The sequence below is a fragment of the Malaclemys terrapin genome, chromosome 4 (assembly GCF_027887155.1).
Source record: "Malaclemys terrapin pileata isolate rMalTer1 chromosome 4, rMalTer1.hap1, whole genome shotgun sequence".
Lineage (NCBI taxonomy): Eukaryota > Metazoa > Chordata > Testudines > Emydidae > Malaclemys > Malaclemys terrapin.
This window is the reverse complement of record NC_071508.1, coordinates 13,446,818-13,720,269: the sequence shown is the minus strand read 5'-3', so window position 1 is coordinate 13,720,269 and position 273,452 is coordinate 13,446,818. Positions and strand designations below refer to the sequence as shown.

General features: G+C 44.4%; 7 protein-coding genes and 1 long non-coding RNA gene across 19 annotated transcripts; 6 read left to right on the top strand and 2 right to left on the bottom strand.

Moving 5' to 3' along the window:
• Positions 1 to 34,264: 34,264 nt before the first annotated feature.
• Positions 34,265 to 45,978, bottom strand: C4H1orf116 (chromosome 4 C1orf116 homolog). Of its 5 annotated transcripts, none has more exons than XM_054026412.1 (4): positions 45,930 to 45,978; positions 39,219 to 39,370; positions 37,169 to 37,346; positions 34,265 to 36,591 (listed from the first exon to the last, which is right to left on the bottom strand). In XM_054026412.1, exons 2-4 carry the CDS (start codon positions 39,309 to 39,311, stop codon positions 35,210 to 35,212), a joined length of 1,653 nt encoding a protein of 550 aa, XP_053882387.1. In that variant the 5' UTR covers positions 39,312 to 39,370; positions 45,930 to 45,978; the 3' UTR covers positions 34,265 to 35,209. The 5 variants fall into 5 exon arrangements, with proteins under 5 accessions (XP_053882387.1, XP_053882388.1, XP_053882384.1 ...); XM_054026413.1 differs by lacking the exon at positions 45,930 to 45,978 and adding an exon at positions 45,822 to 45,886; XM_054026409.1 differs by lacking the exon at positions 45,930 to 45,978 and adding an exon at positions 45,636 to 45,742.
• Positions 45,979 to 55,519: 9,541 nt separating this feature from the next.
• Positions 55,520 to 61,366, bottom strand: YOD1 (YOD1 deubiquitinase). Its single transcript, XM_054024893.1, has 2 exons — positions 61,116 to 61,366; positions 55,520 to 59,866 (listed from the first exon to the last, which is right to left on the bottom strand). Exons 1-2 carry the CDS (start codon positions 61,321 to 61,323, stop codon positions 59,160 to 59,162), a joined length of 915 nt encoding a protein of 304 aa, XP_053880868.1. The 5' UTR covers positions 61,324 to 61,366; the 3' UTR covers positions 55,520 to 59,159.
• A 615-nt stretch (positions 61,367 to 61,981) lies between these two features.
• Positions 61,982 to 90,163, top strand: PFKFB2 (6-phosphofructo-2-kinase/fructose-2,6-biphosphatase 2). Of its 4 annotated transcripts, none has more exons than XM_054024888.1 (17): positions 62,065 to 62,152; positions 62,811 to 62,949; positions 67,015 to 67,140; positions 68,029 to 68,125; positions 70,173 to 70,239; positions 70,372 to 70,446; positions 71,038 to 71,094; positions 72,164 to 72,288; positions 72,693 to 72,900; positions 76,505 to 76,651; positions 77,956 to 78,060; positions 78,653 to 78,782; positions 80,433 to 80,495; positions 81,109 to 81,182; positions 83,863 to 84,057; positions 85,241 to 85,263; positions 86,329 to 90,163. In XM_054024888.1, exons 2-17 carry the CDS (start codon positions 62,853 to 62,855, stop codon positions 86,384 to 86,386), a joined length of 1,647 nt encoding a protein of 548 aa, XP_053880863.1. In that variant the 5' UTR covers positions 62,065 to 62,152; positions 62,811 to 62,852; the 3' UTR covers positions 86,387 to 90,163. The 4 variants fall into 4 exon arrangements, with proteins under 4 accessions (XP_053880867.1, XP_053880863.1, XP_053880864.1 ...); XM_054024889.1 differs by having other exon boundaries at positions 85,241 to 85,312; XM_054024892.1 differs by lacking the exon at positions 62,811 to 62,949 and having other exon boundaries at positions 61,982 to 62,152.
• Positions 90,164 to 102,189: 12,026 nt separating this feature from the next.
• Positions 102,190 to 164,116, top strand: CR1 (complement C3b/C4b receptor 1 (Knops blood group)). The gene is made up of 31 exons (XM_054025257.1): positions 102,190 to 102,380; positions 106,370 to 106,529; positions 107,764 to 107,949; positions 108,476 to 108,575; positions 110,752 to 110,837; positions 111,775 to 111,987; positions 113,570 to 113,752; positions 114,389 to 114,574; positions 115,165 to 115,347; positions 119,936 to 120,124; positions 120,761 to 120,949; positions 121,428 to 121,610; positions 132,495 to 132,680; positions 134,070 to 134,269; positions 135,531 to 135,691; positions 136,653 to 136,674; positions 137,489 to 137,720; positions 145,717 to 145,905; positions 146,861 to 147,064; positions 148,009 to 148,197; positions 149,462 to 149,644; positions 151,855 to 152,034; positions 152,447 to 152,650; positions 154,020 to 154,208; positions 155,722 to 155,904; positions 158,092 to 158,271; positions 159,670 to 159,852; positions 160,770 to 160,955; positions 161,665 to 161,844; positions 162,996 to 163,195; positions 163,961 to 164,116. Exons 2-31 carry the CDS (start codon positions 106,442 to 106,444, stop codon positions 164,114 to 164,116), a joined length of 5,193 nt encoding a protein of 1,730 aa, XP_053881232.1. The 5' UTR covers positions 102,190 to 102,380; positions 106,370 to 106,441.
• Positions 164,117 to 193,097: 28,981 nt separating this feature from the next.
• LOC128836539 (uncharacterized) lies at positions 193,098 to 194,768 on the top strand. The gene is made up of 2 exons (XR_008444793.1): positions 193,098 to 193,292; positions 194,058 to 194,768. It is a non-coding gene; the product is annotated as an uncharacterized LOC128836539 (long non-coding RNA).
• Positions 194,769 to 196,911: 2,143 nt separating this feature from the next.
• On the top strand, positions 196,912 to 208,150 carry LOC128836531 (complement decay-accelerating factor-like). Of its 4 annotated transcripts, none has more exons than XM_054026888.1 (11): positions 196,912 to 197,018; positions 197,584 to 197,772; positions 198,673 to 198,864; positions 199,821 to 199,920; positions 200,538 to 200,620; positions 201,314 to 201,508; positions 201,733 to 201,786; positions 202,469 to 202,621; positions 202,751 to 202,936; positions 203,261 to 203,424; positions 206,777 to 208,150. In XM_054026888.1, the coding sequence occupies exons 1-10, from the start codon at positions 196,949 to 196,951 to the stop codon at positions 203,350 to 203,352; spliced, it is 1,314 nt and encodes a 437-aa protein (XP_053882863.1). In that variant the 5' UTR covers positions 196,912 to 196,948; the 3' UTR covers positions 203,353 to 203,424; positions 206,777 to 208,150. The 4 variants fall into 4 exon arrangements, with proteins under 4 accessions (XP_053882863.1, XP_053882862.1, XP_053882861.1 ...); XM_054026887.1 differs by having other exon boundaries at positions 206,600 to 208,150; XM_054026886.1 differs by lacking the exon at positions 206,777 to 208,150 and adding an exon at positions 204,792 to 205,096.
• A 13,719-nt stretch (positions 208,151 to 221,869) lies between these two features.
• On the top strand, positions 221,870 to 248,521 carry LOC128836538 (complement decay-accelerating factor-like). Its single transcript, XM_054026900.1, has 13 exons — positions 221,870 to 222,228; positions 222,795 to 222,983; positions 224,280 to 224,468; positions 225,752 to 225,851; positions 228,693 to 228,775; positions 229,794 to 229,988; positions 231,272 to 231,340; positions 239,310 to 239,357; positions 240,380 to 240,448; positions 241,179 to 241,226; positions 242,634 to 242,681; positions 244,291 to 244,345; positions 247,366 to 248,521. Exons 1-13 carry the CDS (start codon positions 222,138 to 222,140, stop codon positions 247,385 to 247,387), a joined length of 1,206 nt encoding a protein of 401 aa, XP_053882875.1. The 5' UTR covers positions 221,870 to 222,137; the 3' UTR covers positions 247,388 to 248,521.
• Positions 248,522 to 259,382: 10,861 nt separating this feature from the next.
• Positions 259,383 to 272,454, top strand: LOC128836532 (complement receptor type 2-like). Of its 2 annotated transcripts, none has more exons than XM_054026891.1 (10): positions 259,383 to 259,961; positions 260,237 to 260,330; positions 262,258 to 262,343; positions 263,197 to 263,391; positions 264,406 to 264,585; positions 264,703 to 264,747; positions 266,540 to 266,639; positions 268,720 to 268,799; positions 269,754 to 269,966; positions 271,783 to 272,454. In XM_054026891.1, the coding sequence occupies exons 1-10, from the start codon at positions 259,862 to 259,864 to the stop codon at positions 271,977 to 271,979; spliced, it is 1,290 nt and encodes a 429-aa protein (XP_053882866.1). In that variant the 5' UTR covers positions 259,383 to 259,861; the 3' UTR covers positions 271,980 to 272,454. The 2 variants fall into 2 exon arrangements, with proteins under 2 accessions (XP_053882866.1, XP_053882865.1); XM_054026890.1 differs by having other exon boundaries at positions 268,714 to 268,799.
• Positions 272,455 to 273,452: the final 998 nt, after the last annotated feature.

The window sequence follows — 273,452 nt, the reverse complement described above, 5'->3', positions numbered from 1 at the left end:
ATCCATCCCCTGTCGCTCATTCCCAGCTTCTGGCAAACAGAGGCTAGGGACACCATTCCTTCCCATCCTGGCTATTAGCTATTGATGGACCCAGGGCCGGCTCTAGCATTTTTGCCACCCCAAGCAGCAAAAAAAAAAAAAAAAAGCCCCGATTGGCGGCAGCTCTACTGCCGCTTCATTCTACAGCGGCAATTCGGCAGCAGGTCCTTCGCTTCGAGAAGGAGTGATGGCCCCGCAGCCGAATTGCCGCCGAATGGCCAGACGTGCCGCCCCCTCTTCATTAGCTGCCCCAGGCACCTGCTTGCTACACTGGTGCTTGGAGCTGGCCCTGGATGGACCTTTGATAAATACATTAAAGACTATGAAGTGCTTTGAGAGCTACTGATGAAAAGCACAATAGAGGAGCTAAGTGTTATTTTTTTATTATTGGATGAAATTAAGCAAAGTAAAATTCAGTCAATATGTCACCAAAATTTTTTCTAACAGTGAGATCTGTTAGACTGTAGAATAGTCTCCCAAAGCAAGCTCCAGTCTTTGAGTAATTTAAAATAAAATAATTGATAATATGCTATAAGGAACAATCCTGCAATATCAGAGGGATGAAAAAGATGATGTAGCAGGTCTTTTCCATCTCATTTCTGTGATTTTAGTCAGCATTCCAAGGGCATCTCCAGGGAGAACGTAACCCACCTCCAGATTTGTTCAGATTTAAATAATAATTTTAAAAGACCTCTATCCAAGGGTCCAGGTGCCCTATCACATCATTAATAATACAATAAACTCCCAGCAGCATTAAAATAACCATTTAACTCAGCCAAGCAGCCACCAAAGAAACCCCCAGGAATGTTTGGCGATGGACAGAGACTGATGGCGAATCATATGAGACAATCAACGTTCCTCAGTCACTTCTATTTATTATGGGAAGTGCAAGCCACACAATCTCAACAACATGAGACAATTGCCTGCAGCCATCCCATGGCAGGTGGGGAAGACTTGTGCATTCCAGGCTAGTCAGTTACAGACATGCTAATGAAATAAAATCATATTAGAGCATTGAAACATAGCCCGACTGAACCAATCGCCAGAAGACAGGGTTAAGAAACAAGAGAAGCAAAGAGCATAATCCCAAAGTGCCCTGGACTTCATTTGAAAATATCTTTTGCCTGGCTCAGTAACTGAGTTTGAATTATTCATGTAATTTTTATCATGGTGCATTTTATATGTTGCTTGTTTGGTGGCTTTAATGTTGTTTTGTGGGATGGGTTCACATTGTAAAAAGGTGCCATGCAAAGAAAATTAAAACCAAGGTGACTGCTACTGCTCTGCAGTGACAAAGTTCAGACATTTATAATGCCAGGGTTAACATGGTTACTACTGCAATTCGGTTTTGATAGGTCAATTTTAATGTGTGGTTGCAGCTAAAGTAATGATAATACTCATTTCCTACTGGGAATTGGAGAGAGAATTAAGAACTAGTCATTCATACCCACATAATTTCAGATTAGCTCTAAATAAATTGCCTTAATTAAGAAGGGAAAAGTAGCTAAGATGTGTGTGTGTGCACAGGAGATTCTTTCCCTGGAGATTTTCAGCTGTGATTTCTTCAAGGGAAAATGTGGGAATAGAAAAAGTCAATCAGACATATTGTTGAGACTGCTCCAGAGTAAAATGTGGCCCTGACACTTTGTATTTTCATGAGGTGTGTAGCAACAGTGATGTCAGAAATGGCCCAGAATTCTCATTCATGAGACACATGGAAGGGTTAACATGATTTATCTATTAGAGGGCTTGTTCTTTTTTTTTTTTTTTTTAAGTGGTAAAAGGGTTTTAAAGGTCCTGATCTTGCATTCCTCATTTTGGAGGCCCATTGAAAACTGAGTCCACATTGTTTGCAAGTCAGTCTATGAAGATCTTTGGAACCCTGATCGATGAAGGCAAATCTTCATTAAGCAGATCTGCACTCTTTATCATGTTATGATTAGTTCTACCGCGGCAATAATCTCTATTGCTCTGTGCTGGATCTGCACAATAAACAGCTTTCGAAATTGATTAAACAGCTCAGCAACTATTCACCCTCAAACAATGTATTGCTCCATAAATTGTGGAGCAATAAGAGACCATAGAGATTGCCCCACTGTTCCCCATCACGTTCTATGTACAGTCTAGGGTTGCCAGCCCTCCAGGATTGGCCTGGAGTCTCCAGGAATTAAAGATTAATCTTTAATTAAGGATTATGTGATGTGATTAAATCTCCAGGAATACATCCAACCAAAATTGGCAACCCTAGTACAGTCCTTAGTGTGGCATACACACCGAACAAACCACAGGAGTTTGACAGGGCTCTGTAGGACCCACCTAGTCACGCTATCCATTTTGGGAGCTTCTTCCAACACACCTGTAGAGAACCCAACATGGTGGCTGGATGGGGAACATGCAGGTCTTTGAGTTCCCCAGGCCAACAGCTCTCTTTCTACAGCAATACTTTTCAGTCCTAGCACTCCACAGATACCATTTCATTATGTGCACGGGGTGCCTTCCACTAGTGCAAATAAGGAGATGTCCCGCTGAGGTCACTGGAAGTCAATGGAATTAAACCAGTGTATCTGAAAGGAGAATCAAGCACAGACTATTCCCTTCTTAAATTAGTGCTGAGTTGACAGCCCTAAAGAGTGAAGTTCCCTATCTCTCCCTGCAGCTGTTGCAGCACAGGCAAGTAACCCAGAAGGGAGGGGAAAGCATCTGTGAGGGGAGGGGATTTGCTAAATGGATAATCAAACATTGAACCAAAGGGCCAAATCCTCGAGCCACTGCCTCAATTCTCCCTTGGTCCTGACTGGCAAACTCCTGAATCTTCAATTGAAGCCTTGACTGAGCGCGTAAGCAGCTGAGCAGTTTGCCCCCACTGAAATTAGAGATGCAAACAAGAGCTCAGTTCACTTCTCGACCACACTCTGGGCGTGCAGGATGTGCCTTGTAATAGATATTTTGATTTTTGCTCAATCTGGTTTTAAATTGCTGTAGAGTTGGGGCTTCTATCACTTCCCTTAGGAATATCTTCCACAGTCTAACAGATCTCTGAGTAAGATTCGCCCCGTGCAGAAGAACGTAAGCAACATTTAAGCCCTATTTTGAGGGTTTAAGTGGGGCCTGTGCTTTGTGCTAGCTCTCTGCATGCTGAGAAATTTCCTCAAATTCTAGGGATTATGTCCCGGTATTCAGCTTGAATTTTTTTTTTTCTTAATTTCACTCCATTACTCCTAGCTCTATCCTGTGGGATGATAAGCAGTTCCCTCTCACCTTGGGGTTTATACCTTCGTGTGTAAGCTCTTATCATATATACAGGCCTAAATTTTCAAATGTGCCCAGTGATTTTGAATGTCTCTGTTTCTGTGCCCACTTTAAAGGGGATTGCTTTTCCCCAGTGTGGAGCATCCACCCTCTGAAAATGAAGCCGCTTTAAGGTCTCAAGTTGGGCTACCAAAATCGGTAGTAACTTCTGAAATTTGGAATTCTTGGGTTATAAGAACATAAGAACGGCCGTACTGGGTCAGACCAAAGGTCCATCTAGCCCAGCATCCTGTCTACCAACAGTGGCCAATGCCAGGTGCCCCAGAGGGAGTGAACCTAACAGGTAATGATCAAGTTCTCTCTCTCCTGCCATCCATCTCCACCCTCTGACAAACAGGGGCTAGGGACACCATTCCTTACCCATTGTGGCTAATAGCCATTAATGGACTTAACCTCCATGAATTTATCCAGTTCTCATTTAAATGCTTTTATAGTCCTAGCCTTCACAACCTCCTCAGGTAAGGAGTTCCACAAGTTGACTGTGTGCTGTGTGAAGAAGAACTTCCTTTTATTTGTTTTAAACCTGCTGCCTATTAATTTAATTTGGTGACCTCTAGTTCTTGGTTCTGACTAATCACATGAGATATAAATACATCCTATCGGTGAACTAGCCAACAATCTGTGGATGGCTTTCCATGGGCTATCAATGCCCTGAAACAGACACAGAGAGCAGCTGGGAGCTGAATGTAAGATTGGCCATATTGGGTCAGATCAATGGTCCATCTACCCCAGGATCCTGTCTTCTGACAGTGGCTGATGTCAGATGAACAGAACAGGGCAATTTATCACATGATCCATCCCCTGTCATCCAATCCCAGCTGCTGGCAGTCAGATGTTTTGGGACACCCAGAGCATGGGGTTGGATTCCTGACCATCTTGGCTAATACCCATTGATGGCCCTATCCTTCATGAACTTACCTAATTGTTGTCTGAAACTAGTTATATTTTTGGCCTTCACAACATCCCCTGGCAATGAATTCCACAGGGTAAACTGTGCGTTGTGTGAAGAGATACTTCCTTTTGTTTGTTTTAAACCTGCAGCCTGTTAATTTAATTGGGTGACCCCTGGTTCTTGTGTTTGTGTGAAGGGGTAAATAACACTCCCCTATTCACTTTCTCCACTCCATTCACGATTTGTGATGGGATGTTCACCCCACACCATCCCTGAATGGGTTAAAATGGCTCAGAAAGGACTACTGGATAGGATGGGCTGCACCTGGGTGAGGTGAAGGTTAGAGATACAGCCCTAATTGCACCTGAAGCCCAGCTGGGCAGGAGAAGGAAGGGCTTCTATAAAGCCAGGGAGAGAAGAGCAGCAAGGGGCTTCAGGGGGTGGGAGTCTGCAGTCATTCTCAAAGCTGAAAAAAAAATGAGTAGGAAGAAACCTAGAGAAAACAGCAGCAAGGGTGAGACTGCGTGGACCTTAGCTGCTGAGTACAGGGTCTCCAGGCTGGAACCCAGTGTAAGGGATGGGCCCGGGAAAGTGGCACAGACAGGGAAGTGAACTTTGAAGACTGCCTGAGGTCCAAAAGGAGGAAACTATAGTGACCTGGTCAAAGGGCCAAGCTATGAAGAGGAAGCGCCGCAGCGTGTGGTGTGTGCGAGAGGCTGCCAAGTGAGAGTTTGGGACAAGGGGCTGAGAAACCACACGAGGAGGCATCAAACCAGCGCTGAGCTAATCCCCAGGAGGCGACACAACAGTGAGTGGCACGAACCCAGTGATGTGATTTTCTAGATCTCTATCATATCCCCTCTTCTCCATTTCTTTTCTAACCTGAACAGGCCCAGTCTCTTTACTCTCTCCTCACATGGTAGCTGTTCCTTACCCCTAATCATTTTTGTTGCCCCTGTACTTTCTCCGATTCTATTTTTTTTTTTTTTTTTTGAGATGGAGTGACTTGAACTTCCTGCAGTTTTCATGCAGTGTGGGCATACCATGGATTTATATAGTGGCATTACGATATTTTCTGTCTTATTATCTATCCCTTTCCTAATGGTGCCAAACATTCTGTTAGCTTTTTTGATTGATGCTGCACAAGGAGCTGATGTTTTCAGTGAACTATCCACAAGGACTCCGGGGTCTCTTTCTTGAGTGATAACCGCTAATTTAGAACCCATTACATTACATTACTTACCTTAGTTGGGATTATATTTTCCAATGTGCATTACTGTGTACTTATCAACATTGAATTTCATCTGCCATTTTGTTGCCCAGTCACCCAGTTTTGTGAGATCCCCTTGTAACTCTTTGCAGTCTGCTTTGGACTTAACTAGCTTGAGTAATTTTGTATCATCTGCAAACTTTGCCACCTCACTGTTTACCCCTTTTGCTAGTTCATTTATGAATATATTGTATAGCACAGGTCCCAGTACAGATCCTTGGGGGACCCTGCTATTTACCTCTCTCCATTCTGAAAACTGATAACTTATTCCTACCCTTTGTTTCCCATCTTTTAACCAGTTACTGACCCATGAGATGACCTTCCCTCTTATCCCATGCCTACTTTGATTAAGAGCCTTTGGTGATGGACCTTGTCAAAGGCTTACTGGAAGTCCAAGCACAGTATATACCCTGTTTCACCCTAGTCCACATGTTGGTTGATCCCCTCAAAGAATTCTAATAGATCAGTGAGACACGATTTCCCTTTACAAAAACTGCGTTGACTCTTCCCCAACATATTGTGTTTATCTACATCCAATAATTCTGTTCTTTATCAGAGTTTTGATTAATTTGCCTGATACTGGAATTAGGCTTACCGGCCTGTAATTGCCAGGAATGCCTTTGGAGCCTTTTAAAAAAAAAATCAGTGTTGTATTATCTATGTCCACTAGTCACCTGCTACTAGAGGCTGATTTAAGTGATGATAGGTTACATACCACAGTTCGTAGTTCTGCAATTTCATATCTGAGTTCCTTCATAACTCTTGGGTGAATACCATCTGATCCTGGTGACTTTTTACTATTAAGTTTATCAGTTTGTTCCCAAACCTCCTCTACTGACACCTCAATCTGGAACAGTTCTTCAAATTTGTCACCTAAAAAGAATGGCTCAGGTGTGGGATTCTCCCTCCTATCTTCTGCAGTGAAGACCGATGCAAAGATTTCATTTCTTCTGAGGGTCATTTCTGCATTTTGCCGTTGGGAATAATAGTGCTGAGCCTGAAATATGTGATTAAACCTCCCAATGAGACCCCACAGCAGAATGCAGAAGAGGAAGCTGGGGACAGTATGTGGTTCCTTTCTTTAATACGCACAAAGATTCCTTTTCACTTCAGTTTCGTGACTTAGCATTTCTGGTGTCAATAATTTACAGATAATACCAGTTCTGTGTGAGGATGGAGGTGAATTTGGGCCAAAAATGAACAATGTGGCCTTGCAAACAGGGAGAGGGGTGGAGTATGGTTGTCTTGTGCACCTAGCAATTCTTAACCCAAAGAATGGACTGACAGTCCTGAACCCAGAGGCATGCTGGTGTGGGGAGTGGGTGAGGTGGGGGTGAAGTTGTTCCTATGCCCTGGCTATTCTGAAGTGGATCAAAATTGTCTTTTTGTTCTGTGTGTACAGCGCCGTCCACACTGGGGACCTGTTCTATGGCTGGGGTTCCTGGGAGCTCTGATAATACAAATACAAGGAATAATGCTCATGATGGCCCTCAGAGGCCATTGCAGCCTCGGTAGAGCACGCTTGAGGACTGCATCTTGCAGCCAAGTGTGGCCCTAGAGTAGTGGAGCCACAATTTGCTCCTCATCTCTGTGCCTGCACTAACTGTGGTCTTTATCCACCTAAGGGGTACAGCTGGGGGAGCTTACCTCATGTCTGCTAATGTGCCTCAACATAGCCCCTAGGGGAGATGGGCTCCCGTGGTGAGAAGAGAGTGAAGTGTCCAAAGGCCCAGTCAGTTGAAAGCTGGTTTTTGGTGTTGCTGAGAGATGTCATGTTGTGACACCCGTTGTTTTGTCCCATTTCCAGCCTTCCCATGATACCCCTCATATGGCACTGAGCCACTGGGGAAATCTCTTTCTAATTTCCTTGTCCCACCCTGTTGTTTCCAGCCTGTCCTGCAGAGCACATGTGAGTTTGCTCCCTCAACAGACTGTAACTTGTGACTAATTCATTATTCTCACCAGAGCCCCCAACGAGTCGCACTGGGGGGGGATGGTGCCGTGAGTTGGTGTTAGCCAGAGATGTGGGTACAATTCCCTGCTGTCACAGACTGCTGGCATGACCTTGGACAAGTCACGTAGCATCTCTGTGCTTCAGTTCCCCCTGTGCAAGTGGCCATAATAAACAGCATTCCTCTACCTCACAGGGGTGCCGTGAGGATGAATACATTCACCATCATGAGGTGCAAGATATTACAGAAACGGGGGGGCATGTACGTGTCACAGATAAGTGCCAAGCTACAATTAACAGCCTTTGGCCTCCGTGACACATCATAGAGACCTGCTGACAAACCGGACTCCTTTGTTCTTTTTCCTTATTATTTACTCCTCTTGGGGAGTATTGGATATGCTCAAAGGTTGCTATCATAATTCTCTTACTGCCTCCGATAAAGCAAAGCCTAATTATTTCTTCAATACTGTTAATAGTTCACTTTCATTGTGATGCCAAACTAGCAGCCAGACTTCCCCTTCTAGCGCTTCTCCATTCTTAAATGATTGGACTGAATTTAGAGCTGGAACGCTGCTGGGGTGACGTCCTTTAGCCATCCATGGAACAGGTGCAGCATGGGCCAAGGGAAAGCAGGCTGCCTCCACGTGGGCATAGGCTTTTCATTGCAGCTGTGTGAAGCAAATAGGGAAGTTTCTGTTCAAAAGGTGCAATGCCCCCCACTTCTCCCATCCTCTCACTTAATGGCCTGTTGTCCTCATTGGTGGTGTAACTCCAAAGGAAATGCCCTCCACAACGTGGTGATAGGGCTGGTATTAGCTTTGGGAGTAATTGGCTGGGTTTGGGTGGTGGTTCTGCTCCTGCATCGGAGCAGCTGGTTTTAGCACAGGCAGAGAGTCCTGTTCACATAAAAACTGCCATACTGGGTCAGACCAAAGGCCCCTCCAACCCAGTATCCTGTCTACTGACAGTGGCCAATGTCAGGTGCCCCAGAGGGAATGAACAGAACAGGTAATGATCAAGTGATCTCTCTCCTGCCATCCATCTCCACCCTCTGACAAACAGAGGCTAGGGACACCATTCCTTATCCATCCTGGCTAATAGCCATTAATGGACTTAACCTCCATGAATTTATCTAGTTCTCTTTTAAACCCTGTTATAGTCCTAGCCTTCACAACCTCCTCAGGCAAGGAGTTCCACAGGTTGACACTGCCAGTATCCAACTGCCCCTTCCTTTTATCCCCAGGCCACCCTCACTCTGTATGTTTAACTGGAAATGGCCTGCTAGCAACGCCATTTGCAGAACTGACCTCTTCACAGCTAGGGTTTCCAAGCCTTCTGAGTAGCTGACACCCCACAACTCGAGTCAGAGAATATTTAAACATTTAAAGCACTGGACTCTCTCTTCTCTATCTGATTCTGCCCCTTGCTGACCTTTGTAACATCAAGCATCAGTATTGCTCTGTTGCCAGTCCCTGCTGGCAAGTAAGCCAAAGTCCTGTACATGTTCCATTTGGGATGTGCTCCCTAAGTCAGCCTAGGCCTGTCTGTGTTCCAAGGATAGGCTTTATTACATTCATATAAGACACTGTTCTGGGGACCCTTGTGGCCAGCAGGTATACTTTATTTGTCCTGAGCCAAGAAATAGGGCAAAGGCACGATCAATTTGGATCAACAGATGCAAAACAGGGCAGGGGCCCTGGCTTCTAAAATATCATCTGTCTCATCAGCCTTTGTCTTAGTTTTCAGATTAGACAACACCATTTTGTTTAATCAAGTAGCAGTTTCTAAGCAAGAGGTGGTGAAAGCAGACTTGTGTCCTCTGCTGGCTACCTGCTCTTGCTGCACTTTCCCCTCTAGCTGTGATCATCTTTAGTTGAAGGTTTAGCTGGAAACATCCAGTCAGAAGCTGAACAACCAGCCTAGAGGACATTCCTAACTAAGATTTACTGCATGATTCAAAGCTTAAACTATCTGTAACCAATACCAAAAAAATACATAGAAGTAACCCTGGGTCTGAATGAGACAGACCAAAACCAGGAACTTTGAAATTAAGGATCCGTCCTCACAACACGGAACTTGGTCAGTGTAGCCAGCAAATGCAGAAATAACAGGAGCAAAGGCAAATGTAGGCTGAATTGTACTGTGGGCTGAAAAAAATCATATCTATTGGAGTGTGGAATAGTCTCCCAAAGGAAGTGACAAGATCCCAGAACTGGCTGTTTGAAGACCACTTGCCTTCCCTTCCTGTTTCCACAAGGAACTCCTAATACAGCAAGCCAGAGATGCAGCACATGCGTACAGGTCTGCAGGCACATGTAGGAGTCCATCAGTACAAGCTTGTTCTGCACAGGTCTGTGGGGTTCCAAGTGGCTGCTTGAGCCATGCTCTGCCACGTAGCGTTGTCCTTTGGACAGTTTCAATTGTGGAACAACACTGCCACCCTCTGGCCCAAGAAAGAGACACTTCTTCCCAGAGCTCTTCACTGCATCATAAATCCCCTGACCGGTGCCAGTAAACCATCCTCTGACCAAAGGGAATCTGTGCACGCCTAGTAAGGACATGAGAGGATGGATGTTGTTACTATTGATCGTCACTGTCATTTATGTCATGCAACAAATGGTGCCTGACGAGGCAGGCAGGTACACCAAGAGCTGTGTGTGCCCCAGATCCTCTCATCATACAAGCAGGGTGCTGCAGCTAAACTTTTATGTGGGTTTAGGTAACAGGTTCTGCAGTGACAGCTTGGGGACTGGAGTTCCCATGTTTATCTACAGAACAAGCATAGCTTGGGCAAGGCCAGGCAAGTTTCCTCCCATACTGTTCCACCAGTCTGATTCCTGGGCACAATGGGCTGACAAGGCAGTTTGGTCTCTCTGGTACTTTCAATCCTTGCTCTCTGGGCTGAGGCTGCCAGCCAGTGTGCCCAGAGCAACAGTAACTTCTAGGATGTGGACCCCTGGCTGCTGCGATGGACTGAGACTGACCAAACTCATGACACACAGACCAGCCAAACAGACCTCGGGTGATGACAAATACTTGCCACTCTTAACATGGGCTGGAGGTGAAGCAGCTGCGTGGAGAAGAAAATAGTCTATACATCCCATTACTGCTCTCCTGAGCCATCCACTCACCACAAGGCTAATCTTGAAGGAAGCAGGTCGTAGCACTGGGAATTTCACAAGCAAACCTGGCCTGGTGAAATCTCCAACCTTGTTTTGCAAACTCAAGACACGTGGGCACAGGCTACATCAGAGCCACATCTGGGGCCAACCCAGAGTGGGGGTGGAAACCGCTTTACCTGACAAGCAAAGGGGCAAAAGAGAGGAAAGTGGCAGGAAAACAACCCTAGGAGAGTCCTTCCCTGTTTTGTCACACCCCTTCATGGCTGCTTTTCTTGCTATCCCCTTCCACCACCTGTGTGTACCTTACATCACCATTTATGGATCTCTGTATTTGGCCTCTTGTGGGGTCCCTCCACCCCATGGAGGATTTGCCCATCAGCCTATGTAAGGAGCCTATCGCCTGGGTTTCTAAGCACCAAGTATCCCAAGCTGCAAAGATGCAATTTTCCTTGCAAACGTTTTAGGCTAAGAAAAAGCGGGACTTAAGTGAATCTTGCTGCAAATTCCCCCCGCAGCATTTCATCACTAATGAGCTGGCAATGCAGCTGGGGAGGACAGCAGCAAGGCACAGGGTGATTAATGCTGCCTCTTACCCCGGGCATGCGCAATAAATGTGCTTCCTGTTGTATGTGACACACTTAGAGCACCCTCAGGGGTAAAGACCTAGTGAACAGTAATAGATTCTAGGGTGAGAGCTTGACTCTGTCAGGAGGGGCCTGTTAGGTCAGTGATGGAAATGAGCTGTTTTTAAGTAACAAAGCTGCTATTTTGCCCCCTGACTGAATTCTGCCTGGGGCAATGAGGGCTCATCTTTACCTGCTGGCATACCTCCAAAGCTGGCAGAACAGAACTGTGAAAAACTGCAGAGAGAGGCTGTGTCAATGCTCTGAGCGACTTCAGAACGAGTGTCCTGGCCCTTGAAAATTCCTTCTGACTGCAAGGGGAAGGTCTTTGACTAGACGGGTTCGTTCCTGTGGTGCTGCATGTTAGACTGCAGTTCAAGCCTTTGGGGGCAGAGGCCATGTTCCTTTATGGACTGTGGAGGCCACACATTGCAGGAGCTTAGTGAATAATAAAAGATTGTAAAGCACTGCAGAATTCTTCAGGATGAGTGGGCCTTTGTAAAGATAAGAAATAAATATTAATGAAGGTAGACTGGACTGGATTTGGTGCCCCTACCCCTTCCACACACGCACATTGGTGACCTCTGGGTCTGGAGCCAAGCTTTGACTCAGCTCCATCTTGAATTGTCATTAATAAACAATTTTGGTCTATGCGGCATGGAGAAAAGGAGGCTAAGATGCAGTTGTTTACAGTGAATAAGTACACTTGGAGCTAGATTTTTTTTTCTTCCCCCCAAAGGGTACAGCACCCTTAATGGGGAGCAGATTTTTAAAGATCCTTCTTCTCCTCCTCTCTGTGTTTGAAGTTTGAAAGCTTGCCTCTCTTAGCAACAGAAGTTGGTCCACTAAAAGAGATTACCTCACCCACCTTGTGTTTCTAATGCCCTGGGACTGACATGGCTACAATAACACTCGTTCTTCACGGATCAGGCATTTGAGATTCAGTGCTTGTTTCTAGAATATTGTTTCATTGACTTGTATTTAGACGTGAGGTTGAGATGCAAAATTCAGAGCCAGATTCCAAACCACTCCAATTCGGGAGTGTTCAGATCAGGGGCGTTGGACTTTGCTCTGTCTCTGTGTCTCCTGCACATTTACAATGGAGTGCTTAGTTTGTGGGAGGCAAGAATGATAAAACATCCAAGATATTTCCTATCTGGAACACGCAAGAAATTAGACACCTGTCCTGCTGTTGAAAGTTCTATCTATAAAACCTTAGGGCTTTATACTGCCACCCATTACTGTAATATCTGGGTGCCGTCTGTATAAAATCAATAACAGTTGCAAAGTCCCTAGTGGACTTCATGGAGTGGTGCCAGGTACATCCCACTATGTGCTGGTACTTTGAGGCAAGTTGGCAGGCATAGTGCCATCTGCCTTAGCAGAGATGCAATCAATAATTTGCTACAGTCATTTATTTGAATTGCCCTCACAAGATAGACACGATACTGCTTCTCTCTGTGTGTAAAGGTACTGGGTAAGGTAGATCAAAATTAATGATGACATTTCCTGTGCATCAGACACAGAGAGCTGGGTTTCCACTGCAATGTGTGTTTTGAATCACATGATGGCGGAGCAGAGCCTTCTATCTCAAAGAATCCTAACATGCTAGGATGGAAATACACCCACTCCTGGGGTGGACCCTGGCAGCCATTCTTCACCATCCTCAGAAAGCAACAGTGTTTTAGGAGAAGTGAAGAATAACGTATCTGTCTCAAACTGCAGGAGGGAATTGAGAGTAGCAGAATGTGACTGAAAATTGGCCAGGACATAGCGGTGAATGTTCCTATTCCTGAAAATAGTGCAGTGGGAACTTTAGTGACAACATAGGGTTTTACATGTCCGCCGAAAGGTGGCACCATCACCATGCTGGAGCACTGGTTAGGTACTGGCTCCGATGCTGTATCATTGTTTACACCTGTACACTGCCAGCTCAGGGTGACTGCATTTTGATTTTGCCCATGTAAATGATCTTCACTGGGTGCAAGGAGACAGAGCATCAGGCCCACCAATTCCTGAGTTTTCTCTAAACACTTCCCATTCAGGTAGGGACCTAGCCCAGCTCTGATTTGCGTATGAGATCTGCTGAGAGCGCAGCTCGAGGTGCTACGTCCGCAGCCAAATATCTTGCCTTCCCAAGCCCGCTGGCTCGAAACTCAGCAGCACCTCTTACCCCTCCCACCCCCACCCCCACCCTATAGTCAGCACATAGGGGGAGAAGTGCAGCTTCATTGGAAAATGAGGGGGAAATCCAGACAGATGGTAGCCTCTAGGATAAGAAGAAGAGCAGCTTGTGCTACCCAAAGCCCTGTAATAGCGATGAAAGGAACCCGACACAGGGATGGGTCTGGATTTAGAGCCAAACTTCCCACAGGTTCAGGGTGTTGGGATCTAGATTCATTTCCTTGTGAAGTATGTACTGTGCAGACCTCCGAGCACATTCCCGGGCTGTACAACCCCCCAGAAGCAGAATCAGTTGAAAGGAGAGTCAATTGAAAGCAGGGTTTTGCAACAGGACTTCCTTTCTGTCTATGTGGGAGAGGATCACAGGTGTTGAGAGATGGCCGTTAAGGATTGCTGTCAAACTTGCTTGACTAGCAAAAGTCAGTCGGGCCTGATCATAAAAAGAACACAATGTGTAGATATAGCCAGGTCCTTAGGGTGGAGTCAGATTGCTTTTGGAGTAGAAATTAGGATGATCAAATATTTAAAATACTTTAAAAACCAGCAGCAGCAGCAATACTGGGAGGAACATGAGACATGTTCCTAGTGACGTTTGTAAAACCACTCCAGCGCTAACAGGAATGTGGCGCAAACAGACTTGAGCATATTTATTTGTAGCCAAGAGTTGTCCCTAAAATTAGCATTGTTTCAATGGGCTCTTCCCTTAGTCTTGGAAGTTAAAAGTCAAAAATGGGGCCTAAGCACAAAATTCAAATTGGGATCTGGTTTCCTGTGGGCATTCAGCGCTGGGGCTTTGGTTCACCCCATCTCTAATAAAGAGAGCAGCTTCTTCTGTTTCCTTATTTTGATCATTCAGCAGCATATGCCTGTAAATAACAGACAGATTCTGTAGTCAACCATACTAGTCGCTATTCTGCACACACACACCCCTACTCTGCCCCCATGGCATAATATGGTACAACCAGGTATCTTGTGGCAGGGTTACATGTCACTCTGAAAAATCTGGGACTGACCCCATTGCAGACAGAATATTATGCTAGCGGGATGGCAGTTCCTATGTTCTCAAGTAAGGCAGGGCAGGCGTCATGTTACATCATGAATCCTTTATTGTCTGCTCCATCATGCAGTGAGCTGGTGAAAACAGGCAGGTCAGATTCTGAATGGTTGGGGCAACAAAAGCATTACGCAGACACAGTGCCACAGAATATTTTCCACCAGGGTTATTAATACAGTAATTGGCTGTGAGACTCCACAAACTGCTCAGGGAGCCTTCAGCATCCTGCAGAGGACGGTGCAACATACATTTTAGAAACATTTGATTTTTCCTGAAGATTGCAATTTATTAATTAACAAGAGGAGGTCAGACTAGATGATCTAAGGGTTTCTTCTGGCCTTAAACTCTATTAATCTATGTATCTATTTACAGTGAGAAAGAGAGAGAGCGCCTAGAGGTTAACCAAATCGGGGCCCTACCGCACCAGACATATAGTAAATGACAGTCCCTGGCCCAAATAGTTCAATCTACAAGATAAGACGTAACAGGTAGATGAGACAATGGCATGCGACTGCTAGTAGCAAATATCTCCAAAGGCTGGTGATGGGACTCTCGATGAAGATGGCTGTGAATAACTACAGAAAATTCTTTCCTGGGTGTCTGGCTGCTGGGTCTTGCCCACATGCTCAGGGTCTAGCTGGTCACCATATTTGGGGACTGGAAGGAATTTTCCACTAGTAGAGACCATGAGTTTTTTTTGCCTTCCTCTGCAGCATAGGGCCTGGGTCACTTGCCGGTTTAAGAGAGTATCAGTGGTTGATTCCATAACTTGAAGTATTTTAATTGTGATTTAAGGACTTCAGTAACTCACCCAGAGGATATGGGTCTATTACAGGAGTGGGTGGGCGAGGTTCTGTGGCCTGATCATGATGGTCTCTTCTAGCCTTCTATGAGACAATCAAGCAGGTTGGAGTGCTAGGTGGGGACGACAGGCTAACAACAATAATGGGAGGTGTGCAATGCCTAGAGAGTGAGGAGGTGTAATCACTACTTGGTTCAAGCTTGCTGTGTGCATCATAGAAGAGCTATGTTATAGGTGAGTAACAATTTGCGCAAACAGACCTTCTTCATTATGGAAATTACCTTCATTCGTGTAATGAGCAGCTGGTGCCAAGTGAATCTGTTCTTTTACCAGAAGTAAAACAACAAGGCAATCTGTGGGGCCCGTAATATCACCATGGGGCGTTACACTGAATCTATAGCAACACTTGCTAACGATATGTAGTTGTCAGGGCCATGTTATCAGCACATCCCACCTCTGACCTTCAGTGCTCTGCAGCTTTTAAAGCAACCTCCTACCAGTTTTGCAAATCCAGTAAGAGTTAAAAATGAAATCCTAGCCAAAGAGGTGCTCTTGCAAAACAACCCAGCTACATTATCGTTCTGCAAAGTCTCCTGCATAACACACCACAGCTACCCCTCCTGTCTCTATTGAGCTGCAAAGTTATAGGGCATTACAAGCCAAATGCAGCTGCATTTCGTTAACATAAACAGAGTTCATTTTCTGCTTGCCAGAGTTGACTCACAATTTATGTCATGATAATCCAATTGGATGCCATACTCTAAAGGGGTTGGGCCAGGTCAGAACATGGATTCTGTTACCAGAAATGAGGGCAAAAGAATCCAGTTTAGTATTAAGATTCCAGGCTGATAAACCATGGCTTGACTTGTAACCTTGAGTGCCTTTGATCAGGAACAGTCTGCATTGAAACCCACAATGTCCTTCATCCATGTTCACAATCTCGCCTAAAGACAGCTGCATTTTCCAAGTGCCCCACTGCTAACAGAAAGGGAACTTCAAAGTGACTGTTTTTCTTTAGTACCTTTGAATCTCACTTAGAACAAAAAACAAGGGGGGGAAAAAAGTGTTGGAGAGAAATGTCAAACATGTGCTGAGTTCCAGAATGCACTCTCCTGTGCTGAGTTAGCATGTGGAACTCTCTACCATGAGACATTATCAGGACCAGGAACATAGCAGGAGTTAGGAGAGGTGTGGAGACTTGGGTGGCTTGAACACCCATGTTTACATTACATTTTTGAAAAGGATGGAAGAGATCAGTCAGCCCCGGAAGCAGGAGCATTTAGAAGAGGGATAGGAAGAAACTTCGTTTATGAGACGGTCATTCCATACTTGCTCACTTTAGAGTTTGCTGCACCTTCCTCTGAAAAATGCCACAGGGTCCCTAATGACCACAAGTTGTCCCAGGCCTTGGTTTATGTTGAATCTAAAACATAGCACCTCTGCCCTAGCACTCTGAAAAGGCATTGGCCCAGGAGACAGGGTCACACACTGGGAATCACCATCCTACACCACCTGGGTTTTCCTGGGTGCTCTCTCATTCAAGGGCTGACCCAACAAAACCTACTTTGTGTAAGGAAGCTGACAAGAGAGTTGCAGGCTGTAACAGCAACAACATGGATATAATCATTAACCATTTGTATGACAGTACCACTCAGATGTTCCAGCTGAAATGGTGTTCCCGCGCTGCTAGAGGCTGTACAAACATGTTAGCTTGTGCCTTAACCTCCCCTCTGACATTAAACTAGCATCATACTTTTGTCAATCACCCAAAGAATTGGTGAATGTAACCCCAACACCTCATTACACTTGGACAAATTGCTAGAGGGGCCATCTCACTTTGGGCAGCAAAGTCCTCTGTGTTACCAGCAAGGCTGAAAGGAAATGTAATCTCAGTGCCTTACAGGCACTATCTACTGCCCCATCAGGACTACACTCCTTTAGACGTGTAATTTTTTTTTATCCGTGTGAGTTTACTAGGACTTATCACCCAACAAAATATACCACATCGGCCTTGTATTACCTTGCTCAGATCCAGCACAACTGGCTTATTAGAATCAAACATGAGACCCTGCTGCTCTCTAAGTGAGGAGTAAAGGTCTAATTTCATGTTGGTTCAAAACTGTGTTTATAGGGTGGCCACTCAAAGAATCTCACATGACTGGCCAAATACAAAGAAGTCCTAGAATATCCTGAGCTACAATCACAGTGAGAAATGATTATTAATCATAATAATATGCTCTAGTTATACAGTGTCTTGCAGCAGAGGATCTCAAAGCTCTTTAAAGGCATTAAGTAAGCTTCACAATTATCCCAGGAGGAAGGTATAATTATCCCTATTTTACATAGGGGTAGGTTAAGGCACAAAGAGTGACTTGCCTAGGGTTGTATAATGAGCAGTGCTGGGAAACCGATTCCAGGAGGTCCTGCAATTTAGGACTGTAATTCAGCAAGGTGCTCAAAGCATTCGAAGTGTCACACTGAAGTCACCTCCATTGAAGTAAATGAGACTACACAGGTGCTTAAAGTTCTACATGTGCTTTCTGAATCAGGACTTGGATTCCTAACTACTAGCTAACACTACCAATAGCATGATCTACTCCACAGCTGACATGCACTCTCTTAAGGCAAGGATGTGGGCATGTCTTTCTTCTCAGGTACAGGGGCTGGCTTCCTTACCAGGGACTATGTCTTTTGCTGAACTCCAGGTCATTTGCAGGCTCAGTCCCTGGCCAGTGAGAAAAAAGAACTTAGTGAAATTAAAAAATGGTCAAGCTTTGAAATAGATCATCAGTGCTCTAACACACGTGAGAGGATGGTAGGCGTCTTTCCCTGCTGTGTGAACCTAACGACCCAGCAGGCACTTGGCTCTTAGTGTCTGGGTTGGGACGATATGGCAGATCTGAAAGTGAAGCTAGGGGAGCCTATCTATAATTTCAGCTCAGACCTGCAGTTTTCCGTTTCTGACATGCATGTATATAGAGGGGCAGAACCTCTGCTGGTATATTGTCGTGGCTCCAGTGAAGTCAACGGAGCTGCAACAATTCACAACAGCTAATGAACTGCCCTATGATGTGATAAACTAACAGTATGTCTAAGCCAGAATATTTCAATACATACTGGAATATATGCTCCATTAAAAAGCCACAGACATTTATCCCATGTCTCAGATTCAAAACAAGCAGCTGTAAAGAATCCAGCTAAAACATGTTTCTCACAGGACAGATTTATTACGTTGTCTAGTGTTGAGATTGAGAAATCTCCAAAGTAGTAGAAGTTGTAACAGTTTCCCATTGAGATTGTGGAACATCTAGGTTGTCAAGTATCAGGGGGTAGCCATGTTAGTCTGAATCCACAAAAACAACAAGGAGTCCGGTGGCACCTTAAAGACTAACAGATTTATTTGGGCATAAGCTTTCGTGGGTAAAAAACCTCACTTCTTCAGATGGCATTTCACCCCGGAGGATGCCAGCTACTCTGGGATAAACCCAATGGATGCATCTATAGAAGTGAGGTTTTTTACCCATGAAAGTTTATGCCCAAATAAATCTGTTAGTTTTTAAGGTGTCACCGGACTCCTTGTTGTTATAACTAGTTTGGTGGTTTTAATGCGTTTTTTACTGATGCCAGTTGCTTTATGAGGTTCCTTAAGTACTAAGAACATAAGAACGGCCATACCGGGTCAGACCAAAGGTCCATCTAGCCCAGTATCCTGTCTTCCAACAGTGGCCAATGCCAGGTGCCCCAGAGGGAATGAACAGAACAGGTAATCATCAAGTGATCCATCCCATCTCCCATTCCCAGCTTCTGGCAAACAGAGGCTAGGGACACCATCCCTGCCCATCCTGGCTAATAGCCATTAATACAATCTGGAATCAAGAGGGAATCAGGATTGAATTTCCAGATTGTATTATATAAGGGCATCATCTTTGATGTCATCTGATTTTAATAAACCGCTTATCCTGGATTTGAACTGGGTTGTTCAGTTGGGTGATAAGTCTTGGTAAATTCACATAAGAAACAGAAACTACCTGTCTGAGCCAATATAGCCCTGATGGGTCAGTACACAATCCCTGCAAGGCATTAAAATCAAATTGCCTGACAGCATTTATTCTAATTCATAGGGAGAACCTTGCTGCCCACCATGAGATGTCCCTACTTTGTCCAAGTATATTAAAGCTGTTGAGGTTACGTTCACCAGTTCTTTGGGTGATCCTTCATTACATTCTCCCTTCACCCCAGTAACCTGGCCAAATGCCAACTCGGACTCTGCTCAGAGTCTCGTCCTTAAGACACAAAACCAGGAATAAGGAGACATTCCGGATTTCTATTCCTGCCTCTGCTGTCCATTTCATGAATGTACCTGAGCAAGTCAATTAACCACTCTGTGGCTCAGTTTCCTCATCTGTAAAAAGGGGCTAATACTTACCTACCTCACAGAGGTGTTATGAAGCTACTTTAAGAATGTCTGGGAAGGGTTTTGAGATCTCTAAAGGTTCTGTAGAAATGTAAAGTATTGTTCTTAGTAGTAGGAAACAGTATCCCTTTTTACTTTCTCTCCTAAGCTGCAGTGCAGTGTTGCTGCATTTCAACACAGAGGTGGCTGCATTTCAGTGACATTAGAGGTGATTCCTGTAGCTTCTAGAATCATTAGTTTGTAAAACACTTTGAGATGGGAATGTCAACTCATTATCTAATCTAATCTGTAATACATAGATAGATATTTATATCTATCTATGATAGTGTGTAGTTTTTCATACCAGTGGTGCTTTATCCTTTATAATCCTGCAATTTATTTCCCCCGTGGCCTCAAACAAGGTTTGAATTAATATTTGATCAGAATATTCTAGTTAAAAATAATTAATTTATGAAGTTTGTTAAATAAAGAGTGACCCAGATAGGCAAATATATAGGTTAGAGTGAAGGTAAATCCATTCTATACATGTAAGGATTATGAGTTGCATAAGGGATATTAAAAAAAACCCTCTTTTGGCTCCCAGCAACTCATCCTGCCAGTGTTTATGGAACAATTACATCAATGAATGTAAGTGAAAGAATGTCATGACGGATGCTAAATTTCCCAGCCCCTACAGTAAACATCATTGAAAGAATATCTGTTGCTTTGTGTGTAAACTGTCTTCTGACCCAGCAGGTTTAAACTAGTCTGGGGCACAAATAGCAGCAAAAGAAGTTTCCACCCAGTTATGAACTCTTTACGCCATATACTTTGAAGTGCAAATGGTTCTCTTAAATGAAAAGGCAGCAAGTTAACCGAGAGAGAGGAGAAGAAATTAGGATGGTGCAGACTGCGTTTGTCAGGATGTATTAACACACAGTTATGCTCTGAAACGTGACTCTCTCAAGATGATATCAGGTGGCTCCATCTGTATTGACTCCCCATGTGTCCAGGCAAATTTCCTCACTTTACAAGTCCAAAGATGTTATCTGCTCCCTCCCCACCTGGGATCTGAAAAATCAAGATGGGTCCTGCCTTTCTCTTACATTATCACCAGTGATAGAGATCCTGCAGGCAGAATTTAGCTGGCATCTTTGGTGATGGAAATGTAAGGCAGAATGGAATCCAGCTCTCTCTCCCAGAGCTGTGTCCACCCTGATGGGTTGATCACATGAGGGCACGTTACCAGGATGGTTTTCGTTTACCTTTTAAACCCCAGTAAATAAGGGAAATCGGGCAGGTTTGATGTTTTATCATCAGCATGGTGTTCCCTTGGCTACCAGTGGGCTGGGAGCCTCACGTCCAAAGGTTACACTATTGGGCTGATGCTTCAGTGGAGCTGCACCCATTTACATAAGCTGTGGATCTGGCCCAATGACTGTAAACTGGAAAGGGCACTTAAAATAAGACGCCGCCTGATAGCGCTTTGCTCCGCCCTCTGGTGACACACAGCAGCAGATTTGTGGGAGAGCGCTGATGGGCTCCAGCAGAAACGTTGTTGATACCTCCCCCATGGAGTGAAAACCCTCGGCATTTCTCCCACATCCTTCCTCCCGGGGTGTCAAATCGTTTACTAATATTTCGTTCCACCCTACACTAGGTAACCCGTAAGATAGGCACTTTACCGATGGACATACTAAGGTGAACAGAGGTCTTGTGGCTAGATGAAGATTACAAAGTGCATGAGTGAAAGAGCAGAAACTTTAGGGCAGGAATCCCAGTCCCCTGTTTTAATTTAGTAAAGGAAAAAAGAATTCACACCGCTCTAAGAGGAGCTCAGAAGATACAGACCTCAATCTCCCCTCTTAAATCACTCTGGGCCTAATTCACCACTACCTTGCACCTTCTCTAGTCATTTGCACCTGTGCAAAGAGGATGTAAAAAACCCCTCCACTCAGAAAGGTAGCATTTTACTGCAGCAGTGCAAATGATCACACAAGGGGCAGGACAATGGAGATTCAGGCCTTGAGCATTACGCTTCTCCCACTTTGTACTAAAAGAGGTTGACCTGAACTGTTTTCTGGTTAGTCCAGTTCTTCTGCAGACTTCCTCCAGCACTGTAAAACAGTTGAATATTGTTTGGGGTTCTGTAAAGGAGTTTGTACCCATCCATGACTCATATGTCATGCATCTTTAAAAGAGTGTTGTTTTATTAGACCTATTTTAACAGATACCTAGGCAGCTTTAACCTAAAGGCAATCTGATCTTGTTTATCTAAGCAAAAAGGTGGAGTTTGCCAGTATTGCTCAAAGAGCTTTTGTGTCAAACAAAACCTTTGCTTGGTTATCAGCGTGATTTTGAAACAGAGGCACCATTCCAAAATGATCTTGGATAAAGGAAATATCTTAGGTGCAAAACGTTCCGTCTAATTAACTCCCGGGGGATATTATGGCATCTTATCTGTCATGCAGTGTGGCAAAGTATCGGTTAAGTTTCCGGAGAGAGATTGCATGTCCAAAGTTTACACTACTATGCTGACACTTCAGTGCAGAGATGCCCATTTACAACAGCTGTGGATCTGGCCCATGGGATGTAAACTGAAAGGGAAGTGCATAAAGTAAAAGCATGACAGCTTAACACCAACATAAGAGGTGCCACAGCTTCTCCTCTGCACTAACTCTAGCTGTCTGTGTGCTGTCAATGGGGTAAACTAGATCCCGATTCTTATCATGGGTGGGTGGCTGTGGGTGTTTTGTACCTCCAGCCTGGCAGCAGCTGCTACCTCAATCCTTCAAACAAACTGGGGCAACTTGGAGGCCAGTTTATTTTATAGAGTCACTAGCAACCAAATTATTTATCCCCACAAGTCGTCCTACTCCCACTCTGTCTGTGCTTCCAGAGCTGGGACATTGGAACAACAGGCACATATTCTTGCATGGTGCCACCTGGAGTTAAGCCCTCGTGTGTGATAATCAGTGTTGATAAGTGAATTCTTCTTTAGCAGGGAGGGTAGAGCTGAGCCACTCCGGTGATGTTATTTCAACAGCCAGGAAGGGCTCCCCAGGACCAATCTGCCCTCTCTACTTCTAGTTTGATCCAGCGTGACTCCAGAACAGAACACGTGGCTTCAGACCAGCATGGCTGGGTGCGATCTGTTCCTAGGAGAGGCATGAGGAGGACTGGGGTGGAGTGGGACTGATGTGAATACAGGGTTTAGGAAAACAGACCACATCTTCCCTTGATCCCTGCTCAGGATGAGCCCAGAGGCACGTCCCCAAGCCAAGATCATCCGGTAGTGTAGGAGGTTGCATTGTGGGTCTCCAATACAAATAACTTGTCACATGACCCACTTGTAGTAGGAAAATGGAATCCAAGGACTAAACTCATCCCTTACTGGTGCAGGGACTGAGAAAGGGATGGGCCAGTTCAGTAGGTTAAAGCAGTCATAATTTGTGCCCAGTTGCCCAAAGTCCCTTACGGGTCTTGTAACCACTGGAGAAGAGGTGTCCCAGCCCTACCACTTAGAATCCGTGCCTGCCTCCAATATGCATCTGACACAGAGGGCTGCAGCAGGAGGCTCCGTGGCTGCTTTGCAGCCCCTGTGGACCAGCATATCACAAGGTAACAGCAATGTGGACCCCTAGACTTGCTATACCTGGAATGGGCTCATAGTAGGTCTGATTCCAGGTTCAAAATTCAGTAGCAGGATTTTCACACTGGCCAAAGAGCTTTAGGAAAATTCACAAGCTCCTCCAGTGGGATCCAGTGTGTCTGCAGGATATTTCATACTGGACAAACCAGAAGGGTTTCCAGCTAGGCACTGTTCAGTATAACTCACCTGCTTCATTTCCTCTCGACAGTGTGTGGGTTTGGTTAATGCTGACCAGCCCACTACCAATTAAGATAATAGCTTACCTGCAAACAAACTTTGTTTTCATAAGCAGTAGTTTCTCAAGCATCTTTCTCTGACATTGTTTGGATTCTTTCCAAGGGGTGATACTTTGCATTTATTCATATTATTTTGTTTGCTTTCTTTTTCTGCTCTATTTTGTGGAGGGTTTTTAAAGGGGTAGGGAGCTGGACCCGTTGGTGGGGTTTGCAGGAAAAACACTTTTAAAAGAAAGATGGTCCCAATTCAAAATCCTAGCTCCTAATTCCCCCCCCCCCAAACTTTGGAGTGATTAGAAACCTTGCTCTGAATATTGTAGCCTGCACCCTTCTCTACGTTTTTAAAATGCCATGGCCCAGCTGTTTACCAATATTTAAGCATGTTCCAACCAGCAGTGCATGGTCTAAGTGGCTTAAGGCCCTAAATGTCATTTGCAAAACTGGCAATGCCTACACCCCTTTGAAAAATCTGGGCCTATTTGTATTATATTGACCTTAAGAGGAATGTTGATTGCTTAATTTCACTGCCAGGTTAGCTGTCTTATCTCTGGCCTGTGACTTTCCGTAAATATTGCATGCAGTTGACATAAGTATTGTTAGGCTGCATGACGTTTAGCTATTAAATTTCCTGCTAGGAATAAGGACACTTGCTTTATTCACCCAATTGAATCTTAAACATGCAAAAACTTGAGAACAAGACTTCCCTGTGAGCAAACTGTAACATGCAGAAAGAGGCACTTGTATGCTGCTGGGTGGCATGTCCACAAAACACCACCTTTGCTGATGAGGAATGTTGGTCATTTGGGGCCCACTTCTCCTTTCGTCAGAAGAAAGGAGACCTTTTAACTGACCCCCAGGGCACCCATGGCAGGACTCCCACTGGCCAAATTTTTGCAAAAGTGGTCATGGATTGTGACTGCCCAACTGTGCCTGATTTTCAGAGGTGAAGCCCATAGGACATGCAGCAGCTCGGTCCCTTTGAAAATCAGGACCAATGTATTAAAGGAGAAAACGTTCAAAAGGGGCCATCCAATTTAATCCCTTTTCGACAAGAATAGCCTGGGCAAAGCAAACAAAGCATATGGTAAAATAAGATGAGATACGCTTGCTATCCAGATCTCTTTCGTCCATACTTTTAATAAATTCATTAATTACACGTATAGACTGAGGAGTAAGCTCATACAAGAAAGTATGATTGGCTAGCTAAAAAAGCAAGTCTATAGCAGAGCCTGGGTGGCAGAACAAACAGACTCAGATGAACTTTTAGGGGGGCAGGGCCGCCTGGGGCGGGGAGGGGCAAGTGGGGCAATTTGCCCCAGGCCCCGGGCCCCACGAGAATATAGTATTCTATAGTATTGCAACTTTTTTTATGGAAGGGGCCCCCCAAATTGCTTTGCCCCAGGGCCCCTGAATCCTCTGGGCAGCCCTGCTGTGGACAAAAAGGTTGCAGAGAAAAGCGGAGTTGTTTATGGGAGGAGAGCACCATAGGAGCAAAAATGTCTGTAGCATTCACAGAACAAAGCATCCGGAAATGAGATGCACATTGAAGAAGAGGATGTGGTATCTGGTATAGAAGGGCATGCAGGCCTCATTCCAGCCATCTTCTACTCTAGGAACTCTTTAACGTTGCATTTCTGGCACTAATAAGGTTACTTATCAGTTACTGTGGGAGATGCTATTTTCCCTCCAACAAATGTGGCTGCCTAAGGCTATGGGAAGAGTTGCTCAGGCTTACAAGTGTTCACATTAGAGCAGCGGAAGATCCCAGGAAGCCTAAGGGGATCAGTGTGACAGGTACAGTTTATGACTTTCAGCTCTGAGGGGAAATGTGTATTAGCCTCAGGGGCTTGAAGGGTAATCTGACACCTGTTTACCATGCTCTCCCTGCACCACACTTCTCGGGGGAGGGGAGGATGGCAAGGGAAAGCCAGCAGTAGAGTAAATGTATTAAATACCCCTTTTACATCTGGGAGGCGGAGTCTCAAATTCCCATAACTTGAACAAGTAACAGGGCCTCACCATGACAGAAGGATGCTTTTTATGTAATAAAGTTGAAATATCCATTGATGGCATCGGCTTGTCTGAGCTTGTAAATCTGAAGCAATTTTTTTATTGCTACTGTAACCATTTCTGTTCAGTTCTTTGACGGTGAATTGCAGCATTCTGTACAAAAAGCCAGGCCACAGTAATTGGAAGAGCTTACAATAATAGAGGCAAGCCCCAGGAACACACAGACACTGGCTAGATACTGTGAAATATCAGAGAGATCCCTTCAGGGAAAGAGAACGAACAAACTAACTCAAGGCTCACAAGGGGAGAAAAATCTTCCCCCCGTGATATCATTAAAACGTAGAATAGTCTTCCAAGGAATTGGTTGGCACTAATGAGTTATAGAAGAGTGGAAGGGAACTCCTGGGTTAAAGTCCAGCTCCCTGCTGTTGCAGGCAACCTCCTCAGACCATCCAGGCTGGTCCTCCTAAATAAAAAAATGTACAGAGTAGCGTTCAATCCTGAATTGGTAAGGGAAGCAGGCTGGCCCACCAGCTTTTTAAGGGTCTCAGCTCTCTGCCACAGTACCTGGATCTTGCTATTCTAATAACGTGGGCTATGCATAGCTGCTGTCATGGCTCAAAAGTTGTCTAAGGTCCTGATCTCCAGCTTTTAAAAAAAAAAAAAAAATTCTGGGCTGAGCGCAGAAGTTAATCAGAGTTAAAATGGTGATGTACTATATAACCAGAGAATTTTAGTTTAGTTGTATAGAATAAGTGATGAGTAACTGAAGAAGAGCTGGGGGTGGGGGAAGAAATCTATTTGCAGCTGCCTTTTTGTTGAAATTTCACCTCCACTTTCTAGAAGCAGGAAACTTAAAGGAGGTGTGGCAGAGCATCCCACCACTGGCCAGCCAGGAGAATGTGGGTTCTGACTGGTCCCTACCTGTGCTCCGCTCAGTACCTAGAGTCAGTTTGGAGGGGCAGGCGTTGCTCTTGGCTCAGCTGTGACATTGTGTAACACCTTTCTCTCTCCAGCACGAAGGTCATCTGAGTGTAACACAAACACACAGTTCTGATCGTACAAAGGTTCGTGCTGTAGAGTGGAGATCAGAAAGTCCTAAACTGTAGTTGTCACACTCACCAGCTTAGGCCTCCCAGGATTTTCTGTAGCGCTGATGTGATCACCCAGAAGCATGAGCAACTCTTCCTCTAACCTCAGGCAGCTACATCCACTGAAGGGAAAATATTGTCTTCCATAGTAACTGATGTATAACCATATGGGACATTGCTGGCAGGATGCTATGTGCCCAATGATTAATTAAGGGTTGACTATGTTGCTCCTGGATACATGCATCATCCCAAGTTTTGCCAAGTCAGGGCAAGGCGTCATTGCTCAGGCTCATTGCTCGTGAATAGATCCAATTAACCTATACAATTTTAAAAGTGTATTGTATGCGATGAACTTTGAGAGGAGGCCACGCCCATAGCAGAGAAAGCTACCACTAAGGCTAAATCTACCACTTCTCTAGAGTCTGTCGGAGAAAAACTGAGTTCTCACTGTTTTTGTTTAGGTGCAGCAAGTCAGACGCTTTATTAACTCTCACATGTGCAGAGGAGAGAGCAAGTAGGTCTCTCTCTGGTAACTAATTACAGCAAGCATTTATACCTTTCATTACAGAAATAATGAGGGACAGCTGCATTTTGTTTATACATAGGCCATCTTAATATCTCATTTCCTTACTTGTTTTGACTCTTGCCTACATACAATTAGTTTCTATACCTTATCTACACAAGGTCTTCTACACCTTATCTATACTGAGGTCACAATGACTTCTTACACAGCTCTTTCTCACCCGTCTCACACAATCCTCACACAATCCTGGCTTCTACAAATCTCGCGTTATCAGGGTCACAGCTAGCTTGACTCTTGCTAACAAAGACTGTCTCTTGCTAACGAAGCCTGACTCTTGCTAACAACCATCATGCATTGCAGTTCCCTTCTACGAAGCCTGACTCTTGCTAACAACCATCATGCATTGCAGTTCCCTTCTGTCAGTTCTTTTCTCTGCTTCCACAACCCCCCCCTTTTGTACTTCTAGTACAACAAACATTCTCAAATCTCTATTTGCATCAAGTCCTGGACTTCAGATTCTAAATTAGATGCTTCAACCTTTGGGGTTTTGATTGGATGCAATGATAATGCATGATTAGCATGAACATGAAAGGTATTACTATTATTACGTCTTTTACAACAACAGTAACATAATCCTAAACTAACTAATAACAATACAAGCAATAACATTCCCCTAGCAATACTATAATGGGGTTGTTGTACAGCCTTTGTCATAAAGACCAATACATCATATTTCGTACATAAGGTAGATACTCTATAAGCAGTGTGAAAGGCATACTTTTCTACTTGATATACATTTTGAAGCATGTGAATTTGCCCTTGTACCTCAGAGATTTTCTGAATCTCAGGTAACAATGAAAGCAAATTTTGAAATCTATCAGATAGTAAGCTAGTCCAATTAAAGGGTATCTGGAACCTAAGGGCTACTTGAAAAATTCTATCTGCAGGCCAGTAAATGATATGATTGCCTGCAGTGGTAGTGAGATTAAAATGTATGTCTTGGGATATGGTGTCATTAACATACACACAGCTATCATTAGCTTGGAAGAGTAAGTGTCCTGTCAGGGTAGTTCCTTGTCCCCTACCCTCCCAGCAAACGTAGTCATAGACAGTGACAACTTCTCCTGGCTTCAGTTTATGTGTACACTGAAGCTGTGGGGGTTCTAATGGCCATAATGTCCACAGGTTACCTAACCCCATCCAAATGTCAGGTGTAATCCTAGGAGCACTAACTAAAAATCGATTGGGCATACCAGGTGGTCTAATTTCCCAGATGTCTCGATGAATTACCCAATCCCATATGCATCCTCCCCATGGACCCGGCAGGATACAGTATGTGGGAGCCCACACCCCCTGTACCGGTCCATATGCTTGGAAGGAGCACTGAGAACGTCCACACTTCCACCCAGAAAGTTTCCAAGTATGTCTCCATGGCCACAGGTCAGATGGCACTCCTGACGTGTCTGTAAGGGCAGTGGGCCAAGCCTGGTGCTCTAGATCATTCCGAATGGCCATTAGCTGGTCATTCAAGAAATCCTGAATCTCTGAGCATGCTAGATCCCACTGCAATGCCTTCCCAGCCTCAGTGATATTCAATACCATCTCTGTCAGTAACTTCTGGGTCATAAAACTAAGGGCGGAGATAACATGTAACTCACCAACTCCAGCCTGTACCTGGGTTAGTTGTGCTCCAGAAACAAGGCCTATGGCCTTCTCTAGTTGGCCCAATTTCTCATCATTGGAATGTGTAGTACTGTTTGTATCTGGATAAGTTACAGTGGTGGTGGCAAGGGTCAAGGGACTAGTGGTAGGTGTAGTCTTTGTGGTGGCAAGGCGTTTTTGATATTTATCATCTGAAAGCCAATTAGGGAGGGCAGTGCATCCTGAAGGTACCTGTCCATAAGCACAAAGCCCTGATCCTGGAAAGAATCCACCCCACCACTGGACCCCACATTCCCAGGAATGTTCCCCACAGTTCCCTCTTTGCCAATAAACAATACTTCGTTTCTTCCACCAGGGCCAGTTCTTAATGTCTTTTGTAGTTAGAAAGTTCTGGACTTTGGTGGTTTCAGCAGAGCGAGTGTTTCTTCTTTTCTTCTTCAAAAACAGTTGTGATTCACCACAGTGCAGGGGAGAGGTTACTAGCACTTCACCCTGTACTGGTGTGGTTCCTGTAAAAGAATTCAAAGGCACAGTAGATCTGTCAGTGGACAAGGGAGAGGTTACTAGCACTTCACCTTGTCCTCTTTCCCTGCTGTCCAGGAGGCACAGCAGAGTTAGCAGGAGAAATAGGCTGATCAGCAGCTGGAGAATCCTCTCCAGGCGGAGGGGTCTTTTTGCAGTGCGAAGCATGGGTCCAGGTGGGCAGTCCTTGGCACTTCACAGCAGTGTTAGTGGTTAACAGGACTTGGAAAGGGCCTTTCCAGCGTGGAGCCAAGGCAGTCTTTCGCTGATGGACCTTTATGTAGACCCAGTCTCCTGGTTCCAGCGAGTGGCAGGGCTGCACAGGATCCTTGGGTAGTGCTTCTTTCACCTGTGTATAGAAAGACTTAACACATTTCATTAGTGTCTGACAATACTTAAGCATTGTGTCATCCATTAAATGAATGTCCATCTGAGCTAGGGTCAGTGGGGGCGCAGTTGGTAGTCTCATCGGGCGCCCTGTCAGAATCTCATGAGGGCTGAGTCCAGTCTTTCGATTGGGAGTGGCCCTCATACTCATTAGTGCCAGAGGAAGGGCATCTGGCCACTTCAAGTTTGTTTCAGCACAAATCTTGGCCAGTTTATTTTTCAGAATTCCATTCTGGCGTTCCACTGTCCCAGCAGACTGCGGATGGTGGGGACAGTGAAGGTTGTGTTGAGTCTGCAAAGCTGCACATAACTCCTTTACAATCTGTCCAGTAAAATGAGTTCCACGGTCACTGTTGATACTCACAGGGATGCCAAATCGTGAAACTTCTGCTTAAAGATTTTGTACCACAACAGTCCTGGCATCTGCTTTCCTGCAGGGAAAAGCTTCAACCCAATTTGAAAATACATCCACCAAAACCAATACATATTCATAGCCACAACATTTAGACAGTTGAATAAAATCAATCTGAATATTTACAAAAGGTCCCCAAGGGGGAGGGTGAGCTGCCTGCCTAACTTTAACAGCTTTACCAATGTTATGCTGCTGACAAATCACACATTGTTGACAGTAGTGATGTGCAATGACTGGGAACCCGAACGCACACCAATCTCGGTTAACCGCAGCAACCGTCCCCCCTTTGCTCACGTGAGCCATTCCGTGGTATACACGAGCAAGATAGGGCATTAGCATCTTCGGTGCAACCAGGCGACCAGCTGGGGCACACCAAAGATGATCAGGGTGTAGAATACAGCCATTAGCACTCCATAAACGTTTCTCAGCTGCCGGTGCTGCTTCCTGGATCTTGGCCAGATCCTCAAGGGAGGCTAGTGGAGGCTGTTCAATCAAAGCACAAGTATATTCAGCCTGAGGTGCAGAAAGGGCCGCTGCTTTGGCTGCAGAGTCTGCCAAAGCATTTCCACGGGTAACTTCATCATGAGGGGTCTGGTGAGCTGTACATTTCACGACAGCTATAGCTTTGGGCAATAAAAGAGCATCTACAAGAGCAGAGACATACAGACTGTTCTTAATAGGAGAACCAGTGGATGTAAGAAAACCTCTATACTTCCAGAGCAACCCATAATCATGTACCACTCCAAAAGCATAACGAGAGTCTGTATAGATTGTAACTGCTTGATCCTGAGCGAGAATGCAGGCTCGAGTTAAAGCCACAAGTTCGGCCACTTGAGCAGAAAACACAGTAGGAAGGAAAGCACTTTCAATAACAGCATGTGCAGAGAACACACAGCATAACCAGCAACCAATTTGCCCTTAGAATCTCGCGAGCACGAACCACGAACCATCTACAAAGTAAATAAGATCAGGATTTTGCAAAGGCACATCTAGTAAATCATCTCTTGGACGAGAGAGAACCGATGTCACAGACACACAGTCATGTGGGTCTCCATCTTCGGGCCCAGGCAACAAGGAGGCAGGATTTAGAACAGGGCAACGAGCCAAAGTAATATGAGATGAAGACAACAAGACAAGCTCATATTTTGTAAGATGAGAAGTGGATAGATGCTGTGTCTTAGATTTTAACAAGAGAGCAGCCACAGCATGAGGGACAGCAACAATCAAAGGAGATCCTAAGACAATAGATTCAGATACCTGTACAGCAAGAGCTGCTGCAGCTACAGCACGCAGGCAAGGGGGAAATCCAGCTGCCACAGCGTCTAGGGCAGTACTGTAATAAGCAATGGGACGGTGTTTGTCTCCGTGCCTTTGCGTTAATACAGCCAAAGCAATCCCATTACGCTCATGACAGAAAAGAGTGAATGGTTTAGCATAATCAGGAAGTCCCAGGGCTGGTGCACTGGACAGACTTTGCTTGATAGCAACAAAAGCTTGTTCAGCCTCTGGAGACCAAGGAAGAGGCTCAGGGGTACCTGACTTAGTCAGATCCTGTAAGGGTTTAATCATTGTTGCATAGCCTAAAATCCATTGTCTACAGTACCCAGTCATGCCAAGAAAAGTACGCATTTGAGAAATAGTTCCAGGCCTCTTAAAGGAACCTGGAGTGCATGTGCCACACTTCTAGTAAGATAACGGGTACTTTCCTCAGAGGGATTAGAATCAGGGGAGCTACTGGGAGGCTCAGAATCACCTCTTTGTGGTGAAGAGGAGGCTTCTCTCCCAGGGGAAGAGAGAACAATGTGTGCAGCTGATACATGCGGTGGTGAAACTGGCACTGCCGGGTGAGATTCGTTAGCAGACCCAGGCTGTGCAGGGGGAGGAGGCAGCACGGGCTGCTGCTGCTGCTGAATGTTACTGAAGAAATCTAAAATATCCTCAGCAGTTTCCTCCTCACGGTCAGATCTAACTAATTGGGGATAAAGGGGAGCAGAAGGAATTGCTTGAACGGGATTAGGATACACAGGAGCTGAAGGAATCACCCTAGGGGGAAGACAGCTGGATGCCTTGCATTTAAGCTGTAAATGTTGCACTTGAGCTTTTAACTTTTCCTGGGAGTCTTTTAGACTCCGCACTCGAGACTCGTGGAGTCTCTTTGTTGCTTCCTCCCACCAACAAACAAATTGCTCCCACTGTGTATCAGAGGCTTTTGGTGAAGCCAGAGTTTCTTTAAGGTATTTAAGTTTGTCTAAATCAAAGGTACCTTCTAGTGGACATTGTTTAGATGGATTAGCACGCGTGTAAAGATTCCAACTATTTAAATACCTGCAGGTTTTCGGACCATAATGTACGTACATGAAATAAGCTGGGGTACCCTTAGGGGGTGAAAGGGAAGACTTAGACTGTCCCCAACCCATTTTCCAATCACACACTCAAAGGGGAAGGATGCCCTGTCCGCGCTAGCGGCTCATAAACTAAGGATCTCTCCCTACAGGGTATTCACACAGGAGTGACTAACGAGGATAGCCATGACCCCCTACACCTCCCTTCAGCAAAGAGCGTCGGCTAATCTCAGAGAGAAAGCGCCGCTTACTCTGTTGCATCCAGTGAGATGGTCAGACTGTCAGTGGCTCACACGGAGAGGAAAAGGGGAGGGAAGATGGGTGCACACACTCCTAGACCCAGGTAGCCTCCTCGCCGGACGATGCCAGGCCGAGTCAACCTACATGGGTCGGATCTCCTAAAGATCCTCTAGTTACCGGGCTTGCGTTAGAGTAGTTCTGGTCACGAGCCAAAAGACTTCGCAGAGTACTCTGGGCGTCTTCCGGTAACACTCAATTCACACTGTGTGTACACACACACACACACACACACACACACAGACTACACACACCAACATACCAAGGCCTTCTACCAGGTACTACTCCTGAGTACCTCCAGGTACTATTCCCAAGTACCTTGATGCATCACTTGAGGCGGTAAAAACCCCTCTTGAGGCAGTAACAACTCCTCAATACAGGTGCAAACCCTATGCACCTAGCATATGCTTACAGGGGGCGGCAAACAATTCCCCTATTACGCCGCTCAGCATTTGACCTTGCTGCACAGTCAATAAGTTCGGATGGCGTGAGCCCAACAGGGGCAGACAGCCCCACGGACAGTCCTCCTCCGACACCCCAATAGAGATTTCAAAAGGTCTCTTACCTCTATTGTGGCGCCATGGGGTTCGAAGGGGAACGATCCGTAGCAGCTGCCGTTGCCTCAGTGGGCGTTGCCATCCCGGACGAGCCCCCAAATTGTCGGAGAAAAACTGAGTTCTCACTGTTTTTGTTTAGGTGCAGCAAGTCAGACGCTTTATTAACTCTCACATGTGCAGAGGAGAGAGCAAGTAGGTCTCTCTCTGGTAACTAATTACAGCAAGCATTTATACCTTTCATTACAGAAATAATGAGGGACAGCTGCATTTTGTTTATACATAGGCCATCTTAATATCTCATTTCCTTACTTGTTTTGACTCTTGCCTACATACAATTAGTTTCTATACCTTATCTACACAAGGTCTTCTACACCTTATCTATACTGAGGTCACAATGACTTCTTACACAGCTCTTTCTCACCCGTCTCACACAATCCTCACACAATCCTGGCTTCTACAAATCTCGCGTTATCAGGGTTATCAGGGTCACAGCTAGCTTGACTCTTGCTAACGAAGCCTGACTCTTGCTAACAACCATCATGCATTGCAGTTCCCTTCTGTCAGTTCTTTTCTCTGCTTCCACAAGTCTAATGTGCTAGAAGAACTAACTGACCCTATCAAGGTCAGTTCAGAAATTGACTCAAGTTTTGCTCTGGCTACCATCCAACGCAACCCTGCTTACTTTAGTGGGTTACACTTCGTATCCCAGCAAGACCAGTAACTGCTGTCATATTATAGAAATGGAAGTAAATACCACATTAAAATAGTGCAACTTTTCAGGTTCTGCCACTCAAGTGCAGAGGGAACAGTTTCCGCATTGGTTCACTGCTCCAGGTTGAGATATTTAAGAATAAAACTTGTTCTTCCCACCCTCCAAACACCTTACTGTTGAAACATACTGTCTTTTAAAGAGGAAATCCACAATATACAGTCATTTGGCCATTTAAAATAGTTTATTACCAAAATAAAAAACCTCTAAGATAAAAGGTGCATAACATAAAAGCTGACAACAAGGCATCAGCAGTAGTTTGCTCATACAGCTGGATATAATAAACCAGATGTCAGATAAAAGTTCATGAAAGCAAACAAACAACAACAAAAATCAACTTCTGCTCATCTGTATTTTTCCTCGTATTGGGCAGCAGTTCTGAATCTGATACCTATACAAGTTCTATTGCCAGTCATCTCTCAGGCAGACCCACATCAGGCACACTTACTCCTCACTGCTATCCAGGCTAAAATATCCAGGTCCTGTTCACGCTGGCAGTTGCATATGCATCGCTCCCATTGGCTTCAGGAGGTACGTGCATGTGCCCAATGTGATGATCAGGTCCCAGAAAGCTTTGAATAAATGTTTTATAGTAATAATAATAAAAAAAAAAACACACCCACACACATCTGAGTCAAATCCTGCCATCCTGTCTTTCCCAGATTGGCTCCCCCCACCCGACTCCGCCACCACATGCCAGGAGTTCATGGTTTCCAAACAGTGAACATTTAGGGGAGCAAATGCAATAAAACATTTAGGGGAATGTTCCCATCCATATACTTATTCCCATTACATATAAATAATTATATACACTATATACATGTGATGTCTATTTAGCATGAAGCTTTGAATAATTCTAATGGCAGTATTAATTCAGGCCTGCCCTCCTGAGGCCCTGGAGGGGTGAAAAATCAATCAAACTGTGAAGATGCTCATTTTCATACTGTCAGTTCAGAGTGTGCAGAATTAATCTAAGTGTGCCTAGAACCCTGTTACAAGACTTTCCTGTATTCACCCACAGTTTGTCCCATTTTGCTTAAGAGGAAGGACAGAAGTTCCTGTATTCATAGCATAAAAACATAAGTGAATTTGCACAAAGTGTTCAATTGTTTATTCCTTCAGTAGGCCAAGTTTTTTCAGAGCCTCCCGCCGGTTTTCATCTGTAGCTCCTTTAGGGGTGATTTTTACACTGACACAAGTAGGCCGGGGAAACTTCAGCAACGGGTAAGATTTGCGCTTGTCACTTTTCCCTGGCTCCTCGTTATCAGTTTTGGATGCTGTGAGTTCAATAAAGTCTTCCCTTGTGCCGAGGGAAGCTGGGCGTGTTCGGTTATTCCTGATAACACTGGGAGCCGCCATCTTAAGGACGGATGTTTTGCCAAGTGAGCTGCTGTCTGTGTTCTGGTCCTTGCTGCTCAGACCTATGCCTGAACGCTCCAAGGTGCTGGATTTGATGGTCTGTCTCAAGCCAGGAGCAGCGCTCTCTGCTGGATTTAATCCTGGAGCATGTTGTTGGTCAGATTTCCCATTCACAGGAACATCAGTTCCATCATCACTGTTTAAGTTATCCCTACTACCAGCCCTAGGAATGAGGACAGGGTTTGGTTTGGGAGCAGTAGGAGGTCTGACAACATGGACTTTAGATTCCCTTCCTTTATCATGTAGGAGTCCCAACTTCTCCAACGCCTCCCACCTTGCCCTTTCCTGCTTTTCCACAGAAGAGTCGCTGGTGTTGGATTTGTGCTTGGGTGAAGATGGAGAAGGCCCTTTTCTATTGTGATGGGGGTCTACGAGTGGTGCTGGGCTGATTTTGCTAGGTTTCAGGATAATATTTGGTGGCAGTTTTCTTGGCTTTGGGGCTGTGGGAGGCCCTGGCTTGATGTTTGAATCCAGAGAAGATTCTTTTGAGGGTGATTTCTCTTGGTTGCCTTGAAGATCAGGGGCTCCTTCTCTTCCCTGCTCACAATGTTTCTTTTCCTCTTTCAGTGGCAGCCTTGCATTCTCTGGGGCAGAATGCTGTGATGCAACTTCATTCCCCATTGCTTCCTCAGCTTTTCCCTTTACCTCCAAATTATTAGGTAGTAGCTCATCTTCACTGCCATTGCCAGACCCCTTGCTTCTGGAATCCTGGAAGGGTTCAGGGGGGCAGATAATTATAGACTCCAAGTCTGATGGCTTCATCTGAGTACTCATGCTGGGCTGGTGATTTGACTTGTCCTCAACCCCCCTTTTCTTGGGCATCTTCCATGAAGACTTCCCTGGTTCTTGAGCTGTCGGAGTTGGACCATCAGGGACGTCAGCTGCTTTGCTGACAGAAACCTTGATGGTTGTTTGTGCACTTCCTGCATTGACACTCCTTGGAAGGCTGCGGTAGCCTGAGCTTGTAACCCCCACTGGAGCAGAACTTGAGAGAAGAGATCCATGTTTATCACCCTTTTGTTCTAATTCATGTCGCTGACCAAAACTCTCAGTGGGAGACCTACTGTCCAAATCTAGACAAAAAAAATAAGTTAAGCATGCAGCTATATGCAGAGCAGTGTATCAAGACCACCCACTAGTTACATACAGAGCTAACCTTTTTAATAGGGCTGCCAATGGAACAGAGCCAAGATACCCAACTTAAAAGACTTACTAGGGGCATGTTAGCGGTAGGGAGGCTAATATTTTCTTATTGCAAAGATAGTAAGTTTGCAGTTAGTGACACACACATTGCCTGATGAGTCCTAGAGATTAACATTCAATATTTTCCAGTGTCAACAGCATATAGATATTTTGTCCTACAGTTTTGCAGACTAGCGGTTTACCTTTACCAGGACAACCAGCAGGCTCTTCTCCAAGGGTAACCTACACTAGATGCATTGGAGAGACACAAACCTTTAGTCCCTTCTCCCCACCCCAGCACTGATTTTTTCTAGTCAATTGTGTACTACCAGGTGTTCCCTGTATGAGGGAAGCTGGGACAATGTTCTGTCCCCCCTACTAAGATTTCCTGCATCACAGGGCTTTCAGTCCTGGCCACAGTCCAGGCCCCGAGTTCTCTGGGGTTCAGAATGCAAGTTTTAACCTTACTTTTTGGAACAACATCTCTCTTCGGCCATGTCCTGGGGAGCTTAGAACGTTCAGCATAATTGATCTCATCAGCAGAAACCCCACTGTCTGCTTCCGTATCCAGAGAATCAATAGTTTCTTCTAGGAACATCAAACATTCCTTTTCCTCCACAGATAAGTAGTCATAGCTGTTATCACTCTAAAAAAAACCAAACAAACCACAAATGGGGAAATTAGGCATAATGCTACTTACAATAGTATTTCTAGTTTAAATGAAGCCAAGGACAGCTCTCTCCCGCAGGATCTAACTGTTGAATACCCAGAAACTGCCAGTCTGCCTAGTGACAACCACTCACCACCAGAAGCACTACTTAAGAGCAACCTCATTTTGGCAATATAATCAAACAGCCTCTGAGGATTTGGCATTCCCAATCAAGCAATTAGAATCATGCTCCCGGCAGCAGCCACTAACTTTCCTTTGAAGCATCAGTAATCCCGTAACACATTTGGCTGGCTAGTTGTATTCTGGACAAGCCACATTTGTATGGATCCGCCATATTGAATTTTGGAAACTTGTCTAAGCATCCAGAAATTCAGAGGTCTTATGAGTATGATGGCTTCTCTCCATGCTCTGTAACCCCCTTCCCCCTTTTCAACAAGCACGATAGGATCCGGCTCAGTTATCACTGGACTGTAAGCAACTCTTCTTCTGCGTCACATCAAGCCTTAGTGTCCGGGCCAAGGTAAGATGCTATTTGACTCTAACGCATCGTTAGAGGCCTATAAAATTGAAGGCATGGAAGGGGAAAAACTGTATTAGGCATGACACACAAATCTCCACCTTGGAAAAAACTCCCTTATTTTAGAAAAGGGCATCAAGCTGGATCTGGTATCATACAGCAACTATTTGCCCATCCCTGTTAGTTATAAACAGGTCTATTTCTGGTGTGCAATAGCACGGAGGGTCTGTTCAGTACAGAATTGCAGTGACTTCATTGCAATATGCTCCAAGTCCAAGAGGAATAATTGGTCTCCCTAATCCTGGAATGTATTTGATACAAACTAGCCCTAATGGATGGGTGCAAATGATTTTCACTGTCTAATGGGCCAAATTCATCACTGGTTTCATTACTGACTTAGTTGGAATTAAATCAAAGTGGAGTGTGGTTTAATACATGTCTCCTTTAGATTAAATTGGCATCAATTTGTTATACTTAGTCACACTTTGGTCCCTCTCAGGAGATCTAGCCAGCTAGACTCCTCCTACCCAATGAACTGTGTGTGGGCCCTGCCGCCTGACACAACCCACTCTGGATTCAAGGCTCTAGCAATTCAGAAGAGGCAAAATGAGAGTCCCCACTGGCCAAGCCATTCTGAGCTACACAAAGCTCAGCACATCGGCAAACACAGCCAACCTGCGCATCAGTTGGGAGCAGGTGATCGGCTTGTTTTGTAAACTTAAGTTTGCCACGGATAGATCTCTCCCTACACTCTCCCATTGTACTACCATCTGGGAGCTCCATAATGTATAGATCTTGAGCAATACCACCGCAGTTCAACTGCCAAGTGTTAAGATTGCTTTGGAGCCAGAGAAGGAGTTTGGCATCATAATTCAGCTGTACTGATTCATGCCTGTGGTGATGAGTCTTTTATAGGACTGTGCTTCACTCCCTTTGCTTAGGCTAAGAGATCACCTGTGTTTGTGCTGCATAATGGTTTGAGAGAGAGAGAATGAAAAAAAACGATGGAGTCAGGTGGCACCTTAGACTAAGATTTATTTGGGCATAAGCTTTTGTGCCTAAAAAACCCACTTCAGATGCATGGAGTGAAAAAACTAAACTCTTTGGGGGCAGGAACCATCCTTTTGTTTCATGTTTATACAGTAACTAATACAATGGGGTCCTGATCCATCACAGGGGCTTCTTCATGCTACTCCAGTACAAATGTGTATTTAAAAAAAAAAAATAGAACAGAGCACTTTCTGCCTACCTAGAATCCCTCCTTCAGAACTTACAGGGCGCCACAGCTGCTAGCCATGGAAAATAAAGGTTACTTTAAAATGTTTACTTACAAATTCAGAGTGGCTTGAGTTAGTGCTGACCATGCTGTCACAACTGCCAGAATCTTGACCAGCTGTCCCTAGCCACAAATCCTCTTTCGGCATAACACAAATCACCGCGGCAAGAACTTCCAGGAGCAGGTGTAGCGTAGTTCCAACTCAAGCTGCAGAAAGAGCATGATGTGTTAAGTGTTGCATTAGTTCTGCCCAGAACTCGCTTGCACCAATTCAGACGCATCAGCAACATTAGCATTTAACTCTAAGGAAGCAATGAGGACTTCAGATCGGTTTGATTTGGCCAGCCTTCTGTTCTGAAAGACTGTTCACAAGTTAGTGACTTAAAAAAAAAAAAATAGAAGTCACCTGGAAGACACTAGAGCTCAATAGATGTGTAATAGGGTAAATGCCACCAATAGGCCACCAATTCAAATCAAGCCCATCTCTATCCACTGACAGTCTAGGGGTCTCTGCAACATGGGTAAGGTAGTGATTAACGGGCAAGAGAAAAGAAAGCCAGAGAGCAAAAGCAATGCCATGGTTAGTTCTCCGCTCCGCTCGGCTCAGTCCACGTGCTGGGATGGGATGAAGCAATTTCTGAAATTGTGCTGACCACTTTGTCCTTGTCACCACTTGCTGTTTGAACATTTTTTAGTGCTGGTTCAACTGCGTCCATTGACAGAAGAGGGTAAAATTCGTAGCATAGACAAGACTGGAAAAAAAACATAGCCAAGGTATTTTGAAGAGTTTAACAGGTGAGGCGTAAATCTTACCAGCCTGCTAACTGAACTAGCAGCACGTTGCTTTGCCATGAGCTTCCTCTTTGCAAGGTGCTAGTTTTCTTCCACCCCACACCTCCAAATGATGCAAGTTTGTCAGCTGCCACAGGGAGAGGTGCTTGTTTACCTAAGTCATGCGTTTGGGTGGGTGTGTTCATGGCATAGCCTGTGCAAAGAAGAGCACCTCACAGAGGTTCCTTGTTCTCACTGGAGAAAGACATGCCAGTAATGCCAAGAGGAAAGGGTTTTGCTTCAGACAGCACGAGATTGCTAAGGGTCTCTGTGAATCTGGATTAGGAAGTCCAGATAAACTGTAGTAACTCATTTATTTAATGGGACTGTGGGTGTAGTGAGAGCTTTGATTGGCGGGGGGGGGGGAATGATGGAAGTTGGAATTCAGAGACATATGCAGATGTACTTTTTCCCTTGAATCAGTGAAATTCCGTTTACGTACAAAACACAGAACTCCTCTTTCATCCTAGGATTTAAAGCACTGTGCAGAGTGGGAGTAAATTATCCCCCTTTTCCCACATAAAGGATCAGAGGCTAAGCAACTTGCCCAAGTCCCACAGCAAGGCAGTAGCAGAGCTGAGAATGGAACAATGGTTTCTCTTCCTACTCTAGCCACTAGACCATGCTGCCTTGTGACGACACTGTCACAAACTCCATAATTAAATCTGTGACCAGCCCTGCATCATAAAACTTATTGCCAACCCCACCCTCTACACATTCTAAAGGTCATCCAGCCACTGATCGATATCGTTTTCTCCCATCATGGGCAACTGGTCTTGAGACTAAAATCAGATCTCTAACTCACATTTGTTAGGACCATGACAGTCAATGTGGTACTAATATTGCCTATTTTGTGATTTATTGTATGAGAAGCCCTCTAAGTCCAATGTGCCAAAATGACCACAGCAGAGACATTGTCACAGGTAATAGAAATAGCTAGGAAATTATAACTGATGGATTCATAGCCCATATGCAATGGCTGCTTTTCTAGAGGTCACTTCTTCCCCTGATACGAGCAGGTATTTCATAGATTCATAGATTCTAGGACTGGAAGGGACCTCGAGAGGTCATCGAGTCCAGTCCCCTGCCCGCATGGCAGGACCAAATACTGCCTAGACCATCCCTAATAGACATTTATCTAACCTACTCTTAAATATCTCCAGAGACGGAGATTCCACAACCTCCCTAGGCAATTTGTTCCAGTGTTTAACCACCCTGACAGTTAGGAACTTTTTCCTAATGTCCAATCTAGACCTCCCTTGCTGCAGTTTAAACCCATTGTTTCTGGTTCTATCCTTAGAGGCTAAGGTGAACAAGTTCTCTCCCTCCTCCTTATGACACCCTTTTATATACCTGAAAACTGCTATCATGTCCCCTCTCAGTCTTCTCTTTTCCAAACTAAACAAACCCAATTCTTTCAGCCTTCCTTCATAGGTCATGTTCTCAAGACCTTTAATCATTCTTGTTGTTCTTCTTTGGACCCTTTCCAGTTTCTCCACATCTTTTTTAAAATGCGGCGCCCAGAACTGGACACAATACTCCAGCTGAGGCCTAACCAGAGCAGAGTAGAGCGGAAGAATGACTTCTCGTGTCTTGCTCACAACACACCTGTTAATGCATCCCAGAATCATGTTTGCTTTTTTTGCAACAGCATCACACTGTTGACTCATATTTAGCTTGTGGTCCACTATAACCCCTAGATCCCTTTCTGCCGTACTCCTTCCTAGACAGTCTTTTCCCATTCTGTATGTGTGAAATTGATTTTTCCTTCCTAAGTGGAGCACTTTGCATTTGTCTTTGTTAAACTTCATCCTGTTTAACTCGGACCATTTCTCCAATTTGTCCAGATCATTTTGAATTATGACCCTGTCCTCCAAAGTAGTTGCAATCCCTCCCAGTTTGGTATCATCCGCAAACTTAATAAGCGTACTTTCTATGCCAATATCTAAGTCGTTGATGAAGATATTGAACAGAGCCGGTCCCAAAACAGACCCCTGCGGTACCCCACTCGTTACGCCTTTCCAGCAGGATTGGGAACCATTAATAACAACTCTGAGTAAGATTATCCAGCCAGTTATGCACCCACCTTATAGTAGCCCCATCTAATTTGTATTTGCCTAGTTTATCGATAAGAATATCATGCGAGACCGTATCAAATGCCTTACTAAAGTCTAGGTATACCACATCCACCGCTTCACCCTTATCCACAAGGCTCGTTATCCTATCAAAGAAAGCTATCAGATTGGTTTGACATGATTTGTTCTTCACAAATCCATGCTGGCTGTTCCCTATCACCTTACCACCTTCCAAGTGCTTGCAGACGATTTCCTTAATTACTTGCTCCATTATCTTCCCTGGCACAGAAGTTAAACTAACTGGTCTGTAGTTACCTGGGTTGTTTTTATTTCCCTTTTTATAGATGGGCACTATATTTGCCCTTTTCCAGTCTTCTGGAATCTCTCCCGTCTCCCATGACTTTCCAAAGATAATAGCTAGAGGCTCAAATACCTCCTCTATTAGCTCCTTGAGTATTCTAGGATGCATTTCATCAGGCCCGGGTGACTTGCAGGCATCTAACTTTTCTAAGTGATGTTTAACTTGTTCTTTTTTTATTTTATCCGCTAAACCTACCCCCTTCCCATTAGCATTCACTATGTTAGGCATTCCTTCACACTTCTCGGTGAAGACCGAAACAAAGAAGTCATTAAGCATCTCTGCCATTTCCAAGTTTCCTGTTACTGTTTCTCCCTCTTCACTAAGCAGTGGGCCTACCCTGTCTTTGGTCTTCCTCTTGCTTCTAATGTATTGATAAAAAGTCTTCTTGTTTCCTTTTATTCCCGTAGCTAGTTTGAGCTCATTTTGTGCCTTTGCCTTTCTAATCTTGCCCCTGCATTCCTGTGTTGTTTGCCTATATTCATCCTTTGTAATCTGTCCTAGTTTCCATTTTTTATATGACTCCTTTTTATTTTTTAGATCGTGCAAGATCTCGTGGTTAAGCCAAGGTGGTCTTTTGCCACATTTTCTATCTTTCCTAACCAGCGGAATTTGAATGTTTCTAGGCTAATAGATTTAAGATAGAGGCTAAACTCAAGTGTATTGTTATCAGTAATTGGCTCCCAAGAGACTTCCAGCTCCTTACACCTGGTGGCAAGTTCAGATGAGTGGGTTGTTTTAAACATGTTGCTTTTAGACAAGCTTGTATGTACGGTATCTAGTGACAAAGCTTTATGGAGGCAGAGAAAACACTAAGTATTTCAGCAAAAGTGAAGACATGAAATTTGAAATAGAGGTCAAATGTCGACTGAGAATGAGAGGGCCTTTCATAGGCTTAACACTAGAATGCATTGCTAAGGATTTAGGGGGTGTGAAACTCAGGTTAAAAAAAGGCTAAAAGTTTAGCTTAAAAAAGGTGTAGTTATTTATAGCCATAAATTCTGAGACATTAAATATTAACGTTCTGAAACACAGCTCAGTGATGTTGCATATTTAAAAGAGAGTGATACATATTTTCCAGATGCATACTGCCTGTTCTTCAGAGAGAGGAAAAGGGTGGGGCCACAAATACTTAATCCACTAAAAACCACAGCCGGTATTACCCACCAGAAGAAAAGGCAAAGCAATTCTTTGTAGTGTAACCTGGTGTGACCTTCAGCAATGTGGCAGCTGGCTTTTTTTTTTTTAAAACAGCATCAGGAAGCCACATCTAGTAATACAGGATTAGTCAGACTCAGACTGCTGTATGCATTGAGAGATCATATCTCCTACGGTGTGTATTGGAATTTATTCTCTATCTTTATTCAGGAAACACTAAAAAATTCTCAATTTAATGTTTGATAAAGTATTCTTTTAAATAAAACACCACCCTTTGGTCTAGGACAGCAGGTAGTTTTTACAGCCAGCTGTCCAACAGTTTGGCAGTAGGAGGACAAGGTTGAGTGTAAGGGACCCTAGGACATTATGGGATCTATGACTTAGTAATGCTAACAATGCAAGAAGCCACATGCTAACATTAGTTTGAATGAGACCCACAAGTTTGCTTCAGTGGTACTTGTAACCTCTTCATTAGTTCCCCACCCATAAACATTTAGAAGTGAATTGGTGTTTGTGGAAAGTCAAAGTCTTACACCGACTTGTGTGATGGCTGAAACCTGAAGTGGCTAGTTCAAGCCAGCTTCAACAGAAACAATGCCCTGTGACCAGTTACACGTCACAAACAACAAAATACAGGCTCTCCAAACTTGAACACAAGAGCTTTAGGTTCTATATAAAAAGGTATAAGTCACTCTTTGTGAAGAGGCCTAAATTCATCTAATTATTAGGAACAAAAAGTTCACCTGGATCTGTATCACAGCCACAAATATGGCATTTACAAAAATATACAACTAACCACCATACAGAGTTGCATGATTACCACACATGGTCTCATTTGTTCTTTAGGGCAAAGCTGGGGAAGAAAAGCATTCTGGACTACCAAAGACAGACACACAGACACTAGATCAAAGCTGCCAAAAATGGAAAGAACAATAATTTGAGTTTACCTTCTAGGTTCTCTCCCCCCCATGATCTTACATCATGAACTTCAACTCACTATAGCTGGTCAAAAAGTGACAAGAAAAATTGACATGTTTCCCCCCTTTAGCAAGGTTCAAAATAGTTATCAAAAACTTTCCCATTTACACCCCCCCCCAAAAAAAGGGACCAGCAAACTACATTTCTGTAACCATTTTGATTTTTTAAAAACTATGAGAAACTAAATTTCAACAATACCCAACTTCTCTACTTTTTTTTGTTTGAGGGAAAAAAGCCATTTTCCCAACAAGAATCAAGTTTAACCATAAAAATCCAAATAAATAAATGCAGTTAGCTGTATTGCTACAACTACCCTTCAAAGCTTTGACCCGCAATGCAACACTTAATTCTGTATATCAAGGCAGCTTTTAATGCAGCTACTAACACGAGTATTAGTGACACAACTATTTGAGCAACACATTCATGAAGCTTTTTTTGGCTAGGGCAGAGCAAGTACACAAAACATGCACTTTACACACAGGTTGCAAAGGGCATGATCCCATTCAACAGACCACTTCCACAGGCACAAAAAAGTTTAACTAAAAATCTCGGCAGCTAAAGGTGCAACTCCTTTGAGTTCTACAACAACAGGATCAGAGGTATCAAGGCTCATGCTGAAAGGAGATGGGAGCTACTGTCACACCAGTTCCTCTTGGTTACATAAATAGATCTAATTGATAAATTTCCCATGCTAGTTAGAAGCAAACAAGAAAAACTGTATTAAGAACACCAGGTGCTTCTAATTTAGAAGAAATTAAAGACTCCCCCCACCCCCCAAACTACTGGTCATAAAACCATTTTAATTTTTAGGGTCTAGAAGCTAAAAACCCAGAGTAAAATCTTGACTTAGAGTCAATGGGATTTACATTCCACCCTTGTAAGTTTTATCTCCCACTCTCACCAGCCTTCTTCCTAGAAACCAGGCAGAATAAACTATTACTTGTCACTCATTAGATGCTTTTAACTTTTGTCACCAAAGCTGGTTGCAGAGGAACCTTTCCCTAGCACGAATAATGAAGCAGTGAGAAATCTAGAAAGCTTTACCAGAAATTCTACCCCCAAGGGATTTCACCTGGTCGGCAGCCCCTGCAGAGCAGGCAGATTGCAGCAGCAGATATTGAAATGGCAGGGAGGAAATCTGAGTAAGACTCAAAGGCCCTTTCCCAAACTCCTATTCCACCCTACTCCTCCCCCCAACTGTCCCGGAATCTCTCCACTTTATGTTAAACAAATACAGCTCAGTTAGAGATTAACTCACCTTAACTATGAGAGAGAAGGATCAAAAGTCTGTTTCTCTAAGCAAGGAACTGAAACCCCAAACAAACTCCTCCTATTCTGTTCTGCTTATGACCTATCACTGACTTACCTGGACAGGTATGCCTCACCCACCCGACTGTTGACTGCCACCCAATCACAAATCCTCCTCCCAACTTCTCATTCCAGCTGTTCTCAAAAGTAAGGAGGGAGGGAGGGGCTTGATGTGGGGGTGGGATGAAAGTCATCTTCACCAATCAAAGCTCTTGGCCTCACACCGTGCCAGCCAATGAGATCAGAGGGTGGGGTACACCTTGTGGCAGCTTGAGAGGGGCTGAGTGCAGCAAAAAGGGCTCTGGTAGTCAGTTGAGGGAAGGGGGGAGGCTAAACAGACAGGTGAACAAATGTAAGTTAAACTAATTTCTCAACTGTCATGAGAAGCTTCTTCGCTGCTCCTAAGTGGGGCAATTTTCTCTCCCTTTTCCTTTGTCAATGGCTTAGTGCAACTGAGATGTGCAGACTGGCTAACTCAGGATGCTTTAGTCCTCTGTCCACAGAACAGGTATAGGTGGGGCAAGCTCCCCATCTCCCAATGCCAACAAAATGCCTCTTGCTTGGACCTAAGGAGGTCAGTTGCAGGGTGACATAATCCTTTCAGAATGCTGATACTTCGCGTGCCTAGAGCAACTTTCATCTGAGGGAAAGTCCTTTATGAACATTCCCTAATTATGCCTGGGAGAAAGGTACTAGCATCACTCTTTTATCGCTGGAGAAACTGAGGCAAAGTGACTCTGTGGTAGAGCTAGGAAAAGAACTCCGAAGTCCTGACTCCTTGTTTTTTTGCCCCTTGTCTTTTGTGAATAGACCCATTGCCTTCCAACTTTTGCTGAGACTGAACAGGCATGCCAGTTGCTATGGTGTTTCTTATTGTAAGATCACCTACCCTCTCTCAACTAGACGGAGACAACCAAGTCACTTCTTACAGGTCACTGAGCAGCCCTTTCATTTCTGCTGGCCCCCCCACATCCCTCTAACTTCCTGCCTCTGTCTTAAACATTTTAAATAGGTCTCACAGGAGACACCTTAATCTGGCATCCTGTTCTTCTGCATAGTTAGTGACGTTTGGAGGAGTCAAACTCATAGCCTTGACCAAAATGTGTGTGTACATAATAATTAGCTCTCTTATGAGGTGTCTAGTGGTATGTGGCAGTGAATATATTAGTTCTCAGCAAGTTTATTCTCTTATGTGGTTAAGTAGCTTAGATTTTTGCAGCTCACTGCAGAAGAGCTTTAATAGAATGATTTATTTTTCACAGCTATAAAAGTGCATTGCTAGTGAAACAAGCTTGTGTCTATGTATCACTAAAGAGAAGAATGAGGGGGCATTTGATAGCTGCTTTCAACTACCTGAAGGGGGGAGCCAAAGAGGATGGAGATCAGCTGTTCTCAGTGATAACAGATGACAGAACAAGGAGTAATGGTCTCAAGTTGCAGTGGGGGAGGTTTAGGTTGGATATTAGGGAAAACTTTTTCACTAGGAGGGTAGTGAAGCACTGGAATGGGTTACCTAGGGAGGTGGTGGAATCTCCTTCCTTAGAGGTTTTTAAGGTCAGTCTTGACAAAGCCTTGGCTGGGATGATTTAGTTGGGGATTGGATTAGATGACCGCTTGAGGTCCCTTTCAACCCTGATATTCTACGAAAGGCTTCTTCCCAGACTGGACCACCCCTACAGATATCCCAGTCATCTGCATCTCCATTAACAGTCTTTGTAGCAAGCCTAGCACCCACAGCAATGAGTTCATGCAATATGCGTTCCTGCTCCCTGACTGTTTTGTGAACCTCGACACCAGTCAAGCAGGGGAAACTTTCCCTCAGCCATATAAGCAACTGATTGTTCGTAGACAATAGCACCTTTCTCTCAAGCTATTGTAACAGCTGCTTTCAGCTGCTTCTGGAGTCAAGCAACTCAGGCTGGTAATGCCACTGAAATCAGTGACTTTAATTTGACCTTGTGTATCGACTCTGCTGTGTGCCTTCAACTCCCAGTGACTGCAGCAGGAACAGGATTAGAGTCTGAGGGTCTGACTCTGCCAACTCTTGCTCGTGTGAGTAGCCCTGATCTCAGTGGTGTCATTGCTGTGAGTAACAGCTACTCACGTGCATAAGGGCTTGCAGACTCAAGTCTAAGTGCAAGCCATTCATTGACTTGCAACAGTTACGTCAAGGGGGACCTTGGCCGAGTGGGAATTCACAGGCAGAGCACATGCAGGATTGAGGCGCAGTGTTAGCCCTGGCACAGTGCATACTGAGTTACTGTGTTTTATTTTTGCGGGAGAGGAAGGAGAGTAAGTGTGAGCACACACACCTTCCATCATGATTCTACCGTTTGCATTAGTGCTTTCTACAGACTGCAAAAAGAAAAAAAAAAACTATTTGCAAATGCCATTAAAGCACTCTTGCAGCACTCACAGATGGTGATGAGCACAGAAATATTTTTCCTAACAAGGAAGGTTTGAATGTTGAGCCATGGGTCCTGTGCAAAGCTCAATCCTCCTGACTCCCTCCGCCCATCAGTGGCGGCTCCAGGCACCAGCGCAGCAAGCGCGTGCTTGGGGCAGCAAACCGCGGGGGGGCAGCTTGCCGGTCGCTGTGAGGGTGGCAGTCAGGCGGCCTTCGGCGGCATGCCTGTGGGAGGTCTGCCGGTCTCACGGTTTCAGCGGCAATTTGGCAGCGGGTACGCCGAAGCCCCCGGACTGGCAGATCACCTGCAGAAATGCCGCCGAATTCGCGTGACTGCCCGCAGGCATTCCACTGAAGGCCGCCTGACTGCCGTGCTTGAGGCGGCAAAAAACATAGAGCTGCCCATGCTGCCCATGATACTTTCTCTACTTCCCAGGGTTTCACTCCCTCTCCTGCCCAAACACCTTCCACTTCTCATTCAAAGCCACTTGTCGTCATCTGAAGTGAAAAGACATCTCCTTTGGTAGCATCTTCACCTCCACGAACAAGCATGTCACCTCTGCAGTCTGTCTCCATTAGGCAGATACAGAGTCCAGATATTATTTTCAGATTGAGGCATCTCTTGAATCACTCAGCTGACTCTGTGCTGTGCAGTAGGAGCTGTTAAAAGAATAAGAAATGATTTGTCCTTTTCTGCTTCCCTGACTTTAGGATCTGAGGCTACTATTAAAGTTACACCCCTTCTGGTTGGCGAGCAGTGTGGGGCTTATTTCTGCTGCTCACATCTGCTCCATGAGGTTTGCCACATCCAGCCACGAAAAAAATCCAAGAATAACCCCAGCAGCAAACTCTCATCACTCAAATCCACTAGCTGACTGGCTCACTCAGGGGTACAAGCTTCAGTTATCAAATAAAGGAGCTGCTCCTATTACAACATGTATTCCCTTAACACTACCCTGAATCGTTAGGTGGAAATGTTATTTAGCCATTCAGAGCCATGTAGAAAAAACTAATGCAAAGAGGCACAGAGATTTGCCTCAGGTCATCCTGGTCATTGTCCAATCAAATGGGAGAGGGTGTGGGGGTCAGAGAGCAAGGAAGAGGAGCAGTCTCCTAAAGCCGTGGATCCAAAGAGAAGGGACACCCCTCCACACGAACACAATGGATACAGCTTGCTGCCACATGGCTGAGACCCCAGGGACAGTTGCAGAGTTACCTGCAGAAATGAATGTCATTTCAGCATTAAAACCAGGTGAGAGATCCATGCGGTTATCCCTGGGAAGAGAATCCGGCTGGATGTCAGAGTTGCTGGTCCTCAGTTTTACCCCTAAAACACCACTAGCCTGTATAATTGAGTGGATTTGACATTTATGTTCCTTCCCTGGTATATAATTGGCATTTTATGCATCCATGTTCTATAAAGATGATCCATAGAGGAAAGAGTTGTAGTGTTGGTTGCATGTAAGAAACCTAAGATTTCACCCATCTACCTACCAATTGCTCAGTTCATAAACATGGTCTTGAAAATTAATATAACTTTAAAAGTATGGGGTGGGATTTTGAAAAATACTCAGCATTAACCTAACACTGCTCCTACTGAAATTCTGTAAATGGTAAAACTCCGATTGCCTTCACTGGGAGCAGAATTAAGCCAACACTGAGTGCTTTTGAAAATGTTTATACATTTTACCAGCTTTCAGGGTAGCAGCCGTGTTAGTCTGTATCCTCAAAAAGAACAGGAGTACTTGTGGCACCTTAGAGACTAACAAATTTATTAGAGCATAAGCTTTCGTGGGCTACAACCCACTTCTTCGGATGCCCTAAATCTAAGGGCAATATGTCTCTGTTCAAAATGTCCTGAGCTGCTTATTTTATTTTGCTGTAACCAGTATCTTGCCTCATCTTGAGCAGAAGATTGTAGCAGAGTTGATATTTTTCTTACGATTACTACTATGTAACATTTAATGTTAGTGTGTAAACAAATTCAGGCGGACACGTGCTTGGTGGTATGCAACACAGCTGTAAATATACATTATGCACACTCAGGAATCATATTGTCTGCAGCAGTGTTGTTCCATACACAGGCACTTGAAGGCCACACTATTCCATATACACCATTACAGCCAAAGGACACTAATTGTGGTCCAATCCTGTAGTCCTTGGGTCATGAAACTTCCACTGACCTATACAAGTGTTCCATCTGCAATATCATACTTGCTTTAAAGTAATTTATTAAAAAACAAATCCCTTCACTCTAGTTCTAATATCAGATAGCAAATTATATTTAAAAATGTATTTGCATTTCAATAATGAATGAATTAGATTTACATCCCTCTTGTTTATAGTCACTTTCTAGTTAGGGAAATAGGGATTGCCAGACTGGATAAGTGGCTCATTTAGTGCAGTTGGCTGTTTCCAAGAGCCGCCAGCACCAGATACTTTTTTTTAGAGGAAGGTGCAAAAAAGTCTGTAGTGGACAGTCATGGAATAACCTGTCCCTAGGTACAGTTTCTTCCTAATCCCCTTAATTAGAAGGTGGTTTATGGAAATTCTTAAATATTGGAAAACTTTTTTCAAATAATTTTACCTTTCAGCAGTTTGGCAGTTTTCTTGTGAGCAAAATAGCATTTGGAAAAACAAACTGCTTACAATTCCTCTGTCTTTTACTTGATATTTTTCTTCCCATTACTGTGGGTTTGGTAATAAAATAGAATACACAACAGCTTTCCACAAGCTGCACATTCTCCTTGCTTAATAATTAACAAAAAGGTTCCTTTGAGGGAAGAGGCACAAACATTGACCGTACTAAATCTATAAATATGTTTTATATTAATCACCTTTGAATAAAAACATGACCTATTTTAACACTTGATATGCACTCCCAAAATATAGTCAAAAATATGTGGCTCAACAAGTTAAAGGACATTCCGTTTAGGTGATTTGCTCTATGACAAGCTTCTGGCTGGTTCTTGCCTATTTTTCCTCTCTATGCAGGCAAGTTAAGTAATCAGAAAAGTGTATTTACCCACTGCAAGTGCAAATAGAATTTTGTTTTGTAGATATTCCGAGGCATGTGTTATGCTATCAGCACCTCTACTGATTTAGCAGGAGGACTCAAAATAGTTCTAACTACTTGAAAATAGAACCCCTCGCAGCCTGATACCCTCTGTGTGAATTAAACATGTCATAACATCTATTAATTTAAGTCCTGATCTGCCAGGGGCCTAGCACTCTTACCTCCCATTAAAGTATCAAATGCGTAGCACCCCTAAGGAGTAGGCCTATAAAAAAGACCCCATTTGACTGCACAGAAACTAAAGACCCTATCCATGAGATAATGAATTAGTGAGAACCTGAGTTATTTTCATGTCCTTCCTCCAACAATATAGGCAGGGGCAATCTAAAGCGGTGTGTGATTTTATATATACAGTATGAAGCACACACAATGCTATAGGCAAACACCCCACTCCCAACACAAACGGACTTTGGCCGTGTTAACAAGTTCAATGTACCTCACCCTATTGATAAATACAAATAATTCGGTATCGACACTGAGGGTGTGTTGCGGGGGGTGGGGTGAGATTAAAATGCGCTTGTCGATAAGGTATCTTACCAGGCTGGGCTAGTCACCTACATGTAGTGCTATTTCCACTTGACTCTGTAGGACGGTCAGGTACTTTTCTCCTGTCAGCTGTGTACAGTTCATTAGCATTTTGCCTAATTAATTAGTTTGTTGGTAATTAACAGCATGTATATAGCACTTCACATTTTCAAAATACATTACAATATTGAACCTTAACCCAGCTGTGAGATAGTTAAGTTCCCCCATTTTACAGAAGGAATAAAATAAGGCAGAGAACTTAAGTGATTTGCCTAAGGTCAGAAGTAGTGAGTATTAGATACAGTTAAAATCTCTCCCCCTCCTATTTTCCCATAGTACAAAGGACACTGCAGCCATTGTCAGGCTGGGAAGTTTATTAACTGCTTGGTTGCCAGTCATTCATTACAAATAGCTTCATGGTGCTTTGAGTCAGAGTAGAAAAGCAGTGATTTCCCCACCTCTCCATTGTAGTTTTACTTCACTCGGTCCAAGCCAGAACAGGAAGGTAATAGTGAAAATTAGAGGCCCAATCTCATTTAAAACTGAAAGTATGAAAGATTGAAAATTGTAGCTACGCCTAAAATGCAAGCAAAACAAGTTATGTCCTGTTAAAGGGCAATGCAGCTTTTATTAATATATTGTACAAAAATAAAAGGACATTTCTGAAAACAAACATTTAAGTCACGGAATGACAGTTATACTAGAAATAGCAGCTAGTTCCCAATGTTTTGTGGGGCAGCTAACTGCCTAGGATGTTCAATCAAAATGGAGACTTAATTTTGGTGGGCAATACAATCCTTGCTGCAAAAATATAGTAATGCATGAGGAAATGTTTTGACCATCACTAGTATATCACTCCCCCACAGACATCCCATTTTGTCTCTGTACTGTGTTTTTCAGGACAATGTAGGCAGTCAACTAGAGAAATATAGTAACAGACTCTTGACTAGAGAATGGGTTTTAGTGCAAATATCACTTTCAACACATGAAAGACAGCACTTAACTGATTTCTGCTGCAAGGAAAATAGGGACTCCCTGGCAACCGACAGATTCCCCTATAGGGTTTACCAAAGCCAGTTAAAATGAGTTAAAACTGCAACTGGCTTGTCTTCACAAGCTTTGTAATATGTGGTTAGTTAACATGGGTTATACATACCTTTTCTCCTACTGAAGACAAGGCCATAAAAGAACGTATGTAGTTTTTGGAAGCTCATTAGTGTTAAACCACCTGTGCACCAAAGGGAGAATAGGTGCCCTAATATAGTTGCAGTTCAAAATTTAATACCTTCTAGTACTTGTTTAGCCTTGCAAAATGGCCATGAAAACTAATCCGATTAAGCCCAGTATCTAGGGTCCATTCAGATCCTGATTTGGGGGAAGAGAGGGATTTTTACTTGTCAAACTACAGTACTCAGTTGGGGTAAACAATCTTGCAAATGTATTACTTCAGATAGACTGAGCACAAAGACTATTCATCATTCATATGCATAAAATTTACAAATTGAATGGGAAGATGCATTAACATCCCCCTCTGGTGTTAAGAAATGAGAAATACATCGAGTGCATGAGATTGACCAAGTATGCTGATCCTTTAGAAAATAGACCTCAAATTGAATTGACTACTGCAGGGGTAGGCAACCTGCGGCACGCGAGCCAATTTTCAGTGGCACTCTCACTGCCCGGGTCCTTGCCACCGGTCCGGGGGGCTCTGCATTTTAATTTAATTTTAAAAGAAGCTTCTTAAACATTTAAAAAACCTTATTTACTTTACATACAATAGTTTAGTTATATATTATAGACTTATACAAAGATCTTCTAACAACGTTAAAATGTATTACTGGCACGCAAAACCTTAAATCAGAGTGAATAAATGAAGACTCGGCCCACCACTTCTGAAAGGTTGCTGACCCCTGGACTACTGTATAACCATTACATGGGTTTTTGTACACCAAGCAACCAGTGAAAATCTTATGCAGAAGACAAATGGTTTACCCGACAGTGTTCACTCCCCCCCCCCCCACTATAAGCAAAGTGAATGTAGCATCACTTAATCATACAGATTTAAAAAGTAGAATAATGCAATGTTCAAAATAGCAAATTCAAATGGCTTCAGAAGACTTACAAGTTGTCTTCTGTATAGTCCTCACAGCAATGACATACTGAGAACGCTGGAAAATATGATTGGACAAACAATATGCCACAAGTAATGACAGGATTCTGATGTGAACTTGTGTGCATAGAAGATAGACTCAAGTTACTAACACTATATTTTGAGACACCAAAATCCTCTTCTGTCTCTTGCCATCTTGGACAGGATTCCTCTCTTCAGCTTCTGACAACTGTGCCCTTCTACCTTAACTACATCCTATGCTCCTTTCAGTTCAATATCCTTTCTACAGTATTCTGAATTTGCTAAAGGTTACATTGTCTAATCAGGCTGGTAAAATGTATTCTATTTTTTAATTTAACTACTGTATATTAAATCTCTTGCAATCAAGGCCTTGGCTACACTTACCCGGTAGTTCGGCGGCGAGCGATCGAACTTCTGGGTTCGACTTATCGCGTCTAGTCTGGACGCGATAAGTCGAACCCGGAAGTGCTCGCCGTCGACTGCGGTACTCCAGCTCGGCGAGAGGAGTACCGCGGAGTCGACGGGGGAGCCTGCCTGCCGAGTGTGGACCAAGATAAGTTCGAACTAAGGTACTTCGAACTTCAGCTACGTTATTCACGTAGCTGAAGTTCCGTACCTTAGTTCGAATTAGGGGGTTAGTGTAGACCTGGCCCAAGAGTGGGAAACAATTATACAACTTTGTCCTTTGTATATTACTGAAGCTCCAGTGTTGTGTAGCGCTTCATGCTCTTAGTCTGAAGCATACTGTACAGACATATCATGGCACAATATAGCAACCGTAGGTGAAATCACACCTCCATTAAAGTCAAAGATAAAACTTGCATTGCCATTACTGAAGGTATGACCTTACCCCATGGTTTTTGCACTGTAGGCATCAGTTTTTCAGGCTTCTGGAAGAGTCTTCTCTTGTGCATGTCTTTTGATTCTTATTGTCCAAAACAAACTCCTTTTGAAGTATCAAAGCTAGTAGTCTAACTGAAACACTAAAGATTGAGACTGAATGCAGTGACTTTACACAAAGTGCTTTTTGAACTGAAGTGCCACAAAAAAAAAACCCACCCCTGTTAACCATGTGTTAACAACTAAGCTACATTGCTCCATAGTGAATTAGACACATTTTCCATTTACAGAGTCCAAGTTTCAAAAGTTGATCTAATTGCACTTCCAAACCCCTGGTTGAGACCATATTAATTGCACTTCCCTTTAGAAGTGATTTCTTTTTTGTACACTGAAAAAACAATTTTACATTGTGGAATGTCATGTACACTTTAATAGACCTTACACGAATACTGTAGTGTTTGACTTTGTCTCAAAACTCTACTTGCCCATGAATTCCACAGAAAAGCTATATTACAAGCGCTTATTTGCCTTTGGAACTAGTTAACTGCAAGGGGCCAAGTGTTTGTTAGTGGCTTGTGAAGACTAATTGATGCTCCATTCACTTAATCAGGTATTTCCACCACTGTAACTAAACCCCAAGACCCGAGCCACAAATGAACACATCAAAAATATGCATAAATCACACTTTTATTGATGCAATAATGAGTTTTGCAATATAGGGCACATGTTTTAAGAAATACTTAAAAATAACCTGTGCTAATGATAAAACAACAACAGGATGTTATGTTACTGGAATACATGGGTATGTTTTTAGTAACAAGATTTTTAGAAATTGTTCACTGTTATTTTACTGCAACACCAAACTTACATCAGGCTAGGTCCCTGCAAAACATTGCTAAACATGTAAACTTTGACAAGCTTTTAAAGTGCTGCGAAAATCATGAGATGTGCATTTCTTCATGCAATATAAAATGTTTGTGAAAGGCCACATGATTAGTTTGTTATGCTTCTTTCCTCCCTTCTTCAGGAAAAGGAATTGAATGCTGGTGAAAAGGGCCAGATTGGCAACATGGAAGCTGAAGTCCTATAATTAATCAGAACTAGTCCCGCACAGGCCAGCTTCAAAAGGATAGTAGTGTGCTTCAACCTTTACCAAGGAATCTACCTCTAGGGGTAGGAAGTTCAGTTTCCATGGCCCATTCAATCTCTAGTCTCAGCTGAAACTTTCAGCATGGAAATTAGTGCTAATAATATTTGGAGGGAGTTGTAAAGACATCAGTCCATATCTGATGGTATTTTGGGGGTCATTATGGACAGATGACAAGCTTCATCCCCAAATGCCAGTTACCTGAGCTTAAGTTCCATGCGGTCTTGAAAAACTAATTTTACAAAGTGTCCACAATTAGTATCTTGGAGCTACAAGTAGTAATGCTTCAGTGCAAGTCAATTAACAGAGGTGTTGAAAAAGTCAGAGGTTAATTCCCCTGAGATAAGGAAATGAGAGTTCCATGTCTGTACTGTAAAAAAAGGGCACACACATGCTAGTAGTAATCAGACATAATGAAGCTACCACAAATTTATAAGGTCTTACCATAAGAGAAAACATGTGAAGTTGCTTTTTCAAATATATTTTACAATTTATCCCCCCAGAAAATTTAGATTTTCTGCTTGGGAGGAAGGTAACTGACCACTTTCCATCTCTTAGATTCTGTAAATTACTCTGCTCTGTTAAAATTCAATGTCTTAATTTTTCAAAGTTAATTGTTACACTAAAAAAAATCTGAACAAGTATTACAGCAGTTCAGTTGTGATTTCAGATCCAAATCATCTGATTTTCTAGGTAACTAAAAACACATTCAAGCAATGAGAATGACACTTGCATTAAATACAATATAGAAGATTCAATTAAATAAAGCAGACTCTTTTTTTAGAGTTAGACCAGGGCAAATAAACACTTGTGACCATGCTATCCACTTTAGAGATCCATTGCAGATAGTTTGGACTTGGTTACAACATATGCAAAGATTTATCAAGTCTTATATTGCAGATTCCAGAGCACAAAACTAAAGGATTTTGCTGTACAGAAGTTATGTTCCCCAAAGCCAAGAATAAGTTTGCTAACATGGCACACAATAATAGTACTTTGCACTTATGTAGCACCTTTCATCCAAGCACTTTACAAACATCAATCCATTAGCCTCACAATACCTCTGTGAGGTAGATATTATAGCCATTTTATAGATGAATATACAGACTGAGGTGTAGCAATTTGTCCAGGGTGTGTCACCCGTTCACTGACAAAGTTGGGAATATAATGTAGGAGTCTGATAGTCCCTTGGTCTAGTCAGTAACCCAAGTTCCATCTCAAGTGTTTATAATACAGTATCTTTCATGTTCCTAGCTTTAAGCATCTGCTTCTAGTCGAGCATTAAAAACAGTTTAAAACAAGTCTAAAACCTAAGTGGGTTTAACACTGGCAGCTAACTTGATTTCTGTAACAAACTCATGAGTGCAATGTAACTTAATACTGAGCAAAAGAATTCTGGTCCGTTATACTCTTGGTGATTATACTATTTATATACTACTTTGTATAGACCTTAATCCAGCAAGACACCCTATGCACATGTAACTACAAGCACGTTCCAAGGAGGATCCATAGAACTATCCCTATACTTAGATATGCATGAGGGCTCCAATTCAGGAAATTACTTAAGTAGGTGCTTAAGGGGGCTTTCCTGAATCAGGGCTTTAGTCAGGATAGCCGTAGTAAATTGTTTGTCTTTGAATAACTAGAAGTTTCCATTCCTGAAGCTGACACATTGCTACTTTATTATGAAGATGTGTATCTTTGTTCCCCATTTGCACAAGCATTCAGAAGGCATTTCAGACCCAGAACAAAAGTAACAAAACATGGCTAAAAGAGTTTAAATGCCTTAACACACACGTGTTGAGGCATTCTAAGAAATAATTTCAGTAATAAGCACATTTACAGCATCTTTAATTTAGATGATATCAAAGCACTCTACATTAAGCCTCACACTCCCCCATAAAGTGAGATTTCTTTATTGTACCAGTTTTGACATCCCTGCTTTTGTCATTTCAGAAGTAGAGCATTTTACCTAGCTTATTTTGTTGTGAAAAACTGCTCCATTCCCTATTAGAATAGAGGTCTTGCTACTTAATCCCTGGGGAGAAATCAAGCAAGTTAAAGGGCACCTGGCAGAATGCAAACAAAAACTTCAAGTTTTTCCCTTTTGGATAAATGCTCTGACCTTCTGAAAAAAGAACAAGCCTTTGAACTGTAAAAGAGTGAGAACCAAAGATTAAAAAGTGCTAACACAATATCTGGAGCCCGGTACAGCTTACTAACACTTTCAGTGGCCACAAGAACAGCCACATTTAAGCAAAACTGTATTTTAATGTTTAACCAATACAATCTGTAATTTGAATCTCAATTACTGTAATTCCTTCTTGCTGGAATTGAGATCATATTGTTACCAAGGATCCAAGTATTTCAAGAAACATGCCAACATCCTGATGCAGTGTAAACAGAGGGGTTGACAGTTAATTTTCAAGCAACTAAACTACATTTCAAGTAGTATCTATGGAAAAATATTAAATTTATTGGGTACTTAACTATCTACTCATTAATTTTAAAAAGGCTCTCACTACAGCCACTATCAGACTGTACGTTCTACTTTTGTTCATTGTGACCTAATACAGGGCAACTTTGGTGTTACCATTTCTATATGAAGTATGCACTATAGGCATCTCTGTTGCAAAAATCGCTTGAATATAGAAGAGTTACTATGTAACTCTTCGTACAAAATGCTGATAGGCACATGAATATGCCAAACTAAGACCAGTTTACAAGTACTGAAAGATTATAACTAAACCCAATAATTCAGAGTTTAGATTGCAACTGTTACTCTAAGTCTATGTAACTCTAGGTACAGTATTGTATGCATGTCCAGCCATGTCACACAGCAGCTTCTCCATCAGAAAATAAGGTTCTTCAGGAGTCAGGACTTTTAGCTGCTAACATACAACAAACAGCTGCCAGTTACTTTAAAATCAGCATGCAAGAAGTTACCTATTTCAAACTAGTTGGGAAAAGTGTGTCACTACCGCATACCTATCTGTAAACCTGCACACTATCCATAACAAACCTGTGCATCTCATTCATTAAGTTAAGAGGGTTTTTCAAGCTTCGAAGGGAGTTTTTTATGCTTACATATAGCTTATCTGAAAACCCAGAATCTTATTCTGGGGCAGTGAGGTAGTAGATGCAACCATCCTCATGTAGATGTCACACTTCTCCAAAGTTCGCATGCCCAGTCTCCTTGGCATGTTCTCTGGCTTCCACTTGTCCAGTTAACCCCTTCTGGCACACCATGCATCTTAGTGTAAAGCGATTTACATCAGTAAATTGCCTCTTTCGTCTGGCTTCATCTGCCAATTCCAATGCTTGTGCAAGAACAACATCATCATTTGTTGAGAAAATGGTCAGGGGAGGGACGTCTGAGTCAGGGATTTTACGTTCAAGTGGATCATAATGAATCCCATCATAAATCAGAAGGACCCGCCTAGCATAGCCAGCATCTTCCCCAAAACGGTCAATTCTGACTGTTTGTGTATCCACTACACAGATTTCACACTGATAAAACTTAGACAGAATGGATACTTCAATGGCGCCTCCCCATGTATCTTCTCTTCTGATCCACTCACAATACTCTTCATTGGTTTTCCCTAGTACTGCCTCACAATAGGACTCTGGATCACTTGCCACTATCTGGGCTATAAGACTGCGCATCTCCGGAGCACATGCTGGATCATAAATGCCTCCCTCTACCACATAGAATATGCTTGTGAAGAGACAGGAGTTATCTGCTGGAACAACCCTCCTTGCAAGTACAGGCAGTGCTTCCCTGACCAAAGTAGGGACACTCCTTTTTGCAATTACAGGTGACTCATTCTTGGGTTTGGTTGTGTCCTCTTCAACAATTAGAGTATCACCTGTCAAAAATAAAAAAACAAGAATTATGAGGATTAGGTAGATGAAATGCAGTGTTGCGTCACCAAAGTGCATTACGAACAGAAAGGGAAAAACTACAAATACAGAGAAGCAAACCATTTAAAGCCTCCAGTATATCATGCCTCAGTTCTGACAGAATCAGATCAGCACAATAGAAAGCATTACCACTTAAATAAATTACATAAGAAGCTGCAGCAGACTGTAGCTTTGGGCTCTCACTGTAGATTGCTGGTTCACATAAAGACACAGTGTTTGTACTGAAGTCTCCAAATTAGCACAGTGGTTAATGTTTTCAAGTTTATTGTCCAAATCTGGAACATGAGTGATACTCAATCCCTTTCATTTTAGAGTCTCTTGAAAACCCACTTTAGAGGCAGTGAAATAGAAGATGTTTACATTTACAGAAGCTGATAAACAGGTTGGACAGTCACTGAAAGCACTATTTTGCAATCAATTTTTTATTAAAGGGTGGTAGCCCTAATGTCCCAACCAAGTTTCAGGTAAGGTAATTATAATCTGCTAAAATGCAGTTTCAATTAGGTATGGCATTCTTTTGCTCTTCCTGTCTTGAGCTATGGAACAACACTGTGTGCTGCAGAATATTAATCTTGTGTCTTTAAACACCTAGTGCCTTTCACGCCAGAGAGGACTACAGCTTTTGCTAGATGTTCTTTACACTGTGTTGAAGCAGGCTCATAAGGCTTTAATATTTGCCGAGAGAATGAAATAAGCTCTAGAAAGGAAATGCATAGTAACCCATAACGATTTCAGTGAGCCATGAGCATGATCAGATGAGTTTATAGGGGCAACCTGAACATACTTCCAACCCAGCTGTCTCTACAACATCCATTCAAAGGGGTCAAAAAATACATACTTCTATGCATGATCCTCTCTCCTCCACCCATTTTATCCTGGCTCTGCTCTCGCTGCATCTTGAGCACTCGAGGGCAAGTACCTCCTTCTCAGACCAGCCTTGCCCGGTGGGGCACACAGCAACCTCCCAGCACTGGGACTTTCCCCTCCTCCCGGCCGGATTCAGCCTTTAGGAACTACTCCCCCACGCCCCTGCCCGCGCCCTAGGGTGAGGGGAGGAGACGCTGACCCGCAGCAGGCGCTGTCCAGGGGAGCTGCCCTGCCCACGATGGAGGCAGCCGGGAGCCCCCCAGGCAGAGGCAGCCCCCCGGCCCCGCCCGCCGGGGAGGGGGGGCGCGGTGTCCCCACGCTCCTCACCTGAGTGGATGCCGAGCTCCCCCAGCCGCCGCTCCCCGTCGCTCAGGTCAAGGCTCCGCGGGGGGAAGCCGAGCAGGAGGCGCTGGGCCGGGGCCGGCACCCCGGTGAGGGCGGCCAGGGCGGCCTGCAGCTCCCGGAGGCGGGAATGCGCCGTGAGGCCGGGCAGCGGGTGGGAGCCGCTCCGGGCCTTGCAGCGCAGCCGCAGCATCCTCCTCCGGGGCCGGGGCTCCCAACTCTGCTGCCCCAGCAAAATGGCCGGGGCAGCTGCCCCGCCAAGTCTCGCGACGCTTCCGCCGTGCCTCGCTATTGGCTGCGGGCCCCACGCCGCAACCCGCGTCTCTCCCCGCGTGCCCGCGGCGCAGCCAATCCGCGGCTGGGGGCGGAACGCTCGGGACGTCCTTGGTGACGTCACACGCACACGGAGAATCTCACAGTCGAGGGGGGACACGTCACCGCGTTCTGTCTCCCCGCGGTCAAGGTGGAATAGGAGCTGGTGGGGGCGGGGCTCTAGTATAACCTCATTTGCATAATTGCATCTTATTTGCGTATCAGACGTACCTGTTCTTTTACTCCTTCGCAGTTCAGGGGAAACTAATTGAGTGTCTGAGCTCATTTACATGCCATTTATGTGTGGACGTTTTTGCATCTCATTGGCACCCTGTGCCTATGGGCGCGTGTACGCCCCGTTTGCATGTCTAGACCTAGTCTAATTGTTCCCGTTCATTTGCCTAGCTTGGTTCCACCGGTCTCCCCCTGCGCATCCTTCCCCAGCACAGCTGCAGGGTTGCGTCTTAGTCACGTGGGCGCCACATTAGCATACCATTTGCATCTCGTTGCCGGTCCGCCAGCCTCAGCCGGCAGCTGGTGTCACCTGGGCAGCGCGCGCGGGGGGCGCGGGCTCCGCGCCGGCTACCTTGCTGCAGTGCGGGATCGCCGGTTCATCCAAGTCCTGGCTGCTGCGGGAGGCTCCTGGCCGGTGTCTGAGGCTCGCAGCGCTTGGCAGGTGCAGCAGCCGCCTGGCTTCCCACCGCTTCGTGGTACGTCTCAGCGCGGAACCCGGTCCCGGGCTCGTGCTGAAGAAGGCTTGGGGGGTTCTGCGCCTCAGTTCCCCCTTGCTGCGAGCGGGTGTGTCCGGGGGACTCTGCAGGTCGGCACCCGATGAATGGCAGAAATCCTGGAGCGGGGCTTGGGAGTGCCTGGCTGAGAGACCTGCCCAGTCCCCTGCTCAGAGGATGCTGTCAAACCAGCTGGGATGATTTCCCAGCCTTGGCATCTCGGGGGCTGGCCCCTAAAAAAGTGCCTAGCAGCTGCATAATGACTTTGGGAGGTCGGGGGAAGGCTGTTCCTTTATATTTGTAGTACTTACAAAAGGCAAGGGGCAAAGGTAGGTACACTCCCCTCTAATCCTTCTGTTCCCTGGCTGAGATGGTTCATTAATGTCCCAGGTGAGGGATATATTTTTTCCCCCTCTGCTTCATTTTTCTGTGCTTTGCGTTATCTCGTGCCAACTACATATGTTACGACCTAAGTATGTTACGACCTGCTGTTGACCTTGGACTACAGCTTTGAGACTGTTATATGGCTTCCTTTCCCTCCCACAAGGAACAGCACTGATAAGTTGCTATGCATCTTCTTTTATTCTGTCTACTGGATTTCACAAGGATTTGTTTCTTGGTTCTTCTTTTCTTTTCCAAGAGCCTGAAGGTCCAACACTGACCAAGTGTGAGATTAGCAGCAATGTCAGGACATACAGCATTAGTCCCAGAGCAGAACAACAACAGCAGCAACCAGGAAAAAAAAACTTCAAATATGCGAGTCTCAGAAAAAAAGTGCTGTGAGTATTTGTAACAGTCTTGAAGAAAATAGATCTTGTGTCTTGCAATGAATTTCTCTTTTACCTGTTTATAAAAAGAGGTAGTCAGTCAGTCATGCTTTATTCCTTCTAGCTCAGTGCAGTAGTAAAGACAAATACAATTTCATCCTTAGTGTAACTCTATAGACTTCATGTCATTACACCAGGAATGAATTTAGGCCTATCCCGAATCCTGAAATGAGCTGCACATGAGTGCAGGATCAGGATCTTTTTTTTAACATGCACAATTTTTGTTTTTAAGTCTTTAACATAAACATCTTGAATGATTTTACTTTTTCTGACTCGATAGCTGAATTGTGCCCCCCATGCAACCCTCAGTACAAGTACAACAGTGGCAGTGCTGGCTTCCCCCATGTCACCCCCCCAAAGTGCTTCAGCTCCGATCTGGAGGGTTGTTCATTTTGTACATCCCAGTCAGTTCTTGGCCTTTCTGGCGAGGCTGTCAACAAAGGGAACAATTGTGATGTGTTTTTATGATGTCCACTTGGAACTGAGATCATCAGAAATAATTTCATGTGGGCTCCTAAAGTAGTACTTCACAGGTTTATAACTGTTTACAATTCTTGTTTGTATCACTTCTGTCCAGTTATATTTGTTACACGTTTTGCTCTTCTGGGCAAATGTTTATCTTTCAAGTTAATAATGTTTTGCAATTCAGCTGTTTAAAAAGGAACTCTATTTTAATGTAGATTAGAGTTTTAATACAATCTCTGTTCCTGAAAGCCACCCACATGTACTAGGCAACAAGTAGCACAACTGTACTGAACAGTGGTTTAAAATAGCCCACCATGAAACATTGTTCCATATTTCTGTCTAATGTGCTTCATCGGGCAGTGATCTGGGCATGTTACATCTGTGATAGAATCATAGAATATTAGGTTTGGAAGAGACCTCAGGAGGTCATCTAGTCCAATCCCCTGCTCAAAGCAGGACCAACACCAACTAATCATCCCAGCCAGAGCTTTGTCAAGCCGGGCCTTAAAAACCTCTAAGGATGGAGATTCCACCACCTCCTTAGGTAACCCATTCCAGTGCTTCACCACCCTCCTAGTGAAATAGTGTTTTCTAATATCCAACCTAGACTTCCCTCACTGTAACTTGAGACCATTGCTTCTTGTTCTGTCATCTGCCACCACTGAGAACAGCCTAGCTCCATCCTCTTTGGAACCCCCCTTCAGGTAGTTGAAGGCTGCTGTCAAATCCCCACTCACTCTTCTCTTCTGCAGACTAAATAACCCAAGTTCCCTCAGCCTCTCCTCACAAGTCATGTGCTCCAGCCCCTAATCATTTTTGTTGCCCTCCGCTGGACTCTCTCCAATTTGTCCACATTCCTTCTGTAGTGGGGCGGCCAAAATTGGATGCAATACTCCAGGTGTGGCCTCACCAGTGCCGAATAGAGGGGAATAATCACTTCCCTTGTTCTGCTGGCAATGCTCCTACTAAATACAGCCCAATATGCCGTTGGCTTTCTTGGCAACAAGGGCACACTGCTGACTTATATCCAGCTTCTCGTCCACTGTAATCCCTAGGTCCTTTTCTGCAGAACTGCTGCTTAGTCAGTCGGCCCGCAGCCTGTAGCGGTGCATGGGATTCTTCCTTCCTAAGTGCAGGACTCAGCTATTTGTCCTTGTTGAACTTCATCAGATTTCTTTTGGCCCAATCCTCCAATTTGTCTAGGTCACTCTGGACCCTACCCCTACCCATATCCCTGATCTGTTGAGTTAATGCCAAAACTAGTGTCTACCAATCTCCATTGAACTCTTTTAATCTAGCTCTTCCAATTATCTGTTGTCATAGGCCAGGAACAGATTTCAGCAAAGAATCCCAAAGATATTTGCTCAGTAGGAAGGATGCACACACACAATACTATGATTTAGGGCTGCATAATCACTGAAGGTCTGTTTTGATTTTTACTGCTTTCCAAGTATCTCTCCCCCATTGATTTTCACTCCCATTGAATATCTTTATACTTTTTCTCCACATGTACTAGTTGCACTTATACAGATTACACTCATTTTGTTTTTTCCTGCTTATATATCTAACCATTCTGGATCCCATAACACAGTGTCTTTACTGATTTTTCAAAGCCTCCCGATCTAGGTCACTCTGGGAATTAAAATTTAACATCTTGTTTGCCTCTTCCTTCAGATTCTTTATAAAGCTATTTAAAGGGACATCATCAATTTAAAAATTATGCTTGTGTTTGACAATGTTTTACCTACAATTGTTGCAAATACTCCTTAAAATGACTATGACTGGAAGAGACTGTGGGGGAAAATATTTATTTTTTCCCATTTGTTTACTTTGTGTATTTGACAGCACTTGGTACAGATGGCTTCCCCAAAGTCAGTTTCCCTGTTGTTTGTGCTGGGTTTTTGTGCACAGCAACAAGTGAGAGAAGAACAGTCCTAATAATAGACCAATATGGCTATAAACTATAAAAAAATTGGCATGGGGGTTTGGGAGCAGGTGTAGTGCACAGATATACCTTTAACAAAGTATTTGAAACTGACTAGATTTACAGCTGACAAAGCCCCATCAATATTGCAGTTAGATTTGCATTTTATCTTGTGTGGCAAAACCATCTCAACAGGTCATTTAGATATGGAAAAGACTTTAGATGCTATTTTGTCCATTCTGTGTTCCATTCAGTTTATAGTCACTTGCTTTGACCAGTTTAATTATAGCAACACATGCTCCCATATGTGACCCAGTCACACTGAATGGAATCCCTCTGGAAGAAGTGCAGTCCTTCACCTACCTAGGCAGTATCATCGACCAACAGGGTGGCACGGACGCAGACATAAAAAGCAAGGATTGGTAAGGCAAGAGCAGCTTTCTTACAGCTCAAGAACATCTGGAGCTCTAGAGAGCTGTCTTTGGCAACAAAGATTAGACTGTTCAATTCCAACGTGAAATCAGTCTTATTGTATGGAGCTGAAACCTGGAGGATAATTAAAACAACCACCAGGAGGATCCAGACCTTCATAAATAGTTGTCTTAGAAGGATTCTCCAGATCCGCTGGCCAGACACCATCAGCAACATCTACCTCTTGGAGAGGACCCATCAACTTCCAGCAGAGGAAGAAATTAGAAGGAGAAGGTGGGGTTGGATAGGACACACACTACGCAAGCAGCCAACCAACATCACTAGACAGGCATTGCGGTGGAACCCCCAAGGCAAGCGGAAAAGAGGCTGTCCAAGAAACACCTGGCGACGCGACCTTCAGGCTGATAGCAAAAAAATGGGCTATACCTGGAACCAGCTAGAGCAAATGGCCCAGGATAAAGGACTCTGGAGATCTGTGGTTGGCGGCCCATACCCCGACTGGGGTGACGGGCATGAGTGAGTGAGTGATGCTCCCATAGCCCTGTCTATAATCAGTGTCTTTCATATAGTTCTATAAAACTCAGTTTTACTTAATTAGTGGATTAATTAATTAATCTGTTGCTTTTGGGAAATTACGTGACTTTTTTTTTTTTAAAGAAACAAGAAACTTTATGCAAAAACATTAATGGTAAAAAAAATCCTGCTTCACAGCAACAGGTTAAACATTACTAATTTAGTTTCTCAGATCATTTGTTGAGTATGTTAAGGAAGGAAATTAGATTCCTGTCTGCTGTCAGTAGAGAAATATGATCTCTTTCATTAAAGAATTTTTCCTATGTCCTTGACAGTTACTCCTTAATAGTTAAATATTTTTAACTCTGGCTGACGTATTTTGGCTGACACATTAGTCACACGTTATTTTCCCTGTTCCCCGTGGCTGATCAGTCGTTAACCTACTTCATTAGCTAACACCTCAGAGAGCCATGCTGTGGTCCAGTGATTGCTATTAACATTTAATTGGATGGAAAGGCATGATAATGAATCCACTGTGTGTTTCATACAGTAAGTAACCTTTTGTGTGGCTGGTAGATGGGCAGAGGCAGTGGGTTACTCCAGAAATGAATTTGGCTTCTGACTTGGTTTTTGTTCTAAGGTGTTTTAATTAGTTTAATGATTTCGCCGCCTCCTCTTTCCAGCATGGGCTTCCTATATGACCAACTCCCCTACTTTGATTGTAATGATTGGCCTTCCTGCCCGGGGCAAGACTTATATGGCCAAGAAATTAACACGCTACCTCAACTGGATTGGTGTGCCTACGAAAGGTCTGTACGGATTTTTGTACGTGGTAGCTTAAAGTGATGGATGGGTCATGGAGCTGGCAATGAGACATTTGTTTTAATCCAGCCCAGGTTTATAGTCACTGAAAGTTGTCATAACTTGATCAGTGTTGTCCCCGGTGAACAAGCACCTAGGGCATAAAACCTTATTGACAGTGCCAATAAAGAGCCAGAAGATTCAGTTATCCATAGCAACTGAATTCCACTTGAACCCTTAGAGGTGGTTTCTCCAGGCAGATTGGAAAGGGTCAGTGTGTTGGGAAAGTTTAACTAGTGTTACTGAAGCTGTATCTATTCTGTGCTTATAGAGGGAACATCATCCCGGTGCAGAGGGCCAGCACAAAATCTGTGCGTTACTTAAGTCCTCGAAGTAGGTCTTAAGTGCTTCAGACAGAGGCTGCCAGGGCTGCCAAATTTGGTATTTTTTCTGAGAACTAAATTTTTCTTTAGCAAAGTGCATGAGATATTATAAAGCCCCTTCTGCTTGACTTGGGCCTCTTCTCTTTTCAGTGAGTGCATGTAATCCTGCTTAATGGGAATAGGGATTGCACATGAATATACTGATAACTAGGAGGATAGTTATCAAAAATGTGCATTAATTTGGGGAGATCTGGGAAAAGTTACACATGGAAAATCAGATATTCTGAAAATCTATGGTGCAGTTTAAGTTTTTCAGATTTCAGTCATAAGGAATTCTCGTGGTGTTTGCAAAAGTTAATTTGAAGTAAAATTGCTGGAAGGTTTTAGTTGGAGGGATAGCTCATAAATTGCTGTAATCAAGATAAGGATGTGATTCTCCTCTTGGCTCACAATCAGGTAACATGTATTTGTGAAATGCTGCAAATCACACGTCTTTGTTTGTTTTTTGTGAAGTGTTTAATCTAGGAGTATATCGTCGTGAAGCAGTGCAGTCCTACAAGTCCTATGATTTTTTCAGGCATGATAACAAAGAAGCCATGAAGATTCGGAAGTAAGTCTGTGTCAGAAGGAGAAACCCAACTTGAATAGTAGAGGGAAAAGTTCATGTCATTCTGAAGTCTGCAGCTGGTTTCAGACTATACCTCTGATTGTAGGAAGTGACATTTAATGTCAATAGACAAATATGGAGTTAAATTCTGCCACCATTGCTTAGGTTGAGAAGGACTTTATTGCATCAGTACTCACACTGATTTCAATAGAGACTACTCACAGAGTAAGGTATTACACTGTGTGAGTAAAGACAGCAGATTTGGGCCTGCAGTAAAGGTTTTGTGGAATGGATTAATAATTTGTTCTATCTGAGGAAATTCCAGATTATTTTACAAGTTTTAAAAACTGCTTTGGGAGCATGTGACAGAATTTAATTTTGTGTAGACTAGTGCTCTTCAAAAATAGATATATTTTTCATTAAATCCTCATATTCCCCACCTCCATTCTCCTGGTTGCTGGCACTTTGAGAAGGAGGAAAAAAAGGCAGTTGACCCTTGCCCAGTTGACGATACAGCTGTCACTATACAGGTTTAGGGGTACTAGAAACTCCAAGAACATCTGTAAGTGAATACCTGGAATTATAGCGGGAGAAAGTAAATTAACCCTACCCGGTAATTTAATTTTGCAGACAGTGCAGGGGGAAATTTCCAAGCATGTGAGCTTGCTTGTGGCTCTTACAAAGGAGAGGGATATTGTTGTTAAACTCTCTAGTAAATGGTCTCAGGCATACTAAAATATACCATTTTATAGCCCCTATAATCTCTGTGTATTTCTCTATACCTTCCAATAGGATAAAATATTTAGGGCTTCATCCTCCCAAGAGTATTTGTGGCAAAACCCCCATTGATTATAATGGCAGCAGGATTATGTTTTTTCTGTAGCTGTTAAGATCAAGGCTTAGTGACTGATCATTCTTCTGAATTCTGCGTTGCTCTGGAATTTGCTTCTGAACTCAGGTTACCTCTAGGTCAGTCTAAAAGTCATGCCGTTCCAGGGTTCTGCTTTGATTTTGCACTTCTCCACCAGAATAAACAATTCCCAGCTCCAGACTCCAGATCAGTTTTCTTACAGACATTTGCACACAGCAGGGCACCAACACTGTTGTATGAATTCAAGGTGACAAGCAGCCTTATTCCATAAAATTCACACATCGGGGCAGAGGGGACACACGCTATGTGCTTTGTTGGGTATTCAGTGCATGCCATTAAAACAGCTGCCCTAGAAGCTGGGTCTTCAGGGTGGGCATGAGGCCTCCTGCTCATGAGTAGGTAACAAACTTCAGATCCTCTTTAACAAGTTGGCAGAGATATAACTGTCCTTCCAAGAAAGTGCCCTTTGGTCCTTGTATGGGCATGTCTACAAGCTGCCATGCTCTCTCACCTCCTTGACTGTAGCATAGATATGTTCTTTTAAGGAAAGTTTATCCTTATAGATGAATGCCAAGGGTGAAATCCTTGCTCCGCTGAAGTCCATGGCAAAACTCCCATTGACTTTCATGGGGTGGAGGGCAGGATTTCACACCAGGGGTACAGTAGTGGCTGTTTAACAACAGGAGACATCCTGGGGAGAGATGTCAAATGATGCTAAAACAATAAAACTAATAAAGGGTCTAAACCTGCTCCCATTGAAGTCAGTGGGAATTTTGTCAGAATGGGGCCCAAGGGACAAAACTCAGATGATAAGAGAGGCATGTAATACAAATAAAAAGCAGATGGATTAAAAAGTCCTTATTGTCCCATTTAGTGACCAGTTGGGAGACCTAGATTCAGCTTCTGCTCCTAGAATCTATCTTCCCTGGCAGGCAGCACACCAGTCCCCAAAGAATATGACTCCACAGAGACCCATTTGTTCCTTTAAGGAAAGATGGCAACAGACTCCTGGGCTGGAAAGATAGAGTGCTCAGAACAGAGACGTGGAGGTGGAAAAGGGATTTAAACAGGGTTGGCTCTGTAACTGATCCCACTTTGAGCTTTGGAGCCGTGGTTCATGAGGCTTGGAATCTGAACACTTTGCACGGTCTGCAATGCTGCCAATTTCTCTCCTTACAGACAGTGTGCCTTGGTGGCTCTGGAAGATGTGAAAGCTTATGTCACGGAGGAGTGCGGGCAGATAGCTGTAAGATAACACTTGATTATACCGAGTTTAAATCAAAAGAGTATTAAATCAAAGCCTGAAATTTTCATCCAAACCCTTCTGGCAGCTTTAAAAATTGTAGCTAATGTTGTTGGGATTATTTTTTTCTGTTAGGTGTTCGATGCAACCAACACGACTCGAGAGAGGAGGGACTTGATCTTAAATTTTGCTAAAGAGAATGCTTATAAGGTGACTTTCGTTGATCTGGGATAAGGACTGTAGGAGTGAATGCCTCCCTTGGGTGTATCCCATTTCCATTAGCGTCAGTAGCATCAGATGGCAGTTTTCGGCCCTTATCTTTGTACAGTGCTGCTGTAGTTTCAGGGCTTGTGTCATCATTTCCACCTCTGCAAAGCTGGTTTGAAATGCTGTTCTGGTGGTGTTTTTCATCCACTCTGCACCGGTGTCAATGAATATTTAAGGTTCAAAGTAGGGGAGAATCAGCACCCTTCTATGCGTATGTCTGATTTGGGAAGTACCCTGTTTAATGGATTGTCTGTTGGGATATCCCAAACAAAATATTCTGCCCTCATCAGCCCTTATCTCTCTGGAGCTCAGAGATCATGAGGATGTGTGTGGCACACATTCCTAAATAGACAGATGCCCCTCACAGTGGGTTCCTGTTAAGGTTAGTTTCTCACAAAGCATATCTGGCTAAATCTATCCCTTGGGTAACTCTGCTGACTTCATTTGTGGCTATACTGGAAATTAATATGACCTATTTACATTACTCTAGAGGCTCTTAATTCTACTAAACATGCTTCATTGCCTCCTCTCTAGGTGTTTTTTGTGGAGTCTGTCTGTGATGATCCAGAAGTCATTGCTGCCAATATCCTGGTGGGTGCTGAATGTTCAGAGGCTCAGTCTGTAACATCCTTCTGTAGAAGCCTTGATGTTTGTCATGGAAGGTCACAGACTATTATAGTGGCTCACCATAACAGCTGAGATTCATTATTATTAGAAAGCCTTACAGTAAAGTTAAATCTAATCCACAGAACTCAGGGGATTCTGGGTTTAAAGGCTTTTACTCTCCCTCATTCTGTTGTGCCTGCCTGTGGGCAGGTGATTCTGTGAAGTCGTACTGAGTGTTCTACACTCAGGTGTCTGGTTGGGCCTGGTGTTAATCTCTGTTACACCCATGTAAATTCAGAATAACCCAGTTGAAGTAAGATGAGTCACTCTGGATTTATGCTGTCCTAAGAGAGATCAGAGTCTGGCTCAAAGACTGAGTTCTAACTTTCATTCTGATTTTCCTTTCTGCAATCACAAAGGGCATCCTAGGTTAAACTCACCCAATATTCCCTTACCCTGCTTTAGTGCAGCTTATGCCAGGATCAGAAAAACTGGACTTTGTTATCTCACCAGGCAGAAAGAAATTGAAACTGAACTGCTTAAGTGTAACTCTGCAGTTCTTATTCTGATGCAGTCCTATCCCTGAATAAACTGCCTGGGGTGGGGTGCCCTTTGCAATACTGTATGTAGTTCTGATAGCCTTGTTCTGATGTTTCAGTTCTGAAATAAGTGGTTAATATTTGCAGATGCATGGCAACCAAGACAGATGGGTTATTTATGTGGGAACTTGGAAACCAAACTAAAGCCATGAAGCATTTTATCTTGGAACTTGATTTTATTTTCATGGGAAGATCTGCAGTAAGTGGTTTGTGTGGAAAGGCAAAAGTCAAGCCATCTGTCTCTGTCCCCAGGCCAAATGCTACCCTCTGACATTTGGAATTGTTCTTTGTTTCCTTTTCAGGAGCAGGTTCTTCACAGGGCAGATGGGAAGGGGAAATGTAAACAGTGTTTGTTTGTTTGTTTGTTTTTTGTTTGAAAATTGAAGAATAATGTCACTTATTCTAATTTATACAAAGTTTGCTTAACTTTTATAAAATCTCTCTCTCTTGTTCAGGAAGTGAAGGTCTCCAGCCCTGACTACCCAGAGAGAAATCGAGACTGTGTGATGGATGATTTCCTGAAGAGGATAGAGTGCTATAAAGTCACATATCAGCCCCTTGATCCAGATAATTATGACCAGTAAGAGGCGAGATTTAGCAGCATGTTGCATACTGGATATGCTGTGGAAACAGACACGTGGGCTGCTTTCTTTTGCCAGTTTTGTTCCCTAACCCAACATGCTGCAGTCCCTATGCTGGCGAAACTCTCATTGACTTTGCAATATGGGAGATTTGCTTGTGTGAGGCATGCAGAATTATGTCCAATATGATTTGCAAGGATTTCTCCCTAGTATATAAAATGGGAATGTTTAAATAGAAAACTATACTACATTGTAATTGTCTGTTCTTTCTCTCTAAGAGTTTTATAAGGCACCTCAGTGCCAAGTGGTAGCAGCAGTATCAGTATTACGAGAATACACACCTACACACACACATTTTGCTTTAAAGATACTGATGAGTGTCCTTGTTTTGTGTTGACCGTAGAAACCTTTCCTTCATTAAAGTGATCAATGTGGGACAGCGGTTCCTGGTAAACCGTGTCCGGGATTACATCCAGAGTAAAATCGTCTATTACCTGATGAACATTCATGTCCAGCCACGCACCATCTACCTTTGCCGGCATGGCGAAAGCGACTTTAACCTTGTTGGCAAGATCGGTGGGGATTCTGGCCTGTCGCCGCGTGGGAAGCAGGTATGTTCTTGGCAGTGTCAAGATTGACATCCTTTTAAAGTGCGTCAGTATAATAGGAACCTGGATTTAGGTCAGATTGTCTGCTGGTGTAAATGGACTCAGTTCCATGGACTTCAACAGAGTTTTGCTCATTTATGCCAGCAGATAAATTGGCCTGAATCTGACTGTCAGGGGTGTGTGACTTCTCTTCGGCCTGGGGTTGAAGTCCCCACATGCACCTTCAGCAGTCACTCTCCCTGCTCCCTTGTAGCAATGCTCCCTGCCAATGAGGGGTGTTCATTCTGCAAAGGATTAATTCTTTACTGCGCAAACAAGAATGGGTGTAAATTTTTATGGATTGCCAAGGTGCCACTTAGATTGTAAAGCTGAAATGTAATAGACTAGATTTGCCAATATGAGAAATGTTACTGCCAACGATGGGATGCAGTTTAATTAGGATAACTCCTCTTTATTGAATCCAGGGAGTGCTAGTTTACTAATTTTAATACTAGGTTCTTTTCAGGTCTTCTTTTATCTTAGACAGTATTTCTGAGATCAGGACATTTTGTTATTCTTAACCAATCAGCAGTTTATTAATTCACCTAGAACCTCATTGGTATATAAACAACAATTGATTGATCAAGTGTGGATACAACAAATCTTGTACCATATGCTGAATGCAAAATACACATGCAGCCTTCTGTGTGAGTAACACAGACCCAGTGTTGGGATCCAGCAACTATTCCGAGGAACAAAACAAATCACCCTAAATCTTATTACATTTACTGATTGTCACCAGTTTTAAGTTCTTTATCATCTCTAATGCATTTATCACCCTTCAAATAATTCTCTCGAAGACTAAGGATGCCCTTGTCTTAGGGTACTCTCTCTTATGAATTTCATTCTTGCTAATTAGGGGAGGGATAGCTCAGTGGTTTGTGCATTGGCCTGCTAAACCCAGGGTTGTGAGTTCAATCCTTGAGGGGGCCATTTGGGGATTTAGTTGGGGCTTGGTCCTGCTTTGAGTAGGGGGTTGGACTAGATGGCCTCCTGAGGTCCCTTCCAACCCTGATATTCTATGATTCTATTTCGTGTTTGGTTTGATAGGGACTAGTTTGAAACATCAAAAGCAATTGCTTACATTTCTTTTTTTGAAGTTCTGAGGCCAGTGTGCTTGGATTTACAAAGGAGAAACACAGGTTTAGCATTACTTAGTTAAAATCCACTGTTTGGTTACTTGGCAGTGTGACAGGCTGTCCACCCCACACAATGTCTGAACAGATAAAATAGGCCAATTAACCTTATAGGCTACACCTGGAGGAGAGCCAGGGATTGATAAGGGCTAATGGCTGGTGAAGCCTAGCTGGGGGAGAAGCTGGGTAGGGAATCTAAAGAAAGGAAATTTGAATTTGTAGGGGAGAGCCTGCAGTCACTTGTTGGAAGCAGCGAAGTAGGGAGGAGGAAACCGGGGGGACGACAATAAGCCCTGGGATGCTAGCCCTGGAAAAAGGGTCAACGCCAGAGGAATTGTGAAGAGAGTCCTCCAGCCCAGAGCCCTCACCCCCTCCCACACCCCAACCCCTGTCTCAACCTGCAGCCCCCTCCTGCACTCTGAATCGCTCATTTCTGGCCCCACCCCGGAGCCTGCACCCCCAGTTAGAGTCCTTGGCCTCACCCCCTCCCGCACCCACAACCCCCTGCCCCAGCTCAGTGAAAATGAGTGAGGGTGGGTGAGAGCGAGCCACTGAGGGAGGGGGAATGTAGTGAGTGGGGTGTGGGGGCTTGGGGAAGAGGCCGGGCCTCAGGGAAGGGCGGGGCTAGGGTGTTGGGTTTTGTGCGACTAGAAAGTTGGCAACCCTAGATGCGGGGTTGGGGAGGGTGAGCTAAGGGCTTGCACCTGCGGCCGGGGTCCAGGGCCAGAGCCCGAAGGCCCACGACTGGAGTCTGCTACCCACCACTCCAGGGCTGAGGCCTGAAATCCGAGCCTCACTGCTCCCAGGAAGGTGGGGAACTAACTGGCTGCCTGCTCCTCTAGCGTTTGTGGATCCTCAGGGGGGCAGGGCCCATGCCCTGCTGGTCCCCCCCCCCTTCCCACCCCCCCGTCACTGCCCAGGAGGCTGTGGCCGTAAGAAAAGCCTGGTGGCCAAGCCGCATTTGAGAAACGCTGCAGTTTCTATTGGCCACTTGCCGAATGGCGTTCAGCTCTCGTTCTCCATTGTTTCCATTGATATCCAGTAGATGGCGCTAGCGTATAACAAATTTCTTCAATCCGTAGAAGACTTCAATGTTTCATTCATTTCAAAGATTTTTTTATCTGTTTTTTTTTTCTGTATTATCTATACTGTGAATTGGAATCTCTGCTCAGATTCAAAGTTATGCCTTGGTTAGCTGCTTATATCTTTCAGTGAGACAAGGTGGGTGAGGTAATATCTCTTATTAGACCAACTTCAGTCGGTGAGAGAGACAAGATTTGAGCTTACACAGAGCTCTTCTTCAGGTCCTGGCCTTTAGCTCAAAAGCTTGTCTCGCTCACCAACAGAAATTGGTCCAATAAAAGATATTCCCTCACCCACCTTGTCTCTCTAATATCTTGGGACCAACAACACTGCATGTATCTTTCAATGTTCTTTTTCCTTTGAGTGCCATACAGTTCATACCGCTTAATTCAACAATTATTTAGAAAGAAAGCAAACAAAATCTCTTTACAGCTCCTCTAAATGTAGTGGACTTAGTCCATACATTCTTTGATTATATCCAATACCTTTTATTTCACATCTTTCAGGGCTTGTAGTGGAACAAGAAACATAATTTTGAAAAGACAGACAGGGTAATCACATCTAGAGAGATGGTACCTTTAATTCATAAAGCAGATAAATGTGCAGTTTCTAATTTGGGATAAAGATTGTTGGTTTGGATTTCTTGGGGTATCAGGAAGCTTGACCTATATATGTTCTTCATATTTCTATAGGTTGCCTAGCAAGCATTCTTAACTGGTGTAACTCCGTTTCTACACACAGCTCTGGTTCTTGATAGGAAACAGTTGAGTACTCTGCACAGGAAAACAAGAAATTCTTGTCTGTCATCTGGTAGGGGCTCTCTTTAGCTAGACCAAGAGAGATGGAAGTCTTATCCACAAGCAAATTATGGGAGTCTTTGGTTTCAGAGTCTAATAGCTGGAAGACTCCTTAACAAGCATTGAGCTTTCCTTTCCTGAGGAATGTGTACTTCAGCTCTAGCTTAACAGATGCTTCCCAGACAAGATGTCCCACACATTTGGATGTGCAGATTGAGTCCCATTGTCTTTAGTCCTGAAAGGAAGCTAAAGTTGGGAGCTCGTATGCAGTGATTAGTTGTAATTCTAGTTGCCGTGTTTAGCTTCCAGATTAAAAGGGGCCTGAGAGGGAGCTATGGTAACTTATTGCCAACATGTATTCAAGACATGTTTGACATCTATACAGCTCACAACTGTGAACATATTAACTCTAAACCCAGAGTGGCAGAAATTGGCTTTGGATGGCATCAGTTAATGCCAGTCTGGTGAGAAGTTTAGCACGTTCTTTCACAATGAAGAGTGAATTCACAATGGTTACTTTTATCATCTCCCAACCGGCTTCAATTTCTCTAGTTCGCTCAAGCCCTTAAAAAATTCATTGCCGAGCAGGAGATTGTGGATTTGAAGGTTTGGACGAGCCAGCTGAAGAGAACCATCCAGACAGCCGAGTTCTTGGGGGTCCCCTATGAGCAGTGGAAGATTCTGAACGAGCTCGATGCTGTGAGTACAGTGGGGAAATGGTCCGAAGCTATACACTGAACTTCTGGGGGGTTGTAAATAAGAATAGTGAACATCAAATAATGTCTTTCCCCTCCCATCTAAATACTTTCTGAGCATTAATTACGCTTCAGAACACTATGTATTTCTATTGCACCCCTCACCTCAGTGAGCTATAGAACTGCTTGGTGTAAAATTGAAAATGCCTACGGATTTTACCCAAGTATCCCAGTGCTCTTTACAGAAGATACCATTAAAAACTCAACATTCAAGGTCCCAGGTACCTGCAACAACCAACTACAGCACAACAGGCATATGTTGGGCTTTCAGTGGTTCCCACTGTAATTCTTTCATGCAAATAAGCTGTAAAGATAATAACCTGGAAATAAATACTTGTTTCCATTACACCTCTACCCCGATATAGCGCTGTCCTCGGGAGCCAAAAAATCTTACCGCGTTATAAGTGAAACTACATTATATCGAACTTGTTTTGATCCGCCGGAGTGCACAGCCCCGCCCCCCTGGAGCGCTGCTTTACCGCGTTATATCCGAATTCGTGTTATATCGGGTCGCGTTATATCGGGGTAGAGGTGTATTTGCAGATTTAAAAACAAACCAACCAAAACCACCGCCATAGAACATAAAGGTTTGGGTTTAAAATTCAAACTAGAAAACACATTGCAGTTATTTGTGGAGGAACATTTGCTCCTTTGCTGAGGTCATTTCTGTTGTATTCATAGATTCCAAAGCCAGAAGGGACCATTGTGATCACCTGGTCTGATATCCCACATAACACAGGCCAAAAAACACCTCTCAAGAAACTAGTTTCCAAAGAGGGGCTCAATCCCACAGTGCAGAGGTTGAGTCTCATGGTCATCCAAATGAGCTAGCCTGCCTGCGTCATGAGGATGTTAATGGAGATATCTTATCTCCTAGAACTGGAAGGATCCTTGGGTCATCGAGTCCAGCCCCCTGCCTTCACTAGCAGGACCAAGTACTGATTTTGCCCCAGATCCCTAAGTGGTCCCCTCAAGGACTGAACTCACAACTCTGGGTTGAGCAGGCCAATGCTCAAACCACTGAGCTATCCCTTCCCCCCATGCTTGCTTGCCTTTCAGGAGGGGTGCGAGGCTTAAGGAATTAATGTTTGCAAGCCCGCTCCATGGTTCTCAGGTGTGAAGTGCTGTGTTAGAATTACTCCTGTCTGTTCTGAAATGTAAAACAGTCGTCACATAGGCACAGAATCTTGTGTGTTCAATCCTTTTCCCCCCAGTGAATTCCCTTGTAACAAACTCCTCTTCCACCAGGGAGTGTGTGAAGAGATGACATATGAAGAAATTGAAACTCAGTACCCAGATGAGTTTGCGCTGAGGGATCAAGAGAAATATCTTTATCGTTATCCTGGAGGAGAGGTGAGCAGGTTTAAAATAATGTAGCTGAGTATGTGTAGATAGGAAAGAAGGGAATAATTAAAACAAAATTAGATTTATGTGGGAAATGGCAATAGACCTAATGGTAGCATCCCAAATGTAATTGTAATACAGTGGGTTATTGATCAGTGACTATTTCATTCATGGTGCCATGCAAGTGATACCACTTGATCATATTTGTAAAATGTATGAGGGTTATTGTATTATTTCCTTGGGGCTGTGGGCAAACATAGGGGTCCTTCTACGTGGAGCTCATTGCAGGGAGAGAGCCATAGACGTGATTATTTATTTTAGTTTATTATTTATTTTTATTTACATCTGTTGAAAATGTTGCTAGAGACCTGACTATCTCCACAAAATTAGGGGCCAGTTACCAGTCCAAAAATATATCTAGTCCCCGCCCCCCCCCCCCCACGCTATCGGTTCTTCTATATCTTCCATATTTTAAGATTTTTAACCTGTGTTTTGATTCACGTGAAGCAATTTTAAGCCCTGCTCTTGGTTCTGGCATCTCCGCATGCTTGTGAAACCCCGAAACATCCTTATGCTGTTGAATCTTTCCCTTGATTTCTAGTCGTACCAAGACTTGGTCCAGCGTTTGGAAGCTGTGATTATGGAGCTGGAGCGTCAGGGCAGTGTTCTGGTTATTTCTCACCAGGCTGTTATGCGGTGCCTGTTGGCCTACTTCCTTGACAAGAGCGCTGGTATGAAAGTAAATTCACTGTGTTAGGGTGGGGTTTGCCGGTTACATCACAGAGCTTCTGGAAGGGAGATTTGCATTATTCATTTAATTTTTACAAAAACAGAACTTTTTGAAAAAAAATATTCAGTAATATAGTACTTTACACTTCTCAAGCCTCTTTTAGCCTGGAGTATCTGTAAGTGCTTCACAAATAGTTCTCCTTGCAGTGCCACTGAAATGCAGCCACTTCGGGCATGTGAGTTTAGGAAGGTTATTCTGGATAGGCCCTGTTATTGGGACTTGAGAGATGTGGGTTTCAGTTCCTGTCTCTGCCACAGACACTTCTATGACATTGGGCAAGTCACTTAATCAACCCCGTGTTTCAGTTTCCCATCTGGAAATGGGGGGGTGATACCATTTTACCTGATGGATGCGAGGAAGATAAAATCCATTAATGATTGTGAGGTGCTCAGATACAGTGGTGATGAGGGTCATGTAAGTATTTAGAGCGAAAGCATCACCTAGCCAATTTCTGGACAGCAGTGGGACTAGATATAGCACAGAGAAGGGAAATTATAGCCGAGGACACGGAGGTGAACTCTTAAACTTCTGGAGTGTTTGCCACGATCTTTAAGATCCACCAGGCAGATACCCTTAGAGTCCTGTGGCTGCAAGAAGCTATGTCTACACTGCAATTAGACACCCACGACTGGCCCATGCCAGCTGACTCGGGCTCGCAGGGTTATGGCTAAGAGACCCTTTAACTGTAGTGTAGATGTTGCAGCTCGAGCCCAAACGTCCACACTGCAGTGAAACAACCCCTTAGCCCAAGCCCTGTGAGCCCACGTCAGCTGGCACAGTGTAGACATTGCAGTATAGACATACCCGAAGTGGGTGGGTCTCTGAGGACTTTTGCTATAAGCCTCCGTTTTTGGGGATGTCTGTGTCTGCTATTGAAAGCTATTTCCACTGGGTGGCAGGTTAGGAACAAAAGAAAAAAATCCCTATCTAAGTTCAAGACCTGTCTGTTGGGACTGTGTTGCTGGCCATGCCATGCGGGAGGGACCTTGGGAGGAATCCTGGCCCCACTGAAGTCAGTGGTAAAACTCCCGTTGATTTCAGTGGAGCTGGGATTTCAGCCCTTAGGTTCAGCTCCTGGTCTCTTGGTTTCAAAGCTGGCAGCAGAGACTGACACTTGCAAAGGCAGAGTGATCAGAACTTGTGGTGGGAGGAACTCTCCTGGCAGACTGAATAGCAGCAGTAATGTGCCCTTAGATGGAATGACTGGACTGTGACTTGGTGGCTCAGGGAGGGGAAGAGTTGAAGCAGGAGGGAAGTGCACGAAGCTGATTCTAGGATGTCCCTCAGGACTGCAGCAGTAGACTCAAGAGGAGAGATAAAGGGATGTCAAATAAATGATGAGGCGATTACCTTCTACATCTGCTTTTCAGAAAACGAAGGCCCTGATCCTGCAAAGACTTACTCACACACGTTAACTTTAAACAAGTGAGCCATCCTCTTGAACCCCATGGGACTTCTCATGGGCTTAAAGTTAAGCATGTGTGTAAGTCCTTGCAAGATCCAGGCCAAACTGAGGAACCACAAAATTCCTTCATAGATCCAAACTGTGCCCAGTACATGCCGTGTTTAACTTCTCCTTATCTGGTTTCAGACGAGTTGCCATATCTGAAGTGCCCCCTTCACACCATATTCAAGCTCACTCCAGTTGCTTACGGTAAATATTTCCCTTTTTCTCACTTAGCTGAATGTTTATGAATTTGCTGGGCAATTTGATATCAAAATACACATGGAAAATTATGTCCTGTTAAGCATTTAAGTGCTACATTTATTATAAAAGTTAAAAGAAAATAAGGGGGAGGCCAAATGAGAGAGAACGTTATATTTTTATAAAATGAGTAACAACCAGTTTCTTCTAAAAGAGACCCATTATCTCTGGATTATATTTATTAACCGGGAAACCAGTTTTTCCCGCGAGATTTGAACTCTTACCTGGGAATGAACTGAACTTGAACTAGTTTTCATGTCAATAATTGTAATCCATACAGCATGTATCTTTGTGTGAAGGCTGCCCTTGTTTATTAGCTGCACTTCTGCAGCAACATCTACAGGAGAAAGTAATTAAAATGTTGCCTTTGACACACTCATGTAGAATCCATGATTAATATTAAATTTAAAGTACTGTCTATGTACAAGTTCTGTACAAAAGAATAAACTGAATTATTTATTGTCTCTGCAAACAATTGAGTCCAGTTGCCAGTAATGAGAATAATTGATTTTAAAAGAAAAGCTAGTTCCTCTTTTGAAGTTCCTCTTTTCATTTGGTGAAGGGTGCAAAGTGGAAACGATCACCTTGAATGTTGAAGCAGTGAATACCCATCGAGACAAGCCTTCTGGGAGTACTGTAAGTCTTTACTGAAAATCCCTGCCCTTGATTCGGGGTTGGCAAATTACACAACTAGAGCCTGCATTAAAGATAATATTGCAAATCTGAACAGTCACTGTGGAGTGCCTGCTAGAAATCTTCCATCCATTTCAGGATGGAATCTCAAAAACTGCTTTTGAAGTATTGCCCCTATAAGGATAATTACCTTCTTTGAGCAGAACTATTGCAGGTATACATTTCCAGATATTTAGTTTGTTGTTTCCAAACATGAATGGGAGAGAGTTTATTTTTAAAACTGTTTAAATAATCATATTAGGAAAACTGAATGCAAAGTTTATCAATGCAGCCTTTTTAAGCTTTAGGGTGATCATCCCAATGTGTAATGATGCATTTCCCCCATTGTTATTGCTATGATCTGTCTTTTTAAGGTGCTCGTTCTATAATTCTTTAATGTGAGCTCTCTCTCATATTTCTAAAGTTATAAATAGCATTGGACAAAAGCCTTAAATAAACTTCTCGGTTGGCTTTAACTCTGGTTCACAAGAGCTAAAATGCTGTGGAAAGGTCAAGGTCACTGCTGTAACTGTGATCTGCCTGGAAAGCTAATCTTTCAAGGCACCATCATCAGTGCATTTGTGCTATTGCTGTTGGTTCAGCTTATGATCCAGATATATGTAAAAAGCAACAGAGGGTCCCATGGCACCTTTAAGACTAACAGATGTATTGGAGCATAAGCTTTCGTGGGTGAATGCCCACTTCGTCAGACGCATGCGAAAGCTTATGCTCCAATACATCTGTTAGTCTTAAAGGTGCCACAGGACCCTCTGTTGCTTTTTACAGTTCCAGCCTAACACGGCTACCCCTCTGATACAGATATATGTAGTTATCTGAGGCAACTAGAGAGGTTTTTTTGTACCCTGGTCTCTTCATACTGATACTCTTAAATTTAATAAAGACACATCTACGTATTCTGTGCAAATAAGGACATTCTGACACAGAAACTTAGGCACAGATAGTGGGGAATGACCCCTTATGACTATAAAGTGGATATGAACACCAACCTTAGCCATCAGTATGTTACGGAACAGAAGATAGTGGCAGTGTGAGAGCCAAATTCAGCCCTGGTGTGGGCGGTTGCACCTCTACTGAAATGCAGATGTTCGAACAGCAGTGAATGTGTAATGGCCTCTGCTGCTGTCCCCACCCACTCCGTAGGCTTCAGAGCCCAAGCTCCAGCCTGAGACATAACTCCAAAGTGCTGTCTACACAGCTAGTTTTAGAGTGCTAGCACGAGCCCCGCTATCCCACGTCTGTCGACCTGGGCTGGGAAGTGCCCTTCCATGGGTTATGTAAGCATACCTCGAGGCCCACATTCAGCATCCTACCCTTGTTCAGCAAAGCACTTAAACACATGCTTAAATTGTCTGCTGAATTGAGGCCTTACGGCCAAATTTTCAAAGGTTGCTTCAGTTATTGAGTGTCCACCTTTACATGCTGACACAGGGCCTGATAGTTCAGAGGTGCTGATCATTTGCAACCGCTAGGGTCCAGGTGTTCGCCATCTTTTGACAATCAGGCTCTGCGTGTTCATGTCGAGCACTCAAAAACTGCAGCACTCAGAGTTAAAGGCCACCTGCCAAATCTGGCTCAGTTAGACTGGTGTAAATCGGAAGTGATGCCATTACATTTAGACACGCTTTTGAAAACTTGGGCCTTTACCTCTCTGTGCTTTGCAAAGCGTATGTAAAGTGCTGTGAAGATGATTGTCATTAATACCTATTTCTAATCTTGTTGAACTTTTTGTGGCATCTAAATTGTCTGCTTATTGAGCTACAGGATGACAAAAGAATCCTAGATTGACAAATTTGGAAGTTGTAGACGGGCAAAAAGTTTTGAAGGTGTCATGCAAAGGAAACACCTGCATTGAAATGGACTCTCTGAGGAGATTCAGCAAAATTTCAGTGGCGAGTTCAATTTTGGCGTTTTATAATTTGCCCTCAAATTGCACTAACACTGTGACTTTGTTCCTGTGTGATACTCAGCATTGCCTCCATGAAAACAGTAGGAGCTGTTACTATTTGGTTCTTTGCTTCCCTGGCAAGATACAGCAGCTCTGAAAATAAATCCAAGTGCTTGGGGAAATTTTACTATCAATACAATTTTTTTTCTCTGCATCCTGTTTAAAAAAAATCTTGAACCCACAGAGATAAGGGAAATAAAGCTGTTACAGTGCAGTGACAAGAGAGCATTTTAACAGCAGCTACTAGACTAAAGCAGTATCTCAACTCTTCTCTGTGCAGTGGGTCTAAGGTAAAGGGAATAGTTAGAAATGGATAACTTTGAAGAAGGTGGCAGGTGAAATTTTATAGTTGAGGGGCCTGAATCTGTAGCCACCCAGAAGTTTAAATTTAGCACAACACCTGTGCACCATGTGAATTCTCAAAATAGGACTTCAGTGGCGCACAGAGTTTGTGCTGATTCTCTGCACAGAGGAATTTTTCTATTGACTTCCATGGGCTTTGCATTAGGCCTCAATTGGTTTGAATGGGAGATCTGCCTGCAGAGCAGAAGCAGGATTAGGTTTCTGGTTATGGTAAGTGGAAAGTGTCTCTGGCATCAGGAATATCTTGGCATGAACTTTGATTTCAGATTGTGGTTCTGCTTTTCATTCCTTGTAATATTCTTCATTTTCAATCAGAACAACCTTCCAAAGAGCCAACCCCCTGGAAGGATGAGAAGAAACAGCTTTACGCCTCTGGCCAGTTCGGACACAATAAAGCGCACACGAAATTACAGTGTTGGGAGCAGGCCTCTCAACCCACTGGGGTCTCTGCTATTCCCAGAGGCTCGAGGTGGGGCTGATCCGCAGAAGCTACAAGTCGGTGTTCAAGTGGTAACTCCTCTATCTTACCTCTCTCCCCCTGGTCAAACACAGAACTAATGGCCAAACAATTACTCCTGTTTTCCAATGGTCCTGTGCAATGCACAAATGAAATGTCTTGAAGTTTAAATGCCTTATCACCATCCCTGCTTTAAAATAGCTTCAGATTCCTTAGAGCCAGCAAATTGGGGTGCAGCTGCAATCGTGTAAGCATAAAATGCCCTGCTCCCTGCAGAGTGAATGCCATTGAATAACAATAAGTTCCTGGTTTGTGTTTTTAAAATACGATTGCCCTTTCCAGACAGGTGGATTTTTAAGGGACTCTCTGCTTGCCCGAATGTCATAAGGTATATGCAACAAAGTGACCCTCTGATCCAAGTGAAACTGATCGGCAGCTTTGCATGCACGATCTTGTTGCGGGGAGGAATAGTTCTGCCTCTTTGTAAATTGAAATGGATTAATCGGTTTTTGTTGGTCCGCGCTGGATGCTTAGTTTTTGCACTTCACACTGCCTAAATACTGAATTGTAAGTAACACTTTTAAAGCTGAGGTCCTGACTGACCAGTGTATCTCTGCTTTCACACTGGTGTTGCTTCGCTGATTTCCACAAGCAAAAAAGAATAGCGGTAACGTGACAATTTGGGCCCCAGTTCAGTTCTAATAATTCTACCGTGGTAATAGTAAAACACAAGTCTAAATTTTCAAAAGTGACAGATTTGGGATACCCAATTTTAAGACACTTCAAAGGAGCCTGATTTTCAGAGGACACTTGATGAAAATGGAGACACTCAAAATATCTAGTCACTTTTGAAAATCTGAGCTACATAGAGTATGTTTTAAAACCCGAAAACATCCCTTTAAACTTAGTACTAAAAACCATTTCTCCCTGTACTGACATTAACGTTGCAGCTTATCAATATGGAATACACTGGGTTGGACAGAGCCATTTAAATGAGCGTTCAGCCAAGAAGCTGATTGACTGGCTGGACTTCATTGCTGCTTTAGGATGCAGTTTCCATGGCTTGTATGAGGTAGTTGTTTCTTATACAAGCCTGCAATGGTCCCTCCTTCACAAGAGATTCTGGGGGTTGTTTCAGTTTTTCCTTGTTTGCTGCTCTGCTTTTACATTATTATTTTTTAGTCTTTGTTAAAATGCAGTATGAGCTATCCTGTGCTGTTTCTTTTTTCTTTGCAGCTTCAAATGGGAAGTGCTTGCTTGTGAGTATCACTGAACATAGCCTGTAGGCATTCTCTCTGGGTTTGTTTAGTAAGTAGCAATTCTCTTAATTATAATTGCATGGCAATCGTTGGGGGGAGGGGGGAAACAATGAATGCTTGGGGCAGAAGGAAATCATTTGTCACATAATAGTCCAGCAAATCAAAGAAAGGCCATTGTTGGTGGAGAATCTATTTATCATAGGTGAAATTCATCATCTGCAGAGGCAAGTGTGAGGGTTGAAATGGAATTTAATGATGCATAGGCTTCATGCTGGCCATTTGCAGAGGGGTGAATTTCACCCCAGATCAGCAAGATTACTGGGATAGATGAATGGTGTATCAGGCCCCAATACGTTCTGGGTGTAACCCCATAGAAATCATTCAGTGGAATTACACCAGGGGAGATTTTGGCCCTAGGTGCCTGTCTACAGCACAAGATGCTAGTAGCTGTAGTTTTGTTGTTGATCCATGCTAGAAATTGCCTATCGAGATGAATAAATGGCGAGTTACACACAGAGGTGGATGGCATGATGCAGCCCTAGTCTGCAGGACTTCAGAACCGTTTACATGAAGACTTTAATAAATTGGAGGAGGGAAAGTTCTGCCAGACATCTAGTAGTCTGAGCCAGGAACTTCTTGAGTTTTAATTCCTGCTGGGACACCAACTCTATGAGGCCTTGGGCAAATCTCTTACCCTATCTGCCTCAGTCCCCACTATGTGATAGGCAAGTATAATCTCGCAAAGTTTTTGTGATGGTTATTTAATTATAGCCTAGTCCCAAATGGTGCTGAAAACCCTCAACATCCATTGACTTCAAGTGGGGGTTGAATTAATTTCCCACCTTACAGGAGAAACTTGGTCCCTCATAGGATTGTGAACTTTGTAAAGTGCTTAGACAGTGAAGAATGCTATGTTAGTGTTAAGTATAATTATTAATCTTCACTATCAGATCCGATAATCCTACTGGAGGGGTGAATTGGATGGGGCTGAAGGATACTGTAGCATCTCTCTTTCTCACATCCAGTGAGAGAGGACATAAATAGTCTATTATCCCTTCTCTCCAGGGAGCCAGCAAACAACATCACCTGTGAGTCCTTGGTTTCTGTCTCAGCCACCAAGTGAGGCTGTCGAGCGAGAGGAATTTAGTGTCACACTGTACAGAATGGCCAGGAAATTACCCGTACTTCCCTTTGTGCCTGTGTTGCTCAGATCCAACCTTGCTGACCATGAGGCCCTTTCTTGTCCCTGCTTTAAATGCCTGAGTGAATGTCACTGCAAATGTTAATACAAATATCTCTTGATGTACTTGATGTTTCAGTTTATACCTTATCTGTGAAATTGACTTCTATAACTTTGACCTTGCATTTTATTTACCTTATTTGTGAAATGGATTGTGCAATGTGAGATTTGGTTTTATTTAATTTTGTTGTGGTTCTTAGTAGGTGTCTCTTTGGGTTTTGTATGTGTGTGTTTAATGTTATCACAGCATTTTTGCTTTCTCCTCTGGGGAGTTGTATCATTTTCTCCTATGCATTTGTTGCAACTCCATTTAAATGCCTGTGGTATTGCTTATTTGCTTGTTGTTGAATACTCTTTGCCTAGAGAGCTTTACCCATTGTGGTTGTTTGCCACAATGGATATGGAGTGGAAGTTGTTTTATGCCCAGTTGTAGCCATTTGGCATGAAATCTCTTTCTCTCTCCACTGATTTTTGACTGTGCCTGGAACGCACTTCTATACTCAACAATGTTACTGATGCTACATTGTATAAGTGACTTTGCTTTAAAGGAATATTCTCAAAAGAAGCTGAAAAATGTTTGCATTAGAACAAGGCCTTCAAAAAACTGTCTCTTCTTGTTGACCACCTTGGCAGCCAGAGAGGAATGTTTTAGAATTGGGGTCTGGGAGTCAAAAGTTATGGGTTCCATTCCATGGGTTCCACATTGACTAATTTTATGGCATTGATCAAGTCATTTAATCTCCCTGTATCTTGGTTTCCCATCTGGGGATAGTACCCATGTTTATAAAGTGCTTTGAGATCATCCGATGAAAGGTGCTATGTAAGTGCCAAATATCATTGTCGTGGACTTGAGGGGAGCTCATTTTAACTATTGATTTTAAATTAGAAAACTGATCTTGAAACAGCTTTTTAAAAACTCTGGTTTCCAAGGCTTTCTAATGGGGATCGTCTCAATCTGGTGTTGCATGTCAAACTGTCAAGATGACCGTGGTGGTCAGTTATTCTTTTTAACTTTATTAAAACACGTCAGTTTTATTTTTTATTTTTTTTTCATTTCATGGATCCAGTGGCCAGGAACTACCCCATGCAGATGGAAGTACAGACTACACTCTTCCAGACAATTCCTCTTAGGTGTTCCAGTCATTACATGGACCTAATGCACTCCCTCCCTCACACACACCCAAGACAGAATTTAACCCTATAGAAATTTATGTTTGCAATTCATCAGAGTTGCAAATACTTCTTGATACTGACAACATTATGTTCTGAGGAATAGATATTCTATGGCCTTTTCCATTTTATAGGCAATGCACTTGTCTTTCAGTTTCGTTGGTAGAAAAAAAAATGGGAGGGAGAAATGCATTTTTTCCCTGTGACACTGAAGTTAGATGCCTTGTCCTATTTGACAGCTTCATTTTCGAGCTGTATTGAAACTGCTTTTTTAAATTGTCATTTGCTAAGTTGCCTTAACTTACAGTTTGCACTTACGAATCGTATGCCAATTCTCTCTTTATGTAGAACTGTGTTCTGCAGATGGAAAGGAAAATGGTTGTTGGTTCAATTATTTTCCAGACATCTAACACACATAGTAAGAATGGAAAATTAGGGTTTCATAAAAGAGACTCCATTCATATTTCATTCTCAAAGACAGTACCAAAAAATGGAACGCTACAGTCAGACTTGGGTCTTGCTGTTTTCAGATGTCACTTAAACACCTCTTTCAAGCAGGGAAAGCTGTACTTTGTGTTGAATCAAGACAAGCACAACTTCCGTTCAGAATTGAACAACTTCCATTGAATGTCTACAGACGTTATGAACATGCATCTACAGGCACAATCAGAACTTGTAGTTACCACACAGTGATCTATCCAGGAGCTGTTTGTAACTCATCTTCTAACAAAAGGATTTTGAATTTAATTGCACTTTGTAATGAAAGTGAATCTCTTTAGCACTTTTACTGTGATTACGTAGCCTCCCTGTTCGTAACCAGCATTATATAGGCATACATTCCTTAGGATAAATGACTATGCTGTGGGTTTCAGGGTAACGTGCCTTGTTTTGTCTTTTATTCTCTCTATCTTAACATAGATTTTAAATAACAGATACAGAAAAGTTTTATTTAAATGATAAAGTGATGTTGTGACTGTTTTACCCAAGCTGCAATAACGCACAAAATGTCAATGGATGTTGCTAGATACTGAGTGAATGTTTTGGGTATTGTCAGCAAAGTTGTTATGCAGAAATGGCACCTTCTTAGTTCACTCCCTGTGTGTCTCTTCGTCTCATCTGTGGACTTTCCTGACACAAACATGTACTCATGGGAGGGCAAGATGGATTTTATTCTCCAACCCTCGCAGTGGGGCGGATCCTGTTCCCACTCACGTCGGTGAGAGTTTTGCCGTGACACATTCAGAGGAGCAAGGCCCAATGGAATGGTCAGGCTAAGGTCCAGTTGCAGAGTCTGTAGTCTGGGGATGAGGTGAGACAGAAGGGTCCCAGCTAGGTCTCCAGGTGGGAGCTTGTGTCACTGGCAACAAGGTGAATTGTCATTTTCACTTGTAAACTGAGCAAATAAGATTTCTGATCAACAACGGTGAAATTCACCCCTGGACTGAGGAACAAGGCCTGCGTGCTGCTTATGCCTGGCCTTTGTGCTGGTACTTTGCACAGAAATTAATTGTACCCTGAGGAAATAAACCTGCAGCCCTCCCCCGCCCCCAAATGCCATTTTAGCAATGTTATTTTCTAACCATAATCGCACTTTAAGCTCGAGTCCCTATATGAAGAAGCTGGTGGAGGGGGGGTGCAAACAAACTGATTGAATTTAGTTCAACACTTCGTGAAATTTAGTCTACAACATCCTTTTTTTTTTTTTTTTTTTTTTCTTTTTCCCTAATGGTTGTATTTTGCATTAAAACTCGGTCTGAATGTATTGCTATAGACACATTCTTTATAGAATACTAGCATCTTAGGCTGGCATTGGTTCGTTATAAAAAGTTGCTTGTTTTTTCTGTTTGTGTTTTTTTGGGGTGGGGGAAGTTTTATTTTTAATCAGATCTGATTTGTTTGTAAATCACACATGGAAAAATGTCGTGTCTGATTTTCTGAATGTTTTGTTTTCAAAAGAGTAAATGTGTTTTGGTGATTTTCATCATTGAATCAATGACTTAGTTTGCGTCTCTTTACTGCAAAACACTGATGATTAACCATAAATAAAATGGCACAGACTGCTTTACAAGATTGGGCCACAATCTTCAGAAGTGCCCCTTTTGTATGAAGGGCAAATGCTCAGCAATTTCTGCAATTCAGGCCCCTTTAAGGTGACTCATATTGGGCACCTAAATACATTAGTCACTTTTGAAAATCTTGGCCTTTGTATTTTAGTTTATATAACTGCGTGTCTGTAAAGTTACCTGCTAGTTTTGCTCACATGAATGCATTCTCTTTATAAAATGCATCAGAACATCGTCAGTACATTTCCTGTATGGAAGGAGCATAGTTGTAAAACCAGCAAAGTGTTTCACGAGGTTGATTTTTTTTTTTTTTTTTTTTGGCAAATATGGGCCTGCAAAATAGATATTGTAATGTTGTTTCTGAATATTTGTGTTGTAAACTTTCTTGTGGATCAGATAAATAAAATGAAGTAACTTTGAACCACTAGACTGCTTCAGTATTGTTTTTCTTCTCATCGCATGCTCTAATAAACTGTTCTACACTCCATGTGTGAAATGCCAACATTCTGATTTATACCCACTTTGCACAGTGATAAAGAATGATGCTAAGTGCGAGTTGGTGGAGACTTGAGCTGTATATGCCCAAAGTTCGCTTCCATCATTTCCCAAGTAAAACTGTGTCCTTTAACTGTAACACTTGAAGGCACCAACTCTATAGTTGTGATGTCATAGCCCAGAAGAGAATTACATGTCGTAAGTTTAGAGGAAGAACACTATGGGAAATGTGCAGAGATGTTACGATTTGAAACCGAGATGTATCTGAAGGAGAGAATTAATGAGCACAAGATTGTGGTGTGGAAGATATTTGTTCCTAGAAGAGAAAATGGGTTACCTCTGTTGTTGTCATGGGTCATGTGCTGCCAGCAAAACTCCCCTCTGAAATCAATAGGAATGGTCTTGAAAAGTGCTGGGACGTTATGGCTCTGTATTTCATACTATTGAAGTATCATACTTTATACTTAGCTATAGGTAGTCTCAGCTCCATTGTCCAGAGTGATTTCAATGGCTTATCTCTTTTCAGCTTTGCACAGTTATAATTTGTGCCTTTTTGATTTCTCATTTCTAGAGGAAGTCTGGGTTAATGTTGTAGAGGTCTTGGTTCCATCATGAACTTGGCTGAAAACTTAATGGACACTTGAAAAGACCAATCTCATCGTGGAATTAGAATGCATTGCCAATCTCCTGGAGTCAACATATTGGCTGGAGCTGCCTCTGCGGACATGGAAGTAGAGTGAGCCAGTTAACTATGCACTTTGGGCCAGTAACATGTTTTCAGCCCTCTTTAAAAATGATAAAAGTGTTCCTGGCTGCGAATGCTAGAATGATTCACAGCTGGGGCAGAAGAAGCCTCACCTTGGGAACTTACCAAGCCCCTTTTAAAGTAACTGTGTGTGGGAGTGTGATGCCTAACGTAATCTTACACTTTCTGAATTAAAACAAACACTCCCATTTAGTATTTGACATGGGCCTGACCCTACAGTGCAGCTTTGCCCTTGACTTCTGTGAGAGCAGGCTCCCCTGTTTTTATTTATGAAAGATATCTAGTGAATTAGAGACAAGTCACAAAAATGAGGAAGAGAAAGCATGTTGGAGGAAGAGACTTGTGGGCTGTCGCACATTTGCATCCCTGGTCACTTCCTGTCTAAATGCATGAGCTTTCATCCAAATCTACCATTTGCTTACTTGCTTTCATAGGATTAAAATAACACTGCAAAGTAAAGTTAAATAGCAATGTATTGTAATTTGACTACGCACAATAGGCTGTAATCACTTTGCACAACATGGTGAAGTTAATTATTTTTCTATTATGGGTGAGCTTTTGGGCACATCATTAGATAACTGGTATTTTTTTACCTGCCAGAATGTATGAATGTTGCTGCTAATATATTGACATTGTAACTTTTTAATCAATACTAATGAGGGGGAGAGAGATAGCTCAGTGGTTTGAGCATTGTCCTGCTAAACTTAGGGTTGTGAGTTCAATCCTTGAGGGGGGCCACCTAGGGATCTGGGGTAAAATCAGTACTTGGTCCTGCTAGTGAAGGCAGGGGGCTGGACTCAATGACCTTTCAAGGTCCCTTCCAGTTCTAGGAGATAAGATAACTCCATTAATTTATTTTTATTTTATTTATTTTTATCGGTTCCACAATAGAAACGTGTTTTAGGAAGTTGGGTCTGGTACCCTTACTGTGCCAGTAGTCCCCCTGCTTGCAAGGTAAGGCGCTAACAAGCATGTGTAGAACGTGTCAGAATGTGGCCCCCTGTGTTTAAGTTAAGTCCGATATCTTTATCAATCAATGTTTGACCTTAAATTCAGCTTGCAAAAGGGATATATAATTTTATAAATATATTAGTACTGGCAACGTTGTATTGAGCTTTCTTCTACAATGAAGTTCTTATACTCTGCACCTAGGTATAGGTGAATAACAGAATAGATGATAAAATGTGCTTTTAGATGTAGGAATACGTCTTGGCACATCTAAACTTACAAATGCATTCTTGCCTCGAGCCATTACTGATGTACGTATTTGGCTGGTGCCAGAGTTATTCAGGCCGAGTTCAGAGTTTTGTCATTATTAACTGAGAGGTGAACCCAGCGATATAATTTTTCATGCTGTCTCTTTCACCTCTTAATTAAGTGCTACCCATGTGAGTGAGTGCTCCAACATGAGGACGAGTTGCACTATCTTAGCCCTACTTAAAGATTAAGCACAACTATTCTGGCCTTGTGCGATGGGGTGTACAAACCCCACATTGAACAACAAGGGCTCCTTTTGGGTTCAGCCAGCCCCGCCCCACCACACGGGCAGCAAATGCTCCATTTGCTGGAGGAATTAAAAGGCAGCGAATTAGCTCATTTGGTGAGCAGTGCTGAAGGTGAGCAGCCCATAGCTCCAGTAGAACAGAACAGAGGAACAGAGGGAAACCTAAAGGCTCTGACACAGCTGCCAAAAGGGGCCCTCCTTAAGGGAAGGGAAGACCCACTGTAGAGACAAGCAAAGAGGGAAGTATCCGGTGGCCCTGGACAGTGGCAACTCCCTCTTGTTTCTGTTGATTTGGATTTCCCCACCAGGCAAAGACCTTGGCCTGAGGGGGTGACGAGTGGAAGAGGCCCAGGGAGGACAGCCGCAAGTAGCCATGGTTGCCAGGTTACTGCTAGCCTGAAGAGCCCTGGGTTGGAGTCCGATGGAGTGGGAGGGCCCGGGCTCCCCTCCCCACAGCCCCCTTGGCAGTCCGGGGTTGTGGCTGTGACCACTAGGCCACACTTCCCAACCAAACCCCGAGCGGGGACCATTACACACTGGTTACACCTTTTTCAATCTGAGGTAACTCCATTGTCAGTTGAGCCAGTTGAGTTACTCCACACGGATGTAACAAAGCTGAATCTAGCCTTGGTACGTTCCTAAGGAACAAATTTGTTAGTGGTGAAAGTTACATTTTTGCTGTGTAAGCCTGTCCAAAAACAAGCAGCAAAGGAGTTACACCATTTTCATGCCAGTGCCTGCAAAATAGGTGCACGCTACATTTGCACCAGTTTGATATTCTGTCAGGAGTCAGCTTAGCCAGGAACTAAGTGGTTTCATTGACTTCCCTGGTATTGTCCCAGAGGCTAGATTTTTTTTCCATCTAATTTTCACTAGCTTTTATGTCCAGTAGCTGTTAATACACAACAAGGCACTGTATCCTGCACTATGAAATAAGCACCGTCTATCCCTCAGGACCTTGCATTAAAATGCAATTGCTGTCTTCTTTTACATTTGGTGAGTTGCAATTTTTTTTTTCATGTCTTTCTTTTAATGATAGTTTTCAAAAAAGAAAAATGTTTTTCACTTGTGTGAAATCTTTTCCATCTTAGCTATGAGGTGTCAGGGGTAATTAGAATGTTGAAAAAGGCTTACGGAGATAAAAACAAATTAAATCAGGCTGGGTAACATGCATCCGAAGAAGTGAGGTTTTTACTCACGAAAGCTTATGCCCAAATAATCTGTTAGTCTTTAAGGTGCCACCAGACTCCTTGTTGTTTTTACATTTGTGTGTGCTTGATGTGATCTTGGATACTTGCAACAAATACATAAATGGGAGGGAGGGGTTGCACCAAGCTGTACAACAGAGGTTCCTGTCCTGAATGAAGTCACAGGCATAGTTATTTGGCTTTGAAAGGATGCTGTGAAGCCCAATTCTGCTGTCCTTGTGCAGTCAGAATTTTCATAGACTATCAGGGTTGGAAGGGACCTCAGGAGGTCATCTAGTCCAACCCCCTGCCCAAAGCAGGACCAATCCCCAGACAGATTTTTTTCCCCCCAGTTCCCTAAATGGCCCCCTCAAGGATTGAACTCACAACCCTGGGTGTAGCAGGCTAATGCTCAAACCACTGAGCTATCTCTCCCAATTTTGTCTGTAGCAGAAGTGCAGGATCAGGAAAACAGCATGTATGTTGCACTTATGTCCTTTTTCTATATCTTATGAGATGTTTGTCCCAAGAATACTTGGAATTTTGGTACTTTATTGCTTTTTAATTTTATGTTCAGGTAGAAGAGTACAGTATTTGCAAACCTACCTGGATATATTTTCTGTGTGCTGGTTGCAATTACACACAGACATTCACAAATGTTTGTTTATAATAAAGGGTCTCTACAAACAAATCTTGTTTCCCCTATGATTTTTCCCTCCAGTGTTTGCTGTAATCGGCAAAGCCTCCATTGACAGTTTGGGGTTCGTATTGTATGCAGGCATCATAGCACCATAATAATGTCTGGGAATATATAAAGTCTGTGGAAACCATTAAGAGAGTAACAGTTAACATGTATAAAGGAGACAAGACTGGTCTATGCAAAGTGGATCAATTATTGGTAAGGTTTGAGAATGACATTAAGTAGTTATTGCATCCACACCTTATACCCTCACTGCAATAATTCCCCCAAAATTATAATTGGCTTAAAATCATAGCTTAAAAAAAACAGTGGGATCTTTTTACTTGCATTCTGGTGTTCGAGCATGTAGGGTTTACATATTCAAGTTTTCTCTACAACTATAAGGATTATAAACTGTTTTTTTAGGAAAGCCTAGAGTCTCATATAATCACATGATTCCAGGAGAGGGGACTTTAAGAAAAACAACCGATATCACAAGACTTGTGATAAAATCATGAGCGTTAACCACACTGAGAGTCCCAAGATTTGAACATCTGCAGCTGGCAGCCAGGAGCGCTCAGTGGAGGGTTCTTTGACTCAGAAATTGACTTTCCCCATTAGTTTGACAACCCAAGTTTATTTAATATTCACACACAAGCCAAGGCTCAGATTTCCTCCCAACATTTGAGTAAGGGTGCAGGTGGGCTGGTATATAGTTGGCTTGGAGGGAAGGTCAGTGAGGGGTTTTCGAATCATGGTTTTGAAAAATATTTGTTTCTTTCAAATGTAAAATCTGACCTTGAGTATTTATATCAAGGTGTGGTTTACATTTTAAAAATTAACTAAAAATAAATAAACTTTCAAGTGAGCTGTTCTAGCAGTGGGATAGACTGGGAAGACCTGTGTGGGCGTGTTTGTGGATATCATGCTGTGTTTGATTTGGAAGGGTTATGAAAGTTAAGCGGCATTGCACAGGCAAACTTATTTGGTAGAAGGAGTGACTTGGCATTGTAACCCCAAGAAGTATCGCTACCTCCCCGCACAGTGGAGCACAGATCCTAGGTGTTCTTTACCTCCTGCCTCATGGTGTCAGTTACACAATAACTCTTTAGCGGGAGGGGATCTTTAGGGAACTCTGTTAAGTCCCCTGATGTCTGGTAGCCGCCCAGTTTCAGTGACTAACTTGTGAAATTCCTGGAGAAATGCAAGGGGGCAGCCCTGCACTGGTCTTGAAGCTGTAGGCTGGAGTAACAGTCCATCATAACAGCCAAGAAAAGGTACTCCAAACTGCAGACAAACATGTAAAGAGCCAGGGAGAAACACTAGTTCCCTGGCTGGGAAGCTGTTGAGCTCTAAGAAATGGGACAATGAGGAGTCCGGTGGCACCTTAAAGACTAACAGATTTATTTGGGCATAAGCTTTCGTGGGTAAAAAACACCACCTTTTCAGCTGCATACCCTTCCCTCCGACCCCCCGCACCAGCCACTGTATAAATGCCTGATGCAGAGCCGTGGATTAAGGAAACTGCATGATGCTCTGTGCCTGCCAAAGTTGGGACATGTTTTTGTCTAGGTGTTTTTGGAACCTATCTTATTCCCTGCTACTGGGTCCTGCAGTAGGTGCATGGAGGCTATTGTCTGTCAGACAGACTCCCAAGAGGTGACATGCTGCACAAAATAATTCTTTAGCTGTTTATAGTCTGTGCTGTGAAAATTGAGGGGAAGGCCTGTGGTGTGTGCTTGACATGAACCTGGTTCCTGTAGTGGACTAGTGATTAAATATTGACTGAGGTCAATGCCTCTATTGTGCAAAGCAGAGCTTGCCCAAACTTGCTCAGCAAAATAAGCCAATATGCAAAAAGGCATCTACAAAGTGAAAACTAACCCAGACTCTCTGCTTATTTTTTTTTTTAACCTGGGCTCAGGTAAAAAATAAATCAGTTCCACTTAAAATTGTTTCCCTCCTGATTTCTTTAAACCTTTGCTGCTGGGCTCTTTTGCTCCTAATTTGCTTTGTTTCTGTGCCTAAATATCTCCTTGATCACGAACCGCAATTTGTAAGAACATTTTCTCCGTGGATAGTGGGGGATATGGGAGAAGGATACCTTAACCTGTGTTTTATACCCCATTTCCAGGAAGCTTTTATTAAACTCTACTTCTTTCACTGGTTCTTGCTCCTGGTTTTGTCTCCTGTTTCTAGATCTTCCAGGATCTTTTTCCTCTGCTGTGTGATACGCTGGGAATCTAGCCTTTGGGACAAGAAGGGAATTAAAAGATGAAGATATGGCTAATGTTGTTCAATCTGGCCGCCTGGCTTCCTATTCTGTTCAGTAAATCCATTAAATCTACTTTCAGAGTAATACCAGAAATGCAGAAGATGGGACTGACAGTGAGGGGCTTTGTAAAGAAGCCTTCAGGGAGCTCAAACTTACTAACTCTTTTTGGCATTTCAAACCCTATTATGAATTTTGTTTTTTGCCTTGTTTGCTAAATGTTCCTGCACAATGGATATGATGAACAAAGGGGTGAGAGAAAAAAAATAAGAGTCCCAGTCTGAACCTTCCCAATCTCCAAATCAAACAGGACCTAGATCTTATTTTGAGGTCTAAAAAAAATTGATTGTGTAAATGTGGCTCAGGGATTTTGTAATGGGATAGGGCGCTTTTTCCTCTACAGGTGGCTGGTTGCAATCCAGCTCTGGTTCTAGAGTAGTTACCATGTGATAGATGGTCAGAGTCAAATGAGCTGGTTGCGTCTGGCTAGTTCTCAGTGAACAGGTGACCATACCATAGTAACCACCATAATTAGTTCTGGCTGGCTTTGGTACAGGGAGTAGCTAAGCAAAGAGGCCAGTGGGATCCTATCTTGCCTATAGGAGTAGGTCTTTTTCGGTTAGGATGCAGCACCTAAGGAGTGAGGGTCTGGTAGGCCTGCAGTGCTGCTGCCTCTGCCCTAACCCAGCTCACCACCTTGCAAGAGCACTTAACTGACTACAAAAGATCCGCTCCCACAGAGGTAGGCTTAAAAAAAAATGCAACTCACTGTAACCAGAGCTAAGCTCACCGTTTTGATATGCACAAGAACTCTCAAGTGGCTAGTTGCCCCTGCGCTCAGAGATCTGTGCTCCATCTGCTCGAGTATACGAGTTGAGAAATCCAATTAAGTAGACGAGAGATCTCCAATCGCTCTGCAGTGTAACTGGGTTACATATAGTGCTGCAGGGGCTAGTGTTAGATATGGATGCTATAGTGAGCAGCCATTGTAACCTTAGCAACAAGTCCTTGGCACCCTGTCCTTTGGCGTGGCTGCTTCTGCAAAGCCTAGAGTTATTCCCACTTACAAAAGAAACCTGATCAGCGCTGCAGAATTACTTTTATACAGCACAGATCCTATGCTAATATTGCACAGTAAAGGGGCATGTTCCTTCTTGCAGGGGGTGATTTTTTTTTTTTGCCAACCATCTCTTCTGTCTCTGCACAGGGGAATGAGAACTTCCTGATTGTTTTCCAGTTGTGCTGGGTTTTGTTTTTCTTTTTAAGCTGAAATTTGTGGAGTTAGTCCTAAGGTTGACAACAGCATTGCATCTAGTTGGGGAGCTGATGAGGGAAAATAAGTCATACACTTGTGCCAATGGTTACCGTCTTTTTGGAGAAAAAAATCTTTATTGTACGTCTTCCCAGGAGTGGCATGCACCTGCACCCATTTGTAAAGGTAACTCACCATCACTCCCTCCCTCCCTCTTCAGGTATGTTTAGCCTTTTGAAGGGCTAGGCCTGATCCCGTGACACTTATTACCCAAGCAGAATCATTAGGCAAGAGTTTAAAAAGTGACCGGTGTTTTTAGAGGTCCAACTGGAGATGTCTTGGAGGAGTCTAATTTTCCAAAAATATTGCGCACCTTCCCTCTTAATAAAAGCCAAGCCAAACCAAACCAGGCCCCTTTTAAAGTTTCACAAGTTGGGCATTCAGAGTCACTTTGGGAAACCTTGGCTGTAGGCCATTATTCAGTTGTATAGCCCTTGCATGGTCCTCTTTCTTCAGTGTCTCTGGAGAGGAGGTGACCAAAGCTGCACATGAGGCACCGTCCAGACACCCAATCCACCACAGCACCTGAGTTGTACCTGTAATGCTGTATACACTTGGGCCTCCTTTGTATCTGTGTCTGTAGGTTGGATGGGAGGAAGAATAGTTTTGTGGAAGATAAAGGGTAGATTTTAAGTGACAGGATTTGAAATCTTCTATTCCCAGTTCCGCTATAGACTCTCTGGATGCCCTTGGGCAGGTGACTTCATTTCTCTGCCCTTCAGTTCCCTCATTCTGCAAAAGGGTCAGATTAATATTTGCCACAGGGGTGTTGCACGACTTAATTCATGTTTGTAAAACATTGTTTAATTTCTGTCAACACTGTGCATGGTCCTTCCAGCTGTGAGTTCCAGAACTTTGGAACTCATGTGCAGCTTTGGTCACCAGACAAAAAAGATGAAGAAAGTGAAGCATTAGTAATGGAGAAAATAACACAGACTATTACTACAGCTGTGGTAAGAGGCAACAATGTCTGTGCTGCTGGAGTTATCAACTGCTTAGTAAGCACATAAGAGAGTGGAGGAGATAAACAGCAAATTCTACTGCTGCCGCACCTCCCTCACCCCAAGTGGGGAAAAAACAACAACAAAAGAAAAGTTTTTAACTTTGGGTTGAAAATTCCACATTATTGGCCTGACCTAAGGCCCTGAATCAGCTGTATGATGCAGTGCAAATAGGGTTGTTTGCATTCAAGTATCTATATCAAGGTAGCTACACCAATGGAAACTTCCGGTGGAGATGTGCTGCACTGGTATGAGATGAAACTTGCACGAGTATGACCCTCCCTGGTAAATTGCACTTGTACAAGCCCTATTTTTCACTGGTGCATTGTGTGAATATTAGGACTTTTGTTCCAGCATAATTGCATTGATGTAGTACATTGCTGTGTTTGTGTACTGTAAGGGTCAGTGGTTCACAGTAGTTCAATTCCCCACATAGGCTGCAACTTGTAATGTGATGGCCCATACGGGAATTTTAACTGCTGCAAACCTCTGATGCTCTGGAGACGCTTCCCAGGCCAAGGAGAGTATGTACTACACCAAAACAATGTGGTTCTTTGTCCACACCCCATCCCCATTGGTAGATGTCATGTAGAAGCTCATGGATTTGGTATACTCTGGATTAATAGATCTGGTCCTTCAGCTTTGGCAATAGAGGCTCATGCTCTTAGAGTCAGAGATCATGGGTTAAAACCCTGCTAGGGGCTTTTTGGCACTTTGATCAAATTTAAAAACACAATCAAGTCTGAGTTCTCTCTAGCTTAGTGATGTGCCTTCTATTGTGTGTCTCTTAGAAAAGTCAAAGCCTGTATGCTGCTGTCTGCGAGGATGTGCGTAAGATGGCAGAGTCCCTGTCATGTGGGACGAACTGGATTGAAACCAAATCTATGATGGAAATGGAGAAACTCTGCTTGGAAAAGCTAAAATTCCAGCTGGAGAGAGGGCAAGGCAACCAACCGATGTATGCAAAAGAGACCTAAATAAACGACTTGCCCCACTTGTTGGTTTGGTTTGCCTCCTTTTTAAGTTTTCATGTGAATTTGGTGCCAGTGAAAGGCGCTAGATAAGACAGGACTAGTGTGGGCAGCTGCAGAGCAAACTTCAACACTGTCCCAAGGTACTTCAACCCTTCTTTGCAAGGACCACGTCTAGGGGCAGGAGGGTTGTTCTGTCTCCATGGCCTGTTCTGTCCTTAACATCTTGGCTGAGACTGATAAACTGAGGGAAAAGGGGAGTCAGTTAGTACCAGTTTGAATTTTGTTTGTATAGTGGTGATCCCGGTCCACTGGGAACTAGAAAGACACCCACAACTCAATTCAGCTAGGCTACCCCAACAGCCATCCTCTGGTAATAACTCTTCATCATCAGTGACATGGTTCCAGTATGGAACCAGGTGACCTAGCGGTCAGTCCAAGCCCGGCAGTGTAAATGCTGACGGTAGTTGGGTGTTCTAATCCTTTTCCTGAGTAGCAGTGAAAGTAACAAGCAGACACTAGCATAAAATTATAGATCCCTTCCAATCCTACACTTCTCAATAGGTCATCTAGTCCAGTCCTCTGCACTCAAGACAGGACTAAGTAATAACTAGACCATTGCACATGCATATTTTAACAGGTTCTCCGGACCAGCAGAAGCAAAGAGCGCAACCAAGAAGGTGAATCCTCAGCCCCTGTGGTGTAACATTGCACAGTGGATGAGTTAATGTCTTCTGGTTAACCTAGCATTGGCTGAATAAACTGCTTCCTTGCTGGAGACAGGATCCAGGGCTATTGGTTATTCAGTTTTGACAATTCTTATGTTATCTTAAGATGCCAGGATTGAAGGCGTAAGAAAATGAGCTGCCCATTTAAAAACTCAACCATGCCCAAAATGAAACCAGTCTGAGGAGGAAGAAACAGGCACAGAAGCGCCAGATGCTGAAGACATTACTCAGTCAAAACACCCATGAACATCAGTGAGCATTTACCGTACAGATCTACTAAGAACCAAGTCAGGACTCCGGGATTTGATCCAGAATCAGAGAATCGTAGAAATGTGAGGGCTAGAAGGCACATTAAGAGGCCACTTAGTCCATCTCCCTGTGCTGAGGCAGGATTAAGTATACCTGAATCATCCCTGACAGGGGTGTGCCTAATAAATTCTTAAAAACCTCCCATGACAGGGATTCCCCAACCTCACTTAGTAATCTGTTCCAATAATTGCTTTTCCTAATATCTAACCTAATTTTTCTGTTGCTGTAAACTAAGTCGATTTCTTCTTGTCCTATCCTCAGTGGACAATTGATCGTCCTCTTTACAGCAACCTTTTACATATTTGAAGACTGATCTCATGCCCCCTCCTCCCCCTCCCCTCGGTCATGTCCTTCTCTACTCTAAGCATGTCCCATTCTTTCAACTTCCCCTCATAGTTCATGTTTTCTAAACCTCTCATTTTTGTTGCTCTCCTCTGGAGTCTTTCCAATTTGTTCACTTCTTTCTTAGAGCGTGGTCCCCAAAACGGGACCCAGTAATCCAACTGAGGTTCCAGCAGTACTCACCAGCCCTGAGTAGAGTGGAACAATTCCCTCCTCTGTCTTACATAGCAAACTCCTGTTAATACACACCAAAAGGTTGTTTGCCTTTTTTTGCAACAGCATCACACAGTTGATTCAGGAGACAAAGTACAGCATTTGGCATTATAGGCAGCGTGGCTGGTATTTTCAGAAGGGCTAAGGGGAGGGAGGTGCTCAACTGAAATTCAGTGAGATTTGGGGGCCCATTTCCCTTGAGCGCCTTTGAAAATTCCAGCCTGTATCGTTTTTGAATGAGTTCAGAGACACTTGGAGAAACTATTGGAAAAACCTCCATCATAAAATACCATCAGGTCAGGAGTCGTCTACTCATGATATACACAAACTGTTGTGGGTTTTCCACTTTCGTAAATTTCCCTTTCATAAATGCAAAACAGATAGCACTTGTAGTACAGTAGTTATATACCAGCTGGTGAGTCCACCAGTCTTTGTTTGCTCTTGGAACAATGAACTATTCAACCAAATTCCAGAGAACTCTGTAGTCATGTCATTTTCAGTAAAGAGTTGGCAGAATAGCGCAGTAAGTAAACAATTTCGACATCTGCTTGCGGTGAAATGAATGATCTAACATTTGATTGCAGGTTGAATAATTTACTTCCTTGTCATTTTAGAGGAGGAGTTAATCATTTATAGATAAGCTGGTGCACCAACCTTCCCCCCATTGCCCCAGATTGAAACCTCATCTCAATTTCACCATATCTCCGCACTTCTGTATGTGTAAGCATATTGTGCTAGCTTCTTGTTTAGCATGGTGATCCCTGGGTGCAGGACAGGCTAGACTGGAAAAGTCAGAGATCCCATTTCATCCTTCAGTAACCAAATAGACCTGAGCGCGCTCTGCCTCCTGCTGACAGACCTACCGGTAAGTTGACTGTGATTGCAGCTAGCTACTTAAGGCAACATTGCTCTGAGGGAAGCCCAGGGAAAATGGGCTGGGGGGGGGGGGAAGCAGGAAATCCAGAACCATTTATTAAACCTCAATATAATCGATTCTAGCAAATCTGCACCGATATTAGTAAACAAAGCCAGACTTCGCAGAAGAGGGGGAGCTAGCAAAGCAGAATAACAGCAAGAAGTATTAGGTTTAAGGGAACCGGGGAGAGGGAGACGAAGAAAGTGACTAGGTGAATTTACAAAAGAAGTACCAGTTGGAAGCTAATAACTTCAACAGGAGTCTCTTGCAGTTGTCTACATGGGGCACATCTTGTAGTCATGAGGTAAGATTGTTTTCAAAGACTCCCGAGGGACTAAAGCTCGTTTTCAAAAGTGACTTTAGACACTTAGGGTCTGATCCTGAATCATTAAAATCAATAGGAGTTTTGCCATTGACTTCCAGGGGAGCAGGTTCAAGCCCATAAATGCCTAAGGCACTTTTGCAAATGGGACTCAGGCACGCGCTACTGACTTGTACAAAACTCCAATTGACACTACGTATTTTTCACACACCTGTACATACCTATGGGTATAATATATTGCACAGCAGTTGTGCTGACTCCAGAGGGAGCTTTACCTGTCCATGTCTAATAGGGTTTGTTCCATGAGATTTATGAATAGAGCAATTTTTTTTCTGTCAGAGTATTCTAATGGACTTCGAGGACTATATAAATTCTCTGGAAAGTGCAGATCAATTTATGTCCCTCTGGCATTAATTTGGCTGCCTGGCTGGAAAGTGCCAATGTCCTGGCAATAACAAAGCCTGACAAACTGATAAGCAGTCGGCATGTATTTTGGGGACAGGTTTGTGCTTTGGGAGGTGTATTTGTTACCTGTTATCATGCGGAAAGCTCAGTTGTTAACCGAGGAGTCATATCGCTTTATGCAAAGAACAAAAAGGGTCTGAAGAGATACAATAAAACTTCCAAACAGACACAGGAAGTCACATTCTTATAAAACAATTTGCAATCATTCTTAAGCCTGAATCCTTCTTTCAGGTATGTTTTAACTTATTTTGTTACTGCAAATATCAGCTACATGTTGTACAGTGGTTATACGTAACTAGCTAATTTAATTGTTTAATAGGGGAGTAGAAATTAACATAAGCCTTTCCATTAATCACCAGTAAGAGACCCATGAGACTTAGGTAGCATTCATGCTCTCCCTCATCTAGTTTGAGTGCTTCATTAGCCCCATCCAGGGGTGAGAGACTGTGGTGTCGCAGTTTCAGAGTTAACTGCCTCTTAAGGTTTCAGGCTCCCTGCCATCACCTCTCTCCAGTGGAGACCTGCATCTCTTTCCCTCCAGGCAAGGAGTTTAGGCTTGCTATCCCTCTGCACCTTGCTGAGATTGCCTGTAATTAACCTTTTCCCAGGGGCTACTATAGTCTATACCAACTACCAACCAGCCTCCACAAAGCCAAATGCATTTATTCTTAGGGTAAAAGCACTACAGAGTAAACATACAAAAAATAAATAAAAGTTCGTATACGTACGGTAAAAGGATCCAGAGGTCCATCAGTCTTATGGGACCCTAGTAAGCTAAAGTCCTTCCAACGCTTTTGTAAGGGTTGAGGTCTCCCCTTGGACAGAGGGTCCTGTCCATTTGGTGAATCAAAAGGAGGCCACATGAGTCAGTTTAAACTCAGCCTTTTTATATCGGAATCACTTTCTTTGGCTGTGGAAAATCCAGTTTGACCTAGTATATATGAAGCTCCCCAGGGAGGTGTTCTCATCCTGAGTGATTCACCTTCATCACCCTCCCCCCCAACACATTATTTTTGGTTTCTGGAGGAGCTGTAGTAACCTTCCCCCACACCAAAGTGGCAAACAATCCCTGGCCCAGAGTGATACATAACCCATTCATAAAATGAACACTATCTGGTCCCCAAAGGTAATTCATGCAGTTGCAATATCTGTCACAATACAACTGAATGAAACAAATGCCTTTGACAGTTTGTTCTTTATCTATTCATGACTGTTTCTCTCAATGGGTACAGATGGGGAAACTGAGGCACAGAGCAGTGATGTTACTTGCCTGTGTCTGTGACAGCCAGTTAATGGCACAGTCAAGGATAGAACCCAAATCTCTTGAGTCCTAGGCCACTGCTGTCTCCTTTAAGCCACTCTGCTCTCCATTATCAGACATAGTAGGACTTGAGGATTGGAGGTTGGCTTGAGCCATGTTAATCACATAACTTATGAGGTTAATGCAGGGTGTGTTGTTGAACCCTGAAGTGTGCCAAGATTCAGGCATTTCTGTTTACCGTGCTATAAATGTGCCCTGGGAAAGTGAGATGTGAGGCAGGTTTCAGTAGATCGAAAAATTAAATAACTTCCTATTCATTTGGGATTTTATTTTTCATTTAAAGAAAAAACATGACTTCAAATAAAAGCAAATAAATGTGTCTGATTAAAGCCTGTAGGAATTATGTGAAACTTGCAGTCATAAGAATGGCCGTACTGGGTCAGACCAAAGGTCCATCCAGCCCAGTATTCTGTCTACCGACAGTGGCCAATGCCAGGTGCCCCAGAGGGAGTGAACCTAACAGGTAATGATCAAGTGATCTCTCTCCTGCCATCCATCTCCACCCTCTGACAAACAGAGGCCAGGGGCACCATTCCTTACCCATCCCGGCTAATAGCCATTAATGGACTCAACCTCCATGAATGTATCTAGTTCTCTTTTAAACCCTGTTATAGTCCTAGCCTTCACAATCTCCCCAGGCAAGGAGTGTCACAGATTGACTGTGTGCTGTGTGAAGAAGAACTTCCTTTTATTTGTTTTAAACCTGCTGACCATTAATTTCATTTGGTGTCCCCTAGTTCTTATATTATGGGAACAAGTAAATAACTTTTCCTTATTCACTTTCTCCACACCACTCATGATTTTATATACCTCTATCATATCCCCCCCCCCAGTCTCCTCTTTTCCAAGCTGAAGAGTCCTAGCCTCTTTAATCTCTCCTCATATGGGACCTGTTCCAAACCCCTAATCATTTTAGTTGCCCTTCTCTGAACCTTTTCTAATGCCAATATACCTTTTTTGAGATGAGGCGACCACATCTGTTCGCAGTATTCAAGATGTGGGCGTACCATGGATTTATATAAGGGCAATAAGATATTCTCTGTCTTATTCTGTATCCCTTTTTTGAATGATTCCTAACATCCTGTTTGCTTTTTTGACTGCTGCTGCACACTGCATGGATGTCTTCAGAGAACTATCCACGATGACTCCAAGATCTTTTTCCTGATTAGTTGTAGCTAAATTAGCCCCCATCGTATTGTATGTATAGTTGGGGTTATTTTTTCCAACGTGCATGACTTAACATTTATCCACATTAAATTTCATTTGCCATTTTGTTGCCCGATCACTTAGTTTTGTGAGATCTTTTTGAAGTTCTTCACAGTCTGCTTTGGTCTTAACTATCTTGAGCAGTTTAGTATCATCTGCAAACTTTGCCACATCACTGTTTACCCCTTTCTCCAGATCATTTAAAACCCTTGTTTTCTTATTGCAGGGATGTTTGACTTCACCTCTCAACTTTCCCCACCTTGCTTCTGTTTTTAATAGCCTAGGCTACACTCTCAGCAGGTGTAAATCAAGGTGACTCCACCGGCTTCGATAGAATAACCCCAGCCTACATCTGCTGAGGATGTGGCTAACTGACCTCTGTTGTAAAGTGCTTTGAGATCTACTGATGAACAGCACTATACAGGAGCTAGGTATTGTATTATGTTTATTATTACTTGTATGATCAAGCTCCTAGGAGACACAGTCATGGACCAGGACCTTAGGAGCTAGCTGCTGTACAAACACAGGACAAAGAGATGGTCCCTGCCCCAAGGAGCTTACAGTTTATGTTCATCCTAAATGTAAATGAAACACTTTACTCCCCCCATCCCCATATTGTTACAGATCTTTGGCCTGGAAAGAGATGTGCTAATTTCCTTGTTAGGTCTGCAAGAAGAGAACGTGACATAAAGAAAGATGCTATCTCTAAACCCTGGAAAACAGCGTTCTTACATAGTAGCCATTCCACTGTTACTTGCTGCTGCCTTCATTGTTGCTGTAAACAGTGAGTAAACATGAGTATCCGGCAAATCCATCTGGGTAAAATAAGAACCAGCCTGAACATCCAGTGAGATCTCAGTGTGAGGAACCTCTTTTTGGAGGTTCATATAACTTTGTTGTTTCCCTCTGATCGTTTTTCTTGCTGCCTCTGCACTTCTGGGCCTTGGACAGTCTAAAATCCCACTAGAAGTTTATCAAAAGTCTCACAAGAGACGAGAATCTTCCCAATGCCCTTAGGGCTTGATGTTTTTTCCACACCTTGTGCATTCATTTACATCAGTGCAAAGTGGGTGTAAAGTGCTTCCAAATGAGGATTATGGTGCAATGCATCCACTTTGCACTGGTGTAACTGAGTGCACAAGGTGTGAGGCAACAGTTAACTGGAGACCCTCCTCAAGTTCTTGAGATGTAAGAGGCTTGGATAAATGTGCATATTTGGGGATGATGAACAATCCGTGCTGGTGGCTTGATGTTCAGGATTTCTCAGGGTTGCATCCAAGATCGCAGGACACTTGAGGCCTCCCTCATCATGGGTGCTTATAACTGGGGGGATGACTGGTGGCAAGAGTAGGGCACAAAGTTCTCCTCGCGTTTTAAGGATCTATGCAGGACAACAATGGTTTCTTTTTGAGTTGATTCTAGCACTTCCCCCCCTCCCCCGACACACACCTTTTGGCCATTCCTTTCCTCTTTGTCCATCAGCTGGTGCCAATAGCGTAACAAGCACCAGGTCTGCGTCACCTCCAATAACTTACCCTTTCCCAGCTGGATTCAAAGTGTAGAATAAACTGGGTACAAGGGTACTAGTTTTGGTTCTACCTTAGCAACTCTAGTCCAGATGCTTATCCACCTTCTAGGACTCAGCCTGCAGTGTTTTGTGTCACAGCTGGAGCCGCAGCAACCATCACAGCGATGATGGGGAAGGACATATTATGTTCTGTCCAGACAAACTGCAGAGAAAATAATTCTTGCATCCTTATCCTCCCCTTACAGATAGGAAGATTGTTTTCCTGACTTTATGGAGAACTTAGCTTAGTTTGATGCCAAAAATGTTTTTTAAGCCAAATCTTTGAGGGAACCAGGTGGAGTAGCAGGGGTCAGTTAGGAGGGAGAACTCAGGTATTTTTTTTTTTTACGACCCTTCTAGTATTCCAAGAAAGGTCACTTTAGTAAATGAGGTCTGAACTATAGCACATTTTCCTAGTTACATATTTTTGACACCTCTGTTTTATCACTAGGTGATTGTGGTGTGCCACCGCGTTTTAATTTTGCTGAGCTGAAGGAGGAGTACAGAAATCAGAATAAGTTTGCTGCTGGTAACAAAGTGGAATACAACTGTCGCCCAGGTTATAGCAAGGTACAAAGATCCACTCTTCAGTGCATGAAATATTCTCAATGGTCAGATGCCGGAGAGTTTTGCAAGGGTGAGTATTTTGTTTTTTTACTTTTCTTTTTTTAAACTAATTGATTTTCATCAGCCCTTTTTGATTATAGAGCATAATGAGGGACTGTATGCCTGGAGGGAGGGGTTAAGTTCACTGATGTGATATGAAGGCTTTCACCACCAAATTACCAGTTCGTATCTGAAACCTGCTGCTCCTTGATCTTCATGGGCAACTCCAAAGATGTCTACAAAGGTTTCCTCCTGCTCTGAAGCTTTAAAACACAATGCTAAAAATGGATTTTGAACCTCAAATAGTAGACTACTCCAGGCTAGAAGATGTTCTAACTGTCACAGGTGAAATATTCACATGCACACATGGTAATGGAACAGAGTTTGATTTAAATAAGCACATATACAAATTCAAAGTTAAGACTGGCTCTGTATTCTGAGCTGGCAAAAAGTGAGTAGAGTTTTGATAGAGACAGAATCTTTAGTTCTTTTATGGTTACATTTTACTGAGTCAAGACACGCAAATAAAGACTAATTCCAGTCTTATTTCTTTCTAGCAAGATCATGCCGTCACCCTGGAGAGCCAGAAAATGGCAGACTTGTTATTCTAACAGATCTCACGTTTGGTGCAACAGTAAACTTCGTCTGTGAAGAGGGGTGAGTAATGGGCAGTTTGTGCGGATAGATTTATAGGTTATTAATTTCCAAAGGGACCATTATGATTATCTAGTCTGACCTCCTGTATAACACAGCCCAGAACATTTCACCTACTGATGATCAAACCCATATTTGTATTTGAGCTAGAACATATTTTTAGAAAGAATTCCAATCTTGATTTGGAGATTTCACCACATCCCTAGGTAGGTTGCTCAAATAGTTAATTACCTCCACTGTTAAAATTCAGGCTACATACAAGGCACAAACTGTTATCTCATTTCAGCTTCCAGCCTTTGGATCTTTTTATACCCTTTTCTGCTAAATTAAAGAGGCCTCTATTATCAAATCTTCTAGTTGTGTAGGTACTTACAGACTGTCCATGATCAAGTCACCTCTTAACCTTCTCTTTGAAAAGCTAAATAGATTGAGCTTCCTCCACCCTAATGAGGCATATTTTCCCGGCCTCAAATCATTCTTGTAGCCTTTTTCTGTGCTCTTCCCAATTTAATATCTTTTTTTGAAGTGTGAACACCAGAACTGGATTCAGTATTTTTGTGGTAGCCTCATGGCTGCTGTATATAAAGGTAATATCGTCTCCCGACTCATCCTGAATTGTCCCCTGCTTGCGTATCCATGTATCACATTAGCCCTCTTAGCTACAGCATCTCACTAGGAGCTCATGTTCACTTGTTTATCCACCACGACCCCTAAGTCCTTTTCAGAACCACGGCTTTCCAGGATACAGTCTCCCCTTCTGTGTGACCGGCATTCTTTTTTCCTAGACCTAGACCTTTGTATTTAGCTGTATTAAAATGCATGGTGTTCAGATGAGCCCAGTTTACCAAGCAATCCAGATAACTCTATAAAACTAACCTGGCCGTATCGTAATTTACCATTGCACCAATCTGTCATCTGCAGACTTCAATAGCAATGGTTTTATACTTTCTTCCAGATAATTGATACAAATATTGAATAGCACTGGGCCAAGAACAGATTCCTGGGGGACCCCAGTAGAAATGACCAGTTTAAGGATACTCCCACTCCCATACTCTCTCTTTTTTTGAGCTATAACAGTTAAACCAGTTTTAATCTATTTGATTTTTTTTGTATAGTGCTAGTTTTTTAGTCAGAACGGCATGCAGTATTAAATCTAGTGCCTTACAGAAGTCTAAGTATATTATTATATCAATGAGTTATCTTCATCAACCAAACTTCTAATCTAATGAAAAAAACAATATCAAGTTTGTTCCATAAAATTTATTTTCCATGAAACCATGAAAGCTGCCATCTTCTACTGATTGCACCCCATATCAGCCATTCCATGACTGCCTGGGATCAATGTCAAGCTAACCAGCGAGGGACTCTGGGATGGGGCATACAAACCCCAGGGAAAGGCTAATGAGCTGATGTAGGCTCAGTCAGCCCCACCCTGCTACACCTGCTGTAGGTGTCAGGTTTGGAGGGAGGAGTTAAAAGTAGAGCACACAGCTCAGCTGGGGGCAGACTGGGAAGGAGAGCAGACCTCCAGCTCTCACTCTGAGAGAGGCCTGGATAAGGCCAGGAATGGCTTGATAGACAGCTGCCTGCCAGGGCTTCCCTGAAGAAATGTGGGCATGACACAGGACTCTGTTTGATTTGTGACCTACCTGCTGGTGCTGAGTAAGTCTGCTGCAGATGGTGGCCTGCCAGAAGGGGGCGACAGATAAATAAAATACCTTCTGTTTCCTTACACCTGACTAAGGACCTGACAATAGTTTGTCTTGGAACCAGAAGCAACAGATTCCCATGATCCTACCTCCTCTTGCGAAGGCCATGATGAATCATGGGAGATGTATCCTGACCTGGGAGACCAACCTATATAGGAGAATGAGACATCCAAGCTACAGCTCCAAAGCGGCACCGTGGCAGCATTTTGGGATTAAAATATTTCAGTTTGGGGGCATTCTGTTTTTCCATGAAACATGGAAAATTTCTGCAGAAAACAGATGCTTTTTTAAAAAAAACCCATTTAATTGAAAATCCAATTTACCGTTGAAAAATAGTTTTGATGAACAGTTGTTGACCAACCCTACTAATGATGATGTAAGAGAATCAAAGCCTTATTAATGATGGACTAGGCAAGACATCCAATCTCAGTTTGTATCGTATAAATTCCATTCCCCCCTGTTTTATTCAGGTACAGACTAATTGGAAATGCAGAAAGAAAATGTGTGCTTGAAGGATCACAAGTTATATGGGACAAAGATATTCCATACTGTCAAGGTGAGTAGAGACTCTTAATAGCTTTATGGGGAAAGTGTAATCAGGGTTAGACAATGAAAAGCGTACTTTGTCCTGCTGGATGGATTCTGAAATACAACTCATTTATCATTTCACTGCACACTAAATTATTGAACGCTTAAGTTTTGTTTTCCTCTTGCACCATGTTGTAGAAAACCTTTGTTAGCTTCTGAATCTGTCTGTTTGTGGGGTAGAAGCACAAAAGACTCAGATTCTTGGTTAACAGAGCTTGGATCAGATCCCCAGCTGGTGTAAATTGAATCAGATCCTTGCTCTTCAGATATAGTATTAACATACTTATAGCACAATCTCTAAGCACTTTACAGATATTTTTATATTTAGAGATAACTTTGCCTGTCACTCATACGCAGCTATCCCTAGGATGGAAAGTGACAGGTGCATTTCACAGTAAAGAGCAGTAACTGTTTAGGACAGGGAGTGAAGCATTCTGGACTCCACTGAAACTGCAGGCAGAGTTTAAGGAGGCGGGATTAATTACCAAAATAGCTAACTCCTCCCTTTGGAGGAAGTGCCATAGAATCCTTAATACGCTTGAATGGGCAAGACCTTGATTTGATTTCTCCTCCCTTCTTCGGCTTTCATGACACTTCAGTCTGTGCATCCACTCCCACCACATCCTGGCGGCATAACTACATTAGGAAACATTGCCCGTTTTCTAGTCTTAAAAATCTTGTCTCCCATAGGGCCACAGGCATAACTCCATTGTAGTCAGTAGGCTAGGTCCTCTGCAGGTGAATCAGTGCTCCTCCCTTGATGTCAATGGCGCTACACTGGTTTTAAACAATCTAAGGTTTTGGTCCATTGCATTTCAGCCTCTTCTTCTCTCATAAGACTTTGGATATGACATAAATTAAATTCTCTCTTGCTTCCCTTCTTTCCTTTTTCCTGCCCCCTTCAGTGATACCATGCAAGCCTCCTCCAGAAATAGAGCACGGGACACATACTGGGACAACGATGGAGGAATTCAACTATGGGACATCTGTCACTTACCAGTGTAACACTGTAGAGAGGGGACAGGTTCCTTTCTCGCTTATTGGAGAGCCCTCCATTCACTGTACATCCACGGATAATGTAAATGGAGACTGGAGCGGGCCTGCCCCTGAATGCAAAGGTGATGGAATCCAATTACTGTAAAACAAGTGGCAGTGTGCACGTACACATTAGCAACGTAAGTCGTAACAGTGCCACTGCTTAACAGATTGTCCCCAGGACTCCTAATCTTATTCCCACCCCACAGCACATGTTCTTAGTAACACCCATTGGAGAACAGAGCCCAGTTTGAGATTTGGAGAGACACTAAGGGGTGCAGGGAATTACACTTATTGTGTCCAGATTGGCCTCAGTTCCCACGCACCCTGCCAAGAACTGCTGCCTGCTTTCTTGGTCTGCCCATGCTCTGTGTTCTAACCCCTTCCTCAGGCAAGGAGCCAGGAAGCTAGAAGAGGCAGTTGGTGTCAGTATGGGAGGAGGAAGTGACATAGAATCCTGGAAAAGCTCCATGTGGGGAGACAGGCTGGCAACATGAGACTGACTACTCACACGGAGGAGAGCTGGACAAGGTCTTCTGCTTCTCAAAGGGAGAAGCTGTGCCAAGACAGGGGATGGAGCAGGGCTTGGAGCTGGGTGGGGAAGGAGAGGAGAAGGATAGAGAAGTGGAATTTATTCAGCTTCTGTCCTCACTTAGAGTCCTCAGAAGAAGAATACTGGAGCTGATCGAAATTTTTTCAACAAAGTTTTTATGTCAAAAAAGTGCTTTTTTGGAAAAAAGCAAATTGTTTTGTGAAAAACTGTCAACTTTACTAAAAATGTTTGATTTTTTATGTTATTGTTTGTAATGTTCCCCCCCAAAAAAACAAACAAACAAACAAACAAACTCATATAAAATATTATTGAAGTGGCCATGGAACTTACTGAAGACCCCATTTTATGGGTGTTTATTTTAAAAATTGGTCATATGTTTGATAAGACAAATCTAATTTTTTGCTCACTCTAGAAACTATTCCTGTTGAGGTTTCTGCAGGTAAACCAGGAGCATATCTGCCTATCTTCTTCACAGGAGACCAGATCTGAGTGTCTGTCCGCTATAAGCACATCTGGAACTCTGATTGGAGAAATGACTTTATAATGTCCACAAATGATAAGCAACAAGACGGGGCAGTTCCAACAGCTCCTACTGCCCAATGAGACCTCTCTTGTCAAAGATTGTAATTATGTGTGTGCATGCTCTCTCTCCCCCCCCCCTTCACCCCCCCCCCCCACGCCATATCCCCACAATTGCCTGTGACAGAACTGCCATTGCAGGTGGTCACTAATTCAGCAGGTGTAGTTTGATACTTTACTTGAGTTAAGAAGAGGCTAGATGAAGACTAAATCTTGCCTACTAGGTTCTATCAAAACCGATGCCCCAAGGAATTTGAGAACATGGCATCAGACCCACTGATACTTTCCTGCTTTTCCTTAACACGATGTTTCTAATAAATAAATAGGTGGTTTCTGGGGTGGATTTGGCGGGGACAGGGGCAGGAGTGTTCAGACACGTCATGATATCTCTGCAGGGCCATGTGTATGTGCTTTCAAGTCTGTTCATATCCTCTTGGTAAATAGATCTGATTCCACAGAAGTATCTTCACTTTGGTTCCCAATTTTGGATTTAACAGTAAACCTCCCAAGCTGACACTGTTTTTCTTACACAGTCGTTCGCTGTGAACAGCCAAGAGTTGACCATGGAAAACAGATGACTGGATATAGTCCTGTATACACCTACAGAGCCTCTGTTCTGTTTGAGTGTGACCACCGCTACACCCTCAAAGGCAGTAACGTACTTCAATGCAATGAAAATAGTAGATGGGATCCTCAGTTACCAGTTTGTGAGCGAAGTAAGTGTCATATGGTGACGACCACCTCCTTCAAACTGACCCTGCAGCCCTTGGTCACCCAAGATTCAGGGACAGCCAGTTTGATGTCTCCTTTGTTTTAAGAGAGGAAATAGTGACTGCTGTGTAAGCTTGCATGCCACTGTGCTGACACAGCTCCATGATACTTCGGTTAAATGACTCGTATGCTGAAAACAGGGATTCGAGTTTTATTCTATTGCAGGCAGTGTTGCTCAGTGGATAGAGCACTGAAGTGGGACTCAGGAGACCTGGGTTCTATCCCTGCTGAGTGACCTTGGGCAAGTCACTTCCTCACTCTGTGGCCCAGTTTCCCCACACATTATATAAGTTCTTATACTGCACTCATCACCATAATATCTCAGTGCCATCCAGTATTGCATTAAATAATGTAACTATGCACCTAGCATGTGTTTATTTTGTTTTGCTTTTTTCCTCTCCTCCTCTCCTCGGGAGAGAACCATGTGCAGTGGAGTTTCTTATTTTGTGATAGGGTTTTAGGTTTTGGGGTTGTTTTTTTTAATATACATGTCTTTCAAGTCACATTCTTGTAGAGAAGAATTATTTCTCAATAAGATTTCCTTGTTATGTATGTCCTTAAACTTTTATTTTTACTCTTAGGTAGCTGTGATGACCCACCTTACATTCGTAATAGTTTTCAAAATCATTCTAACGGCAACTTGTTTCCGGCTGGGACTGTAGTGAAGTATAACTGTGTGAGAGGTTATGAGTTAATCCCTGGAATATCTGCGAGTGTTACCTGTCAAAAAGATTTTACATGGTCTGAACATCAAGAATTTTGTCAGAGTAAGCATATTAATCTTTGGTTTAGCTTTTTGTTTTAATGGAGGTACAGAATTAACACAAATTTAGAAAGCTGTACTCGATAGTTGATATTTGGTTCAAGTGTGTATGTGTGTGTGAGAGAGAGTGTGTGTGTGTGTCTTCTGGGAATTCTTACTTTAACAGTAGGAAGCAGGGTCATAGTTAATAGTTTACACATTCATGAACAGATCTGTTGTTCCCACCTACAATCTCCATATAACCTTAGGCAGATTATAATCAAGATGGCTTCTACACAATTTATTGTAACATACCAATCAATGTTTAGAACCCTGCTGAAAACCAAAATATCCTGCCAACCTCAATTCAAATAGTTACCCAGAAGAAAACTGGAGGGGTCGTACTCAAGCCACAAGGCACACCCACTAACACTCATGGCAGGAAGAAATGATTTGCTGTGTCTGTCGATGATATAAAACTTCCACTGAAAACCAGCCTCTTCAAAAATGTGAAGGAAATGCTGACTTTCTATTGCTAGCAAAATGTTCATTGTAAATGAATCTGCAGAATTGTTTTTGCTCTGATTTAACACTGGTGGTGGTGGTGTTTCACAGAAATTAGATGTCCATTTCCAAACATTCCCAATGGAAGAGCAATACCTGGAAAAGCAACCTATGAGTATGAGGAAAAGATTCGCATTGAATGTAATCCCGGTTACGCCCTCAAAGACAAGAATGGGTCGATTAAGTGCGAAAGTGATCGTGCATGGCATCCTCGATTACCAATTTGCGAACCAGGTATGTATAAACGATAAAGAACTGTGACGTGGTGACCTGCTGTCCCTGACCTACTTCCAAACAATGTAATTGCTGCATAGTTATATATTTATATTATGGTAGCACACGGAGGCCCCAGTGGGGAAAGCGGGGCTCTCACTTCGCTTCCACCCCCACCTCCTCCCTTCTAGCTTCCCCTTTTCTGCCTCTATCACCCTGAACCTCTGTCTCTCCCTTCAATCCTCTCCTGAAAGGTGCTGAGGATCCCATGCCCTTCTTAGAAGACTGACCCTGGTTTCCTGGCCAAATTCCAGCTCTGCCATTGCACTCTGCCTCCCTCTGTTTCTCCTGCAGTTTCAAAAGGATGTGGTGTTTTTCTTCACTTAGGCCCTCATTGCACAAAGTCCTCGAGCACATGCTTAACTCTAAGCAAGGGCGTAGTGTTGATTTCAGTGGAGCCACTTCCATGCTTAACATTAAGCACGTGTTCAAGTGCTTTGCTGAATTGGGACCTCGGAGAAGTAGCTGCATTTCTCTGGTGGATGAAATAGCTCTGGGCGTAACAGGTTGACCAGTGTGATAGAAATGCAGGGTCATTACAATGACTGACAGGCAGGCCAAATGCTACTGGCACCGAGACATTTCACAAACATTCTTTCTCCTCCCTTTCTCTACCATTCTTCCATCATGAGGCGAGGACACACAAAGGGAGTCAATGTATGTTGTTAGCTGCACAGAAGGAACAAAGCTGGTGAATGGCACTGCATGAGCTTACTAGTGGGATGTTGTTGTTGTAAGACTTTGGTTCATTCCAGCTCCCCCCCAGTTCATTCCAGGGTACTTGCCCAGTGGGGTGTCAGCAGATCTCTGGTAAAAGAGGAGAAAAGGAACTGGTGAAGGTTGGGGTCTGCAGGGGGCAGGCTGAGTTTTCTCTGAAGAAATCTGCAGGGAGAGTAGATGTATGAGTGACCATGACAGATCCCATTGTTTTGAGTTGTTAAGTACACACAGCACTCTCTAAACACACGGAAAACAAGATCCCTGTGCTTGTAGCTGGACTGGCTTTGTGACCCCCTGACTCCATCCATTTCAAAAAGTGGTTGGATGGTATCACTATTTTCCTCCACCCAAAGAAGGCATCACCCTACATGGTTATTAGCCAGCTCCAATTTCACACACACACTTTTTCTTGGTGTCCATCCATTACTCTTCTTTGAATGTTTTTAGTTCTTTAAATTAATCTGATTGACTGAATCTCACATTATAGATTCGTCTCTATTTTAAGGGGCTGTTGTTACAGTTTGCAAACCAGTTTGTATAAATGATGAAGAACTGATACAGTGACCTTCCAGCTCTGATTTTTTGAAAGGAACATCTAACACTCAAAGTGTAATTGCTGTGTATTTGTATATTTATATTATGGTAGCACACACAGGACTCAGTCAGGATCCAAGGTCCCATTGTGCTGGGTGTGAAACCTTGGGGGAAGTGTTTCTTCTGCTCTACTCCATGCTGATTAGGTCTAAACTGGAGTATTGTGTCCAGTTCTGGGCACCACATTTCAGGAAAGACTAATTGGATAAAGTTCAGAGAAGATCAACAAAAAAGATTAAAGGTCTAGAAAACATGACTTATGCGGGAAGATTGAAATAATTGGGTTTGTTTAGTCTGGAGAAGAGAAGACTGAGAGGGGACATAACAGTTTTCAAGTACATAAAAGATTGTTACAAGGAGGAGGGAGAAAAAATGTTCTCGTTCACCTCTGAGGATAGGACAAGAAGCAATGGGCTTAAATTGCAGCAAGGGCGGTTTAGGTTGGACATGACATTAGGAAAAAATTCCTAACTGTCGGTGGTTAAGCACCAGAATAAATTGACTAGAGAGGGTGTGAAATCTCTATTGGAGATTTTTTAAGAGAAGTTTAGACAAACACCTGCCAGGGATTGTCAAGAGAATACTTAGTCCTGCCATGAGTGCAGGAGACTGGACTAGATGACCTCTCAAGGTCCCTTCCAGTCCTACAGTTCTATGATTCTGTGTGGGGTACATTCTCCCCTACCTAAATGATGTCCTGGCAATGTGATATCTATGACGGGCAATTTTATCTTCTCTGTGTCTATCGGCATGCTCAAGCAGTACCAAAAGGTACATATAAGCGAGTATTGCCTGTGGGCCTTTACTCCCTAATGGCAGTAGCAAAATCCAGAACATGGTCCACAGATTGGGCAGATTGGCTTCTAGTTTTACTTCTTCAGCTAGGCACCTCTATAGAACTTCTCACAGATGTTGTTGATAGAATTAGGCAAATTCACCCCAGCTGCAGTGCAGAGCTCATCTGGTGAATTTCCTGGTGTTTGTGCTTCTTCACTTTGATCTTCATGGAATGAAGTATTCCCCTGCTACAGGATTTAGTTTGATTGTAGAATGGAATCATATGAAGATTCACCTCCTTCTACAATTTGTATGCTTGCATTAGCTACTTTTTAATCAAATTTTCCAGATTACTGGAATGTCTTCCACAATTCTACCTCCATAGCTTAGGAAACAGAAATGAATCCACAAGGACAAAGCATCTCCTGGTGCAGGATTGGATGGAACCTTCTCCCAACTCTGCCTGTACCTTGTAGATATGTAATTCACTTTCCAATTGCTGTAGTACCATATAGACTAACGACTTCCACCTATCTGCAATTTTCTCATTTACTGTGGGACTAAGATTGTGTAATACGTCTCTATCTCCCACTTCTACAGTAGACATGATTACTTTGGCATACCATTACCACTTGTTTGCCAACTGATTTTTCTCTGTTTTCTTAGTAGCTAAATTATATCCATGGCAAAGTCTGCATTTCAGGTCCTTCCCATGCTGCTGATAGGTTACTGCAGCTTGCCTCTGGTGTTGGATTTCAAAGTACAAATCAGTTGATAGCAAAGGATGCCGGCTAAGCATAGAAAGTATGGGGTCTCTCCCATTGCATCATTCTTAGCACAATTACATACCAATCCTTTAACTAGCAACTATACCTGAGGAAGATCCTTTTGTCCTTTCCTGCATGTTAGTGTTTACCCCATCTAGAGTATCTGCTTGTCAGCAACTGATTTATTAAACTGTATTGGGAGAATTTTCATAGTCTCCCATAAAGTCTCCCAGTACTTTATAACTATTCTTCATTAGCCAGCATTTAAAGAATGCTGTTTATTGAAGTTAGTGCCTGGACTATATGGCCGTACAAATAAATGCCTTTTGCAGTTCAGATTTCTTGAAGATAAATATGTTCTCTACCTTTAAGGACTAGCCCTGAGTTAAAAAGGCTTCTGCAGAAAGATTGCCCTGGATTAAGGGAGCTCTGATGTGAGAAGACATCCACAATGCCCTGTTCCCCCAGTGGTCCAGAGACCAGACAACATTGCCCCAAGTGTAGATGATGCTGGGTGAGGCAGAGGATGGCTGGGTTGGCCAGAGGATACAATTATTCTGTGCTTCCCTTAGCAGTGAGCTTCACTGTGATCGTTATAATGATCTTGTCACAGATTAAAGTTGTCATCCCACAACACAACCATTGAGTGGGAGCAGTAGTACAAATGCTTCTGGCACCCGCGTCAGTGTTGGGTCAGTTCTCAAAACACTGAGCACATGAAAAGAGAATTTTAAGCATCCATGAATTTTCAAAAAGCCAGATGAGGGATTAGAGAGACTGAGGGGTGGGATAATATCTGTTATTGGAGTTATTAGTTACTCGAGCATTTTCAGAACTGTAGGCCTATTTCAACGGGCAGCACTGGGACTGCTTTACACGTCACTCTGGCTACCGTCGGAAATGTGTGACGATCCCAGAACAGTGTCAGAAGACTAAAGCTAACCACAATGAAAAATTACATAGCCTGTCAGAACCAGCTCTGTCCCCTTCTTTCACCCTACACAGTCCTCCTCCTCACCAGTTCGAGAGGGATGGACATATGGGGAAAGGATGGCTCATTATACTGGGAAGGTGGTGTGCGGGGAAAGTTCAGTAGCTAGTGGGGATGGGTGAGGAATGTGGGGGACTCCAGAAGAGTTTCATAACTTGGAGGAGGCTTGGCATGTTCGTTCAGAGGGTTCTGACAGAACTCAGTGGCTATAGAAGGGGTTCAGATCTGGAATTTGGTGGTGCAGATGTAGCAGGGCCAGTTTAATGACTCAGGGAGCCATGCAGGGGGACCCTACTGTTGAAGTTGATGGGAGATGCAGGCCTTCACTAGTTTTCAGGGTCTGGCTCTAATTCTCAATAATTCAGTGTAGTTGACTCAATGCAATTAGTCAGTGTTGTGAGCATATGAACAATGATCCATGGGGCCCCTACAGGTCAAAGAGCTCTTTTAAGAGTATTTTGCATGTTGCTGTTTTTATCTTTGCTCTCACAATGAGATGGGTATGATGCTAATTCACAGCCAGAAACTAACAGAAAGTGCTGTCAGATTGTCAGAGATATTAGAGACTGGTGCCTCTCCAAGCACCTTTTTTTTTTTTGGAAATGTAGTGTCAAGAAACTCCACAGTATTTATGCTGCCTCCCTTCTTTTAGGAGATTTCCCGTTCTGTATAAATGCTGTATTTTTCCCTTTTATTCTAGTTTGTGAGCCACCTGCAAGCATCTCTAATGGACGGATCAACAGTGGCTGGAAAAATGATTTCTTTGTTGGCTCAAGTGTGAGCTACTCCTGTAACTCTGGTTGGTCACTTGTTGGCGTATCCTCCATTCGATGTATAGCTGGTGATGGGGGAACTCCGCGCTGGAATGCACCTGTCCCTAAGTGCAAAGGTGATTCAGTTCTTCATCGCACTAGAATGACTGAGATTAGAAAAGGGTGGAGGGCACATTGCAATGACCTGGGGGCTATTTAACATCTTAGCCCTTAAATACTGAAAATATGTAGAGCCATGGGCCAACTCACTGCAGACTCAGTGGCTATAGAAGGGGTTCAGATCTGGAATTTGGTGGTGCATATGTAGCAGGGCCAGTTCAATGACTCAGGGAGCCATGCAGGGGGACCCTACCGTTGAAGTTGATGGGAGCTGCAGGCCATCAGTACTTCTCAGGGTCTGGTTCTAAATCTCAATAATTCAGTGCAGTTGACTCAATGCAATTATTCAGTGTTGTGAGCATATGAACAACGATCCATGGGGGCCCTACAGGTCAAAGAGCTCTTTTAAGAGTATTTTGCATGTTGCTGTTTTTATCTTTGCTCTCACAATGAGATGGGTATGATGCTAATTCACAGCCAGAAACTAACAGAAAGTGCTGTCAGATTGTCAGAGATATTAGAGATTGGTGCCTCTCCAAGCACCTTTTTTTGGAAATGTAGTGTCAGGAAACTCCACAGTATTTATGCTGTCTCCCTTCTTTTAGGAGATTTCCTGTTCTGTATAAATGCTGTATTTTCCCCTTTTATTCTAGCTTGTGAGCCACCTGCCCGTGTCTCTAATGGACGGGACGACCGTGACTGGGAACCTGTTTTCCTTGTTGGCTCAAGTGTGACCTACGAATGTGACCGTGGTTGGTCACTTGTTGGCGTATCCTCCATTCGATGTATAGCTGGTGATGGGGGAACTCCGCGCTGGAATGCACCTGTCCCTAAGTGCAAAGGTGATTCGGTTCTTCATCGCCCTATAATGACTGAGATTAGAAAAGGGTGGAGGGCACATAATTAATAGTTTAGTTTACACATTCATGAACAGATCTGTTGCTCCCATCCACAATCTCCATATTACCTAAGGCAGATTATAATCAAGGTGGATTCTACACAAAATTTATTGTAACACAGCAATCAGTGTTTAGAACCCATCTGAAAACCAAAATATCCTGCCAACGTCAATTCAAATAGTTACCCAGAAGAAAACTGGAGGGGTCATACTCAAGCCCCAAGGCACACCCACTAACACACATGGCAGGAAGAAATGATCTGCTGTGTCTGTCAGTGATATAAAATTTCCACTGAAAACCAGCCTCTTCAAAAATGTGAAGGAAATGCTGACTTTCTATAGCTAGCAAAATGTTCATTGTAAATGAATCTGCAGAATTGTTTTTGCTCTGATTTAACACTGGTGGTGGTGGTGTTTCACAGAAATTAGATGTCCATCTCCAAACATTCCCAATGGAAGAGCAATACCTGGAAAAGCAACCTATGAGTATGAGGAAAAGATTCGCATTGAATGTAATCCCGGTTACGCCCTCAAAGACAAGAATGGGTCGATTAAGTGCGAAAGTAATCGTGCATGGCATCCTCCATTACCAATTTGCGAACCAGGTATGTATCAATGATAAAGAACTGTGACGTGGTGACCTGCTGTCCCTGACCTACTCCCAAACAATGTAATTGCTGCATAGTTATATATTTATATTCTGGTAGCACACGGAGGCCCCAGTGGGGAAAGCGGGGCTCTCGCTTCGCTTCCACCCCCACCTCCTCCCTTCTAGCTTCCCCTCTTCTGCCTCTATCACCCTGAATCTCTGTCTTCCCCTTCAGTCCTCTCCTGAAAGGTCCTGAGGATCCCATGTCCTTCTTAGAAGACTGACCCTGGTTTCCTGGCCAAATTCCAGCTCTGCCATTGCACTCTGCCTCCCTCTGTTTCTCCTGCAGTTTCAAAAGGATGTGGTGTTTTTCTTCATTGCACAAAGTCCTCGAGCACACGCTTAACTCTAAGCAAGGGTGTAGTGTTGATTTCAGTGGAGCCACTTCCATGCTTAACATTAAGCACGTGTTCAAGTGCTTTGCTGAATTGGGACCACGGAGAAGTAGCTGCATTTCTCTGGTGGATGAAATAGCTCTGGGCGTAACAGGTTGACCAGTGTGATAGAAATGCAGGGTCATTACAGTGACTGACAGGCAGGCCGAATGCTACTGGCACCGAGACATTTCACAAACATTCTTTCTCCTCCCTTTCTCTACCATTCTTCCATCATGAGGCGAGGACACACAAAGGGAGTCAATGTATGTTGTTAGCTGCACAGAAGGAACAAAGCTGGTGAATGGCACTGCATGAGCTTACTAGTGGGATGTTGTTGTTGTAAGACTTTGGTTCATTCCAGCTCCCCCCCAGTTCATTCCAGGGTACTTGCCCAGTGGGGTGTCAGCAGATCTCTGGTAAAAGAGGAGAAAAGGAACTGGTGAAGGTTGGAGTCTGCAGGGGGCAGGCTGAGTTTCCTCTGAAGAAATCTGCAGGGAGAGTAGATGTATGAGTGACCATGACAGATCCCATTGTTTTGAGTTGTTAAGTACACACAGCACTCTGAAAACACACAGAAAACAAGATCCCTGTGCTTGTAGCTGGACTGGCTTTGTGACCCCCTGACTCCATCCATTTCAAAAAGTGGTTGGATGGTATCACTATTTTCCTTCCACCCAAAGAAGGCATCACCCTACATGGTTATTAGCCAGCTCCAATTTCACACATGCACTTTTTCTTGGTGTCCATCCATTACTCTTCTTTGAATGTTTTTAGCTCTTTAAATTAATCTGACCGAATCTCACATTATAGGTTCATCTCTATTTTAAGGGGCTGTTACAGTTTGCAAACCAGTTTGTATAAATGTTAAAGAACTGATATAGTGACCTTCCAGCTCTGATTTTGAAAGGAACATCTAACACTCAAAGTGTAATTGCTGTGTACTTGTATATTTATATTATGGTAGCACACACAGGACTCAGTCAGGATCCAAGGTCCCATTGTGCTGGGTGTGAAACCTTGGGGGAAGTATTTCTTCCGCTCTACTCCATGCTGATTAGGACTAAACTGGAGTATTGTGTCCAGTTCTGGGCGCTGCATTTCAGGAAAGACTAATTGGATAAAGTCCAGAGAAGATCAACAAAAATGATTAAAGGTCTAGAAAACATGACTTATGCGGGAAGATTGAAATAATTGGGTTTGTTTAGTCTGGAGAAGAGAAGACTGAGAGGGGACATAACAGTTTTCAAGTACATAAAAGATTGTTACAAGGAGGAGGGAGAAAAAATGTTCTCGTTAACCTCTGAGGATAGGACAAGAAGCAATGGGCTTAAATTGCAGCAAGGGCGGTTTAGGTTGGACATGACATTAGGAAAAAATTCCTAACTGTCAGGGTGGTTAAGCACCAGAATAAATTGACTAGAGAAGGTGTGAAATCTCTATTGGAGATTTTTAAGAGACGTTTAGACAAACACCTGCCAGGGATTGTCAAGAGAATACTTAGTCCTGCCATGAGTGCAGGGGACTGGACTAGATGATCTCTCAAGCTCCCTTCCAGTCCTACAATTCTATGAATCTGTGTGGGGTACATTCTCCCCGACCTAAATGACTGATGTCCTGGCAGTGTGGTATCTATGATGGGCAATTTTATCTTCTCTGTGTCTATCGGCATGCTCAAGTAGTACCAAAAGGTGCATATAAGCGAGTATTGCCTGTGGGCTTTTACTCCCTAATGGCAGTAGCAAAATTAAGAACATGGTCCACAGATTGGGCAGATTGGCTTCTAGTTTTACTTCTTCAGCTAGGCACCTCTATAGAACTTCTCACAGATGTTGTTGATAGAATTAGGCAAATTCACCCCAGCTGCAATGCAGAGCTCATCTGGTGAATTTCCTGGTGTTTGTGCTTCTTCACTTTGATCTTCATGGAATGAAGTATTCCCCTGCTACAGGATTTAGTTTGATTGTAGAATGGAATCATATGAAGATTCACCTCCTTCTACAATTTGTATGCTTGCATTAGCTACTTTTTAATCAAATTTTCCAGATTACTGGAATGTCTTCCACAATTCTACCTCCATAGCTTAGGAAACAGAAATGAATCCACAAGGACAAAGCATCTCCTGGTGCAGGATTGGATGGAACCTTCTCCCAACTCTGCCTGTACCTTGTAGATATGTAATTCACTTTCCAATTGCTGTAGTACCATATAGACTAATGACTCCCCCCTATCTGCAATTTTCTCATTTACTGTGGGACTAAGATTGTGTAATACGTCTCTATCTCCCACTTCTACAGTAGACATGATTACTTTGGCATACCATTACCACTTGTTTGCCAACTGATGTTTCTCTGTTTTCTTAGTAGCTAAATTATGTGCATGGCAAAGTCTGCATCTCAGGTCCTTCCCATGCTGCTGATAGGTTACCGCAGCTTGCCTCTGCTGTTGGATTTCAAAGTACAAATCAGTTGATAGTGAAGGATGCCTGTCAAACATAGAAAGTATGGGGTCTCTCCCATTGCATCATTCTTACCACAATTACATACCAATCCTTTAACTAGCGACTATACCTGAGGACTATGCTTTTGTCCTTTCCTGCAGGTTAGTGTTTACCCCATCTAGAGTATCTGCTTGTCAGCAACTGATTTATTAAACTGTATTGGGAGAATTTTCATAGTCTCCCATAAAGTCTCCCAGTACTTTATAACTATTCTTCATTAGCCAGCATTTAAAGAATGCTGTTTATTGAAGTTAGTGCCTGGACTATATGGCCATATAAATAAATGCCTTTTGCAGTTCAGATTTCTTGAAGATAAATATGCTCTCTACCTTTAAGGACTAGCCCTGAGTTAAAAAGGCTTCTGCAGAAAGATTGCCCTGGATTAAGGGAGCTCTGATGTGAGAAGGCATCCACAATGCCCTGTTCCCCCAGTGGTCCAGAGACCAGACAACATTGCCCCAAGTGTAGATGATGCTGGGTGAGGCAGAGGATGGCTGGGATGCCCAGAGGATACAATTATTCTGTGCCTCCCTTAGCAGTGAGCTTCACTGTGACCATTATAATGATCTTGTCACAGATTAAAGTTGTCATCCCACAACACAACCATTGAGTGGGAGCAGTAGTACAAATGCTTCTGGCACCTGCGTCAGTGTTGGGTCAGTTCTCAAAACACTGAGCACGTGAAAAGAGAATTTTAAGCATCCATGAATTTTCAAAAAGCCAGCTGAGGGATTAGAGAGACTCGGGGGTAAGGTAATATCTGTTATTGGAGTTATTAGTTACTCGAGCATTTTCAGAGCTGTAGGCCTATTTCAACGGGCAGCACTGGGACTGCTTTACACGTCACTCTGGCTACCGTCAGAAATGTGTGACGATCCCAGAACAGTGTCAGAAGACTAAAGCTAACCACAATGAAATATTACATAGCCTGCTAGAACCAGCTCTGTCCCCTTCTTTCACCCTAAACAGTCCTCCTCCTCACTAGTTTGAGAGGGATGGACATATGGGGAAAGGATGGTTCATTATACTGGGAGGGTGCTGTGGTGGGACAGTTCAGTAGCTAGTGGCGATAGGTGAGGAACTTGGGGGACTCTAGAAGAGTTTCCTAATTTGGAGGAGGCTTAGCATGTTCGTTCAGGGGGTTCTGGCAGAACTCCACAGTATTTATGCTGCCTCCCTTCTTTTAGGAGATTTCCCGTTCTGTATAAATGCTGTATTTTTCCCTTTTATTATAGTTTGTGAGCCACCTGCAAGCATCTCTAATGGACGGATCAACAGTGGCTGGAAAATGATTTCTTTGTTGGCTCAAGTGTGAGCTACGTATGTAACCATGGTTGGTCACTTGTTGGCGTATCCTCCATTCGATGTATAGCTGGTGATGGGGGAACTCCGCGCTGGAATGCACCTGTCCCTGAGTGCAAAGATGATTCGGTTCTTCATCACACTAGAATGACTGAGATTATGAAAGGGTAGAGGGCACATTGCAATGACCTGGGGGCTATTTAACATCTTAGCCCTTAAATACTGAAAATATGTAGAGCCATGGGGCCAACTCACTGCAGATTCCTCCTTTGCAGCAGACCAAACACTCCCAGCTGGGATGCCCAGTGCCGGTGTCCTCTCTGCCCTGGACACATGATCTGTCCTGACCTATGCCCTAACTTATGCTTGATCCTCCCATTCCAAGCTTCCTGAATTCCTCCCTCAGACACACCCCTCATCTGACCCATATCTTGGTTTGTGGTTCCCGATCCAGCTGTCCTGATGGTGGCACTTTTAATGTAGAATCCCCTCCGTGTGTGTGGTGTCGGTATGTTTGTGGGGACAATCTGAGTCCAAGTTGGAAAGACCCCAGTGGTTTGATTTAGCAGCAGGAAGCTGGGGTGGAAGCAGCTAGCAGCATGTTAATGCACTGGCCACTCCATTGCCCCATCTGCAGTATTCCCATAATCCCTGGGGAGACCTTGTGGCGTCCCAGGCGGAGCGGATAAAGCACACGACCACTGTGGTTGCAAGCTGAATCCAATTCTGTTTATTACAAGCTTTCTTTTATAGTTTTTCTCAACATTACATAACACAATTAGGCTATAATAACACATTTACGGATTGGACAAGAAGGAGAATCATGTGTTTATCACATGTATAGCCCCACTCCGATTGGTTCAACCATTCCTTACATAAGGCCATGATTTGTTTACCTCATCTTATATAATACTAGACCACCAGGGGGCCTTACATAAGGCCATGATCATCTTATATAATCCTAGACCACCAGGGGGTCTTACATAAGGCCATGATCATCTTATATAATCCTAGACCACCAGGGGGGCCTTACATAAGGCCATGATTTATTACCTTGCAAGTGTCCCATCGTGACCCTTACCTCCTCATGGAACTTTTCATTAGGTTGGTGTAGGGATGATACATCCCCACACCTCCCCCCTTTTTCTTAAATAAGGCCTATAGGAGGGTTTAACTAACATTAGGACAATTACTAGCCACCTGACTACTTTTTTTGAACCTATAAAACTGACGACAGGTGACATTTAACAACTGGGAAATATATAGAGAACTATTAAAAAACATAATATTACATAAATACGAAAACCATTGGGGATCCGATGGGGTGGCCATGAACAAGCAAAAAGGGCTTTTTGGCCAGTTTGGTTTGCCCAGGTGATTCAAACATTTTGTCGTGGGTTAACAAAAGGTACAGAGTTTGGACATAAAAAGACCCCTGCTCCTATAATAAGGAGTTTGAACAAACAGAAGTACAGCATTATTAGGTGTTTAGGCTGTGACAAACAAGTGCAAGTCCGGTGCTGCGGGGTCCTGTGGATCCGGTGTCACTACTGGATAAGCCTCGGGCGCAAATTCCCCCTCTATATGGGCTTCCCTAATAAGTCCGTGCCAACGCCGTACGGAGTCTGGGGGGCCCGAGCCGCCCGGGATATTGTCCGAAGCATGTCGCAGGGTGGAAACATCGGATGAGCAAACGGGTTGGCGACATCCAGTGGCCGGTGCGTGGACACGTTATCCCGTCCAGTGCACCCAATCGCGCAGCCCCACAAACCACAATGAGGACAGGGGGTAGCTACATCATTCGCCGGAGGGATCTTATCCGGCGGTTTTTTCCTATATGTCTTTTCAAAGTTAGATAAGCCTGGCTCCGCCATTCTTTTCAACCTATTCCGCAACTTTTCACCCTGCCCCGGGAACTCCGCCCGGAACTTTGGGGTACAAACATCATTGGTGACAGGAAAGCCGGGCTGGTTCAGGGCTCGCAATGTGTGGGACTGCGGGGGATGGCTCTTACCGGCCAAATGGGACAACTGATTCAGCATGTCCTGTAGCTGAAGGCCCTGTTTGTACATTTTCGCCCGAAATTCTTGTAACTTATCCCCTTCTGGGCTTGAGACCTCCATTTTATTCGCGGGGTCGTCCGGTAACGGGACGATACTAGGATCAGCTTTGGGTACACCGGGGATGAGTGGTATGATAGTGTCCTTACCCCCAAAGAACTTACGGGCTCCCACCGGCAACACATAAGGCGGCTCCTCTTTTGGCCGAAAGAGGTCATTAATGGCCGACTGGACCTCAGCTTCTGCCGCAAGCGTCTCTATCAGTTTCTTAGATTTGCACCATATTTGGCTTAATGACACGGCCTTCTTGTTGCCGTGAGACACCGACTCCCAGAGGTCAGAGCCTAGACTTTCCCAGACTGCCTTATTAAAGACAGTATCAGGAGTAACAAAAAACCCGCGTCTCTGCCCCCATTTCAACAAACGGGACAACGCGTTAGAGGGAAGCTTCTCTCCCCGCTTTTTAGCGATGCGTAATAAAAAATCATGCACCGTCTCCTCCTCTGCAGAAAAAGCAGAGCCCATTTTATTAAATGCAGCCGCTCACCTGTGAGCTCACGAACGTCTCTCTCGGACGACCAGGAGCCGGTATCCTCCGGTACCTCCTGCCGCGGCTGCCACCTCCGCCTTTTCTCACCGAACGCTTTAGTCGGCTGTGAGCTCACGAACGTCTCTCTTGGACGACCAGGAGCCGGTATCCTCCGGTACCTCCTGTCGCGGCTACCATCTCCGCCTTTCCTCACCGAACGCTTCCGTCGGCTGTGAGCTCACGAACGTCTCTCTCGGACGACCAGGAGCCGGTATCCTCCGGTACCTCCTGCCGCGGCTGCCACCTCCGCCTTTTCTCAAACCATGTTCAGTTTTTGGTCGTGCTCCAGTTGACACTGAGCTTGGCAAACCATCTAAATCTTGGTAGCCTGCCCTCTTATTCCCACAGATTCCCTTTCTCTGATGATCTTTGTGAAGAAGGCCTGTTTCCACCTTAACAGGGCACGGCTGTTTGCGCTTTTTGGTAGAAGGAGTGCTGGAAGGAGAAGAGCCAGCACTGAGAGCCTCTTTAATATCTAAATTTAATTGTTCCAGTTTCTTCATGAGAGATGACATAGAGTCTGACCACTCAGATCCTTTTTCTGGTTGGATCTGCTTTCTTTTTGCTTAGCTTTTGAGACAACACCTGTTGGGTCTACTGTTTGAGAACATTGATCCCTGCTCCACTGGCGTCTGTGTCTAGTATGATCTCTGCTAGCTCACTCTGGGCAAAGTCCTGGCTGCCTTGATGTCCAAGCCGAATCACGTCGGGGTCACCATTTGTGGCGTCCCAGGCGGAGCGGATAAAGCACACGACCACTGTGGTTGCAAGCTGAATCCAATTCTGTTTATTACAAGCTTTCTTTTATAGTTTTTCTCAACATTACATAACACAATTAGGCTATAATAACACATTTACGGATTGGACAAGAAGGAGAATCATGTGTTTATCACATGTATAGCCCCACTCCGATTGGTTCAACCATTCCTTACATAAGGCCATGATTTGTTTACCTCATCTTATATAATACTAGACCACCAGGGGGCCTTACATAAGGCCATGATCATCTTATATAATCCTAGACCACCAGGGGGTCTTACATAAGGCCATGATCATCTTATATAATCCTAGACCACCAGGGGGGCCTTACATAAGGCCATGATTTATTACCTTGCAAGTGTCCCATCGTGACCCTTACCTCCTCATGGAACTTTTCATTAGGTTGGTGTAGGGATGATACATCCCCACAAGACCTGCCAGCAGTGCCAACGTCACCGTGACTTGATTTATTTCTTTATCACACTAGAATGACTGAGATTAGAAAAGAGTGGAAGGCACATTGCAATGACCTTGGGGCTGTTTAACATCTTAGCCCTTAAGTATTGACAATATGTAGAGTCATGGGCCAACTCACTGCAGATTCCTCCTTTGCAGCAGACCAAACACTCCCAGCTGGGATGCCCACTGCCAGTGTCCTCTCTGCCCTGGCACTTGTATGCATGATCTGCCCTGACCTATGCCCTAACTTTTGCCTGATCCTCCGATTCAAAGCTTCCTGAATTCCTCCCTCAGACCCACCCCTCACCTGACCCATTTCCTGGTTGGTGGTTCCCAATCCAGCTGTCCTGATGGTGGCACTTTTAATGTAGAATCCACTCAGTGTGTGTGGATGCCCAGAGGATACAATGATTCTGTGCCTCCCTTAGCAGCCAGCTTCACTGTGACCATTATAAAGATCCTGTCACAGATTAATGTTGCCATCCCACAATGCAACCATTGAATGGGAGCAGTGGTACAAGTGCTTCTGGCACCCGCTTCAGTGTTGGGTCAGTTCTCAAAACGCTGAGCACATGAAAAGAGAATTTTAAGCATCCATGAATTTTCAAAAAGCCAGAGGAGGGATTAGAGAGACCGGAGGGTGAGGTGATATCTGTTATAGGAGTTATTAGTTACTCGAGCATTTTCAGAACTATAGGCCTATTTCAATGGGTAACACTGGGACTGCTTTACATGTCACTCTGGCTACCGTCGGAAATGTGTGACAATCCCGGAACAGTGTCAGAAGATTAAAACTAACCACTATGAAAGATTACATAGTCTGCTAGAACCAGCTCTATCCCCTTCTTTCACCCTAAACAGTCCTCCTCCTCACCAGTTCGAGAGGGATGGACATATGGGGAAAGGATGGCTCATTGTACTGGGAGGGTGATGTGGTGGAAAAGCTCAATAGCGAGTGGGGATGGGTGAGGAACTCTGGGGACTCTAGAAGCGTTTCCTAACTCGGCAGAGGCTTGGCATGCTCGTTCAGGGGGTTCTGGCAGAACTCAGTGTCTACAGAAGGGGTTCAGATCTGGAATTTGGTGATGCAGATGTAGCAGGGCCAGTTTAATGACTCAGGGAGCCATGCAGGAGGACTCTACTGTTGAAGTTAATGGGAGCTGCAGGCCTTCAGTATATCTCAGGGTCTGGCTGTAATTCTCAGTAATTCAGTGCAGTTATTCAGTGTCGTCAGCATGTGAACAACAATCCATGGGGCCCCTACAGGTCAAAACGCCATTTTAAGGGTGTTCTGCATGTTGCTGTTTTTATCTTTGCTCTCCCAGTGCCGTAGAGGTATCATGCTAACTCACAGCCAGAAACTAACAGAAAGTACTGTCAGATTGTCAGAGGTATTAGACAGTGGAACCTCTCCAAGCACCTTTTTTTGGAAATGTAGTGTCAGGAAACCCCACAGTATTTATGCTGCTTCCCTTCTTTTAGGAGATTTCCCTTTCTGTATAAATGGTGTATTTTCCCCTTTTTTTACAGCTTGTGAGCCACCTGCACGCATTTCTAATGGATGGGACGACCGTGGCTGGAAAAATGTTTTCCTTGTTGGCTCAAGTGTGACCTACGAATGTAAACGTGGCTGGTCACTTGTTGGAGAATCCTCCATTCAATGTATAGCTGGTGATGGGGGAGCTCCGCGCTGGGATGCACCTGCCCCTGAGTGCAAAGGTGATTCATTTCTTCATCACACTAGAGTGACTGAGATTATGAAAGGGTAGAGGGCCCATTGCAATGACCTGGGGGCTATTTAACATCTTAGCCCTTAAATATTGAAAATATGTAGAGTCAATGGCCAACTCACTGCAGATTCCTCCTTTGCAGCAGACCAAACACTCCCAGCTGGGATGCCCACTGCCGGTGTCCTCTCTGCCCTGGCACTCAGACACATGATCTGCCCTGACCTATGCCCTAACTTATGCTTGATCCTCCCATTCCAAGCTTCCTGAATTCCTCCCTCAGACACACCCCTCACCTGACCCATATCTTGGTTTGTGGTTCCCGATCCAGCTGTCCTGATGGTGGCACTTTTAATGTAGAATCCCCTCCGTGTGTGTGGTGTCAGTATGTTTGTGGGGACAATCTGAGTCCAAGTTGGAAAGACCCCAGTGGTTTGATTTAGCAGCAGGAAGCTGGGGTGGAAGCAGCTAGCAGCATGTTAATGCACTGGCCACTCCATTGCCCCATCTGCAGTATTCCCATAATCCCCGGGGAGACCTGCCAGCAGTGCCAACGTCACCGTGACTTGAGTGCAGGGAGAAATTATTTGCCACATCTGCCCCTGGAAATCGAACTTTCTTGGAATGCACGGTTGAGAAAATCTGCAACTGGCCATGTGTTCCCCAATTGTTGGGATTGCATAGATAATGGATCAACAGCCATATAAATGTTGGGGCTTTGAACGTTTTAGACTTAACACTAAAATTATAGTTATTTGTCATTTCTCCTTATGAGTTTGCTGTCACGGGCCTATGGTTTGAAATGGAATAATAACCCTCCCAATGAACAAGTCTCCCCCTCAGAAAGTGTCTCTACTTTGACTTTGGAAGAAAATGTACCTAACCCACAAAGAAGCCCTCTTAGTGTGCAATAAGAGTGTCCCTGGGATGAGTTAGTGTGGAGTTAGCTATTGCCCTTTTAATTCACAGCCTTGCTATTTCACCCTAATTTCCCCATGAATTTCCCATGCAGACAAACCCTTTGTCTGAACAAAAACATTTTAAACTCTTTGTTTATTGGTGTTTCTCAGAGATTCTTCGTTGTCCAAATCCAGTGATTGAACATGGAAAACCGATCTTTATAAGTAAAACTGAATATACAGTTGGAAACAGTGTTGAGTTTCAATGTGAATCTGGCTACATCCTTAAAGGCAGCGAGTCGATCGAATGCCAGGCAAATGGGACGTGGGATCCTCCAGTGCCATCTTGTATTAAGGGTAAATATAAACACAACTAAATCATCCTGCTGAGGAAAAAATAGACTCCTATAAAACCTAGAAACCGCATCAGAGAAGATGCAAAGCCAGCAGATCTGTTTCTAGGTGGGGGTCTATTAGAAGGATCCCCCTGGGCATTGATTTACAAAGGCCTTTTCCCTCCCTGTCTTCTATCAAATGACCTCGCCCATCTCGGGGGAGATGGATCTGTTCCCTATAGACTAATCTCCAGGCCTTTTTCTAATCAAGGCTTAAATATGCCAATCAATAGAGCTTCACATCCCTTTTCTTGGGAGACTATTGAAGAGTCTCTTAGATCTCACTCTCAAGAGGCTCCTTCCTAGCGTTCAGCCTAAAATTTCCTTTCCTTAATTTCCTCCTATTAGTCCCAGCTCAGCCCCCTTGTAACATCCTCAACAATTCTCCCCCTTCTTCACAGGTACAGATGGGCAGCGGCGGTGGGACAGCGATTCCACTGCGAGGGAGACGTTGTGGGATGGTTCAGCAGTGGGACTGAGGCACTTGTTGGGGGACTCAGGGAGGGTTGGTAGGTGGCAGGAAGGTTGGGCTGTTTGCCTCGATGATTCTGGAAGGACTAAGCACCGTAGGAGGGTGATTTGGCTAATTTACTGACATGGGGCTTGATCCATCAGCAGCTCCCCTTAAAGAGAATTTACCTACACTTTAAACAGCAAGTGCCGGATTCTTCTGTAACTTCTCTGGCTTCCCTGAAGCTACTCCTCTCACTTACTCCACTGAGAACCAGGGCAATCAGGCCTTACATTTGTCTATCTAAGGTGTTCGTACTGTGCCAGTCACTGTGGTATCTTTGGCATCCTGCAGGATGAAATTCACTATAGAAGCGTAAGACGCTGTTAAGGACCAAGTTCTGCTCTTGGTTCCACCAGTATAAATCCAAGGTAACTCCATTGACTTCCATGTACTTCTCCCTCACTGCAGAGGAGGCTAATTCTGTAACAGACCAAAGAGGCTATTTTAAAAAAGGCCACAAGTGTGCCTGGGAGTGAACTGCATGTTCACAGTTGTCCCAAGTCTGCCAATAAGACCTCCTTAAATGAACCAACAAAGCACCTGTGCTCTGCTGCTCCATGTATGGACTTTCAGCTGCCAATTCTCCAGGAAATGCCCATGATACACAGTACTGGATGGGATTTCACTTGCACCCTTTTCTTGTTGAACTCATGATGTTTGTTTCTCCAGAGAGAGAGATGCACTGTGGGTTTGGTGTTACAAGCAGTTTATTTCTCTGAAAAACCAAAACAGCTGCAATGAAGTGAACTAAGGGCATGATTTACTGGCAATAAGCCCTATACACCGTGCATCTCCCTTTCGCACTGAACTGTCTTCTCTTCTGCCTTTTCCTTTCAGTTTGGTGTCCAAAGCCTGATGTGCAAAATGGAAGAATGGTCAATGAGTTAGATGAAAAAGAGAGTTACAACGTGAATGAAAACATTACTTTCAAATGCTCTCCTGGGTACCAATTTTCAGACCATTGGTATCAGTCTACAACAGACAGCTTGAATATTACATGTTCAGCTGATGGCACCTGGAAGGTGTTACACAAGTGTGTAAGCATCACAGTCCATTTGGGTTTCTTGATGCACCCTGTCCAATTTCTAGAGTAAAACATAACACTGTCTGAATGTATCTTTGCTTCTTTAAAATAATGAGGTCTGTTTGGCGAGGAAGATAGATCTGCCGTTGACACAACTTAAGTGGAAAAAATAAGTTGACCTGAAAGCAAACAAATCCCATCACTCCCCCACCCCATCTCTTTCTTGTATTTTAAGGGAGGAGGTTTTCGTCCTTTGGAGTGGCTGCTCCATGCCCAAAATAATATAAAATAGGTAAAATGTGGTTGTTAAAAATCACAACAGGAAGAAAATGTTATGCCCTATTATGAAGTAATAGCAGTCAGTGGTGTGGCACGTGATGTATCTTCTGTTGGTCTGGGGCCACAGTCTAAAGCAAATATCATGACTGACTGCTTTAGTGAGCAACTGCCAGGGTGTTCAGCATTGTACAAGTGTAAATGGAGCCCTGGTTCCTGTCCCAGGAGTTTACAGTCCAGTGCCTGATTCTGCAAGTTGCTCAGAACTTCCTCAACGTTGCTTAGCAGTCTCAGAGCCTGTAGAAGTTAAGAATTGAGGGCACTCAGCATTTATCGGGATCAGACCCTAAGTCAGGCACAGACGGTGTGAGATAGACACATGTAATATGTGTATGTGCAGAAATTGTAAATGACCAAAGCCTTCCCAAGATGGCTGCCAAAGCTGAGCACCCTGTCTCTCGGCCTCTCAGCCATTGCCACCCACATCTGCTGTCTCCAGGGCCAGAGAGGGAGAGAGCCCAGTTGCTCTGTTTCCTTGGCACTGGAGTCAGGAGGAGTCTGAGTGTCCAGGCTCTCTAGCTGCTGGAGCTTGGATGGAGTCTGTGTGGTCAGGATCTCCACCTGCTGGCTGGTGTGATCAGCCACGAAGCCAAAACATTTCTATTTGGGGGTCTCTTGAAGTAGAATTTTTCTTGAAACCCCTTCCCATGAAAAATGTCAGGGTCGTTTTTGCTTTTGGTTTTTTTTTTCCGGTTCAGGATGAAACTGTTTTAAAAAGCACAATATAGTTCACATGAAATTTTCATTTTCTGGCCAGCTCTAATTGAGAATGTGCAACACCTTTTGAGATCATATAATATGTCAGACACAGACTGTATGAGACAGACACATGTAACACACTGGATAATGGTTCAGATCAAAAAGGACCAAGCATGCTTATGAGGATAGGGCCTTATCTTCTTCAGCGTAATCACAGTCCCTCTGTTTCTATTTTACAGGAGAAGCAAATAATGTCTCCCCTGTGCAAGATGGTTCGCGAGATTGTAAAGTTTCTCCACTGCAGTATATCTCTGACAGAACTGAGAACCCGTCTAGAAGAACAGAAACTGTATCTGGAGATTCAGAAATTTAAGCGAGACCTAGAAAAATACCAGGAATAGCTGAAATCTGTGACCCATTACTGTGACAAACTGTCTCCTTTGGATGCAGTTTGTATAATTACTTTGTACATATGATGATTATTACTATTTGCAGAGAACTTGCTAGTATGTCTAGTGATCCAGGAAGAGATTAGCCAGTACCTCAGGAATCAGATTTTTTTCATGCTGTGTGCCAGTGCTTGGGGTTTTTTTTCTTTCCTTTCAATCTGACAAATGTAAGTCCCTACTTGATAAACTAGGGATTTCATCCTCTTATATGTTGTGGGGACTATAGTAAAAGGGTTGAATTCAGATTCCTTTCAATTCGAAAAGGGGAAGCAAGTTGAGAGAAACTAGATTAAAATGTACGGAAGTAAATGTTCAGTTGATGCAAGCATCAGACCCTATGCAGAATACACCAACAACCTTGAGCTTTCAGAAATCACCCAACTGTTGCATATATTTTACCTTAATGCATTATAACCCAAAAATATTTGAAGTAGTGAATGGCTATTTAACTGCCTGATTTCCATGAACCTTAAGGGCAACTCTGTTCACAAATCCCTCTGCCCCACTGTGAAAATGTAAAGCTTAAAAAAAGCCAGTTTCTGCCCTAACCTCTTATAAAAAAAGTTGGCAGTTTTTTTCCTTCCCAAACTGAACACATCTATTTTTGGTTGACATCAGTGCTGATCTCATCTGTAGCATTTCTATATCCTCTCTCACACTCCCACGAATCGATGGTGAAAATTTAACTGTAGACAGCAACCCGCTAACCATTTCCCCCTTGCCCAATGAATGATAGGGGTGTCCTCTAACCTACACCTTTGTGATCAAGCAATTATTTCTGCCCTGCCGGGCTACAATAAAGTGCAACTGTAAAAACTGCTGATTGTCTTTGTTTTTATAATTTTCTCCCTTTGGCTGTAAGACAGGAAGATGCCCAGCATGTTTAAAGGCTCCTTTTCCTGATGAATGAAGCACCAATATCTCGCACGGGCCAGTGAGCCGTCACACCAGGGACTCGAAGGGGCATGGGACAGCTCCTCCTCTCACACCTAGAGATGGTTAGAGTTGAAACTTATTTGGCCAGGTAGCTTAGGGGGCAGCTTGTTCTACTGCTGCCAGTGGTACCTGTTCTGTGGAATTACAGGGGAAGGTCCGTCTCCAGCGTGGTTCGGTTTGCGTCTGTAAGGCAGGGGGAGCTTTGAGTCAGATACATCCCCGGTGTAATGACATTAGCGGAGGTGGATGGAGTAATAGCAGGGATGAATTTGACCCACAGGATGAGTAGAAAGGATCCTTTGGTAACTAGACTGCCTCTTGTGTTTCAGAAATCATCACTGTTGGGGGTGCTGATCAGCACAGGGGGGCGTCGTGCTGCTGTATTAGAATAACTTTGTGATTGTCCCCAGAGCAGAACAATAACAATGCTGCGTTTCCCTTCCCCGGAGAACCCTTAGCTGTACAGCGCTGCAATGGCAGGTGCTTCTCTCTGCAAACTTTACACCAGCCAGCAGCTCCCTCTGTAAAGAAAGAACAATCGTGGGCAGCCTGCAGGGGGTCCTAGACATAAATACCCCTCTGTCTCGTTCTTCTGATGCCGCCCAGCCCTTGGAAGGGGGCAAGGGGAGGAAATGCTGTCACCCCCAGGTGTTTCCTATGCTGAGGGGGTGACCACAGCCTGCCTCTGTGACGGTACTAACTGCAGGTGTATCCGGCTCTACCCCTTGCCCTGTGTGCCATGAGCATTACGCTACCGTGGGGGCTGGGCAGCATGTGCACACTCTGCCCACCCCCTTCCTGGGCCCCTGCAGGTGCAGCGCACAGACTCCCATTTCCCCTTACCTCATGAGCCTACGGGTGGTCATGCCTGGGGTCCGTGTTGCACAATGTGCCAGCTGAGGAGCGGCTGCAGCCCTGCCTGGACTGCGCTGTCACCACCATTCTCTGGGAACTCACCTGGCACCATGATGTCACTTCCCTCTGGCTGGACTCTGCGGCTCCTGGGGACCCTGGTACTCATGCTGCTGCCCGGGGGAGCTCTCAGTGAGTAGGAGGATGAGCCTCTCCCTTCAATCCCATCCCCACCTTCTCCCCTCTCCTGGCTTTCCCCTTCACCCGCACCCGTTGACTCTCCCTTTGCTTCCCTCGGGCAAGCTCCTGGGCGCTTGTGGTCGCCGAAGATCCCATGCCATCCTTACCGCTCTGATCCTGGTTTCCTGGCCAAATTCCAGCTCTGCCCTGCTACATTTCTCCTCCAGTTCCAAATGGAGGCGGTGCTTTTCTTTCCTTAAGGCCCCATTCCACACAGCTCTTGAGCACGTGCTTAACTTTAAGCACACAGGTTGTGTTGACTTCCATGGGGCGACTCCCATGTTTCAAGTTGAGCTCACACAGTAAATGTTTGGACGCAACAGGTTGAAAAGTACTGTTTGGCCTGAGCGGTTAGCCAGTGCACAGGGTCTTGCAGGCTGTTTCTGTTAGAAGGAGAAATTGATGATCGAGCTCGGTGTTTCTCTGATGCAATCCTGTTAATTCCCAGAGAAAGGAGACAAAAGTCCTGATTCCCCGAAACCGCAGGAATCACACCGGAGACAGGTTTTTTGCTCACAGTTCCAAGCATTGTTTCTGCCAGCACACTACTGAAAAGCTCGCGCTCTCCGTTTTCTCTCAGCCCACATTACCAGTGCATTTCTTGCCATCTCCTTGGCTTTCCTGCTCCTTCTTTGTCTGCTTCTGGCTCCCTGGGCAGGTTCTTTCTGCTTGTTCCCTGGGTGATTCTGTTCACGCGCACAGAGCTGTCAAACAAAACTGACCAGTTTTGCATGCAGCCTGTGTTTGGGCAGTGGCAAGCTGCAGAGACACTTTTCAAAGACACCATAATAGAGGCCCAACTTCAATGTATACCCCAAATTAAAAAACACAGTAAAAGAACTGAAAAAGAACCACCGTGGCTTAACAACCATGTAAAAGAAGCAGTGAGAGAGAAAAAGGCATCTTTTAAAAAGTGGAAGTCAAATCCTAGTGAGGTAAATAGAAAGGAGCATAAACACTGCCAAATTCAGTGTAAAAATGTAATAAGAAAAGACGATAAAGTCATTGCGGAGAAACTAAATTAATTCTTTGCTTCAGTCTTCACGGCTGAGGATGTTAGGGAGATTCCCAAACCTGAGCTGTCCTTCGTAGGTGACAAATCTGAGGCATTGTCACAGATTGAAGTGTCACTAGAGGAGGTTTTGGAATTAATTGATAAACTTTACAGTAACAAGTCACCGGAATCAGATGGCATTCATCCAGGAATTCTGAAAGAACTCAAATGTGAAATTGTGGAACTATTAACTATGGTTTTAACCTGTCCTTTAAATCAGCTTCTGTACCCAATGACTGGAAGATAGCTAATGTAATGCCAATACTTAAAAAGGACTCTAGAGGTGATCCTGGCAATTACAGACTGAGAAGTCTAATGTCAGTACCGGGCAAATTACTTGAAACAATAGTAAAGGATAAAATTGTCAGACACATAGAAAAACATAAATTGTTGGGCAAAATTCAACATGGTTTCTGCAAAGGGAAATCATGTCTTACTGATTTATTAGAGTTCTTTGCAGGGGTCAACAAACATGTGGACAAGGAGGATCCAGTGGACATAGTGTACTTAGATTTCCAGAAAGCCTTTGACAAGGTCCCTCACCAAAGGCTCTTATGTAAATTAAGTTGTCACGGGATAAGAGGGAAGATCCTTTGATGGATTGAGAACTGGTTAAAAGACAGGGAACAAAGGGTAGGAATAAATGGTAAATTTTCAGAATGGAGAGGGGTAACTAGTGGTGGTCCCCAAAGGTCAGTCCTAGGACCAATCCTATTCAACTTATTCATAAATGATCTGGAGAAAGGGGTAAACAGGGAGGTGGCAAAGTTTGCAGATGATACTAAACTGCTTCAAGATAGTTAAGACCAAAGCAGACTGTGAAGAACTTTAAAAAGATCTCACAAAACTAAATGATTGGGCAACAAAATGGCAAATGAAATTTAATGTGGATAAATGTAAAGTAATACATATTGGAAAAAACAACCCCAACTATACATACAATACAATGGGAGCTAATTTAGCTACAACTAGTCAGGAAAGAGATCGTAGAGTCATTGTGGATAGTTCTCTGAAGATGTTCACACAGTGTGCAGCGGCAGTCAAAAAAGCAAACAGGATGTTAGGAATCATTCAAAAAGGCATAGAGAATAAGACGGAGAATATCTTATTGCCCTTCTATAAATCCATGGTAGGCCCACTTCTTGAATACTGCGTATAGACAGGGCCGGCTCCAGGCACCAGCTCAGCAAGCAGGTGCTTGGGGCGGCCAAGGGGAAGGGGCAGCATGTCGGGCTCTTCGGTGGTGGGTCCCTTGGTCCCTCTCGGAGGGAAGGACCTGCCACCGAATTGCTACCGAAGAAGAAAGTGGCGCTGTGGAGCTACCGCTGATCGCGATAGCAGCTTTTTTTTTTTTCCCCATCACTTGGGGCGGCAAACACCCTGGAGCCGGCCCTGTAACCTTGCCTTGGACAAAGTTATTAAGTGGCTTTCCATATAGCCAACCTACCCAGGAAAGATGCTTAACACATGGTTGAAAGATCATCATTGAGAAGCCACCATAGCAATCTGGAGCCATCAACTTTGATTGTCTCTTAGCTGCTGGCCCAACCCCAGGGAACAATGTTTTTTCTACAAAGGGGTACCAGCATGGCTGGTGGATCTGCAACTTCTCAGAATATGCACATGGCAAAAGAAACTATAATTAAGGGGAGGGGTGCTTCTCTGAGCATTGGGGCAGGCCATCAGCACATGTAAGATGGTCTGGCTGGAGAGAGAGAGAGAAGGCAGGAGGGACTCTGCTTAGCTTGAAACACTGACAAACCTTGGACTCGCAGAAGGGGTGAGATCAGACTAAAGGGGGCATCGCAGAACTTCTGTTGTTTTGCAAAGATCTGTGCCTCTCTCTAGGTTTCTTTTAACAATAAAGTGACTGTGGCAAAGAAATTCCGTTGCTAAGGCCTGTGCTCCTTGCTTCCTTGCCTGAAGGGGTTAAACTAGAAGTCCAGAGTGCCCACAGCCAGGTGGAACCCTGAGGGACTGTGTGCAAGTGACTGGGGAAGGGAGAATTTGGGAGGTTTGATTCACTGATTTCAGGGTCTACGGCAGCTGAGCTGAGGAGTCCTACAACCCCAGGAAGAGCTCGGACAGAAGGTCTGAGCCTGGGAGTGTGCCCTAAAGACCCAGAGCTAGAAACGTAACTAGAGTCTATCTAGAGCCAGTAGGGTGACCAGATGTCCCGATTTTACAGGGACAGTCCCGATTGTTGGGTCTTTTTCTTATATAGGCTCCTATTACCCCCCACCCCCGTCCCGATTTTTCACATTTGCTGTCTGGTCACCCTAACAGCCAGTGAGTTTAGAAGCATGTGGGAACCAGTGATTGGGGCCACTCACAGCAGACTGGTGTCCATTCAGTGCGATACTAGGGCAGGATGTGACCCCTGCAATCATTTTGCTGCAAATAAACTCACATATTACTAGATAAATCATATGTTCCTGCAAAGCTGGGACAAGATCCTTGGTGCTTCAGCACCAAAGCCACAGGTTTCTGCTGCCTGAGTCAAAGGGGACTCTTTGTTAGCTGCGAAGAGTGTAAGGACTCATTGTCTTCTTAACTTGCAATCAGCCATTACAGGGCAAAACTTGTCCATGTCTTTACGTATAGGCAGCACACTCACTAGATGCAACAATTTTAACTTTATTTAATTGCAACTTATTTTTCTTCGCATACTTCTTTCATACTCGTTTGCAAGGGGATGGAATGCTCAAATGTGCAGAGACAAGACATTTTGAGCTGTAAGGCCAATGTTTCAAGTTGTGGTAATTTTAGTGACCTTGTAACTCAAAAAGCAGCATGACCAAGTTTCTTCAGAATTCAGAGACAAAACTCTTTTGTCTCCATAGTAAACCTGGCAATTTTCAGGCTAGTTCAATTTTTTCTAACCAAAAATTATATGGAGCTGAAAAAAGAGGTTATCACAATTTAACTATGGAGACTTGAGCATGGTTCCATCATACTGCTGTTCATGCTAATTAAAATAAGGGGGGGGGGAATAAATATATATAAAACCAGATTATGCTAAGAAACTGTGAAATGAACAGTGTTACCTTAAGACAGCTGTGTTTTTCTTCGTTTCTATAATTTATCCATGATGGGTTTTCTCACTTCCCTCTTTCACAAAGTACATTGAACGGTGTGATGGGAAGGATTAAAAAATAACAAAACAAACCCAATACCTCTAAATCTTCCTGTTTGTCTGCTTTCTCACATAATTATGTTATTTTTCTTTTGGGTATGCAGTGTGGCACAACTGAATGGTTGCAGCATGTTGATTTTATATTGCTGAGTGCTACAGGCTGACGTACCAGGCTGCTGGAGTAGTTTTAAGTGTCTAAGACAGATATATTTTTCTAGTGTGCTTAAAAAGAACCCTTCAGCAACTGAAAATAATAATTTCTCATTTTTTTTCACTACGTTTCAAGGAGCGCTGAAATAAATGTTTTTAATTTGTAGTACAGGTCACAGAATTCTAATACAGAGTATAACACAGAATTAATCTTTTATATTTAATGTAGAGAAATATACTAAGGTATTTTAAAAGCAACGTACCATAATGGAGGACTTGCTATTTCTTTGTAGTACCTGAAGTAAAATTTAAAACACACAGAAGAACAGATTTAGATGCTTCAGGGATAATGCTAAATTAGATGGTTTGAGCATAATTTTACATACCATGCTCATACATATGCTTAACATTTTACTTAGCTATACTCAATTCCCTGTCTTGCAAATACTTATGTCTATGTGCAACTTTACACATGTAATGTCATTGAACTTAGTGGGCATACTCATGTACAAAAAGTTACTCAGGTACTTAAATATCCATATGATTAGGGCCTAAACAATGTAGATCTCTGGTCACTGTCAAATGTGAAACAATATCCATATTTTAATTGCTAGGGAATGGCTGCAAATTCAATTTTAAAGTCCATTTTAAATGTATTCACAAATGTTTCTATTTTTCATCAACATTTTAATGTACGTGATTTTTGTAAAGAAAAATAATGAAGCTGTCTGACTTAAATACAAGGAAATAGTTAACATATCTAGTGTATTGGCTTCCCAAGGAAGAAAATCTGAAAAGGAGATTTGAATGACAATCTTTAAATCTGCATTTGTTTCTGAACCTGTTAGTCTGATATTAGCTGGAACCCAAAGAAAAGCTGCCATCGACAATAGCTATCACATCTGTTTAGGCTATAAAGTTCCAGTTGAACAACATGTTAACTTTTTTTCCTATTATTTGTGTGGCTCAGAGGGACATCAGAATGTAAACAAAAATGTGAAGACTCATAGAGTAAAGAAATACTAAAGTATTATAGTAGTGCCTGCAATTTGGACCAGATGTTGTCCAAACATATCGAATGCAAATGGAAATATTCCTGTGACTTCAATAGGCTTTGGATCAGGCTTGTAGTGAGATAATCTTTGCTCAGAAGAATTCACAGTGTAAGAACTGAACAAACCCTTGAGGTAACTTAAATAAAAAAAGTAGTTAGGCCTATTAGAGAGAATTCCTAATCTAGACTTATTATTTGTACAGCCCATTCAACTGATAAAAAAAGTAGTAAATGTACACATAAAGTGCGTAAGTATCTTTCTTGGCAACATTTTCTGTACCAGAAATATATCTGGCTTTTGGTAGCTATTATTAATTGAAATACTGATTGTCAATTTCAACTCTGAGGTGATCTCTCATGCTGCTAGAATTAAAAGGAGATTTGTGAAACTCTGTAATGGGAGCAATGCTAGGTTTTTGTTGTTGAAGGGCTTGAGAGGGTTTTTGTTGTTGAGTGCTGTGCTGGGATAATTGGGGATCTGATTGCAGAGTGTTATGTTGTATATTTTTAAAATGAGCATTGAGGGTACCGAGTTTAGAATGGGCACTGTGTGTGTACAATATAAATGAAAACCAAGTAAAGAAGTAAAAGGACCAAACCAGCATTGTTTTTGGTGCCCTTCAATATATGCTTTTTAAATATTTTAAAATATGATGATAAAAACTACGACTGAAAACAAATGCCAGGCTAAAATAACATCAAAGATTTCTTATCTAAAAACCAGTGTGTCTTTCAGTTTGAGAAATCATGAGACGTTTGAGTTGAAAATCTGATGTTGAAAACAAAAGGACCCACTATGCTTCCAACTCTCTTGTGCCAGGGATCATACTGTAGCGCGCTGACCAAGTTATAAAGTGCATTTGGTGTCATCTGTCCAGCAGTTTGTACCAAACCATGCCACAGCCCTGGTCTTTACACAGTAAAGCAACATGTTTTGCTCCCATCCACGCAGGGCAGTAACCAGGGCCGGCTCCAGGCACCAGCGGAGGAAGCACTTGCCTGGAGCAGCACATGATAAGGGGTGGCAGAGTCCGAGCAGCTTTTCTTTTTTTTTTTTTTTTTTTTTGCTTGGGGCGGCAAAAATGGTAGAGCCGGCCCTGCGTATAGATGTGGTCTCCTCATCTCAAAAAAGATATACTGGCATTAGAAAATGTTCAGAGAAGGGCAACTAAAATGATTAGGGGTTTGGAACAGGTCCCATATGAGGAGAGATTAAAGAGGCTAGGACTTTTCAGCTTGGAAAAGAGGAGACTAAGGGGGGAGATGAATAGGGGGTTCTAACTTCTAACAGTGACCAGCATTTCCCTGGTGCCTGATCAGTGTGATTGTGACCGGAATACGACCACTGCTAATGTAATTGCTACTGAGCATAACTGACTTGGTGAGAGACTCTCCATGCGGGATCTGCAGTGCGCAGTCTGCACAGCCTGACTGAGGCTAGGTGTACGAGCTGGCTCAGGAACAGGAGTGCTTCTGGCTTGCCTGTGGGGATGTGCATGGAACTGACACCCAGTGCAGTGGTGCAACCAGTCTGATGTTTTGTTTTTTAAAAAAGAGGAAATTGTCACGGCAGTATAAGCCTGAATCTCACTGAGCTGAGACAGCCCCATGATGCTGCTGTTAAATGACTTTACTGTTGAAAACAGGGATTCCGGTTTAAACCATTCTATAGTTTGAAATTAACTTGTGGTTTGGACACTTGGTTACGTCTGTAGGCTGAGCTCATTGCACGCACCACTGGGCTTTTTTTGTTCCTCCATTCTCCACCACGAGATCCCTGTGAGCCACCCTCCCACCCCACTCTGTTTCCCACGGGCTGCACTGACAGCCCTGATGGCTGTAGTTTGCCCTCCAGTTTTAAATGGTACTGGGAGAACAGGCAGTGTTGACATGGCAGGTATTATGCTAGAAGGTGTTAATGGATGAGATCAACCAGTTCTTTGATCTATTGACAATTACCAGATGCAAGAAGCTCTGTTTGTTTCCCATCCCTCTTCCGATTGTCCACATTCCACCAAAATGAATAGGCTTCTGCCTACTGATGCCTAGAACACTCCCGGAAAGTTTGGAATTGATTAGATGTGGTGTTCAGAAGTTATCATGTTATCAACATGAAGAAGAGCTCTGTGCAAGCTCTAAGCTTGCGTCTCTCACCAATCAAAGATATTCCCTCACCCACCTTGTCTGTTTCTAATATCCTGGGATCGAGATGACTGCAACAACACTGCATGTTACAGACAAAGACAAATACAGTCTGGTTTAATGTAGGACCGTGCATTTCCCTTTCTAATTTGAAACGCAGGCGAGAATCCTATAGTGACTGCCACCCATATTCCCATTTGTTTTTGTTGTATTTTCTTTGCGGTTTCCTTGCAATGACTTGAGCTAAATTCTGAGCAATGGGATTGCATGGATCTGAGCGAGAGAGGGTAGAATATGGACCTCTGATTTTCCCCAGCTATGGCTCTCACATCACATTCTTGTCAAGGAGATTTCACCTCGATAGGTTTTCCTGGCTAAGTATGTCCTTATATTCTTCATGTTTTACCCTTAGGTTATTGTGTTGATCCACCTGACATTCCCAATGCTATTCTGAAGAGTAGTGTTGGCACATTGATTCCAGCTGGGAAGGTGATTAAATATGGCTGCCGCCCAGGTTATAAGCTGATCACTGGAATTAGGCAAGGGCATGTTACTTGTCTTCAAAATTCGACATGGTCTTCAGCGCCGAACTTTTGTCAGAGTAAGTATTTGGCCAAATTATCTTTGTTTCAATTGAGCAAATTTAACACCAATAGGGAGATTGTGCTTATACTCAGCTTGTTTATGGTTCAAAGTGTAGCGATGGGGTGAGAGAGAGAAGGAGGGATAGTCAGGGTCTTCTCTCCCTGCTAACACTGGGGATTATGGTTAGCAATTTGAGGTGCGATCCTCACTCCCAGTCTGGCCCTTTTACGCCAACTAAAAGGTCCAGAGTGCCAAACAGGTCTTTAAATGCCCCGGATCTGTCCAGAAGAGGACTCCACCCAAAGACAACAATAGGGCTGTCTTCCCAGAATCCTCTTGCAAGGCTTGAAGTAAGTGGTGTGCCAGTGGGAGGGGTGTGTTGGGGCATTTCACAGCACATAGCACTGCAGAGATTCTGGGTAAAGCTGAAGCCAAACCCATAGGCAGCTGCGCACAGGTCCCCAGGGCTGTCTGTGTGGAGCAGTCCAGTACTGGGAAGGTACAAAGGCAGCTTAAAGTTTGCATACACCCCGGGGCTATGAATTCCATGTTGTGCCTCTTAAAATCTGCCACTTTTACGTTTCTATGCTTACGGACAGATCTGTTGCCCCCATCCAGCATCTCCATCTGCACCTAAAGTAGATAGCGATCAAGATAGATCACAGCATATCACCTGCCTTCTTATACATAGTATGGCTATAACACAGCAGGTGCTACTCACTGAGTCTATCTGTGATGAAGGCCAAAAATACCCTGCCAGCTGCAATCAGAACAGCTGCCCATAAGAACAGTGAAAATGAAGGCCCAGGAGATAAAACTTTCTCTAAAACCAAACCTCTTCAGCAATGTCAAGGAAATGCCAATTTTCTATAGCTTGCAAAGCTTTCAGCTCCACCTGGTAAAATGAATCTGCAGCCACACAATTGTCTTTGCTGTGATTTAACGCTGTTGCTGTTGTTGGTGTCTCTCAGAAGTTCGTTGTCCAGCTCCAGATGTTAACAACGGAACACAGACACCGATGCCAGGACCTGGAGAGAAGACCTATGCGTTTGGGGACAAAGTTACAATTGAATGTGATTTGGGGTATGATCTCAAAGGCAGTATCAACGGAAATGCTCAGATTCGCTGCAAACATGATGGCACATGGGATCCTGCCATACCAGTTTGTGAACCAGGTCAGTAAAAATGGTGGATGACTGCCATTCTTCCAGCTCTGGCCTGGTGTGTCCTGTCCCTGGTGGGCAATCCTCAGCCCAGCTGTGACTACTAGGCCAGCCTGAGTATGCCCTAGGCCCTACAGGCTGGGACCCTGAGATAAAGTGCATCTCACAGCAGCCTTTGTTACTGAGGGTTGTATGGAGCTCCTGCTACAGATTAAAGATGCTATCCCCCTATGCTCTTCTTAAGAGAGGATAGTAGTGCAAATGAAAACTGCAGCTCTGTGTCTGAGGGGTGGAGGGCATCAGGTCTCAAAATGCTCAACACCTGAAAAGAGTTTTAGGCATCCAATTATTGTCACCCTAACTAACCTTCCCCTTCGCTAGTTTGGAAGAGATGGGCAGCTGGGGATAAGGATGTCTCTGTGTATCTACGGGAAGCTTCAGTTGTGGGTGTGGGGCTGAGGTGTTTGGGGGACTCAGCTGGTTTGGTAGCTTGGAGGAAGATTGGGAAGCTGGGAGAGCTTTGAGCAGCTGGAAGAGGTTCAGATCTGGATTTGGAGGAGTGGAAGTGTAATAGGGCCAATTTACTGAGTCAAGGCCTGACCTTCTGGTCAATGGAAGCTGCAGGCGTTCAGCATCTCTCTGGATCATCATCATCCCTGTTTCAGTGCTGTTCACGGAGCATGTGAATGACTGTCACAGCAGCCGAATGGCCACATAAACACTTAACCATCTTTTCATCATTTTTGTGCATGCTGTCCTGATGCCATGCACAGCAAGAGATGAACACCAAGATAGCAGGTTGTTGGACATACCTGGGGGGTTCTTTCAGGTATTATGGAAAGACTGTTTTTTCCCTGTAATGGCATCAGGAAAGGCTGGGAATCTGTCACCTCCTTTTCTTTTTAGAGATTTTTATCTACTGTATAAATAATGTATTTTTCTGTCTTCAATTCTAGTTTGTTCCCAACCCCAGAACATCTCCCATGGCCAGTGCAATGACTGGGGCAAGAGAGTTTTTTTTGTTGGCTCATCGGTAACTTACAAATGTGACAGAGGCTTCTCACTTGTTGGAAAAGCCTCCATTCAGTGTATCGCTGGTGATGAGGTCACTCCAACCTGGAGCGAGCCTACCCCTCAGTGCGAAGGTAACTCATTCTGCATTACACTAAAATTACTCGTATTGGGAAAGGGTAGAAAAGATTTCTGAATGATTTGGTGCAATGCGTCCCCATAACCCATCCACCCTCTGCCATCCCATTGCTGACCACTCCTTTCCAGTGCCTTAAATGTTCCCAGCAACCTACTCCCTGAGACGCAGGCTGCCAGTTTCCTCTCTCACCCAGCACCCATATATGTGATCCGCTGTTTGCCCCACATCCAAGCTAATGCTTGTCCTCCTTTCACACTGATTTCTCCACCACCTCTGCCTGACCCCTGTTCTAGCTACTGGTTCCCAGTACAGCTGTCCTGAAAGCATCCCCTTAAGCCTATAATCCTCCCTGTCTGCAATAGCAGTACGTTTGCAGGAACAGTCTGAATCCAAAAAGTTGAAATACCACAATGGCTTGATTTAGTAGCAGGAAGCTGCAGGGAGGAGTGGGCAGCATGGAAGCTGTTCATGTATTGAATGCTGCATTGTCCCATCTCCAGTATTCCCATAATCCCCCCCCAGAGACCTGCCAATAGTCAAATTTCAGCACAAATCTAGGGCAATAAGAAATGATCTGTTGGGACTGCCTGTGGAATTAAGAACTTTCCTTAAACACAAAGGTCAACAGCAAGATTAAGAAAATACGATGTTTTGTGGCCATGTGTTTTCACAATATTCAGATTGCTTGGAAGATAGATCCAGCAGTCATCTACGTGTCTTGGCTTTCATTGTTCCCTGTTTTAGACTGAGCACCAACATCTCTGCTGTTTCCCTCAGTGGTTGAAAATGGAAGGATGACTCCAAAAATATTTGTATTTACATCTAGTGTCCCTCTTGAGTTTTCTTGTAACAAAAGCTACCTGGTCAACGGCAGCAAAGAAAGCCAGTGCGTAGGTGACAGTAGATGAAATTTTCCTGTATCAGCTTGTGAGTGGGGTGTATATAATGAAGGGCTATGCTCTGACCACTTCTCTGACACACACACTCAGATTCTGAATAATTACAATGTATGGAGAGGTGGTGCGGTGCCAGCACATGGCCGGGCAATGGAGACCTCCGAGTTCTAATCCTGGTTCTGCCACTGTCTTCTTCTCAGGCTTTGGGCAAGTCTCTTTGCTGCTCTGCCTCAGTTTCTCTGTTTGTAAGATAGTTTTTTCCTTATTTGCCTTGCAGAGGTGTGGGGAGGATTAACCGGTACTTTAAGAAGACGTGCACTAAGTAATAAAAGGATCTGGAAAGCCTTGTTTGGTGTTTTGCAGAGACTCAGTGTCCAGACCCACATATTCAACATGGAAGCCTGAAATCTCCACTTCCACATAACTATACACACAGAACCGGTGTCACGTTTCAGTGTGATCCTGGTTACATCCTCAGGGGCGCTGATAAGATTCAATGCCAAGCTGATGGCAAGTGGTATCCGCAGCTACCCGTTTGTGACCCAGGTAAGTGTGGGACAGAGTAGGGTGATGCTCTGTGGGGGTCTATATTGGGGCAACTTTCTATAGTCTATCAAACTCATTATGTTGCATGTGATATGATTGAATGAATGTGATATGAATAGTGTGTATTACATTATCTGTCTGTCTTTTTCCCCTGGCTTCCTTTCTTCCATTTTATGTCTATCTAGGCTGCAGCCTTTTTCTGTTGAAGTTCCTTTCTCACTTTCTCTCGAGAATCAAATGAATGTCAGAGAGTTCAGACCCCAGGGAAAAGCAATCGGTGAGAAAAGACAGGGGCTAATTGCCCAGGTTTAATACTGAAAGACCAGGTGAGGCTTGCTGCGGAGAGCAGAGTCTGAGGCCAGTCAACACCAGATAAAAACAGTTCTGGGTTTGGGAGGTAATTCAAATGCTGGGGCAGTTAATCTTCATCTGCAGGCACTAAACTGGGAGGACTGCAGAGTGGAAAAGCTGGATTTTGATATCTGGGTTTTTGTTTATGGAATGTTTTGGTGCCTGTCCTTTCCCAGCTCAGGGGAGGACAAAGAAAACACCTTTCATGCAAGAGAGCAAGAAAGCGCCTATGACTTTCATTTTACAAATGAGACACCACCTTGAGGTATCCCTGTGACAGTGTAGAAGATGGAGATTCCTTATTGTCATAGGTGGTATCAAGACAGGCCTCCTGAAGTGCCCCTCCTGACTAGAAGTTGCTGTGCAGGCACCCACCTCAGTTTCCCCTTGTTAATGATCTTGCCGCTATGCTTTTTCAGTCTGATAATACCCCTGCTGAGGGCTAATTCATTAACATAAATACTTCAGAATATCTGCCCCACCCATCCAAAGTCATAACAGAGTACATCTCTAATGTCAAAAACAGGCTCTTCTTTAGCGTCCCTCTTGAGACAGAGAGCCAGGTTCCTACATTTCTCCGCAGTATCCCTTACCTGAACTCAAAACCCAAATCAAGTAGAGTAAGCAGTGTCCACCTACCCTGGCCTTCACAAAAATGCAAAGTAACCCGGCCACTCACCTTGTGCTCATATTCCTAATGCCCTTCTGGATTTTTCCTCAGTTCCTTGTTCCTAGTTTGAAACACTGACCAACAAGATGATTTCCTTGGATCTTCTTTCTTGGCTGGAGGAGGTCAATAGACTAACTTCCCTCCACTGCTCTCTTAGCCTTGAGCTTTTCCTGGTTCTCTTCCTCAAGCTGCTAACCACTTTTGTTCCTTGGAGAACTTGAGCAGTTCTCTCAAGAACTTTGACCTAATCTCAGCTTCCCCTTACTACCTACCCTTACCAATTGCTACTGGCCCCTTTATGTAGACTGTGTGTCCTTTCTCCAGTCCCCGTAGAAGGCCATTTGCAAAGCACAGATGGACAGGGCTTCCTTCTTAAATGGGCTAGTCCTCCCTGTGACCATATGCTTTTATATCATATGCAATGGTTTATCAATAATTAAATACTGATACTGTCTTCTGTTCGTATGAACCCTGATATGGTGATATCAATTCCCTGCCTTCACAGGAGACACATAGAGTAATTACAGCATGATCCCTAGGGGTCCCAAGTTGTCTACTCTTAATTAGCTGTCACACATGAAGTTTTTGGCTTTAATCTCTCTCTGCCTCAGTTCCCCCATCTGTAAAATGGGGGTAACATTGCTGACCCTACCTCTAGAAGGGTATGATGAGAATTCACTCACCGATGTTTATAAAGCTCCTCAGAAAGGTCCTCAGAAAAGGTGCTATACAAATGGAAATTTGCTATACGATCCTAACTCTTTATTCCATCTCTTCATAAGGGAAAACGTATTGTTTTCAAGCCTGGTGATGTATTTAACAATGTAACAGTTCTCCTTTTAATTCCATGCAGGGGCTAGCATCACGCTACTTCTCTACACATTACTGCTATTCATGTTTCTCATTGCTTACTATTACTGTCCCCTGTGAAGCAGGTAGTCATTGCAGTTTGTGTCCCCTCATAACTCTGCATCGTCGCGTACCCCAGCCCACAATTCAGCCCTAGGTGTTTTATATCATTGCAGTTACTGAACCAAATTCTGCGCTCAGTACAGTGGTGAGCAGAATGTAGGCCACTGATTTCCAGAGCTGGGTCTCACATGCCACATTCTTATAAGGGCGTTTCATTCTCCATAGGTTTCAGGGTTAAATGACTTTTACAGGTCCCTGTCTTGTTTTGGATTGTTAGGGAGATGTTCCTACCCGCCAGTACTTGCATATGCTGACAGAAACAATCAGAGAGAGTTTCTAGTTGGTACCGTAGTGACCTACTCCTGCAGACGAGGTTACACACGCATCCCTGGAGTATCTCCGCATGTGACTTGTCTTACAAATTTTACGTGGTCTAAACTCTCAGAACTATGTCAGAGTAAGTAACTCAATTTTCAGCTGAGTTTTCTTTGCTTTAGTTTATATACAAATGTAAGAGCAATGTAAGAGCTTATGGGGGGGGGGGCACTTTGGGGCCTGGTTGGCCTCCAGTTGCTGAGCACCTGCAGATCTGACTGCAGCTGGAGTTGTGGGTGCTCAGCACCTCTGAAAATCTGGTCCAAGAGACATTGAGCAATTGGCTGTGTGAATGTGTCTGTACCATAGACATGGTGATACCAGTGTGATGTGATGAACTGCATTTATTGTACAACTTTTCACATGCTCAATATCAAGGAAATGCCAAATTTCTATAGCTTGAAAAGCTTTCAGCTCCACCTGGTAAAACGAATCTGCAGCCACACAGTTCTTTGCTGTGATTTAATGCGGTTGCTGTTGTTGATGTTTCTCAGAAGTTCGTTGTCCAGCTCCAGACGTTAACAACGGAATACAGACACCGATGCCTAGACCTGGAGAGGAGACCTATGCATTTGGGGATAGTGTTACAATTCAATGTGATTTTGGATATGGTATCAAAGGCCGTATCAACGGAAATGCTCAGATTCACTGCAAACATGATGGCAGATGGGATCCTGCTGTACCAGTTTGCGAACCAGGTCAGTATAAATGGTGTAGAACTGTCATTCTTCCAGCTCTGCCCTGGTGTCTCCTGTCCCTGGTGGGCAATCCTCAGCCCAGCTGTGACTGCTAGGCCAGCCTGAGTATGCCCCAGTCCCCTACAGGCTGGGACCCTGAGATTCAGTGCATCTCAGAGCAGCCTTTGTTACTGGGGGTTGTATGGAGCTCCTGCTACAGATTAAAGATGCTATCCCCCTATGCGCCTCTTAAGGGAGGATAGTGGTGCAAATGCAAACTGCAGCTCTGTGTCTGTTCGGGGGCGGAGGGGCTCAGGTCTCAAAATGCTTAGCACCTGAAAAGAGTTTTAGGCATCTAATTATTTTCCAAAGGCTTTGTGAGGATTTTGGTCACTCAGAGGATTTTCCGAGCTGTGGGTGTATATACATGAGCCGCCCTGGGACTAGTTTAGCATCATGCTATAAAATGTGTACTAATTCCATGGGTGACCTCCAACGACTAAAACCAACCACTAAGAAAAACTATATTAACCATCAGACATAGGGTGAAGGGGATAGCACTAACTAACCTCCCCCTTCGCTAGTTTGGAAGAGATGGGCAGCTGGGGATAAGGATGGCTCTGTGTATCTACAGAGAAGGTTGAGGTGTGGGGGTGCAGCTGAGGTGTTTGTTGTGGGACTCGGAGGGTTTGGTAGCTTGGAGGAAGATTGGGAAGCTGGGAGAGTTTTGAGCAGCTGGAGGAGGTTCAGATCTGGATTTGGAGGGGTGGAAGTGTAACAGGGCCAATGTACTGAGTCAAGGCCTGACCTTCTAGTCAATTGAAGCTGCAGGCGTTCAGCATTTCTGTGGATCATCATCATCCTTGTTTCAGTGCTGTTCACGAAGCATGTGAATGACAGTCACAGCAGCCGAATGGCCTCATACAGGGCCGGCTCCAGGCACCAGCCTGGAAAGCAGGTGCTTGGGGCGGCCGCTCCAGAGAGGGGCGGCACGTCCAGCTATTCGGCGGCAATTCGGTGGATGGTCCCTCACTCCCGCTCAGAGCGAAGGACCTCCCGCCGAATTGCCGCCGCAGATCAAGATAGCGGCTTTTTTTTTTTTTTTTTGGCTGCTTGGGTTGGCCAAAACCCTGGAGCCGGCCCTGGCCTTATAAACACTTACCATCTTTTCATCATTTTTGTGCATGCTGTCCTGATGCCATGCATACCAAGAGATGTACACCAAGATAGCAGGTTGTTGGAATTACCTGGGGTGTTCTTTCAGGTATTATGGAAAGACTGTTTTTTCCTGTAATGGCATAAGGAAATGCTGGGAATCTGTCACCTTCTTTTCTTTTTAGAGATTTTTATCTACTGTATAAATAATGTATTTTTTACTCTTCAATTCTAGTTTGTTCCCAACCCCCAAACATCTCCCATGGCCAGTACAATGACTGGGGCAAGAGAGATTTTGTTGGTGGCTCATCGGTAACATACAGATGTGACAGAGGCTTCTCACTTGTTGGAAAAGCCTCCATTCAGTGTATCGCTGGTGATGAGGTCACTCCAACCTGGAGCGAGCCTACCCCTCAGTGCGAAGGTAACTCATTCTGCATTACACTAAAATGACTCATATTGGGAAAGGTAGAAAGGATGTTTGAATGACTTGGTGCAATGTGTCCCCATAACCCATCCCCCCTCTGCCATCCCATTGCTGACCACTCCTTTCCAGTGCCTTCAATGTTCCCAGCAACCTACTCCCTGAGACGCACGCTGCCAGTTTCCTGTCTCACCCAGCACCCATATACGCAGGGCCAGCTCCAGGCACCAGGTCAGCAAGCTGGTGCTTGGGGTGGCCCATGGAAGGGGGCGGCATGTCCGGGTCTTCAGGAGCAATTCGGCGGCGGGTTCCTCAGTCCCTCTCGGAGGGAAAGACCGGCCGCCAAATTGCCGCTGTGAAGAATGAAGCGGCGCGGTAAAGCAGCCGCCGATCGCAGCTTTTTTTTTTTTCTTCGCTGCTTGGGGCGGCAAAAATGCTGCAGCCGGCCCTGCATATATTTGATCTGGTGTTTGACTCACATCCAAGCTAATGCTTTTCCTCCTTTCACACTGATTTCTCCACCACCTGTGCACGACCTTTGTTCTGGCTACTGGTTCCCAGCACAGATGTCCTGACAACATCCCCTTAAGCCTATAATCCTCCCTGTCTGCAATACCAGTACTTTGCAGGAACAGTGAATCCAAAAAGTTGAAATACCAATTGCTTGATTTAGCAGCAGGAAGCTGCAGGGAGGGCGGGCAGCATGGAAGCTGTTCATGTATTGAATGCTGCATTGACCCATCTCCAGTATTCCCATAATCCCCCCCCCCAGGAGACCTGCCAATAGTCAAATTTCATCACAAATCCAGGGCAATAAGATATGATCTGTTGGGACTGCCTGGGGAAATAAGAACTTTCCTTAAAAAACAAAGGTCAATAGCAAGATTAAGAAAATGTGATGTTCTTTTGTGACTATGTGTTTTCACAATGTTTAGATTGCTTGGAAGATAGATCCAGCAGTCCTCTATGTACCTTGGCTTTCATTGTTCCCTGTTTTAGACTTAGCACCACCATCTCTGCTGTTTCCCTCAGTGGTTGAAAATGGAAGGATGACTCCAAAAATATTTGTATTTACATCTAGTGTCACTCTTGAGTTTTCTTGTAACAAATGCTACCTAGTCAACGGCAGCAAAGAAAGCCAGTGCATAGGTGACAGTAGATGAAATTTTCCTGTATCAGCTTGTGAGTGGGGTGTATATAATGAAGGGCTATGCTCTGACCACTTCTCTGAAACACACACTCAGATTCTGAATAATTACAATGTATGGAGAGGTGGTGCGGTGCCAGCCCATGGCCGGGCAATGGAGACCTCCGAGTTCTAATCCTGGTTCTGCCACTGTCTTCTTCTCAGGCTTTGGGCAAGTCTCTTTGCTGCTCTGCCTCAGTTTCTCTGTTTGTAAAATAGTTTTTTCCTTATTTGCCTTGCAGAGGTGTGGGGAGGATTAACCGGTACTTTAAAAGATGTGCACTAAGTAATAAAAGGATCTGGAAAGCCTTGTTTGGTGTTTTGCAGAGACTCAGTGTCCAGTCCCACACATTCAACATGGAAGCCTGAAATCTCCACTTCCACATAACTATACACACAGAACCAGTGTCACGTTTCAGTGTGATCCTGGTTACATCCTCAGGGGCGCTGATAAGATTCAGTGCCAAGCTGATGGCAAGTGGAATCCACAGCTACCCGTTTGTGACCTAGGTAAGTGTGGGACAGAGTAGGGTGATGCTCTGTGGGGGTCTATATTGGGGCAAGTTTCTATAGTCTACAAAACTCATTATGTTGCATGTGATATGATTGAATGAATGTGATATGAATAGTGTGTATTACATTATCTGTCTGTCTTTTTCCCCCGGCTTCCTTTCTTCCATTTTATGTCTATCTTAGATTGCAGCCCTTTTCTGTTGAAGTTCCTTTCGCACTTTCTTTTGGGAACCAAATGAACGTCAGAGAGTTCAGACCCCAGGGGAAAGCAATTGGTGAGAAAAGACAGGAGCTAATTGCCCAGGTTTAATACTGAAAGGCCAGGTGCGGCTTGCTGCGGAGAGCAGAGTCTGAGGCCAGTCAACACCAGATAAAAACAGCTCTGGGTTTGGGAGGTAATTCAAATGCTGGAGCAGTTAATCTTCATCTGCAGGCACTAAACTGGGAGGACTGCAGAGTGGAAAAGCTGGATTTTGACATCTGGGTTTTTGTTTATGGAATGTTTTGGTGCCTGTCCTTTCCCAGCTCCGGGGAGGACAAAGAAAACACCTTTCATGCAAGAGAGCAAGAAAGCGCCTGTGACTTTCATTTTACAAATGAGACACCACCAGAGGTATTCCTTTGATAGTATAAGAGATGGATATTCCTTATTGTCATATGTGGTAACAAGACAGGCCTCCTGAAGTGCCCCTCCTGACTAGAAGTGGCCCTACAGGCACCCTACCTCTGTTTCCCCTTGTTAATGATCTTGCCGCTATGCTTTTTCAGTCTGATAATACCCCTGCTGAGGGCTAATTTATTAACATGAATGCTTCTGAATATGTGCCCCACCCATCCAAAGTCATAGCAATGTCACAGCATAGTACATCTCTAATACCAAAACCAGCCTCTTCTTTAGCGTCCCTCTTCAGACAGAGTACCAGGTTCCTACATTTCTCCGCAGTATCCCTTACCTGAACTCAAAACCCAAATCAAGTAGAGTAAGCAGTGTCCACCTACCCTGGCCTTCACAAAAATGCAAAGTAACCCGGCCACTCACCTTGTGCTCATATTCCTAATGCCCTTCTGGGTTTTTCCTCAGCTCGCTGTTTCTAATTTGAAACATTGACCCACAAGATGTTTTCCTTGGATCTTCTTTCTTGGCTGGAAGAGATCAATAGGCAAACTTCACTCCACTGCTCTCCTAGCCAGTTCTCCTCTGCAAGCTGTGGAGAACTCCAGCAGTTCTCTCAAGAACTCTGACCCAATCTCTGCTTCCCCTTACTACCTACCCTTACCAATTGTTACTGGCCCCTTTAGGTAGACTGTGTGTCTTTTCTCCAGTCCCCTTAGAAGGCCATTAACAAAGCACAGATGGACAGGGCTTCCTTCTTAATTAGACTAGTTCCCCCTGTGACCATATGCTTTTATATCATATGCAATGGTTTATCAATACTTAAATACCAATACTGTCTTCTGTTCGTATGAACTCTGATATGGTGATATCAATTCCCTGCCTTCACAGGAGACACGTAGAGTAATTACATCATGATCCTTAGGGGTCCCAAGTTGTCTATCCTTAATTAGCTGTCAGACTTGAAGTTTTTGACTTTAATCTCTCTCTGCCTCAGTTCCCCCATCTGTAAAATAGGGGTAGCATTGCTGACCCTACCTCTAGAAGGGTATGATGAGAATTCACTCACCGATGTTTATAAAGCTCCTCATAAAGGTCCTCAGAAAAGGTGCTATACAAATGGAAATTTGCTGTACGATCCTAACTCTTTATTCCATCTCTTCCTAAGGGAAACCGTATTGTTTTCAAGCCTGGTGATGTATTTAACAATGTAACAGTCCTTTTAATTCCATGCAGGGGCTAGCATCACGCTACTTCTCTACACATTACTGCTATTCATGTTTCTCATTGCTTACTATTACTGTCCCCTGTGAAGCAGGTAGTCATTGCAGTTTGTGTCCCCTCATAACTCTGCATCGTCGCATACCCCAGCCCACAATTCAGCCCTAGGTGTTTTATATCATTGCAGTTACTGAACCAAATTCTGCGCTCAGTACAGTGGTGAGCAGAATGTAGGCCACTGATTTCCAGAGCTGGTCTCACCTGCCACATTCTTATAAGAGCGCTTCATTCTCCATAGGTTTCAGGGTTAAATGACTTTTACAGATCCCTGTCTTGTTTTGGATTGTTAGGGAGATGTTCCTACCCGCCAGTTCTTGCGTACGCTGACAGAAGTGATCAGAGAGAGTTTCTAGTTGGTACCGTAGTGACCTACTCCTGCAAACCAGGTTACACACGCATCCCTGGAGTATCTCCGCATGTGACTTGTCTTACAAATTTTACGTGGTCTAAACTCTCAGAACTTTGTCAAAGTAAGTAACTCAATTTTTGCCTGAATTTTTTTTGCTTTTGTTGATATCTAAATTTAAGAGCTATTAATACCTTCTTGCGGGGGGAGCGGGGACACTTTGGCGCCTGGCTGGCCCCCAGGTGTTGAGCAGCTGCAGATCTCTGACTGCAGCTGGAGTTGTGGGTGCTCAGCATCTCTGAAAATCTGGTTCAGGACACACTGAGCAATTGGCTGTGTGAATGTGTCTGTACCGTAGACATGGTGGTACCAGTGTGATGTGATGAACTCCATTTATTGTACAACTTTTCACCTGCTCAGCTGTCCTCTGCCCACTAGCCCTAATCAGATAGGAGAACTTTGAACACCCCAATTTTATAAGCAGCACCAAACATCTCTCTCTCTCTCTCACACTCACACTCACACACACACACACACACACAAACATATTACACACATAACTTAAAATACTGTGGCAAATGTTCCTTCCCCCCAAAAATATGGTATTTCCAAGCCCCTCCAGCCCCTCAGGATTACACTGGCTTGAGGTTCAGGATGGGCAATAATAAAAATTCAGTTCTGCACCACTGAAAGGATTGAAGTAGAATGTCTGGTAAGCTATCAGGGCTAGAAATAGGTGGGTGCTAGATACGGTTTAAAATCCAAGAATCCCCCTTTCTAGTGGGACAAACACTTACTATTAGGACCATATCAGGGCTCAGGATGGAGTCCAAGCTCTGAGACTCTCCCTCCGCGCACGATCTCAGAGCCCAGGCTTCAGTCCAAACCCAAACCCCTGCACTGCAATTTTATACCCCACAGCCCAAGCACCAGAATGAGCCTGAGTCAACTGACCCAAGCCAGACATAGCCACACCAAGGGTCTTTTCTCACCGTGTAGACATAGTCTAAGATCCTGGTTTTACGGATGGAAGATAAATAAAATAAAAACAGCACCAGTTAAATGATTAGCTGTAACCCATGGCATATCCCGAATTCAAGCCAGTGTGCTGTGGTGTAAAGGCTCTGTTAGCATTGAATATGGCCTGTGTAAATAACGTGTGGCTGTGCCACTCAAGAGTCTCTCTCAACCATCCCAAACTCAGAACGATAAAACCTTGTCACTCTGCACCATCCTGCAGTGTCCTTCTGGTATATTCTACAGAGCTTTCGGAGAAGACACTCTTAGAAGCCATCTTCCTTTTACTGTGACACCCATGAAACAAAACTTCTTTTAGAAACTAGGGTCTTTAAATAAATAAAAAAAAGTTAAGGAAATTGATGTTAGTGTCAGTGTTCAGATTCTTGCAAAGGGTTCAGACCTTGCTGGTAAAGTCTCTATTGTAGAAAATGTCTCTACTGTGAGCTTTTTCTTCTGTCTTATTCTGAGCAAAAACATCTAAACCTCCGTTGGTGTTGCTCAGAGACTCGTTGTCCAAAGCCAGTGGTTGAAAATGGAAAACAGATCTCTCCAGTGAAAACTGAATATACATATGCCAACCGTGTTGTGTTTCAATGTGATCCTGACTACATCCTCCGAGGCAGTGAGGGGATTGTGTGCTGGAGCGATGGGATGTGGCACCCTCCAGTACCATTTTGTGATAAATGTGAGTATAAACGAGAAGAGAAGAGAATCTACCATTCAGAAGAAATATGCCGCCACTGATCGTAGTAACAATGGCGGGAAGGCTATTTCAACGTTTAGGGGGATGTATTAGAAGTATCCTCAGAGGTTATTAATACATAGCCAAAGGGCTTTTTCATCTGTCTTCTATCCAATGACCTCGTCCAATTCTGGGGGAGGGGGATCAACATCTCAGTATTCCCTACAGTCTAATCTCCAGGCCTGCTTCTGGCTGAAGGTTAAATGTGCCAGCTGAAGGGACTCTCACCCCTTTTCTTAGATTATTGAAGAGTCTTAGATCTCACTTTCAGTAAGTTTTTTCATAATGTCATTGCTTAATTTGTGCCAGGGCTCAGCCCCGGCACCTCTGGGCTTGCTGCATCTGTTATGAAAGTAAAAAAAAAAAATTTGTTTGAGCCCCGGCACCTCTTTAATTACAAATTAAGCACTGCCTAATGTTCAGCCTAAAATTTCCTTTTCTTAATTTCCTCCCATTAGTCCTGGCTCAGAACCCTTGTAACATCCTCTACAATCACTCCCCTTCTTCATTCGGTATGGATGGGTGGGAGCAGTGGGGTAGCTCTTACATTGAGGGAGATGTTGTGGGCAGTGGGACTGAGACCCTTGTTGGGGGACTCAGGGAGGGTTGGTAGGTTGGAGGAGGGTTGGGATGTTTCCCTAGGCGATTCTGGAAGGATTAAGCACTATGGTGGGGGGGGGTGTCTGACCAATATACTGATCTTTCAAGCAGCTGAGCATCAACAGCCCCCATTAAAGATAATTTACCTGAGGTCTAAATACCAAGTGCTGGATTGCCCTGTAACTTCATGGGCTGCCCTAGTTGTTGCCTGAGTCAGTGAGAGGAGCATCAGGCCTTACATTGTTTCTATCCATTTGTAGCCTGTGGCCGACCTCCAACTCTCATGAACGGGCTGCACAATGGTGGGATGAAGGAATATTTCCCCTATGAATCACAAGTGACCTATAGCTGTGGAGACAGTTTGTCACTGATTGGAGAGTCCTCCATTTATTGCACATCTGATGGGGTAAATATGATGTGGAGCGGACCTGCCCCGCAGTGCAAAGGTAAGTCATTCCCCATGACTCTAAATTACAAAGGGTAGAGGGTACTTTCTGGAGACCCAAGTATAACGTCCCAACACTTTTTGTAAGTGGGGCTGAAAATGAGCAGAGCTGTCTGCCGCTCCTAATCCCTCCCACAATCCTCTTTGAAGTACAGGATTATCGCTGACGTGGGTGGTGAAAAACCAGGAGGGTGTGTGGCTATGACACCCAGGCTGCACTGACCCCAGGTATCCCCATCTGTATAGATCCCTGGGTGGAAACTAAAGCTTTGGGAGGTGCATTACCCCTCCTGGTCTGCTGGCAAACCCCACCCTGGAGTGCAGATGGCTCCACTGCTGTGTTAGCTGCAAACTGCCAGAGCTGAATAGATCCCACAGCTGTTAAAATAACCAGCTAGATCTTCCACCTGAAGGATCCCAGCAGGGGCAGCTGTTCTTGCAGCCCACACGGAATAGTGAGGGCTGTAGGAGCAGCAGGATTCCCCTGCATGCAGGAGATGCTTAACATGTACAGCCTGGCAGGTGCATCAGGGGATTTGCGAATGGGCTCTGAGATACTAGCCCCAGGCAGAGCTAGAGAGCAGCTAAGGAGGGTTACAGTGCCCCACCTAAACTGTTGGTCTGGAACCACCACTGAACCTCCTCCACCACAGAGCCCTGTTGTCAAACATATAAAAATTACCCCCAACCGTTTTGTTGTTTTCCCTCAGTGGTTCGCTGTCCGAGGCCAGAGGTTGAAAATGGAAGAGTGATGACTACAAGGCAAGCATTCACATACGGTGTCACTGTTCAGATCTCTTGCCCGGAAGGCTACCTGCTCCATGGCAGTCGAGTGAGTCAGTGTCAGGATGACAACACTTGGAATCCTCCTGTGCCAAGTTGTCAGCCCGGTCAGTGTAAATGATGAACTGAGGTATGGGGACTGGGCTGGCACGTGCACGCTGAGACCTAGGAACGGCACCATAGGGGGAGAGGTGGTCTGAGCACAGCACTGGAATCCAAGGCCCTTGAGTTCTTACCCTCTTCCTTCCCCGGGCCAGTCTCCCTGGGTGACTTGAGCAAGGGATTTCTCCTCTCTGCCTCCATTTCCCATCTGTAAAAATGGAGATTGTGTATCCCAGCTACCTTGAAGAGGTGTTATGAGGGTTAATTAGGAAAGTACTTCAAAGACAGATGCTAATTATGACTAATCATGCATCGCTGAAACTCCCCTGGCTATACCGTGGAAGGGAACCCAAAGAAGCAAATATTTATCAATGCAATATATATTTAAAAGGATAAGGAAGGGAACGCAAAGAAGCAAACCCAAAGTCTGCATTCTGTAGACAGTCCTCAAATAACCTTTCATGATTACTGCCCCCTGCCCCCAGAGGTGGTTGTTTCATTGGGGAAGGGGTTCCTTACAGTTATCTAAGGGGTTTGTACGGAGCTAGTTTCTGTGGTATCTAATCAAAGCCTTTGGCATTCTGCAGGATGAAAGTCACTATAGAAGCCTAAGACACCATTAAGGACCAAGTTCTACCCTTGGTTCCACCTGTGTAAATCTAAGGCAACTCCACTGACTTGCAATTGTCCCTCATTGAAACGGGGGTGGGGGGCTAATTCTGCAGTACCCCAAAGAGGCTATGTAGAAGAAGGCCACAAGTGTGCAAGGGAGTGAACTTCACATTCACATTTGTCCCAAGGCTGTCAATAAAATTTCCTTAAATGAACGAACAAAACACCTGTGCTCTGCTGCCCAAGTGTGGACTTCCAGCTGCCGATGACTCCATGAAATGCCCACGATACACAGCACTGGGTGGGATTTCACTCACGCCCTTTTCTTGTTGAACTCATGATGTTTGTTTTTTTCCAGAGAGTCACTGTGGGTGTGATGTTACAAGTAGTTTATTTCTCTGATTAAACCAAAACAGCTGCAGTGAAGTAAACCAAGGGCACGGGGTCTTAAGTAGAGCTGCCTCTTTCCATTACAGGCAATAAGCAGCACTCACAGTGCATCTCCTCTCACTGAACTGCCTTCTCGTCTGCTTTCTCCTTTCAGTTCAGTGTTCAAAGCCAGACGTGCAGAATGGAAGAATGGTCAATGCATTAGATGAGAAAATGTGGTACAACGTAAATGAAAGCATTACTTTCAAATGCTCTCCTGGGTACCAATTTTCAGACCATTGGTACCTGCCTACAACAGACAGCTTTAGTATTACTTGTTCAGCCAACGGCAACTGGACAGCATTACCCAAATGTGTAAGTAGGACACTCCAGCTGGATTTGTTGAAGTACTCTGCCCAATTTCTAGTGTAAAATAGAAAAAAAGTAATAACAAAACAGTGTTTTGCATTTCTAAAGTCTTAGTCCTCATTGTTTCAATGAATCAATGGGACCAAGTAGGGAGATGTGCCATTGATACAATAGAAGGGGAAATTTTATTGATCTGAAAGCAAAAGAATATCCTTCCTCCATCCCATCCTTTCTCATGATTTGAAGTAGGAGATTTTCTGCCTTTGTAGCACCTATTCCATGCGGGGGTGGGGTAGGTAAAATGTGGTAGGTAAAAATCACACAGGATGAAAACTTGGCCATATTATAAAATAGAGAGGCTTCCAATGCAGTCTAGGGTGTGGACATGGAATATCTTCTGCTGGGCTAGTGCACAGTATAAAGCAAATTTATGATTATTTTAATGAGTAGTTGCCAGTGTACTTAGCACTGTGAAAATGTAAATGGAGGCCAGGTTCTGGCTCAAGGAGTTGACAATCCAAGTGCCTGATTCTGCAAGTTGTTCAGAACCTTCTCAAAGTTGCTTAGAACTATCAGCCCCTATAGACGTCAATAAGAATTGAGGGTGTGAAGGCCTTTTCAGTATCAGGCCTGTGTCAGACAGACTGTATGATACAGATATAGGTAACCCACTGACTGAGGGTTCAAATCCAAAACGGAGCAAGCATACTTCAAAGGGAAAATCCTTCTCTTCTGCAGCATAATCCCAGTCCCTCTTCCTCTGCTTCATAGAAAAAGCAAAGCAATACTGAAGAATGTGCAGGGGCACGTGAGAGTAAAGAGTTTCTCCATTGTGATGTGCCTGTGATGGAACTGAGAACCCTGCTGGAACTGAAGAAACTGTATCTGGAGATTCAGAAACTCAAGCGGGAGATTAAAAAATTGTAATGACTGCTGAAATCTGTGATCCTCATTGTGTTAGGAAAGTGGAAGCAAGTAGAGGAACTAGATTGAACTGAAGGTTTATTTTCATACAAGCTTCAGACCCTGTGCAGCTGGAAATTTACGGCAACAACCTTCAGCTTTGCCATAATTGCTGCTTACATTTAACTTTTATGCATGATAACACATACGTTCACAGTGGGTGTATGGCCATTCTACTGTCTGATTTACATTAACCTTAAGGGCAGTGATGTTCATAACTCCCTGTGCACCACTGAAAATCTAAGGGATAGCAAAGCAATCTTCCCTGTCCTGTGGATTTAAACTCCGCTCAGCAGACTTTCTTCCCAGTCTGACCAGATCTAGTTTTGATTGATACCAGTGTTATCACCCGAGGCATTTTTATATCTAATCACACTCAAGAGTAGATGGTAGAAATTTAACTGTCGAGAAACAGCCTGCTAAGCCATTTCCCCATTGCCCAATAAATTGACCTATATCTTTTGTGATCAAGTCATTATTCCTGCATTCCAGGGCTACAATAAAATGCAATTGTTATAATTGCTGGTGGTTTGTGTGTTTTTTTGTTTTTTATAACTTTATCCCCCTGGCTACAAGACCTAAAAATCCCCAGTGTGTTTAAAGGCTCCTTTTCTTAGGAGTGAAAAACTGTCTCAATCTAGTGAACCGTCTCAGCAGGGACTGCAAGGACAGAGGAAGGAGTGAAGACTGGCTTTTCCTCTCACATCTGGAGGAGCTCATGGTTGAAGCATACTGGGGAAGTAGCATAGGAGACAGCAGCTTGCCTTTCTGTGGACAGTGCTGTACCTGTTCTGTGGAATATCAGAAAACATTGGTCTACAGCACTGTTATGCTGGTATCTTTACTCCTGTTTATGGAGCCAGCGAGTCAGATCCCCAAAATAACAGAGATGAATTTGACTCAGAGGATGAGTAGAAAGGATCCCTTAATAACTGTTAACACTGTGTTGGCCAGAAAAACGAGTGTTACATTCCCGTTCCCTGAGAATCGGTGGCCGTATGAAGCCAGGAGGAGCCGATTGAAAGAAAGCTGCAGAGAAGTAACATATAGGCCCAGAAGTTCCCTCCACCTCAAAATTGTAGCTTTGAGGGCTACTGAGCTCTAAGGGGGCATGATACTCTCGCAGGGTAGAGCAAATTGTATTTCCGGGAAGGATTAGGTGGGGACAAGGGACAGAAAGCAGCTGAATTCTGCACTAGGGGCTCCATAGAAGTTCACCTTAGAAGCTGCAGCTTGGGTGTGCTGAATCAGTGCAACTCAGGCTGCCTAGCCTACTTTTGGGGTGACACTAGCTACCTGTGTCACCCCCCTATACTCTGGAGAAGCACTCCCTGCTCCAAACCAGTCTCTGCCACCATGAAGGGACTCTGAATTTAATTTACCTTAGTCTATGACGCCTCTCTCTATTACTCTTCTACCCGTGGATCATAATACAACTTAGCTTTTCTCTGTAGACAAAGACCAGCAGAGGCCATTCAGTAGCGATCCATTTAGGTGGCATGAACCAAGTCAGTCTTGGCCTCTAATCACCATTTCTGAAGCTGAGTAATACATTATGTAACCCATACACCTTCTGGGCGTGGAGTTCTGTCCCATCTAGTGGTACTGAGACCACTTAAAGAGAGAGAAAAAATTAGTTTGCTCTACAGCCTCAGCTAACACCAGTTGGCCTTTAGCTCATGTGGTCGAGGCTCATACACTAAGCTCTTAAGGGCCTATGTTCAATCCTGTCTACTGGTGTCTGTCAGTGTTACAATTACACTGTAAGCAGGTCTAGAGACTAATTTTCTAGACCTTTTAAGTTAAAGAGGAAATGTGGCTACACAGAGGGATTCAATCTCTAGCCTATAACACAGCTGGGGTTGATTACTAGGGTTTATTCCTGTTAAAAATTGTGCTACTGAACTCTCAGCACGGAAAGATCAGGGAAAAAAGAGAGGGCAAACAGTTATCTCTGATGAATGTAACATACTGCACGTGCTCTGAAATTTAAAATGTGCATGCTTATGTAAATCAATCTGAATATTTATTAGTAGTATTAACATCACTGACCAAATGCAGGACCCTGAATGGCAGCCACCTGGATTTTTAGAGAGCATCTTGCATTGAGCAATATGTAAAAAGAGAGCTTTTCTATTCATCTGTCCTGGATATTTACAACTCTCGTCACAGTGGTATATAGCCATTGGGTCAAGGCTAGGAAGCCGGCAGGAGCAGAAGAGATGGAGAGGAATGTGAAGTGGGTGATCTGTTCCTTGCTGTTGAAATGTGCACAGACAACTCTGGAGAGTGAAGTTCTTCGTTTATCCTCAGCACCAATACAGCACGGATAGCAGCACTGCACACTCCCCCTGCCCCTATGCTGCTCTCTGCCAATGTGTCACAAACCAGACCTGTAGGGACTACCTTTAGGGGTGAAGTGGAGTTCCAGCCCCATAGCCCATTGAGTCCTTGGCCACTGCTGGGATCGCCAGCTATGGGTTTTGTTGTGTAAGCATGTTGCTGTATGGTGAACTGTAACACTTGCGGAAGCATACCAGAGATACTGGCATCAATAGCCCCAATTCATCCCTGCGCTTCTCAGCCATATTTTCCTGGGATCTGACAGCTCTACTTCCCCCACTACTGTTCCTGCAGGAACTTCCAACACAGCATGTGCACTAGGAATATTTCCAAGGCTATGGATATGTGGCCGAAGCGCTACTGCACTAAACACGGGGTCTGCAAATGAAAAAAAAATTGAAAGCTACTGCGCTAAGTGCTCGGGGTAAGCACATACCTCTGCTAAGTCTGTGTTTCCCTTACCTTAAAAAGACTGCCCATGATCTTGCCAGTCTATCACAACATGGGAGGTGGCCTATAACTACACCTCCTTCCCATGTTGTAAAAAGGGATTGTATTGAACTGTCTAGCCTCTCCCAAGCTTGCATGTCTGTGGCCGCAGCTACAGCTGCAGTGCTCTCAGTTTCTTTTGCCAATTTCCACTTTTGTCAAAGGAAACACAGAGTCAAAACATGAACGTTTATGGCCCATCCCCGTCCCCTGCTAAATTAGACAATGCAGTTTCTGAGCCTGTAACATACACATTACATAAAGCTTTGTTTTCTCGTCTTTCTGCCAAATGTTTGATTGCTCCAATGGAAAAAAAAATCTGCAAAGTGAGGACAGATGTTCAAGTCTTCACAATGATATTCCATGTGCTGAGCTCTTTTGAAAACAAAGCCCAAGGGTGTGTGTTTTGGAATTTCAGTTCCTTTGCTGCGCGTGTTAACGGTGACATTAAGATCAACCTCCGCCTGTGTTTGCTGTAACCAACTGGATTCAGCCTCAGCCAGCCCCGCCCCTTCTCTCCTAACCCCGCCTCCAACCAGTCTCAGCGCTATGCAGGCCCCGCCCCTTCTCTCCTGACCCCGCCTCCAACCAGTCTCAGCGCTATTCAGCCCCCGCCCCTTCTCTCCTGACCCCGCCTCCAACCAGTCTCAGCGCTATTCAGCCCCCGCCCCTTCGCTCCTAACCCCCCCTCCAACCAGTCTCAGCGCTATTCAGCCCCCGCCCCTTCGCTCCTAACCCCCCCTCCAACCAGTCTCAGCGCTATTCAGGCCCCGCCCCTTCGCTCCTAACCCCCCCTCCTACCAGTCTCAGCGCTATTCAGCCCCCGCCTCTTCTCTCCTGACCCCGCCTCCAACCAGTCTGAGCGCTATTCAGCCCCCGCCCCTTCTCTCCTGACCCCCCCTCCTACCAGTCTCAGCACTATGCAGGCCACGCCCCTTCTCTCCTGACCCCGCCTCCAACCAGTCTTAGCGCTGTTCGGGCCCCACCCCTCCGTCTTTCTCACTTGTGCCGAGCACGGCGCAGGCTGCGGTTTGGAGCTTCCTGCGCGCCCCTGTCATGTCCCCGGGGCTCCCCGGCCCCGCGCTGGCCCTGGCGCTGCTGCTGCCCGGGACTCGCAGTGAGTTGGGGGCTCGGCAAAGCAGCTCCGTGCGCCGTGCAGGGCGGGGCTCCCCGGGGCTGGGGGGCTGCGGACAGTCCCGGTGTGTGGGGGTCCCCCAGCGCATGAGCTAGGGGCTACCTGGGGCCGGGCCCGTGGGTTGGCCTTTCCTGTCACGGGGGGGGGGTCCCTTCCAGGCAAAGGGGAGCCTCTCTGCCTGCTCTGTGCGCTGGGTCCCCCTGAGCCCCTTCCCCGGTGCACGCAGCCCGGGACTGCCGCCTGCCCCCGGGGTTCCCTTGTTCTCCGGGTTCCCGCCATGGGGGAAATGCATGCGAGGGTTGGCCCTGATTTTTGTCTCTTGTGTTCCCCAGCTGTGTGGCTATTGCTGCCGGCCACGTTTTCAGCTCCCAGTTTAACCCCCCGAGGTGGGTGGGGCTGTCTGGGTCTGGGAAATCGGAGTAACCTCCCTGGTTGGGCTCACCTGGTCTGTCGCAGCTCCCTCTTCTCACATCTGATGGCTTCAGGATCCTTCTGGTGTGTAAAGCGATTAGACTAAATATGTTCTGTTAAAACGGGCTTTTGTTTTGTCCACAGGTGACTGTGGGCCCCTGCCAAAGCTGAATCATGCTATCCACTCTGATATGGATCGGGCAGAGGGCTTTCCTGTTGACACACAAGTTACATACAGGTGCCGTGATGGCTTTGTTAATTCCCTGGAAAGTCAGACATTGTAGTGTGCCTTTCAAACTCACAATGGTCAAACATCAATGAGTTTTGTGGTCGTAAGTATTTTATTTCTCGGGAATAAAGTTCCTTGGGCTGTCTTTCACTTCTGAAAAGATAAGACCTTTCCTATGTAGTGTAGTAGGTATAGTGAAAAATAGCTCTGCTCTGTAATGATACCCAAAGGGAAGGGGAAAAAATTTACATGAAGTTTAATGTCTTTCATCTAGTCTGGGAATATGAACACTGAAATGCAGGAATCCTAGTTGTATGCTTATTTCTTGGCATCACTACTAGGGTTATTTGGGTGGCCTCACTCTGCATTTCCATACTTAAACATGTTTTTGGGGAGATGGTAAGAGTAACCTTCACTCTGAATTTCCTGGATTTATAATACAGTAAAAGCTTTGTTATCCAGCATGTTGAGGGAATGGGAGGTGCCAGTTAATCAGATATTCCAGTTAATTAAGTGTTATACTTACTAATGGAATACCAATTTTCAAAGAATTAGAATACAATAAAATGAATAAAGTATAAAATAATATACAGGTACTTGTCAATCCAGTAGTAGTACTGGACTGCAGAGTGGTTGGTTTCTTGAAGCACTTAGGTATAAACCTACCATATAGAAAACTTTACCAGTAATCTTATGACACTACGTATCACTATGGGCAGCACATGAAATACACCTAGATAATTAAAAATACACTTAACACTAAAACTGTACTGAACATAATTTAATCTTTGATGATTCAGAACGCACTTCGGGATCTTGTGATGGCTCAGGGTCATCATTATCAACGTCAGTTATCATCATAGACGTAGAAGGTGTAGGAGATTGGGCTGAATCTGTAATGACCCAAAGACACACCATGGAAGCTGCTTTTTTGAATAAATCACTGATTTCCGCTTGCTTATTTGTCTTCTGTCTCTTGCATAAAAGTAGAGTGCAGAATGTGCAATTGCATAATCTCCTGGGCAGTATACTAGTCCCGGTTACTAGACTGAAGATTTGTATTAGGAGATATCAGAAAAGCCAGTTAATAGAGCTTTCTGGTCAGTAAAGGGTCGGATAACACAGCTTTTACTGTACTTGTTTTCCGGGCTAATTAAATCGCTCTCATTTAATTTACTCTAAATTACTGATATGTACTCTTGACATTCAATAAAAATTAACTTAGTTTTTATCTTGGAATATAATAAAAACAAAAACAGTAAAGTATATCATAATATGCATTCTGCAGTTTTCTACTGGGGGCCCATTCAGCATAGGGCCTATTTGAAAAAGGGCGTCCAAATGTGATTGTTAGTAACCTCCCTAAAGTACTGCTAAGGGAGTAATTAGTTTTCTAAACACTGAGTTTTGACCTATTGTTACAACAGACTGTTTTTATACCTGTCTTCATAGCCAAACCTTTATGATCTAATGCCTGTCTCTACTGCTAGGTAGCTATGGTACCCCAACAAGATTTAAGTTTGCTGCCTTAAGTAAGGAAGATGAGAGCAAGAATTACCATCCTGTTGGGATCACTGTGAGATATACTTGTCACCCAGGGTTTGAGAACATGACGGAAATGCTTCTTGTTCGTACTTGTCTTGAAAACTTAAACTCAGGGGCTTCTGACCATGTTTGTAGAAGTGAGTATCTTTTTTTGTTACTTTTGTGTCTCACTTGTTCCTAAAACATCTTTCACAATTAGGACCACCAGGCAGCTGGCTCCCAGTTTGCTAGCTTAATTGATATTTAGTTTGAAGGGCTGTTAGCCAGGTTTTTTCCTAGGATAAATTGCAATAGCTGTATTTCCATGAAATATTTAGCTGTTCTTAAAACTGACTGGAGAAGATCAAGTACCAGGATAGCACTGGCTGTATGAATACAGTATGTCTGCTTGGAATTTCTTATGGAAAGTCAATTTCTAATGCAGTACATTTCAACTAGAATAACCCTGGTAAATTACTTGTTGTAGGGGGGAGGAGGACTTTCTGCCATTGAGTTTCCCTGAGGATTATGGGAGGTTTCTTGTCTGTCTTCCATTAAAATGAATGACATGGACGGAGTATTTTTTTCCACAATGCTTGGTAACTTGTGGCACTTACTGCCACTAAATACTGAATCAAAGAATTCTGTGGGATTAAAAAAAAAAAAGGTTGTACACTTAACATGCATGGGGAAGGGATAGCTCAGTGGTTTGAGCATTGGCCTGCTAAACCCAGGGTTGTAAGTTCAATCCTTGAGGGGGCCATTTAAGGATCTGGGGCAAAAATCTGTCTGGGGATTGGTCCTGCTTTGAGCAGCGGCTTGGACTAGATGACCTCCTGAGGTCCCTTCCAACCTTGACATTCTATGATAAATAAGGATAAAAAGACATCAGGGGTATTTTACCTTCGGAACATAAGTCAACCATTAACTGTGGGGTTTTGACAAAACTGTCCTTCCCACTCTCCACCCTGGCTCCAGTTGGTATTTTATTGCATAATTACCCCTTTTGGTCTGGGCACCTTCAGGGTACAGCCTGACAGGGGTGGAGCACCTTCAGTTGCCACTGGTAAGACTGAGCCCTGTTTGGATTTTACACGTGTGTCCGAAGCCACTGTCAGAGAGATGCTACTGGACTAAAAGACCCTGTGATCTGGTTTGGTGTGACACTTACTATATAAAGTGGTCTGAGTGGACATGCAGCTATAGCCTTCCGAAGTATGTTGTTGTTGTTGTTAGCTCTTCTGTTTCCATCATGACAACACAAATTAATGCTAATCCTAGCCATGGTCTGTATTAGGGAAATCTTGTGGTCATCCAGGAGAACTACTCCATGGCAGAGCTGTTCCGATAACAGAATTTCTATATGGTGCAAAAATAGACTTCCTCTGTTAAGATGGGTGAGTGTCAAGGTGCCTCTGGTAGTTAATTCACAGAACTCTGATGTACAATTGCTGGCTAACTGCAAAATAATGCATGGTCTAACTTCAGAACCATACTTGGAGGTAGTGCTATTAACTGCAGCTTTGGGGTGGGCTCTCGTTTGGAAGTAGAGCTTTCAAACAGTTTGGTAGTATGGATTCTGACTCCACCCTCTCCACTTGAGTGATGAAATTGAAATGGGAAGAAGTCACGGCTGTGTGTAGAGGAGGGAGAACAGGGGTTTGCTGTGGTGCCTTTACTTTTTGCACCCGGTGTAGTTCAGTGAACACCAGATCCTGTCCAGATGGGTTATGTAGTGCCACAGAGTCTATAACAAGTCTAAAATCAGGCCCAGTATGTCCCAGTTCACATGCAGCTGGTCTTGAACTTAAATCTTTCCACATGGAATGCAAATGTTGTCAGGTGGAATTATCTGGTGGGTGGTGAGAGAGATTCTCAGTGGCCTGGCTTCTGATGGGCAGAACACTTCCTGGCTGAAATATTTGTGGGATGCCCTAAATTTTGTAGCATTGGTCCTGGGTGTGATTCAGGCCTAAGTATAACTTCTATCACAAACTAAACTTGGCACAAATATTTTTAAGCTTTTACACACAATAGAAAGTAGGTCCAAATTATGGTAGGTGTTTAGACAAATAGGTGAGCATAAAATGACTAAGTATTTTTTTTTTTGTTTGAAGAAAGTCCTGCATAGAAGGTGCAAAGTTCTATTTGAAAAAAGTACTCCAGTAAAATTGGTCTGTCAGTTGCCTTTGCAGCTACAAAGCACTTGTATGAACCACACTTTCCATCAATCTGTCACTTGGTTCAGATTTTGCATACATTGGTTTTAATCACGGTTTAGAGAACTGGAAAAGATCTTTAGTTGCGAAATGAAAAACAGCTCTGTACCAAAAACTGTTCTTTGTGTCTTTCCTATTAAAACCTTAATACCCCCTAACTCCAAACACACATGGTTAGGCCTGGTCTCTGCTTAATATAGGTTGACGTAGGTATGGCACTCAGGGTGTGAAAAATCCACACCCCTGAGCACCATAGCTATGCTGACATAACCCCTGGTGTGATTGTTCTTATCAAAACTGGTCAGAGGTTAAAAATACCAACTTTAGTCCATTTTATTCTATTCAGGTTCTTATAGTGCATCCAATAACATGGTACTTGAGCAACATAAGAAAAAGAAAACAAAAAGCAGACCGTATTATGTATCACAATTCCAAAACAAACGTTTCACCATCACTTCCTTCCATTCTTCCTCATTCTCCTGAGGTGACCTGAGGATGTGAGGCGAGTCTTGTGCCATATCTTGAAGGTCACCAAATCTGGGGTCTGGCAGACTAGAGAGAGGAAGTGAATTTTCATGCCTAGGCTTACAGCTAAAGCTTTCGGTTCTCACCTGTTTTTCTTTATTGTTAGGTAGTTGGATTACTCCACCACTGTTCAGATTTGCTGTACCACTGTACATTAATCAGAACTATTGTTCTGTCAGAACCAAGGAAAGATCTATTTGCCGCCAGAGTTACATGGGAATCTCTGGAGTATTACCCAGCGCCATGTGCTTTCAAAACTTAAAATGGTCAGCAGTCCCAGGGTTCTGTGGAAGTGAGTCTTTTTCCTTTTCTGTTTCAATTGATCTACAAGACATTCTTGTGCAGTTAGTATAGTCTTCCGTTTAGCGGCTGGGTCAGAGTTCGGTCCTAGCTGCATTGATTTTAACATCTTGAAATATCTTTCTGTTTTAAATGTTTTGCTTTCAATTCACTGGATGTCTCCTTGTTCTATTATGAGAGGATAAATAGGAGAGTCCGATTGACCCTCTTGATACTGTATCCAAAAGCAAGAGAACTTTATACAATACACATCAAAACCTGTTTCTTTCTCCATGGACAATGAGGCAATGGCCTAATATTAATCTCATTCTATACTGGCGAGATCTTTGCTATCCAGGGGAACAAGAGCATGGCAGAGCTGCTGCTATAACCGATTTCCAATTCGGTGCAAGAGTGGATGTCACCCGTGAAGAAGGGAGAGTGTCAGGCTGTTGCAAATGACTTTGGAATGAAAAAATCTTAAATCTCTTTTCCCAGTGAGCTTTCTGTAAACTTCCAAAAAAAACCCAAACTTTTGGACCCTTTTTGAGGAGGGAGGATCTGTAAAAATCCACAGTCTGGTGTCTGGTCTAGTACCAGTTGTGCTATTGGAAAAGTTCCAGTTTAGCTTTATGCTGCTGGAACACTTGAGGAGCTTAATGTTGTCCCCCAAGGATGCAGGTCAAGCAGCTGTCTTGACCTGTGACTCATGTAGTGGAGGTATGTGCTCTGAGACAGTGTCTGAAGGTTTGTGCTGTCAGCCTGGAGTCTGAGGCCTGGTCTACACTATGAATTTAGTTCGAATTTAGCAGCGTTAAATCGAATTAGCCCTGCACCCATCCACACAATGAAGCCATTTACTTCGAAATGAAGGGCTCTTAAAATCGATTTCTGTACTCCTCCCCGACGAGGGGAGTAGCGCCGAAATCGACATTGCCATTTCGAATTAGGGTTAGTGTGGCCGCAATTCGACGGTATTGGCCTCCGGGAGCTATCCAACAGTGCACCATTGTGACCGCTCTGGACAGCAATCTGAACTCGGATGCACTGGCCACGTAGACAGGAAAAGCCCCGCAGACTTTTGAATTTCATTTCCTGTTTGCCCAGCGTGGAGAGCTCAGGTGACCACGCAGAGCTCATCAGCACAGGTAACCATGCAGTCTGAGAATTGAAAAAGAGCTCCAGCATGAACCATACGGTAGGTACTGGATCTGATCACTGTATGGGGAGAAGATTCCGTATTAGCAGAACTACATTCCAAAAGACAAAATGCCAAAACATTTGAAAAAATCTCCAAGGGCATGATGGAGAGAGGCCACAATAGGGACTCATATCAGTGCCGTGTGAAAGTTAAGGAGCTCAGACAAGCCTATCAAAAAACAAAGGAGGCAAACGGTCGCTCCGGGTCAGAGCCACAGACATGCCGCTTCTACGCTGAGCTGCATGCAATTCTGGGGGGGCCGCCACTACTACCCCACCCCGACCATGGGTTCCAGGGAGGGGGTAATCTTAACCATGCCTGAGGATTCTGTGGATGGGGAAGATGAGGAGGAGGAGGAGGAGGACGAGCTTGCGGAGAGCACACAGCACTCCGTTCTCCCCAACAGCCAGGAGCTTTTTCTCAGCCTGACTGAAGTACCCTCCCAGCCCTCCCAAGGTGTTATCCCAGACCATGAAGCCATGGAAGGGACCTCTGATGAGTGTACTTTTGTAAATATAAAACATGGTTTAAAAGCAAGCTTTTTTTAATGATTAATTTGCCCTGAGGACTTGGGATGCATTCACGGCCAGTACAGCTACTGGAAAAGTCTGTTAACGTGTCTGGGGATGGAGCAGAAATCCTCCAGGGACATCTCCATGAAGCTCTCCTGGAGGTACTCCAAAAGCCTTTGCAGAAGGTTTCTGGGCAGTGCAGCCTTATTCCGTCCTCCCATGGTAGGACGCTTGATGACGCCATGCTAGTAGCAAGTAATCTGGTATCATTGCATTACAACGTCTGGCAGCATATGGTCCCAGTGTTTGCTGGCATTCAAGCAACATCCATTCTTTATCTCACTGTTATCCTCAGGAGAGTGATATCGTTCATGGTACCCTAGTTAAAATACGGGAATTTAATTAAGTGGACAGAGGTGGCTGTTCCTACTGGGCTGTTTGCCTGTGGCTGAATAGAAATCCTTCCCTGCAGTTAGCCAAGCAGGGAGAAGGGGGGGCAAGAATCATTGGCGCTGAGTTTTTTGTGTTTGGCTAGCAGGGATCTTCCCTGATACCAGCCATGCGGTGGGGGGAGGGATAAAGTGATCATCCCAGAGAATTGGATGGGGGGGGCTTAGTTTGGTTTCTGCTGCTGCACGTTAACAGGGAAACCGCAGCACTCAATGGGCTTTGCTTGGTATGTGGGAAAGGAGGGCGCTGCTTTTAGGAAGGCTGCAGAAGCCGAAAGACAATGGCTTACCGTGGCCGCATGCAAGCCGAATTCTGTTGCCTGGACCTGTGTCTGTGATCTCTAACACCAAAGCCGCAGGCACTCAATATTAAGATGCAAAATGTGACCTTCTACTGAAATCACATGTGCTATGTAATGTGAATAGTGTTGTTCACCGTGAAAGAGTATAAGCATTGTTCTGTAAAATGTATCTTTTTAAATACTTCTTTACCTTTTTTCCCTCTCTCCCACAGCTGCAAATTTTTCAAGCCTCCCTCCTCCGTCCCGAAGGCAATCTTAGAAAAAGGCGGCGAAAAAAAAGGACACGAGATGAAATGTATCTTCTGTTGGTCTGGGGCACAGTATAAAGCAAATATCATGACGGACTGCTTTAGTGAGCAACTGCCAGGGTGTTCAGCATTGTACAAGTGTAAATGGAGCCCTGGTTCCTGTCCCAGGAGTTTACAGTCCAGTGCCTGATTCTGCAAGTTGCTCAGAACTTCCTCAACGTTGCTTAGCAGTCTCAGAGCCTGTAGAAGTTAAGAATTGAGGGCACTCAGCATTTATCGGGATCAGACCCTAAGTCAGGCACAGATGGTGTGAGACAGACACATGTAATAGACTGTGTGTATGTCCAGAAATTGTAACTGTCCAAAGCCTTCCCAAGATGGCTGCCAAAGCTGAGCACCCTGTCTCTCTGCCTCTCAGCCATTGCCACCCACACCTGCTGTCTCCAGGGCCAGAGAGGGAGAGAGCCCAGTTGCTCTGGAGTCAGGAGGAGTCTGAGTGTCCAGGCTCTCTAGCTGCTGGAGCTTGGATGGAGTCTGTGTGGCCAGGGTCTCTGCCTGCTGGCTGGTGTGATCAGCCACGAAGCCAAAACATTTCTATTTGGGGGTCTCTTGAAGTAGAATTTTTCTTGAAATCCCTTCCCATGAAAAAATGTCAGGGTCGTTTTTGCTTTTTTTTTTTTTTTTTCTTCCGGTTCAGGATGAAACTGTTTTAAAAAGCACAATATAGTTCACATGAAATTTTCATTTTCTGGCCAGCTCTAATTGAGAATGTGCAACACCTTTCGGGATCATGTGTCAGATACAGACTGTATGAGACAGACACATGTAACACACTGGATAATGGCTCAGATCAAAAAGGACCAAGCATGCTTGTGAGGATAGGTCCTTATCTTCTTCAGCATAATCACAGTCCCTCTGTTTCTGTTTTTCAGGAGAAGCAAATCAATTCTCCTCCGTGCGACATGATTCATGAGAGTGTAAAGTTTGTCCACTGTGGTGTGTCTGTGACAGAACTGAGACCCCTGCTGGAAGCACAAAAACTCTATCTGGAGATTCAGAAACTTAAGCGAGACCTACAAAAATACAAGGAATAGCTGAAATCTGTGACCCATTACTGTGACAAACTATCCTTTGGATGCTGTTTCTATAATTACTTTGTACATATGATGATTGTTACTATTTGCAGAGAACTTGCTAGTACATCTAGTGATTGAAGAAGAGATTAGCCAGTACCTCAGGAATCAGATTTTTTTCATGCTGTGTGCCAGTGGTTGGTTTTTTTTTTTTTTTCCTTTCCTTTCAATCTGACAAATGTTAAGTCCCTACTTGATAAACTAGGGATTTCATCCTATTATATGTTTGTGGGGACTATAGTAAAAGGGTTGAATTCAGATTCCTTTCAATTCGAAAAGGGGAAGCAAGTTGAGAGAAACTAGATTAAAATGTACAGAAGTAAATGTTTAGTTGATGTAAGCTTCAGACCCTATGCAGAATACACCAACAACCTTGAACTTTCAGAAATCACCCAACTGTTGCATATATTTTACCTTAATGCATTATAACCCAAACACATTTAAAGTAGTGAATGGCTATTTAACTGCCTGATTTCCATGAACCTTAAGAGCAACTCTGCAGGGCTACAATAAAGTGCAACTCTAAAAACTGCTGATTGTCTTTGTTTTTATAATTTTCTCCCTTTGGCTGTAAGACAGGAAGATGCCCAGCATGTTTAAAGGCTCCTTTTCCTGCGGAGTGAAGCACCAATATCTCCCACAGGCCAGTGAGCCATCACATCAGGGACTTGAAGGGGCATGGGACAGCCCCTCCTCTCACACCTAAAGGTGATTAGAGTTGAAACTTATCTGGCCAGGTAGCTTAGGGGGAAGCTTGTCTTACTGCTGCCAGTGGTACCTGTTCTGTGGAATGACAGGGGAAGGTCCATCTCCAGCGTGGTTCGGTTTGCGTTTGTTAGGCGGGGGAGCTTTGAGTCAGATACATCCCCGGTGTAATGACATTAGCGGAGGTGGATGGAGTAACAGCAGGGATGAATTTGACCCACACGATAAGTAGAAAGGGTCCTTTGGTAACTAGACTGCCTCTTGTGTTTCAGAAATCATCACTGTTTTGGGGGTGCTGATCAGCACAGGGGGGCGTCGTGCTGGTGTATCAGAATAACTTTGTGATTGTCCCCAGAGCAGAACAATAACAATGCTGCATTTCCCTTCCCCTGAAACCCTTAGTTGTACAGCACTGCAATGGCAGGTGCTTCTCTCTGCAAACTTTACACCAGCCAGCAGCTCCCTCTGTAAAGAAAGAACAATCGTGTGCAGCCTGCAGGGGGTCCTAGACATAAATACCCCTCTGTCTCGTTCTTCTGATGCCGCCCAGCCCTTGGAAGGGGGCAGGGGGAGGAAATGCTGTCACCCCCAGGTGTTTCCTATGCTGAGGGGGTGACCACAGCCTGCCTCTGTGACGGTACTAACTGCAGCTGTATCCGGCTCTACCCCTTGCCCTGTGTGCCATGAGCACAACGCTACAGAGGGGGCTGGGCAGCATGTTCACCCTCTGCCCATCCCCTTCCTGGGCCCCTGCAGGTGCAGCGCACGGACTCCCACTTCCCCTTGCCTCATGAGCCTACGGGTGGCCATGCCTGGGGTCCGTGTTGCACAGTGCGCGGGCTGAGGAGCGGCTGCAGCCCTGCCTGGACTGCGCTGTCACCACCATTCTCTGGGAACTCACCTGGCACCATGACGTCACTTCCCTCTGGCTGGACCCTGCGGCTCCTGGGGACCCTGGTACTCATGCTGCTGCCCGGGGGAGCTCTCAGTGAGTAGGAGGATGAGCCTCTCCCTTCAATCCCATCCCCACCTTCTCCCCTCTCCTGGCTTTCCCCTTCGCCCGCACCCCTTGACTCTCCCTTTGCTTCCCTCTGGCAAGCTCCTGCATGCTTGTGGTCTCCGAAGATCCCATGTCATCCTTATCGCTCTGATCCTGGTTTCCTGGCCAAATTCCAGCTCTGCCCTGCTACGTTTCTCCTCCAGTTCCAAACGGAGGCGGTGCTTTTCTTTCCTTAAGGCCCCGTTCCACACAGCTCTTGAGCACGTGCTTAACTTTAAGCACACAGGTTGTGTTGACTTCCATGGGGCGACTCCCATGTTTCAAGTTGAGCTCACACTGTAAATGCTTGGACGCGACAGGTTGAAAAGTACTGTTTGGCCTGAGCGTTAGCCAATGCACAGGGTCTTGCAGGCTGTTTCTGTTAGGAGGAGAAATTGATGATCGAGCTCGGTGTTTCTCTGATGCAATCCTGTTTATTCCCAGAGAAAGGAGACAAAAGTCCCGATTCCCCGAAACTGCAGGAATCACACCGGAGACAGGTTTTTTGCTCACTGTTCGAAGCCTCGGTCCTGCCAGCACACTACTGAAAAGCTCACGCTCTCCGTTTTCTCTCAGACCACATTGCCAGTGTATTTCTTGCCATCTCCTTGGCTTTCCTGCTCCTTCTTTGTCTGCTTCTGGCTGCCTGGGCAGGTTCTCTCTGTCTGTTCCCTGGGTGCTTCTATTCACGGACATACGCACAGAGCCTTCAAACGAAACTGACCAGCCTTGCATGCAGCCTGTGTTTGGGCAGTGCCAAGCTGCAGAGACACTTTTCAAAGACACCATAATAGAGGCCCAACTTCAATGTATACCCCAAATTAAAAAATGCAGTAAAAGAACTGAAAAAGAGCAACCGTGGCTTAACAACCATGTAAAAGAAGCAGTGAGAGATAAAAAGGCATCTTTTAAAAAGTGAAAGTCAAATCCTAGTGCGGTAAATAGAAAGGAGCATAAACACTGCCAAATTCAGTGTAAAAATGTAATAAGAAAAGCCAAAAAGGAGTTTGAGGAACAGCTAGCCAAAAACTCAAAAGGTAATAACAAAATGTTTTTTAAGTAAATCAGAAGCAGGAAGCCTGCTAAACAACCAGTGGGGCCCCTGGACGATCGAGATACAAAAGGAGCACTTAAAGACGATAAAGTAATTGCAGAGAAACTAAATGAATTCTTTGCTTCAGTCTTCACGGCTGAGGATGTTAGGGAGATTCCCAAACCCGAACTGTCCTTTGTAGGTGACAAATCTGAGGCATTGTCACAGATTGAAGTGTCACTAGAGGAGGTTTTGGAATTAATTGATAAGCTTTACAGTAACAAGTCACCGGGACCAGATGGCATTCATCCAGGAGTTCTGAAAGAACTCAAATGTGAAATTGTGTAACTATTAACTGTAGTTTGTAGCCTGTCCTTTAAATCAGCTTCTGTTCCCAATGACTGGAAGATAGCTAATGTAATGCCAATACTGAAAAAGGGCTCTAGAGGTGATCCTGGCAATTACAGACTGAGAAGTCTAATGTCAGTACCAGGCAAATTACTTGAAACAATAGTAAAGGATAAAATTGTCAGACACATAGAAGAACATAAATTGTTGGGCAAAATTCAACATGGTTTCTGTAAAGGGAAATCATGTCTTACTGATCTATTAGAGTTCTTTGCAGGGGTCAACAAACATGTGGACAAGGAGGATCCAGTGGACATAGTGTACTTAGATTTCCAGAACGCTTTTGACAAGGTCCCTCACCAAAGGCTCTTATGTAAATTAAGTTGTCACGGGATAAGAGGGAAGATCCTTTGATGGATTGAGAACTGGTTAAAAGACAGGGAACAAAGGGTAGGAATAAATGGTAAATTCTCAGGGGTAACTAGTGGTGGTCCCCAAAGGTCAGTCCTAGGATCAATCCTATTCAACTTATTCATAAATGATCTAGAGAAAGGGGTAAACAGGGAGGTGGCAAAGTTTGCAAATGATACTAAACTGCTTAAGATAGTTAAGACCAAAGCAGACTGTGAAGACCTTCAAAACGATCTCTCAAAACTAAGTGATATGGCAACAAAATGGCAAATGAAATTTAATGTGGATAAATGTAAAGTAATACACATTGGAAAAACAACCCCAACTATACATACAATACAATGGGGGCTAATTTAGCTACAACTAATCCGGAAAGAGATCTTGGAGTCATCGTGGATAGTTCTCTGAAGATGTCCACGCAGTGTGCAGCGGCAATCAAAAAAGCAAAGAAGATGTTAGGAATCATTCAAAAAGCGATAGAGAATAAGACGGAGAATATCTTATTGCCCTTATATAAATACATGGTAGGCCCACTTCTTGAATACTGCATACAGATGTGGTCTCCTCATCTCAAAAAAGATATACTGGCATTAGAAAATGTTCAGAGAAGGGCAACTAAAATGATTAGGGGTTTGGAACAGGTCCCATATGAGGAGAGATTAAAGAGGCTAGGACTTTTCAGCTAGACTAAGACGCAAGATGAATAGGGGGTTCTAACTTCTAACAGTGACCAGCATTTCCCTGGTGCCTGATCAGTGTGATTGTGACCGGAATACGACCACTGCTAATGTAATTGCTACTGAGCATAACTGACTTGGTGAGAGAATCTCCATGCGGGATCTGCAGTGCGCAGTCTGCCCAGCCTGACTGAAGCTAGGTGTACAAGCTGGCTCAGGAACAGGAGTGCTTCTGGCTTGCCTGTGGGAATGTGCAATGAACTGACACCCAGTGCAGTTGTGCAGCTAGTTTCATGTTTTGTTTTAAAAGAAAGAGGAAATTCTCACGGCAGTATAAGCCTGAATCTCACTGAGCTGAGACAGCCCCATGATGCTTCCGTTAAATTACTTCACGGTTGAAAACAGCGATTCCGGTTTAAACCATTCTATAGTTTGAAATTAACTTGTGGTTTGGACACTTGGTTACATCTGTAGGCTAAGCTCATTGCACGCACCACTGGGCTTCTTTCGTTCCTCCATTCTCCACCACGAGATCCCTGTGAGCCACCCTCCCACCCCACTCTGTTTCCCACGGGCTGCACTGACAGCCCTGATGGCTGTAGTTTGCCCTCCCTGGTTTTAAATGATACTGGAAGAACAGGCAGTGTTAAGATGGCAGGTATTATGCTTGAAGGTGTTAATGGCTGAGATCAACCAGTTCTTTGATCTATTGACAATTACCAGATGCAAGAAGCTCTGTTTCCCATCCCTCTTCCGATTGTCCACATTCCACCAAAACCAATAGACTTCTGCTCCCGGAAAAGTTTGGAATTGATTGGATGTGGTGTTCAGAAGTGATCATGTCACCAACATGAAGAAGAGCTCTGTCCAAGCTCTAAGCTTGCGTCTCTCACAAAACAAAGATATTCCCTCACCCACCTTGTCTGTTTCTAATATCCTGGGACCGAGATGACTACAACAACGCTGTATGTTACAGACAAACACAAACACTGTCTGGTTTAGTGTAGGGCCTTCTAATTCGAAACGCAGGCTAGAATCATATAATGACTGCCACCCATATTCCCATTTGTTTTTGTTATATTTTCTATGCGGTTTCCTTGCAATGACTTGAGCTAAATTCTGGGCAATGGGATTGCATGGATCTGAGCGAGAGAGGGTAGAATATGGACCTCTGATTTTCCCCACCTTTGTCTCTCACATCACATTCTTGTCGAGGAGATTTCACCTCAATAGGTTTTCCTGGCTAAGTATGTCTTTATATTCTTCATGTTTTACCCTTAGGTTATTGTGTTGATCCACCTGACATTCCTAATGCTGTTCGGAAGACCAATGTTGGCACATTGATTCCAGCCGGGATGGTGATTAAATATGGCTGCCACCCAGGTTATGAGATGATCGCTGGAATTAGTCAAGGGCATGTTACTTGTCTTGAAAATTCGACATGGTCTTCAGCGCCGAACTTTTGTCAGAGTAAGTATTTGGCCAAATTATCTTTGTTTTAATTGAGCAAATTTAACGCCAATAGGGAGATTGTGCTTCTAGTCAGCGTGTGTATGGTTCAAAGTGTAGCGATGGGGTGAGAGAGAAAAGGAGGGATAGTCAGGGTCTTCTCTCCCTGCTAACGCTGGGGATTATGGTTAGCAATTTGAGGTGCGATCCTCACTCCCAGTCTGGCCCCTTTACTCCAAGTAAAAGGTCCAGAGTGACAGAACAGGTCTTTAAATGCCCCGGATCCGTCCAGAAGAGGACTCCACCCAAAGACAACAATAGGGCTGTCTTCCCAGAATCCTCTTGCAAGGCTTGAAGTAAGTGGTGTGCCAGTGGGAGGGGTGTGTTGGGGAGTTTCACAGCACATAGCCCTGCAGAGATTCTGGGTAAAGCTGAAGCCAAACCCATAGACAGCTGCGCACAGGTCCCCAGGGCTGTCTGTGTGGAGCAGTCCAGTACTGGCAGGTACAAAGGCAGCTTAAAGTTTGCATACACCCCGGGGCTATGAATTCCCTGTTGTGCCTCTTAAAATCTGCCACCTTTACATTTCTATGCTTACGGACAGATCTGTTGCCCCCATCCACCATCTCCATCTGCACCTAAAGTAGATAGCGATCAAGATAGATCACAGCATATCACCTGCCTTCTTATACATAGTATGGCTATAACACAGCAGCTGCTACTCACTGAGTCTATCTGTGATGAAGGCCAAAAATACCCTGCCAGCTGCAATCAGAACAGCTGCCCATAAGAACAGTGAAAATGAAGGCCCAGGAGATAAAACTTTCTCTAAAACCAAACCTCTTCAGCAATGTCAAGGAAATGCCAATTTTCTATAGCTTGCAAAGCTTTCCGCTCCACCTGGTAAAATGAATCTGCAGCCACACAATTGCCTTTGCTGTGATTTAACGCTGTTGCTGTTGTTGGTGTTTCTCAGAAGTTCGTTGTCCAGCTCCAGATGTTAACAACGGGACACAGACACCGATGCCTAGACCTGGAGAGGAGACCTATGCGTTTGGGGACAGAGTTACAATTGAATGTGATTTTGGGTATGATATCAAAGGCAGTATCAACGGAAATGCTAAGATTCGCTGCAAACATGATGGCACATGGGATCCTGCCATACCAGTTTGTGAACCAGGTGAGTAAAAATGGTGTAGAACTGTCATTCTTCCAGCTCTGCCCTGGTGTCTCCTGTCCCTGGTGGGCAATCCTCAGCCCAGCTGTGACTGCTAGGCCAGCCTGAGTATGCCCCAGTCCCTTACAGGCTGGGACCTTGAGATTCAGTACATCTCAGAGCAGCCTTTGTTACTGAGGGTTGTATGGAGCTCCTGGTACAGATTAAAGATGCTATCTCCCTATGCTCCTCTTAAGAGAGGATAGTGGTGCAAATGCAAACTGAGGCTCTGTGTCTGAGGGGTGGAGGGGATCAGGTCTCAAAATGCTCAACACCTGAAAAGAGTTTTAGGCATCCAATTATTGTCACCCTAACTAATCTTCCCCTTCGCTAGTTTGGAAGAGATGGGCAGCTGGGGATGAGGATGGCTCTGTCTATCTACGGGAAGGTTCAGTTGTGGGGGTGGGGCTGAGGTGTTTGGGGGACTTGGCAGGTCTGGTAGCTTGGAGGAAGATTGGGAAGCTGGGAGAACATTGAGCAGCTGGAAGAGGTTCAGATCTGGATTTGGAGGAGTGGAAGTGTAATAGGGCCAATTTACTGAGTCAAGGCCTGACCTTCTAGTCAATGGAAGCTGCAGGCGGTCAGCATCTCTCTGGATCATCATCCCTGTTTCAGTGCTGTTCACGGAGCATGTGAATGACTGTCACAGCAGCCGAATGGTCACATAAACACATAACCATCTTTTCATCATTTTTGTGTATGCTGTCCTGATGCCATGCACAGCAAGAGCTGAACACCGAAATAGCAGGTTGTTGGACGTACCTGGGGGGTTCTTTCAGGTATTATATAAAGACTGTTTTTTCCCTGTAATATATAGACTGTTTTTTCCCAGCCTCAGGAAATGCTGGGAATCTGTCACCTCCTTTTCTTTTTAGAAATTTTTATCTACTGTATAAATAATGTATTTTTCTCTCTTCAATTCTAGTTTGTGCCCAACCCCAGAACATCTCCCACGGCCAGTACAATGACTGGGGCAAGAGAGTTTTTTTTGTTGGCTCATCGGTAACTTACAAATGTGACAGAGGCTTCTCACTTGTTGGAAAAGCCTCCATTCAGTGTATCGCTGGTGATGAGGTCACTCCAACCTGGAGCGAGCCTACCCCTCAGTGCGAAGGTAACTCATTCTGCATTACACTAAAATGACTCGTATTGGGAAAGGGTAGAAAAGATTTCTGAATGATTTGGTGCAATGTGTCCCCATAACCCATCCGCCCTCTGCCATCCCATTGCTGACCACTCCTTTCCAGTGCCTTCAATGTTCCCAGCAACCTACTCCCTGAGACGCACGCTGCCAGTTTCCTGTCTCACCCAGCATCCATATATGTGATCCACTGTTTGACCCACATCCAAGCTAATGCTTGTCCTCCTTTCACATTGATTTCTCCACCACCTGTGCCTGACCCCTGTTCTGGTTACTGGTTCCCAGCACAGCTGTCCTGACAGCGTCCCCTGAAGCCTATAATCCTCCCTGTCTGCAATAGCAGTACGTTTGCAGGAACAGTTTGACTCCAAAAAGTTGAAATACCAATTGCTTGATTTAGCAGCAGGAAGCTGCAGGGAGGGCGGGCAGCATGGAAGCTGTTCATGTATTGAATGCTGCATTGTCAGGGGCGGCTCTATGTATTTTGCTGTCCCAATACAGCCGGCAGGCGGCTTTCGGTGGCGCGCCTGCGTGCGGTCCGCTGGTAATGCGAATTCGGCGGCATGCCTGCGGGAGGTCCGCTGGTCCCGCCCCTTTGGCGTCCCTGCCGCCGAATTACCGCCGAAGCCGCAGGACTGGCAGACCTCCCGCAGGCATGCCGCCGAAGTCAGCCTGACTGCCTCCCTCACGGCGACCGTCAGGCCGCCCCCCCTCCCCCGAGGCTTGTCGCCCCCCCGCCGCAGCTTGCCGCCCCAGGCACGCGGTTGGCACGCTGGTACCAGGAGCTGCCCCTATGCATTGTCCTATCTCCAGTATTCCCATAATTCCTCCAGGAGATCTGCCAGTAGTCAAATTTCATCACGAATCCAGGGCAATAAGATATGATCTGTTGGGATTGCCTGTGGAATTAAGAACTTTCCTTAAACACAAAGTTCAGCAGCAAGAATAAGAAAATGTGATGTTCTTTTGTGGCCATGTGTTCAGATTGCTTGGAAGATAGATCCAGCAGTCCTCTTCATGTCTTGGCTTTCATTGTTCCCTGTCTTAGACTGAGCACCAACATCTCTGCTGTTTCCCTCAGTGGTTGAAAATGGAAGGATGACTCCAAATATATTTGTATTTACATCTAGTGTCACTCTTGAGTTTTCTTGTAACAAAAGCTGCCTAGTCAATGGCAGCAAAGAAAGCCAGTGCATAGGTGACAGTAGATGAAATTTTCCTGTATCAGCTTGTGAGTGGGGTGTATATAATGAAGGGCTATGCTCTGACCATTTCTCTGACACACACGCTCAGATTCTGAATAATTACAATGTATGGAAAGGTGGTGCGGTGCCAGCCCATGGCTGAGCAATGGAGACCTCCGAGTTCTAATCCCAGTTCTGCCACTGTCTTCCTCTCAGGCTTTGGGCAAGTCTCTTTGCTGCTCTGCCTCAGTTTCTCTGTTTGTAAAATAGTTTCTTTCCTTATTTGCCTTGCAGAGGTGTGGGGAGGATTAACCGGTACTTTAAAAGATGTGCACTAAGTAATAAAAGGATCTGGAAAGCCTTGTTTGGTGTTTTGCAGAGACTCAGTGTCCAGTCCCACATATTCAACATGGAAGCCTGAAATCTCCACTTCCACATAACTATACACACAGAACCAGTGTCACGTTTCAGTGTGATCCTGGTTACATCCTCAGGGGCGCTGATAAGATTCAATGCCAAGCTGATGGCAAGTGGTATCCGCAGCTACCCGTTTGTGACCTAGGTAAGTGTGGGACAGAGTAGGGTGATGCTCTGTGGGGGTCTATATTGGGGCAAGTTTCTATAGTCTATCAAACTCATTATATTGCATGTGGTATGATTGAGTGAATGTGATATGAATGGTGTGTAATTGTCTGTCTTTCCCCCCCACCCCCCGGCTTCCTTTCTTCCATTTTATGTCTATCTAGGCTGCAGCCTTTTTCTGTTGAAGTTCCTTTCTCACTTTCTTTTGGGAATCAAATGAACGTCAGAGAGTTCAGACCCCAGGGAAAAGCAATTGGTGAGAAAAGACAGGAGCTAATTGCCCAGGTTTAATACTGAAAGGCCAGGTGAGGCTTGCTGCGGAGAGCAGAGTCTGAGGCCAGTCAACACCAGATAAAAACAGCTCTGGGTTTGGGAGGTAATTCAAATGCTGGGGCAGTTAATCTTCATCTGCGGCACTAAACTGGGAGGACTGCAGAGTGGAAAAGCTGGATTTTGACTTCTGGGTTTTTGTTCTTGGAATGTTTTGGTGCCTGTCCTTTCCCAGCTCAGGGGAGGACAAAGAAAACACCCTTCACGCAAGAGAGCAAGAAAGCGCCTGTGACTTTCATTTTACAAAAGCTAAACATGCCACCTGCAGTGTCCCTGTGACAGTATTGAAGTTGGAGATTCCTTATTTTCATATATCTACCTCTACAAGGGTATGATGAGATTTCACTCACCGATGTTTATAAAGGTCCTCAGAAACGGTGCTATACAAATGGAAATTTGCTATAAGACCCTAACTCTTTAATCCATTTCTTCATAGGGGAGTTTTTACTGTTTTCAAGCCTGGTGATGTATTTAACAATGTAACAGTTCTCCTTTTAATTCCATGCAGGGGCTAGCATCACACCACTTCACTACACATTACTGCTATTCATGTTTCTCATTGCTTACTATTACTGTCCCCTGTGAAGCAGGTAGTCATTGCAGTTTGTGTCCCCTCATAACTCTGCATCATCACGTACTCCAGCCCACAATTCAGCCCTAGGTGTTTTGTATCATTGCGGTTACTGAACCAAATTCTGTGCTCAGTGCAGTGGTGAGCAGAATGTAGGCCAATGATTTACACAGCTGGGTCTTACATGCCACATTCTTATAAGAGCGCTTCATTCTCCATAGGTTTCAAGGTTAAATGACTTTTACAGATCCCTGTCTTGTTTTGGATTGTTAGGGAGATGTTCCTACCCACCAGTACTTGCGTACGCTGACAGAAGCGATCAGAGAGAGTTTCTAGTTGGTACCATAGTGACCTACTCCTGCAAACCAGGTTACACACGCATCCCTGGAGTATCTCCTCATGTGACTTGTTTTACAAATTTTACCTGGTCTAAAGTCTCAGAACTATGTCAGAGTAAGTAATTTTCAGCTGAATTTTCTTTGCTTTAGTTGATAAACAAATGTAAGAGCAATTTAAGAGCTTATGGGGAGGCGACTTGGGGCCTGGTTGGCCCCCAGGTGCTGAACACCTGCAGATCTGACTGCAGCTGCAGTTGTAGGTGGTCAGCACCTCTGAAAATCTGGTCCAGGACACACTGAGCAATTGGCTGTGTGAATGTGTCTGTACCGTAGACATGGTGATACCAGTGTGATGTGATGAACTGCCTTTACTGTACAACTTTTCACCTGCTCAGCTGTCCTCTGACCACTAGCCCTAATCAGATAGAACTTTGAACAGCCCAATTTTATAAGCAGCCCCAAACATGTCACTCACACTCTCACACGTATATTACATACATAACTTTAAATAATGTGGCAAATGTGACTTTTTTCTTTTATCTTATTCTGAACAAAAACATTTTAAACTCTGTTGGTGTTGCTCAGAGATTCGTTGTCCAAAGCCAGTGGTTGAAAATGGAAAACAAATCTCTCCAGTGAAAACTGAATATACATATGCCAACCGTGTTGTGTTTCAATGTGATCCTGGCTACATCCTCCGAGGCAGTGAGGGGATTGTGTGCCGGAGCGATGGGATGTGGCACCCTCCAGTACCATTTTGTGATAAATGTGAGTATAAACGAGAAGAGAACCTACCATTCAGAAGAAATATGCCGCCACTGATCGTAGTAACAACAGCGGGAAGGCTGCCTCCCTACGTCTCAACTTCTAGTTGGGGATTATTAGAAGGATCCTCACAGGTCATTAATAAATAGCCAAAGGGCTTTTTCATCTGTCTTCTATCCAGTGACCTCGTCCAATTCTGGGGGAGGGAGATCAACAGCTAAGTATTCCCTACAGTCTAATCTCCAGGCCTGCTTCTGGCTGAAGGTTAAAAGTGCCAGCTGAAGGGACTCTCACCCCTTTTCTTAGATTATTGAAGAGTCTTAGATCTCACTTTCAGTAAGTTTTTTTTTTCATAATGTCATTGCTTAATTTGCACCAGGGCTGAGCCCCGGCACCTCTGGGCTTGGCAGTTCAGAGCCCCGTCACCTCTGGGCTTGGCAGTTCAGAGCCCCGGCACCTCTGGGCTTGCTGCATCAGTTATGAAAGTAAAAAAACAATTGTTTGAGCCCTGGCACATCTTTAATTACAAATTAAGCACTGCCTAATGTTCCGCCTAATATTTCCTTTTCTTTATTTCCTCCCATTAGTCCTGGCTCAGCCCCCTTGTAACATCCTCTACAATCACTCCCCTTCTTCATTCGGTATGGATAGGCGGCAGCAGTGGGGTAGTTCTTACACTGAGGGAGATGTTGTGGGCAGTGGGACTGAGACCCTTGTTGGGGGACTCAGGGAGGGTTGGTAGGTAGCAGGAGGGTTGGGATGTTTCCCTAGGCAATTCTGAAAGGATTAAGCACTATGGGGGGGGGGGGGTCTGACCAATATACTGATCTTTCAAGCAGCTGAGCATCAACAGCCCCCATTAAAGAGAATTTACCTGAGGTCTTAATACCAAGTGCTGGATTCCCCTGTAACTTCATGGGCTGCCCTAGTTGTTGCCTGAGTCAGTGAGAGGAGCATCAGGCCTTACATTGTTTCTATCCATTTGTAGCCTGTGGCCGACCTCCAACTCTCATGAACGGGCTGCACAATGGTGGGATGAAGGAATATTTCCCCTATGAATCTCAAGTGACCTATAGCTGTGGAGACAGTTTGTCACTGATTGGAGAATCCTCCATTTATTGCACAACTGATGGGGTAAATATGATGTGGAGCGGACCTGCCCCGCAGTGCAAAGGTAAGTCATTCTCCATGACTCTAAATTACAAAGGGTAGAGGGTACTTTCTGGAGACCCAGGTATAATGTCCCAACACTTTTTGTAAGTGGGGCTGAAAATGAGCAGAGCTGTCTGCCGCTCCTAATCCCTCCCACAATCCTCTTTGAAGTCCAGGATTATCGCTGACGTGGGTGGTGAAAAGCCAGGAGGGGGTGTGGCTATGACACCCAGGCTGCACTGATCCCAGGTATCCCCATCCGTATGGATCCCTGGGTGGAAACTAAAGCTTTGTGAGGTGCATTACCCCTTCTGGTCTGGTGGCAAACCCCACCCTGGAGTGCAGATGGCTCCACTGCTGTGTTAGCTGCAAACTGCCAGAGCTGAATAGATCCCACAGCTGTTAAAATAACCAGGTACATCTTCCAACTTCCACGTGAAGGATCCCAGCAGGGGCAGCTGTTCTTGCAGCCCACACGGAATAGTGAGGGCTGTAGGAGCAGCAGGATTCCCCTGCATGCAGGAGATGCTTAACATGTACAGCCTGGCAGGTGCATCAGGGGATTTGCGAATGGGCTCTGAGATACTAGCCCCAGGCAGAGCTAGAGAGCAGCTAAGGAGGGTTACAGTGCCCCACCTAAACTGTTGGCCTGGAACCACCACTGAACCTCCTCCACCACACAGCCTTGTTGTCAAACATATAATAGTTACTCCCTACTGATTTCCTCACTGGCTAGTGCCACCAGCCACTGGACCTGTGTTCCAGCTGATGTGTGAGTCTCACCCCCAGTCACTTATTCCCCCACCCCACTGACCCATCTCCTAGATCTGGTTCCCAACCCAGCTGTCCTGGAATCATCCCTTTAGGTATGGGCCCTTCTGGATGCAGCATCAGAGAGCGTTTGAGAGAACAGCCTGATTCCAAAAAATGGAATAACTCTGGTGCCTTGACTTGGCAATCGGAAGCTGGGGAAAAGAGAACAGCATTGAAAGCATTCACCCACATACCGAACCTGCTGTATAAAGTTTCCCCCCTCCCAATAGTCTCAATGTCATTGTGAATCGTCTGCTAAAACGTCAAGAATCTGATATTCTTATGTAGTTGTGTTTTTTTACTCCCCATGTTTAGTGTGCCTGGAAACAGATCAGCTGCTATTGAAGTGTATTGGCCTTGATTTGTTCCCTGTCTCAGATGTAGCACTAACTGTTTTGTTGTTTTCCCTCAGTGGTTCGCTGTCCGAGGCCAAAGATTGGAAATGGAAGAGTGACGACTACAAGGCAAGCGTTCACATACGGTGTCACTGTTCAGTTCTCTTGCTCGGAAGGCTACCTGCTCCATGGCAGTCGAGTGAGTCAGTGTCAGGATGACAACACCTGGAATCCTCCTGTGCCACGTTGTCAGCCCGGTCAGTGTAAATGATGAACTGAGGTATGGGGACTGGGCTGGCATGTGCACGCTGAGACCTAGGAACGGCACCATAGGGGGAGAGGTGGTCTGAGCACAGCTCTGGAAACCAAAGACCTTGAGTTCTTACCCTCTTCCTGCCCCGGGTCAGTCTCCCTGGGTGACTTGAGCAAGGGATTTCCCATCTGTAAAAATGGAGATCGTGTATCCCAGCTACCTTGAAAAGGTGTTATGAGGATTAATTAGGAAAGTACTTCAAAGACAGATGCTAATTATGTCTAAACACGCATTGCTGAAACTCCCCTGGCTATACTGTGGAAGGGAACCCAAAGAAGCAAATATTTATCAACGCAATATATATTTAATAGGATAAGGACCAAGCAACCCCGGTGTTTAGGTCCAAGTAGCTTTCTTCAGGAGTGGACCAGCTTTAATGATGGATTTTTCCAGTTTAGAAAAGGTGCTTATCAAGGACCCCAGGCTGCTAGTACCAAAATCTGAAAAAGTGGTGCCTTGTACTCCTCAACTGAGTCAGTGCCAATGAACAGCCATGACTTCTGAGCCTGCAAAAAAAAAAAAACCCCAAACCTTCTGACTGCCCTCTAATCAATTTGATATTGACCAGCCCTTCCTTGGCCAGAATGGCTGAGTGTGCGAATCCTCAGGTTTGACAAGTCTGGCTCCACAGTCACAGACTTGAAGCTCACCAAGGCAGACTCAACCTTTCTTCCTTCAGAGGTAGACACATTCAGTTCTGTAGAGTTTGCTCTGTGAGGGTTGGAGGTGAGATGAAGGAGTGGTGGGGGCTGTTTTCCAGCCCCTCTCTAATGCCGGAGGTTTTAGTGGGCATGAGAATCTGGTTTTCCATTCATGTCTGCATTCTGTAGACAGTCCTGAAACAACCCTTCATGCTTACTGCCCCCAGAGGTGGTTGTTTCACTGGGGAAGGGGTTCCTTACAGTTATCTAAGGGGTTTGTACAGAACCAGTCACTGTGGTATCTAATCAAAGCCTTTGGCATCCTGTAGGATGAAAGTCACTATAGAAGCATAAGACACTGTTAAGGACCAAGTTCTGCCCTTGGTTCCACCTGTGTAAATCCAAGGCAACTCCACTGACTTGCAATTATCCCTCAGTGCAACGGGGGTGGGGGGCTAATTCTGCAGTACCCCAAAGAGGCTATTTAGAAGAAGGCCACAAGTGTGCAAGGGAGTGAACTTCACATTCACATTTGTCCCAAGGCTGCTAATAAAACTTCCTTAAATGAACGAACAAAGCACCTGTGCTCTGCTGCTCCAAGGGTGGACTTCCAGCTGCCGATGACTCCATGAAATGCCCATGATACACAGTACTGGGTGGGATTTCACTCACGCCCTTTTCTTGTTGAACTCATGATGTTTGTTTTTTTCCAGAGAGTCACTGTGGGTGTGATGTTACAAGTAGTTTATTTCTCTGATTAAACCAAAACAGCTGCAGTGAAGTAAACCCAGGGCACGGGGTCTTAAGTAGAGCTGCCTCTTTCCATTACAGGCAATAAGCAGCACTCACAGTGCATCTCCTTTCACTGAACTGCTTCTCGTCTGCTTTTTCCTTTCAGTTCAGTGTTCAAAGCCAGACGTGCAGAATGGAAGAATGGTCAATGCATTAGATGAGAAAATGTGGTACAACGTAAATGAAAGCATTACTTTCAAATGCTCTTCTGGGTACCAATTTTCAGACCATTGGTACCTGCCTACAACAGACAGCTTTAGTATTACTTGTTCAGCCAACGGCAACTGGACAGCATTACCCAAATGTGTAAGTAGGACACTCCAGCTGGATTTGTTGAAGTACTCTGCCCAATTTCTAGTGTAAAATAGAAAAAAAGTAATAACAAAACAGTGTTTTGCATTTCTAAAGTCTTAGTCCTCATTGTTTCAATGAATCAATGGGACCAAGTAGGGAGATGTGCCATTGATACAATAGAAGGGGAAATGTTATTGATCTGAAAGCAAAAGAATGTCCTTCCTCCATCCCATCCTTTCTCATGATTTGAAGTAGGAGATTTTCTGCCTTTGTAGCACCTATTCCATGCGGGGGTGGGGTAGGTAAAATGTGGTAGGTAAAAATCACACAGGATGAAAACTTGGCCATATTATAAAATAGACAGGCTTCCAATGCAGTCTAGGGTGTGGACATGGCATATTTTCTGCTGGGCTAGGGCACAGTAAAAAGCAAAGTTATGATTATTTTAATGAGTAGTTGCCAGTGTACTTAGCACTGTGAAAATGTAAATGGAGGCCTGGTTCTGGCTCAAGGAGTTGACAATCCAAGTGCCTGATTCTGCAAGTTGTTTAGAACCTTCTCAAAGTTGCTTAGAACGATCAGCCCCTATAGACGTCAATAAGAATTGAGGGTGTGAAGGCCTTTTCAGTATCAGGCCTGTGTCAGACAGACTGTATGATACAGATATAGGTAACCCACTGACTGAGGGTTCAAATCCAAAACGGAGCAAGCATACTTCAAAGGGAAAATCCTTCTCTTCTGCAGCATAATCCCAGTCCCTCTTCCTCTGTTTCATAGAAAAAGCAAAGCAATACTGAAGAATGTGCAGGGGCACGTGAGAGTAAAGAGTTTCTCCATTGTGATGTGCCTGTGACGGAACTGAGAACCCTGCTGGAACTGAAGAAACTGTATCTGGAGATTCAGAAACTGAAGCGGGAGATTAAAAAATTGTAATGGCTGCTGAAATCTGTGATCCTCATTGTGTTAGGAAAGTGGAAGCAAGTAGAGGAACTAGATTGAACTGAAGGTTTATTTTCATACAAGCTTCAGACCCTGTGCAGCTGGAAATTTACGGCAACAACCTTCAGCTTCGCCATAATTGCTGCTTACATTTAACTTTTATGCATGATAACACATACGTTCACAGTGGGTGTATGGCCATTCTACTGTCTGATTTACATTAACCTTAAGGGCAGTGATGTTCATAACTCCCTGTGCACCACTGAAAATCTAAGGGATAGCAAAGCAATCTTCCCTGTCCTGTGGATTTAAACTCCGCTCAGCAGACTTTCTTCCCAGTCTGACCAGATCTAGTTTTGATTGATACCAGTGTTATCACCCGAGGCATTTTTATATCTAATCACACTCAAGAGTAGATGGTAGAAATTTAACTGTAGAGAAACAGCCTGCTAAGCCATTTCCCCATTGCCCAATAAATTGACCTGTACCTTTTGTGACCAAGTCATTATTCCTGCATTCCAGGGCTACAATAAAATGCAATTGTTATAATTGCTGGTGGTTTGTGTGTTTTTTTGTTTTTTATAACTTTATCCCCCTGGCTACAAGACCTAAAAATCCCCAGTGTGTTTAAAGGCTCCTTTTCTTAGGAGTGAAAAACTGTCTCAATCAAGGGCCTATGTTCAATCCTGTCTACTGGTGTCTGTCAGTGTTACAATTACACTGTAAGCAGGTCTAGAGACTAATTTTCTAGACCTTTTAAGTTAAAGAGGAAATGTGGCTACACAGAGGGATTCAATCTCTAGCCTATAACACAGCTGGGGTTGATTACTAGGGTTTATTCCTGTTAAAAATTGTGCTACTTGAACTCTCAGCACTGAAAGATCAGGGAAAAAAGAGAGGGCAAACAGTTATCTCTGATGAATGTAACATACCGCGTGTGCTCTGAAATTTAAAATGTGCATGCTTATGTAAATCAGTTTGACTATTTATTAGTAGTATTAACAGCACTGACCAAATGCAGGACCCTGAATGGCAGCCACCTGGATTTTTTAGAGAGCATCTTGCATTGAGCAATATGTAAAAAGAGAGCTTTTCTATTCATCTGTCCTGGATATTTACAACTCTCGTCACAGTGGTATACAGCCATTGGCAGTAGTGAAGGTAGCAGGGTGCAGGGGAAGCAGCCGCTTACCCTTAGCACATTTTCCAAAAGCGGCGCCTTAGTTAGGGGTGACCATGGCGCGAGCGGGCGGGGCCCGAGCTCCGCTCTGAAGCTGGCGCTACACTCCTGCAGACAAGGGGGTCAGCACGCCCGGAGGAGCCATGGGGAGGGGGCGGCACAGCCGGAGAAGCGAGGGGGGGACGCAGCATGGTGGCCCCCAGCGCGGCGGGCGGCAGCCAATGGAGGGGCAGTGGGCACAGCCAGAGGAGCGCGGGGGGCGCAGCATGGTGGCCAGAGGAGCGAGGGTGGGGGCGCTACTGCACTAAACACTTATTCACGGTTTCTGAAACCATTTCTTGCACCCATAGGCGGGCAGACAAGCCAGGGGGCTGCTCTGACCCATGTTGGAGCTGAACCATGTGCAGTCAAACCCAGAATAGCTGAGGCACAAAAGTTGTATAAAGCACAGGGCTGAATTAGGGCCCTCATGCTTATGGAGGCCAGCAGCAGGCATGGTGCCTCTAGGTCAATGGTTTTCAACCTGTGGTTCATGTACTCCTGGGGCTCCAGACAATGTCTAAAGGGTCCGCAAAAGACAGACTGAAAACTAAGTCATCAGAATTCAACTATATATACAGACAATAGATTTCCAAAGGCGTCCGCACCTCCATTTGAAATTTCCAAAGGGTCTGCAGCATAGTTTGAAATTTTGTAGGGGTCTGCAAATGAAAAAAAAATTGAAAGCTACTGCGCTAGGTGCTCGGGGTAAGCGCACACCTCTGCTAAGTCTGTGTTTCCCTTACCTTAAAAAGACTGCCCATGATCTTGCCAGTCTATCACCATATGCCAGGTGGCCTATAACTACACCTCCTTCCCATGTTGTAAAAAGGGATTGTATTGAACTGTCTAGCCTCTCCCAAGCTTGCATGTCTGTGGCCGCAGCTACAGCTGCAGTGCTCTCAGTTTCTTTTGCCAATTTACACTTTTGCCAAAGGAAACACAGAGTCAAAACATGAACGTTTATGGCCCATCCCCGTCCCCTGCTAAATTAGACAATCCAGTTTCTGAGCCTGTAACATACACATTACATAAAGCTTGGTTTTCTCGTCTCTCTGCCAAATGTTTGATTGCTCCAATGGAAAAAAAAATCTGCAAAGTGAGGACAGATGTTCAAGTCTTCACAATGATATTCAATGTGCTGAGCTCTTTTGAAAACAAAGCCCAAGGGTGTGTGTTTTGGAATTTCAGTTCCTTTGCTGCGCGTGTTAACGGTGACATTAAGATCAACCTCCGCCTGTGTTTGCTGTAACCAACTGGATTCAGCCTCAGCCAGCCCCGCCCCTTCTCTCCTAACCCCGCCTCCAACCAGTCTCAGCACTATTCGTGCCCCGCCCCTTCGCTCCTGACCCCGCCTCCAACCAGTCTCAGCGCTATTCAGGCCCCGCCCCTTCGCTCCTGACCCCGCCTCCAACCATTCAGGCGCTGTTCACGCCCCGACCCGCCGCCTTTCTCACTTGTGCCGAGCGCGGCGCAGGCTGCGGTTCGGAGCGCCTTGCTCGCCCTCGCCATGTCCCCGGGGCTCCCCGACCCCGCGCTGGCTCTGGGGCTCCTGGCGCTGCTGCTGCCCGGGACTCGCGGTGAGTTGGGGGCTCGGCAAAGCACCTCTGTGTGCAGGGCGGGGCTCCCCGGGGCTGGGGGGCTGCGGACAGTCCCGGTGTGTGGGGGTCCCCCAGCGCATGAGCTAGGGGCTACCTGGGGCCGGGCCCGTGGGTTGGCCTTTCCTGTCACTGAGGGTCCCTTCCAGGCAAAGGGGAGCCTCTCTGCCTACTCTGTGCGCTGGGTCCCCCTGAGCCCCTTCCCCGGTGCACGCAGCCCGGGGACTGCCGCCTGCCCCCGGGGTTCCCTTGTTCTCTGGGGTTCCTACCATGGGGGAAATGCATGCGAGGGTTGGCCCTGATTTATGTCTCTTGTGTTCCCCAGCTGTGTGGCTATTGCTGCCGGCCACGTTTTCAGCTCCCAGTTTAACCCCCCGAGGTGGGTGGGGCTGTCTGGGTCTGGGAAATCGGAGTAACCTCCCTGGTGGGCTCACTTAGTCTGTCGCAGTTCCCTCTTCTCAGATCTGGTGGCTTCAGGATCCTTCTAGTGTGCAAAGTGCCTAGAATAAATATGTTCTGTTAAAATGGGCTTTTGTTTTGTCCACAGGTGACTGTGGGCCCCTGCCAAAGCTGAATCATGCTATCCCCTCTGATATGGATCGGGCAGAGGGCTTCCCTGTTGACACACAAGTTACATACAGGTGCCGTGATGGCTTTGTTAAAATCCCTGGAAAGTCAGACACTGTAGTGTGCCTTTCAAACTCACAATGGTCCAACATCAACGAGTTTTGTGGTCGTAAGTATTTTATTTCTCGGGAATAAAGTTCCTTGGGCTGCCTTTCACTTATGAAAAGATAAGACCTTTCCTATGTAGTATAGTAGGTATAGTCAAAAATAGCTCTGCTCTGTAATGATACCCAAAGGGAAGGGGAAAAAATTTACATGAAGTTTAATGTCTTTCATCTAGTCTGGGAATATGAACACTGAAAAGCAACAGAGGGTCCTGTGGCACCTTTGAGACTAACAGAAGTACTGGGAGCATAAGCTTTCGTGGGTAAGAACCTCACTTCTTCAGATGCAAGACTTGCATCTGAAGAAGTGAGGTTCTTACCCACGAAAGCTTATGCTCCCAGTACTTCTGTTAGTCTCAAAGGTGCCACAGGACCCTCTGTTGCTTTTTACAGATTCAGACTAACACGGCTACCCCTCTGATACTGAAATGCAGGAATCCTAGTTGTATGCTTATTTCTTGGCATCACTACTAGGGTTATTTGGGTGGCCTCACTCTGCATTTCCATACTTAAACATGTTTTTGGGGAGATGGTAAGAGTAACCTTAACTCTGAATTTCCTGGATTTATAATACAGTAAAAGCTTTGTTATCCAGCATGTTGAGGGAATGGGGGGTGCAGGTTAATCAAATATTCCAGTTAATTAAGCGTTATACTTACCAATGGAATACCAATTTTCAAAAATTAGAATACAATAAAAAGTTTTCTATTGGGGGGCCCATTCAGCATGGGGTCTATTTTAACAAAGCGCATCCAAATGTGATTGTTAGTAACCTCCCTAAAGTACTGCTAAGGGAGTAATTTGTTTTCTAAACACTGAATTTTGGTTTATTGTTAGAACAGACTGTTTTTATACCTGTCTTCATAGTCAAACCTTTCAGATCTAATGTCTGTCTCTACTGCTAGGTAGCTGTGGTGCCCCAACAAGGTTAAAGTTTGCTGCCTTAAGTAAGGAAGATGAGAGCAAGAATTACCATCCTGTTGGGGGCACTGTGAGATATACTTGTCGCCCAGGGTATGAGAACATCACGAAAATGCTTCTTGTTCGTACTTGTCTTGAAAACTTAACATGGTCAGAAGCCCCTGAGTTTTGTAGAAGTGAGTGTCTTTTTTTTTTTTTTACTTTTATGTCTCACTTGTTCTGAAAACATCTTTCACAATTAGGACCACCAGGCAGCTGGCTCCCAGTTTGCTAGCTTAATTGATATTTAGTTTGAAGGGCTGTTAGCCAGGTTTTTTCCTAGGATAAATTGCAATAGCTGTATTTCCATGGAATATTTAGCTGTTCTTAAAACTGACTGGAGAAGATCAAGTACCAGGATAGCACTGGCTGTATGAATGCAGTATGTCTGCTTGGAATTTCATATGGAAAGTCAATTTCTAATGCAGTACATTTCAACTAGAATAACCCTGGTAAATTACTTGTTGTAGGAGGGAGGAGGACTTTCTGCCATTGAGCTTCCCTGAGGATTATGGGAGGTTTCTTGTCTGTCTTCATTAAAATCAATGACATGGATGGAGTATTTTTTCCACAATGCTTGGTAACTTGTGGCACTTACTGCCACTAAATACTGAATCAAAGAATTCTGTGGGATTAAAAAAAAAAGTTGTACACTTACCATGCATAAATAAGGATAAAAAGACATCAGGGGTATTTTACCTTCGGGACACAAGTCAACCATTAACTGGGGTTTTGATAAACTGTCCTTCCACTCTCCAGCCCTGACTCCAGTGGGCATTTTATTGCATAATTACCTCTCTTGGTCTGGACACCTGTGCAGGGTACAGCTTGCCAGGGGTGGAGCACCTTCAGTTGCCACTGGTATGGTTGAACCCCATGTGGGTCTTACTCGTGTGGTTCAAAGCCACTGTCCGAGAGACGGTACTGGACTAAAAGACCCTGTGATTTGGTTTGGTGTGACACTTACTATATAAAGTGGTCTGAGTGGACATGCAGCTATAGTCTTCCGAAGTATGTTGTTGTTGTTGTTAGCTCTTCTGTTTCCATCATGACAACACAAATTAATGCTAATCCTAGCCTTGGTCTCTATTAGGGAAATCATGTGGTCATCCAGGAGAACTACTCCATGGCAGAGCTGTTCATATAACAGAATTTCTATATGGTGCAAAAATAGACTTCCTCTGTGAAGATGGGTGAGTGTCAAGGTGCCTCTGGTAGTTAATTCACAGAACTTTGGTGTACAATTGCTTGCTAACTGCAAACTAATGCATGGTCTAACTTCAAAACCATACTTGGGGATAGTGCTATCAACTCAGCAAAAATCCTCCCACCCACACAGTGCAAAACTCCTGAGTGGGTTCACATTATTTCTGTTTTTAAGTGGGGCATTGTGATGGACTTCTGACAATTATATTAATGGAAGGTTTCAGAATGGTAGCCGTGTTAGTCTGTATCAGCAAAAAGAACGAGGAGTACTGGTGGCACCTTAGACTAACAAATTTATTGGGTTTTAGCCCACAAAAGCTTATGCCCAAATAAGTTTTAGTCTCTAAGGTGCCACAAATACTCCTCGTTCTTTTTATTAATGGAAGGTTACATTGACACCCATCAATCTCAACGAGGTTTTAACCCAACCCATAGTAAGGCTTCATCCAGGTCATAAGTCACCACTTGTAAACTGAAAGAATCCATTTTCCAAATTGCCAGACAGTTACACAAGCAATCAAAGCACTAGGTCAGAAACTTGATACTCTTCTTTTTTTTCTTTTTCTTTCTTTTGTGTGTGTGTGTGTGTGTGTGTTTTATTTAGGTACAAACTGATTGGGCGGCCTTTCATTCAATGTAGGCTTAAGGGAGATGAAGTTGAATGGAGTCAACTTCCAACTTGCCAAGGTAAGACTAATCCAACCTTCACTATACGCCTAAATCTGAGGCTTCTTTGGAGTAGGACTTACTCTCTAAAATCTCTCACAGTCCATTTGCCTCTCTCCTGTTTTGAATACTTATGTGGAGGGGCTGTCGGCTATGCTGTTCCTATGAGAAATGTTTTAATTTTCCTACTGTGGAATACTTGAAAACCTTATCACTGTTCCCCAAGGTCATGAAATCCTCCTTTCCTATGAGTAATGTTTGGGAATGGGTGTGCTCTGGTGAGAGAGTTTGCCAGGGTCCTATGTCATGGGGACTAGTGCCAGTTTGCATGATAACATTTAGAAGAGGATGGAGTAAAGCTTGAAAGAAGGAAGGCTTCTGAATCGGAGGGAGGAAACTCTCTCGAATTTGGTTAAAATACAATACTAACTACATTTCCAAATGGCTAAATATTTTTCTTCTTTTAGGGCTCTTAGATAAACTTTTTCTTAAGTAAATGTTTGCACTCTTAACTGAAACTTTTATTAATATTAATGAGACCAGGTTGGTGAGATCATCTCTTTAGGGCCAACTTCTGTTGGTGAAAGATAAGCTTTCAAGCTACATAGGGCTCTCAATATTACCTCACCCCTCTTGTCTCTCTCCTATCCTAAGACTAACACAGCTACAACAACACTCAAACATTCATATTCATGACCTTCTCTTTTCCTACAGTGATTACTTGTCCTTCCCCTCCTTACATTGCCAATGGGACATACGATGGCAGGGGTGTAGAAAATTTTGCTTATAACTCAACAGTAACTTACCGCTGTGACCCTGGGTTCCGGCTTATTGGAGCTGCCTCCATTCATTGTACAACAAAAGATAAAACAAGTGGAATCTGGAGTGGACCTGCTCCTGAATGCAAAGGTGAGTAATGTGTTTAGTGTCTTCCTCTGCTACTTTTTTGCACCAGGTAAAACTACTATTGATAGGCACAAAGTAACTTAAGTATAAGTTGCATGACCAACTTTTAAAGACATTAACAATGTTTCATCTTAATATGCACTGATATTTAGGAAACTGTCAGAGAGGGGCTGTTCATAAAAGAACGATGTGACACTTTGTTTTTTTTATCCCTCCTTTTGCTATAGACACAACTGCACATGTCCTATTAAAAGGAAATAAAACAAGTGATACTTTCTCAGGTGAGTTGGAAGAACTTGGGTTTGTTTAAAGATGTAGTTTCCACAATTTCACACTGTACACTACATTTTCATTCATTATTTCCATGGTCTAACTTGCATAATTTTTGAAAATGTTAGTGGTAACACTGCTGTGAAATTTTGGGAGTGAACTTAGTTATCTATCTGCCCTTTACTCCCAAGCACGTCTTATAGTGCAGGTAGTTTACTAATGCATGGCTTTGTGAACATAAGATGATGGGTGAAGAATACAGGAGGGGTTTAACAGGTGCTGTCTGAGGTCAGTAATATACTGATAAATGGGTTCAGAATAATATAAGGTCTGGAAGTGCACTGACGGAGGTTAGAACAGCCTTTAAGAGAAGGTATTTGCTTTGGAACAGATTCTTAACTAATATAAATGGTCATAGCTTCACTGAAGCCTGTAGAGCTGATATCATACACATGCTGCAAAACTCTCTATAAATACACAGTAACATTCCCCCAATAGTTGAACACGAATAAACAAAAGTGTGATTGGTGGTAGTTGTTTAACTGCTAGAAAACTAATTTTGTTTTTTAGAAATCCTATAATGTACTTTGGTTAGATGTAATCTTCTTTGATGTATTTGATTTTTTTTTTTTCCCCTATCAAAACTGGGCGGATGTTAAAAATACCAACTTTAGTCCATTTTATTCTGTTCAGGTTCTAATAAGGCATCCAATAACACGGTACTTGAGCAACATAAGAAAAAGAGAATAAAAAGACCGTATTATGTATCACAATTCCAAAACAAACGTTTCACCATCACTTCCTCCCGGTCTTCCTCATTTCCCAGAGGTGACCTGAGGACACGAGGTGAGTTTTGTGCCATATCTTGAAGGTCACCAAATCTGGGGTCTGGCAGACTAGAGGGAGGAAGTGAATTTTCATGCCTAGGCTTACAGCTAAAGCTTTCGGTTCTCACCTGTTTTTCTTTATTGTTAGGTAGTTGGATTACTCCACCACTGTTCAGATTTGCTGTACCACTGTACATTAATCAGAACTATTGTTCTGTCAGAACCAAGGAAAGATCTATTTGCCGCCAGAGTTACATGGGAATCTCTGGAGTATTACCCAGCGCCACGTGCTTTCAAAACTTAAAATGGTCAGAAGTCCCAGGGTTCTGTGGAAGTGAGTCTTTTTCCTTTTCTGTTTCAATTGATCTACAAGACATTCTTGTGCAGTTAGTATAGTCTTCCGTTTAGTAGCTGGGTCAGAGTTCAGTCCTGGCTGCGTTGATCTTAACATCTTGAAATATCTTTGTTTTAAATGTTTTGCTTTCAATTCACTGGATGTCTCCTTGCTCTATTATGAGAGCATAAATAGGAGAGCCCGATTGACCCTCTTGATACTGTATCCAAAAGCAAGAGAACTTTATACAATACACATCAAAACCTGTTTCTTTCTCCATGGACAATGAGGCAATGGCCTAATATTAATCTCCTTCTATACTAGCGAGATCTTTGCTATCCAGGAGAACAAGAGCATGGCAGAGCTGCTGCTATAACCGTTTTCCAATTCGGTGCAAGAGTGGCTTTCACCCGTGAAGAAGGGAGAGTATCAGACTGTGGAGAATGACTTAGAGCTGCTGGCTGACTCTGGAAACTGAGCATCAGAGGGTAAGCTCAAACTTACTCCAGGTTCGTGCTACAAAACCAAATACTCATAGTCAGAACTTTAAAACTGAACTTGACCAAGGATGGGCTGTGATTCACGGCCTTCCACACCTCAAACGAGAATCCAGCTCTGTCCCAGGTTTTAGTGCAGAGTTTCTGGATTTTGTGCCCACTGAAGTCTAGGCTGCTAAAATATTGGCTTGATGGGAGGATTTGTACTGCCTAGATCTCGAGTTGAAACAGATGATAGAGAATCTTATTTATAAAAGGAAACAAAGATACTAAAAGGGATTCCAAAACTTCTGGGGGCCGATCTTGAGTTGATGTAAACAGTCATAGCTCCACTGAGATGAATAGAACAATGAGGAAGGATTTTGCCTACTGCTGTAGTGAGAGTTGTTTCTTGCTATGTAATGTTCCCCAATCATGCTAGTACTGATTAGGTTGACAGTTACTTTTTATGGCCAGAAATGCAGTCCAAATTTCTGGACTATTGGACAAGTAATCAAGGAACCAGATAAACATGATCTTATTCTTCTTTATTCAGGTACAAGTTAATTGGACCATTTCTTCCCAGATGTGTCTGGAAGCAAAAGTTGTGTGGAATAAAGTGCTTTCAGCTTGCCAACCTAATGGCTTTAAAACGAGCTCGTAATAGCTTTAAAATGAGCTCGTGCCCAGAGATGTTGGCTTTGGTATGGAGCTGAGGTTAGAAGTAGCATAGATTGTTTGTTTGTTTTTCAGGGAGTGAAAGACTAGTAACCCTTATCGGTAAAATTCCTCCTTCCCCTAACTCTGACTACATGCTTAAAATCTAAAGTTCCTTTGGAATGAAAAAAATCTTCTCTTTTCCCAGTGAGCTTTCTGTAAACTTCCAAAAACAAACAAACTTTTGGACCCTTCTTGAGGAGGGAGGATCTGTAAAAATCCACAGCCTGGTGTCTGGTCTTGTACCAGTTGTGCTATTGGAAAAGTTCCAGCTTAGCTTTATGCTGCTGTAACGCTTGAGGAGCTTAATGCTGTCCCCCGAGGATGCAGGTCAAGCAGCTGTGTTCACCTGTGACTCATGTAGTGGAGGTATGTGCTCTGAGACAGTGTCTCAAGGTCTGTGCTGTCAGCCTGGAGTCTGAGGCAATGAGCAGTGCTTGGGAAAGGGTGAGGCAAAACTTGAGAAGAGTGTCTAATATCTGACGGCGGTAATGCCGTATTTTATCTTTCTAAAATACAGTTAGTAATTACACTAACAAATTACTAAATAACCTTCCCTCTTGGAATTTGGGACAAATAACAAAAAGCCTTTTAACTAATTAACTCTTAATTGAAACTTTTTTTTGTTTAATATTAAATGTAATAATTCCTCTTTACTTTAGACTCCTGCTATCCCTAATGTAATAGGTGGCAGAAATGTCGGAAGCTTTGCTTGTGCGTCTGGAGCAACATAGATGTGACCGTGCTTTGTCCTTCATTGAAGAGGCATCCATTTATTGTACAATAAAAAACCAAATGTACTCTGGCGTTGGCCTGCCCTGAATGCAAAGGCGACTAGCATTTAGTATTTGCCTCTTGTTCTACTGTCATGCACCAGGAAAAGTATTAATTACTAGGCAAGGACCTAAAAGGACCAATTTCCTCACATTTATCTTAAACATCTCAATAAATATCTTTTTAAAACTGACCTTGTTGGAAGCTTAAGCTTTATAGAACAGCTGATCCACCATAAATAACTTCTTGGGAGCAATTCTGCCTCTCCTAGTGCCTGCATTTTTTTTTTCCATACTTTAAAGTTCTAAGACACATCTCAGACCAGGACATGACTACACTATATAAACTGCTACAGTGGCATGGCTGAAGGGCTGCAGGTGCGCCACTTAGCGTAGACACTACTTATATCGACGAGAGAGGTTCTTCCATCCACGTAGGTAATCCACCTCTCCGAGGGGCAGTAGCTAGGTCAATTCTTCTGTCAGCCTACTATTAACCACACCAGCTGCGTGTCTCAAGTGTGAGAAATCCATGGTCCTGAGACATAGCTATGCTGATGTAAATCCCTAATGTAGGCCAGCCTCAGGACCATGCTTTCACCTACACTTGATATGTTTCTCCTTTGCAAAGCCTAACAACGGTTATGCCAATCTGGAAATACCAACCCCCCAACTTCCTGGGGGGGGGAAAGGCGGGAGGAGTAAAACGTTCTTTCCTCTTGCTCCATGCACAGGAGGATGTTGAGACCTCTTGCTGATTTTTTTTTTTTTGTTTGTTTTGTTTGTTTTTTTGTTCACACCAGTATTTTCCACCAATGTTCTGGGTGATCTTTATTCATTCCCCAAGAGCAATTTGTTTTCTCTCTCTACACATCTGAAAGCAAATTCCCAGAGTAAACAAAACAAGTTAGGAGTGGCTTGAGTAGATTTTCAGGGAGGGCTTATTTGTTTAGCCCTGCTTAGAGAAGCAACATCATATGTTAGATCCTAGTCAAATAGAGCTCATGGGTTTGTAGACTTTAAGGGTCTAAACCCACTACCACTTGTGAGATATAGTGGGCAAACCATGCACATCTAACACATTCTTTGAGTGTCATCCAGATTATTTTATATGTGTCGTTGTCACCCTGTTATGCAGATTTGTTAGTATGAAGACATGGATGTGGCCCTGAATTATAAAACCCTGATTTGTCACATGGTCATCCTTCCCCTTGATAATACTAAAAGGCATGTGTTCTACCTTGTGAAATTTGTGTAAAGTACATTTTGTAACTGATGGAAATCAAAGTCAAAGAAAACACTGAGTTAATTTGGTGGTCCCCACAGACTTGATTGCTCCAGCGATCCCAGACAGCATAGGGGATACCATTTTGCTCTACAAAATGGTATCCTCCGCACATGGGGTTGTGACTCAACTGCTGATGGCATGACCTCAAGTGGGGTCATGACCCATAGTTAGGAAACCGCTGAGTTAAGATATATGTTTAGCTCTTATGGATTATCTAGTGAACTGACTTCAACTAAATTTGGACACATGCCTAAATCATTACGTTTTAAATGGATCTCTTCTGGCATACCTCTTTTTCCCGGACCTTTCTTTCCTTTCCTTCTTTTCACTATTCCTTGAGTCAAAAAGCACCTAATGTCCTGTGGATTAATACATAAGGATAATCATTGTTTAACATTTTAAATTGCAGGAGCTCCTGAAGGCAACAACCAAGTTGGGTCCTTTTCTGCTAGGTGCTGTATAAACACTGGGTAAATGACAGTCCATGCCCTGAAAAGATGCATCTGACCCATTATTCACATACGTACAAACTTTTGATTTGTGAATGACAATACTCCAATGTTACCTATTTAATGCTTATTTGCAGTGCATGCTGCACCTCCACCTTGAAGTTGAAATGGGCTTAGTCTTCTTCTGGTAAACTGGACAGTACAGCTTGGTAGAGGGGAGCCTAGACACGTGTGAGAGATCCCTGAAGATTGCAGAAGAACTATGCAAACAGATATTCTGATGCTCCCATGACATTTTTACAAAGGACTTGTCGCATCCGAACACCTTTCTCTTCATGTCTGAAACATGAAAGAGCCCTGAAAAACCTGCCTGCCTTCAATGTTAGATAATCTCGGAGCAGCTCAGTTGCCTCATCCGTGCTGTACTCTTACTGCTAATTTCCAAATATAATATTTGGTATAAACTAAGGTATTACGTGCTGCTTCCATATGTATGGCTTGTTCCTGGGATCTGTTAACTGATATTCATGAGTTTTCTATTTCAGTTGACTTTAATTTCTTCTCTCTATATTGAGACTAGCCATTATTTTGGTAAGCAAATAAAAACATTTTTTAAGCTTTCAGTTTTTTTAATATTTCACTTTCTCAATCTCAAACCAATATTGCCTTCTTTGTAGAAAGCCACTGTAAGATACTTGAATTTCTGTGGGGCTGAAGTAGTTATTTGCCTATAATGCCATTGTCACGTTGTGCAGTCCATACGTTTTATAAAAATATAAGTGAATGTAATGTAACTGGGATATGCTTCATGCAAAAGGTCTCTTGTAAGGTATCATTACAAAGCTCATAATCTACTGAGGGTGATCATCCTATTTGTAGAAATGTACCACTCTTGTATCTAAAACTAGAAATATAAAATATTACTCTGAGGGCCTATTGTAATTTATGTAAAGTGTGGGCCATTAAGGATAGTTTGGAATCTTGATGACTCCTATTGTCTGCAGATGGCTGGGTTTACCTGTGAGTCTTCCTGTACATGTGTGTGCTGGCAAGTGAGTAATGAAGTCTTGGAATCCATCTTTAACTTCTGTTAGTCTCAAAGGTGCCACAGGACCCTCTGTTGATCTTTAACCTGGTGCTTTTCCGGGGGGGGGCGGGAGAGTGGAAACCCAGAGGGACAAAGGGTTCCAGCCTTATGCAAAAGACCTATAAAGGGGTGGAAGAGAACAAGCGGGGAGGAGCCATCATGAAGAATCCCCTAGCTATCACCTGAGCTGGAACAAGAGCTGTACCAGGGGAAAGAATTGTGCCCAGGCCTGGAAGGTGTCCAGTCTGAGAAAAAGCTTACTGAAGTATCTCTGAGGGTGAGATTATCTGTATTCAGTTTGATTAGACATAGATTTGCGCATTTTATTTTATTTTTCTTGGTGACTTATTTTGTTCTGTCTGTTACTACTTTGAACCACTTAAATCCTACTGTCTGTATTTAATAAAATCACTTTTTATTTAGTAATTTACTCAGAGTATGTATTAATACCTGAGGGAGCAAACAACTGTGCATATCTCTCTATCAGTGTTAGGCCTTGTCTACACTACGAGAGTAGTTCGATTTTACTTAAATCGAATTTTTGGAATCGATATTGCAAAGTCGAACGTGTGTGTCCACACTAAGGACAGTAATTCGACTTTGTGAGTCCACACTAACGGGGAAAGCGTCGACATTGGAAGTGGTGCACTGTGGTCAGCTATCCCACAGTTCCCGGAGTCCCCACTGCCCATTGGAATTCTGGGTGGAGCCGCAAATGCCTTCTGGGTAAAAAAAATGTGTCCAGGGTGCTTTTGGGTAACTGTCGTCATCCGTCCATCACTCCCGCCCTCCCTCCCTGAAAGCGCCGGCGGAAAATCAGTTCGCGCACTTTTCTAGTCAGTGACAGCGCGGACGCCACAGCACTGCGAGCATGGAGCCTGCTGCAACCATCACTGCAGTTGTGGCCGCTCTCAACGCCTCGCAACTTATCATACACCTTTCCCTGAGGCAGATGCAGAAAAGTCAGGCGAGGAGGCTACGTCAACGCGGTGATGGCCTGAAGTCTGAGAGTAGCACAGACCTCTCAGAAAGCAGGGGACCCAGCGCCGAGAACATCACGGTGGCAATGGGTCATGTTGATGCCGTGGAAAGGAGATTCTGGACACGGGAAACAAGCACTGAGTGGTGGGACCGCATAGTGCTGCAGGTCTGGGATGAATCCCAGTGGCTGCGAAACTTTCGCATGCGGAAGGGAACTTTCCTGGAACTTTGTGAGTTGCTGTCCCCTGCCCTGAAGCGCAATGACACCCGGATGCGAGCAGCCCTGACTGTCCAGAAGCGAGTGGCCATAGCCCTGTGGAAGCTTGCAACGCCAGACAGCTACCGGTCAGTCGCGAACCAGTTTGGGGTGGGCAAATCTACCGTGGGGGTTGTTGTGATGCAAGTAGCCAAGGCAATCGTTGATGTACTGCTGCCAAAGGTAGTCACCCTGGGAAACGTGGAGGCCATCATAGATGGCTTCGCAGCGATGGGATTCCCAAACTGCGGTGGGGCCATAGATGGAACTCACATCCCTATCCTGGCACCGGAACACCAGGCCAGCCAGTACATTAACAGAAAGGGATACTTTTCCATGGTGCTGCAAGCACTGGTGGACCACAGGGGACGTTTTACCAACATCTACGTGGGATGGCCGGGCAAGGTTCATGACGCTCGTGTTTTCAGGAACTCTGGTCTGTTTAGACGGCTGCAGCAAGGTATTTACTTCCCGGACCACAAAATAACTCTTGGGGATGTGGAGATGCCTATAGTCATCCTCGGGGACCCAGCCTACCCGCTAATGCCCTGGCTCATGAAGCCCTATACTGGCGCCCTGGACACTGAAAAAGAACTCTTCAACTACCGGCTGAGCAAGTGCAGAATGGTGGTGGAGTGTGCTTTTGGACGTCTCAAGGGGAGATGGAGAAGCTTACTGACTCGCTGTGATCTCAGCGAAACCAATATCCCCATTGTTATTGCAGCTTGCTATGTGCTCCACAATCTCTGTGAGAGCAAGGGGGAGACCTTTATGGCGGGGTGGGAGGTTGAGGAAAATAGCCTGGCTGCTGATTACTCACAGCCAGACAGCCGGGCGATTAGAAGAGACCAGCGGGAAGCGCTGTGCATCCGGAAGGCTTTGAAAGCAAAGTTCCTGAGTGAGCAGGGTAACCTGTGACTGTAAAGTTTGTGTATTGAGAAGCTAAACCTGCCCCCGTTTCTTTACCCAGTTAATGTTGACTATCCTATCCAGTTACATACCCCCTTCACCCCACTTCCAACACACGTTTCAAAATAAAAATAGTTCTACTTTGTTAAAGCACACCGTTTTCTTTAATACTGTATTCGCGGGAATTTTTTAAAACTGGGACGCAGACTGTGGTGCGGAGCGGGTGTACTGTAGTGGCGCGAATGCAGCTTCTAAACTCAAGGATTGACAGGCTCCGCTGCGGTGGGATGGTTGTTTCAACGGAGCCTGTCACCCCTCCTGATAGGGACTGTGTGTATGGGGGGGTCTATGTGACTTTGTGGCAGGGGGAGGACGGTTACAGATCCCCTGCTGTGTGGCTCTGTGATCCTGCCTAAGGACCGCCGCTTAAGATCTGTAACTGCCCTCCCCTGCCACAAAGTCACAGAGCAACCCACCCCCCACCACATAACATGAAAACAACCTCCCAGACTAACCAGGGTAACTAGTCACTGCATCACTGCACTATGTATGTGCCCTGCTGCTGTGCCTGCCCCCGACTATATACCCTGCCAAAGGTGACTGTCCTGTCGAATTACCAACCCCCTATCCCCCCCTCCTCCAAAAGAACATGATGGAAACAGTAGTTAACAGAAACGTATTTTTTATTATCAACCAAACATGGAACTGGGAAAGTGAAAATTGGACGGGGGCTTGTGTCAGGCGGGAAGGAAAGAACTTGTCAAATTTTGGGGAATGAGAGCCTTCTGCTGCTCGAGCTCTCTGCAGGGGTGGAGTGAGAGTTAGCAGGGACTCTGCCGCCTCTCCTTCTGTGCACTTTGGGTGAGGGGAGTATGGGACTTGGTGGCGGGGGAGGGCGGTTAGAGATGGACTGCAGCGGGGCTCTGTCCTCCTGCCTCCGTTCCTGCAGAACATCCACAAGGCGCCGGAGCGTGTCCGTTTGCTCCCTCATTAGTCCAAGCAGGGTTTGAGTCGCCTGCTGGTCTTCCTGACGCCACCTCTCCTCCCGATCCATGTTGGCTTGGTGCATTCGGGTCAAGTTCTCCCGCCACTGGGTCTGCTGTGCTGCCTGGGCTCTGGAGCAGGCTATAAGCTCCGAGAACATGTCCTCCCGTGTCCTCTTCTTCTTATGCCTAATCCGCGCTAGCCTCTGGGAGTGTGATGACAGGCTAGGTTGTGAGACAGTCGCAGATGGGGCTGTGGGAATGGGAAAAAGGGAGTGAATTCCTCAGAAAGATAAATGTAGTTGTGAACAAAGAACATAGTCTTTCTCTGTGAACAAGACCATGCACAGCACCTATCACATGCGCACTCAGCACAAGGTCGAATTCTCGGCCTTCGCATTCAGTGCCTGGGGTCTTCTAAAGCACATTTGAGAAGCCTCTCAGGAGAACGGAATTTCTGTTGCAGGCAGACATGGTAAGCCGTAGACTTGTGGCAGCTTAAAACTTTAATATTAGCAATGGCCTCATTTCACATTGAAATCAATGTCGGTCCCTGCTGCCAGCAATTCGGCAAGCAGGAAGTCTGCTCCTGTCCCACACCCTCGCGGCTGTCCCCGGGAACGATCCCTTTCGGCTGCCCCTCTCCCGCCTCCACCGCGTGGCTGCAAACCAGCGGTTACAGTTCTGTAAAGGAACGGCAAAGCAGTCCCAACACTAACATTCCCCTACCTCATTCAAAGCAGGTCATCATGAGCGACATCACCCTCATGAGGATCTCTGACAGCGAGAAAGAGCGAATGCTCCGGGAAAGCCTCCAAAGACCAGGGCCGTATGCCGCCATGCTGTGCAGAGCAATGATTCCAGAGTACTTGCTTGTCTCGTGGCGTGGCAACGTGTCCTACTACGGAGGACCCAATAAGGCCGCTCTCCCCAAGAACCTAATGCAGCGGATTTCCAATTACCTCCAGGAGAGCTTCCTCGAGATGTCACAGGAGGATTTCTGCTCCATCCCCGGACATATAGATCGCATTTTACTGTAGCTGCTGTAGCAGTGACTAACCAGTAGAGCGGCTTGGGCAGGACAATCATGCAAAACCGGACATTGCTAGATTTTTTTTCAATAGTTGCACTGCCCATGACTGAACCGTTAAGCTAATCAAACTAATCATGAGAAACCCATTTTTTAAATTGTTAATATTCCTGTTCTGTTACAAATAAATGTTTAGATTTTTACAACACTTACTGGCTGATCCTTCCCCAGATTCTGTGTCCGGGGTAACGGCTGGGGAGGGTTGGTAGGGGATCTCTGTAAGGGTGATGAAGAGATCCTGGCTGTCGGGGAAATCAGCGTTGTGAGCGCTGTCGACTGCCTCGTCCTCCTCATCTCCTTCCTCATCTTCCCCGTCCGCTAACATGTCCGAGGATCCAGCCGTGGACACTATCCCATCCTCAGAGTCCACGGTCACTGGTGGGGTAGTGGTGGCGGCCGCACCGAGGATGGAATGCAGTGCCTCGTAGAAACGGGATGTCTGGGGATGGGATCCGGAGCGTCCGTTTGCCTCTTTGGTCTTCTGGTAGCCTTGTCTCAGCTCCTTGATTTTCACGCGGCACTGCGTTACATCCCGGCTGTATCCTCTCTCTGCCATGTCTTTAGAGATCTTCTCGTAGATCTTTGCATTCCGTCTTTTGGATCGCAGCTCGGAAAGCACGGACTCATCGCCCCACACAGCGATGAGATCCAAGACTTCCCGATCAGTCCATGCTGGGGCCCTCTTTCTATTCTGAGATTGCACGGCCATCACTGCTGGAGAGCTCTGCATCGTTGCCAGTGCTGCTGAGCTCGCCACGATGTCCAGACAGGAAATGAGATTCAAACTGGCCAGACAGGAAAAGGAATTCAAATTCAAATTTTCCCGGGGCTTTTCCTGTGTGGCAGTTCAGAGCATCCGAGCTCGTACTGCTGTCCAGAGCGTCAACAGAGTGGTGCACTGTGGGATAGCTCCTGGAGCTATTAGCGTCGATTTCCATCCACACCTAGCCTAATTCGACATGGCCATGTCAAATTTAGCGCTACTCCCCTCGTCGGGGAGGAGTACAGAAGTCGAATTAAAGAGACCTCTATGTCGAACTAAATACCTTCGCGGTGTGGACGGGTGCAGGGTTAATTCGATGTAACGGCGCTAACTTCGACATAAACGCCTAGTGTAGACCAGGCCTTATAGAGGGCGAATCATTTCTGGGTTTTCCCTGCATAAGCTTTATGTAGTGTAAAACGGATTGATCTGGGTTTAGACCCCATTGGGAGTTGGGCATCTGAGTGCTAAAGACAAGCACACTACTGTGAGCTGTTTTCAGGTAAACTTGCAGCTTTGGGACAAGTGATTCAGACCCTGGGTCTGTGTCTGGAGCCAGACGGGAGTGTCCGGCTTAGCAAGACAGGGTACTGGAGTCCTGAGCTGGCAGGAAAAACAGGAGCAGGGGTAGTCTTTGCACATTGGGTGGCAGCTCCCAAGGAGGTTTCTGTGATCCAACACGTCACAGCCATGGAAAGATTTAGTAAGAGCAAAACAAATGAAGGAGTGTGTGTGTGTGTGTGTGTGTGTGTGTGTGTGTGTGTGTGTGTGTGTGTGTGTGTGTGTGTGTGTGTGTGTGTGTGTGTGTGTGTGTGTGTAAAAAAATCTAGCCAATAGGGGAGGGATGTGCAGAGAAGTAGAATAGTTTCCGTTGTTACATGGGTTCTGGAGTCCCCCTTCCAAGGTCTGTGGTTTTACAATCTGATTATCTGTGGAATTTCTTTATCGTATATCTAAATGTGTTTCTGTGGTTCTTGTGACAGGGGAGAACCCACAAAGGTGACAAAGTAAATTAAGCAAATACTGAGCTGTCTTCTCTAATGTCATCCTCAATAATTTAGGCTACAAGTAACAATAGTAGGATTAAAATCTGATAGAAGCGGTGTTATGGGAGAATGAAACTCAACATTACTGCAACCATTTTGTATCCAGCCACTGTTAGCTGAGAAGCAAATACCATAGTGTTAGGACTCTGAGAGGCTAGGCCAAATAGCTGCATGGTTGCAATTTTGCTAATCCAAATGGGAGGATGGAACAGTTAATGGAGCATGAGACTGGAAGGGAGTGTGGGGATAGGCAACCTTGGCTTTGAGCACCCCTGACATAAGTTGAATTATGGCTAGAAATGCTTTGCTGATAAGGAGCAATTTGCTGAAGGTAGGGAAATTACTACGGTGACTAGTAGGAGTCACTAAGAGTTAGCAATAAAACTTTAAAAGAATACACTTTGGAGCAGTTCAGAGGAGCTTTTATTTGGGGAGAGACTGACATCTTCTCCCCAGCAGCTGGATGTAAGGAGCCCCCCCTGAAGCACAGCTGTTGATCACTTGAAACCATTTCTGACTTTGGGTAACTATGTTGGGGATGCTCTAAACCTATTGCTCTTGCATGCATGTGTGTGCTTGAGATTCAATAAAGAAGATGATTTGGGGGAAAGCACTCTTGTTTGTATCAGTCATTTATCAGAGGGAGGTCCTGTCCCCCCATTGATTCCTGACTACACCTGGAGAAAACAGGTTAAGTTACCACAGCTTTGGGTTTGGAAAACCCTGGATAACAGTGGGAGTGTTTTTTAAAGTTACGGTTCCTTTTAATTTCCTCAAGTTTTCTGTTTTACAGTTAACTTTGGCTGGATTCTTAAGAGGCTGGGTAGCCTAAGCAAAGGTGATTGTACAGGGAATTGAAGTATAAGAACACTGTTTGAGTACTCTTCTGTTCTAACCAGAGGTTGCCGAGGAAGATGATTCTGTAGTTATGCCTGCACGACCTCTCCAGGCAGTGGCTATTCTTGTGCAAAATGAGACCTTCACTGGGTAGGGCAAGACTAATGCAAGTAGGAAACACATCCCAGTCAGTCAGTGGCCCAGGCCACCACGGACAAGAACAATAAACCTGACTGCCTTCATGACAAAATACAAGGCTCCATTGATTTTTGTTTTCTTATGTCACTCGTGCAATCTCACTCCAACTCCAGACACACTATTCTGCCTGTGCTTAAAATAAGGAAAAGAATGGGAGAAGGGAAGTTCTAATTTCTCTAACTCCCGAAAGACAAATTGCAAAATTGAATGGGGGCCGTGTAGACCATTCCTCTAGATTGTTTTGAGGGGTGCTCAGTTGAATCAGTTATAGGCTTACTTTCAATAGGTGTAAAAAGACAAACTTTGACAGTTTATAGCTTAACAGTGGGAACAAATAAGTGCTCCACTACAGTCATAAGTGGAGGTCAATAATAGCTCACTAAGACCACAACTATGCTTGGTATGACCCTGACTTCTATTGTCAAGCTTGCTTTCCTTGTGAGAACACGAGTTCCTGAGGTAAATTCCAGCCCTAATTTCTATGATGCTGTAATGCATTAGTGAAGCTAGGCTGTACCGCAGGAATGTCCAACTCATGCTGTGGACCGCGCTTAATTCCACTTTTAAATAGGGTGCAGAGGCCAGGTTTTATATTCAGGACTCCATACTTGCCACAACAGAAAGCTCAGCACTGAGTAATACAACTGGAGTCAGGTGTGTGCACAGCTTTCCCCAGGGCCCTTGCCACGGGGTGGAAGGTAGAGAAAAGAGCCTGGTTAGGGGATAGGATGTACATATCTGTACATATCTGCTTTGGTGCTGCAGTAAGAGGAAGGAGACTGAGCCAGAGGGCAGCAGAGGCCAGAATTAAAACTGACCAAGTACCTTGGGGGAGATAATGTGCAGATCAGTGCTGCTGTGTTTTGAATGCACAATGGAAGAGTCGGAAAGAGACAGCTCACAGTGCAACTCTAGCAAGGCCAAGCCCTAAGGCGGTGGGGCTGGAGTAGGTGAACAGACAGAGGTGCTGGAGAACACAGCCAAGCAAGGCAGGGTCAGGGAGTCTTTCTGAGAGGCGCTAATGAGAAGCAAGTTCTGTTGGTTGTTCTGATGGGTCACTTAGAGCTGAGAGTGGGTGAATTATTCAAAGTAGGCATTTCCTGCTGAGAGCAGGGTCTGCTTATAATGGCCTTCCCGCTTATATTGTGAACACAGGGCCAAATACTTAGCTGGTGTAAATGGGCATAAACCTAACTTCATCTAGTAGAGCCAGTTTTACCCCAACAGCGAATTTGAGACCCACTCTTTGCACTGTCCTTTGATTCTATCTCCACCCAAGCTCGGACTTCAGCTTCTTCACATTACACAGGGACAGTCGCACCCCCCTCCCCTCCCATTTTCACCTTGTGCCAAAAGCAACATGATTTATGCTTCTCTGGGCAGCTATCTTGCCTCTCTCCTTCTAAATTAAGTCATTCCATTTCCCGTATCCAAGTACAGACACAAATGTTGTGTAAAGTACACATCTCTGCCAAATACCTTTTGTGTCACTTCTTTTGTGCTCCAGGGCTAAACCCTTTCTCAGGAAGTGTCAGCCCAGGAAGAAAAATCTGCAGCGCTGTTTGGTTTTGGCCCTTCAGTCCTTCAGCTGCTTTTGTGTGTTCCTAAAAACATTAAAGACCAGCCCCCTGACAGTTTTCTTTGTAACTGACTAATTCAGCCTTGAAGTGACACTTTTAGTACAGTGAGATTCAGGCTGGTATTAAGACTGCCTTTAAGTATATATGTGTTGGAAAATGCACATGAGCGGACACGCCAAAAGGCAAAATACTGTTTCCACTTGCAGCAGGAGAAACTTTGTAGAATTTCGCTCCTGCTGTAATAAACATCTAGCTTTGATTTTTTTTTTTCCTTGAGTCAATTGAGTGCTTGTCAAAGTGAGGGGAAAATAGCACAGAGCCGGAGCAGCTACACCTACGCCCAGGGCACACTCCCCTCACCCAGCTTTGTCAGCCTCTTCACTCCTGAGCTGAGTATTCCCCCACTTCTCCTGGCAGGTGCCCCTTAATTCTATCTAGATTACACCTTTCTACTTAACAATTAATCCCTCCCTTCACTCCCCAGTTTAGGGAAAATAAAAAGTGATTCTTGCCCGTGATGCTCTTGCCTACTTCAGTCCAGGGACTCTGGTGTGTGGAAACAGCTAGTCCAGCTGAATTTTGCAGGGGCTTGGTGAATTGCATGAATAGGGACTAGGATGAAACCCACTAATAGTCACTTTGCTCTAGATCAGGGGTAAGCAATCTATGGCACGCGTGCTGATTTTCAGTGGCACTCACACTGCCTGGGTCCTGGCCACCGGTCCGGGGGCCTCTGCATTTTAATTTAATTTTAAATGAAGCTTCTTAAACATTTTAAAAACCTTATTTACTTTACATACAACAATAATTTAGTTATATATTACAGACTTATAAAAAGAGACCTTCTAAAAATGTTAAAATGTATTACTGGCACGTGAAACCTTAAATCAGAGTGAATAAAAGAAGACTCGGCATACCACTTCTGAAAGGTTGCCGACCCCTGCTCTAGATCCTGAATCTGGGTCTCCAAAAGCACAAGGGAGAGGCTGTCATCCACCGGCCCTCTGCGTTCCTTGAGAGTCCTTAACGCAAATGTTCATAGACTCATAGACATTAAGGTCAGAAGGGACCATTATGATCATCTGGTCTGACCCCCTGCATGCTGCAGGCCGCAAGACCCTTCCCTGGACTCTACCGTTGAAGTCCCCAATCCTGTGTTTTAGTGACTTCAATCGGCTGAGACCCTCCTGCTAGTGATCCCTGCCCCATGCTGCGGAGGAAGGCGAAAAACCTCCAGAGGCTCAGCCAATCTACCCTGGAGGAAAATTCCTTCCCGACCCCAAATATGGCGATCAGTAATACCCCGAGCATATAGGCAAGAGTCTCTAGCCTGACCCTTGTTGGCCATTATGCTGTTCATGTACCATTGCTTGGTTTTCCTTGGCTACTATGTTTTATCATTAAACCATTCCCTCCATAAACTTATCCAACTTAATCTTAAAACCAGACAGGTCCGTCGCCCCCACCGTTTCCCTCGGAAGGCCATTCCAATATTTCACCCCTCTGATGGTCAGAAACCTTCGTCTAATTTCAAGCCTAAACTTCCCCCCGGCCAGTTTGTATCCATTCGTTCTCGTGTCCACATTAGTACTAAACTGGAATAATTCCTCTCCCTCCCTTGTATTAACCCCTCTGATATATTTAAAGATAGCAATCATATCCCCCCTCAGCCTTCGCTTTGTCAGACTAAACAACCCAAGCTCCTCTAATCTCTTTTCATACGACAGGTTTTCCATTCCTCTGATCATCTTAGTCGCCCTTCTCTGTACCCGTTCCAGTTTGAGTTCATCTTTTTTAAACATTGGAGACCAGAACTGCACACAGTACTCCAAATGAGGTCTCACCAGTGCCTTATACAACGGAAGCAGGACCTCCCTATCTCTACTAGATATACCTCGCCTAATACATCCCAAGACCGCATTGGCTTTTTTCACCGCCACGTCACATTGCCGACTCATAGTCATCCTGCGGTTTACAAGGACCCCTAGGTCCTTCTCCTCTTCCGTTACTTCTAACCAATGCGTCCCCATCTTGTTAATTAGCACCAACATGGTTTGGTCTTTAGTTTGTGGCTCTAGCCAACAGATCAACATGTGCAAGTGTTCCAGTGTGATTTGTATGGAATGGACATAGTCCTTGTGTAATAACTGCTTCTCCCTGGGGATGGAGATCAATGGCGGACTTGAGGGCTATTTCCTTACAAGCCTTTTGGGCTGGCTTCAAAGACTCCAGAAGGGCTATATGGTGTCACTAGCCACTTCTCTGGGGAGTTTCTACTGTATGATTCTCTACTTGTTTTTGCAACATAGACCTGTTGCCATAATGATTAGCCCATTGAAAGGAAACCGTTATAATTGCTGTTCATGTTTTGGCTTATATATCCCCGGATCAACTTAGAATTGGGAATACATTTAATTTTAATGAAGCAAATTTCATTTGCGTGTATAAAACATGTTCTCAGCTTGTTCATCACTGAGGCATCTTAGCCAGTTGGGTAAATGCAGTATGTCAAATTTGGCTCTTATGCATTTGTATAAAAATACATTTTACCCATAGATGCCTTAGCATCTAATGTTACTTGTGTCATCTGTACCTTTCTGAATAGCTCTCAGATTTCATCTTAAAACTTGTTAATTATTGGGAAAATGTATGCACCGGTAAGTTGATGGAAGCATTGCAAAAGTTAGCAACCAATATTGCTAATATTACTCACGAGTATTTGATTAATTCTCTTTGGTATCTGTGACCATGCAAGCTGTGAACGCCTCAGACTTCATGAACTACACAGTGTTGGATCTGGGTTATTACTTGGATGGGGGACCTGGAAAAATCATTTGCTGCAAGAAATTATGCTAGTGCTTCAGTAGGCAGCGCTCTTCCCTCTGGATGTAGCAATGAAGCCGAGCATGATGTCGAGCGGTGCTGTTTCAGATGAGAGGTAAAACCAAGATTTTGACTGCTAGTGGCCATTGCAGATCCTAAGGCCATTCCTGCAAGAGTCAAAGCGTTCACACTGGTGTCCTCAGTTCCTGCCCTAAACTTATGTAAAGTTGCTGTGTGCTGTTAAACAGGAGTTACTTTGCTCCCCAAAGGTGGCTGCATTGTGGGAGGGGTATAAAAGACCCACAGTACAGCTGTGGCTGGCCCAGGTCAGTTGTTTTGGATACGGGCTGTGAGGCTATGAAATTGCTTTGTAAACATTTGGGTTTGGGCTGAAGCCTGGGCTCAGAGAGCCCAGAACTGGGGAGGGAGTCAGGCTGACCTGTGCTCTGAGACTCGGTGGAACAGGTTTTCTGACACAGTGTACACATACTCCCTGAGGGTGCTCAGTGCTGTGCTCTCCACTCCCATTGAAGTCCATATATGGGCAGCAGCTCCCATAAGATTCCTTACACCTTACAGGGTTGTGCCTGAAGTCCAGCGCTAAATGACACATCAGCAAGATTGACAGACCTGAAATGTGAATTCCTAACTAACCATCTTTCAGAAGTTCTGACCAGATCCTGAAAAATCTCTCAGACCCACGAGCTGGATCATGATTAAAATCCCAGTTCCCCTGGTAGGTGGAGAACCCCCCAACAAACCCCAAGTAGGCAGATGTATGTGCTACAACACCTGGCTTATGTGTCACTGCATGACGACTCATTGCTTTGGCTCAGAAAATGAGAATTAGTTTTTCGTAAACTCCTACCAGTCATTTGTTTTAGTTTATGGGCAATAGAGCTTCTCTGAGACCCCACTATGACACACGCTACCTTAAAGTAGCACCCTATAACCCCCATATTCATCTTTTATATATGGTGGTGATATTTCATACAAGGCATGTCAGGTGAGAGATCATATGGAAGGTTGTGATCTGCTGAAGCCCATTGTTCTGCCAAGGTATGTATATCATTGGTCTGTATGAAGTTTGAGATTCTGTTACAGTTGTTTTTGAACTATATTGTGAATTTGGGAGTCACCCACTGCTGTTTCTCCAGTAACAGTGAGGGAGGTGATCCACAGCCGGGTGGGGGTTGGGTGACCATGGATCAGCCGTGGAGTTGTGATTTACAGTTCTGTAGGAGAGTTGCGCAGTCACCACACACTGCGCTTTGCCCAACTCTGGGACTCAGCAAAGCCCACCAGGACATGTCTGGGCTAGTCTTTTCCAGGGTCATGCACTGAGGGTATAAAGTGGGGGACAGTGACATCATGCGATTACCTCTCTCCTCCTTCACCTACATTGACGGGATCAAGAACGTTGGGAAGACAAAGACTTGAACTGAGGAGATTGGTCCCAGGCTGAGACCATTGCTTGTGTGTTTTGCACCTTGTGCTATGCTGTGAAATGCATTCGTACAAATATATGGTACTTTCACATTACCCAGCCACTGACTTCATAGCTTAGGTCGTGCTGCTGTGATTTGGTTTCTGTCCAAGTAATTTGAATGCTCACTGCAGCTAATTTTCCTATGTTCGGTACGTCACAGTTATCAGTGCTTCCTCATAGGGTTTGTTTGTTTTCCATGTAACAGGTAATTATTTCCTTAACTGATTTGCATATTTTACAGTGTATTTCACCATAGTGGTATGTCTGTTGTGGCTACACTGTACTCGCTGTCTGGTGGAAGTCTGACCACAGAGTAATTGCGTTGCTGCGTTTACAGTGAATATGTCGTTACAGTCCACTTTCCATCACATTTTACAACTGGAGTTAAAGGGCCACTTAGGGAGTGGACAACCATGAAGGAAATTGCTCAAACAATGGTGAATGTTACACCAAGTCTTAGTGAACACTTAAAAGCACTACAAGTCTAACTATTTCTGTTAGGGGAGTGATTTTCACTTTAAAAGAAAAAGTTATACTGGTAAAAAGTCCTACTATGGATGTAGTTATAGTGGACAAAAGATGACTTTTGCTGGTTTAACTTATTGCCCAGCCCCTACAAGAGTCACTAGAATGCTATAAGCATCTTTCTGATATAGCTGAGCCCACAGTAGGGGAGACTGTATAACGTTCGCTCTACTGCTGTAGTTAAAGGGAGTACAACTTTTCTACTGTAAACAACTCCTGAGACTCTGATCCTGTGCTGTGCTGAACACCCTCACTGCTCAGGGACTGTCAAACTCAGTAACAGAACAAACAACAGGCACAAAGCATGGATGAAACTAAAATCAGCGATGTAGTGCTTAGAGTCACTGCATGTTTTCCGATTGACATTCTCCTTTGTGCACTTGGCTGTGTTGTTTTATGGCCCTGCTTGTCTCCCGCACTAGATCATCCCCCCCCACCCCTTCACGCCATCGGGACAGGAATGAGAGGAGAGAGCAGGGCGAGGGTACTGTGCATTCCTTCAGGGTAAAGTAAACGCTCCTTGGCCCCCTCACCTAGGTGAGGATGCAGTGACCCAGCGCCGGGAGAGGGAGGATCCTTGTGTGAGGCAGGAATGCGTTACTCATGAGCACAATCGCACACTTTGATCTTGAGCCACCCAGAAGTTTTACAACTTCAGGAGAGCTGGGCAAGGCTGCAGCTGCCAAACGTTGTCACACCGAAGGCGCTGGCAGGGAAGGGGGAGATTTTCAGCTCCCCTTGCACCATCTGGTTGCTGGGTTCCTCTGAGGGCCAGTGTAGCCCGCTGTGTAATTACAGCGCTGCACGCGGGCACCTCGCCAGAGGAGCAGAGAGAGGGGGCACCAGTGCGGCTCTCGTGCTCCCTGAAGCGGCCCTGCCCTGTTGTTCGCTTGGCAGCTGCTTGGTCTCGGCTTGGAGAATCGGGCCTCTCATGGTGTTTGTCGCCACTGCTGCGAGGCCGGCCCGCTGCCACCCACTCTGGCTCCTAGGATTTGTAGCGCTGCTGCTGCCCGGGGCTTGCGGTGAGTGTCTGGGGCAGGGGCGGCTGTGCTGGGACCCCTGAGGGGCCGAGAGACCCCAGCATGCCGGGCAGGGCTCCCTGCAGTCTGGGGGCTGTGGACAATCCCAGCCTGAGCCCCCGCAGGGGATGCCCTCACTGGGACTCTGCCGGACCACGCAGGGAGCCGCTCCCCAGGGGCTGGCTTTGGCCCTTAGGTTGTCTTTAGCTGTTGCTGGGGCCTTGTGGGGATCCCCGGGCTGTCAAGGGGGAAAGGGGGACACTTGTCTGAATCAGGGCCAAAACCTCAGTAACTGACGTGAATGGGGTGGGGCCCAGCAGACACAATGGGCTGGGCCCCAGATTTCTCTTGAGGGGTCCTGCACCCCTTCCTAGTTTAAACCCCTGGCTGTGGGAAACCAGCCAGTCTGTTCCCACAGGGTACTGGGGAACACCCTCCCCCTCACCCCCAGCTGGGGCTCATCAGGCCTGTGGCAGGTCCCTGGAGGGTTTAAGGCACAGCTGGAGGCAGTGGTGTGAAATTATTTAAAATAAATATCTCCTATTAAAATGAATTTGTTTTTCTTACAGGTCAGTGTGGGGCCCTGCCAAGGCTGAGTCATGCCCTCCCCTCTGATACTAATCGCACAGAGGGCTTCTCCATCAACACACAAGTGACATACAAGTGCCTTGAGGGTTTTGTTAAAATCCCAGGAAAGTCGGACACTGTCGTTTGCCTTTCAAACTCACAGTGGTCAAACATCGAAGAGTTTTGTGGTCGTGAGTATTTTATTTTCTTTGCTTAGGCTACCTTTTGCTTATGAAATGTCAAGTCGTGTCCCATTGAATAGGTCTTTTCAAAACTGCTTTAATAAATTCAATGCCAAGTCCAAAGAGGAGGATCCAAGCTAGGGCCTGGCTGGGAGCTGTGGGTGGTCTGGACAAAGAAAAGCTGGGATCTTGGGGAAGTTACAAATGGGAGGGGACAAGATTTGGATACAACCAGGGTGTGAGAGTTCATAAAAAGATCTGAGTCAAAAGTGATGACCACATTGCAGCTGAGCAGCTGATAGGATGGTGAGTTTTTTAATCAGTGGTGACTACAAGTGTAGAGAGGAGAAAGATTTGGGAGGGAACAAGGGCTCTTTTTTTTTTTTTCCCCCATGAATCGTTGAAGCTGCTGACAGGGCATCCAAAAGGGAGATTTAAGTCATCGGTATAAATGATCAGAGAGAGAGAGAGGATTCTCTCCTCAGCCCACCCTCTTTTCATTGTACACCCAATCAAAGTTTTGCTGAAGTGGTATTGGGAGGATCCACCAAATTGGACCTCAGGGTATGAGACTGAAGAAATAATAGGAAAACTGTGAGAGGATGGAATGAAAAAAAAAATAGATGATCATGACGACAGCCAATAATAGGGGTGGACAATGTTGTCAACAGGAGGATGAGAATGGAATGGAAGTTCTAGAACTGAGGCAGAAGGAAGATGCAGGACACTTCAGTGAGAGATGCTTCAGTAGACTGGAGAGCATGGATTCAGACTGGCGGAGGTCTAAGGGTTAGAGCTGGGAAAAGAAGACTGTGCAGCGGTTGTAAACGGAATAATCAGTTAGGTTGGAGATCAAGGGGAGAAGGAAAATCTCTCCTTGTCTTCCTTCATGCTGCCTTCCACCCATATCTTCTTTCTCGACTGTTTCCTTTTTCTTCTTCTTCCTTATTTTGTGCCATCTGCTGTGCTTGGAACAGCCCCAAATAAATGCCCAAGGTGCTTGCCTCTCTTCCTTAAATAAATTAAATTCCCCTCTCCACACAGACACATTGTATGATGTGTCTCAAGTACAATGATCATACGCCATTCTGTAACTGTACAGCTGACGCCACCAGCTCATAAACTTTTTGGCTGGGTACGTGTTACCTGTTTGGCACCCTTCATTTATGTTAGTGTCATGTGCACTGAGTGTTGTGTGTGCTTTACATATAAACAGAAAGCTAAAAGTACAGATTTTATTTTTACCTGCTTGTAGAGCTAAATAGTTCAGTCCTTGTTTTTTTGTTTTGTTTGTTTTATTGCTAGGCAGCTGTCCTGCCCCACCAAGGTTAAAGTCTGCTGTGTTAAGTGATGAGGATTTGAGGAAGAATTACTATCCTGCTGGGACCACTGTGAGTTATGTCTGTCGCCCAGCTTATGAGAGAACTGAACTGAGTCCTGTTACTACTTGCCTTGAAAATTTAACATGGGTGGAAGCCCCTGAGTTTTGTCTAGGTGAGTATCTTTTATTACTTTTCTGTCTCCATTGCTCTGCTAGCCATCTTTGGGCAGTTAGGACTGTCTTATGTTAAGCAGCTGGTTCGCATGTCAGCCCTGGCTTCTGTGACTTGTAGTCTGAAATATGATTTTGTTTTTGTCAATTGATTGTAAATTTAAATTAAACTTTAAATGGAAGTAGAAAAGTTAAATGGGTACCACTGAGCACTAGACAGTTAGTACTTCCCGTAGTTAAACTTCTCATTGTGTTTGTGGCCTTTTCCATTCCCTGTTCCGTAATGGGAGTAGAATATCACAGATAACGCAGTAAAGTTAATACCATGATGTGGTAAATGTCCATTTTAAAATGGTAAGCATTGTATCCTGGAAACCTACGTGTGATAGACTAAGTCATACTATCTGTTTTTGTTAGATTTCACATATTGAAAAATTCTACCCTCAGAAACAATTAATGCAGTATACAATGCAACCAAACTGAACCTTAGTATTAAAACTAAATCCAGTATTCAATAACAATATGTAGGGCAATGCTGATCAGATACCAAAATACATAGTAACATAAAGAAAAAACCTGTGTTTCATTGTGAAGAGCACTGCAAATTTTTTCAAACCTGCCTATGTCGAGACTGCATCTGTTAAATTCAGTACAAAAACCTACATTATTAATACAGGGTTAGAGGATCTAGCCAACTGAATAATCAACCTTAGCTCTGTCTCCTCATGTTTGAGTATTGGATTATAGCTTATTGTTTATCAAACAGAATATAATACTGTGGGAATTTCTTGTGTAGCCTTCAACACAAATACTCTGGCCTGCCTGATAAAGAAAATACTTTATGTGCATAATAGGCCATATGATTTTCTGTGCAAAATACTTTTTGTGCATCAGGGCTGAGATGTTTACCAGTATAATCGGAAGTGTTCCTTGCATCTTTCTTTGTGGCTGCCTGAACATGTCATGTCTGTGTTGATCTGTATGTGGAGATGCTGAATTTCTGATAGTGTGATCTTTATGGTAATACGTTTCTTTTGCTGGAGGAGAGCTTCACAAGTAATTTGTTGTCAGAGGCAGTGGGAATCTCTGCCACTGAAGTTGATAAGGTGATATGATTAGACATTTAATGTGAATAGAATATCCACCGTTAAATGAAATAGGATAAAAAAAGAAACGATACTGAAGTAGCCAGATCATTGGTCTGACATTCCCCTATTCTCTTCTAAATATGTTAGGGGTTTTTCCAACATCATAACATGCTAATATCAATCATGTTCTTTACTAGGAAAATCTTGTGGTGTTCCAAAAAACCCAGAACATGGCAGACCTGTTGATGCAACAAATAACCGGTTTGGTGCAAAAGTAAACATACTTTGTGATGATGGGTGAGTGTTGGACAACTTGATGCTGATTAATTCACAGACCTTATCTTGGTGTAGAACTTCTGGTGAGGACTGGAAAATTAAGACTAGAAAGTATGGTCTAACTTTCAAAACTTATTCTGAACCAGTGCTACAGTTGTGCAGGCCTGGCCTGGGGTACCTGTTTAAAAAGTAGAACCTTCAAACTAAGTTAGCCAAGTATGGTTCATGATCCCTCCCTCCTGCCCCCTCTTGAAAGATTAAGTTGGGAGGAAGAAGGAAGAGCTATGGTGTGGAAAACATTGGGTAACTTGCTCAGTTAATGTTTTATGTATGGGGTTGTGGGAAGTAAGATGGGGTTGAACATGACAGTGATTTAACAGCTGATAACTCTGTCAAGGCCCATTTGGTTGGTAGGAGCCATCATGGAATATTGGTTCAATTTCCAGCAATTGGGTGAGGACCTTTGGAAGGGAGAATTGAGATGTGCTGGCTAGAAGTGGGTTTTTCTGGCACTTTGCAGAAGGTGGTAGGAGAGGATTCTCAAGATGCCAGAGACTAATTCTTGGGGGACTATAGGAGTCCAGGCTATTGAGAACGAGTAGTTGAGACTTTGAAAGACAAGGGACCCAGTAGCTTGAGAGAAGAAAGTCTGAGTTGTCATCTATTAAAAAAAAAAACATTCCTTGTGCTTGAGAGGGCACCTCTAGTTGAACAGTAAATGAGTTCATGGGTTTACTTGTAATTAATAAAGCAAGAGTTTGTTAAACAAGTCTGGACTGGATCTATGGTGATTGGTTATTCCTGCCGTGGCCTTCAAAGAGCATCTACTACATTTATCAGCTCCTGGGAACTGGGTCCTTGGAATATGGGAGCAAAGTGAGAGGTGACACAGTATAAAACTTCCATGTGCAAAGTTTGGCGGTAGTAGCAGTTATCCAAGCCCAGGGTGTGGGAAACCTGGCATCGTGACATAGAGTATCATGAGTTTTACTTCAGTTTGTTCAAGTAGTTATTTTAAGAAGCTATTGTGGTATATGGTGAGTTGTAGCATCATTAGATTGTGGAAGAACTTTCTGGACTTGAAACAGTTGAACAGATGGTCTTTTACTGGCACGAAATACATGATACACGCATGAGTATCATGGTAAAAATTAATATGGTTTTGTTAGATTTTCTGTGATGGGATCAGAGTTCTCTTCAAACCCCACAGATTGAGAGATACAGAATGCCCTTCCCCGTAGGTTAGCCATCGGCCTTCTTTCCTGCTGATATAATCATGACAATTAGCCGTGTAATAGTGCTTTTATCAGCTATCAAAGAAGGTCATTATCATTATACCTGTTTTACAGCTGGAGCTATTGAAGCACAGAGGGGAAATACCTTGCCCAAGGTCATGCACAGGCCAGAGGCAGAATCAAGAATGGAATCCAAATCTCCTGAGTCCCAGTCCAGTTCTTTAGCCTTTAGGCAATACTTCATCTGAATTTCACCCACAAGAACATCCAAGCTATTGTTATGTTAATCATTTCCCCATGCAGTAGCATACAGGGACTGCGCACTGTGGAATTGTGTCTGCCAGTGAAGGCTTTGGGTTTAAATGGGCTGATTAGGCTTTGGACCTTTTAAAATGTTCAGGTTGTGTAAGAGTGGCAGCAGGGGGACAGCCCTTGGCCAGCTGTCTCCTCGCCCAGTCATTGCTGTCAGGAAAGGTTGTCTTTGGTTGTTACATTTTAAGTTAGAAGAAAACCAGTGGCCACTCGGCCATAAATGATGTTCGTGTCCATCCTTTCTGGTCCCTGCCTTCACACCAGACTGGTGAAAGAACCAGAAGAAACCATCTTTAATAGGTTTCAGAGTAGCAGCCGTGTTAGTCTGTATCTGCAAAAAGAACAGGAGTACTTGTGGCACCTTAGAAACTAACACATTTATTTGAGCATAAGCTTTCATGGGCTACATCCCACTTCTTCTGATGTACATCTTTAATAGGTAAACCCTCACCTGGCCCTCTAAATCTCCTTTCTAAAACTCTAGCATAGAAGGCCACGACCTTTAGCCTACAGTGTTAAAAAGTAAAACGTACGTAGTGAAAACCAAATGACTTAATTGCCAGTATTCAATACTTCCTGGCTAGGAATCAGCTAGACGTCTAGCTAAATGGTGTTGGCAATGGAGCGCTGTTGACTGTGGTAGAATACCAGATGTAAAATAGGAGGAGGAGTGGAGGAATTTAGCAGTCTGAGCCAAGGAGACCCACCTCCATTTATATGGTGAAGGTATAGCATGCTAATGGCTCACGTCTTGAACACTGTACTACAGATTGGAACTAAGAGGAGAGACATTCTCCTACTCACAAGTCCAAACCCCTTTGACCCATGTGAAAACTTTTTGAGAAGATGAACAGTCTAAAAACTGCTAGTTCACTTGACATGCTTCAAATTCAGGAACTGGTTTAAGGACTTCTTCCACCTGCTGGAGATGCAAGAAATAAGAGGCGCTAAAATGATACCGAGAGGAGAGAGACCTATTTGTTTCACTTGTTAAAGATTTAACAAAGATATCGCCCAGAAATTCCAAGCATCTGGTTAGTATAGACTTTAAGGTGAAAAATTTCTCCTGTAAACTTGGTCTTTGCAATCTTATATGCACCGATTTGCTTGTTCTAAATTGGCTTTAATTACTTGGGATTGCTACTCAGCATTGTTTGGTTACAATGATCATGCTGGTTCTTCTAGAGCGGGAATCACCTTACTCAGTAGTTAATGCCTTCTTTTACTGGCAGAAAAAACCCATTTCCCAAATTTATGGACTATTACAGGAGCACTTAGAGAACTAAGAAACTTTTTTTTTCTTTCTTTTCTTTAGATACCGAGTAAGCGGGCGACCTTTCATCCAGTGTTCGCTTAATGGAGATCAAGTTGAATGGAGTAAACTTCCAACTTGCCAAGGTAAGACAATCATCATGGTTTTAAGAAGAGCTCATGACTGGATGATAATGCAGAAATACCCCATCAGAGAGCTTTCATCTGTCTTTAATCTTATTTAATTTGGATTATAAGAGAATCTTGTAGATATTGTTGGGAGTGGAAAGACAGGCTGAAAATGTCTGAGGATCCATCATGGTGCTGATGCCTTTTGTAGAATTAACACTTCAAACAAACACAACCCCATGGGTCCCCTCCTTCCCTTCAAATAGTTCTTCTGGCACCATCTCCTGTACAGAATTTAGCTGGTCTAATGTCACCTAATCATTACTATATGCAGAATACTGAGATGGTGAGGTTTGGTTAGTTTCTCACTCTTCATTAAGTAATCTCTTTCTCCTTTAAAGTCTATCATCCTACTTTTTTTTATTTAGTGTAATTCCTCCTTGTTGTGTTCTCCTCTTTTCCTGTCCAAAAAACCTGAACTCCACATTCAAAATCTGAGGCTATTTGGGGGTGAAACCCAATATTAAAACCTCTTCCCAATTTATTTGCTTTAACTGTTTTTGTCCTTTTGGACACTACCTGAGCTGGGTCTGTCAACCTGACTATTGCCATCTGGTCTAGAACCAGATGCAGCTAGAAGAAATGTCCTAATTTAAGCTTTCTGCTTCTGGCACTTGTAGGAGCGCAACATTGTCCTTCAAGGATGTCAGTCAAGGAGCCCCAGCTCCTTCTGTCTGTTGTTAGAGGGGGGTGTATGTTCTGATAAGGTTGTCTCTTGAGGTTTGTTTCATAGGGTCAAAATCTGCTAGAAGAAAGGAGTTGGCTTGGAAAAGAGCTTGAAAGCAGAAAGCCCTCAGACTCTGAGGGAGATAATGCCTTGCATTATGTTACAATACAGTGCTAATTATATTTTCAAATAGCTAAATGGTTTTTCCCTTTTAGGGGAGATCATGGAGAAAGGTTTACTCAATATTTTCAATTCACCTCTAACTGAAATGTGCATTAATATTCATTATGCCATTCCCTTTTCTTTCAGCGATTACTTGTTCTCCTCCTCCTAATATTACCAATGGGATGTACAATGGCAGTCACCTGGAAAGCCTTGACTATAACTCCTCAATAACTTACAAATGTGACCATAATTTTTCACTTACTGGAGAGGCCTCCATTTACTGTACAACTAGAGATAACATCAATGGAGTCTGGAACGGGTCTGCCCCTGAATGCAAAGGTGACTGTCTGTTTTTATCTTCCTCTTATTCTACTTTCTCCCACCAGATAAAACAATATTTTGATTGCTAGGCAAACCCATAAACATGAGGAAATTCAGTTAGGCATTAATCATTTAAATATATAACTTGTGGGAAACGTAGTTGCTGTTAGAAACTTTAATCCTTAAAGAATGCTGACAATTCACATACACCCAAGGAGGAAGAGTTAAGATTGCATAGGTAACCTTAATTTAATCATTTTCTAACTTCTGAGTGCTCACTTCACAACATGAATAACTTTTTTCTACTGTGGGTTTTACGTAACTTCTGAGCTTTCTATAAAAAAAATAAATCTATATGTAAATATAATACACCATCCTCTGACTCCATGTGTCATCAGGGTTTGACTCTTGAACCTACAGCACTGCAGCATATCACATAAGCTAATGAACAAATTTTAATAGGTGGCAGCAGGAGTAAACTGTTATCTGAGGACCAACCACTAGAGGAGGATGCACAACACACTCAAACAATGAGTTTTGTATGAACGAGTAGCCTTATTTTACGAGATCTGGGTTCTCTTCCTATCTTGTGTGACTTTCATTCAGAGAGGATGCCTTGTTCAGTGATAACTTGGGGTTTGAAGGGCACAGGATTGTTAACATCAGTCAGTGGAAAAAAATGAGTTGAATTCCTCGTCTCCTGGTTCCCAACATGGTGCACCTTCTCCTAGGCCAAAGGGTATTTTGATGCAAGAGAGAATGAGGCATAGTGCTGAGTTGCCCACGGCAAGAACTTGCAGAGAATGCTCAGTGAAAACAGCATGTTCAGGGGATTTTAGAAGTCACTCTAGCAAGTTCTGATGAGTAAAACTGAAGGGAAATGACACAAACTGTTAACATCTAACTCATGGTGACAGCAAAAGGTGACGCCCTGATCCTTTCACATCCCTGCTGCAAACCATGGAAGTGTTAGAGCTCTTAAAAAAAAAAAAAAAGAAAGAAAAAAAAAAGAAAAAGAGAACTTTTGTAAAGGAAAGTGGTAGGCAGCTCAAGGTAGGGGTTGCTTTGGTCTTCCCCTAGAATATAGGAATGGGATCCCAGCAGCAGTCTGCAGGGGTAGCCCAACTGATAGTACAGGGGCTCTCGCTGTGACAACGTGTAAGTGGGATAAGTCTGTCTTGTCTCTAAAGATGCAGATTCCTGAACATTAGTTTGGCAAACTCCTGGCTCTGAATGGCCAGCTGGTGATGGGAGACTGGTGTAATGTTCATAGCTGCTTTTCCCTCTTCTTTTTGCCTTAGTCATAACTACCCAGGACAAACCCACAACTGTCCCTCCCGAAGGAGCAGAAGTAGCTGGTACTTCCTCAGGTAAATTGGAAGAACTTGGATTTGCTAAAAGTCTAGACTTTGGGGTTCAAATTTCCACTTGAATAAAAATGAAATGTACAGTGTGAGGGTCATTTTAATTTCTATAATTCTGCTATTCACAGGTGCAAAGATGATGATGCTCACTTAGTGCTTACCTAAAAACTTGACAGAGAGCTCGTTGTTCATTTGCACATTCACCCCAGCACTGATTACGTCTTTTTTCCCGGATAGCGTACTACCTTCCTTGGTTTGTGAGCATTTGTATGTTTACTCAGATAGGCACGTCAGAAGAAGAGTTTAGCAGCTGACAATGTAGGTAGTGATGCATTCCTGCCCCCAAATAAATGGGTCCAGAATCATAAAAGCTCTCAACCTGCACTAATAAGAGAGGAAAGAACAGTCTAAAGAAGAAATTCACTTTAACCCAGTGAATGTACAGTTTAACCATAACCAAAACCATGTTCTGTCACTAGCTATTGGCAGGTTTGGATGCTGGCAACCTAAGTGAAATGAGTCATAAGTGTCCATGCAAAAATTGGTCACTAGGCAGAGATGATTCTTTAAAGGCTGAAAGAAATTGCCCTGGAAACAGACTAAGGATATTTAAAGTAACCACTATTGGACACTGTTGCCTATTAGTGCAGATTTCACAATTTGTACCCCCAACAAAGTATAAACATTTAGTTTAGCGTGCTTGTTTTAGTTAGGTTCCGTGTGACTCAGGAATGGAGTTTTTGTTCTGTGGTTTTAGTTCAGTGGCAGAGAGAATAGAAAAGAGGTGCTGCTTGGCTTTGGGTTATTTGGATTAATTCTATGGCATCTCTTTGTTTTTAGTATACTTACATGTCTGGCAAGAGGTCATACCCATAAGTACAGAAGCAGATGTAAACCAACAGAACAAACAGCTAAAAATGATTTGTGTGTGTGTGTGTGGGGGGGGGGACTTCTTAAATATTGGGAGGTTTGCATCTGGGAAGTTTAAAGCAAAGCTGTGTGACCCATGTTTTACTGCCAGGGGCAAACGGCAGTTGGGATTTCAAGCTCTTTGATGCTTTTAGTCTTCCAGGACATCTTTATGGCCGAATTTTAGGGCTTCTAATCTGTCCGCTTTCTCTCAGTTATGCCATTCATAAAGCAGTGTCCTCCCTTGGCATTGGTGACTTGGTGCTCTCCTGGATTTCCTACCTCATTGTTCCTGCACCATTTCTTTTAGTGGGTTCTGCTCCCCTTTCCACTTTCCAAAGGATTCCCACAGCGCTCTGACCTTGGCCAATTCCTCTCAAAAGGAGAGTGACGTGGCCAATATGGTGGGTAAGGAATATTATTGTCTGGGCAGATGGATGGCAGCTCTAATGAGAGCAATGGGGGCAGGGACCTACTTTTTGTTGTGTGGTTCTACAGCGCTTAGCACAGTGGGGCCCTGAGTCATGACTTGAGCCCTCACATGCTATTGCAACACAACTAATAACAACACTATTGGCTGCAGTAGAGGGTGGCGTGTGAAAAACTTCCATCGCTCTATGGTGTCCAAGCACTGATCATTTCAGTGGCACAATCTCTCTTTCTTGGGTGTAGATTTTCCTGGGACAAAGACAGTTAGTCTCCAAATCCATACGGTTATCCCAAGGATGAGAATTCAGGAGTAGATAATTTACAGCTGAGAGAATTAGCTCTTGGAATGACGATGGGGGTAATGCACATAATGCGTGTGGATCTTCTGCTTTGTGCAGACTTGACCGTATACCCCACAGAGCAAAAATTAGATACAATGAAGTGGATATTACATTGGGAGGGGGTTGACTCCAGCAGTTATTCAGCCTGACAGTGCTTTCCCTGGCATGCTTGGGGGCTTTTCTTCTGTAAGCAGAGTCAGGATGAGCTCTACCCTGACATCTGGTGGTGAATTATGGCGAGTGTGGAAAAGAACTCCAGAGGCTGATCTTGTTTGCATAGGCACACCCACTCGCCTGGCAGGAAACAACAGCAACTCAAAGTGGTTACTTTGGCTGGTGTGGGATCCCCAGTTTCTCTGTTATTGGGGCAGGAAGAATAAAGTTTTGTTACCCTGATTCTGTGAATCAAGGCCAGTGGAACTGGTGTATGACAGAAGGACTGAGTGAGTCATTCACCATTACCTAAGTAGCATTTGCTTGTCAAGGGGCATGGGTTACAAAACCCAGTGAATTGAGAGAGGATGGGGACAGGTATTTGTACCTGATGGTGTGGCCCCCTCCCTGAGGGTGCTAAAAAGGAGACATCTGAGCTACCGATTGGGGCGCTGAAGTACATGGGCACAACCCCGTTAGTAGTGCCTGCAAGGACGGAGCAAGAAGTGCTTGTCATGAGTACTCGGCTGAAAGGCAGTAAAGGGGCATTAGCAATGGTAGAGCAGCCAGTTGAAGGAGAGCTCCCGGAAGGAGTGCTGGTCCCCAGTGGAGTCATAACCCTACCTGCTGAAGCCCAGGAAAAGGTGACTATACTGATTGCTAATGAAACAAGTCGAGATGTTGTTGTGAAGCCAGGACAAAAGATAGCGGATCTCTTTGAGCCTGAATCAATTGTAAAACCCCAGTGTGAGACTCAAGTTCCGCCAATAGACCCTGCAAAGTTTGACTTTGGAGATTCACCATTGTCCGAGGAGTGGAAAGATCGCCTGAGGAGGAAACTTTGTGAAAGATCCAAGGTGTTCTCATTGCATGAGTGGGATGTGGGATGTGCAAAAGGAGTAGAGCACAACATCAGACTACATGACTCTCGACCTTTCAGGGAGAGATCTAGGAGGATTGCCCTCTCCGAGATGGAAGATGTGCGACAACATCTTCAGGAGCTGGCTGCGAATGGCATCATTACAGAGTCCCGCAGCCCATATGCCTCACCCATTGTGGTGGTCCGTAAAAAGAATGGGAAAATCCGGATGTGTATTGACTACTGCACCCTAAACCGCCGTACTGTGGTTGACCAGTACACAATGCCCCGAGTCCAAGATGCCTTAGACTGTTTGCTGGGAAGCCAGTGGTTCTCTGTGTTGGATCTTCGGAGTGGATACTACCAGATCCCTCTGGGTGAAGCAGATAAGGAGAAGACAGCCTTCATCTGCCCATTAGGGTTTTATCAGTTTGAACGCATGCCCCAAGGGATCTCTGGAGCACCTGCCACATTTCAACGTCTTATGGAGAAAGTTGTGGGAGACATGAATTTACTGCAAGTGTTAGTTTATCTGGATGACCTGATAGTGTTTGGAAGAACCTTGGAGGAGCATGAAGAAAGACTTCTTAAAGTGCTTGATAGGTTAGAGGATTATGGTTTGAAGCTTTCAATTGACAAATGCCAGTTCTGCAGGACCTCAGTGAAGTATGTGGGTCACATCATGTCCCAAGAGGGTGTGAGTACTGATCCCGATAAAATAGAAGCCCTCACTACATGGCCATGTCCAAGTAACTACAGAGAACTCAAGACCTTTCTTGGGTTTAGTGGCTACTATCGCAGATTTGTGAAAAACTATGCTACGATTGTAAAACCTCTGAATGATCTTACCAGGGGATACCAGTCCAGCAGGAACAAATCTAAGACCAAGAATAAGGGAAGGTCCCCAAAGCCTCCTGTGCAGAGACACTATGGCCCCTTCGAACCATTTGGGCCACGGTGGGATGAGAGATGTGAAAGGGCTTTTCGAGAAATCATTACTTGCCTAACTCATGCTCCAGTCCTAGTCTTTGCTGACCCAAGCAAGCCATTTATCCTGCATACTGATGCCAGTTTGGAGGGTCTGGGAGCAGTACTGTACCAGGAAGTGGAAGGAAGACGTAAACCTGTAGCCTTTGCCAGCCGAGAACTGTCTGATAGTGAAACTCGCTATCCCACCCACAAGCTGGAGTTCTTGGCCTTGAAATGGGCCATCACTGAGAAATTTCGAGACTACTTATATGGTGCTCAGTTCCAGGTGTGGACAGACAACAACCCACTGACCTATGTGTTAACAAGTGCTAAGCTGGATGCTACTGGGCAAAGATGGGTGGCCGCTTTGGCTAGCTATGACTTCAGCATTCAATACCGATCAGGGAGAAGCAATGTAGATGCAGATGCATTGTCCAGGCGTCCACAGGCACCAGGAGTTGCTGTGATACCCACAGATGGAGTGAGGGCTATTTGCAGTGTGAGTCGCCGGGAGCCAGAGTCCCATGAGAGTCTTCATGGATGTGCTGCAGAAGCTTTGGGCCTGCCCCCTGAATGCGTGCCTTCTGCTTCAGTGAACTATATTGCGTTGGACCAATCTCCTTTGCCCATGCTCAATGCGGCTGACTGGCAGGAAGCCCAGCGGCAAGATATTGGCATTCATGATACACTACTTGCCAAAAGGGAGGGGCGAAGCCCAGCTGTGGTTGTCCCACCTAACCCGGAGGGTAAACTACTATTGAGAGAATGGACCAAACTAAAACTGATTCAGGGAGTGCTACATCGAGTGACCACAGACCCTTTACAAAAGCAACGAGCACAGCTAGTGCTGCCAAAAGAGTACAGAGCCCTGGCCATGAGGGCCCTGCATGATGACTTTGGACATTTAGGGATGGAGAGGACCCTGGAACTTCTTCGTAGTAGATTCTATTGGCCTCGGATGGCTGAAGATGTTCGCAGGAAATGTGAGACCTGCGCTCGATGTGTTCAAAGGAAAACTCTGCCCACGAGGGCTGCATATCTCAAGAACATCACCAGCACCAAACCTTTGGAACTGGTATGCATCGATTTCTTGTCTTTAGAAGTAGACAAGAGGAATATTGGGAACATTCTAGTAGTGACTGACCATTATACACGATATGCGCAGGCATATCCCACGCGTGATCAGAGGGCCACCACGGTTGCGCGAGTACTGTGGGAGAAATATTTCTCAGTTTATGGATTTCCAGCCCGGATACACTCGGATCAGGGGCGGGACTTTGAGAGTCATCTTCTGAAGGAGGTGCTGAGGATAGCGGGAATTAAGAAGTCTAGAACAACGCCTTATCACCCGCAAGGTGATCCTCAGCCAGAGAGGTTCAACCGAACCCTATTAGATATGTTGGGGACTTTGCGACCAGAGCAGAAAGCAACCTGGAGCCAACATGTTGCATATCTGGTGCACGCCTACAATGCCACAAAGAATGATGCTACAGGAGTCACCCCATATCTCTTAATGTTTGGACGAGAACCAAGATTACCCATAGACCTGTGCTTTGGTGTATCAGAGGATGGAGATAGCTATGAAACTCATCAGCAATATGTATCCCGACTGAGAGAAAAGCTGCGGGATGCTTATCACTTAGCTACATCTGCGGCTCGGAAGAACGCCGACCGCAACAAACATCGATATGATGCTAGGGTACGTCTGCAAGAACTCCAGCCGGGGGACAGAGTTCTGCTGCGAAATTTGGGTATTGCTGGCAAACACAAGATAGCTGACAGATGGAAGGCAATACCTTACTTGGTGATGGAAAAGCTAGGAGACCTGCCGGTCTACAAGATCAAACCTGAAGAGGGTCCAGGGCAGACAAAGACAGTGCATAGAAACCTTTTGCTCCCTGTGGGGGAATTGGTAGGCACCCCGTATGAGATGGGCCACAACAGGGCAACTGGGCAGAACGAAGGTGCTGGACCAAAGCCGCCCTCCAACGTGGACAGCCAGCCCCCTGCAGCTAACCTACCCCCATGCAGCACATCCGAGAGTGAGTCTGAGGAGGAAGACACAACCATGGTGTATCCTGGGATGGAGACAAGATTTCAGTCTCGATAGGCTGAATCAAAAGAGAGCTCTTCTTCTTCCGCCCTAAACCCCATGGCAGAAGTATTTAGGCCCATTCCTGACACCCCTGAGCGACTGGTGGGACCCCCATGTGATGACACACCCAGGTTATTGGACAGTGGAGACATACAGGTGGAGGATGTCCTGGGCACCTTGGACCCTCCACTGTTAGAACTAGAAATGCAGGGGCCTATGCCAGTAGCCGAGGGACCCTCAAAGGAAACCTCTCCATCCATCGTTCAAGAGGCTGTCCCGCGCACCACGGCAACAGAGATTCTCAATAGACGAGACAGGGTAATAAGACCAGTAAAACGGTTGACTTATGATGCACCTGGGGTAACTAGTGAGGAACCAATATGTTTAGCACACAGGCTTGTGGAAGCTAAAGTGGGCTATCTGAGGCCCTTTGGAGGGAACCAGTGAGTTGTTATAATAGGGAGTGTGATTTGTCGGGACGACAAATTTTCGGCTGGGGGGAGGATGTAAGCAGAGTCAGGATGAGCTCTACCCTGACATCTGGTGGTGAATTATGGCGAGTGTGGAAAAGAACTCCAGGGGCTGATCTTGTTTGCATAGGCACACCCACTCGCCTGGCAGGAAACAACAGCAACTCAAAGTGGTTACTTTGGCTGGTGTGGGATCCCCAGTTTCTCTGTTATTGGGGCAGGAAGAATAAAGTTTTGTTACCCTGATTCTGTGAATCAAGGCCAGTGGAACTGGTGTATGACAGAAGGACTGAGTGAGTCATTCACCATTACCTAAGTAGCATTTGCTTGTCAAGGGGCATGGGTTACAAAACCCAGTGAATTGAGAGAGGATGGGGACAGGTATTTGTACCTGATGGTGTGGCCCCCTCCCTGAGGGGGTTAAAACACCAATTGCACTACCTCCTCTCTCCACTGTTGAATGTCAGAGCTAACTTTGATTCCATTAGGAGTCTAGTTACAGACTGCTGAGCTGAGTTCACTTTGGGCCAATAGTGCACCCAGCACTGGGGCTCCCCTACTACTAGCTAAAATCACTAAGAGCTGAAATCACAAAAGAGCTAAAGCTATTTAAGAGCTGAGATCACTGAGGCTGTGTTAACTAGTGGGGGAGCCTGAAGCTATATTGCTAAGCTAACTTAGCTTAGCGGGGGTGAGCGGAGCGGAGCAGCTCACAGGTCGGTGAGCAGAGCGGCTGGAGGAGCAGCTAGCAGAGCAGAGCCTTGTGGGAGTGGCCCAAGGGACGGCTGGAGCGGAGCGAAGCAGAGCGGCTCACAGGTCGGTGAGCGGAGCGGCGCAGCTCACAGGTCGGTGAGCGGAGCGGAGCGGAGCGGCTCACAGGTCGGTGAGCGGCGCGGCTCACAGGTCGGTGAGCGGAGCGGAGCGGAGCGGAGCAGCTGCCAGAGCAGTTTGTGGGACTGCGGGTGGAGTGGGGCAGTTCGTGGTGAAGGCTGCAGTGGAACCCCACGGAGAAGCAGCCGGTTGGCCTCGGATCACGTAAGGTGCCCCTTAACACCCTGCTCACCCCCCCCCCTTTGAACTCTGGGGCTGCACTGATCATGGACAGAGACTTTGGGGGGTTGTCGGACTTTTGGGACTTTTGTGATTCTTGGGTTGCTGGACCCAAGAGACTTTGGGATTGGTGGACTTTTGGGACTTTGGTGATTCTTGGGTCGCTGCTTTCAAGAACCAACGGGAGAGGACATGGCCCAATTTGCTGGGGTGGGTCTTCGCTCATGGTTTGGTCTAAAAACTCTAGTTGTGGTGTTTTTCCATTTAATGCTGATGTTGTTTACCTCATGTTATTAAACACTTTCTGTTACACTCAGACTCTGTGCTTGCGAGAGGGGAAGTATTGCCTCTTAGAGGTGCCCAGGGGGTGGTATGTAATTGTCCCAGGTCACTGGGTGGGGGCTCGAGCCGGTTTTGCATTGCGTTATTGAAACGGAACCCCTAGATACAGAACCCGGCCCTTGTTGCTGCCAACTTAGATGGGCAGAAGGGTTACACTTCAAATGTCTTGGGGGGAGAATATGAGCAGTTGTGGATTTGATTCTTTCAAATCAGTATGTTTTGGCAATGTAAATCTGACTCCAGTCTGTTTGTGGAAGTTGATGTCTTTACATGCCTGGAATCTCTGCCGGCTTTTTGGTATTTAAAATAGTTGTGTGGAGAGCACCTCAAGTATTTAATAAAACTCTTTTCTGTACAGGTTCTGCATTGAACACAGCTGGCAACTCTACTGAGCCTGAAGGTGGAGGTGAAGTAGTGAGGGGAGAGAGAAAACACTTGAGCTGTTAGACTGGGTAGCGCAATGCGTGTGGTGAGCAAGGAAGCCTGGTTGTAGGGAGCTTCAGAACTGGAGCTGGCGACATCCTTTCAATTGTTTTTCAAATCTATTACACTAAGGAACCCCTGAATGTTGCTGATCCATGTGGCTGAATTATGTGCATGAGATTGGAATCGCATTGAATTTCTGCCCAGGGCTCGGGCTAAGGGATTGTTTAATCTAAGGTACTGCAGCATAGAGCTCTATCAAGTCAAAGAACTATTATAATAGGTGGCAGCAACAGTAAATTGTTATATAGATCAACCACTAGAGGAGGATGCACAACACAGTAAGACAATGGATTATATATGCACGAATAGCCTCATTGTACACACCGCGTAGCCAAATATATAGATTTGGCAAATTCTTTCGGTTAGGCTAAGTGGATGAGACTTGGGTCTGCCATATTAGAGATCTAGATTCTTTTCTTAGCTTGTGTAACTTTCATTCAGAAAGGATGGGTGGCTCAGTGATAGCTTGGGTTTTGAAGGGCACAGAATCGTTAACATCAGTCAGTAGAAATAATGAGAGTTGAACTCATCATCTCCTGATTCCCAACACGGTGCACCTTCTCCTAGGCCAAAGGATATGTTGATGTGAGGGATGGAGACGCATAGTTCTGAGTTGCACATGGCAACACCTTGCAGTGAATGCTCAGTGAGAACAGCGTGTTCAGGGGTTTTAGAAGTCCCTCTAGGAAGTTTTGATGAGTAAAACTGAAGGGAAATGACAGATTTTGGCAGATTGCAACTCATGGTGGCAGCAGAGGCACCATACTGAGCCTTTCACATCCCTGCTGCAAACCACGGAACTGTTACAGCTCTTAAAAAAAAGAGAGAGAACTTTTCTAAAGGAAACATTAGTTTGGCAAGTTCCTGACTCTGAATGGCCAGCTGGTGATGGGAGGCTGATGTAATGTTCATAACTGCCTTTTCCTCTTCTTTTTGCCTTAGTCATAATTATCCAGGACAAACCCACGACTGTCCCTCCCAAAGGAACAGAAGTAGCTGGTACTTCCTCAGGTAAATTGGAAGAACTTGGATTTGCTAAAAGTCTAGAGTTTTGGGTTCAAATTTCCACTTGAATAAAAATGAAATGTACAGTGTGAGGGTCATTTTAATTTCTATAATTCTGCTATTCACAGTTGCAAATATGATGATGCTCACCTAGTGCTTGCCTAAAAACTTGACAGCGAGCTTGTTGTTCATTTGCACACTCCATGCTGTCCTGGTTTTCCTGCCTCTCTCATTGTTCCTACACCATTTCTTTTGGTTATCAAAGCCTTTTGGTGGGTCCTTCTTCCCCTTCCACTTTCCAAAAGATTCCCACAGCGCTCTGACCTTGGCCCATTCCTCTGATATTCTATGATTCTAAAAGGAGAGTGACGTGGCCAATACCATGGGTAAGGAATATTATTGTTTGGGCTGATTGATGGCAGCTGTAATGAGAGCGATGGGGGCAGGGACCTCCTTTTTGTTGTGTGGTTCTAGAGCGTTTAGCACAGTGGGGCCCCCCATGCTTGGGGGCTTTTCTTCAAATGTCTTGGGGGGAGAATATGAGCAGTTGTGGATTTGATTCTTTAAAATTCAATATGTTTTGTCCTACGCTTGGCAAGATAAATTTCACTCCAGTCTGTTTGTGGGTGTTGATTTCTTTATGTGCCTGGAATCTCTGCTGGATTTTTGTTATTTAAAATAGTCAGCTGTGTGGAGAGCATCTCAAGTATTTTATAAAACTTTCTTTTCTGTACAGGTTCTGCACTGAACACAGCTGGCAACTCTACTGTACCTGAAGGTGGAGGTGAAGTACTGAGGGGAGAGAGAAACACTTGAGCTGTTAGACTGGGTAGCGCAATGCGTGTGGTGAGCAGGGAAGCCTGGCTGTAGGGAGCTTCAGAACTGGAGCTGGCCACATCCTTTCAATTGTTTTTCAAGTCTATCACACTAAGGAACCCCTGAATGTTGCTGATCCATGTGGCTGAATTATGTGCATGAGATTGGAATCACAGTGAGTTTCTGCCAAAAGCGAACTAAAAAGCCCTCGCTTCTAGTCAGTACTTTAGGGGGACCACAGCTACAAATTTGTTTCTAACTCAACTGGATTTCTTTTTATGCAGTGATTGTGTTTTTCTACCTCCTTTTCCCCCAACAACCAGTTTCCTGCCTGGTTTTAAAATGTTTTTCATTGGGCTTTATTTCAACCACAAAAACAACAACAAACTTTAATGACCAAACTGCATATTTCTGCCAAACCTACAGTAATGATGAACAATATGGGCATAAATGAATATGTACACTCCATTTTTCAGATTAACATTATTAACATTAAAGGCTATACATTTGTCAGTGTTGTATTTTTTGAGGGTAAATAGGGTTCAAAATTTCCAGGAGCCATTGAAAAGCCACTTCAGAGTAACAATGAAGGTCGGGAGTGCTATTTTAATCTTTCATGTGTTTCCCTTAAAATGTTAGTCTGAACATTCCTTTAACATGAGTCTGATTTCTAAATGCAAAACTCATTGACGTCAATGATTGTAGTTCTAAGCAGTCTGTGACAAGGAATTAATTAGCTATTCAGTATCTTCCACAGCCAGTGGTTAGACGATAAATGATCTTATTCTAGTAAGAACAGCAAAAGTCTGTCTCTTGAAACAATCTATTTGGGTAATTAGAAATACAGATTACAGCACTCTTTATATCTGTGATACCAGATAACATAACACTAACCTATGATGATATGCTAGGGCAAAAATTGTGCTACCTGGTCTAGACAAGCTGATTATAATGATTCTGGCCTTGCTTAGCATTTTGGCAAACGTACGACTGGCCAGTGCAGGCTTGGTAAATGAGAGCCTAGAAGCATGTGCAAGAGAACCCTTAACATCCAGAAAACCTTTAAACCCAGACTGTGTCCTCCATTTTCACAATGGTTTTCTTATTGGTATTACAAGTTACAAATGTGTACAATCCTTTGAAAAGCTGCTTTGCTTCATTATGAGGTTCTCTAGGGGTGAGATCATGGTTTCCAACAGCTAATGATTATCCATTTTAGAATGTGGTGTTTACGTGACTACCTTAATTGTTCATTAATAGCTGGTATAATCTAGGGTACTAAGTGTAGCTTCATATGCATGGATTGTGGATGAGTTCCTGTAGATTATTGACATGAATTTATATTTTAGCTCACATTTTTTGTTTCTCTCTTTAGGGCTTGGCATACGCATTGACATAGGCATTGGCACCAGTATTGGTATTGGTAAGTAACTTAAAACTGAAAAAAATCATTCAATGCACTAAAGCTATGACGGTTTTAAGATCTGGAGTCCAGGCTATTTTAATATTGCCCTTTCTCCATCTCATAATGTTTTCCCCCTACTTAATTACTAAAGACCCTGGGATTTAGGATTCTTGAACTTGTCTGCCATTTCTAACGTGCTGTAGTGCCATGTAAAAGCACTGCCATTCTCTGGAGAGAAGCTTGTATTCCTGCTCTTAGCTGTTTTCTCTTCACAATATTTGCCTGAGCTAGGCAGTCTGCTGTGATTTTATCTGAAATATATCTGCACAATATTGGTGGGGGAAAAGGGGAATGAAGAATCTCATTTCTTTATCCCCCAGGGAGATCAAGAAAAGGTTCAACTGTGTAGTTCTGTTTTGGGTGAGAATACTTCTGCACCACTTAGGACTGTGTATGCATGTCTAGTGCCTACCAAAAATGGAAAGGGCAAAAGCTAGGAAGGGAAGTTATAAAAAGAGCCAAGAAATCGCTTTGTAGGTTAGATTTGATAGTCTCATATTTTACAGGAAATTAGAAGGCTGTTACTGAAGTTCTCGGCATCCACAGTTAGTCAGCCTGCAGTGTTCTCCACATAACAGATCTTGATTGTTCAGTCATCATGCTCGTCTATTCAGAACACATTTCCCCCTTCCCTCCCAGAATTCCCACAATGTAGCTTAACCTTGGGGAGTAGACTGTTCCCTATGTATGAACCTGTTCACCAAAGCACTTCAGCAAATGCCTAAGTCCCATGGAAGTCAATAGGTGTTCGGTCATAGAGTATCGTTGTCAAGGAGAAGATCATAAAACCACTATCCATTTGGAGCTGTTCAAGCAGGGTTCTAGCAGTTGCCTGATCATTGGAGACTGTGATCTCCCTCTGAGAATATGCCAATCCAAATCACTCTGTAACCTACATCCCTGTCACATGGCTCTAAGATGCAGCTGACCCAGTGTGTACCGATCGGGGAAACTGTGCTCAAATCTCAATAGCAGAATTGAAACATGGTTTTAATTAGCTCAGTATGACCCCAAAGTAGACAGATTGGTAGAAGTTTTCATTTTAAGGTTCAAGACTGAGAGAGAATCCGATGAATTTGGTAGCTTCTTTATTATATCTGTTGGGGAAGAAATCAAGCAAGCCATACTAGATATTGAACATAATACATTCTATGACTCTTTGGTGGAGAACTTCAACACCTTGCAGGGGACTGAAGGGAAGAAGTTGAATTTAAGCTTGAACATCTTGGAGTAGATTGAATACTGAGCATTACTCTGGATGAGCTAGGAATCTAGACAAACCTTAAGCTTTTCCCCAGAAGCGTTAAAGACTTTGATAAATTAGGAGAGCCAACATCAGAGCCTCTTTCTGGATTAGGGTAGAGAGTTCTTGTAATGTTTGATCTGATATATGAGAGGGGCTTATTTATCATCATAAGGAAAAAAATTGTGTCCTATGATACAGATAATCTGTTAGTGATGATGAGAGCAAGTTCCAGAACTGTGGAGATTCAGAATTGTCTTTTCGCAAAATGTTGTTTTATTTAACTTTGTTACTAAATTGCTCTTTTTTTTTGTATTTTTAAAGTAGTTCTTGGTGCAGTTGCTGCAATGACACTACTGACGGTTTTGAAGAAAAATAGGTAAGCAAGCCAAGGATATAAGTATTTCCTTTTTGAGATTTACTCTGCTTGTTTAGATGACAGAGACTTTTCTTGCATGTAGCTGATGTCAGAAAAAATAATGTGTATGGTACTCTGAAAATTGCAATAACATGCGGCACTAAAGGGATGGCATTTAGTCGTTAAATGAAGATGGCATCTAGAATTACTTCTACATTTTTGCTCGTGATAAATTTGAGAGAAGTTTTATAAAGCAACTTAAGAGGGTTAGTGGAGAAAACAGTCCATTTATTTCACCTAATGCTTGTTGGATACTCCCGGGAAAATCTATTCCGTATTAAAGAACACTAGTATTAAAAGGGCTGCTGGTGTTTATCCTGAATGTTTGTTAATAGATAACTATGTTGGTCTATTGCATTTGCATTTCCTGGAATTAGCATTTTCCGTTTATACAGAAATCAGTAATGTATTGTGAAAAATCAGTCTATTTGAATAGTAAGTGTTTCGAATAGAACTATGTCAATTGCTTTATACACGTACAGCTTAATTCATTTGCTAAACAAAATAACAACACTACTTTGCAATATAATAGGGAAGTTTAGCCTATGCTTCACATTGACTTGTGGGAACAGACTAGTTACCATGCAGATTTTTTTGCATCCTATCGGAAATGCAGGATCTGCTTCAAGGCATCCAACTATTATCTAGCTTCTCCTGCAACCAGCTACCTGCAGTTTCCCCATACTTGATGTTTCCAAAGCATGCAAAAGACGCCTACTATAATACCACTCTTGAGTTGTGCAAAAGTATACCTAGATTGCGGGAGGGAAACAGGAGGAAAATTTGAGTCCTGAGGTTGTCATATTACAGCTGACATATGATAGCTCATTGTCCCTTCTCTTAGAATTCCTAAGTAACAAATGGTGTAGCTTATAATTGTCTTTTTCTTGAAATGTATCTGTACTATTACTTCAATAACCTCCTGCAGCAGTGAATTCACAAGTTCCCTACACGTTATGCATGTTTCTCACTACTTGGTATATTCAGCAGCTGTATAAAAGAATTCCTGAAAACAGAAACCTCTTAAAAAAAAATCCTTATTTTTAAAACAGCTACACAAATTTCTGGAAAATCAGCCCACAAACACTTTACAAAAACAAGGTTGTGGAGTTGTACAACTCCTTCCCCTCAGCAACACCTTATCCCTCTGGTCTAAAGAGAAAAATGTACAGACGAGAAATTGTTTTCATATTATGGGATGTTCCCCAAAATGTGTCATTGTTAGTTGCTGCCTCTGAGTATCAATAAAACAGCAATACTTGATTTGATCCCAAACAAGGTGAAGTCCAAAGCTTTCCCCCTTGGCATTAGCAGGTTTCCCACACACCCCACACAATCCCAGTGAATATTTTAATTTCTTGAAAGTGCGGGACATACGTTTTTTCAAATATGTTTTTGGTGTATTTTGGAGGAAGTTTTACAAAGAAAAACAATGTTTTTTAATATCTTGCTCTTGCTACTGTTAAAATTTCCAAGTAGTAAGGCTTCCACCACTTCCCCGGTAGAGAACACCACAGATTAATTCATGTTGCCATCAAAATATCTTCCCAATAGCCTAAATTTAATCTTAGTTCCTTTATAAATTCTAGTTTTATAAAAGCTCTCCTTTTAGAAACTATTACTTTTTTCTGTCTTTTATTTCTGCAAACATATTTAATCCAATTAGCATTCTCTCCTTTCCTGCTGTTCAGTTCTTATTTTAGAAATCCAGATCCCTGAAGCTCAAATTTCTAAGAAAATATGAACTACCAGTGGGTGAAACAAAATGTAAACTGGGTCTTGCAAGGCATATTTTGTAATAGAAAAATATCTTCCTCCACCTAAAAATATGTAGATGGCATCTTCTGATTCAATGTTATTTGAGAGAACAGGGTAGAATTATACAATATTAAATTCAAATTGAGAATATAATCTACATGTTCTTATTTCTTCTAACCTTCTCTGTCTTGACATGAACTGAAATATGTGACATCATTGTTGGGTTAACCACTAATATACTAGATTTCTTCTATATAATGTTTTTCTGCAAACACAACAGACTCGAACATTGTGTGTTCTTTCAGTCTTTTAAATGAAGTTAATTGAAAACCGATATCTGTCTAACATGTAAATCTCATCTCTATTTCATTACTTCCATATGTCCATTTTAAGATTGAAAAAGCAAATCATATTGTGTTCTTTGGGTGAAAAATAAATGCCAAAAACCATAAAGATTATAAGCAAATATAAGATTTTATCCTGTATGGGGACATGTACTAGCAGTTCATCAAATGGTTTATACAGATAGGGTAAACTAGTCAAATTCATCCCCTGAAGAGCTTTGCTCTTTTTAGTATATATCACAAAGAGGTTCAGAAGTTGATTTCATAAGGACTTTAGTACTTTACACAGTATTTGCACTAGCCATTGTTAAATAAGATTGATATTCAATATGACTAGTCACTGAAACTAATATCCCTCTTTAAAAATGTAGTTTACATAAATCTATGTAGATGTCCACTCCTGACACAGTGGGGAACTTCCAAAGGAATTCCTCAGCTCAGCTTTATTTTATAGTGAGGAGGGGGGACATGGGGGGCCCAGGAAGAGTTTGGTTCTTTTATGTAAATAACGTTTTTCATTGTTTGTCCTTGCAGTTACTAACTCTGCTTACTAATTAGCCCTAGCCCCTGTCATATCCATAATACATGTTTTCTCCTACTTTTTCTATTGTTAGAGAAATATTATGAACTTTGCTTTAACATGAAATTAGTTAAAATATATTTCTATTGTATGCTATTGTTACACATCAGGTATTTTTTTTCATTTAAAAAATTAACATCTACTGACTTTTTAATACAAAAACTAATATTTGTTCCTGAACATACTGTAAAGTACAACATATGGAAAGTTTAAAGTATCCTATAGACTAAAGTCTAAAGCTGTAAAAGACTAAAATATATAACTATTTTGATTTTAACCGTTATCTTTTTTTTTTCCAGGATGAAGGTTGGTGCTAGCTAATGGCTTACAAATTAACAGACATAATATTGGAAGAAAAGAATGGAAAAGTTAGGAAATAAGCTTCATACATTTGCACTGAATTTCTGTAGTGAAAATAGACCTCTCTCGGGCAACCAGAGTTCCTTTCACTACAACTTTTCTCCTTTGAATGGGACTTGTAATCGGAATCCACTGCATCTGAAAAAAGGAAGTGGATCATCCCTTTTGTCTTTAAAAACTGGTTTCTGAAGCAAGCAAAGGCAGTTGGCAGCATCAAAATTACTTGCTGTTCGTACATGCAGTTTGCTCCTTATTCTGCCTCTCCATAGTGCCAAATGTTTCACCTGTTAAAGAACATGTTGGCCATCTGAGTGTGGCATAGTTTGGATTGTGGGTTTTAGCTGTAGGTGACAAGAGAGCCTGTTTAGATGCCTGCTTACAGGCTTCCCTCATGAAGTGTGTAATACTAGTCTTTAAACCCAAATGTAAAGATGCCAGACTCTAAATGGAATGTTGATGTGACCTTTCTTCAGATTTAGATTTCATCTACAGATTTTTGTTGAAGTGAGAATCTCTTCAGATAAATCCATCTTTTGTTCCCAGCTCTATAGCTTCGGTTTCTTTTTACAAATTTGATACATAGTGTCTCCCCTAAGAGAAAAGAGTGAAGTGTGTGAATTTACATGGGGTTCCAGAGATGTTCAAAATACTCATCACTGAGTTTTTAATAAAATTTACTGAAAATAAGGCATCCTGTTTCTTTCCCTACAATCAACTAGCACTTTATAAGAGGTAAGCAATAAGATCAAAAGTGTATTCCATAGCAAGTTCTCCAGTGGTTTAGTAACTACATTAATTTTATGTTTTAGTCATCAAAAAAATGTCTTTGGAGGTCTGAAAACAAGCTTTTTAAATTCAGGAAATGGCACTCTCTGCTGGTAAGATGGAGGTGATTGTAATCCAATACATTATTATTTATTTTATCACTTAAAACCGGTTGTTTATATTCTTTTTTACAATCATTAACTATGTTGTTTTGTTTAGCAATATGCATAAAACTTTCCACAGGTGAAACTGTAACTGAAGGAATTTGTGGGATTTATAATGTCATCTTTCTAAATGTATTTTTCTTAAATAAAAGGAATACTGAATGAAGATTAGTATCCTCTTTTTCCATACTTATTACTATAAACTGATTATTTACAGGTGATGTTGAAATCTAACCCTCTGTCTTGATCCAGTCAAGAGCTGCTAGCAGAACAGAAGAAAATGTGTCTGTGTCCTCTTGCAAAAAAGCATCTCTCTTTTCTAGGGTACAGGGATATTTCCTGACAAATGTGAAAGGGATGTCATTTTGTTGAATAATTCCTCTTTGTCCGGGGTCCCACAGGATCTCTGTCAGAAGGAGATCCCACTGCTCTGGCATCACCTACAGCCACAACTTCCCCCTGGACCCTGCCTCCTGTTAGTGTGAACAAGCACTTTGAGGAGCAGCTGTAAATGGTGCTGTGGTGCATTCATCACGGGGTCACAGTCTAACAGGGACAAGAGCTTTTTGCTGGCTGGATGCATCTCCTGCTCTGGAGCAATGTGGGAGGGAAGGGTGGGAATATGCTTGCTTCCCACCCCAGTTCCCTGAGTCCAGACTATTCCCCGCTCCCCTCCCCCCCACATAATGGGGGAGATCAGGGACCCATCCATATACTAATTTTAAACTACACTTTGGTCCTATGCATTAGACCTCAGCTAGGGGTCCTGCTGATTTTTTTGGTAATGAAGCAGCAAAAAGGTTAAGAATGTTGGAACTGTGAAAACAATCTCTTATTTCTAGTTAGGGAAAACGAGCCTTGCAGTCTGTCCCAAGGGGCACACTGAGGCTATTACGATCCAAGTGTCTCTCTCTAATCTGGTGGCTTTGGAATTAGGTTTCTCTGAAAGGCCAAGAAGGAATATTTAAGGAGAGGGATGGGCAGTGACTAGGAGATTTTGGAGTCACATTTCCCATCAAAGGTGTCTCTCCTTTGATGAGGTGCTTTGAAATGTGTAACTGTTTAAGTATCTCCCTCATTCCGTCACAGATGAGACTTTCAAATGCAGGTTCCACAGGGAAGGAAATGACGAAAGGAAGGGAACATAAGACTGAGGAAGGACACTTGTGTGGTACTTAAACTACAGGAAGAGTAGAGAGACGCGGGTGTTTCCAACTCTGCTTTTGGCTCTACCACACGTTACGTTATTGATTTGTACTGCAGTAGCACCGAAGAGCTCCATTTGTGTACCAGGACTCGGTTGTGCGAGGTGCAGCACAAACACCGAACAACAACCAGTCTGTTGTAGCTACGGCAATACCCCCTGTCCAGTCAGTCTAGGTCAAAGGTTTTCAACCTGTGGGTCCACAGACTGTCTAGGATTTCCAAAGGGGGACGCATCTCCATTCCAAATTATTTAAGAGTCTGCAAATGGAAAAAGGTTTCACTGGTCTAGGTCATTGTATTGCTGTACTTTCCGTTAGCGTATTTGGTGTACGCTTGTTTCACTGCACTCCACATCCCATTTTAAAGCTGGATTTGGTTCAAATGGCTCCTTAGGGACTGCACACCTGAGAAGTAGTTGCTTGTTTTAAATGGTGTTAGACGTTTCTTGAAGGCTGGATCCTGCAAGTGTGCTGAGCACCCTCTGCTACAAGGAGTGGACAGTGCTTAGTACCTTGCAGGATGAGAGTCTGCAAAAGGATTTTCCTGTTCAGCTTGGGTTATTGTGAAATTATACTGTGATAGTATTCACCACCACCCTTCACTTAAGAAAGCCGCAAAGCAGGTAAGCACATCTCACTGCCGAAAACTAAGAACTATGCATCAGGAATGTTGGCGTTCTGGACCAAGGGACTTTACTACATACTGGTTTGTCTATGGATGTGTATGAGAAACACAGCACAAAGGGAGAGACAGAAAGAGCAGAAACCAAGACAGCCTGTACAAGCAGCATCAGCTGGTAACACAACACTGAGAAAAGCTTAGAAAATGGAGGTTTTGGGGGTACTCTGCTAGCTGAAATAAGTTTGGTTCTGCAAGAAAGGAAAAACGCACACAGTTTGCTTCCTCCTGGGTTGAAGGAAACAGGACTTTGTACAAAGTATCAGAGGGGTAGCCATGTTAGTCTGAATCTGTAAAAAGCAACAGAGGGTCCTGTGGCACCTTTGAGACTAACAGAAGTATTGGGAGCATAAGCTTTCGTGGGTAAGAACCTCACTTCTAACAGAAGTATTGGGAGCATAAGCTTTCGTGGGTAAGAACCTCACTTCTTCAGATGCAAGTCTTGCATCTGAAGAAGTGAGGTTCTTACCCACGAAAGCTTATGCTCCCAATACTTCTGTTAGTCTCAAAGGTGCCACAGGACCCTCTAGGACTTTGTACGTTCTTGGTAAATAAACAAGATTGCACCAAAGGTACCAAACTTCCATCATCAATTTCTCCTCCAATTTGGAACAACCTACAAGATCCCAAATTTTGGCTAACCGCTCAGGTCAAATGGCATAACAGTATTGACTCAAAACCAAGGCCACTAAAGCTTTACGGTAGAAAAGAGACACAGCAGTACTACTCCCAATCATTTTGTATTTGGACATGTTCACACCAGTAACTCTATTTCTTAAATACCTCGGGCATGTTTTCCTATAAACTAGGTAGTCATGTAAACACATTCCAGAAGGCTTGCACAGATACACCCCAACATAGATTTATGGTATAAACCTACTCCTTGAAGATAGGGACACACTGACCCCTCCAAAGATAAAGACAGGATGACAGGACAATAGCTAGAGATGTTTTGTTTGAACCAGCAGGTATGGGGTGTAGGGTTAGTAACACATTGGTCACACATCAGGAGTGCAATACATAACTTGTTTGTATCAATGTAGAAAGGAGGAGTTATAGGAGCGGCATCTTTGTCCAGTCTAGGGGGCAGCAGAAGGTCCCGCTGCTGATTCAGCCAATTCCATAGTGACGGACATACCTGTGTTCGTATCCCTGTGGCGTCTGCCGGGCGCTAGGACCGTGCCTCGTCGACACTAAACCTGGTCGAGTGCCTTTGCCTCTGAACCGAGTCTGTGATTTTTCCAGGCAGTTCTATCAAGGTCTGCTGAGTCGGCTACCTGCGTAGAGCCAGGACAGCGTACAGAGCACACATGCACGACAGCTGACAACAGGAGGATGGTTGTGTAGATCATGCCCTGGTTCTCTCTTCTCCCCTGCCCTCGTGCAGTTCCCAGTGCAGTGTCTGCTTCAATTATTATTTTGGCAGGCTCTCAGCATTTTTCCTGGAGATGCCCATGAGAGAAGGGACATGGTAACATCTAACACTTAATAACTCAGCCAGACCTGAATGGAATTTCAAAGCTGAAAGGAAAAGGCGCCCCTGTAATCTTGGCATAGATGTCAGCGTTTCTTCTCCTGGATCAGAGCTCTGCCTGCACATACTCTTCTCCCATCGGTGCCAACTGCGTGGATGCTGCAGGGCTGAAGCACCCTTGGGAAAATATTAGTGGGTACTTAGTACCAACCGGCAGCCAGCTCCCCTCTTTCCCCCAGCGCCTCCTGCCCACTGGTGGCCCTGCTGATCAACTTCTCCCCCTCCCTCCCAGCACCTACTCTCTGCCGCAATCAGCTGTTTTGCAGTGTGCAGCTGGCTCTGGGGGGAAGGGGGAGGAGTTGAGAAAGGACGCACTCGGGGGAGGGGGCAGAACTGGGCGAGAAGAGGCAGGATGGGGGCAGGGCCTGGGGCAGAGCAGGGGATTGGGCATCCCCCAGGCCCAAAGGAAACTGGCACCTATGTCTTCTCCTCGCACAGCGATAACATCCAGCACCTCCTGCTGGAGAGCGTTTGCAGCCTTGAGTCTCCATGATCAGCTGTGCTGGCGGGCTCTCCACGCTGATCAAACAGAAAATGAAAATTCTAAAGTTCCCGGGGCTTTAACGGGGAAGTGACTGTTTCCTGTGTACCTGGCTGATGTGCAGTGGAGTTGAAAGTGCTCTCCAGAGCGGTCACAGCGGAGCAATGTGGGTCACCTCCTGGAGACCAATTCATTTGAATTACACAACACGGTGTTTACACTATTCCCATGTCACCTAGTGGATGTCGAATCGAGCGCAATGCCTCTCACGAATGCAGTGTACAGAAGTTGACGTTACAGGCTGTCACGGAGTATTGGGGGACTCAGGGCCCTGCACCCCCGGCTTCCTGCGATTCACCATGACTCTCAGCCAGCCAGTAAAGCAGAAGGTTTATTTGGATGACAGGAATACAGTCCAAGACAGGTCTTGCAGGCACAGACAACAGGATACCTCTCAGTTAGGTCCAGCTTGGGGTCCCAGGGCATCCCAGCCCACCCCCCTTTGGGGGGTCAGAGCCATCTCTGCCTCCCAGCCATCTCTCCAGCTCGCTTCCCACACTCTGCCTTCAGCGACCCCTCCCACAGCCTTTGTTCAGTTTCCCGGGCCCCGGAGTCACCTGGCCTCCAACCCCTTCCTGGGTTCTCATGTTACAAGCTCAGGTATGTTCCCTCGGGCAGACTCCCATCCCCCGATGCAGACCATCCTAGCCACACTCGCCTGTCAGCATTCACACACCCCAGCAAGAACAGTCCCAGTTCGTCACACAGGCCACTTAGGTCGGCGGAAGGGACTCGGTAGTGTATACACATTATTAAATCGACCTAACACGGCCTATGTCGACCTAACTTTGTAGTGTAGACCAGGCCTTAGTCATCTGTCAAGCACCTAGCCTGTTTGGTTGTTATAAAATACCGTTGTCTTCACATTTCATGACAATGTTTACATTCATTTTGCAGAGAGTCAGTAAAAACTGAAAAATTAGTAAAGATTTTGGGGCAAATCCTGCAGTCTTTAAATAAGGACTGGATATGTACTGACTAAACAGCCATCAAAGTCAACAACTCTTGCTTAATTTAAGAATTGAGGAATGTTTTCAAGTGTTGGCCTATTGTTTGGGATGAGGAACAGGTGGCCGGGCTAAGGGCCTGCTTTACCCTGGGAAGGATATCCAGAGCCTGGGGAAAACAAACTGAGGAAAACACACTGGTATTCAACTTCTTTGTTAACTATCACCCATGCCCCTCTCTTCTCCCAGGGGCTCATTACTGGAGTCAACAGAAACAAAAGGGAAAGTAGTCATTTCAGTAAATATTTTCTGCTGTGTTCACCTTCACACAAGGCCTGGAGGGCTCAATATGGCTAATTGGGCCAATTAACTGCCCAGTCTGCACCTGGAGGAGACTGGGATTTAAGTAGATCAAGTGCAACTGGGCATGAACAGGCAGGTCCCATATAAACCAGGAAGCTAGCAACAGAAGGGGTTGGAAGGAGGGAGTCTTCAGTTGCTCCCTAGAAGAAGGGAAGTGTATGGGGAACTTGATGCCAATAGTTTATGGTTATTCTTTGGGAGAAGGATGTGTGGCTTGGTCAGGGCCGGCTCTGGCTTTTTTGCCACCCCAGGCAAAAAAGCCTCCAGCTGTGCCCCCGCCCCGGCGGCCGGACCGCCAGGGGGAGGGCGGCGAGCCCGGCCGGGGCTCCGCTCTCCCCGGCGGCCGGACCGCCAGGGGGAGGGCGGCGAGCCCGGCCGGGGCTTCGCTCTCGGGCCAGAGTGCCGTGCTGCCCCCCTCCAGGTGCCGCCCCAAGCACATGCTTGGTGGGCTGGTGCCTGGAGCCGGCCCTGGGCTTGGTGAGTCCAGAGAAGGGGGCGAGGCAGGTAAGGCCCAGAGGGAAAGCAACAAGGTATGGAGTAGGTCAAACCTTCTCCCCTGATGACAGGGCCCCTGAGCCAGGCCCTGGAAGAGAGGGTGGGCCTAGGTCCGTCTACTACAGTGGTTCCCCAACTTTAACAACCTGTGAACCCCTTTCACTAAAATGTCAAGTCTCATGAACCTCCTTGTAAAAATGAATATTTCCAGGGATTTTCTCCTTTACCCTGAGTATAAATTATAAAAGCCGAGATCTTGGAAATATAAAATTTGTTTTTATAACATGCTAATTATTATTAAGTGTCCCTGGCCTCTGTTGCCAGAAGCAGGGAATGAGCAAAAGGGGATGGATCACTTGATGATTCCCTGTTCTGTTCATTCCCTCTGGGGCACCTGGCACTGGCCACTGTCGGAAGACAGGATACTGGGCTAGATGGACCCTTGGTCTGACCCAGCAGGGCCATTCTTATGTTCTTATTTATCGTTACGGTATTTTTATTACATTATGAAAATGGCAACACTTTTCCAAGATCTCACTTTCGTAGCTTGTCTTATAACAGGCTTATTCAAAGTGATACAAGGCTCCCATGTTTCATCAAAGAGTATCAGATATGAAACAGCATGAAGGTATTTAAGAAAACAACTCAGAGTTCCTCCTACACAGGCATTCAGGTCTTGAGCAGTCCAGACAAACAACACACATTACAACAAAGCTCAAACTTGTTTGTCATAATAATTTTAAAAACAATACTAGCTGCCTATTTAATTTTAAAAACAGTAAAAAATATCCACCTCCCTTTCCATTTCTTATAAGGAGTCGAAGTTTAAATCTCCTCAATGTGGATCTGCTTGCTTTGATCCTCTTAGCTCCTGGAAGTCCATGGGCTCCGGGCTGCTGGCCCCGTGCTGCCCGGGATCCCTAGGGACACCTCTGTCTGCCATTAGGGAATTTTTTCCCAAGAATCCCCTGTAACTTTTTGTGAACCCCCAGGGATTCTCAAACCCCAGTTTGGGAACCACTGCTCTACTAGCTACTGAGGAAGTGGTATCAGCTGGGTAGTCCGTGGTAAGACTGCCTGAGACCATCTCTCATGAGAGAGTTTGCAAACCCAGATGGGGAAACAAATGGTGACTTGGCCAGGAGGCTGAGTCATGAAGAGGAGGCTGGGGTTCCTGGAGTGGAAAGATCTCCAGAGTGACAGATGATGAAAGAGACAATGCTATAAGAGGGCACAATACCTGGCCACAGCTAATTCCTGGGATGGCTTGGAGGAGGCACCACTAGTGGTGAGGTTACCCTTTGATATGCTCTCAGGCCCTCCTGGCACCCTTTTGCAGTCCCCTCACTAAACCCACCCGTCCAATTATTTTCCAACTAAATTATTACATTACACCCTGCTGATTGCCAATGGTCACCAGCAGGGCAACTGGTTTAGCACCTGCAAGCGTTTATCTTTGGGTGCCTGTGGATGCCAACCGTTTGCAGTGATGCAGAAGCAGCTTCTTCAAAACAAGGTACGATTGTCGGGGCAAAGGATTGGTGACACTACTTTCACTGCAGAAAGGTTATTGTGATTCTGGGGGAAATGCATCAGTATTCAGATTGTTTGCTAGAGACCAGTCATACCCCCCCTCCTCTCCCATGAGCTCAGGACTGGCATAAGCTGAGGGTTGAATTCCCCAGAACCCAAGAGCGAGGGGGGAGTGTGTTTTTTACATTCCTTGGTAACCACTTCCTTCCACTTAGCTGATAAACGAATGTTTGTACAGCGATTTGTCGTCCAAGTGACTATAGACAAAACCTGGATCCTGTTTCAGTTGTGCTGCTCACTTAGGGAACTGAACCCGCCCCATTTTAAGTGGCTTTATTCCTACTCCCCCTTACGCTGCCCCCTCGGCTCTAACGCGGTCGGGCCCTGGGTCGGGGGAGAGAGAGGATTGAACTAGCCCCGACAGGTGTTTGTCTCTGGAGGGCGGAGCCCCGCGTGGGAGACGCAGGGGGTCGATGGCTGCGGAGGACGGGGGAGGCTGTTGCGCTCCGCGCGGGACACAGAGCGAAGGGAAACCCGCGGCCGGCCGGGCACGTCACTTACATTCACCCTGATGCGCCCAAGCCCCGCAGCCGCTCCGAGCCCGGAGGCGCCCGGCGCGATTGCGCTGCGGGGTTATGCGGGCTCCGCGCTGGGGGGGGTCTGGGGGCGGGTGAAAGGGGCCGAGGGACGTGACGCTCCAACGGCCGGCGCGAGTTAAATCCGCGGAGCCCACGAACTGCTGCCCGCGCTCCGTGTAATGGGCCCACGGCCGCGCGTGGGCTCGGGCAGGGCCTCCCACGGGGCAGGCTGGGCGCTGAGCCCGGGGCCGAACCAGTGACCTCGGCCAAGCGCAGCCCCCGGGGTCAGGCACCTGCTGCCCGGACAGCACGTGGGTGCCCAGCAATGACACCAGCCCCGCCCCGCCCGGCTGAGACTCCGCCCCTTTCCCGCATGGCCACGCCCCCTTAGCCCTGAGTGTGGCCAGCTCTGGGGCTGCCACAGACGCTCCGCAGCCTTCGCCCTGCGAGTGCTCCCCGACCACCGCTGCCGCTGCCATGGTCTCGGCTCCGCGCTGCCCGCCCGGCGCCCGGGGGCTCCTGGCGCTGCTGCTGTTGCTGCCCCTGCCCGGGGCTGGCGGTGAGTGGGGCGGGGCTCGCCTCTCCCTGGCTGGCTGGCTTCGGAGCCTTCCCTGTCCCGCTTCAGGCTGGTCCCGCCCGCAGAAACCGAGCCTGGCCGCGGGAGCGGAACCGGCTCGTGGCCGGCTGGGATCGGTCCAGCGGGATGGACCGTAACGTGCACAGTCTGCCTGGGGGCTTGTAGGGCGGTGCCCGCTCCTGCCGGGGTGTGACAGTGACACTCTTGTACCAAACCCTCCAGCAAACCAGCCTCAAAGCGGCGATGGGAACAATCCAGCCACATTGTCCCCCAGGAAACGAGTTACAGGGATTGCCCAGATCGTAGAGTCTGTATCTTTTCTAGCTGACTTCCCCCCTGCTTCTGTCTGTCTCTATGGCTAGGCCAGTGTGGTTCTCCTCCGAGCTTCAGTTTTGCTGAGGTAACCGGGAGAACGTGGAGTCACTACCCTGTTGGATCCCGTCTGAGATACTCCTGTCGCCCAGGATACACTTTGGACCCTGGAAAGTCTCCTGTAGTTATATGTGATGCAGATTCAACGTGGTCATTAGACCCTGAGTTTTGTGTAGGTGAGTATCTTTGTTGCTTTTGCGTCTCAATTGATTTACAAGCCATCTTTTCCCCAAAACAAGGGAGTCCCAATTCTGTGACCGGTTCACTGTTAACCACTGGCTTCCATGAACATTTTCTAAATCCCCTTTAGTCAGTTCCTGCTTAGATTAATAGCTGGGTTTTTTAATGACATGTTTGTTTAAAATTCCCAACACTTGTGTCTTGGCAGGTCACTTTAAGAGCAGCTGACATACCAACTTCCAGTCATTTCTGTTTTCTGAGTCGACTGCTCTCAGATGGTCATAAGAGGAGGGATAGATTTACCATCTTTCTTGACCCTTTTTATGCATCAGCATGTTACAGATCCTAGACAGCAACTTCAGAATAATGCATTTATTGTCTACGAGAGACCCCATTGTCCATATGATGCTCCTGTGACTATTGGGAGGCATTCAGTGCCCACCAGTGATGATGCTGGATTTTGATATTTTACCTATGCTAGTCCATTTTAAATGGAGGTATAAAATAAAGGACATTTAAACCTTAACCTGCTTTAATTTCCCCAATGATCTTGGTTCTAACCATGTCACATCTTGTCCAGTGTTCTATGCAAATACTCAAATACAGCTACAACTCCAACTCACTGCAGTTAAATTCATCATGTTCATTGGATTTCATTCCTGGCTTGGGGAACATCACAAATTCTGCAACCAAGTGAAAAACCCTGGTGTACTGTCTCTTTTTGAAAAATTGAAGTCTCACTATTCCTAATGCCTATGTGAGGAGGAATGATTTATTTATTTATTATTGGTTATTATATTAGAAAACTAATGAATATAGAATTCAGCTATAGTAAAATTACTTTGCTAAAAGTAAACCCAGTATTGAATAACAATATGTATTACAAACTTGATAAAATACTAATTCATAATAAAATTCCTTTGGATTCCAGCACCACTCAAGTTTGGCCTAGTCATCCTGATGACAGCAGCCTGGGTAGGCTAGGGTGACCAGATCACCAAAGACAAATATCGGGACGCGGGAGTGGGTGACGCGGGGGGGGGGTGGCGGGGGGCGGGGCCAAAACAAACAAACAAACAAAAAAAACCCTTCCTCCGCAAGTGCTGGAGGGAGGCCCGGGAGACTCAGGGGAAGCGCGGGGCCGGGGTGAGTAACAGTCCGGCCTGGTCCCGAGCAGGCAGGACTCAGTTGGGTGGTAGGGCGAGGAGGGGGGCGGCCCGCGGGGCCAGGCGGTGGCTGTTCTCACCCCCGGCCAGCGGGACTCGGGAGCAGCCGCTGCTGCAGCTCCCACTGCCGCGGGGGGAGGAAGCGGCCATGGCGCTCCGCGGCTGCGGCTCTGGCGCCCCCGAACCCGGGCCTGCTGCGGGGACCCAGAAGCGCGCACGCTGCGCCCAGCCCAGCCCCTGGCCAGTCGCGTCTGGGCTGCTGCCCAGCTGGTGCTATCCCGCGGCGGCCCCGGAGTGGGGGCAGCAGGCCCCAGCCCCCCCGTCCCGCAGGGGAACGAACGGGGCTGGGCGGCCGATGCCTCCGCCCCGGGGCCGCCGCGGGATAGCACCAGCTGGGCAGCCCAGACGCGACTGGCCAGGGGCTGGGCCCAGCGTGCGCACTGCTGGGTCCCCACAGCAGGCCCCGGCTCGGGGGGTTCGGGGGTGCCAGAGCCGCAGCCGCGGAGCGCCATGGCCGCTTCCTCCCCCGCGGCAGTGGGAGCTGCAGCAGCGGCTGCTCCTGAGTCCCGCTGCCCGGGGGGGAGAACAGCCGCCTGGCCCCGCGGGCCGCCCCCCTCCTCTCCCAACCACCAACTGAGTCCTGCCTGCTCGGGGCCAGGCCGGACTCTTACTCACCCCGGCCCCGCGCTTTCCCTGCGTCTCCCGGGCCTCCCTCCAGCACTTGCGGAGGGAGGGGGAATGGTGAGCCCGGGGAAGAGGCGGGGATTCGGGGAGGGAGCCAATAGGGGGAGGAGGGGGCGGAGTCGGGGCGCGGGGGGGGGGGGGTGCGAGCACTTCCGGGCTCTAGGCTCCGGGGCATTTCCTTGTTTGTCCAGTGTCCCGACCGCGGACGCGGGACAAACAAGGAAATATCGGGACAGTCCCGATAAAATCGGGACGTCTGGTCACCCTAGGGTAGGCAGAGGAGAATTAGTGGGTTTGTGGGGACATGGGGCAGAGCAAGTGGTGGGGCCCCTTCCCACCCCTTCTACCTGCAGGCTCCCATCTTCCTCCCTGGGCACTCCAGCCAGGGAGTGGGGTCAGGGCATGGAGACTTGCCGGAACTCCTGCAAGACCATGTGCCCTGACCCTGCTCCCCAGCAGGAGCGCTGGGTAGGTCGGGGTGCAGGGGCACCCATTTTTCTGGGGGTCCCCAATTGGCAAAGGCCCCGTTGGGTCAGTGGTTAATCTGCCACTGTGGGTAGGCCAAATCTGAGTGGCACTGCAACCCCATGAGCCAGGTCACAACTCCACTTTCACAAATCTGATCCAGTCGCGGGGCAGGGGCCAAACCGTAATGACATTACAATCCTGGAGCTTGCAACGACTGAAGCAGAGAGACCAGCTCAGCTCAGCCAGCCCCTTGGCACGGGAACTGCAGGAACCACCACTGTGGGGTGAGTGCCAAGTAAGGTCCAACCCTCCTGGGATATAGGACCTGACCGAAACCACCCTAGGACCTCCATGCACCCACTATTTACTGGGTCATGACAGGCCGTAAACATTTAAAAATGGGTCCTCAGTCCAAAAAAGGTTAACCACTGGATTAGACCATTGGCTTGATCTGCCATAGTATTTGCTATGTTAGGGGGAGCAAGTTAGCATATCCCTTTTTCTTTTTCCCATTAAGGTCACATGAGGGAACACTAATATTAGTCTTGGTTTTTTCTAGGAAGACCATGTAAACCACTAGAACTAGAAAATGGCAGAGTGCATTTAACCAGTTTCCGGTTTGGTGCAACAGCAAACTTCTCCTGTAGTGAAGGGTGAGTGTCAAGTTGCTTCTTTTGACTAATTAACAGAACCTAGACTGGTGTGAAACTGCTGGTGAAGTCTGGCAAAATGAGACTAGAAAGCCTGCGTAACTTCACTTAACATAAGTGAGTGGTGTACTGTAAATCTGTAGCTATGGGCTGGGCCCTTGTTAAGAATTACACCTGCGATTTTCACAGGTGTTGAAGGACGCTAGCCACCCATTTATGGCTGTTCTTTGGTGGGAGATGGGCACCTAACTCACTCGGGTGCTTTTGGAAATCCCAGCCTAAACCTTCAACAGGTCATCCCAACTGCTGCTGGATCATGAGTCCTAAGGGAAAGCCCCACCTGAAGGGTAATGTGGCACTCACTGATCGGTGCCATCTCTGCCATGTTACAGGGACTGTTATTGGTCAGTCTTAGCATCTTGAATAGATGCTGGGATTGTAGGGCAGAATATTGCCCATAAAAGACAGCACCAGATAGAAGCAGACCTCTTCCTACGCTACAACAGCAAATATTTCTGTCCCTTCATGATAGATGTTGATATCAGGGCAGTGTCCAGTTCAGTTGTTGCTTTTGTCCATGTGGGTTATGTGACAAGCCTTGGGGGAATCCTAAATGGGTTTTGGCTTCATTCCACTGAGCAGGTGCTTTCTGGGGGTTGGGATAACTGAATAGATCGCATTGCATGGGGACCGAAAAACGCAACCAACAAATGCAGGTGTGTGTGGTGTGTGTTGTGGTGGGTTTTTTTTTTTTTTTTTTTTTTCCTCTTCAGTACATCCCAACCCCTGCTGCCAGGTCAAGCCCTCTAAAGTTAAGCCCTCTGTGAAGAGCAGTCAGATGTCTCTGGGTGGCAGCTGACCCTCAGTTTGAGTGAGAAGAGATGGTGGGGGAGGTAACTCCCTGATGGTTGCCAAACCCCATGCAGCCATCTAAATGCCTTTTTCTGTGGATTGGTTGTCAGCCTGCCTTCTGGGTGAAGTAGGTTGATCCACAGTTGAAGGATTTGTGGAGGTAGGGTTTCTTTGCAGTGGCCTACATGGACTGAAGGCCTTGGATTTGTGCAGGCCCAGGAGTTCCCTGGGTTTAGTGTGAGGTTGGGTCTTGGACAGTTAAGATGCCCAGGTTTTGAATATGGAAGGGAGATGGGGTCAGGTGGATGACAGCTCAGGGCAGCTGACTTCTCTCCGTCGCATCTGTCAGGATGGGTTGTCTTTAGGTCTGATTTTTATTTTACAAAACATTGCTGGGGAGGAAAGGTAAGGGGAGCTGCTTAAGCTGAGTCATTGACAACTGGGGTAACACAACTGGGCGTTCAGAGAAGCGATGTCTAGTACTGCTGCAGATAAAAGCACAGTAATTCTAAGGTGTAGAATGGCGGCAGCTCGCATTTCAAACACTCTCCTACATCCTAGAAACATCAGATGAGGCACAGCCCCCTACCCAGGAAGTCAAAACCCTTTTTCCACGTGAAAGCACCGTGAGCAGACCAGTCGTATCTATAATAACATGGTTTCCTGGGCATTTATTAAGTTCTATAGCAGGGATGATTAGAGCCCTCTTCCATCCTTTAGAGATATTTGCTCTCATTACTACTTGTATCACCAGTTTAGAAGAAGGATCACTTGTTCCCCTTTGCAGAGAATTAACAAGCATTCCCAAGCATCTGACTAGTGTAGACGAGAAGTGAGGGCATTCTCTTGTTAACAGTTGTACAAGCTTATACTCACCAGTTAATAGCTCTAGATTGCCTTTAATTACTTAGTGTTCCTTGGTCCTATAGTGTTAGACATATCCTGTTTTATAGTGGAGATGACCCTGATCAATCACTTGTCTTCACCTACTGGCATAAAGAAATCATGTTCCATCTTTCTGAACTGTAACCTAGTTACTTGCTTACTCAAGTAATAAACTTGAATCTTTTTTCTTTAGTTACAAATTAATTGGCCGGACTTCTGCCCAATGTGTGCTTGTGAAAAATGGAGTTGATTGGGATCAAGAGGCTCCATTTTGCAAAGGTAAACTAATTGTTTTAAGAACCATTCATGACTGGAGATGATTCGGCATAGCTGGTGCTACAGAGAAGTCTCTGTTCTTACGTCTTTTAATCCAAATAAGAGTAAAACTTGAGGATGTATGTTTGGTTGGGGAGAGAATGAAATCAGCCTGTGGTTCCCCGTGGTGTTTGGATGACTCCTATAGAATCAATGCTTAAAAACAGTCCCTTTTAGATTGTTTAATATTCATAATCCAACAGGCCTCATGGCACCTCTTCACTATTGTATCTGTGTAATCCTGCTGTTCACTAAGTAAAAGTCATGATGACTTCAAGAAGTTTTGACCCTTCCCAAACCTGATTATCCACTTAAAGTCTGAGGCTCTTTGGGAGTGAATCACAATTAATTTGCCTCTACTTTAATTTGATCTCTTGGATGCTTTCTGGGCTTGGTCTGTCAATCATGCTGCTGATGGTCCAATCTGGAATCAGCTGCTGCTACAAGAAATGTCCTGGCTTAGTTTTCTGCTGGTGGAACAACACTACCTCTAGAGATGCTGGGCAAGAAGTTCTGGCTCCCTGAGGCAAATGTTGGGAAGGGGCACGCTCTGTTAAGGTCCTCTTCCAGAGTTGGTGTTTTATGGAGCATCCCCCTTGAGCAATGGATGTACTGGGTAGGACCAAGCCTAAAAAGCAGAAAAACCTTCAGAATCTGAAAGGAGTCTTGCTTCAAATGTTAAAATGCAATGTTAAGTCCCCTTCCAAATGGCTACATAGCTTTCTGGGGGGATCTGAGACAACTTTCTTAGTGAAAACTCTCTTCAGTTCACCTGTAATTTGAACTTTAATTTTCATGTTAACATTCTTTGCTTCAGCAATACCTTGTCTTCCACCTCCTGATATCACCCATGGATCCCATAATGCTCTGAGTGGAGAAGAGTTTTTCTTTGGCTTAAAAGTAACTTACAAATGTGACCAGGGCTTCTCTCTTATTGGAGAGGCCTCCATTCATTGTACAATGAAAGATAATGTCAAGGGAGAATGGAGTGGGCCTGCCCCTGAATGCAAAGGTTAGTAGCATCTGTTTTTATCCCTTTCTTATTCTACTATCTCCTTCCATGAAAAACTATATTTTGAGAAGTCTGTATTTATTTCCCATAAATACATATCTTGAAAACTAGTTACTGTTGGAAACCCAATCTCTAAAGAAGGAATGTCACTTACTTATTTCTGGAAACCATTTTGCCTCTTGTACATCATGTTAGTTTGTCTCTCTTCAGTGTTCCGAGACTGACGTGAGAATTAACTGCAAACAGTTGACTTTAGGAAGAGAGAAACTCTTCAACTAGGGTTTTGTTTTTATGCCAGTATCCTACTATTCGAGTGCTAAAGCAGGTGGAGAGAGCCTTACAAGCAGGATTGTTTGGAAACCATATTTTTCAAAAGTCTCTGGGAGGGCTCCTTGGCAGTGAAGGCTCAGGCTTCTGTGAGTTCATATCCCAGCCATAAATTTCCTAGGAGGGGGAAATAAAGGTCATAGTACAATCCTCATTTGGGCGACGGCAGTGCTCACGCACACTATAGCTTTTAGCTAACAATGCATTTATGTACTTGGTATTCAAGCAGCTGCAACAACTTGGTTTTATTCTTGCTGAGTTACCCAGCCTAACAGCTGGGATGGGGGCTTTTTCAGAAGCATTGGGCAGGTTGATCACCTCGCTACTTTAATATTAACTCCCCCAAAAGCAGGGAAGTTCAGTTCCAGAATGTCGTTGTATGTAGATCTCTTCTAGCTTGACCCAAATTCCTGATGGCATCATACAATGATCATGTTTAACTCGTGCAGTTTACTGGAGGGTGGGGAAGGGTCCTGATAGTAATACAGTTGGGTGCTGTGGTGTATGTGGACTAACATCTTTTTTTAAAGGGAAAGTTCCAAAGTTGTATGACTTTATTTTAAAATACTTGACTACAGCAGGCATCAAAATGTATCAGGGCTTTTTTTCTCTCTCTCTCTCTCTCTCTCCCACACACACTCTGCTTCCTGTGCAAAACATTCTTATGCTGGTACTTTTAATTTTCAGTGGTCAAGTGTCCAGAGCCAGAAGTCAAAAATGGAAAAAAACACTCTGGGTTTGGACCTGACTATTCATATGGAAACATTGTAATATTTGAATGTGATTCTGGCTACACTCTGAAGGGTAGCAGTTCAGTTAAATGTGAAGCTAATAATTCATGGGTTCCATCTTTGCCAACTTGTCTACGTAAGTATAAGCAGTTGTGTGGAATCTTTTATATGATGTTTAGGAAGCTTATTGCTTTTGAGTAGCCATTTTACAGTGATATAAAGTTTGAGTGTCTGTGTCCCTCTTTCGTCGTAGGCATACTACATACTTCTCCTTCAGGAGGAATAAAAGATACTTCTGGTGAGTTGAAAGAACTTTTTTGGGGGGGGGCTATTTAAAGCTTCCAGATTTTTAGCATGTAGATTCTAAAAGACTGAAAATGGAAGTGTGAAATTCAGAAAGTAAATTTCATCTCTGTGTTCTGGAATTTTGTCATTCACAATTGCTACTGTAAGCAGTGTTCTCCCTCGGGTTTTAGGGCACTACATATTTTTTTTTCTACCCTTCCTTGCATGCTGTTCTCAAATGCACTTGAAACAGCTTACTAGCTGTCCTGAGCTGTGAGCATGTGTAACTTTCCTCATGAGGGCCCATAGGGTGAAGCATTCAGGAGAGGTTTAGCAGCTGCCACCTGAGGATAGTGATGCATTCAAACAAGGACTTGGCTTCAGATTTGTAACAGCTTCTGAATTTCTTCAACGCACTTCTGATTTCCCCTCCTTTCTAGTGATTGCACGTTCAGTGTGTGAGGGCTTTGTCTGAAGCCAGAGAGTTTGCAATAGTGGTACCCACTGGAGCAGTGCATGTGCCCTGAGCTGCCTCATTACCCTACCGATCTTCCCTCACTCCTGTCAGCTATTTCTCACTGTCTATGGTGAGTAGTCGGTCTCCAGTGAGCCCTGCACACGGGATTTTTCCTCTAATGAACTTGTAGCACTCATTGACCCATTGGGATTATTTTCTTAAATATTTTTCACAGTTAACTTGCAAAATTAACTCTTTATTTTTATTTTGTGGGGGTGGGGGAGAAAAAGGCCATTGCTAGTTAAATGCAATGTGTACATGAACATTGCACTGCAGTCACCAACATGAGGATTCTACTATGTGTTTATAGACTTGGTATCCAAGCAACTCCACCACCTTGGGCTTATTCTTGATGGGTTTCCCATAATCAGTGGGATTGTGAGGCTTTCAGAGGCATGGTTTGATGGGTTGATAACTTCGCTACTTAATATAAAGCTCCCAAAAGCAGGAATATGAACATAAGCTAAATTTAATGGCTTTAAGAACAGTCCATGACTGGAGATGCTGCAGTGTGACTGGTGTTAAATGTTGTTTGAGAGATTGTCTACACAGATTGCACTTGTGGAGTGCATGTGCCCATGTGTGCAAGACAGGCTCTTTTGAATAGCCGTGTCCACGGGGGCAGTGTCTGTTCCCTGGATGCCCTCGCACCATGTAGGTGAAGGTATAAAGGTCAGAGCACTTCAGCTGTTGCCTATTGGGTGAAGACTCATGTCTCTGTCCCTTCTGACTGGAATATCTACAGGCAGCACAGTACCCTCCTTTCACCATATATTTCCCAATTCAGACAGGTTGCCCAAGGACACCTGCTTGCTTTCTCTTCAGAGGGTTTTTAACAGGTATAATTGCTACTGTTATACGTACCTCACAGTTCTTCCTATGCAGGTCTACCTTATTTTTAAGTTTAAAAAGCATTAGACTCTCTCTGTATCCTGGGCTGACAAAAAGTGAGTAGAGTTTTGCTAGAGACACACCTCAACTGCTAGCAGAGCACCTCCCCCTCCCTGATTGAACGAACCTCGTTATCTCCACACTGATTTATACCTGCCTCTGGAGATTTCCATTACTTGCATCTGAAGAAGTGAGGTTCTTACCCACGAAAGCTTATGCTCCCAATACTTCTGTTAGTCTCAAAGGTGCCACAGGACCCTCTGTTGCTTTTTACAGATTCAGACTAACACGGCTACCCCTCTGATACTTGCTAGAGACAGAATCTTTGGTTCTTTTTTGGTTACATTTTACTGAGTCTAGACACACACAGACTAATTCCAGTTTTATTTCTTTCTAGCAAGATCATGCCCTCACCCTGGAAAACCAGAAAATGGCAGACTTGTTGTTCTAACAGATCTCATGTTTGGTGCAACAATAAACTTCATCTGTGAAGAGGGGTGAGTAATGGGCAGCTTGTGCTGATAGATGTATAGGTTTTTAATTCCCAAAGGGACCATTATGATTATCTAGTCTGACCTCCTGTATAACACAGCCCAGAACATTTCACCCACTGATGCCTGCATCAAGCCCATATTTGTATTTGAGCTAGAACATATATTTTTAGAAAATTCCAACCTTGATTTGGAGATTTCACCACATCCCTAGGTAGGTTGCTCAAATAGTTAGTTAATTACCTCCACTGTTAAATTCAGGCTACACACAAAGCACAAATCTCATTTCAGCTTCCAGCTGTTGGATCTTTCTATGCCTTTTTCTGCTAAATTAAAGAGGCCTCTTTGAAATCTTCTAGCCCTACAGGGTACTTACAGACTGTCCGTGATCAAGTCACCTCTTAACCTTCTCTTCAAAAAGATAAATAGGTTGAGCTTCCTTGAGATTTTCCCAGTCTCAAATCATCATTCTTGTAGCCTTTCTGCACTCTTCCCAATTTAATATCTTTGTTTGAAGTGTGAACAGCCAAATTGGAGTTAGTATTTGTGGTGGTCTCATGGCTACTGTATATAAAGGTAATACCACCTCTAACTCATACGTGGATACACCAGCAGGGGACAGTTCAGTATCGCATTAGCCCTCTTAGCCACAGCATCTCACTAGGAGCTTGTATTCACTTGTTCATCCACCATGACCCCGAAGTCCTTTTTCAGAACCACTGTTTTCCAGGATAGTCTTCCCATTCTGTGACCGGCATTCTTTTTTCCTAGACCTAGACCTTTGTATTTAGCTGTATTAAAATCCATGGTGCTCAGTTGAGCCCAGTTGACCAAGCAATCCAGATAACGCTATAGAACTAACCTGGCCTTATCGTAATTTACCATTGCATCAATCTGTCATCTGCAGACTTCAATAGCAATGGTTTAATACTTTCTTCCAGATAATTGATACAAATATTGAATAGCACTGGGCCAAGAACAGATTCCTGGAGAATCCCAGTAGAAATGACCACTTCAAGGATCCTCCCATTTATAATGACTTTTTTGAGATCTATCCGTTAAACCAGTTTTAATCTAGGTAATCAGTGCAACATTGGGTTTTTTATAGTGCTATTTTTTTTAGTTAGAACAGCATGCAGTATTAAATCAACCAAACTTCTAATCTAATGGGGGGAAAAATATCAAGTTTGTTTCATAACCTTTATTTTCCATGAAACCATGGAAGTTGCCATCCTTTACTGATCGCACCCCATATCAGCCATTCCATGACTGCCTGGGATCAGTGTCAGGCTAACCAGCGAGGGACTCTGGGATGGGGCATACAAACCCCAGGGAAAGGCTAATGAGCTGATGTAGGCTCAGTCAGCCCCACCCTGCTACACCTGCTGTAGGTGTCAGGTTTGGAGGGAGGAGTTAAAAGTAGAGCACACAGCTCAGCTGGGGGCAGACTGGGAAGGAGAGCAGACCTCCAGCTCCCACTCTGAGAGCGTCCTGGATAAGGCCAGGAATGGCTTGATAGACAGCTGCCTGCCAGGGCGTCCCTGAAGGAATGTGGGCATGACACAGGACTGTTTGATTTGTCACCAGTGACCTACTTGCTGGAGCTGAGTAAGTCTGCTGCAGATGGTGGCTTAACTAGGGACCTAGCAATAGTTTGTCCTGGGCCTAGAAGCCACCAAATCAGATTCCCATGATCCTACCTCCTCTTGCAAAGGCTATGATGAATCATGGGGGACGTAGCCTCACCAAGGAAACAAGCCTATCTAGGAGAATGAGGCATCCAAGCTACAGTTCCAATGTGGCACCATGATAGCATTTTGGGATTAAAATATTTCAATTTGGGGGCATTCTATTTTTCCATGAAACATGGAAAATTCCTGCAGAGAGCAGATGCTTTTTAAAAAAACAAAACATTTAATTGAAAATCCAATTTACTATCGAAAAATAGTTTTGATGACAATTTGTTGACCAACACTACTAATGATGTAAGAGAATCAAAACCTTATTGGATGTCTTGCCTAGTCCAGCATCAATCTGAGTTTGTATTGTATAAATTCCCTTCCCCCACTGTTTTATTCAGGTACAGACTAATTGGACATGCACAAAGAAAATGTGTGCTTGAAGGATCACATGTTAAATGGGACAAAGATATTCCATACTGTCAATGTGAGTAGAGACTCTTAATAGCTTTATGGGGAAAGTGTAATCAGCGTTAGACAATGAAAAGCGTACTTTGTCCTGCTGGATGGATTCTGAAATACAACTCATTTATCATTTCACTGCATACTAAATTCTTGAACGCTTCAGTTTTGTTTTCCTCTTGCACCAGGCTGTAGAAAACCATTAGCTTTCAAATTCTTCTGTGGGGTAGAACACAAAAGACTCAGATTCTTGGTTAACAGAGCTTGGACCACATCCCAAGCTGGTGTAAACTGAATCAGACCCTTGCTCTTCAGATATAGTATTAGATGCTTATAGCACAATCTCTAAGCACTTTACAGATATTTTTATATTTAGGGATAACTTTGCCTGTCACTCATACGCAGCTATCCCTAGGATGGAAAGCGACAGGTGCGTTTCACAGTAAAGAGCAGTAACTGTTTAGGACAGGGAGTGAAGCATTCTGGACCCCACTGAAACTGCAGGCAGAGTTTAAGGAGGTGGATTAATTAGCAAAATAGTTCACACTCCTCCCTTTCGAGGAAGTGCCATAGAATCCTTAATACACTTGAATGGGCAAGACCTCAATTTGATTTCTCCTCCCTCCTTCAGCTTTCATGACCCTTCAGTCTGTGCATCTACTCCCACACGCCCTGGCGGCATAACTACATTAGGAAACGTTCCCCATTTTCTAGTCTTAAAAATCTTGTCTCCCATAGGGCCAAATCTACAGCTGGTAAACTGGCATAACTCCAGTGTAGTCAATAGGCTTGGTCCTCTGCTGGTGAATCAGTGCTCCTCCCTTGATGTCAATGGCGCTGCACTGATTTTAAACAATCTAAGGTTTTGGTCCATTGCGTTTCAGCCTCTTCTTCTCTTATAAGACTTTGGATATGACATAAGTTAAATTCTCTCTTGCTTCCCTTCCCTTTACTTTCCTTTTTTTTTTTTCTTCTCCAGTGATAGCTTGCCTGCCTCCTCCAGAAATAGAGCACGGGACACATACTGGGACAACGATGGAGGAATTCAACTATGGGACATCTGTCACTTACCAGTGTAACACTGTAGAGAGGGGACAGGTTCCTTTCTCGCTTATTGGAGAGCCCTCCATTAACTGTACATCCACAGATAATGTAAATGGAGACTGGAGCGGGCCTGCCCCTGAATGCAAAGGTGATGGAATCCAATTACTGTAAAACAAGGTGGCAGTGTGCACGTACACATTAGCAACGTAAATCGTAACATTGCCGCTGCTAAACAGATTAGGAGTCCTGGGGGCACTCTTATTCCCACCCCTCAGCACATGTTAGTCACACCCATAGGAGAATAGAGCCCAGTTTGAGATTTTCAGAGACACGAAGGGGTGCAAGGAACTGCACTTATTGTATCCAGATGGCCCCAGTTCCCATGCACCCTGCCAAGAACTGCTGCCTGTCCACACTCTGTTCCAACGCCTCCCTCCGGCAAGGAGCCAGGAAGCTAGAAGAGGCAGTTACTCTCAGGCTACATCTACACTACAGGGGGGAGTCGATTTAAGATACGCAAATTCAGCTACGTGAATAGCGTAGCTGAATTCGACATATCGCAGCCGACTTACCCCGCTGTGAGGACCGCGGCAAAATCGACCTCCGTGGCTTCCTGTCGACGGCGCTTACTCCCACCTCCGCTGGTGGAGTAAGAGCGTCGATTAGGGGATCGATTGTCGCGTCCCAACGGGACGCAATAAATCGATCCCCGAGAGGTCTATTTCTACCCGCCGATTCAGGCGGGTAGTGTAGACCCAGCCTCAGTATGAGAGGAGGAAGTGACATGGAATCCTGGAAAAGCTCCATGTGGGGAGACAGGCTGGCAACACGAGACTGACTACTCACACGGAGGAGAGCCAGACAAGATCTTCTGCTTCTCAAAGGGAGAAGCTGTGCCAAGACAGGAGATGGAGCAGGGCTTGGAGCCGGGTGGGGGAGGAGAGAAGGATAGAGAAGTGGAGTTTATTCAGCTTCTGTCCTCACTTAGAGTCCTCAGAAGAAGAATACTGGAGATGATTGAAATTGACATAAGAACTTTGTTTGAAAAAGTCTTAATTTTTTTAAAAAGCATTTTGTGGAAAACTGTCCACATTACTGAATGTTTTATTTTTCATGTCATTGTTTTTAATGTTCTTCCCCTCACCCCCAACAACTGTCATAAAATGTTGTTGAAATGGCCATGGAACCTACTGAAAACCCCATTTTATGGGTGGTGATTGTTTTTGTTTTGTTTTGTTTTGTTTTTTAATCATATCTTTTGATAAGATGTATGTGGGAAACACATCTTTTTGCTCACTCTAGGAAACTATTCCTGTTAAGGTTTCTGCAGGTAAACCTGGAGCATAGCTGCGTATCTTCACAGGAGACCAGATCTGAGTGTCTGTGTCGGCTATAAGCACAGCTGGAACTCTAGAGAAATGATTTTATAATATCCACAAATGATAAGCAAGAGGACAGGGCAGTTCCAACAGCTCCTGCTGCCCAATGAAACGTCTCTTGTCAAAGACTGTAATTGTGTGTGCATGCTCTCTCCACAACCCCATATCCCCACAATTGCCTGTGACAACTGCCATTGCAGGTGGTCACTAATTCAGCAGGTGTAGTTTGATACTTAAGAAAAAGCTAGATGAAGACTAAATCTTGCCTAGTAGGTTCTATCAAAACCGATGCCCCAAGGAATTTGAGAACATGGCATCAGACCCACTGATACTCTCCTGCTTTTCCTTAACATGATGTTTCAAATAGGTGACTTCTGGGGTGGATTTAGGGGGTGGGGGGAGGGAGATAGGGACAGGAGCATTCAGACATGTCATGATCTCTGCAGGGCCTTGTGTATTTGCTTTCAAATTGGTTCATATCCCCCTGGTAAATAGATCTGATTCCACAGAAGTATCTTCACTTTGGTTCCCAATTTTGGATTTACCAGTAAACCTCCCAAGCTGACAGTGGTTTTTCTTTCACAGTCGTTCGCTGTGAACAGCCAAGAGTTGACCATGGAAAACAGATGACTGGGTATAGTCCGGTATACACCTACGGAGCCTCTGTTCTGTTTGAGTGTGACCACCGCTACACCCTCAAAGGCAGTAACGTACTTCATTGCAATGAAAATAGTAGATGGGATCCTCAGTTACCAGTTTGTGAACGAAGTGTCATATGGTGACGACCACCTCCTTCAAACTGACCCTGCAGCCCTTGGTTGCCCAAGATTCAGGGACAGCCAGTTTGATGTCTCCTTTGCTCTAAGAGAGGAAATAGTGACTGCTGTAAGCTTGCATGCCACTGTGCTGACACAGCTCCATGATACTTCGGTTAAATGACTCGTATGCTGAAAACAGGGATTTGAGTTTTATTCTATTGCAGGCAGTGTTGCCGAGTGGATAGAGCACTGAAGTGGGACTCAGGAGACCTGGGTCCTATCCCTGCTGAGTGACCTTGCGCAAGTCACTTCCTCACTCTGTGGCCCAGTTTCCCCTGTAAAACGGGAATGATGATACTGAGGTTCTTTGTAAAGTGCTTTGAGATCTACTGAAGAAGAGCTATGTATTGCTGTTTATGTATTGTATAAGTTCTTAAACTGCACTCATCACCAGAATATCTGAGTGCCTTCCAGTATTGCATTAAATAATGTAACTATGCACCTGGCGTGTGTTTGGTTTTTTTTTTTTTTCCTCTCATCGTCTCGGGAGAGAAGCATGTGCAGTGGAGTTTCTTGTTTCGTGATAGGGTGATAGGGTTTTAGATTTGGGGGTGGGGGGTTATAAATAGACATGTCTTTTATGTCACATTCTTGTAGAGGAGAATTATTTCCCAGTAAGATTTCCTGGTTACGTATGTCCTTAAACTTCTCTTTTTATTCTTAGGTAGCTGTGATGACCCATCTTACATTCGTAATACTTTTCGAGATCATTCTAACAGCAACTTGTTTCCGGCTGGGACTGTAGTGAAATATAACTGTGTGGGAGGTTATGAGTTAATCCCTGGAATATCCTCTGTGAGTGTTACCAGTCAAAAAGATTTTACATGGTCTGAACATCAAGAATTTTGTCGAAGTAAGCATATTAATCTTTGGTTTAGCTTTCTTTATGTTAATTTTGTAGCTCAATTAAAACAAAGTTTGGAAGCTGTACTCTATAGTCAATCTGTGGTTCAAAGTGAGAGTGTCTTCTCATTTCAGAGTAGCAGCCGTGTTAGTCTGTATCCGCAAAAAGAAGAACAGGAGTACTTGTGGCACCTTAGAGACTAACAAATTTATTAGAGCATAAGCTTTCGTGGACTACAGCCCACTTCTTCGGATGCATCCGAAGAAGTGGACTGTAGTCCACAAAAGCTTATGCTCTAATAAATTTGTTAGTCTCTAAGGTGCCACAAGTACTCCTGTTCTTCTTTTTGCGGATACAGACTAACACGGCTGCTACTCTGAAATGAAGATAGTGTTCTAGACTTTTCCTTTCAGTGGAACGGAGTGGCCAGATCACAGCAATGGCCATGTGATCTAAGAGGATGTGGGCTGGTATTTATCAAACTGTGACCAGACTTATTTTTTCCTTAACAGGCTATTTTATTTATTTCTAAGTTAGAGAGGGAGCTGGCAGTGATTCATATTTAGGTTGCCTAACATGTGCCAACTTGTATA

Excerpts from the sequence above, each read along its gene's own strand:
- C4H1orf116 (XM_054026412.1), bottom strand. The coding sequence starts at position 39,311 with ATGCCGAAAGAGGATTTGTGGCTAGGGACAGCTGGTCAAGATTCTGGC. Across the intron at positions 37,347-39,218 it reads ACTCAAGCCACTCTGAATTT|AGTGATAACAGCTATGACTA; the intron begins GTAAGTAAACAT and ends GGTTTTTTTTAG. Across the intron at positions 36,592-37,168 it reads GAGAGATGTTGTTCCAAAAA|ATTTGGACAGTAGGTCTCCC; the intron begins GTAAGGTTAAAA and ends TTTTTTGTCTAG.
- YOD1 (XM_054024893.1), bottom strand. The coding sequence starts at position 61,323 with ATGCTGCGGCTGCGCTGCAAGGCCCGGAGCGGCTCCCACCCGCTGCCC. Across the intron at positions 59,867-61,115 it reads GGAGCTCGGCATCCACTCAG|GTGATACTCTAATTGTTGAA; the intron begins GTGAGGAGCGTG and ends TATTTTTGACAG.
- PFKFB2 (XM_054024888.1), top strand. The coding sequence starts at position 62,853 with ATGTCAGGACATACAGCATTAGTCCCAGAGCAGAACAACAACAGCAGC. Across the intron at positions 78,783-80,432 it reads CTTCCTTGACAAGAGCGCTG|ACGAGTTGCCATATCTGAAG; the intron begins GTATGAAAGTAA and ends ATCTGGTTTCAG. Across the intron at positions 81,183-83,862 it reads ACAAGCCTTCTGGGAGTACT|AACAACCTTCCAAAGAGCCA; the intron begins GTAAGTCTTTAC and ends ATTTTCAATCAG.
- CR1 (XM_054025257.1), top strand. The coding sequence starts at position 106,442 with ATGCTATCTCTAAACCCTGGAAAACAGCGTTCTTACATAGTAGCCATT. Across the intron at positions 113,753-114,388 it reads GTTACCAGTTTGTGAGCGAA|GTAGCTGTGATGACCCACCT; the intron begins GTAAGTGTCATA and ends TTTTACTCTTAG. Across the intron at positions 149,645-151,854 it reads GCTACCCGTTTGTGACCCAG|GGAGATGTTCCTACCCGCCA; the intron begins GTAAGTGTGGGA and ends TTGGATTGTTAG.
- LOC128836531 (XM_054026888.1), top strand. The coding sequence starts at position 196,949 with ATGTCCCCGGGGCTCCCCGACCCCGCGCTGGCTCTGGGGCTCCTGGCG. Across the intron at positions 197,019-197,583 it reads GCTGCTGCCCGGGACTCGCG|GTGACTGTGGGCCCCTGCCA; the intron begins GTGAGTTGGGGG and ends TTTTGTCCACAG. Across the intron at positions 200,621-201,313 it reads TCAACTTCCAACTTGCCAAG|TGATTACTTGTCCTTCCCCT; the intron begins GTAAGACTAATC and ends CTTTTCCTACAG.
- LOC128836538 (XM_054026900.1), top strand. The coding sequence starts at position 222,138 with ATGGTGTTTGTCGCCACTGCTGCGAGGCCGGCCCGCTGCCACCCACTC. Across the intron at positions 228,776-229,793 it reads TAAACTTCCAACTTGCCAAG|CGATTACTTGTTCTCCTCCT; the intron begins GTAAGACAATCA and ends CTTTTCTTTCAG. Across the intron at positions 244,346-247,365 it reads ACGGTTTTGAAGAAAAATAG|GATGAAGGTTGGTGCTAGCT; the intron begins GTAAGCAAGCCA and ends TTTTTTTTCCAG.
- LOC128836532 (XM_054026890.1), top strand. The coding sequence starts at position 259,862 with ATGACATTACAATCCTGGAGCTTGCAACGACTGAAGCAGAGAGACCAG. Across the intron at positions 263,392-264,405 it reads GCCTGCCCCTGAATGCAAAG|TGGTCAAGTGTCCAGAGCCA; the intron begins GTTAGTAGCATC and ends TTTAATTTTCAG. Across the intron at positions 264,586-264,702 it reads ATCTTTGCCAACTTGTCTAC|GCATACTACATACTTCTCCT; the intron begins GTAAGTATAAGC and ends CTTTCGTCGTAG.